Source organism: Dermatophagoides pteronyssinus, unplaced genomic scaffold (genome assembly GCF_027571235.1).
Source record: "Dermatophagoides pteronyssinus isolate colony J.1.1.1.1 unplaced genomic scaffold, Derpt_VIB-CSIC_2022.12 sq0028, whole genome shotgun sequence".
Taxonomy (NCBI): domain Eukaryota; kingdom Metazoa; phylum Arthropoda; class Arachnida; order Sarcoptiformes; family Pyroglyphidae; genus Dermatophagoides; species Dermatophagoides pteronyssinus.
This window is the reverse complement of record NW_027461552.1, coordinates 6,187-294,544: the sequence shown is the minus strand read 5'-3', so window position 1 is coordinate 294,544 and position 288,358 is coordinate 6,187. Positions and strand designations below refer to the sequence as shown.

The following is a 288,358-nucleotide window of genomic DNA, read 5'->3' as shown; positions in this document are numbered from 1 at the left end:
TGTGCCACTCGACACACAACATGATAATGAATCAGAAAAATTATGGCATAAAGTAACATTGGCCATACAGAAACAAGATCAAAATATGGCGACTGTTGAAAAAACGAATCTAGAAGAAGCGCAACGTGACGCAGCACGGCAACGAAGCTCTCGATTAGAATTATGGCAACCAAAATATTTTATTTTGGACAGCAAATTTAATGATTGGCTTTATCGCATGGCCGAACTACGCCCTTGGGATAATAGGTAAGTCATGTCAAGTTTGTTCATTTTGAGTTTTCTCATTTATTTTTCTTATTTAGAACTGATGTTAAACAATATGAATATGATTATGTGATACGTACACTAACCAGGCATTTGAATCCGAATTTCATTGCCAGATCATCGAACAAAACAAATGAACAATCGACCGATATGTCTATTAATACTAATGTCCATAAACATAGACGTTTTCGTCGTCAGCATACTTGTGCCGATCCAACAGCCATTGATATAAATGCCGCAAACAAAATGGCCGGAATTCAATCCGCATTGGATTCTCCACAGATACTTGGTTCATCATCTAGCAACAGAATTTTAATACGTAACTTTGATACAATAATGCAAAGATTGTCCACACTTCAAGAATCGATTGAACGTGTTAAAGAAGAACAATCTGTTCTCAGAACACAGTTTCATGATCTTCATTCGGCAGTCTCCATCGCCAATCAATTATCACGATCAAGAGATAAAAAAACATTACACAGTGATGGTTCAAGTGATGGACCATTTGCCATTACAAAAATGCAAATTAGTCTGCTATTCCAATCTATACCATCAGAAATTCGTCTCGTCATCATTGTTCTTATAGTTCATTTCATTGTTAAACATTTATTTCATTGACGCTAACGAGTGTCCAATTTTTTCGCTTTCTAATGTTATTTTAAAAATTATATGTAATAATACAACAAACAAACAAAAGTATATCAAATGAATATTATTTTTTCTGGCCCATACGCAAAAAATGAAAAAAAATTCATACCTGGTCATTACATCCTCAATGTAACTCACTAATCACATTGAGAATTGTATTTTATTGTATGAATCAGCTATGTAGGCTCATTCCTTCATTTTCATGTTTTTAGTTTCTTATTTATATTTATTATTCTCAATGAATACCCTACCATTTATTAATTGATTATTGTTTTTCTACGCTGCTTTTCATAATAACAAAGTTGTTTGTAATTCTTTCAGATTATAAAAACATAATCTGTATAACTTTGAAATTTTTATTGTTTGCTTATATTTATCAGTTCAAAAAATTCCGGTGAATGGACAGTGTTATAATTTATCTATTATTTAGGATTTGTAAATTTCATTCTGAATGAGAGTCAATAAAAACGTGTTTCATTATTATAAGATTGACAGATTCTTTAAATGATCAATGCTTTTCTGCAATTGAATCGCGAATTTGCCACTAAAACTTATAGATTGCGCGAATAGATTAGTTGAAAATGCTGAATTGAATTTAGTTTTGTGATCAAAAGCTCAACGATTACTAGCTTTTATAATGTAAAAACAGCTGGTTTGACTAAGAAAAACTATATCATCATTAGCTTTCAACATGGATGATTGAGAAAATCGACATTTAGAGAAATATTTTAATAAATGCGTTTCTATAGTATTATATTTATATTGAGTAAAAGTAATTGTGGTGCACTACTAACCTTGGCACCGATTTATCAACATTGTTTGACCTAATTCATAATGTTCGATGGCCTTACAATGCTCGATATTGACCTTGCTTGAACATTAATGACACAATTTCATTATTACAGGCAATCATGATTAGCTCACAATGAATCTTTATATTAAATGAAATTCATTTTCTTTTTTTCATAATGTGTAACATTAAACCTAGAACATGATTTACAAAAGGGAATTTTCATAATTTTTTTTTAAATCCTTTAATCTCGAAATAGATATCTGGCCACCATTATTTCAAATGTATAACAGTAATAAATAAATACCATAGTTTTTTTTTGTTTTTTACGAGTTTATTCAATTTATTGATTTAACATTGAAGTTATGTGATAAAATCGAAATGAATTTTGAATAAAGAATGTGTTCGATAAAAAAGGAAAATTAAATCAAAGAGTAATTTCCAAAAATTTGTATTCATCGTCGCTTATCAGCGAGTTGAATAATTTTTGGGCAAGAAACAAATTATCCTCATGATAAGTGTCGACCATTTTTTTGGCAAAAAACAAACGTTGATTGTTCACGTCTTGTTCATCATTTTTTCCATCTTTTTTCAACTCATTGTTTGCTTCTTGTGGTTGTTGTTGTTGTTGTTGTTGCAGATACATTTTTCCAATATCATGATAAAGGTGTCGGTTTTTAAGAGCTTTTATCCAATTGGAATCATTCATGTTTTTATCATTAATAGATATCGAGAAACAATCGTCATCGATTTCGTTCAATTGAAATGCTAAATCACATGCAGTATCAAGTTCGCCACGATTTAAATACAAACGACAGGCAATTCTTAGATTTTTTATTAACATTTGATTTTTTCCATATAGGTAATATTGTTGATCTTTCAAGCATTGTAGCATTTTTTCAAACCACACGTTTTGTCCATCATAAGCTCCACGGCATTCATTTTGAATAAGCATTTGTATGGCAAAAAATTTCCGAAAACTTGCCTCAACATATTCCATTTTTTCAAAAGCATTTTTATAAGATTGCCAACAATTCATGCATTCAGAATTGATTGACGAATCAGGTATGACCAATACAGGACCAGAACATTTTTGGCATTTCAAAACATTCGGATAGTATTCAACTTCAATACGACATATTTCACAACGACAATTAAAATAATAGTTTTGTGATAATATTATTTGACGTTTGATGAATGGGACTTCTGAATGCGGTCCATACGAATTTGTGATTTCTTCACCGGGTTCAATATCTCTGTCACAATGCAAGTAAGAAATTTTAGTGAAAAATAAAATAAAATATCAAATTACCTTGAGGCTGTATACACGATGCAGCCATTTACGAATTCCCAGTCAACATTCGGTTTACAACTATGATTGATCAAAGAACCAACTAAACACTGACAAGTTGCCACATTTTGCGGATCGCCTGATGAGTTCAAACTATTCCAAGAGAACATGTTTGTCGTCAATTTCCTGACATTAAGAAGAAGAATTTCGACTAAACGTGCAAAATCCTCATAAGAATGATTGAAAATGTTCAATTCGTGGATAGATTGTTTATTTTCATTCTTTTTGATTATCTGTTTCAATAAAATCATTGGTAAATGAGCCCAATGAGGTAAAGAAAATTGATGTTTACTTGATTGCTTCCTGATCAGGTAATTATTGATGAGTAGTATCAAAGCTGTATCGATTGCTAATCCAATGTAATTCATATCATAATATGATTCAAATTTTGTCATTATGATCCAACAAGGTAAGCATCATTTGATAAGTTCTATTTTTTTGGCTTGGTTTCATACGAAAATCCGGTGTATTTCGTAATTTTTCATCATTAATATATCGTTCGACAATAAATTCGTTGATTATCTCTTCTATACTTTTGTTCCAGTATTTTTCAACTCTTTTGGACAAGTTTGAATTATTATTTTTCATTTTATCTATATGTCGTTTTGTAATAAGTGCATTTTTTACACCAATTTTTGTTATCATTCGATACAGATGAATGGACAAGTTCAATTTATCGCGATCGAAAACAGAAAGAATTAAACATTCATGACGATGAAACGATGACCAACTTCGATGGAAGCATTCTTCACTACAAAATACGGCCATTCTACAATATCGGCACGGCACAAAATGATCTTCACATTCTTTGCAACAATGAAGACAAAGTCGAAGTTGAAATTGATTATCGAATGAGATACTATAAGTACGTTCGACTAGAACTTGCGTCCCATTTGGAATTGAATTTTGACAAATGAAATGTCTTCCTTTTTTCTTGGTATTGACAATAGCACAACGTGGGTCGATTTTGAAATTGCACTGAAATTTGAATAATTCTTCCAAACCGTTCAACTGTGATTGATCATCTTTGTCTTCAGAAATCAATTTATCGTTAGTGAGATAATCCCATAAACTTTTCCATGGAGATGGGTCATTGTTTTCTATACAAGTTTTGATATCTTTCGAATTCAGTTTGGTGGAACACGAAGGAAAGAAATGTTTTAAATTCCTATAAAAAATAGCTAATGATCGTGTAAAGGAGCGTTCGTCATTTGGACCACCATATTTGATGGCAATGTTGATGTCCAATAAAGCTGCTTCGAAGTTGCCGAGTTCAATATTGCATTTTGATCGCTGACAATATGCATGAACAAATGTTGGCCCACCATATCCACTTTCAAGGATTGCATGGTTCAATTTATCCATCACAATAGCTAAATTATCATCTGAATTATTATTAAGCAAAAGAGCTTTTCTTAAGAAACATCGCGCCTTTTCATCGTTCTTTGGTTCATTTCTTATGTGATCCATTATTCGTTTGTAGGTAACTTTAAGCATTGTATTAATACCCAATTTTCTACAAATTCTTTCGATTCGAGATTGTTTATCATGACTATTGACAATTTTGTCGTCATTTATTATGTCTGGATTTTTATGCAGAAATTTCGTCAAATTCGAAATCATCTTTTTTTTGGCTCTCTAAAAATCGATTTAACTCGATAAAAGAAAAAACTGAATAGCCTCGTTATATTGACCCAAACAAATTGTTTTTATTTGTAAAATTTAATTTGATTAAATTTTTGGCGCCAATTCAATATATTAACAAAGGTGAACAATGAAAGTACGTACACTTTGTATATTTTGTTCAGCTGTTTAATTCATTTGTTTTTCATAATTCGTTTATCAACGAATGCAACAATTTGTTGTTGTTTTTCATTCAATTTTAATAAAAATAAAACTTGAAATATTTATTTATTATCAATTTAAAATAAAATAAATAAATATTAGAAAAAGATTTCGAAATGATCGATTCTTAACAGTGTTTTTTCACCGTAATTGTTCCAATCATCAAATGGAATAATGGGTCAATCTAACAATACAACAGAAATTACTTTAAATTAATCGTTTTTAACCAATCGAAAAGACTGCTTTTTCTCGATTCTTCACCGGAAAAGAATCGAACTCATTTGAATTTTTTCAGTATGATACTCGATACTAATATTGATTCATATGAAATAAAAGAATTGAAACAACAACAACAGTTGGAAACAATTACAACCAAAGATATTTATAGCCCAATTCAAAGTAAAACCAGTAATTTCTCACCGGAGAAAGAAGAAAAGCTTATTCGATCAACCAGTTCGATCATTGACAATGAATTATGTTTAACGGATGAGAAAAAAAATGTCAAAGGTTCAAGATCTCAAGTGTCTCAGCCACAATCAGATCGCATTCAAGCGAATCGTTCAATTGATTTTGTCCTTTCTCATCACCCACCTTTATTTGATTCAAAATTAGATGTTCAGGATAAGGATTATCTCGATTCTATATCAACATACATGTCATTCACTTATCTAGATATGTTAACTTTATCGTTTTCAATTGGTAGTTTTGTTTGTGATTTTATAACTGATATTATCGTCACCACCTGTCACTATTTAAATCATGATTATTGGTATTTTTCCTTGACCCTCTTATTTATTACCGTACCGTCTTTAATCATGACAATAATGTCATTAAGATGGTATATTATTGATTCGAAAAATCCTAATTCTCTGCCCGTATCAACAACTAAATGGGTTTTTCGTGTTATCCTTTTAACTTTGCAACTTGGTCCAGTGCTACGCTATATTGATTCGATTCTTTACGGAATTGAATTCCGTAAGCTCAGTAAAGAAAAAAAGAAAATTGCTAGACGTTATTTTCAATATATGATTTACGAAGATACTGATGCTACAATGCTTCGTCTATTTGAAGGCTTTATGGAAGCTGCTCCACAATTGGTGTTACAATTAACGGTATTGATCATAAAAATGCCGGATAAAAATCGAGATGGGACAGGTATGGCTTATTTTATTGATAAATTCATATGAAAAATTATAATTTTTCTCAGTTTTGGCTCAATCAATTTCCATAATATCTTCATTGGTATCTTTAGCATGGTGTCTTGTGACTTATATTCGCATGCTTCGTATGTCTTTGGCTAATAAAACAGAATATGACATACCCCGTAAGTTCAATTTTTAATTCAATTAATTTGTTAATTGATCATTCGATGAATGGTAGGGAGCGATCGTTCAATTTTTTTGGCGTTTTTTTATGCTTTCATCGCGTGTACTGGCCTTGTCATTGTTTGCATCCGAATTCACTTATTACATAGGCATTGTGTGCGTTGTTCACTGGTTGATAATGTTCATTTGGATTGTCAACATGAAAACAACATTTTGTGATAACCGGATAGAAGAATTATTTTATAATGCTGTTTTGGCCCTTATATTTATTTTCTGTTACTTTAATCCGGTTGAGGGTCCATCACGAAAACGTTATTTATTTTACTATACGGTGATGTTCATCGAAAATCTTATCATTCTATTACTTTGGTACAATGTTTGCGATATATTCAAATGGTATCGACTTCCAGCATTTATATTATTTTTTACAAGCTTTTTCATTGGCTTGATTTTTATGGTAATTATCATTGATTTTACACCGATTTCCCGTCGATTAATTTATTATTTTGTTATTTTTTCATAACAGTCGATGTATTATCTAATATTACATCCATCGCAAAATATTCGAAAATTTCGCCATTCCGCTAAGCCGAAAATTGATCAGAAAATAACTGGTCCTAGCAGCAGTCAATTAAGTGCGGGCTCATCTTTAGAAACGACGATGGCTCAATCTTCGACTTTGACGGATAATAGTAGAACCAATCTATTATCGCCTAAGAAGTCAAAGAAACGAGGCAAGTGAGAACTAAATTCGTGAAAAACTCTTCCAAAAAAAAACTACAAACGACAATTCAGTGGTGGTGGTTCCAAGCCAACATTTTTAAAAATCGACATTTAATTTTAATAAATAATAAACTTATCTAAGAATCTCATTGACAAAAAAAAAAAAAATAAAAATAAAATTTATTTCGTATTTATGATAATAAGATGATAGAATATTCAGCCAATCGATTGATAAGACAATCGAGTGATTCTTTAGGTACTTCTTTCGACCAAAGTTGTTGTAAAATTTCTGTTGATATTTTCTCTAAATCAAGTAGAGACATATCTTTATCTACTTCGATTGATTTCAAAGTAGTGTAATTATGTACCAGAGTTATGATCGTGAATGATTTAGGTATTTTCGATTGATTATTGTCGACGAATTGATGAAAAGTAGTTGTGACTGTAGAAGGCAATGATTCGAGATGTTCCAAAACCATCACCGATCGTTGTTCTTCATTAAAAACTGTTTCAAATTGATGCTCAATCATATCACTTGTATAATGCTGATCCAATTGAATAGTAGGAAAATAATCTTCTTGTTTTAGTTCAACTATAAGATTTGCCAAATTTTGTGAAATATCATGCAATTGAACTTGTTGTTCAGCATTACCGATCAATAATAGGATGATCGAACTTGCACTGGATGAATAAACGTTATAAATTATGGTTTGTAAAATTCCTTGACTTATATCTGGCATGAATGAATTTGTTTCATTTAGAAATTTTTGAATCAGCTCAATTTGATCATGATTTAGGCTATTTGGTTTTCCGAACTCATTGAATAATAACGAAACTTTCCGAAATTCAATGGGAAATGAAAGCACAGCTGAAGCTAATATCACCAAAAATATTGCTGAAATCCAATATTTCAAAGATGATTTGGTGGAATTTTCATTTTTATCACTTGTAAATGAAGCTAATTGATTGCTTGAATTGCTACGGCAAATAGGTGATCGAGAAAATGGGTGTTTTTGTTGTGATAAGTCACGCTTTTTATGACATAGATTATTTTTTATCAAACAAACTTCGATTTTAGGATAAGTTTGTAAATCATCATCATTTTCATCATCTTCACTTGAAGAATTTGTTTTTATTGTTGATTCATCGTCTTGACAGCCATCTAATTCTGATTTTTGTTGTGATTGCTTTTGATGTTGATTTTCATCATTTTGTTCAGCTGCTATAATTTCTTCTTGATTATGATGAATAGCTGTTTCTAATATTTCATCGGTCATTGTTGAACTCAATTTTTAATTTTTCCAGAATGGAATTTATTCCGATGTTGGAATTTAATTTTAATCGAAAAAAAATCATTCGATTATGTGGCATCATATGCGTGTTCATAAAGGGCGTGAATAATGGTTTTAGCTATATCAAAATGGTTGTCAAGTGATTTTATTTTTAGCAATCAAAAAATTATCAATCGTTTCCAATCTAAATAAACAGACAAACATAATGATAATAACTTTGGATAACACACAATTTATCATAAACTACATAGATACAATCATATCTTTGAATTGAATAAAATAAATAAAATCAATATCCATATTGAATTCTTCGGTTTGTCACATATTGATGCATGGAAAACGCCAATGTAGCGATGTAAAGACAGGCGGCAATCCAACAATTATGCGCTGCTGATTCATAACGTTGATACGCTTCCGGATAGAATTCTTTGATATTCGATGTTTCAATTTCATGTAGTTCAAGATCTTCTGCAAATGTTACAGCATGACTATAAAGTAGTATGCCCATCAATGTTAACATAATGATTGCCCAAACAGATAATAATGAACAAAGTATGGCAATTCTTTTACTACAAATAATCATTTTTAAAATATTGATATTTTTTATTTATTTAAATATCTTTAATTTGAGATGAAAAATAATAAAGATAAGATAAAAATGAAATGTTTTCAGTGTTGTTGTGTATGGTATACAGAAAATGACAAACTATCAATAGCTACTCATTATGGTGTGTGTACAGTTCCAATTGGAATCAACTCCGATGGAATATTCTATATAATGTGAATATTCTGCCATTTTTATACGTTCAACATTCTTTTCAGGTTTTTGGGATTTTTGAATCGTATAAATGATGTTTCCATACTTAATGATGTGTTGTACTCTCGGTTTAAACGTCTATAATTTAAAATTTTTGATAAATTAAATTCCATTTAAAAGTATAAATATTTAAAAATCTTACTTTCTCTTCTCATTTCTACTATGAATTCTTCCAACACGATTATTATTTTTACGAAGTCCAAACCATTCTTTCTGAAATATTAAAATTTCAGATGTGAGATCATTTGAACATTTGAAATGACATTAAAGATTTCACTAACCTTTTCTCCAAGATTACATCTATGACCTATGGATTCATAAATTCTTTCCACAACTTGTTCACCGACCTCGTATGGATATCGCAATCCGAAATTTCGATAAATAAATTCATCAGCAACAACAGCGATTACTTTCACAAGTGTGCCTGGCAATCTTTTATCCAGATAATCACCTCGGTCCAATACTTCAAGAAGTATTGCACCCTGATCATCTTGTGCTAATAATGAACGAAAATCTAGATTCTTTGAAACGAAAATAAAAAAATAAAAAATGGTAAAAACTGATTTGACGCTCAATTAGATGGTGTGCAAATATTACTTCTATTAATCGAAATGCTTCACTGTGTCGTTTAGATAGGCTAATAAGCGACAAATTTTGTTGTCGTATTTCATTCGGTACGGGAGAATTATAATCATGTTGATTATGGATTTCAACTTGAACCATTTCACCTTGGGACGAGTGAGCATCAGAGTTAGCGTTCAAATTGACAAGGGCAGTATCAATTTCATTAACATTTCGATCACCTTCAATCATTTGGTGGTTATCAAAATTCGTTGAAGAACATCCCATTGCTGGAATTGTTACGATTGAATAATTTGTCGATGAATTGGTGATAGTGGTAGGTGTAATGATGGTGTCCTGAACAACATCGCTTAATGATTGGGATTGAGGTCGTGAATGATTCGCTTTATTAATTTTGGATTGTGGAGCTGCTGGTGTTGCATATTTAGAACGAATTTCCTCTTGTATCATAAGAATTTTCCGAGTTTTTATAATGGAAAAATTAAGATCAATAAAATCCTCCCGAGTCAATGCAAGAAATGTGGATAAATCGACATTTTCTTCCGCTGTTATTTGAAAAAATGCATTAATTTTTACATGGAATTACCGTTATTCGGTGTATTCACGCCATTATTGATGTGATAATACTTACCAAATACGGATGTATTGATTCCTTCTCTGTTCAAGCGTCTTTTAACTTCTTCCATTTTAATTACGATTTTTTAGAATTTTTTTCGAAATATTTTAAAATATGATTGAAAAATTAATCAAGAATATGGGAATTTAATTAATTGAATACAATTGGCAACTGTTGCCTATGTAGGCTAGAAGGCAAAAAAAAACTAACAAATTAAATTTGAATAATAATAATTTGTTTGAAGGTTTTCAAAATCCTAGCAAATCTTTAATCAGACAATTCTTATATCAATTTAGTTATGAAAATAATGAAGAATTGGTTTCAGAATTTAATCTTTACAAATCGAAAAGTTTGACGAATTTTTCCATTCTGTCTTGAACACTCAATAACGAACAAAATACTGCATTTTAGTGGTGTGTGGCAAACGGGCTCACACGCAGAGCTCACTCGCTTGCAACAATTTTGGAAATTTTATTGTTATCCCCAATAATATTGCTGGGAAATTTCCTATTATATAAATTCGTTCATCATGGATTTATCAGGTTTAACAGGAGATGTTTTTCGATGTAAGTTTTCAATTATGTCAAATATAAAATGGTCATAATTTTTGTTGATTATAGCGACAGACGAAATTGTAAAGCGGATTTTTAATCATCGGCCATTTCTAGAAGCCGAACTACAAACAATGGTTCGAAATTTTGACTTTGATGAGCGTGATGAATTACAGGAGATACATCGCAAAATTGTTCATATCAAAGATCAATCATTCAATGAGATTGAGAATAGATGTCAACCTCTCGAAAAAGCTAATTTACATGTAGATAAACTCGAAAAATTGATAGATCAAATACTTGATTCAGAATCGGCTAATGAATCAGAACGAAAGAACCGTTTATCGCAATATACTGCTCAAAAAAGTGAAGATCTTATTAAATTTATGGAACAAATAAATTCACAGATTGATAATATTGACAATTCATATATGAATGCCAAAAAAGAAATTGATATAAAGTACAAGAATATAAAGAAATGAATTTATAGAATAAAATATTAACGATTATAATCCCTTCGATTGTAATTGTGATTTGGGTTATTTCTGTATCGTTTGATTCGACCAATGTAGTTTATCTCTATTGGCGGAACGGAAATTTGACGATTAACAGCCTCAACGAACAATGGATCATTCATCGTAAAACGAGTAGCATATTTTTCGCCCAAGTATTCGATAGCTTCTTCAGTTGTCATTTTTGACAATGATGATTTTATCGTCGAATCATCCGTGCTATTTTCGCCGGAACTGTTTTGCTTTTAAGAATGATAATTGACTAGGTTAAATTTGGAATATAATAATATGGTGAAAATACCTTGCTTTGACTCATTTTATTACATTCGAAATTTTTCGAACAAGTTTCTCTGTGTTTATGTGTGAGACGATTCGAATGTGTGACGTGAGGATTTTCGTAAAGTTTATCAAAGTTTTTTTCTGGCATAATTTCATGGAAATTTATAAATGGCCCAATGTGTTTTTCTTTCAACACGGCTATTGCATTCAAATAATCACAAATCAATTTATAGATTTGTAATTATTTGAAGTTGTCGTCAGCTATCAGTGAATTTTTCCATATGTTTTATCGAACCGACAATCTGATGATTTGCATTGACATCCCATTTACTTAATGATAAAAAAAGGTTGGATGGCTCAATATCTGATCGATCTTTTGACACTGACCAATAATTGAAATTTGTGATTAATTGTTCAGATTCTAATACGCCAATCGGTAGATATTCGTTTCTTGTTTCAGTTACAAAAGATGCCAAAATTATCGATAGTAAAGTAATACAAGAAATAAATATCAGTTTCGTTTGAACATTGAAGATTATTCGTAGCTATTTATGGAAACAAAACAAAAAAAACAAGCCAGTAATCATCGTCATCAAACAATTTTTGACGTTTGATTATACTTACATTGTAGTTATAGAGCCAATAAATAATGGCTAAAAATGCCGATTGAGAAAATAGATGAACAATACTGACTACAATTATACGATATCTGGTCGACGTCAATTCCAATGTTTGCAATATTGTTATCATTTCGGAACATTCGGCTAACATAATGCCTAGTACGGAAATGCCAACATTTAGCCATATAATTTTTTTCAATAAATATTGACCAAATAGTAGGAACATTAGAATGGCTAAATTTAATGAAAGTATAATACAGTTTGACCAACGACGGCCAAAACATTGATTGACAAGATACCATGTCAATAAAATGATTGGCATCTTTATCAATGATCCAAAAAATCGGTCAACAAGTAAATTGTCATCGAAACGATTTTTACGTTTTGATAAAAAATCAATGATCAATTCATTTGTTATCAACACGATTGCCCATAAAAATATCATCTGAAATAGTGTTGAACGTTTGATGAATAGTTTAATTTTTTTCCAAAATGATGGCTGTGATCCATCTGGTACTGATTCATCGTCGGTTAGAAAACTGTTCATGCTTGGGCGTCGGTAATGATTATTGTAGTTGTTTGATGATATAATTCTTTGCTTATAATTGTTGTTATGATTCGATGTCGATAAATCAAGATTTTGCATGGAAATTGCTAAACTAACTTCTGCACGTCGTTCATGATCATAATAATGAGTAAATTTCTGTATTATACAACAAAATTGAAATTTATTTGAAATATTTAAAGCACATAAAGTCTTACACTTATGATTGAATCGATCGAATCATTGTCCAATTTCGCTCTGTTAATACGATTCATTCGTTCAAAGAGATCTTTTAATTTATCAAAACGTTTGGTAGCTAAAAGCCATTGTGGTGATTCGTCATAGTATTGATAGAATATAAAATATGGAATAACAAATCCTGTGTTGACGATAGCAATCCAAACCCAATGTCTTAGAGCTTGTATGAGAAAATATGTACACCATTCACCAAATTGAAATGCCAGACCGACCAATGCTAAAACATCCGCACGATATTCAGGTGTAACAAATTCAATACCAAATGCTGTGCCGATCAATATTCCGATTGGCCATGTTGATCCTTGTATTGCTTGGCAAGTTAAAAATGCATAATAATTCGTGGTCAACACTGGTGATATTGCTGATAAAATGTATGCAGTTAAAATGAATATTAGGCCAATTTTACGACCATATCTGAAAACAAAAATTGATTATTCATTATAACAGCAAATCAATCTATCAAACAGTCTATTATACCTATCTGAAAGAATGGCATATATCAAGCTAAATAGAGCAGAAGATAATTTTCGTACAAATCCGATCATTTGAATGTGTTGACGGCGATCACAGACAAAATTATACTAGAAAGAAAGAAAAAAAATTGTGTTTTTGTCAAATGTCAATTCTAAAAAATTCATTCATTTATTTCTGGATCAAAGTCTTTGAAACGTCATTATTGATTGACAATCAATGACAAAACTAAAAAATGTTTTTGTCTAACTAATATTCCCAATACAAAAATTATTTAAGTTTTTATCCAAAAAACTTACATGCATGGCAGCATTCTCTCGAAATTGATTTCGATTATAAACCCAGCCACTGATTGGTGAACACTTTTTAATCGGTATGAATACTGATGATGATGATGATGATGATAATGTAGATGATGACGATGAACTATTTTGTTTCGGTATTTCCAAACCGGTCAATACTTGACGATAATTTATATCATACATTTCACAATTGGATATTAGTTTTAGCGTTTCCTGTCCATTATTATCATCGTCATTGTATTTTAATCTTGGTCGAATCAAACGATTTTGTTCTCCATAGGAAAAATTGACCAATAAATCTACACGACACCAATGATCTGGAACAAATTCGTTATATCTGTGTATAAGCGGATGAACAGTTTAAAAAACGAAAATCGGGTCAAATTTTAGTCGATCAAAGAAAAAAATTATTAAATTCAGATACAAACATATAAGACGATTGAAATGCGGCTAGTATAGCCAATGGCATTATGAAACCGAACAATAAAAATTTTTGATATTGTCCAAAATCATTTAACTCTTTCAATACATTTTCACAATGAAATTTTTGTAACATATTGCCGACACATTTGATTTATTGATTGATCGTAGAATCTTCTTACTAGTTACAAATCCATTGAAGATAACGGTAGAGATCTATTCGAGATCGAATTATAAAAAAAATAATAAGATCGACGTGGATGTGTATATGACAATTCACCAATTTAAGTAATAGAAAAGCAGCTGAACTATGGACTATGGTCAAATATGTTTGTTGAAGATATTGTCGAAAATGAAAACGAAGAAGATGCCAATTGTTTCGCTAGTTTTTACTCGTACGCACACAAATGTACAAGTTATCGAACACCTGCGTTTGTTTTTTTTCATCATCGATTCTAATCTAAAGACGACGAAAAGCAAATCAACATTAAACAGTAAGATCATGAATGGAGAGAAAACATAGATAGAAGTAAAGTAATAAGTGAAAGTTTTGAACATTGAATGAAACAATAATTAAGTTCGGATACAGTTTGATACTGTAACCATAACGAAGCTAAACATTTTCTGATCAATGTATCAAATCAATTTTATAAGATCTCAAATTTGCAAACAATTTTTCAACAATGATCTATATTCATTAATCATCACTGTTATCTGAATAATTATTTCATCGATTTAATGATCTCAATTTGTCAATGCAAAACATTTGAACCTGAATTTATTTGCTTTGATAGTATCTTTGAGTGAAAACGAAAAAAAATGAATAAAATACATGTTAGATAATTAGCGAGTAAAGTTGTGCCATGATTTTTTATGAATAGATTTATTTTTAGTTCATAAAACTAATACTTAGTTTGATTGTACATTTTAGTTTCAAACTTGATCGATTATTACCAAGCCAGACCAATATGAATGATCACCGCGTATAGTTGAAAGATACCGTTCGTTCGATTTCGTACATCGTAAAACTTTTCATCATCATTTGGCAGAAAATATAGCTAAAATTACAACTCTATCTGATAATCACCTTGTTTCATCCTGATAAGTTTTCGTTGTTCATGCTAACATGTTCCATCACCATAAAGCTTTTTATGGTTCGAAAAAAGTTATGTTACAAATAAAATAGAAAAAAAAATATTTTTTTATTACACACAAATGATTCGCTCTGAAAAAGAGTTGAAGACCAATTTTTTTTGGTAATAAAACTAAGTCAAATGAGATTGGTACAAAAAAAAGAGAAAGTTTTGGTTCGCTATGAAATAATTGTCTGATTTTTCGTCATGAGACAACGAAATCGAGAGCAAAAAAAAAAGAGTCTAAAATGTTCAGTAAAAGAGAAAAAACAGATCCTTATTAGGATCGGCCAGGAATCATGAAGAAAAGACGAACAAAATTAACAGAGAAAGAAAAAACAATCTTTCAATCAAGTGGCTCCATATTCTAACCGAACATCATCGAGTACATCATACAAGTGTGTATGGTTTTCACATTCGACCAAACAAGAAGGAAATCGAAAGCCAAAAATTTTTTGTAGCAAACACGACCGAATTGTCGACGTTCGATCAAATTTTTCTTCTTTGGCCAGCAGCTGCAAGCTACATATTGTATTATCTTATTTCGATCTGTACTGACCAAAAATTTAACATTTTCTATTGTTATCATTATTATTGGAGCTGTCATATATTTCAACATCCTTAGTAGTGAAGCATTTATTGTTTGATGAACTACGATCGTTTTATTTGCTGTTGGTGGCACAGTAATTGATCGACACGTGACACGTTCGGCATCGATAGTTTGAGACAACAACAACAACAACAACAAAAATGGAAATTTCTTGGTAATAATCTTTTTATTCATAAATTTTAATTATGCCATGACGAATTTCCACTTTCATTTTCTTTATTTTCACGCTTTTTCAGGACACTACGTCTATTGTTATTATGGTCATCCTTACTATGGCCATTAATGTTACATTGTACCGGCAGTTCGATTGATGACATACCTTCGGCAGAAGAGTTGTTCGGTCAAGAGGAATCCTATCATGTTGTCGAATGTGTAATGCCACTATATTTTCTATGTCAGAATAACAATTGTCTGCCTGAAAGTCATCTTTGTGATGGCGAAAATGATTGTGGTGATAATTCAGATGAAGATCCAAATTATTGTGGTAAGATTAATTTATACTATTATTTAAAGATGAAAAAATTTGTCAATTACATCCTCGAATTGAAATAATTACAGCACAAATGCAATGTAATGCAACTACTGAATTCAAATGTAATAGCGGCCGTTGCGTACCAAAAGCAAGTCGTTGTGATCGGCATCCACAATGTCGTGATCGTTCGGATGAATTCAATTGTGTGTATGAACCATGTCCAAAAGGGACATTTTCTTGCGCCAATCATAGCCAATGTTTGGACATGAGTGAAGTTTGTGATGGCAGTATTGATTGTAAAGATGGTCTAGCATCGGATGAACTTCATCCAAATCCATGTCCAGCTAATGTTACTTGTCCATCATCATCATTCAAATGTACTAACACTAATGTCTGTGCTCTACCAAATTGGATGTGTGATGGCGAGAATGATTGTGGTGATAACTCGGATGAAAATGAAGAAAATTGTAAAAATTTCAAATGTCCCGAGGATTGGTTTCGTTGTGCAGATAATCGATGTATATCGATGAACAACGTATGTAACGGGGTAATCGATTGTAAAGATGGTCTTGCTTCGGATGAAAGACATCCAGATCCTTGTCCACGAAACGTTACCTGTCCAAATGATTTTTTTCAGTTGTGAAGAGACGAATATATGTGCCCATCCACATTGGGTAAGACTGTTTTAAAAATCACTATTATTGCCAAATATAAACCAATTCATTGTTTCATTACATTTCAATTTCTACATTTATTTAGCTTTGTGATGGAGCCGATGATTGTGGTGACAAATCCGATGAGGTAAGTTTAAATATAATTGATGGCAAATGATGTAATATTGAATTTTGTCAAACAATAACTATTGTCAAAAAAAACATCATGCAACAGGTATTTATTTCTATATGAATGGATGAAAAAAAATAACTGGAATAGTTAGTTATATTTGCTATTCATTCATCATTTGCAAACTTTTTTTTAAATATAAACACAATTAATGACATTTTTTTTATTTCGACCGAATCGGTTCATATTGTTCAAATCAATTGAATTGCTTATTTGTTTCATAATTGAATAATAATGCAATTTTTATGTGTATGTGTTTGTTTCATAGGATATCGAAAAGTGTGCCAAGACTCCGTGTCCTGAAGATTGGTTTCGTTGTTCACAAACTCAACGATGTATACCACCAAATTGTAATTTTGTGTTTAAAAAATTTATACGACAACACATTTTTTAAACGAAACATTTTTTTCAATTGAAAATTTTTTAGGGCGCTGTGATGGATCCGAAGATTGTCAAAATGGAGAAGATGAAACTGATTGTGAACATGATTATATGCATGATGTTTTCATACCAGAAAATAATACCCTTATATCATATGTTAATCATTCAACCAGCGCTGATTTGGAATCCATATCAAAGAATTTAACAATCAATAGTAAACAAAACAATAGTAATCACGATGGATTAAAACAAGTGGCCGCTGCTGTATCAAATCCGATCTCATCATATCTACTAAGTCAGCAACAGCATATTCGAAAATCATCTCAAACTAATACGGCTTCATCATTAATAGATCAATACAATGTTGATGATCAACAAATAAAATAAATAATTATAATTTATTGTCAAAATTTAGATTTGGGAAATAATAAAATTGATTTTTCCTTTTTCGTTCAATACAACAATTATAAATAATTAAAAAACTTAACATTTGTAATTAATAATGACAATTATCAAACATAACAATCACCATAACATAGGATATTCTGATTCCGGCTCCAGAATAGGGCTAACATTGAAAATGAATAAATTGATCGGCTTTAGAGGGAGTTTGATTATTTTTTTGAATGTTTTTTCATTCAATTTTAAAATGAATGAAATAGATGGACGATTTTTGGCTATTTCATAGCAAACGCTAAGTAACGTTCTAAGATGAATTTCTGTACAATTAGCAACCGATAATGAACGTAATCTGGGCATTGATTTCAATTCAATCAGGCTTTCTTCTTTACAACGACTTCCAGTGATAGCCAATTTTTCCATTAGTGACCAATTATTCATAATTATAGTCATTCGTTTCGTACAATGAATGCAATTGTCAATTTCGAATTCAATGTCATCGTCTGTAATTTTTCTACTCATTCCTTGTTGCTCTTGATGTTCTTCTTCTTGTTGTGGTACAGGGTTTTGATTCTGATTTCTATTATCATCATTAGCCTGAACTGGCTGTTGTGCATTACCTGAATCGATCACAAGATTTCGTTCTGCGATTGGCGGTAAGTTTGGATTTTCAGGTTCGATTGGGCATGTACAACACAACCTGGATGTATTAATGGTTAGAAATTTAACCAAAGGAAAAATCTGAGGTAATAGCGCGAATATTGATGTCTCAAAATCCACATCAAAACATATCGATTCGATTGAATGGAGAGGTCGCAAAATTTCATCCGTATCCTGATATTGTTCATCATTTGAGATGGAATTATTATCATCCGATCGTAAGCGAAATTCTTTCAAAAGTGGCAATTTACTTAGAGACAAATGTAGAAATTTCAATTCTATCTGTAAAGAAACATTCATTTATCATTATTGTTAAAAGCACCAATCTTTAGAGCACTTACACTAAATTTGAGATGAATGTCCAGAAAATTCAACAGGTTAAAGTGATTACATAGTAGTTGGAATTGACTGGGAAATAAACTTTCATCTTCATAATTGACGGTAATCTGTTCAAGTGATGAGGATAATTTTTTGCATACATTTACATTCATAGCTGAAACACTTTTTCCATTGTTAATTGTTAAATTTTTAAGCTGTAGTTGACTATTTTTGCAGCTATCTAATATTTTATCAAAATAATAAAGATTATAATCAATAGTGACATTATGAAGATGTAATTCATAAACACGTAGCATGAAACCAATATTGAATGGATTGGAAATTGTATTATCAGCCAAACTTGATGGCAAAATGTTTTAATTTTGGTAAAACATCTAATGATTTACAAATCTTGATGGTTTTGACTATGGATGTGATGTAATCATCATTTGAAGGAGATCCACAAATAACCAATGCTAAACATTCGAGATGTTTCAATTCTATAAGCAACATGATCAAATCCTTTGGATCCCATTGACAACCAGATATCATCAGCATTCTAAGATTAGGATATTTTGACAGTATTAATTGACAAGAAAGATAATTTAAATGAGTTGTTAGGATGAAATCATTGGTTTGATGAAAATATAAACAGGCTTTTAATTGATAGTAAATATGGCTATTCTGTTCATATTCAGCAATTTCATTTCGACTACGAAACAATTTTAGTGATATTTGTCGTTCATTACGATATTCAATTATACGTTTCCATCTCAGTGAAATCGATTCCAATTCTAAGAGTTTAGATATTGGTAAATAATCGAATATTTTTCGTAAACAATCATCGTTGAGACTATTAATCGTCGTTTTATTCATGATCAAGAAATATCATTTTCGAAATGCGTTTTTATTTTTATTAAATGAATAAAGAAATATGAGCAACACTTTTTCCCCGAACAAAATCAACAAACATAAATTATTTTTAGAATAATGATTATCAAAAAATTATTTCTTCAGAATTCTCCTCATAACGGTCACATTGGAATTTTATCAATCATTCTAATTTTGAAACATAGATGGGGCTGACATAGCAGAATAAATTGTATCCCAATATTGAATTTTGAATTAGTTTCCTAAACGAATATGGGATTAATTATAATGATGATGATGAAAAAACAAACAGATTTAATTTTAATTGAATACATATTACATAAATGATGATCATCAAAAAAAAAACAAATAAACGGATTTCGATTCTGTATTTTCCAAACAATGATTGTCATTTAAAAAAAAAATCAGTTTTATCCATTTTGTTTCTGTTAGATTTGTTTGGAATTTAAAGCAAATGTTATCGATGTTTATTGAACAAAATAAACTGTCAATTTTTTCAATAATTTTTAGTTTGATAATACTTGTCATTTTTTTCCTGTTTATTCATGGATGACAAATTTTTGACAATTTTTTCCCCTTTTAAAATTGCTATATACCGCAATTTTTTTCACAACCATCATCAATAACCGAAGTGAATCATGAAAATTTTAAATTCCATAAAAAAAATTGAGAAATTCCCTGACATTTTTTCTTCATCAAATAAACTAATATTTGTTGGAAAATGAAATCAAATTGCAGAATTCTTCAGTTGAATGGATTTTTTTCTTTTTTAAAAATGAAAAATTCATTGAAATTTAATATTTTCTATCAAAAGAATGAAAAATCATCGGTCATCGTTTATCATCATCATCATTAAATCAAAAGAAAACCCATGATGATCCAAATTGATGGAATTTTTTCTGTATTAAAAAAAATATTGGATATTGAGATTCAGTATGATATTGTGAAATGTTCTGTCCATCATCATAATCATGTTCATTATCAACCGAAAAAAAAGAAATTTAATAATTCAATCAATCTTTTTAAAAAAAAATTTCAATTTTTTGGTTGACTTACTAATTATAACGATCATTATGATTAACAATCTATCTAGTTTGATTGTCATTAACATTTTTGTTTTTGTTTCGGTTCTATTAATACATTGGCATTGTTTTAGTTTTGTTTATTCACTGATAAAAATGATGAAAATTAATCCTCAATTCGTTATCGAATATGTTTTTGTCAATGATTCAAATTGTTTTTTTTTCGCTTGGGTTTCAATTAACAAATACTGCTAATTATCAAAGAATTCCAGAGCTGCCCACTATACATTAAAAAAAACATTTATTTATTGACATTAAGTTATGATCATGAATGGATTTATGAATAATATCAATTTTTTTCTTTATTATTTTTAGTCACTCAATTCAGATTTTGTGATTGAAGATACACATGAATTTTGCATTGGTGTAAAACGATCATTCGCTAGTTTCCAATCAATTGTCGTTTCTATATTATCGACATCAAATTCCAATTTTAATCGTACCATAGGATTTTTGCTACGTAATATTTCAGTTATGTTGCCGAATGAAGGAAATCGTGGCTTTGATCTAAATGCTTTTCGATTAAAGCCATTATAAACATCGTCTTCCGATTGTTTGATAGAAACCCAAATTAAATAACAATTCGAAATAATGCTACCAGGCTAAAATGAGAGTATTTCCCAAAATTAACAGTGTTAAAAACAACAAAGAATTCCTAAATAAAAAATGAAATAAGAAAAAAAAATTGATGATTCAAACATAAAAGTATTTTTTCTTTACTATAAATTCTAATTGAAATGTCATGTTTCATTCGAAATGATTGGATTCTAACTGATGCTTTTATTGTCTGATTCATCGGACAAATTCAGATTTTAATCAAGAAAATTTGGACAAAGCGTTCCTTGTAAACAACTGCTTACTTGTACTGATTCATTAGATTGGACCAGGTACAACAATATTCATGATATATATAAACATCATTCTTTTCATCAGTTAAATCATCTTTACAGCAATAGATTTTCATTAGAGAATCGGTTATTGTTTCATTATGAATGTCTTGAAGACAATCATTATATATCAATTTATATTCGCCTGTGTAGAAAAAATCCGGCTTTTTTTGTATCGATTTACATAATCCCATCGAAACTTTTCCGAAAACTTTTTTTTTCAAATATGAAATGAATAAACGAATTAACTTGATCAAATAATAGATTTATACTTACTTTGTTGCCATTGAAAATTTGACATTCTTTGATAAAACTATTATGGTCAGCTTTTTTTTAAACAAAAGTATTGCAATGAATACTTTTAGCCAATCAACAAATTTATTTTGATTGTTATATTGTAGAAAATAATATAATAAAATTAACGGAGATGAAAATGGTTTTTAATTATATAATGAAGTAAAACTGAATATTATTTGTTTAATTTAATTAAAAAGAAAAAAATTTCAAAACTATTTGGTATCGATATTTAATAAGAATCAGTTTTTTCAATAGTGCAGTGAAAACAAAAACATTTTTTTCTAAAAAAAACATTTCTATGTGTAAAAATTTATTCAATTTCTTCGGTACGACGAGTCAAAAACCATGTTTTCATTGGTTCGGCTCTTCCTTTCATCAATACTGGACCACGATAGGTAAATTTAAAATCCGAATCATGATTTTTATTCTCCATTAGACAATTATAAGCATTTTCTGTAACATTGATCATTCCGGGTGCACCAGTTGTTTCCGTACGACTAGTAAGATTGACCGTATTTCCAAACAGACAATAACGAGGCATTCGTTTACCAATCACTCCGGTGACTACTTCTCCCGAATGAATTCCAATAGTTAATTGCTATATATCAAAGCAAAAAAAATTGAATAAATTAATTGAGTGCATAAACCAAAGGAGAGAAAAAAAAACATCATTAAATTATAGTTTGAAAAAGGGAGAAAAAAATATAAATGCTTGTTATGGAAATGAAAATAATTCAAATGAGCCACAATAGATATAATTACAATTCCATCTAGGTCAGCATTTTTGACTCGTTTAGAAAGATCCATTATATCTAATGCTAATCTTGCTATACATCTAGCATGTGATTCACATGGTTCAGGCAATCCTGAAACGGCCATATATTTGTCGCCCACCGTTTCAACCTAATGTAAAAATCATGGAATAAATTGAATTTTTTCGATTTAGTTAAAATATTTTGAAAGATGATTTTCAAAAAAAATTGAACCTTATAAACATCCAGGATTCTTTTTCGGATCGGTCAACACATCAAAAGTCGTGTAAAGATTATTCAATAATTTTACAATTTTCATTGCTCCTTTTGAATCAGCATTTTTTGCACAATAATCATTGAAGCCTACTATACCGCTAAACAATAAGGTAACGCATTCATATTTTTTAGCTGGTACAGGTCGTTGATGTCGAAGCTCGTTTGCAACCGATGGTGGTAACACCGAATAAAGAAGTCTATTTAAAGTGAAGAAAATATTGTTAAATTATCCACATAAAAAAAGATTTGATAAGAATAAAATTATTTCAGGTGGCAACACAAACCTATCGGTTTTACGTTTTTCATCTTCTAATTCTCGATATGTTTGTTGTAATTTATCTGTTAATATTTCCAGATTTTTAGTCAGCTTATATTCTGCTTCAAATTGTTCAGATAACAATATTAAATCTCTCGTTGCATCATGTAATGGAATATCGCTTAGATACAATCCACGACGATTAAGATCATCCAAATTCAATACGCTTGGTGAACAAAGAAACAGAACAAGATCTGTTTCTGGAACATAAATCATTTGTCCTTTAAGACGCATTCTATAGAAAGAAGAGACAAAATAATCAGATATAAATGATATTATTGTTCGATTAGTATCAAACAACAAAAAAAGCTTAAACAATAATAACAAGCTTATTGTTGAACGAACATGATCGATATCATCATCATTGGTCATTCTATCCAATTCAATAGACTATTGACAATATATATTTACGAACCTTGTAAATTCTTTGCCATTTTCATTATAGTTACCAAATTTTGTACGCAATACAAATACAGTATTAATATGAGCCAATATATTGTTAAATGTAAATTCCATATGAGGTCGAATCATATCCATTACTTGTGTAATGTTACATTCATTTTCAGTGAATGCAGGAAGTACACGAGCCATTGAAATTCCAGCCTAAGTTTATGTGTGTGTTTGTAACAAGAATCGACAATTTAGTGAGAGAGAGAGAAAAAAAAGAGAAATGATAAAGGGAATGATAATCAGAATGGTATATTTTGCATGCATGCATGGTATGGAATAGAAATGCCTAATTTTTCCCAAATTAAAAAAAAAGATATGCTGGTAACTTTTTTTTGGTCAAGGTTTTTCTCTGTCTATCGCTCTTTGTTTATATTTATTATTATTTTAATTTTGGCCCCGGATTTTTCCCCGAAACAATCATAATAAGAAAAAAAACAACAAGCAAAAAACTAGTAATAAAATCATAATCATTAAGGCCAACACCAAAAAAAAACTAAGGATAATGGTCATTTTTTTCACTGTTGGTAGAGGCCGAAATCGATAAAACAAACTAAAACTATTGCTTTTAATATGATCAACAAAAAAAAACATGATGTTATAGCCTTAATGGTGTTTTGTTAAACTAGGTTTCGGAAATTCGTATTCAATTAATTCAAGAATAATTTATTATTATCATTATAAACAAACCTGACGAAGAATCATGTTCTTATCGAATACAAGATGAAAAGGAAATGCTTTACAAAATGTAAGCGGTGAAATTTTGTTCTCAAACGACATAAATTGATTGATATTAATCTGATCCATGTTGCCCATTCCAATTTGATTGGATACGGGTTTTGCTTTAACTTTTTCGATAATCTCAAATTGTACATGATCACAATCATCACCTTTACGTTTGATGATATTTACTTCAACATCTTGTCCATGTAGTTTGTTTGCAACAGCCTATATTTTTTTTGTTGTTAAAAAGAATTGAAAAAAAAAGAAATGAGTAAAACTTGTGACTTTAACAATCATTTGTGTATCACATTACATTATTACATCATAAGCACAATATTTTCTTATTCTTTTTTTTTCCATTTATTCAACAACAATCCATTATTTAAATTGCACCCTGTATGTGGTAGTATATAAGTGAATTTTCAACACAAAACCGATTAGATTATGATGTACAAACAGACATCATATTGTGTATACCGTATTGCAATAAGAATAAAATCACTTTATATTCATCAAAATAATTCGCATTTTTTTTGGCTAATAATGGAAAAAAAGGAAAGAATTTCACATGGAAAAAAATTTATTTACATCATTTCCATGTTGACACTTTTTTTTTGGAGCATCATTCATATAAAATGTAAAATTATAACCATTAATTTTGGACAATATTTTAAAACTTTTTTTATTTGTAGAATATTTTCTGTTCAACTAATGGCAACGATTAAAATTATCATCATCATTATTATCGATCTAATATCTTTCGATTAAAACATGAACCAACCATAAAATAGTTATTATTACATGGAATGTTTTGTTTACATAATGGAAATGAATTCTGAAACGAATTTCAAAGTTTAAATTTTTTTTTTGTCAGAAATTTTATCTATAAACATTGATATTAATACAATGTTGGTATATAGCGTTATGATTATGATTGTATTTTTTGATCATCATTTTTGTCTACGTATATTATTTGTCATATCGATTATTATGATGATGATGATGACCATCATCCTTTTTGAACATGGAATTGTCCAAAATGTAATAATGAAGAAACAAAATCAATTTAATTCGAGATGTGAAAACATGACAACAACAACAACAACAACAACAAAATTTATGTTCATGTTTACTTTTTTCTGAACTAATAAAATAAATCGGTTTCTATATGTTTCGTTATCGTTTTGTTGTTGTTGTTATCACAGATTCTTCCATCAAAATATAAAAAAATCATATTACTGCCTTACTGAATTCATGATGATAAAGTTTATCGAAAACGATGGACAAACATTGTGTGAACATTATTGATTTTGTCATTTTGGTCTTTCAGCAAAAGTAAAGTAAAAAAAATTCTTTCACCGACATTCAAGGCAAAAAAGCCAGGGAAAATTATTATTTTCTACCTTTTCTATTTATTTTTTTCAATTTCAATTTTGTTGTTCAGAATAATGGAACGGGAACAAAAAAAAATATATTTCAGTCTTCAACATGAACAACCAAACACAATCATCAATCTAATATTATATTGATATTAACAAAATAAATCGCTATATTTTTGTTATTTTGCTTGTGTGTATTATGTTTGGCTTCAAAATTGTTTGACCATCATCATCATCATCAATTGATGAAGCAAAAGATAAAAAAAAATCTGCCTGATTGAGCTGCCAATTGCAGGTGATCAAAATGATTGCCCAATGAAATTCTGGCAATGTGTGTGTATACATAACACAAATATAATAAAGTAATCATAATAACAACAATCATCATCATCGTTTGTAGAGAGAGAGAGGGAAAAATCATATCACCATGGTCCCTTCCCCGCCAATCCACCAACTCACCAAACAAACAAAACTTGAAGACAGGAAACCAAATTCATTTTTTGGCAAACAACAACAACAGAATTGTTGAGGAAAATTTCCACGTAAAAAGAACATCTATGTAAAATAAATGTTTCGTAAATTCTATTTCCTATTCGAGTTTCAAATAAGTAAAAAAAAATCGAGTCGAAATGGTGAATTATATTCGAATGAAATTTTTGTTTTTGTTTTGTAAAAAGGATCATCAGAAGCAGCAAAAATGAAGATCTCACAATCATCAAGCAATTTTTCGCTCGAATAATCATTATCATCATCATAATCATCCTGGTTTTAGTATAGATATTATTCTTAATATATTCTCCATCCATTTTTTTGTATTCTTGAACTACAATAGGAAATATAAAAAAACCAGCCACAAACACAATAGAGAGTGAATATATATTTAATAAATGAACTTCATGAAATTGTATCCGATTTCATTAATAGACCATAAATATACAACGAGAAAAAAATGCCAATTTCTCATCTTATTTATTTGTGAAGTAAAATTATCGAAATAATATAATAAGAAAAAATGAATGAATGAATGAATGAATAAATAAATGAATGAATTTATTCAACGAATTCTGATGCTGACAAAATATTGTCAACTATAAATGCATCAAAATGACATTGTCAGATCGCATCATCATCATCATCAAAATGATTATTTTGTTGATAATTCATCAAAACATTAATTTAACAATAAAATTAACAAATAAGATGTTTGTTAATGAAAAAAAAATTATTATTATCATTAATAAATGTGTGTAATTATAATCATAATGAATTTTATTACACAAACAGATGATTCATGATCTCATTAATTGTTTGTCTGTGTGACAGCCTATATTCTTTTTCTTCTATTTTTAATACATAATTATTCTACCATCATCATAACATGGCTTGTTTGTATTCCTCTGTTTTTTTTCAATTTTCTTTTGTGGGGTTATTAATTAATCGATATTATTATTATTAATAAACAAGCAAAGAGAAAAAAAAATTATGTACAAAAACAAAAACGAAACCATGAAAAAATGACGAGAAAAACAAAGAATAAAGTAACATTATAAATAATGATAATGATTGAGACATTGAAGAAAATTGAATCATAATGATGATGATGATGAAAAAAAAAATGTCAAACCAAATCGATCATCTTCATCATCATTCGACCAAACATTTTAATCAATAAGAATAGCTATTAATTTTTTTCTCCTGTGTACATATATCGAGCAACAATTTTTTATTGTTATTATCATCATCATTATTATTTTTCCATGGATGATAACAATGTTTTTGATTGAATTCTTTAGAATTTTTTGTTGTTGCAAAAAAAAATTAATTTTATAAACATTAATAAGAATTCAGGAAAAAAAGAAAGGAATATATTATGAATTGTAAATGTTTGTTTGTATATAACATTTTGATCATCATCATAAACAATATCCATTGACTAATGATTTGGATGATTCATGAAAGTAATTCACAATCCGTATTTGATTTAATTTAAGTTTTTTTTCAAATTTCTAAAAGCAATAAATTCTATTTTTCTTTTGGATGTAAGTTTTCATCTTGATACATACACACACATACACTTTTATCATCATAAAATGTTGGTGACAAAGTTTGAGTTCCGTTTGGTTTTTATCGTATTTTATGACACTTTGATAATGACAATGATAATGATGTTGTGACCATTTTTTCTTCGTTTGTGTTACAATGGAATTGATGATAAAAATTCTGAAATTCTACAGAAACAGAATGAATATCATGAGGTCGTCATTCCAGTTTTGTTATCTTTGTTGTTATTAAGTTGTTTCAACATTATAAAATAAATTACTGTCTACGTAATTTTGTAAATCGTAAAAGATAAACATCTCATAGACGTTTATTAAATTGTTTATCATCAACAACAACAACAACATTATTGTTTCAATCTTTCTATAAATTTTTTATTCGATTTTTTATCAGAATCGAAAAAACTAAGTAAATTTCAAATTTGTTTTTTGCTTTCTATTTTCCCTATCTTTCTCTATCTGTCAGTATTTGTTATCAGATTCTCTATTCGCGGAGAAATTCAATCGGCAACAAACAAATGAAAAAAATAATGAAAATGATTCAAGCAAATGAAATGTAATTTGATGAAAGATGTTTTGACTGTTTAAAAAAAAATGTTAAAGAATCTGATTCAACAAAGATCAAATTGTAGATATTTTTTCTTTTATATCTTTTGTCCGACAAAAAATAAAATAAATAGAAGTTTAAATTTTTTTGTTTGTTCTGTAGAATCCTATGTCATTATCATTGTGTGGGTATGAAACATTTCCTAATCTTTATAATTCACAATATTTTCAATATAATAATCGAATAGAATTGACAATGTTTCATATGCTATAATAATAATAATAATGACCGATAATGGTTCACATCAACTAACCAACATCAAATGCTCGTCAATCATTTTCAGCATCACCATCACGAACGAACGAGAAGGAAAACAATACAAAACAAAACAAAAATTCTCATCGATAATCGCTATCATGATGGATTTGAAATAATTTTTATACACGCAACACCGAATACAATCAACTAAAGAATAATTTTAATCAAAAATATGAATATAATAAACGAATGAAGATCAATTGACCATTTTTTTTTCTTTTTTTGGTCGATCAATCCTCATTTAGTCATATGGCCTGTCTTTTGTTAAATATCGATAAAACATCAAATAAAGAATATATAACTTACTTTTACAATACCGATAACGATATGTTCCAGTCCTTCACGTTCCGAATAATAGTGCAATATTAATGATCCATCAATACGTTCTGAACAACGAAATGATGGTGCTTTCATTCCCGGATATATCGTAGCCAAATGATCATGCAATGCATCCAAATTTTGTAAAAAATCTTTTGTTGTAGCACCTAATACTTGTAATATGGTATCATAGCCAGAGTCTTGACAAAAATCAAAAAATGATCGGCCAAACATTTCAAGAATTTCATTTGCCGGGATTTCTTCATTTTGTTTTAATATTTCATGTTGAACACAAAGCAAAGATGAATGTTTTTTTAACCCCAAATGGATAAACAATTGGTGCAAATTACAATCCAATTGTTTTTGATAATACAAATCAAATGAATAAATGAAAATATTAGAAATAGAAATTTTTAATCATACTTAGGACACGTTCGGCAGCCATCACTATTTGATAGGTCATTTCATCATCATAAACAATACGAACAAGAAATGATCCATCCATTTCAATATCAGCTTCTCTCCTGTTGATGAATTTTAATAATACAACAATAATAAATGAAATAATGAATATTATGAAATTCCGAAATGATCAAAATTAATGTAAAAAATATTTTTGTTTGCTTTCGATTATTAAAATTATTATTAACCAATTTTACTCAGAAAGTTTTATTTTCTTATTACCCTCTCATTTTGCTTGAATGAACTTTCAAAAAAAAAATCAACAATCATCATTTATTGAATGAATTTTAAGTTTTTTAAAGCATTTTTTCTGAATATGTTTTTTACGATAGTATTTTGAGCATAAATTTTTGTTTAAAAATTAAAATTATTCTACCACCCAGAAAAAAATGCTTAAGATTCATGACAGAATTTACGTATACAATCAAAGGTATTAAAATTATAATATAACGATTTCGAAGAAAGAATGGTGGAGAGTCAAATCAAAGAAAAAACAATGGTGGCTGTGTGTAAAGCGGAAAAAAATAAGAGAAAAAAAAAATGAAATTGTAAAATTGGAACCTGCATAAAAAACGCTGTGAAAATAAAATAATGTCTCATAATTGCCTTTAACGGTGTGTGATTTGTGGTTTAAATCATTTCATTTTTTTTTTTGCATTCGTATGGAAAAATATTCCTGAGAAAAAGACATTGAAATCAACTCATTAAAGTGAATTTGTGCGAAAAAAATAAAGCCCAGTGGAAATAAAGAGTGGTTTTGTTCATAAATAAAACCAATTTCTTTTTTTGTTCCATTTTATTTCAAATTATTATCGAATGAAAAACAAAAAATGTAATTATCATTTAGGGAGTGTATACTATACATGATTGATGCAATGATTTAATTTTAAAATTGCAAAATGAACCAAAACAAAAAAAAATGAAAGGCCAAAATCATTATTAAAATCAAAATCATTTACTTGATTTTTTCCCATATTGGTTCGCCAAAATTTTGTATGACCAAAAGTTCCAAAGCATGATTCACGAATCCATACTGGTTATGAATGTTTGTGCAAGAAGAATAAAATAAAACAAAAAAAAACGAAATTCAATTAAATTCAATTTCGTGTCAATTTTGGTAGCAGTCAATTTCGTTTTTTTTTGTATTATATCAAACTTGAAACTATGAAAAATGCTTACCATTTTCTGGTTTTGATTATTACCGTGTTTTTATTGTTGTTGTTGTTGATGATAATGATAGAAACTTTTCCAATATTTCCGTTACAATAACCAATTTGAACAAACGAAGTTCTCCTTTTTTTTGCGGTAAAGAGAAGGGGAATAATGATGAAAAAATAGGAAAAAAAATCTTATTAAGCTTGAAATGTTTGCCTATTTTAGTCGTTCTGCTAAAATTTCAAAATAAATCAATAGACGAAAACAAAAAAAAGAAGGAAATTTTCAATTTGAACAAGAAAATGAAAAAAAAAGAAAATTGAAAAATAAAACACATTGAAAATAATGCCTGTCGGAACAATAATAATGATGATAACCGAAAAAAAACAGAATTCAGGAATGGAAACAATCAAATTGATGAAGTGATCAATGCTTCAAAAGTGATTTTTCTTTCTATTTCTTTTTGACTTTTTCAATGAGAAGGAAGAGAGAAAGCAAAAAAAGCTGAATATCAAACTTATTGATTGACATGTAATAATAAAGTGATTTTTATTCATTCTCCAAGAAATCAAATTCAAATGAAGAAAACAATCGATAAATAGAACAAGAATTACGGTAACTAAAATGTTGTAAATATTTTATTTTTAAACAATTTAATCAACTAGAAAATAAAAGCAACGGGAATTCACTTTATACAAACAAATATTCATTGATTGATTGATTACCTATTGATCCTTTGTCAGTGAATGTGTGTGTGTGTTTGATTGTTTTGAAAAATGTTCGAATTCGTTCATAAGATTCAATTAGCTACTATTTGTATAATGAAATGAAAAAAAAATCCCCAAAGATCGATAATTTTGGGACTAAAATCAAATCAAAAGTTTTTTATGATCAAGAAAAAGAAATTTATTTAATTCATTCCTAATGAATGAAATTGAATTGATAATTGAAACCAATCAATATTGGTGAATGGTACTTAACCAAAGGAGAAATTATTAATTCTCTCAATCAAATATCATCATTTGAAAAGGAAAATCGATCGTTTACGATTAATTTTCAAACCAACCGATCATATAATGTGGCCATTTTTTTTGGATTTCCGATAAAAGATTGTGCACAAAAACAAAAAGTGATCGTTAAACAAAAATTGCTTTTCTCCATATACATATAGTGGCCAGATGGCATTCAAACGATTCAAGATTTTTTCTTCATTTCCAACATAATCATTATTTCAAAATTTCAATAACAAACAATAAGAGAAAAGAATTCTCAAATTAACACTTGACTTGATCAAAGCATTCCAAAATGTAAAATCATATCTGTATCTCAACTTGAAAACTTAACCAACCACAATGTATTGTATGAATGATGTTGTTGATAAAAACAAACAATATTTCGGGCTAAAATAAATGAGAATATTAAAAAAAATAAGAGAATTGTCAACAAAGCACGACAAATAATGACAAAACTTTTACCTGTAAAACAGAAAATTTAATCATCCATTCAATATAGGCCAAATACAAAACTTTTAAACCTTTGATAAAGATATTTGATCTGTAAAGTAACTAGAAAAAAACTTTTTGTTTATCCAACATCAATCATCATTATCAGTAAAGTTTCATTGTTTAATTCATATTTTCGACATTAAAAAAAATTTGGGTATTTTAAAAATGAGAATACAATAATTCGTATAACAATAACAACAACAACAATGGAAAAAAAATTTGGAATTTAGATTAATGTTTGAAACAAATGGAATCATTTGTGCCGAAAAATACATATGTTAATTATAAAACATTATTATTATTATATGTAAGATATTAAAACTTTCACCGCCCACTCTATCATACATCTATGGATGGTTGGATGAATGGATGATTATATTAAAAAGAATTTACTAATTTACATTTAGGTAATTCCATTTGATTATTTTATGATGATGATAATGATAATGATTAGAAAATGGTTCGCTGATTCCGTAGATGGAATTTTTTTTTCTATTTCTATTTTGTTGTAATAACATGTATTGTTTTTTTAAAATTATCTGTTTTTCTTAAGTGAAAGCTTATAAGAATTTGTTCCCGAAAAATTCTGTGATGTACGAAAATGTTTTGAAATCAGTTAACGATTCGTCAACATTGATAATGAATAAAAGCAAATTCTGACATTTTTTAAAAAAATGCTTGTTTGTTGAACAAAATAGTAATAATAAAATTATGTTTACATTGAAACAACTAAACAACATTTGTAAATGATATAAAAAAAAGCTTGATAATAATATAAATCATCTTTTATGGTTCAACTACCAAATTTTCAATAATAATAAAAAAATGGCATTTCAAGAATGATGATTTTGTCTTTGTTTTTTCTTTTCTCTTCCATTGCTAACATGTTATTACATTATTTTTTTTTCAAATTTTATTTGTATTTAAAATTCAATAGGAATAAATGTCAATGTAAATCATTGTCAAACAAATGATGAATTTTGGCAATAGTATTGGCAATTGACATATAAATAATTTTCATGGAAAAAAAATAAAATAAAAATAAAACAAAGAATTGCGAACTATCAAATGAAACAGAATAATGACAAATTTTTATTCCGTATTGGTAAGAATTTCAACTGTACTCAATATCAATGGTCATTAATATGGATGATGATGATTATCATTATCATCATTTTGAAAAAAAAAATAGAGAATGGTTGACTTGTTTTGTTTTTGTTTTTGTTGGTTTTATATTAGATTACCACAGAACGAGAAAACGAATCCTAAACAAAACAGAACAGATAATTTTGAGTGAGATCTGGTCAACAACAACAGCAACAAAAAAAAAATACCAGAAAATTCACTGTTTGATAACAATAATACATGAAATGAGTGAAACGAGATAAAGAGAGATTGAATAATTTATGATGTATAGAATATGATGACAACTTTAATAAAAATGATTATAAATTAATCCAATTTTCTGTTTTATGTTTATGATTATTTATCAATGATGGTTGATCATTTTATTATTCTTGAACTTTTACTAGTTAGATTCATACATAATCAAGGAGAATAATTTAAAAAACAAACTTGAATTCTGATTGTTTTTCATATTGACTTTTTTTTATTTGATAATAGCCAGTCAATAATTTTGGATAGTGTTTTTTCATAAATTCTTCAACCAAAAGAGAGATTTGTCTAACAAAATCATCTATCTAATGTATCATTAGAAAACAAAAAAAATTCACCATTTTTTCTGGCTAGAATCTACAAAAAAATTGGTCAACAACAACAATCATAACCATAAAATGTTAAGATGAATAGCCGAATTGAATAATAAATCACAAATAACAAATCGAATTTGATTTTCCATCCAGAAAAAAAGAAAAAGAAAAATCGACTATAATAATAATAATAATAATAATATTTCTTTATTTGATTTTTGTTTTCTCTACTTTCATTTCTACTATAAGATATTTTTTGGTTATATTTATGAGATAGGTCAGAAGAAATTGAGGATCAGATCTAGTTGGTCACAATCAACAATCCATCTTTAGATAAAGCAATCCATCTTTAGATTTAGATGGAACTTTGTTATTCAACAAAGCAACAAAGTTATATTGAATGCATGTAAAAATTATTATGTATATAGTTTTAATAAAATTTAGAACAAGCAATCAGATAAAAGAATTTTTTTTGGTTTGTTTGGATAAAAATTCAAATATATAATGATGGATAATTAAAAGTCCAAACACGAAATAATAATAATATCATTGAAATAAACTATCTGACAATAATGAACGCCCTTAGTAGTATATTGGCTAAATGAATCGAAAGAAAACGAAATGACCATTTATTTATATGGAAAGAGAGAAACAGAATCTAAAATGATGAACGACAATAATAATAAAAGTAGTATGGAAAAAAAATTAAACAAATGAAAATTTGATAAAATGAAACAATTGGATAATCAGCGAAAAGAAAGGGGTCATTGTTTTATTTTTCATTAATGTATTGGCCATAAATTAAATTAATAATTAAATTTTGTTATTTATTCAGTAAAATTCTTATGGCATTCAAATATTTAGTCTAATAATGGTGATTGTAAAACCAAAATATAATGATTGTATATGTTTCAGAATAATAACACTAAAACAAAAGTGAATGGAAAGAATTTTGAATAGAATTTATAAAATAAAAAATATAGAGGGAGCCAGTTGTTGTTTGTCCAATTTTAATTTCAAATAAAACGCGCGCTTTTAAAGGAAATGTTGACAAAATATTACAACAAAAAAAAACTTTATACAATGAATGAAAAATATAACAATAATAACAACATACCGAAAGAATCTGGTAAACCAGCAATAGGAATAGAATTAAAATTCAACAACAGTATATGCGTATGAGACAAAAAAGAGTGAATAAGCAAAAGAGGAAAAGAGAGAGCTAGAGAGAATGAGAGAATACAATACATTAATATAAAAACAGTGACGATGTCGGCGACAACAACAACAATAATGATGATGATGACGACGAAATGCTTCAGCACCAATACTAGTAAGACTTGATCCAAAATCATTTTGGAACTATGTTTTTTTCCGTATGGCTAACAATATAATCAAAAAAATATAGCGACTGCGACGTCGTTTCAATTTGATCAAAGAATAGTAATAAAGAAAACGGACAGGATTCTATATATACATGAATAAATGAGGCCAGCATGTTAGTAGTGTCTGTGTATTTGCATTTATTCGGGTGCTAAAAAATTTACGATGATCAAAATATAGTTGTTACACATCAAAAACGTTGATGAGATGTAGTCGATAATGTCGAAAATTGTTTAACCAAATTAAACGACAAAAACGAATCAAATGACATGATAGTTTTGATAAAAATCATTCGATTGAATGAAATGAATCCCTTGAAGGAGAATATCGGAGAACAAAAAACACACATAACAAAAAACATGACACCATTGAATCTTCTAAAAAAAGTAGAATGGATCCACATTTTGATTTCCCGAATTCTTTGGTTTTATTGTAATTTTGTTTTAATGATGAAAATCTCATCTTAAAAAATAGAAATAAATTTGTATAAATATTTGAATTCAAAATCGATAATATTCCAATGTTTCCAAAATTACAAAAAAAAATGTATTACTTTTTGAAAATACTAGGTATTTCTTTTGAATAAAATAGAGAAAAAAAAAGACTTGAAGCATAATATCAAAAATTCTTCTATATGTTAATTTTGTAAAAACTTTAGATTTTTAAAAATATTCTTGCATTGCTTTGTCTCTTTTTTTTCAGATAACTTTTGTTGAAAACAACGATAATAATGATAAGTTTTATGTTGTTTAACAATGTGTAATGGATTCTGGTTCAATTGGTTAATTGTTCATTCATCCAATTATTACAAAATAATAGTGAAAATTTTTTTCTACACTTATGAATACTGAAATGATCGGAACTAATAATTTTTTTTCACGGCTTGAGGAGAATGGCTGATTGCTGATTACCTGGATATAATTACAAATTTTCCAGACAATGAGGAAACAATTTCGTTGCAAAAAAAAGGAATAATTTTTTTTCGGGAAAAAGTTTCATTCTTTGTTTTCGGTTTTTCATGAAAGTTTTTAGGTTAGTTTTTGGAATGAATTAACTGAATGAATCACCAACTCATCATATCACCAATGTTATCATTGAAAATGGGAGATTATGAATGATAGTGATAAAAACTTTTGTTTTCATTTCTTTTTGGAATTGATTCTTTTGAAAAATTATAAAAAAGAATAAGAATAAAGTAAAAGAATTTTATTTTAATATTTTTTTTTCTATTCTTTAATTAGATGAATTCTGAGAATAAAGCAAATAATTTCTTCTTATCAAAAAAAAAACATTGTATAGAAACACACGATGGATGGATGTACGATTTTACATAATTATCGATGATCTATTGTAAATAAAGAATGAAAATGAGCAAAAAAAAATCATTACATATATTTGGATAATAATTAAATCCTAAATTTAGTACAAGTTTTGTTGTTGTTGAATAATTATCGTATTATTATAGTAAGTATTATTTTGTACCTTAATGTATTTGTCATTAAGGTAGCGATTGAAATTATATGAAACAAAATCACGTTTCAATTATCGATACATTGGTAATGACTTGTCGACCGGTAAAAAAAAAAAGAATAAAATGAAAACAAATTCAGATCACGTACAAGAAACAAGAGAGGGGGAGATAAAAAAAGAGAATCGAATCATTAAATTCTATTTTTATTTAATTTATTTACGAAAATAAATTTGCAACATTTTAGATAGAATAGAATATTATTCTATTCAAACATTTTAGATACAAAATATTTTGCATAAAAAATTCAAATTTAAAAATTTCACCTGCAAAACAACAAAATTCTAATGTAAATCATTGTCCATATGAGACACAATGTGAATCATATTATCGAGAATTATGGTCAATGCAAAAAATCGATTTTTTGTTATCGATTTTCAGCCAAGCGTTGGAAAAAAAACTCATAAATTTGGCGTTATCTTTTCACAAGAATAAAAAAGAATGTCAAAAATTGTAAACTGGCAAAAAATTTTTTCTTCTTTCTTAACTCGATAACTTCATAAGACTTATTCTTTCTTTCTTTTTACAGATAATGTTTCCGATTTGCATGCATTTATCTACATTAACTATTTGAGAATTTCAAAAATCATACTTGTTTTTCCTGTTTCCGTTATCTCAAAAATAAATGAATTTGTCGAGTATATTTTATAATTTTGTTTGAAATCAAAAGGAATTACAGTCGTTCAAACACAAACATTTGCACAAGCATTAAGGCAATTTATCTTTGTCTTGTAAAAAGGCAATGAAATGACATTCAAAACGACATTTTTTTCCTATGATGTAGGTGGAAATCATTCGATAAAATCTGCTATTGGAATCATTTCTTAGGTTCAAATATTATGTTAAAAGCGATGACAATATCAAATGACCGGATAAACATGAAATTTTAGTAATGTCATATTTTCCACCATATTTTTGGGCCAAATCAAATATATAACATCATCCTCTTTTATTGCGAAAATAATGGCAAGAATATTATCTAAAATGGTAGTGAATAGAACAGGCTGTTGCTATCCATTCAAATTAATCTGATGTAGGACAAAAAATGCACGATATATTCATATGAACACATGAAAAAATTGCAAAGAAAATTTAATCATTATGACTACATAAAGTAAATCGGATTTCTTTCTATCATTCAGACAGGAATTGCGAATGAAATAAATATTTTTCCTTTTTTTCCAATGAATCTCACAAATTTGACAGTTCGAACAAAAAAAAACAAATGATTGATCAAGATAAAGCATAAATCAATCGTTGTTGTTGTTGTTACGATTGCCTGGAATTTATGTTGTTTTTTTTTGTTGGAAACCAATCAATTGTGATTGACATCATCACGATTGAAACATTTTCGATTAATCATTTGATCGTATATTTTTGTAAGAAACTTATTTCAACTAATCATTCGGATACATTCAATATCTATGTAAGAATGTAACAAATAAAGTGAATGAGAAAATTTCTGGGTTTTTTTTCAATCATCGTAATGTTCATTGATTTAGAATATAGCAGAAAGAAAAACAATAAGAAAAAAAACAACAAACATCATCATCATCATAATCATGATCAAGCATTAGAACAAAACAGAATTGAAATGGAAATTTCAATGTTCTTTTACACGACGAATAGCAAGAAAAAAAATCTAATATTATTCCATTATGTTATGTAAATCATGGATGAAGATTTCTTAATCAAACAGTAACACATATATAAATGCAAACAAAATAAACATTGAATTCTATCAGGAGAATAAAAATATTAAGAATTTTGGATATAAAGTTTTTTCAAAAAATGCAAAATTAAATCAAAATATTCGTTGATTTTAAGACAAAAGTCAATTCCATTCCAATAATCATCATAGCTTCATTGATGAGAAAATTTTTTCAAAAATTGGCTGATAATTGGCATCAATATGTAATTATTCGATATATCAGTTGATGAAAATCCAATTTTTTTTTTTTTTTTGAATAAAATCAAATAATACAATCGGATCGTTAGCTATTAATATTGAACAAGACAATCTTACAAGCCACAACAATCAACCTTTGATAATGAACAAGATTCATTATTTTATAAAATGTATAACATGTATTTTCTTCATCATCAAGGGATCATTTTGTAAAAGAACTTTGTCATCAGAAATAAAGATAAAAACAAGACCCAATCGATTTTGTGCAAAAGTAAAGTGAAACATAGAATTCAAACCAATCGAAAATCGGAGTGGGGAGAGTAAAAAATGGAACACGATACAAAATTCACAGACAATATATTCATCCATTCCAAACATAACACATGTTTAGAAACATAAGCATTTAAATGAATGATAATAATAAAAAGAAAAGGGCTCTTTCAACCAAACTCTGAAACTATCTCATTCTCAATCACTCATGTACTTAAGAAAACTTAAAGAATCGGAAATATCAAGAATCATGAAAAAAACCAAAACAAAATAGATCAGGAGAATGAATAATGGAAATTTAATGTAACTGAAAACGTAAAACAACGGAATATACAACAACAACAAAAAATAGACAAAAAATAACCGTCAACCCTCCTACACTCTTAACACCAGATAAAAACCAGTTAACAATTTGATTGTAATAGCCTATCATCAAACTTGAAAAAAACAAGTGTATAAAGTGCACCGAACGAATTGAATTTCAAAAAGTCTCCAATATCAAAATATGAATTCTTTTCTTTGAGATAACCAAGATGAATCTGAAAAAATGGATTTCAAAGAGCCCAAAACAAAATGAAATAATCTTTACATCATTTTAATAGTAATGAATTTTATGTTATATCTAAAATGACAAACAATGTTTAAAGATAAATTATCCGTAAAGAATGAAAATAATGAAGAATGTCCATCGTTTTAAAAATATGAAATGAAATTACTTTTTTTTGGTGAACAAACAAAACATTTTTTTTGTGCTATACAAATGCATAAACATCAGTATGGTCAAGTGATATTTGTCATCATAAATATTGTCAACAACAATGTTTGTTAAAATATTTTCAACAATGTTAAAAAAAATTTAAAGCTTAAAATATAGCTTTTTTCGGCATTATTATTTAGTGATGATTGTGCAATAATTTCAAAACTTTGATTGAAAATTTGATATTACAAAACATTGGATTGTCCTCTTTTGTCGTTGTTTGCCTTTCAATGTAAATTTTAAATATTGGATATCATCTTTCATCGGATTCACGACGACAACAACAACAACGGAAACAATAAAAGATTCAAAAAAAGATTTTGAATTTTTCGTTTTTATGTTTAGTCTTTTGAAAACGTTCCATTAATGAGATTAAAAAAAACAGAAAGATTTTCCGCCAACTATTCTTGGATTCTTGATGGTTGGCGGAAAATTGGTATTTGTTCGTATAATAATTTTGATAATGTTTTTTGTTTTATTCGACCGAACAAGATGATCGTACAAGAAATTTTTTTTTATAATATTCAGGATACAATGATAAGAAACCAATGATGATGATAAAAATTTAAATGACAATTGTATTATTGTACCTTACGGCAATAAAGACAGAATTTTTTTACACTGTAATCAATATTGACAATAAACCGTTTTTTCATCTATCACTGAATGAAAGCAACTTTTGGGAATTCTCAATTGTTTTTTTGTTGTTCATTATTTCGTTTTTTCTTTGACGACCTATCATCTTCGATTGAATATTGCTGATGTTGTTAATAAAGTTCATTTTTTATTCAAGAAAATGTTTTTTTTTTTGTTGGGGGGTCTCTTCGATGACAACAATGACATTATTCCGACAGAATTAAATTAAACAACAAAAACATTGTCGAATTCTTGTGTATTCTTAATCACTTTTCATACAAGATACTAGAAAATAATAATTAATTTATTTGAAAGAAGGTCGTTACCAAAAAAACATTTTCATTCATTCAACGCAATTCATTTGTTGTCTATTTTCTCATCTAATTAAAGCCTAAAGCTATTCAATAGAATACACAATGACAACACACACACACAGATGAAAAACATCAAATAATCTAACGATAGAGGATTCAAGTTATAATAAATGATCGATTAGACTCAAGAAAAAAACAATTATATCATGCGTATGTTTAATTTAAAAAATTTATAATGTTTTTAATCTTTTCAACCAACAAACAAAACATGATATTAAATTTACAAGATAAAGAAATTGTAGATTAAATAGATTGAAACAAAAATTAATTTTTTAATGACAGTGAAAAAAAACGATGCATATTAAAGGAATTAATTCATCAGTCTGTCTCATTATCATTATCATATTTTTCACACATTAATGATGTGCATCGGATACAATGTAAAACAAACAAAAATTCTAGTTATATCTGTTATTGGTTCTTCAGAAAAAAAATTATTAGTTATAAAAAAAATGGTAATAATTTTGGATTATTTCGTAACACACACGATTCGAGAATGCATCAGACAAGCAAAAGGAAAAAAAATGATTACATTCCATTACACTGGAGGGTTGGAAATCATCATCATCATCACTAATATTATTATTATTATTATTATTCAATTGATCACCAACATTTTGCTGACAATGATTTCATCATTGTCATCATTATTTTGAATCATTCAACCAAAAATCGATTTATCGTCAACACACAAAATGTATTATGAATTAATTTTATCATCACAACTAAAACTACTATATAATAATAAAGATGATGATGATAATAATAGCTATGGTTTTTTTCCTTTGTTATAAAAAAAATGGTTATCAACATAGAATTGTATGAGTATTTGCAGCAACAACAACAACAACGATATTTTTATCATTGTAGATTCTCAGCTATAGCTTTTTATTATTATCACTATTATGATTCAATTCGAAAATTATTAAATTTTCATCATCGCACATTAATAATACAATCATGTGAGATCATTGAAATGAGTATTGTGTTTGGGTAATTAATCCAATTATATTCCTGATAAAAATGCTATGCTATCCTATCTGTATTTGTGTTGGATGTATGGAAACAATTTTTTGATTAGTTACTGAAATAAACTATTGTTATAAAACTTGTTTGAGAATTTTTTTTTTTTTGTAATAAAACTTTTAAACACACTATATTCATTTGTATCTATAGAAAAAAGAATTTCTTTTGTAAAAATTTTTCATTTTTATCATAAATAAATATCATCATTTGAAAAATATTATTAAATACACATCATTATTATCCATCAAACATCATATTCGGATTATCAATTTCATAATATCTTTATTATTGTCGTAGTCATCATCATCATCGTTAATATTATTGAAAATAATTGGATTTTATTAGGATTTTTTTCCTTTTTTTGGGAAAAAAATGAACCAATGTCCAAACAAATATAATATTTGAAATTTTTTTCTTCATTTAAGAATTTTTTCTTCCGTTTCAAGGTTTATTTTGATAAAAGCTTTCTATAATGGAAAATTGATTTAACTAGCAATTTTTGTTTTCTGTTGTCAAAATTTTTCCTATTGTTGTTGTTATTATTAATGACCATACCTTAAATAACATAAAAATATTTCCAAGAAAATAGTCCAGAATAAAGTAGAGCAATCCATCTTTTGGAATGAATGAATGGATGATGGACAAGTGTATTGGATTTTTTTTTGTTGTTGTTGTCAATATCAGTTGTCACAAAATTGGTTGTTATTTTTGGAATAAATATAATTTATCTTATGAAATTCTTGTTGAATTTTTTTTCAAAAAATGAAAAAATTTTAACAAGATCAGACAGGTTTTTCAATAGAATTTTGAATCAATGAATCGGCTCATTTAAAAGTTTTCATTTGAACATACATTTTAAACATCAAGAAAACAAAAGAAAGTTCCGATGAATGAAGAAATGAAGAATTTATAATTGATTGCTATTTAGCTGGTAAAAATTATTCAAATTTTTTTCAATCTTTTTATGATGGGCAATTATTTGTTGCTTACTTTTTTTTCCCAAACTTCAACAACAACAACTATTACTATCTTTAAACAAGATTATATTCTAGGCAAATAAAAATGAAAAATTTTAAACTTTTTTTCACTTTTACTAAACAATAAGCTACCAGATGTGAAAGAAAACTCTTATGAAATCTATTTTGGATTTAAGCAGCTTTCAATAGTGGTAAAAAACTTGAAGAATATTATATAGAATTTAAAATTGATAACTTTTGCATAACAAAAAAGAAAATTGCTTCTATTTCAATTTATAATATTAGGTAATTTCATTCATTTTAATAGTGATCAATTAGATTATTACTGGATGATAATCATTTCATAATAAGTTTCGAATGAAACGGAAAATTTCATTTTCATTTTTTTTTCATTGACTTTTCAAAAAAATCATAAACACAACAGTGAAAATATGAAAGAAAATCTAAATCAACAGAATTTTAGAATGTTGATGAAAAAAAAGTTTGCATTGATTGATCGATTGATTGATGATGTGCCAAGATTCTTGAACTAACGATATCGTATCGAGAATAAATACCAGGCATAAACATCGAGCAGGCAACGAGGAAAAAATGGCAATCCATCTATGACTAGGTGAAAACACATATTTTTCACATATGATGATGAAACTTTTTTTGACCAAAATTGTGAGAGTAAACAAAATGAATGAAGAAAAAATCATTTTGATAAAAGAAATGGAATAAAAATGGAAATAAAAATATTCTCGAGCATCATTATCTAAAAAAAAGAAAGAGAAATAAAAGCAAAATATTTCAAATCCACATATAACAGGAGATTTTTTTATCCTAGTTATTCGAATAATTCATCATCATCTAAAATAAATGTATATGAACAACATGCACCATGTTATTATTTGTATTTGTAAATTGAATATGATTTTCATATGTGGGTTTCATCATCAGCCCACATCAACCTTATGGATCAGTAATTTTAATAAAATATTAACATAGACACACACACACACACACACACATTCATAATACATCTTTGTTGGGATGAATTAGAAATTCATTTGTTTTACATCTATCGAACGATAATACTAATAACATAACAATAGAAACGATTAAAATATAGAAATGGAAAATAAGAAAAAAAATAGGAAACCAATCAAACAATCATAATGACAAGTATTCATTTTTATAATCATTTCTACCATTGTTAGATCGTCAATGTTCGATCATTTATTCTGATTTTCTTTGTTAGTACAAAACGGAAAACAAAAAATTAATAGTCATACTCACGAACGAATATATGATCCGAACAACGTAAACATTCGAAATGATTATGACTGAAAAAAAGGTGCAAAGAAGCGATGAAAAAACTTGATTGGAAACGAAAACAAAAAAAGATTGTGTTTCATCTTTATTATCACTAAATATTCTTTTCTTTTTTTTGAAAAAAATTTTCATATAAAATTTTTTTTCTTTTCGTGTGGTTAAATAAATGAATAATAGTTGTTTTTTTTTGAACGAAATAAACTTACCAGAAAAAAAAAGATTAATGAACCATTTCAACATTCAAAAGAATCGATATAAACAACTGCAACAACAAACAAAAAACACCTACGTCCTTTGTGATAAAAAGAGAATGAAAAAATGGATCATTTTTTCATTCAAATAAGATCCAGCCGCAGGATTACAAACAAAAAAACAACTAGATTTTTAAACCAACGTTTCAGAATGAAAATTAATCCAAGAAAAAAAATTTTTTAATAACAACATAAAATTGAAAATGTCTAAATGAAACTTGAAATAACAAAAAAAAATCCAGTTTAAAATTATTACGAGAATCGAAATGAGCAAAGAAAAAAAAACAATTCATTTAGATTGCCTACTGGGGTTATGTTCTTTGCTTACAACCATTGTAATGAATTATGAATTCGGTTGAGGAACAGGCAGAGTAAGAATGAGGAAAAAAAAGAGGAAAAAATCGTTAAAAATGAAACGAAATATAGATCAAGATTTTTTCCTTCGTTCAAATGACGAGCTTAAAGCCAAAAACAAAATAGAAAACAAAATAAAAACAAAAAAATAAATTCCAAATTGATAAAACTCTATGAATTGAATTCACAATGTTTGTGTGTCACATGGATTTTATTACTACAAAGTACTTATATTGTTTGAATGACTATAAAACAAAATCAATGAATTTTTTTTGTTGGTCTGTTTCTTTCATTTCATTTCAATGATTTTGATTCTGGTTTGTAATGATGATGATAGTGATGAACGAAGCTTAAAGCATCATTTTCGAAAATTTTAAAAACTTACCGATAACGATAAACTCTAATCGACGAATAAGTTTTTTATTGTGTGTGTGGGGGGAGAGGATACAAATAAAAAATAAGTATCTTAAAAACTAGATTTGATTCAAGTGGATTCACTATAGAGATCAACATTTCAAATCATCCGAACAAAATGTTTTGTTTTGTTTGTTTGAAAACATTTCACATTTTTACAATCCATTTTGCTGTTGAACCAGAAATTATTGCATCGAATCGATAAAACAAAAAAGAAACAAAATAATCCAAAATTTACAGTTAAACAATCCTTTAGATTCATTTGAAATGAAACTATTAATTTGTAAAAAAGAAACAGAAAAAATATGTTATGATAAAAACAAAAATAGAACAATAAATCGTGTACAAATGTAAGAATGGATAAATATTTATATTGAAAAAAAAGGGTAAGTATAAAGAAGAAGTTGTAAAAAAATAAATATTCAAAACAAACATTCTAATGAATAAGAAAAAAGTCTTTTATGTTTACGTTGACAAACAGGATAAACATAAATGAACAACATTATTATGATGATGATCATCATCATCTTAAAATATGGTACCATTCCCAAAGACCGGAAAGAATGAAGTTCCATTGAGAATCGATATTTATATTTTACTTTCAACATGATTAAGAAAAATAGAAATATAAATAGAAACAACAAGAAAAAAAATAGTGAAAACAAACAGCAAGTATTATTTTCAAAATGGAAAATGTAATGAAGATACTAATTTATTCTTTTTGAAAAAAAAAGACAAACAAAGAATTCTTTTCAACGAATTATTATGGCTTCACCAAAAATTTAATGAAAAACCTGAATGTACATCAGAAAAAAAAGAAGAAAAATTCGAGAAAGATCTATAATATAAAACGCTTGTTCAATAAGAAATTATAAATGAAATCTAATGAAGAAAAAAAAATTAAATTATACAATTTGTGAATGAAACCACCACTTATAATAATAGATTTTTTTTATGATTAAAATTTCAAATATCAAATTATTATTAACAAAAAGTATTCAAGTGAATTCAAATGAATGAATGAATGAATCTTTCCAAAATAACATAATCAATTCATGATGAAAAAAATTCATGATACATGTCGATTAATTTACTTATATTTTTTATAGACATATTTACTATTTAACAGTATTATTCTGTTTTAAAGTGCATTTGCATTTATTATTCTATAAAAATTTTTTTTCCCAATTATTATTGCTACTTTGTTTATTTCAAACATTAATACTAATGGAATCGTAGAATATATTTTTGAAGAATACATGAACATTATTAAAAAATGGAAGTGTTCTCAACTCAATTTCATTTTTTCCATTAATTTTTATTCCAAAATTGTTGTTTGTTATTATTTGAAAGAGAAAAAAAATATCATTTATCGATATCGACAAGATTCAAAATTAGGTACAAAGAAATTTTTTTTTCACAAATTGATGAAATAATGGAGTGTGTGTATTTTTATCACACAAACAAAATCACGTGTTGACAGTGTGTGCGTTATTGATACAGAATACAACAGCAACAAAAAAAAAGACATTAAGTAAACTATCAATGTCTATTAACAAACAAACAAACAAAAAATAAACCACAACAAACAAAGAATAACTTTTTACCAGATATAACCAGTTTGAATATATGAATTCAAAATAAGGAAAAAAAGAATACGAATCAATACAGAATTCATTTCCGTTTCTGATTCATTCATTCATTCTTGATATCAAAGAACATCAGCAAAAAAAAATGAAAAAAAAGAATGTCGGTCCATATTGTTAAAAAAAATTGAAATTCTCTAGAGTGAAAAGAAGAGGAAGAAAAATCTTTGCCATTGGTATAGTGTTGATAAATTTTTGAATGCAAAATTCTTTTTTTTCTATTAAGAAATTTTGCTTTTATTTTTAACTTTTAACTTTCATGCATTTTGTATTCATATAATACAGTGATGATGATGATGATGAAAATGTAGTCCGGATTCTTCAATTTTTTGTTGTTGCTTCCTTTTCTTTGAAAATGACTAACTCTATTTTTCCAAAATAGAATTCAATGTGTGTGTGTGTGATTGCCTTCAACCTAATTTGACAAACAAATTCATTGAAAATATTGACATACATTTTGATTTTGATTTGATTTTGGTGAAATGATCAATGAAAAAAGGAGGATAAAACAAAAAAAATTGAATTATACTAAATTCAACAAAATCTTTCTAAATACTCTAGAATTTAAAGAAAAAAAACTTTATCTAATTAAAAAATTTCAGAAATTCAGGAAATAGGGTTAATGGAATTTAGAATAAACAAACAAAACCGCAAACAAAAACTATTCCAATCTTTTTCCGGTGTGTGTATGTATTCATTTATTCAAAGAATTTAAGTGTGTGAAAAAATTTTCTGAAATAACACTTTCAATACAAAACAAATCGGGAAATTCATCCATCACACAGCAATTCAATTTAATCAAAATCAATTTGATCATCATAAGATAGGAAATAAGAAAAACGAATAACATGCATGGATTATGCACAAATTATGATTAAGGAACAATCAAAATAATAATCACCATCATTGTGTTTACATTCAACAAACAATATGAAAATCCTAATAATATAAAGTAAAATCAAATTAGCAAAATATGATGAAAATTCTCTTTTCTCACTTTATCAAAGTGAAAGTGATCCATCTCAAAATGATGATCATCATCAACGACGGAAAAAAAAGAGATTTGTTTATCTATGAAGAAATCATATCATCGAAAAAAAATCATCAAACAAAAGAAAAATTGTATGATTTAGTTCCATATTTTTATTCTTCTTTTTTTGCTTGCATTGGCTATTTTTACTATTTTATTTTTATTTCTGTTCAGTTCAGTTTGCTGATCGATTCTGTTTTTGTTCGTTTATTTTTTTTTATTCACTTTACTAACTCGTCGAATATCAACTGTCGAATATCAAATGGATCACCACTTTTAAGTGGCTAGTTTTCTTTCATTTGTTTCCCTATATTTTTTACATTTCTACTTTTATCTTTCATCGATTTATGAAGTAGTTTTTTTTCAATATACAACAATAATACTCCGTTTAACGCGAGGGTTATGATCAAATAAATCCTGAACAGTGTAGTATGAATTTGCAAAAATAGGATAAGAGAAACAAACAAACAAAATTCTCATATCCAGATGGTCTGTTTTTTTTCGCTCATTGAAAATTCCTTTATTAATAATAATTTAATATTATAATTAGAATTGATCGTTGATCAGTGCATTTAATTCTGTATTGAAATTATTGATTGTGATCGATTATGTGATGATAATAGAAATCAATCATCCCTAATCAATTGGCTTCGATTAGCATATTTTTTCAACAAAAAAAAAAATAGAATGAAAGATGATATATTTGTAACTAAAAGAATTTTATCTTCATAATCCGCATCATAATAATCACGACCAATGATATGATCCAGATACAGAAAGAAACAAACATATAAAAAGAAAAAAAAACAGAATATTCAATTGTTTTCCAGAAATAAATTCCAAAATTCTTTTTTAACGCACATGACATCCTTCCATAATATTACATCATATTAGTTGTTGTACGACAGAAACATAATCAGACAAAAACGACAATAAACAACATCAATGAAAACAACCAGAAATCATATTTTGAGGAAGAAGCAAGAAAAAACAAGAAACCAGAATAGTATAGTGTTTTAGTAAGAAAAAAAAAGATATATAAAAACAATATGAATTTACACACTACATGGACGATAAGAATATTATTTTTTTCAAAAGAAAAAACTTCATTTTGATATGCGCAGAGCATAAATTTGAATTGGTGTTTGTTACGCGATAGCAAACAAACATAAAATTTTCACGTTTATTATCAAAAGAATCGGTCCGCATGTGTGTGTGTGTGCATGCGAGTGCAGTCGGCAAGCAGGCAGAATTTTTGATTATTTCAATTCTAATTCTGTTACCGTTTTATTCAATTTTATCACTTGTATTTATATGTGTATGTGTTGCGTGCCTGTTTGTTTATGATGTTTAACAAATGAATTTCTGTATAAGTGTGTGTGTGTGTGTGGGCTGGTGTGCAAAATGTCATTCAAAATAAATTTTACAAAATAGTACCAGGCGCGAGATTTTTTTTTCTTATTTATTGAACTTAAAATTCCAATCAATTCATTTCATTCATTTATTGATTTCATTCATTCATTCATCATCATTGTATTCATTGTACTTCTATTCTGTTTCGAACAATCAATCAGCTTGATAATTTATTAAAAGAAAATTTTCACATCAAACAAAATGTTTTGAAGAAAATGAATAAAAATAAAGAGAGGAAAAAGAATAAGAACCAATTCAAAAAAAGTTTTTCATAAAAAATGTTTGTGATGATTTTTGTGCGTGAAAAAACCAATTGACGAAAACAAAAAAAAATAACGACTAAACATTTTTCCTAAACCAAAAGTGTGTGTATGTCGGTGTGTGCTGTGTAAATGTTAGATGATGGTCCATAGGTATATAAGAATATAAGTTTTTTTCCGTTCTTTTTTGTTTGGTCGATTATTTGGTACGTTGGTATGATTCTACAATAACCATCTCAGAATTCATTTTTATTAGAATCTGTTATCATCATCGACAACAATCGATATCGTTAACCATGCAAAAGAGCTGTCATTATCAATTCAATGATTACAGCTGCTGTTGTTACCTGAATTGAAATCAAAAATTTTTTATTCCAACTTAAATACAATATTGATGTGAATTTTTTTCATTTATCAAAATATCGATGATAATGATGATTATGATAATGATCAACATCATTATAAACAATGTAATATTTAGCGTTTTCCCCGATGTGCGTACAGATTTCTTGTCGAAAAAACATTAAACTACACTGCCATTATCATAATAAGAATTTTTAAAAAAATTGGTAAAGAAAAACACACACAACGATTCTATTAACGAATTTACCCCGAAATCAATGAGGTAGAATAACAAAAACGACCACAATAAATTTCGATTAATCCATCATCGTAAATGGTCAAGGCATTCACATTCATGTTTCATTTCGTTGAGATAATAATTAAAAATTCTATAAATGCTTTTTCAATTTCATCAATACTAATTTCCTTTTCAAAATTGATTCCTCGACGATATTTCAGATTTTAATGACTTTTATTTAATAATAATTTCTGGCAAAATCAAACCATCATCAGTCGATTGAACAAACAACATAAAAGAATCCATTTAAATTTATATTAAGCAACAAAAAATAAAAAAAATAAATCAGAAAAATATGGTAAGTATTCATTTTTTTCCATTGTAATGGATATGTAAATTTCAATTTATTTTTTGTTCGGGTGTGGGAATGATGATTACTATAGTTTTAAATGTAAAATCAAAATATTTTCCTTCCCTCTTGATTGAAAGCAGTCAAATTGATTGTATAATTTCATAAATGAAAATTTCGAATAATGTAAATTAATTGAAAATGAGATTTTTTTTTGTAAAAAAACTAATGAAATAGTGGATTCTGTATAAAAATGAAGCCACTCAAGAATTTGTTGTTGCAATATGTGTGCAAAAAATAAGAGATTTTCCACTTAAAGTTAAGCGACAAAACACTCATTTTCAATTTGATTACAATAAAGATGCTAAAAAATCGAATCGATTATTCGAACTGCTTAAAAACTCACATAGTATAAAAATGCATTAAAAAATGAAAGAATAATTCCTCATTTTTATGAATAGATTTTCATCTTTTTTTTCTGTATGATGATTATGATAATTACCATCAATAAAGAAAAATTTACACAATTTTTTGCTTATAAAATCAATAGAATTCTTATTGGTTGTTTTCAACAAATAGTCAATATATTGATTAAAAAAACAGAGAAAAAAAAGTGAAAATCATTGTTCAAACACATAATTGGTTCCGAATAGATATACAAGAAAAATTGATTTTTTCTAGAAAATGATGTCTAAATATACCGAATAAATTGACTGATTTGAATTCACAATGATTCACAAGTTGATACACATGATGAAACAATACTTAGTTTGGTCATTTAAGAATATTAATCAACAGAGACAACTATTGAAAAGACTGTAATTCTTAATTAATTTTAAACAATTCATCGGATTTTTTTTCACTGTATAAAATATAATTTTCCAAAAAAAATCAATTAAATATTCAACAACAAATTGAATTACGTTTTTTCACATTTACCCGCATGATCGGTATATATTCAATATAATGAAAAGAAGGAAAAAAAATTCGAATTGAATTAATTAATTGAACCGAAAAAAAATTGATGATGTAAACAAATTCATGTTTTAAATTAATTAGATAGAAAATAAAACAATTTATTTTTTAAAAGAAATTGATTGTCAATAAAGATATCTTTTTACTTAAGATTGACAAAAAAAAGAACGAAGAAGAAAAAACAATTGATTATTTGTTAGAATAAAACATGACAAAAACAGTAGTCTGTATCAAGAATCAATCGAGCAATTGATATCATCATCATCATCATTTATTCAATGTATATTGTGAAATGTCTCTTATGAAATGATTCATCTAGCGAAAAAAAAGACCCTAAGAAAAAAAGAAAAGATACATCGAATGTTTTTAATCCCTTATTGTCATTTTATTCTATTGTCCGTGTCGAACACATGTAAAAAACAAAAAGACCACAAAATTTACATTGTCAAATGAGCAAATGATGAGGAAAAAAATAAACACAACGATCAATTTTGTGTTCCAATAATTGCATCATCCTTATCATTATTCGCGTTTTCAATAGGCTTGTTATATCGATTACGACAACAACAACAATGTTTGTTATTGTCGTTGTTTATCAGAACCAAAAAGAAAATTGATAATATGAATTAGCCAAATCGAGCGAAAACACACGATAAAGTTAAGTACGAACAACATTAAAAAGTACCTGAAATTTTTTTACTGATTTCTATGAAATTTGTTTGAACAGAATAATGAAATTAGTTATTTTTAAACATTTCATGTTCGCAATTGAAAAGAAAAGAAAAAATATCGTTAACATTAGTTAACAAACAAAACGATAGACAAACAGTCAAACACCAAAAACTAATGAATAAAGTGAACAGATTGTTCGATTATAAAATATATTGAGGATGTTAATAATAATGATAATGATCAGGATATTGGTGCAGGACACGTTACTATGAAATTCTTTTTTTTTTTTTTTGTTGTAATAAAATCTGTGTGTTGGCAACAACAAACAAACAAATAAAAAGAAAAAAATCAAAAATCACTGGACGACAAGAAGAATGAAAAAAAGAACAAAGATAACAAATGATTATAATTTTCTTTTTCATCATCATCTTTGGTTCGACAAACACAAAAAAAATCATTGAAAAGCTAGTAGATCAATGTGGAAAGAATGGCAAATTCCATGGCAAGAAAATAACAACAACATACGTTTATTATTATTATTATTGTCATGTGTGGTTATGTTTGATGTTTGTTTTTATGATTTCGGTTATAAAATTATCATTAATAATAATAATAATAAATGAATAGACACCTTGTTTTAAACATTTATATATAAAAATAACATGCAATAGAATGAAATAAACATTTATCTTGTTGGTTATATACGTTCAGAATATTCTTATATTCCAATAAATTTGATTAGACCTTTAGTTTTTCATTTTATTATTAGCAATTTTAACACTTTATTTTATTCAGTTTATCAATCTAAATTATAAATCAAATGATCAATTTTTTCTTGTGGATAAGAATTCTCCAATGATTATGTTTAATGGCTAGGATTCGTAACATTTTTGTTTTGTTTTGTTTTTGTTTTATTGTCTTTCGGGGATTCATCATTATCATCTCTTCCTCAACAATCATCATCATGGTAGCAAGAAAAAAAAACATGGCTATTAAATTTTATAGAAACAATAGTCATTTGGGATCAATCTAGATTCATCAATTGTATACTGTTTGAATATAATAAAAAAAAACAAGTAACAGCAAAAAACAAAATCAACTGAATGTTTGTTTTAACAATATATTGATGATGTGTTTTTAGCAGCACGGATTCCATCAAATTCTATATGTGAACACATAAAATAAACAGTTAACTTTTAGTTAACAAAAAAAAACAAACAAACAAACAAGTGAAGAATGCCTGCTGGTGCTAAAATTTTTGTTGTCGTTGTTGTTTTCGTTTCAATCAAGTTTCATTTTGATATGACCTAATGACTTAAATGAACAGAAACAAAAAAAAACTTTATTTTATACGTGTTTCAATGACTCAAAAGTTTTTGAGTATTTTATAACGGTGATAAACTAAAAATATTTTTTGAGTCACAAAATGATCCCCATAAATTATCATCTTCAAAATATAGTTTATTAGTTTTGAGTTTTTTTTTATTTTTGGCATTCCCTTCTTGAGTTACAATAAATGGCCATCAATTGCTTCATCTGACAGGGAATGGTAAAAACTTTTATTTCAAAGTGATTGCCTATCGTAACAAACAAACAAGCAGGGATTCGGTGAATAGCCCGTCAATGAAGAACTTTGAAATCAGACCATTTCAAAGAAAAAGAAGAAGAAAAAAAACTTGACATGAGTTTCACAGTTATCAGGGAATTCAGTGAAAAACCAAAACTTAATTTCAGTAGCGAAAAAATAAACGAAAAAAAAAAAAATAAAATAGAAATTCCATCATCGTAGCCGCTGTTGATGGAATGAGAAAATAACCGAATAAAAAGTCGGAAAAATTATTCAATTTTTTTCCATTAATTCATTCATCATCATCCAAGTAAACGATGGAAAATAAATTCCTGGATAAACTATTAACTACTCACTAGTTATTATAATAATCACCTTTTAGTTGTTGAATAGAAAAGATGTCGATGATTCGAGTATCCATGGACTAAGTTTCTCTCTTTCTTCTGAAACAATTATGACTTAGTGATGCTGATAAATATATTTTTTTCCCTGGATAAAAATCTAAATTTTATGTCCCATGTCGTCTCCTCTATTTGGAAAAAAAATCAGTTTGGATTTAATGAATTTTTGATGTAAAGAAACAGAAAACATTAGATTCTCAAAAATCTCTTTCATTGGGTAAAAGACCAAAAAAAAATTGATGATTGAATGAATTTTTAAATGCCCAATGGGCATTATATTCAAAAAAATGAAAAAATGAAAAAATTTGACTAACTTAATGTTTGATGTCAAAATATAATCAACAGTAAAAATACATCATGAATTCTTAAACAAAAGAATTTCATTAAAATTAATCGATTTTTATTTTTACTCATGGAACACACAAGCCATAACCATCAAAATTTATATTCGTGGTGTCATAATTGTCAACAGAATTTGATGATGATGATGATGATGATGATTATAATGATGAAAAATGAAAATTATTTGTCAAAAAAATTATTATTTTTTTTTCTAGGAAATAAAAATGAATTCCATTAAATTAATTTTTGTTTTTTTTTCTTTTTCTCTTCCTTTTTGTTTTCCCTTTATATTTGATGACATACTGACATCAATTATGGTAGAATAGCTGAAAGACATTATTGAACATCATCATGAATGATCTGGATCAAATTCAAATTGAATGAAAGAAAAAAAACAAAAGATTAATGATGATCAAAAACAATAATAATGATGATGATGATATGACATATAATTTAATCAAGAATGAAATAAAAACCTAGAAAACAAACTATCATTTTTTATTATAAATAAAGTTAATGAAAGGAACTGGAAACGAACAATAATGTCGACATCAAACAACAATAATCGAAATAAATTGTTGAATGATAGTTCTATTCATTCGATAATTACATCATCATCATCAACATTACCACAAACATCAACAAATTCGGTAATGTCGACAAGTGTACCGAAAAGTTTTAATGTTCCATCACATTTTTCAATCGAACAGAATAGGAGTTATTCAATTTGTGAAATGTCTTCATTACCCGTATCATCATCGGAATCATTATCATCATCATCATCATCAGTTTTAATTAAAACACCGATATTTCGTCGAGGAACAACAGCCGGTACCGTTGACATTAGTTCATCATTATCATTATCTACATCAACAACATTAACAACAACAACAAAAACAAAATCGGCCAACATAATGTTATGTCCAATGATGTCAAGAAATTATTCATTGATTGAAAATTCACCAACATCATCATCATCATCATCAACTGGATTACAACATCAACAATCGGCAATAATATCAACACATCATGATTCATCGATACGTATTGATAATAATGATGATGAAGATAAAATTGATCTAAAACATATTAGTATGGCATTGATGAAATTACTATATCCAAAAGTATGTAATATATTTCTTTTTTTATATATCATTTTCACTTGAAAACAAAAATCTCTGAAAACAAAAATCAAATTCACACATGCAGAGATAATCAGGAAAAAAATGTAAAATCGAGCTGACTCAGGCAAAAAAAAAAATAGCAAATGAAATTGAAAAAAAACAGTCTACTTCATCATCAAAATGAGATCGGCAAAACCGATAATAGATAACAGTAGTGATCGATTCAATAAAGAAAAAATAATGCTAATAAGAATGAAAAAAGAAGATCGAATTCGGGTCGATGTCAAAGAGCACAATTGCGAATAAAGAATTTCATCTTTATTCTTTCTTTTTCTTTCTTTACTATCGTGTTTTGTTATTGTAGTCGTTCCATAATCTTGTCGTCAATATACAAAATGACATTCATTTGATCGAATTTTTCGATTTATTAGAATATATTCATAACACAAAAAAAAACATGCAATCGCACCAAAACACACATATACACAATGAAAACGGAAATCAAAAGAAAAAAGAACTGATCGGAAATGTTCATTCATTTCCTGTTTCATTTTTTTTCTACATGGAAAATTTCTATGATTAATATATATTGATTATAATGAAAACAAACGAAAAAAAAATGTAAGATAATTACGATTATGATTTCTTTATTTTCCTATTTTGCCTTTATAATTTCAATACAAGCCATTTATTGATTGAAAGGCTGAAAAAGAAATAAATGTTGTTGCTTGGAATAGAATAGTAATGGTAATTATTTCTTTATCATCCGATGTGTGTCATTATTTTTTTTTGTTTGTTTGTTCATAATCATTATTGAAACATAACAGAATTTTCAGTCATTATTTATCATTTATTTGTTACGATTATTTTATGAGAAGAAAAAAAATTTCTATTATTGTGTTAATGAAAATATAATTTCTTAATAATAAAAAAAATTAAAACAACAAAATTATAACAGCAAATATGACAGATATATCTAAGAACAACGAGTAAACAATAGAAAGAATATCGAATATTTTCCTGACAAAATGTTAGCAATATTAATTTTCTATTCTTATTAGTTTTTTTTAACATCACATTATTCTGAAACAATTATTAAGCAACGAAATTCAACATAAAATTCAAACGATAAGAAAATTTTGTCTAGAATGAATAATATAACAGCGAAAAAAAAATACACACAGAGAGATTATGACAAACAACATAAAACAAAAATGACAAAAGAATGTTGCAAAAAAAATATTATTATGACGATTAATGCTTTGCTTATGTGTCATATTCTTATAAATGTTCATTATTAGTTTTTCTTTCATATTTTTGACTATAGGTTTATGCAACAATCATAATTTGTATCGTGTTAACATTTACCAAGCAAAAAAAAAATTAATAATATAAAATTAATGAAAATCATATATGAACAGAAAAAAAATGTTAAATTAAAAAAATTGAATTCATTTTTTTCTTTTCAAAATCGTAAACGATTCTTGTTTTTTTATTATTATTAAGAATTTTTCATTTTTCTGTTTGAAATATTTAATAATGAATATGATATATGTTGTTGTTGTTGTTGAATTTTGATGATAAAAATGCAACAACAACTGAATTTAATAATATTGTCAAGAATAGTGTGTGTGTGTGTGTGTCGACCAAAAATTTTCTAACAGACAAACATTGCCATTGTTATGTTTGATTGAGATGTAAATTATGTTTGAAGAATAAAGTTACTTTCATAATAATATTATATATGCAGAATGAAAACAGCAAAAAAAAAAACATCATAAGATTTCACGCCATTTTAAAATTGTTGGAAAGATGTTTTTTCGAATTTGTTTTTGAATATCTTTGTGTCCAAAAGTGTTAGATAAATGTCGATGTTTATTTATAGAATGAAATAAAATGATGAATTGATTACAAAGAAATGTAAAATAAATCGAATGATTATGATGATGATTATGTCACGCTCAAGAAAGAGAGAATGATATTGTTTTGTCCATCCATAAATAAACAAAATTACCAATATATAAATGGATGACAAAAAAAATAACTAGTCAAACGAGAAATAGCAAAAAAAAACAAAACAAAAATGAATAGGTTGAATTCAACAACAAAAAAAAAAAGATGAAATTTTTTGGGAAAATTTTTCCCATGAGATATTAATCGTGTCATTCGAAGTGAATTGAATGAAGATAGATATTCAATTAACTTGTGTATGTGGATAGCTGGAAATTCTGTGTGAATGCGGCTGGGTGGGTGTCCATTTGTTCGTATAGATGTGATACACCTTTTAATATTTTTTTGTTTTGTTTGTTTCTTGGAGGGATACACTTTCACACTAATTAGATCTTTTATTTCAATTTTTTTTGTAGTCCAACAATGAGCTATATGACAAAAATAAAATGAGAAAAAAAACGAGTTTATTATAGACAATATATAAGTGAAAACAAGGTTTATGCGATAAAAAAAAACCAATCATTAATTTTCCGCATACACAACATGTGTGTTTGAAAATCTTGTATTTCGGTATTGAAAACATTAAGTGATGATTATGATGATGATGATGATGATGATAATGACATTATTTCGGGTGTGATCCGTGCATTATTTTCTACCAAAAACATTAAGACAGGCGTTAACATGAAGATTAAAAATAATAATAATAATAAAATAGGAAAAGCGATCCAAAATCAACAAAATAAAACAAACACAGTATATGGAAAACATTCTAAAAAAATTTCAATTGTCAAATGTGCTGATGCTCAACAACAATGGTGATAAAAATGGAAAATGAAATAAAAAATTTAAATGCAGCAAGAAATTCTTATTTAGCTGCCATGAAATTGTATGAATCGTGTCGTACATCAAAATATGAATGAAAATTGAATGAATGAAAATAGCTGGAAAAAAATATTATTACATTCCAGAATATTGATGATGAACAATGATTGTATGAAATGACAAAACTGTTTTAAATTCATGAATCGATTCAATGTAGGATATTCATAGGAAGCATTAATCTATTATGATGACATTGATAAAAGAATTTTTTAGGAAAAAAAATTCAATAATCTCTGTTTGGAATTTTTTTTTCTCCATTTCAGAGTTAAATTTTTGATCAAACAGATTTTCTTTTTGCAAAATATTTAGGAATTGTAAAAAAAGATGTTCATTCCAAAATCGAATGTTGACGAAAAAGAATTTTTTTCCACTAAATATTCTTCGTTTTAGGAGTAAACTAGTGCCATCTATTGTTTGTAAATTTTATCTTTCAAGCGAAAAATATTCATTTCCTTTTCTTTTGTTCTTTTCTTTTTTTTTGTTCAATAAAGGCTTCTGATATTTTTGAAATTATTAGCAAAAATTTTCAGAATCGAAACAAATCTACATGGGATGATGTTTGGTAAGTTTTGCAATAAATCGATATCAATTTTGATGAGAAACAAGAAATCAAATCAATTTATTTTTTGTTGTTTATTTTATTGTTTTAAGTAAAAACTTTGCTGCCAAATGTTCAACTTCGACAAAATCATATGCTTCCAGTAAAGATTCATCAAGTGGATCGATCGATAATATAGAAACAAATAAATGTCTTTACATAAACAACAATACTGTATGTAGTGATGAAAACAAATTTAGTTGTTTTTTGGACGAAAAATCACATACAGTTACATATGATCATTTGGAAAATTTTACAAAATGTTTGGTGAAAAAACTTGGTCTCAATTGGGAGGAGGTAATTGTCGATATGGGTGAAAAATATGCTCGACAATGTTTGGCCATCGATTCCAAGCCATTAAATTTTATCGGTGAAAATTTGATCGAATTTCTAGTGAATATTGAAAATATACAATCGATTGCTTATAAAGAAGTTAGCCAAATGAAAGATTTTTCTAATCGAGCTTGGACACCATCACAACCGGATCTATTGCCAATCACTGTTTTTGTCAATAATTCTGAAACGAAAATTGTTGTCACATACAATATAATGGAACCAATATGTCATTTTGTTGCCTGTTTTCTTTCTGGCCTTTTTCAACGTGTAGCACGATTATTATTTAACATTATTATTCGTGTTAATGTTGAAATTGGATCGGATCAATATAAATTCTTTATAGAAAATCGTCGATCGGATGCCACTTTAGTCAATGATGATTCATTAGTTTCTCGTTATAAATCGTATCTTTTAAATCGACCGGAACAATTGCTCATGTACATACAAACATTTAAACGAGTGTTTCCATTTCATTTTGTCTGCGATCAAAATCTTCGATTTATTCAATATGGAACAGGTAATATTTTTTGTCAAGAATTTCAAATACAAAAAAAATTGAAATAACATCCATTTTATAAAGGTCTTAGCAAAATATTTGGTACACAAAATAAATTGAATGTACATATTTCCAACGTATTCAATATTGTACAGCCTAATGTGGGATTCTTTTTCGAATCAATCAGACATCGAATCAATCTTGCCTTTATCCTACGTATACGTGATAACATTTCAAATGAACATTTTCGTAGTATGGAATTACAAGGACAAATCATTGAATGTGTTGAATCGAAATGTTTATTATTTCTTGGATCACCAATCGTCAAAGGATTACAATCCTTAACTAGTCGTGGCCTTTTTTTATCAGACATTCCTATTCATGATGCGACCAGGCAAGTAATAATTTTTAATGAAAAAACATTGAATGAATGAAAATTTTTCGTACGTGATTCATTTCTTTTTTATCCATTTAGGGATATTATTTTGATTGAAGAACAATCAAGAGCACAAGAGAGTTTAAAACGTCGTATGGATAAACTTAAGGATACGATACAGAAAGCTAATCAAGCGGTCGAAATTGAACGAAGTAAAAATGTCGATCTATTAAATTTAATTTTTCCGGCCCAAGTTGCACGACGATTATGGTTAGGTAAATCGGTTGAAGCACGACAATATGATGATGTCACTATGTTGTTCTCGGATATTGTTGGATTTACGGCCATTTGTTCAACTGCCACTCCTATGGCTATCATCAATATGTTAAATGATCTGTATACACAATTCGATGTATTCTGTGGTGAAATCGATGTCTATAAGGTGAATAATATTCAAACAGATTCAATATTCTGAACGATAACGGAAATTTTTTGTTTTTTACAGACGGAAACTATCGGCGATGCTTATTGTGTTGCATCCGGTTTATATCGACAATCATCATACCATGCCGTACTAGCTGCATTCATGGCCCTGAAAATGATGGCAGCAGTGAAAAGTTTTAAGCCCAAAGATATAAATGTAGAAAAATTTAAGATGCGAATCGGCCTTCATAGTGGTTCCTGTTTGGCTGGAATTGTCGGTGTTCGAATGCCCAGGTATTGTTTATTCGGTGCTCATGTGACATTGGCCAATAAATTCGAATCCCATAGTGAGGCCCAACGAATCAACATTAGTCCAACAACTTATAGGTAAAAAAATCCTGACTACAATATTAAATTCATTCTATCTTATCCATTTTTATAATGTAGGTTGTTGCAAAAATTCCAGAATTTCAAATTCACATTGCGTGATCCAAGTTGCTTGCCAAAAGAATTTCCAGCCAATCTAGAACGAATTTCTGCATTTGTCGATAGTTATCATCATCCTAAATTAGCGACTGAATTATCACAAACTAATCATATAACAAGAGCTTTGGAAGATATTAACTCATTGAACAATGATACCAATAAAAGTTGATTAATTACGAATCTAGAAAATTTGGAAAATATTCCTAACATTTCAATACACATTCAAAAATCTATTCATTTGAATGCAAAAATATTCAATCAAAGAAAACAAAACAAATCGTTTTGAGCTTGTCATGTATAATCATGATCATTTTTGTTCAAAACTTTAAGACAGGGAATTCATTTCATAATTCGAATACACCAATTATGCATCATCATACTTCTATTATATTCGTTTTATTATATTATACAAAAAAAAACATTTTTTTTTCAATAAATAAAATTCGATTTTTAATAGAATCAAAATCCAATCTGCCATCTAGTGTCGACGAACCAAAAAAAAAGAAACTTGAAATAATCAAAGAAAAATATTTATTAATTATTAAATGGGTGATAGGATTCGAAAAGAAAAAGATTCAGAAAGAATAAGAAAAAAAAATTATCAAATTACAAAATTAATCAATAATATCCAATATCGAATAGTAGACAATACAGGTTCATTATTCAAAATTGATTGAATTGTGTTAGAAAGAAATAGAGAAATTGAAAAAAAAATTTAAAAAATTCATCATCATTATGAAAATTTTTGTTATTTTTTGTGATTAAAAATAATTAGTGTATAAAAATGCTAAGAATGATTCAGTTGTGATACAAAACTTTATGTATCTAAAATATAAATTCAATACAAACATTAAATTTTGTTTTTGTTTTTTTTTTTTTAGAAAAAAGGTTTTGTCTAATGAAAAAAATTGATTGATTGATCATTTCTAATGGTAGAAAAAGAATTTGAATCAAGTTTGAAAATAGGATTTTTTCAGTGTTTGTAAATTGTTTGTGTAAATATTACGAAAGTAGTGTATTGGAAGTATTTGAAGAAACATTCTTCTGTTGCGTGGACGAAAAAAATAATAATTTTTCATTTTCAAATCGTGATACTGAAACTCAGAAAAAGAATTGAATGTTGGATTTTTTTTTTGCGTAGTTTTTGTATTAATTAATTTTTTCTGTTCGTTTTTACATTTTTTTTTATTATTATTTTAAATTTCAAATCATATCCAAATACGACGGCAATGATGATGAAATCCGAAGACAAGTGAAGAAGACAAAAAAAAACGTTGTGTATCCATCTATCATATAGTATGGATAATAATATTGTCAGGATTTTTTTTTGTTTTTTTTCAGCCAAAAATGTTGGATGTTTTTCCACCTATAGAAAATAATTATAAAACAAAAAAAATCATTAATATATCAATCATAGAAAATTTAATTATTTAATCAGTATTTATGAAGGAGTTGAACAAGAAAAAATAATGCAAATAAGATTGGTTTTGGTCATGATCAAGGAAGTTGATGATAGAGAAAATAAAATCCTAAATAATCTTTTTTTCATATAGATTATGTATTTTTTGTAAAGCATCTGAGATGATTTTCATTGATTCGATCATTGTTCACATTTTTTTGTGTGTGATGATCAGATCAGATTAGATTAGATCAATGTAAAATAATTCGTTAAATCGTTGATCGATCGTTGTTTATGTGTGGAGAGATTTAATGTTGCTTTTTTTATGCCATTATTCAACAAACAAACAAAATTTACTCACCTGGTGGTTGTCGAACACGGACAGGAGTATTAGGCATTGAAGCTGATCCATTCGATCCTTGATTTCGAAATAAAAGAAAAAAATTCATATAAAATTGATAATGATGATGATGATCAACAATATCATACCATTCATAGATCCATTCATATTTACGGTAGCATTACCATTTCCATTGCTAGTAGGTTGTTGATGTTGAAGTTGTTGTTGTTGTTCTTCCAAAACTTCTCCGGTGATCGGATTACGACGAATCACTGTATGAATGAAATAAAATGAATAAAAATGAGAATATCAACACAGAATGATAAATCTTCGAAATTAGAGAAAGAGAATTATTTTAAATTCAAAATGAAATGAATGTGATTAGTTTTTTTATTCTTGTAAGTATGAATGATTGAATGAAAATGAAAAAAAATATCATTATTTGACCACCAACAACTTGGTCATCAACCTCAAACAACAACAAAAAAAATGAATGAATGAATGAAAACAAACACACATACAAAATCATTGAAGTACAAAATGAAACTTTGGTTTTTGTAACTACATTCAAATAATTACAATGTCAACTTAATCAATCAAACAACCCAAAAAAAATGAAAAGTAGATTTCAACAAAACTCGAGGAAATGAAAGAGATAGAGAGAGGAAAAAACTAGATTGAAAAGTGAACTATAGCTGAACGAATGAATGCTAATTTACTGACAGCTGACACATTGAAACCATTAGACTAATGACGACGGATATAGGCATAAACAAAAACAACAACAATAACAAAATCCCAAAAGAATCCCAAAGAAAAATAAACAAAGTAGAAACAGAATCAAGCCATAGCTAATAAATATAAATCAGTTGTTATGTTGCATTTTCCCTAATGAATCCGGTCAAAAAGAAATTATCATATGTAAAACGAAGACGCCTTGACATTTGGTCAAAGTGAATTGTAGTATCGAGCAAAAAAAAAGAAAATGCGAAATACGAATATAGTCAAGAATCTTCATCATCGTTAGTCGATATTCTTAGGCATTTTTCGTTAAGTTGGTATAGTAGTTATTTCATGTGTATGAATATGTGTGTGTGTATGTGTCAATGACCTCTGAACTACTTGAAAAGCAATGAAGAAAGCATTAAAGTTAAGTTATGGAACTTTTATTTATAAAAAGATCTTGACAGTAGAATAGATACTATTCTTAAAGAATTATATTTTTAAATTCTATTATGCTTATTATTATCATACAATGATTTTTTTCAAAATCGTCAGTGATATATTGTATTATTATAAATTTATTTAATCTAATTGATCGTATCTCGAAGGATTGATGATTAGATATTCTGGTCGACATAAAAATGATCATCATCTTATTTTTGGCTTAAAAACTTATGAATTTTTCATAAATTTTTTCTTTTGTTCTTGTTTATTGATGTGTGTGTGTGTTCAAAACGTGCTAATGACACATATGTAGAAGATTCGAGACAACGATGATGTTCGTGCCGATTCTAGCATTTTATTATCAAAGTTTGTTTATAATAATCATCTATTGCTCTTTCTTTCTATCTATCTCTCTCTCCTGATCTATGATGAACTTTACCAATATAGATGTCTATTCGTATGTTTAGTGATTTTTTTAGCCGCACTTAATTTGTTTGTGGCATATTTCTATCTATAGATAAATTTTTTAGATTTATGTCTGTGCGTGTATAAATGATTGATTGCTGGGGAAAAAACAGATTTTTTCGCTTGATTGTTGCCGGGATCGTTGATTCATTAGATGTTGTAGTGATAATATTTTCCTATAAAAATTGTCATCGTTAACACATATATTGATGACGATGATTTCGAAAATGACAAATTCCAATCAAATGATGATGGTGAAACTTGTATATTATTAGAAAAAAATCAAACAAGTAAAATGTGTAAGGATCATTTTGCTTAAAATGACAGGCTCTACAGAAAATCATTATTATCATTATTGTTATTTCGATTCAGGTTGCAATATTCTGATTATGACAGTGTTTCCTGTTCAATAACATGAAATATACACTTCTCCGAATCGTTATATGTTGATTTTGCCATTAAGTGGAATGGTTATAATGATGAGATAGTATCCATTACCAAATGTCCGTCCATTTAAATGCATCGTTAGATTTCAAGGAATTACATCAATGGTCAAAGCAATAATGTCATGATGAAAAGAAATCAAGAAAGATAGTTGTTGATTGAAAGCAAACGACACAATCATCTTTCATTTTTTTCCAGTGAAATCCATTATTCATTCATTGTGTATTGTTGTATGGTTGCAATTTTCAAGTTTCACAATTGTTCATTATTGCTTACTAAAGCAGAATTTCTTCTTTCACTGTTTTTTTTCAAGTTCACAAAACAATTATGAACATCAACGAAAAAAAAATCTAAGAATAAAATAAAATAAAACAGAATTAGAAAATAGAATCGAAAAATGGAAAATTTACATTTGAAAAGACTTACCGCTTCATTTCGTATGTTTGAGATACTATTTTGATTTGTCAATAATAACATTTTGAAATCCTTGTCAGTTTTTTTTGCTTATTATCTTCCGTAGAGTTTTATTCATGTCATTTTGAACCAGCTGGATCCGATATTTTTTTTATTGAATTTAAAAGGAAACTTTTTTTCTCTAATATGTTTCAAACAAAAATGAAATAGTTTGCGTGTGTGTGTGTGCGTATTTTCAATGTCGATGCCCCAAGTGTACCGTTTTTACTTATATTTCTCCTATCTAAAAAAACATTCAACTCAAAAAAAAATCGAATCTCAAAAATGTAAGGGAAAAATTGAATGGTGAAAAAAAAATTAAAAATTTGTTGTGGCCAGAAAACTAATAAATTATAGCGCAATGTGTCCAATTATAGCATTTGCTTTTTTCTTCTTTTTTTCTGGTTTTATTCTCATCAACACATAAGAAAATGTATGTTTGTAGATAGTAGTAGATATTCGTTGAGCCATTCAAAAGAAAAAAAAAGAAGATTAGATCACACACACACGAAACTAGCTCCGTAATGATGATTAGAATTTTTTGTTTGTTTGTTTGTGTATATGCCAATGGTAAAGATACGGATTTCAAGTTCAATCGACATCATCATCATCATTGACCATAATCAACGGTTCTGTTTCATTGCCAAAGGCTGAATATTTAGATAAATTTAGTCGAAAAAAAGAAAGAAAAATGTTTATGATTGACGCTGTTATTTGCTAATATAGCCGAAACTGGACAGAATGTGTCGATGTTGATGATGATGAAAATCTCATTCGATATTCGTAAGACATCGTCTTATTATGCATCATCATTGATGTACTATTTCGACAATCATCGTTTTTCGATCCCAAAAAAAGAAACAAGAAATTTTCCCTTCATACCGATTGAATAATGTCAATCATAATCAAATCACATCATCGAATTAGATGAACAAATAATAAGGGAAGTAGAGAAAAAATTCAATTATTTCCATATGAATAAATGAAAAAAAAATGATCAAACATTAACATTGTATCCATCTGTGTGTGTGCCAATGTATTTGAATTTGATTTTTTTTTCTGATCTATCGAAACGAAAACGATCCTGACATTTAACGCCGTTATTTGTTTATTCAAATGCAAATATTGACGAAAAAAAAATATATCTTTTATTCGGCCAGTATCAAATTGAAAATTGGAAAAAGACGAAACAGGCTTGATCGAAACAAATTGATTTTTATCCTCTTGAATTTCAAAATTTTCAATTTATCCAATATTCCAATAGTTTTGTTTTTGATTTATAAGATTTGATCATTATCATTATAAAATTTAAAATCCAAAAGTAAACATTGTATCATCACGATTTGTGATTGATGATTTTGTCGAAAGGATGTCAAAAAAAAATTGAATTGATTTTTTTTCTCGCCTAATTTAATGCATTTTCAATGTTTTTCTATGAAAACAAAAATCTTATTTCAATTATTAATACTCAACATTATGGGCGGTGAGAGTAACCAAAAGTTTTATACCATATGCACATTGATACAATTGAAATGATGAGATCAATATCATTCTAGGGATCCCCTACTATGTGATGGACATCACAAAATGATTAATAGATGACTGAATTGATGAATTTGAAATCCGTACATTGAACAACAATCCAACACCAACCACCGATTTTACCATAATACAAACAATAATCATTAGATCAAATATTTGTTAGAATTCTATAGAATGGATAGCCATTTTTTTTATAAAGTCATCATCATGATGAACATTCGAAAAAGTTTTAGTTCTCAAGAAAAATAAATCGATAAATAAAAATGAATTCAGAAACAAAAACAAAACAAAACAAAACAGAACAGAAGAAAAAGTCGTGCGTCGAGTATGTGTTTTTGTGATTAATATTCTATTCAACGAAGAAAAAAAAGAAAAAAAACATTACAACCAAACAGATGATGTCGGTAATGTTAATATCAATCCAATGAGTAAATATTTGTATTATTTGTTCAAAAGATTCGGGAATACAAATGAATGATTTTGAGGTCGAAACTTTTGTGTGTCTATTTTTTCTTTTTCTTTCTCTTGATGACTTACTGGACAAGCGAAACAAATTTCAAAGTTATAAACATTTAAATAGCTGTTTTGTTCATGCTGTTTGAATGAATTCAAGTAATGGAATCCGTGATGGACAGCTTATAGATAGATATATAGATGGATGAATGAATGAATGAATGAATACATAGATTGAGAAGATAGTTAGAAACAATAGTTTTATCGACAATGTAGATGGGAAAATAAAAACATGACAGATAAAAGAGTGCGAGAAAAAAAAATGAAATGAAAAAAACACTAGCCCGCTGGGCGTTGGAACAACAACAAAAAAAAATTCAATCAATTAATTAGGAACCTTTGTGTGGTCAACGCTAATTTAATGCTATGTTTACATAGATATGGTATTGCCCATCATATAATCAAATCAATCTATTTCCATTTGGTTTATGGACTTATCTGTATATTAATAATGGATCAATCCATTCTTTTTTTTGTATATTGATAAGAATCAATTTGATTATTCATTCAGGATTAATTTGTTTCTTTTCGATTGATTTGAAACCTGATTTCAAAAAAAAATTGACCATCATTAAATTTAGATGATGATTTAAATTAGAAAATTATTATTCGTAGGAGTTGAATTGAATTCATTTTTTTCCGTGAAGAATATGTAAAGTAGATTAAATTGATTTCATTATGCAAATGTAACAAATAAAAAAATAAAAAAATGATGAAGATAATCTTCTTTATGATGAGAAAATCAGAAAAAACGGCAACAATGTTTCTTAGAAATTTTGATTACTTTTGGGTAATCAAAGATAGAAAAAAAAATCAATGGATATTTGATGTGTAATGAAATTATTTTGATTTTTTTTTACTTGAGAACATATAAAGGAAACATTTTAATGAAAATTTTTGTTTGAGTTTGAATGCCCAAAGCAAGAGTTTCAAATGAGGAAGAAACATCAATAGTACATGATTCATTATTTGAAAAAATAAATTTCTACCATCGACCACACATTCGTGGAAAGATCTTATTCAATAATAATAAAAAAAATTCGTTGATCTTATGTAGGCTTATGTAGGCTTATCACATACACACAATCCACACGTATTTGACATTAAAAAGTAGACACTTTTGATGATGGCATTTTTTTCAATCATTGATGACACCCGTCGAATGGTTAAATTCACATAAGTGTGTGTGTGTGTGTGTGCGTTCATAGGGCGAGGTTGAAATTATTCTGAAATGATTAGCAGCCCAGGACAAAATGAAAATTTCTGAAGTTTTTTCCTACCATTTTATGACTATGAGATCATAATGAAAATGAATTTTAGGCGAAAAAAAGCAATAAGTCATTTCTTTTGATAGTTGATGAATGAATTTTCCTATGTATATCTATTTTTCATAGGAATCCATCTTTTCATTTCATTAAATGAATTATTATTTATTGTTTTCGTTGGTGATTTCATAATTTATATTGTGGGATAATTTGTAATAATTCAAACATATTTGAATAATAAACTTACCGTGTTCATATTTCTTGACCGATGGTGAACGAACAACAGGAGCTGGTTCCGGTTCAGCAAATATGTTTGATTTCATACGATCAACAACACGTCGTCTTGGCGATTCCAAACCTTCTGGTTGACCAAACAAACGATTTTTAGTATCTTGCAATGATCCACGTCGTGATGAAGTTGTTGATGATATTGTTGAACTTGTATCGGATTCATAGCCAAATTGTGATCCATTACCATTACCATTATGAACTGGTGTTGATGGACAGGATATAACAGAACCATCTACAGATTCGGTTTCACTAATTGAACCATTGCCATTTGCTTTGCCATTACCATTCATTGGTTGATTATCGCCGGATTGGCCAAAAATGTTATTCTCACCACCTCCTGGTGCTTTAATGATTCTATATTTGCAATAAAAAACAAATAAACAAACAATAAATAAATTTAGATTATCACTAAATACAAAATGCGGAAAACATTTCAAAAATCCGAAAAAAAATCGTAGGATGAAATAACAAATTTCCGGTTGTAATCATCAAAACAACAACAACAACAACAACAGTACATAATCATGATGGACACTTTGATGACATTTTCAAGTAAGTGTTAAAATAATTTTCAATTTTCTTTTCTCAATTATTGCACCCGGCAAGTTATTTTCATGAAAAAAAATAACTTGACAAGTTTATAAGAACAAAATTAGAACTAGGCTAACTGTCCAAATGAAGGGGGAAATCCAAAAAACATTTTTGAAGAACATTTTAAACTATTAAATGCTATATAGTTTACGGTACGATAAATTGCAATGATAATATGACATTTTAGACAATAATTACCAGGTCATCACTCTCCATCATCATAATTATCATCATCATTATAATCAAGTATCAACAACAACAACAACAAAAAATTATTATTAGCGATGAAAAACAGGATAGTAGAAAAAAAAACTTTAATGATCATCGTGAAAATAAAGATCCAGATTGGAAAATTTTAGAAAAAAAATGATGATGAAAACATCTGGAATCGATCAACAATTATTATGTTTATACATTGAAAATCAAAGAAAAATAAGTTGATATACAATGATGATGATCTGTATCAAAAAACATATCTCACGAAAACAAAATTAACACAAAAAAAATCAGGTAATCAAAATGTTTATTGTGTCATCATCATTATTATCATATATAGCCAATAAAATGAAAAAATTACATTTCAAAATATGTTTATATCAACAATCTGAAAATTTGAAATTTTTTTTCAAAAAAATATAAAATATAAAGATAATGAAAATAAGAATTAATCAAGATAAGGATTGATACTATTTTGAGTTTTTGTTTTTAAAGTTTATTACTTCTTACACAACTCTTCTGACACATAAATGTTTGTTTAGAAAAAAGCAAAACAAAACAAGAGATTTCAATGAGAAATCACGAATTCAACAAAAAAAAAATTTTTATTCTAAAAGGGATAATAATGATTTGATAAGATCAGAAATGAATTAATAAAAATAAATCGAAAGGTCAGCTTTGATTTGTTTACAATTTTATTAATGATTTTTACCATGAATGTTTGTTTGTTTTTGGATGATGATAATATTTTAAAAATCTTTTTCAACGCGGTTATGATGATGGTTATGGATATTAAAAAAGGAAAAAAATGATGAAATTTAGTGCAGCAGTCGATTCAAATCTGATTATTACCAATTATAGAGAATTCTAATGATGTCAATTCTTTTTGGATAATACAATAGATAATTGGAAATGAATTATTATGGCAAGAATATAATGATGAGAATCAAAAATCGAAAATAATTGGTAATCGTTCCTCATTTCCAGAACAAATAATATGCAGGCCAAAAATCATTACGGGAAAAAATCAAAAAAGAAAATTAATCAAAATATGTATTGAGTTTAGTGGAAGAAAAAAAACAAAAATTTGTGATGACTTTTCAGAATTTCGATGATCTTTTCAAAAAAAAAAAAAATTGTCGATCAATGCTATTTGAAACGATGAGAAACATGAATCAGCAATTGATAGATTGATCGATTGATTTGTTTCATTGAGAAAAAAAAATCCAAACATATGCTATCAAGAAATTTTGATAATCGATTTTTGTTGTTGTTGTTGTTTAAATTTTTTTTTATATTTTTCAATCAATAATGACCCATAACAACCGAAAATCATATCAAGATCAGAACAAACAAATGGAATAATCATAGAAATAAAATTACCGTCATCATTATCATCAACTTGAATGAATGCATAAAAGAAACAATGAGTAAACAAACGAATAGAACAAAAAAAAAATTCAATCAAATGATTCATTCAGGCGCACAGAAATGATCAAAAAAGAATGGGAAAAAATTAATTACTGAATTCGCCATCATTATCATCATCCTCATCATCATCATCATCATCGTGATCATCATTTGAATGTCTATATGAAAATATTTTCATCTTTACTAGCAGTGAATGACAGAATCGATATCCAAATTGAAAAAGAGAGAGAGAAAAATATATTTTCTTTTGATTTAACATTTACAATTGAAAAAAATAATTTATAATCCATTGAATCCGGGCATGTTGAGCATGTACATGTCAGATGTTCTATTTTATTTTTTTTATTTGATGCTCAATTTGAATCAAATTACATTCGGAAACAAAGATAACAAAGAAAAGAAAAATGTAATAGACAAGCAAAGCAAACAGAAGAAGGATAAAATTCTTTCATATACACAAACAAAAAAAATGATTCGCCTATTTCATCTTTGCGGTCGATTGATTTCAACATTAAATTGGTATTTGCTGTAAAGCTTCTTTTCTTTTCATTTTTTCTCTATACACGATGAAAACTGATTTTTATTTTATTCAACAACAATATACATTGAATTTTTTTTTGACGTTATCATTTGATTGTGATCAGTGAAATATGGATAAATTATGTAGGCAAAAGAAAAAAAAATTGGAAAACATAAGAAATCATTTGTATACAAAACTGGTAGTTAGGTATCGAACAAGATACAAACTAAACAAACCAGAAAAACATATATTGACAAAATTTTGTCAATGATATTTGATTGAATGATTATTCCTATTTGTGACATTTGGAGGTAATATAAGATGAAAATTTTTCTTTTGAATCAAATATATTTAGCATTCAATAAATTTTCTTGACATATTGATAACTTGAAATTCAACCGAATGAATGAAAGAGGGAAAAAAGGCGAAACCACTTGTTTTTGTTTTGTTTTTTCCCACCATTACCATTATCATCATCATCAGTACATATTTGAATTTGTACGAATCGAACGAATATATTTGTATGATGGAGGTCATAAAACAATGTTGAAATTTATAGTCGTATACCGACTATGAAAATAGAATGTTCAAATGGATTCACCGATTTTTGAATGTAAGTATGGTTGAACCGTTTTTTTTTCTTTCATCTTTTAATGGATCAATGTTGGAACAGTACAACGTTTACAATGAACGCATTCAAATAACACACACGCACACCACATTCAAGGGTCACAGTCGAAAACGAATAGAAAAAAACGAATGAGTCATCATCAACATAATGATTCGGCATAAAAATTTTAGGGGCTTTATTTGGTTCATTCATGCAATTCGGGTATTCTCAAGGACTTTCGGATTTCTGAACAAAACCAGGAGCCAACGAAGCAACAACAAGCAAAGCGAAGGCGAAAACAGATTATCTAAGCATAATATAATTTTATTAAAAATATATACGGTAAAACAAACAATTTCAAAATGATTTTCGTATTTTTCGCATCTTGCTCAATAAATTAATAATTAGGATTTAATTTTCAATACACCGTTAAGCGTATTTTGTTTGCTTTTTCGGCATAAAACAATTTTCATTTTCCGCATCAAATAGAAAATGACGCCCGCTTGAATGAAAATTGAATTGATAAATCTTGATAAGCTTTGCTTACACAAAACACAAATGGAATGGTCTAATTCCATTTTATTATTATTATTATTATCGTCATGATGTTTATCGTATTTAATATATATTTAATGTTGGACAATAACGTAAACAAAATTATTCAAACAAAAAGTCAAGAATGAATGAATAAATAAATAAAATGGTAACAAAGAATTGCAAAGAGTTGAAAATGACATAAGTACAATCAAATTGGATATCATCACGTCATTGAATGAATGATTGATAAAATTAAAAGAGAATCTATTGTTTGTTTGTTTGTCATTGAAAAGAATTCAAGTTTGAAAGGCAAAAGATGAAGAGAAGGGGAGAAAAAAACGGCATCATTAATTTCAATTTAGATCAACAAGAATATATCGAAGAAAAGAAGCAGATAAAATTTTATAATGAATGAAAAGAAAATGAAAAAAAAATTCTTCCATTATAATCAAGAATAAGAGCCATTATTTAACGAAGAAAACCATTCAAAAAGAGACCATTTATGAAACAACAAAGGTGACACAATAGACACATCTATTCTTTATCGGAAAATTGATCTGACCGTAGATCAATGATTGAAAATCCTGATGACAATGAAAAACACACACACACACTTTAGCTGAATGGTCTGCAAATTCCTTAACGCTATACTCCATCTAAACAATTTTGATTGTATTGAATACAAATGATTCACTGGAAAATTTTTTTCAATGATGGCCAACCAACAAAAAAAAACACATTAACAACCAGAATAATGATGACTTAAATGACTCATATCCAATATAAATTCTATGAGGTCTATGAGTTGAATGGCCTAGCTCATTCAATTTTATGGTATTTATATAACAGACGAAAATGTTTTAAGTCCCCAAGTAACGGTAAAAAAATAGGTATGTCCAAAACCAGAAAAAAAAGAGAGCTTTATCAAAAAAAGAATAAAATAACATACATAGGAATGGAATAAAAAATCAATAAGTCAATGAGTCACACACATCAACCAGATTCTGTGTTTTTTTTGGCTGATAAAAAAGATCTTATTTAACAAGTTATATTCATAATTAAAAGAATTACAACTATGTAAAAAAATGCTTTCAATTTCATTAAAATTGATAAAGATGAAATGAACATAAAAAGTTTTATTCGAATTCAAACAATATAAACAATAGTTTTATAGAATTTGTTAGAAAATTTTCCGGAAAAGAATTTTATGAAATGTTTCCTTCCTGAATACGTTTTTGTTATGGTAACGTAACCACACACATCTTTTGAATTCTTTCAATTAGAAAAGTATGGAAGAATGAAAACGAACAGAAAAAATTTGAAAAACGGAAGCAAAATTGTTGCTGGCATTCGTTAATAGAAGAAAAAAAGAATGAACAAAAGATTCGAAAACAAGAATCATTACTATCATCATCATGTCATTAAATGGACTCAATATGGAAGGGCAAAAATAATTTTTCAAGTTTGATACAATGTGGCCAACTTTTGCAAAGAATTGTGTTGAGATTATTAAATGGGAATGGCTGGTTAGTTGATGATGATGATGATAATGATTGCTGTGATTAAGGTTTGAATTTTTTTTGTTTTTTCTCTCTCATTCTATGCACTTAGGATCTAGTGTTGTTACATATGTATGTATGTTTTCTTCCATGACCACAATCATTATCATCAATTGGAAGTAGCTGAATTTATTTTGATTCACAATGGTGTAAAGAAAAAAAAATATTTTGGACTGCTACAAAAATGAGAACAAAAAACAATAACATTAATGATTGAGAATCTTTAATGATGGTGAGGAAATGAACGTCAGACGTAATTATTACCGGCTAAGTAAGAAGTAGGAACAAAAATTTGAAATTTTTCTTTTTCATGCTTTTAATGAAATGCAAAATGTTTTTTGTTGTGTAATATTATGGTTATTTCACAAGTGTATTTTATGCTAATGGAGAGGTCATTTAAATGTCATCGCATTCATTAATTTTCTGTTTTGTTTTTTGTTTAACCTCTTCTATTTCAAATAATGATGATGGGGAAATTCGGAAAATGAAAAAAAATACCCGAATAGATTTGAATCCGAAATTTGTACATCAAAAAAAAAGTCGATAATATTCTTTGATTATGCAGAAAAAAATGTTGATGAAAACATTTAGCAAAAGAAAAAACTAATTATAAAGATATTAAAAGATTTAAATAACATTTTTTCTTTACAATAATTCTTTTATAATTTGAATCGTTCACAAGTTGTCATTCATAATGATCATCGACAATGAAACAAAAAACAAAACAACAACTCAAAAGTATTCAACCGGCTGAACAATTTAACTGTTAAGCAATTATTAATTCGTCATTATGTCTTGTGTGTTTCGTATGTAAAAAAAAAAATAATATCAATTCCATCTATGTTGTTCATCATTTCAATATTCGTTTCTATAAATGGCTGAATCAACCGACCAATAAGAAAAAAACAAGAAAACAGACAACTTCAATGAAGTTCAAGGACTGTTTTTTTTTCTGGTACAATCATTACCAAATTCGTGTGCGAAAATCATCATAATCATAATCATCTACAAATGAATTATAACCTCAAGAAAATTGTAAACTAAAATTAAATCATCAACAGAAACATGGTTGTGAAAAAAATAGTAACAAAAGTTAAAAAATCATTATCATCCATTTGTATTTCTCTCTTTTTTTTCACTAAAACAAAAATCTCACGTAACTCGATCATCAAGTGACAATAATTAAAAATTGAAAAAAAAAAGAAAATTAAATTGAAAACTTGATTAAAATGCTTTATTTTTGTAAATTATTCTCAAAGAATGTAATAAAATTTCGGAAAAAAAATTGAGAAACTGAAAAAACTAAATGACTTTCAAAGCATCAGAATAGAAGATAAATAAAATTAAAATGCACACAAACCTCTTTCCTCGACCAACTTTATCGAGTTCAACATGTCGGAAATCATAAATGGATGGCATTATGAGTTGTTTTGTTTTGTTTGTTTGTTTGACAACGATATAATAAGTGTGTGTGGATAAATTTTAGTAGAACAAAAAAAAAACAATCGCAATTCGATAAAAAACAAAGATTGATGGTGAGAATGAGAAAGATGAATCGATCGATGCAGTATATATGAGGAATTTATAATAATAATAAAAAATTTAAAGGTAAAGTAATAAAAAAAAACTATGATGAGGAATTTGGCAGTCCGGTTCAAATGATGGTACAAGTGGGCAATTGAAAATATAATAGTCGACAACAAACAAAAATATATTTGAAATATCAAGATAGGAGATGATTTGAATATTGAATAAAACAACACTCGAATCACAAATAATACAGAAACATAAACAAAATTACACGAATAACGGTGCAACAAAAATTGGCCAAAAATACAAATGATGAGAATAAATAATTAATCAATTAATTTTTTTTCGATAAAAAGAACAATAGATCAAAATCTTTGAGAAAAAAACCGATTGAATTATTATTAATGATTGATGATGATCAACACTTTAATTTGATCATTTGATAAAAACCGGCAAAATGAATAGAAAATAAAAACTAGTCGATCCTGAACAATGAATGAAACGAACCGAACCGTATAAGAATCAACAATGAAATGAATCTATTTTGTTAATCATCGTATTCAATTTATATCAGGCGTCTGGTTTTGGCGTTTTTTTTCTGGTGTGGTTGTTGTTGTTGCTGTTCGGTCTCTCTTAACAACATGAATCTTGTTTCTGTTCATTTTACACATTATGAAATGCTTCATATCTTTTTTTCTCTCTTCTTCCTTCTTATTATCGAATATAAACTATTCAAAATAATAGCAGCTAGCGGTACATGAGATCGAATCAAGTACATCACATACAGAAAAAAATTAAATGAAAATCCAACTATTCACATTACGAATAGGGAAATATAAAAAAGCAAAATATCCAACCAAACAAAAAAAGAGAGAATCATTACACAGATACACATGAAACATTGATCGGATACTGAACCATACAAGGATGGTTGAATGAATCAATGAATGAATGAGAGAAATATAGTCTGCATGTATTTTATAGAGATATCCCAAACAAACAAACAAACAACTAGCAGTACGTTGCTCCCAAACACAAATATATATAGCGAATGATCCTTAAATTATCATTATATTAGGCTTTTTTCAAAAATAAGAAAAAAATGAACCATCAAATGGATGTGTGAAGAGTATGAGATACTCTTCAGGAAAAAAAAATCAAAACTAAAAAAAGCTGTTGCATTTTGTTTTTGCTGTCGCCAATAATTATGATCGCAATCGAGAGCAAAAATATGAAAATTACCAAAATTATTGAATTTTATTTGTTAGCAAGAAAAAATAACGATCCAAGTAAATTGATATTGGTATGAAATTCAAAAAACAAAAAATTGTTGTTGGGCGTTACAAAACTCATTAAAGAAAGGATGGATATTTATATTTTTTTTATTAGTTCATTTGAAAAATAACAAGAAATTTGAAACCACAAAAGTTTGTTTTTTTTTCATTGTATTCTTTATTCGATATACACACAATGTTGATGAATATCATCCAAAGAATCGTATTTATCATCATCATCATTTTATAATGATAGGTAATATGAAACTTATAACCATCATTATGGTTAATTTATTAGGAGACAAATTCATTTTATTATTAGTTGTTGTTTTTTTTGATTCATTTGAATATGAATATATAGTATCTATTCTTCAATTGTATAAATAGATAAAGCCATATAAATTTATGATTTGTATCATCTCCAAAAAAAAACAACAGCATTGAACAGAAACATTTAATTCAAGTGAAATTTATACATAACCACAACTAATGGGATTCCAATTAAGTATCCAAAAATAAAAATATAATGTATATTCTACGCCCATTCATGATGATATTTTTACAAATATAATCGGAAACCATATACGAAGACCACACTGAATTTTTTTTTTATTATTAGAGAATGTTTTCGTGCGTGCATTTTTGTTTTTGTTTTGTTTGTTTGATCCCAGGGACATCATGCAACACACACACACCCAACACAAACATTGTAATCATTGAATTAGACAAAAGAATCATCTGTTTGGGTTTATGTTTTTTTGAGTCTGGTTGTTATTGCAATGTTGGTCAAGATATTTACACAAATATAACAACAGGAACCTAATTTTCAGAGGTCAATAATAACAATAGCCTTAACAGTAGGGAAATTATTTGGAAAAAATTGTGTGTGTGTGTGTGTTTGTTTCATTGATTATTGTTTGAAATTTCGGGTCAAAAATTGTTGAGTACGTATGTATACAAAAACCGCATAAAAGGAAAGTTGATATAAACACATACGCACATCATTGAATAAAGCGAGAGAGTGAAAATTCTACAAACACACATTGTATTCAAAACTATAGGATTGTAAGTACTAGAAATGCATACAGAATATAAATATGAGAGAGTAAGAGACAAATAAACAAATCCCTAAACCAGAAAATTCTATACAATGAAAAAAAACCATTCATTTTTGTTTTGTTTTGTTTAAGTCAAAAATTGAACCAAATATTTATCGAGGGGAAAATAAACCATCTGGTTTTCATATTTTTTTTTCTGAAAATTTTTTTTGAAAAAAATGGTTTATTTTTCAATGGAATAAGGGAAAAGAAATTCTAAATAAAATTCGTGTGTATGTTGTGTGTGTTGGTTGGTTGAATGATTCTCAAATTACCAATTAATATATCAAAGTAATGATTCATAGTTAGTTACATATATTAGACTATGGGGAATAATTTTTTTGTTCAGAAAAACCTAGCCGGGATTATTTGATTCAGTTTTTTTTTGTGAAAAAGAACATTATTGAAAAGCAAAACCAATGTCATGATTCGATACTCATGAATAATTCTATATATTTTTCAATAAATTTTTTTCCCCAATAAGTACTATGGAAAAATCTAAATTATTTAATAAATGGAAAACATGATGCAACAAAACAAAACAAAAAATGAATGAATGAAATAGAATGAACAGAAACATAAGAGATTATTTATCTAAAGCACCTATTTTACAAAAAAATGACCAATATCGATACAAGTTTTGTGTGATGAAAATATATAGTTTCCGAATGTTACTGAATAAAATCCTGACTCACGGTTTCTATCAACATGATGTGGGTGTGGGTGAAGAAGATTATTTTTACCCCATTAGTTTTTCTACCAATCACCCAATGTATTCATTAGGTAAATCCTAACAAGTTGTATAACACGATTTTTTTTTGTAACTCTAATAATGAAATAACCGTGATCACTTGGCTAATTTATTAATTCATTTATGAATTAACCGAAATGTATGAAAATCGGTAATGAAAAATAGAATTTAAAATCTTTTTTCTTATTTATTTCATTAATTATGATCGATGAATAATCTTCACGATTGTAATATTACTTGCCAAAAAAAATGTGTTTTATGAATTAAATTTTAAATGTAATTATAATTATAATTTGATCAAATCCATAATTGAACATAATGATCATTATTATTTAGATATTGAATTAAACATTGATAATGTAATGAAATTAGTATCATAAAGGGTGAGAAAATGATTTTTTTTGGAAGCAACATCATATTAGCATCATTATGATCAATAGCTAATAGTGAGCAATCAACTAATGATAAAAAATCCTTTTTCTTTTGATGATTTATCATGATGTGAAGAAAAATATTATTCAATCGTTTTTTTAAGTTTTGTGAACAAGAGTCTTGACTTGAATTTACTAACTAATATACACAATCACACATAAACATTCTAAACACGAATTGTATGGATAAATATTAACAAAGTAATTGAACCATTCAAATATTATGGCCTAAAATATTTTTTCTGATACTTGATATTGTGAATGAAGAACAAATATTACTGTGATCATCATCATCATGTTGTATCATCATCTCCTTGAAATATTTAAACATATTCACAGATATCACAAACAAAGGGTGAGAATTCCGAAAGAAATGGTCAATTGAATATAAACAGAGAACAAACTTATTACGGAAATCAGACAGATCTATCATGGTTTTCCAAAAAAGGAGCATAAGAAGGCCTTTCACACAATATCACATATATTATTATCAATATTAAAAAAGGATTCCTGTTGGTTTCGGACAATTACTGAGCTTAAACGATCAAACAATCATAAGGAAAATAATCCTTGATTGATGGATTTAATTACGAATAAAATATCATCATTATTATTATTACTGTTGGCAAGAACAAAAGATTTTAAATTGTTTATTGAATTTAATCATCTTGAAATTTTTGATCTATTGAAAAAAAATAAATATTCTTTATTTATTTCAACAAATAATCCTTTTTTAATTTGAAAACTGGGCAAAGACCGAAATAAAAATCCATCATTCAAAATTGCCCACACATATAATGATCAAAAAAATTTTATTTATTGTTAAAGTGATTGTTGGTTGACAGATTTATGTTCACCATTTTATTGATGTTGATTGTTGACAAAATAAATTAAAATATGTTCATGATCTTATAATCTTATTGCTATTTGCGAAAAAATAACGGATTTTTTTTGATGATAAAATGAAGAAAAAAAACTTTCCAATAAATTTGTTTTTCGTCTTTTCGTCATCATAACAGTGATAACCTTTGACGATGAACTGTGAACGTTGGACGTTGGAATCCATAAAAGTGACCATACGAATTTTTTCGGAAAATTTTCCGAAAATTGATCATTTCGATTATAATGCAAAAAATATTGATTTGTATGAGATGGATTTTTCAAATAATGATTCCTGTCGGGTCAAATCATTCGAATCAATTATTTTGTATTGTTTCAAATCATTTGATTATTATCATTATAATGGTAAACAGCAGTGGCAGCAGGTCAATAAAATGGACAAGTAAAATATTTTAGCATCCATACACATCATCCAATCAAAAAAGTATATATCTTAAGGGGGTTGTCAATCAAATCATTACATATTTTTTCAAAAGACAGCTATCAAAATTTTCGATTCGTGATTCAACTCAATTCCAATAATAAAAATGATAATGTTCTTTTTTTGTTGTTGCCTTCAAATCATTTCACCCTGTTTGTTTGAATGGTGAATGAACAAACAAACAAATCCGAAAAAACATAGAGATTACTTTTTTCCCTTTTAGTTTGATTTCCTATCAAACTGAAAATATTTTCAATTTCTAAAAACAGTCATAAGATTATGAAATGAAGATAAAATTTTCAGTGAAAAAAAAATCTCCAAAGAAAAATGAAACTTTTTTTCCCGAAAAAAGCATTTTCATTTGTTTGCCATTTTCTAGTAACTACTAGTTTTGGTTGTTGTGTGTGATAGCAAAATTCTGTTGACATGACATGAATACGAATAGTAATACGAATAAAAAAAGGCAATTGTAATTCTGCCAAGAATAATTACGTAATAGTCACATCACACATATACGACAACAACAGTAGTAGTAAAAGTGCGGATTTTTTTTACAAATCAAATCGTTTTCAACATGGAAACAAACGAAAAAATTTCATTCTATTTCCCTGTTAAAATCTGAATCATTTTATTTCTAATTCTTACCAACTATGATGATGATATATTCAAAATATATGCGGAAATAATTATTATCATCATTATTATTTGGTGAAGAAAAAACTTTTGGAAAATAATTCTTTTCCTTATATTTTCAGAAAAAAATGAATATTTTTTTTCCTGTTAATGAATGGCAAAGACTAAACAACATAAAAATATGTTGACAAGGCATCTCCAAAAAAACAAACAAACAAACAAAATGATGATAATAAAACATGTAAGATTTTGAAATGACAAAAATATCATGAATTCGTCAAAAATGAATCTGAAAATGACGAATTTCGAAAATAAAACGAATGATTCAACATTTGAATAGTTTTGTGTTGAGAAATCAAAATGTCATCACCAAAATTTTGATGATTTTATTTTGTTGTTTTGGCATTATTCTTTATCGAAAAAGAAATGAAATTAACCATATATATTTGGAATATCGTTATAATGTAAGAAACGAAAACCAAGATAGACAGCAATATATGCATCGACTGCAAGAATCATAAAAATAAGTTTTTTTGTTTTGCATTGCAAACTTGTAATACCATATTCCAGAAAAAAAAACAAAAATAGAATAAAAACCAATGAATTTTCAGCAATTGCGTCGAATGATCCACACCCGAACAAATTATTTTATTTATTATGGAACAATTTATGTGACAATGGAAAAGGGAAAAAAACTTATTTTGTAACAGACCAAATGGACGTCTGGATTTTTTTTTCACTGTGACGAATGAGTTAGAGACAGAGAGAAAAAAATGATGGAAAATACAGCATTGCAGTTATTGGTGGTAAGAGAATGACAAATGGCATAGCTATTAAATGAGTACATATATGGTTATGGATCATTGATATGGATGTTGATAATAGTAATAATGAACCAGGAAATATCATCAAAGATGATCATAAAAAAACAGAATTGATTTCCATCTAGGATGATCTGAAATTTAAAAAAAGACAATGATATTTAGTGTTCAAAATATTCGATGGAATGGTCAGATTCTATATGACAGAATTTTTCGAACGCCCAAAAAAGACATTATCATTTTTTCTTGGGAGCAATTGCAACAAAAAGTTACAATCTATCTGAAAAAAACTCATTTGGTAAAGAATCAAGTAGTCAAAAAGAAAAAACTAGAAACAATAAAGAAAGGTTCATTCATCCTTTTGCAAAATTTAACATTAAGTACAAAAAGAAACTTAAAAGGGAAAAATAAGAAAAGTGGATAAGAAAAAAAAAATCTCAAAAATGTACAAAAAAAACGATGAATAATCTAATAACATAAAAAAGTAAAACACTGACTGGCTGGCTGGCTGGCTGGCTGGCTGGCTGGCTGAGACGAAACACTTTTTTCTATTTCAATGCGCATGCTCGAAAAATGGATGGCTTGCATTTTTTATTTATAAGGATCTTTTGATTTTTACATAAACAAATGGCTGGCTTGCATTGGACTTGGCCTTATGACTAAGCTAGACTTCGTCTACTTAGTGGACGAAGCCAATGGCCAATGGCTTGCAATGCTAGTGGAAAATAATCAATTAACTGAACCAAGACAAAAAGACAACAACATCAAGATAATTAGAATCATTTCATTGTCATAGATATTAACCAAAATGACAGCAATATCGTGATCAAAGTTTTTTACGCTTATCAAATACTGATGCGGAAATGAATTGATAACAAAATAAAACAAAACAAACAAAAATTATTAAAATTCATCTATCTTCATTTATTTATTTTAAAAATATTGGTCAAAAATCACTTTCTATCTTGCTATATAGCATTAATGAACAATTTGTTCAATTATCATTGGTCATTTATTATTTCAATCTTATTACAAAACAGTTCAATGTCCGTTTGACGTTGGAATCAAAATGTTTCAAGTTATCAAGGCGGTAACACGGTATTTAAATAAGATTTATACAGATATTCTTGTTTGTCATTTAAATTTTTGTTTCCAATAAAAATCTTTTCATCGATAACGATTAATTTATCTACAAAAAAAATAACTAAAACGGATTTTGAATCAAATGACCGTAAATCACACCATATCATCATAAATAATCAATTTGATTCGACTCAGAATCTGTAGTGAATCTTCCGGATTCCGGATCAAAAATCCATTAGTCTGTTTGTATATGTTGAATATTTAATATTAATAAAAGAAAATAGAACAATGTTACATTGACCAAAATTGTTGTATTGTTGTCAATCCAACAAAGATCTACACCAACCCAAATACATTGAAAACAATAATGTCAATTAGAAGATAATTTATTCCAAATGGATTAAATAGGAACAAAACAACAATAACAATAATAACAAAAGAAAAAGAGAAGGTGAAATTACGATTATTTTATGTCTATTGTTTTTTTATATTGATAGATAAATATAAAGAAAAAGATTGAATCAAATAATGTTTTCAATATTATTATTTTTGCTACATGCTGTGAATATTTATATAAATTACGTAAATTGTGAATAGAAAAAAAGATTCAAATATATGTTATGAGAAATACAATCGGATGATGTAAATGAATGTCGGCTAAAAAAAAATTCAATACAAGAAGCAAATGATTGAATTCATTTGGATTGGATTGGTCAAAATTTTTGTTTCGGCCCCTTTTATATACGATTTTTATTAATCAGATTATATTGTCAAAAGAAATATTTATTCAAAATAAAAACAAAACAAAACAAAAAAACGGAAAAAAACTTAACATTATTCACATTATCTATCTAAAGCAGCAGTATAGTGGTGTTAGTGAAACATGAATTATTCCACGGTTCATATGGCCATGATGCTGATGTAGGCGCAAAAAAGCAACAACAACATATTTTTCCATTTTTTTACATGGATAATTTATTCATTTATGTTAAATCTAAACGATGCAAACAAATGAATCTTTTCCACTCGATAGAAGAAAGAAAGAAAAAAAAATGAATAACGATTGCAAAAATTTTTATTAGCGTTATTTGTTTTTACATATTTCGGGCATTGAACAGTGTAGAAAGAATCGTCATTAATAATATTAATAGATAAAAAACAGAATTTATTGAAATCATAACATGTAACTAAGATTCAGACCGCAATAAAAATGAAATTTATTTCTAGCATAAGAAAACTAACCAGATAGAACAGTTGAATGATTGGAAACCACAAAATTAATGAAACGTTTAAAATAATTTGGATCTAAATCAAAATAAATGAAAAACAAAATCATGAATGAAATTGATCGGACATGATTGAATGGAGAAAGAAACAAAAAACAAAATCCAATCCATTTATATCTTTGTATAGATTATTATCCTAAGAACAAACACAGACAACAGAAATCGAAATGTAGTTTATAAAAATAATTCTGGAAACAGATGGGGATAAACTTCTATTAAAGATCACAACATCTTTATGCCGCCATCATTGAATCATATTTCAATTATCCGAAAAGGAAACCAATTTCCGTTAAATAATGATCATCTTGAATGAAGGAACATCCAACATTTTCCACTGAACGTAATTAGTATCATCATCATACATCAACAACAACCATGGTAATATAAGCATTGTTTTATTTTCCTACCGATTTCAGTTATTCAACAAAAAAATATTGTTATGAATGAAACGAATTAAATTCAACATAATTCAGAATCAGATATAAAAATAAAATTCAAAAGAAATAAACCGGCTATGGTTAAATTGGAGTCATCGATAAGTAAATTGAAAACAGAACAACAAAAGAAAAATTATCTTTTCTAGACAAACTAATTGACGCTTTAATCATTGTAATCATCATCAGCATAAAAAGGGGCCATCGACGAAAAAAAATGGATGAAGTCAGTTAAAAGGTATTTTTCTTTGTAAAAAAGGAAAGATTTTCAACAGTATACGCTTTAAAAAGAAAATATTTGAAAAGAATTCATCAGAAAAAATTGGCCATGCTTGTCTTGTCATAACAAGGATGAGAAATTTTCAATTATTGAAAAAAAACAAAGATAATAATGAATTCGAATCAAGGAATCAAAAATGAAATGACAATTTATGTAATGGAATGAAAGTTATAAATGAACATCAATATAGGAGAATAGAAAAAACAGGCATCATTCGTCAGCAATGCTGGTTAAAACTTTTTATTTTTCATTTCGACAGGTCAAATAATAAGTGAATGTATAGCTTTAGAAACGAAACTCACAATCGATTGATTGGTAGATCGATTTGGTCGATAATATCGACATACCGACGTTATGTTGAACACACACATACAGATAGATTTTGATAATCAATCGACATAGCAATTTGTCGAATGAAAATAAAAAATCCATTCAAATGGAGATATTGATGGACGAAATTGGTTGTAATTTTTTCTTATCATTTCGGTATCCATCAAATTCATGTACCTTATATCATAAACCAATGATTGGATTTATACTTTGTAGTGAAAGGATTGTCGAAGACAAATTTAACCATTGAGCTATACAAGTTAATGATAGTAATTTTTCATATTACCCTTTCCTATCCTATTGTATAATGATTGAGATTTGTATTTCTGTGTATGTACTCTAGTTTAAAAAAATTGGTAGATTGATTGATCTCAATCATCATCATCAAATAACAAATCGATCAGTCATTATCAATTGCTTTACCAAATAGAATAATAAAGAAATAAACAACAAAAATTATCTATTTTCCAATTCAAAAAAACAAACTTAACAAGCTATTTCCAATGTATTGGATTTTGCATTGTGTGTGTAAAGAATGAAAATTTTAGTAACTGAAAAAAATAGAATAAATGTATCATCAAAAAAATAGAATGATAAAATATGTGGAAACTAACTGAAACAAATTGAAGGTTAGAATGATCGAAACGTCATAATCATAATTGTAAGTCAAATATCGATTGATTATTTTTTCATCTGTATATGCTGCAAGAAAAGCAAACTTCTAATCCATCAATTCATATGAATCAAATGAGAAAAAAAATGCATTGACATTTTGAGATCAATTCTAAATATAAAACATATATAAACAAACATTAAATAGGCTAACACAAACAAATTATTGATTGTGAATGAATAGACAACTAAATATCCATTGTCAATTTTTGCGATTGTAGGCAAATGGAATAAACTTTTGTTTAGGGAAAGTTCGATAGAGATGACAAATTATTATTTATGAAAACACATAATAATTGAGTGATTGTGAGCTACCATAATCAAGTTTTACAAAACTGAATCTAAATAAAAATACCACATAATAATCAGCAGCCAATAATGAATTCTAATGAATCTCAACACAAAATTGATTTTTTCTATCATTTGAAAAAACCGGATAACTTTCACTGTATACCAGGGACGTTAATTTCTCAACATACACACAGTTTCATTAACGTTATTTTAACAATAACAAAAATTTGTAATGATTTTATTCACTATTATCATCATCATCGACATAAATAATAGAAGAAAAAGAAACATTACTATCATAATCGTTCAGGACAACAACAAGCAACAGGTAGATGATTGAAATCGAAAATCAAAAAAAAAAAAACAACGACGATAAAAGGGACCAAAACAAGGTGTGCAATGAATACTGATAGACGAAAAAAAAATCTACCGATATAAAAATCTATTTTTAAGATCAACGATAAAAACGACAAGCAACGGGCAAAAAAAATTAGCTATTTTTTTTGACAAGAAAAAATTTATGACAATCATTTATTCACAACAATCAAAGATCAATGAATACATATGGAAAAATCTAGGATTTTAATGATATGGCAAAAAAAAATAACATCAGAAAACAACAAATGAATGCATATATTTTGATGATCACATCAACAATGTCATCATTATCATCTCAGGTGAATATTAGAGCAAATTGTAATGATGATGATCACTATCAATTTAGTAAGATGGATTTTTTAAATATATTATACCTGGCTGAAGATTATATTAACACAACACACACACACACACACAAAAACTTGCACAGTAGTTTCAATTCAGGTATCATTATTAATAAATCGACATATCAATGTATTTTTGGACATCATCATTTGATCAAGTATAATTTAGTTATATTAGTAGTAATAGTCATAAAATTCGCCAATAATGATAATAAATATAATGGCTACAACAAAAAAAAATTGAATGTGATGTATATTTGTCCTATATTTAGAATATACATTTGGCATCAGTAAAACCATCATCATCAAGATTCATGATGGCATGCAATAGTGATGTTTTTGGTGAATTTTTTTCCTTTTTTATACCCGAAGGCATCAACACCGATATAAACAACAACAACAACAACAACAGCAACAATAATTTCCTAATTGGATCGCTGCATACAATTGATAGAATCAATTGATTTTTGGTTTTCCATTTTGTTTTCTTTTTGTTTTTTTTTGTTGTAATGGGATGGAAGAAGAAAAAAAGATGATGTGAACCGGATAGCCCACATTAAATTTAATTCAATAATTTCAATTCATCAATTTCGAAAAGTATTAAGGTAAATCAAAATAATCATTCAATGTATATAGGGGAAAACATCGATTGATCGATTGATTGATTGATTGATTCAACAGTATAAATCATAAAACAATATTTTTTTTATATATTGAAAACATCGAAAAAAAAATTCACACAAGTTTGTAAAAAATGATGAAATTGATCCGAAAAAAATGGGAGCCAAAAATATTTTTATTTGCAATTATATTTTTTTTTCTTCTTACTAGTTGTGATCATCATAAAATAATGATAATGATAATAATCCATCTATATTCACAAAACATACACACACAGGTATACCTGACAAGATCAATTTAAAAATTAAAGAAAAAAAAGAGAAAATTATTATTATTATTATTATAAACTACCTAAATTATTAAACAAGTTTATCTTATTTTATTATTATATCACCAACTATGCAAATTTTGTTTTTCATTTTCATTTTTTGTTGTTGTTGTTATTATTATCATTATTATTATATTTTCACTATTTTTAGATATTCGAATATTGAGATCATCATGATTAAATGTTTGAAAAAAAAGAGAGGGTTGCGATCGTGCATTAGTACTAGCATTGTTGTAGAATAAATTGAATTTTAAATTTGTACAATTTTTGAATAATAAATTCTTACAGAATATTAAATTATAATCAATTTTCATTATGGTTTAACAATAAAATTCCTTTTACAATATGTTTGTCTTCAATTCATTGTTTGAATTTCAAAATATTTTATGTTTTTGTTTTCGTAAAGTTGTTAAACTGAACAACAACCAAAATCTGGATAAACTTTTTTTTTGTTGTTGTTGAAGATTTTTAGCCGATAACAAAACAATTTTAAATAATAACAAGTAAGTGACAATCCTGACCTAAATTCTTTTTTTTTTTTTTGAAAGGATGGATCATCTCTTTTCGTCAACCATCATCAACATGTTTTAAACATCTAAACATAACCATTTTTGTTGTTGTTGATTCGATCAAATCAAGTCAGTTATTCAACAAAAAAAAACATTCTATTAGAATGAAAATAAAATGAAGATTAGAAACAATTTTAATGTTGCAGTCGTTTTGGATCGTTATACTTTCATCAACAAGACCAGAAAAAAATAAAAGAAAATCCAAGAACTGTCATCCGAATGAAACAACAAAAAAAAAGGAAAGAAACAAATCAAGACATACATCATCGAATCACGACTATGACCAGAAAAAACGAACATTTCATTTTTTTACATCGTCTTTTCCTTGTTATTCATTTTTTTTGTTGTTGACTAAAATTTGATCTAATGTAATTTATAATATCAAGCCAGCAGGTCATTGACTTTCAAACAAGCCATAATGGTCAATATAACAATCAATCGGAACATTCTTGGCGTCTCTTCTTTTTTTTCTAGTTTTCTACAAATCAGATCACATTGGTATCAAACTATTGGGTGGATTGATAAACATATAACACCAACAACAACAACAAAAAATTTATATATAACAAATTAATCCCTATTGGATCCATGATGATGATATCGGACTTGGTAACAGCAGTCACATTATGTTAGATGATACAATAGATTGAATTATTGAAAGTTTTTTTTTACAATGAATAGAGCCAAGAACACTTTCAAATTAATTGTATTATAAATTTTTTAGCTTCACATACAAACACTTATATATAGTGATATATATGATTATATATGTGATCGATAGAGAAATCAAGATCATCTACCCAACAATCGGATTTGATTTAATACAAACCGAACAACAACAATATTTATATAGAAAGCGACATAAATAAAATAAAAAATCCAATGTAATTGATTTGTTGTACATTCAATGTTTGGTACAATATGAAAGTGATCGAGTGAGTCGGCAAATTCATTAATCATTTATTTCAAGTTTCTTCTTCAAGTAGACTAAACATTGTCATATGATTGTATACCAAAATCAAAATTACAATCTGATGATCGAAATCAATAGAACATATATCAAGGGAAATCATGGTCAATCGACGATGCGTGTCAAACTCATTCAATCCTATGGGTTTGTAAATTATTAATACAAGTTATAATTACATATCAAACAACTAAAATTTTTGGTGATGATTTTGGGTTATTTGTGTTCGAATATTGACCGAAATTCATAACAGACCAAAAACATTGGTCTAATAATGAATCGGTCAATAGTGTTTATATATTTCAACCGTAAGTTGAATATAAATAAAGCTCATATGAATTCAAAAAAAAAGCCATCCGACGTAACTTGATGATTATTATTTGCCTTCAGGGAAAAACACCATATAACACGTGAGCGCTCAAATCATCAATGTGCTTGCACGTGCAGTCTAGCGTTCCTCATTTTTTTCTAACAGATTCACAGATCACATTATTTGATTTCTATACAACGCGGTATATATGGTCGAAACATTTATATTCAATGTACCGCACAGCCATTACATACACACACCGATCGGGTCAATGATTATGAAAAAATGATGGAAAAAAATTCGATTATGTTACATTCGAATATAAAGGTAAAAACTGGTGAGAACAAAAAAAAAAAAAAAAACAAAAAACAAGATCCTATCCCAGAACCCACATAAATAACCGTAGTCAACAAAACAAAAAATAATCAGATCCACGGGTAAGTTGTACAATAATAATCACGCACGTGCTCGTCTGATACAAATACACCCATCCCTCATCATCAGGAGAAAAAACAAGCATAAAGTTTTTGATACAAAACAAGAAACCCATCATTATCATTGACATTCGAATTATAATCATTCATATTCATAAATTATCATGATCATCATTTTCATATGTCAAATGCATGACCAAAAACAGTTAAACAAAACAAAACAAAATTGTGATAACCATCAGAAGAAAAAAACTATTTATTTTATCAGTTACATCATTGATTAGAAACAAACAAACAAAAAATTCATAACAAAAGATCAAGATTATTATCTTTACAACACTGTAACAAAACAGCAGCCATGTAAAAAATAAAAAGATGTAACAACAACAACAACATACAAATCAAGATTAAGATAAACATTCATTTGAATAAATATTCGGATCTGTATAGTAATGCTAATTAATCAAGATAGGTGCTATCAAGGTAGTGCACAGCGAAAAAAAAAGATTATGTTCAAACTATAGCTAAAACAGTTAGAACAGTTAGAAAGAAGTGCAAACAAACAGACAAAAATTTCTAATTGAAACGACCATTTGATGTGTCTATATGATGATGATGATGATGATAATGTGAAGATTTTACAAAAATGACAACTACACATAATTACTTGAATAATTTGTATTCATCGTAATTGTAATTATATTATTATGAGAAGAAATTATCCAAAATAATCAGTAATGTGTCAAGAAGAAAAAAAATTACCGACCAATATAATAAATCTTTCCAATGGTGAAAATAGAATGTGAAAGTGTGTAACAAAATTTTTTGAACCATATCTCTGGATCGATGCCAATCAACAATCCTTTGACAACATCACCTTTTCCTTTCCTTTCCTTTTTTTTGTTTATTTAATTTCTCGATTTCTCAGTTCATCATTGTGATTGATTCATTTATTCATACGAGAAAGTATTTTTCTTTTTTTTTCTCACTTGGTTAGCAATAATAAAAATTGGAACACGAAAAAAATGGAGCACCGAAAACATTGATGGTAAAATTCCAATTTTGGCATTCACATACCAAATCCATTTACAATCCTATGAAATTACTATAATAATCATTACGTTCACAAATCGACAATTTTAGATGAAATGTTTTTTTTTGTTTTTTCTTCAGTTAGTATAGTGTTGGCAATAATTTTCTACTTTCCATCGCTAAGAAACCGCAAATTAAATGTTGGAAATATATTTTTTTTGAAAAAAGTCAGAACAATGATGATATCATTGAATTCATCTAAAACTTCGACGACAAATCAAAATTTTTTAAATTATATCTTTGCATATAAAAATCATCTGCCTACGACATTAAGCAAAATCCTGGGACTTCCGTTGAATTGAAATTGAAACACATCTTCAAAGATATTTATGTTCCATAATCTAAAAACAGTTAAAATTTCGAAAAAAATAAGAATGAATGTGAAAAAAAGATCCCATTCCAGTAAACGTTAAGGTGTCAATCAAATTTAAACCAACGTGAAGAATAACACAAAAACAAAATCAACCAAATTGTAGGTGAGAGTAGGTGTGATGATATCATCATAGCATGAAAGAAAAAACAATTTCGTTTCACTCGATTACCGAAGGAAAGATAATGTGTGTGTATGTGTATAAACAATGATTGATTTGCGATGGAAAAAAACCTTAAAATAGTGTCACTAACAAAATAATATTGATTGGCCACCGTTAAAAAAAACTTGATGATCTGGTTATTGATAAAATTGGTTTGAACAATTACAATAACATTGTTTGATACAATCAAAGAATATCTTACAAAATGACAATGTGTCATTCAACAGGTGACACATTGAACAATTTTACACTGTAATATGAATGAATGAAAAAAAGATTTCTTCAATATATGTGTACCAGTCACAGTATTGATTGTAAGACAGCAAGAAAAAAAAGACTTTCATAACTTTGCTGTCAATCCATGAAAAAAAAGGTGTAATCATCATCATCTTATCATCCGATTCAGGTTTTTCAATTCTGTCGTGTTATTTTTTTTTGTTTCTGTTTCATGATTGTCATCATTATGTATCATCATCGTGATGATTAGAAAATGAAAAGCATTTAAATAAAGATTGTTACAAGCAATGCAGAAGAAAAAAAAACAATTCAAAAATTTGCAATCAAGTGATTGACATTAAATTTGATGATGATAATGAAGATAAGCTCATTAAATTGAGATTTATTCAATTATTTTTTTTGTCTGAAAAAAACATTTCATTCACAAAAAAGAAATTAAAATCTTCATTTTCTAGAGAAAAAAAACTGTTGTCATGCCGTAATCATCAAATTTTTAACAATTTAGAATTGAAAAAAATATGAAATTAAAGCGAAAAAACTATGTTATCATAATGATGATGATAATAATGATGATGATGATGACATAGACATTGAAATTAATTTTATGCATTGTTCAAGAAATGTTCGTTACAAATCATACGGAAATAAGTCTGAACAACAAAAATTCTGGATGACTTTTTTTTGTTCACTAACCGAACACGAATGGTTAAACTATTACGTATATGCTCGTGATTGGATACTTTAAAGGAAACAATTGTCTTGATATAATGATAAGTTAATATGATTAAAATGACTTTAATGAACAGAACAACCAGATCGAGAACTTTTTCACTTTTTTCGCTTCATCAGAATAATGATAATGTAAAATCATCGAATATTATGACAATAATAATGATAATGACAACCAACCACCAGATGGTTAAAAGACGAAAAATGAGATTAATAATAATAATAATAGTAAATCTAACGATCATCATTCAAATATAATGAAGATGATAAGAATGAATTCAATCCTCTGACCAACAAAAAAACGTGGATAAAATGTTAAGAATTAAACAAGCCTGTTGAATGATGATGATGATTATGAAGATCCGTTCGAGAATAGAAAAAGAAATCAACTTGTTTTCTCTATTTTTCTCAGCTATTTTTTTTATTATATGATGATGATGATCATCATCACAATCATCATCCTAACGATTTAAAACCATGTTGAAGAAGAGCGAGAAAAAAAATGAAATAAAATAATCGGTCATTCAGGTACATGAAAATGGGCTTCACTGTTCTTATTGTGTTCTGGTTGTTTGTTGCTCTTTAGATGAAGATCGTCATCAATCCTCGTCCTACTAAAACTATATATTTGAAAAGATCGACAAGTGAGCCATAGACGGATCAACAACCGAATCAAACGGTATGTGGATCGGGCAAACTGTCAGCCAAGTTTTTTTGCTTCGAAATGATTGACAGGAATGTGTAGATCTCAAAATCCACGCATATAAACATAAGTCAACATAGACATTAGGGAAAAAAATTACAAATCAATTGTCTGATCAGGTGTATGAAATGGTCAATGTTTATTTATTTATTTCATGTATGTGTATCATAATAATAATAATGAATAACAATGAGAAACAAGAAAAAGAAATTCATAAAAATCGAGATCATTGATTTAAAACAACGGATACATTAAATGTGAGAATGGATTTTTTAGCCAAGAAAAAAATGCCATACGGATGTGTGTGTATGCCAAGAAAGGGTTAATGTACATTTGCAACAACGAAAATAACGACAAAAATGAAAAAGATGCTAAAAGATTATTTTATCGCATTAACGTGAATGAAATTCGTGGAAGTTATTGTATGAACGTTGCTGTCCATCAACATAAAATTAGTGTCAACAAAAGACATCGACAAAATGACATAAATTTAATGAAATGACATGACCACACGATCACTAATAACAAAATGATGTCCGCTCATCCTCATCATGTCAACAATTGAAGAAAGAATTATCCCTACATTATTTTTTTTTAAGACAATGGATTTTCATCTGCTTACAAGTATGAACTACAACAACCAACTGTCCTGATTTAATATAACCGATTGATTTAGTAATAAAAAAAAACAATTACGATTGAAATAATTCGTGATAAACCCAAACCAGAAAAAAAAGGTATAACAAAATTAAAGGAATAAAAATATCTGATGATTGACCGACACATAGACAACAAAATAAAATATAAAAAACAGGTAACACCGTCATAAAAAACACACACAAGAGATAAGCGGAACGAAATTTTATTTCATTTCATGCATTACGAATCAAGAATAGATCGATTGATTTTATAATGAAAACAACAACAGCTACAACCAACCAACCAACCAACATAGACAAGATTGATAAAATGTAGAACAAATGAGAAAGAAAAAAATTCGAACCCATTCGAAATATGATTTCTCATGATCATGACGACAATCAAATATCATCATTAACTCGAACAAGAAGAATGATGATGATGATAATGTCTACTTGATTAGCGAGCATCATTATCATCATCATCATCATGAACTTAATAACTGTTCGCCGGTGAAATGATGTTTTCACGGAATTTTTTTTTGTTTTTCTTTTCAAAAAGTCGATTATCAATGATGTCATGTCTATGCTAGTTAGATTAGTGTGTGTGTGTGTGTGTGATCAAAATCCTAATCCTTGTAAGGGGAAAATATTGTCGATACCATCATTATCAGGTAGTCAAAAATAAAATAAAATTGAACATCAAAAACGGAAAGATTCGGTGGGTATAACCATTTCTGTGGTTTAGAAAATAATCAACTATTATTAACATCTAAATTCATCATTATCATCATCATTTGTAATTTTTTTTTGGCTTCTGGGTATATTTTCCATACATTGGCCTGATTATTTAATCCGATTCGAATGATTTGATCAAATTCGATCAATGATCGGTTGATTGGAATGTCATCAATGTTTGCATAATAAACAACAAAAAAAAACTTATCAAATTCACATAATTAGATTAAATTTTTGAATTTTGCAAATATCATCACCATGGTCTAATAGTATTCAAACAGCGATGATATTATCAAATAATAATGAAAATCATTGGAAAATACAGTGTTTCAATATTAGATAAAATTTGCATTTGATAGAATTTTTTGTTTATCTTCACAAACCAAAACTGAAAATATCAATCATTTATACATCTTTCCTTCTTTATCTTTGCCATTCACAATAAAATGATGAACTTCCACAAAATAGAAAAATGAAAAAAAATGTTCATCAGTAATAAAACAAACGAGCCAAAATTGGATTTTCTTTCATTTTTTTTGCGTAGGTGAAAAAAAATAATAATAATAAAAGAATTTTCATTTGATTCGCAAATAAACAGGGTTAACTACTTCAAAACGATAATGATGATGATGACGGTGGTGGCCCATAAGATTTGATTTGAATTTCTTTCAATAAAAATCATCTCATTTACAAACAGGAATAGCTCAACAAGTTGAACTTTTTTACTAATTGAAAAAAAACAAACGTTACATTTTGATTGTTCAAACACATGATTATTATTATGTTGTGATTTTAGCCAAATGGCCATTGGCACAAATCATCAGCCATCATTATTGTCGTGATGATCAAATAAAAAAATTGCATGACAGACAGCAAACAAAAATAATCAAAGATATTGATCCTTTGCACACACTGAGAAAAAAAAACAGGAACAAAAAAAACAAATCAATCAAATGATTTCGAGATAAATCGATAATAAGGCTACCGAAAAAGTTGTTTATTATCAGCGAAAAAAAAATATTAATCAATCTATGATGAATTTTTTTTGCAATCAACCAAAATCATGCCTATCGGCTATTACCTTGCACATCATCACCACAATAATCAATGCCCAGATCGAGAGAAATTCATTAAAAAAATATGAAATGATATTTTTAGATATATTTTTTTTCAAGAAAAAAAACAAAAATAACCGAAGAAAATTATCTAATTGGCTAACTATTCGGTGTTGATGAAGATTCAAGAAATAGAAAAAATTGATGCCAAGTATATGAAATTTGGTGATAATCATCATTATAATAATAATTTTCTTTTCTTTTTCATAATGAAAACAAAACAATAAAAAAATATCCTTTATAAACTAGCCAGAATTAAGTAGATAATTAAATAAATCATTTTTTAATCTATGGTGACACATCGAACCGGAAATGTTGATTAAAATTTAATTTACAAAAAAAAGGCATAAAGAGTTTCATGGATCATAAGCCAAATAAATCAACAAGTTTTTTATGATAAAATCAATTATAGCTTATGCTCGTGGCTTAATAGTTTTTTATTTACAAATTTGTATCCACAATACAAAACAAATCGGAATCTGATTGGCCACCAAATATTTGACCCAATTTTTTTTCATTTAACGTTTTGAACAATTTATATTGATAATCACCAAGCAAAAAAATTACGATACTTATTCGTTACGTATAACCAAACTAGTAACAATAGTTATGACAATCATCGATAACCACACATCGATCCAAGAAACAAAAAAAAGGAGAAATTTCGACAAGGCAACACAGGAGAAATTCAGGCCGAAAAATAAGCAGCAGACTTACCTAGATTAAGAAACAAAAAGAAAAAAATAGGTAAAAAATCATTAATTATCGAAATGGACAGCGAAAAAAATGATGTTTTTTTACGAAAGGAAAAAAATGATTGAATTATTAAAATTTTTTCCCACTATATTTTAGATTGATGATTAAAAAAATAGAAAATCTGTACAATTCGGACAAAACAAAAAAAAATAACGAGAGAAAAAGAGAGAAAATCAGGTCTTTGACCAAATTTTCGTGAGCATATATTACAATTGACCATCAAAGAACAAACAAGATCATCATCATTATTTTGTTTGTTTATTTTTTTCTACATAGTTAAGTATTGGTGGTGGTGTGATGCTGTACGATTACGATAATTAATTATAAATTTTTTTCTTTGAATTTTTATATTGTGTTTTAACATCTTGTTACCCAGGTTGCAAATGGCCACAAAAATAAATTCATATAAAAAATCATTAATAACTAATTTAATTCAAGTTAAAAACAGAAAAATGGTTGTAAACAAAAACAAAAACAAATTGCAAAACCAAGTGAACACAATTGATTAATAACGAAACAAAGATGAGAGGAGAAAAAATGATATTGGAGTTTGAAACAAATTCTCATTTTATCATTCAAATAAATGGAAAATTGACCTATCCTTTTTTTCAAAAAACAAATTTCGCCTTAAAATCAAAAAGGATAACTTTTAAAAGATTGGCTATTCGATGGCGTGAATGGATGAACGAAATTGTTCAAAATACCGGTGTAAAAAAACAGCAAACAAAACAACTTATCAACATCATCTAAATGGGCCAACCATTGAAATCTGTTAGGAATCCGTGATTGTATATTGAACACCCGGTTTTTTTCTTTGGTATGATACGTTGAACGATCTGTTGGGTGCCATCATTATCATTATCATCATCATCAACATCATCATAATCATTATTCGCGTAAAACAACAGGTAAAACAAAAAAAAACTAGATAATCAGAAAAAAACAAAATCAACAACATTACGTTGATTAAGAGTACATCAACAAAAACTTTCCAAAAGATTTAAACAAAGATTTTTGAAAAAAAAATGAAAAACAAAACATAATCATCTTTGTTTATTCAAAAAAAAATTAATCTTATACAAAAGATATGATGATGATTTGATTGATATGATTTCATTATACATGTATTCCATATTAGTATTATCATGTTTTTGTGGTTTTCCGTTGTTTTTTTTTGTTGTTGCTCAATTCATTTTTGATGATAACCAAAATAATTTTTCGACAAGTATTGTTTTTATATTTCTATAAATTATTCCTTCATTTCGATGGGTTAATTGCGTGTATTTGTTTGTGTGTGTGGCTTGATTTCATATTTAGGTATTTTGTACATAATTTATTAATAATGAAAGATTGCTGTCATCACCCTTTTTTTAAAAAAAATAGATGAAAAAAGAAATATTTTGTACATATAATTATCATCATCATAATTATAATTATTGTTTTTTTTAAATAAATTAGAATGATGATTAATTATGAAACAAACAAAGTGCGGAATGAATAAATGACAAATAGTGAGACAAGACAGGTTTTTTTCATCCATCTTTTTCAGACAAAGTGATTAGAATCAAACCGGAAAAGAAGATTTTTCTTTGGAAAGAAAAAAAATGTTCACAACATAATCATTTCAATAATTATTTATGCGAGAATTTAGTGAAAAAAAAGTTATTGTAAATGTTTTTTTTGTTCATTTTGGAAACAAACTTAAATTATTATGACCATAAGATTTGTTTATTGTTAATTTTGTTTCAACAACAACAACGAAATGAAAAATAAATTACATCATTTTCATTTTTTTTATAATGAAAAAAATAATTAATTTAGAAAGTGTTGATGATGAAAACAGAAAAACCATATCATTTTTATGGTGAAAATAATAATGAACCAAGAATGCAATGTGATTAAATTTTTCTTACTTTTACTTGACCATCCATCAATCTAAATAATAATCTAAAAATGATAAGAATGAATGAATGAATGACTTGTTAAAACTACTGGACGTCTGAATTAAAATGAATGATAAATTTTTATTTTATATGCAAATAAATCAAAATGTAAATTTAAAGTTTTGAATTTTTTTTTCTCAATGTGAAAATTTATAGAATGAAAAGAAAATCCCGATCATTTTTCTTTTGTTGTTGTTTAAAATTATTCATCTCTCGTTTTTCAAGCATTCAAATCTCTATAAGGTTCTTCAAAATAGTACCCTCACTCTCATCTACATTTAAACGAATTTCTATGTATACTATTCATTTCCAATAAGAATTTTTGGATATATTTTTAGATTTGATTTTTTTTGTGTGTGTGTGTGTGTGTGTGTGTGTTCATTGAACAATGATGATAATGATACAGTTGAAATGAAAATGAAGTGATTTGTGCAAAACAATCATAAGTCAAATGTCATGATACAAACAAACACACACACACACACACATATCAACATTGACATCATTTAGAATAAAATTGAAGTGTTGTTGTATAACTAAATTAAGGAAAATTAATGTTGAAACGTTTTTTGTTCTTTCAACAAAACATATATTCTGGTAATAGCAAATTTTAATTCTTGGACGACATGAAATATTTATGATGTTGAAGTTTAAAAAGAGAGTGAGAGTGAGACGTCCCGTCATTTATAATGAATTTTTTATATTTATAAATAAAAATTTGTATTCAACTAACTAAGCAACCAATGTGTGTAACCATGAGAGAGAATCTCAACAGAAGAAAAACAAAACAAAAACATCTTCACGCCAGCTTGACAAAAAGTCCATCTAAACAATCAACGATTGAACACATGTGTCAGAAAGATTTAAAGCTAAGGGAAATTAAATGTTTCAATCATCCAAACGAACAAACATTCGATAATAATTTGGTTTTCATCATCATTACGACCTATATTACTAAACAAAATAATTTCTCTAGATAGTTGAAAAAAAACTAAACAAAACAAACAAACACAATCCCAAAATAATCGACTCGTTGCGTGAATAATTATTTATTGTAACCAGAATAGAATTTACAGAAAAAAAAGATCCATAAAACTTTATGGTTTAAGTTATCAAACACCATAAAATTTGTAATATATGACAACAATCATATTGAAACAAATATGTTTTGTTTGTTAAAGCTTATTACCTAATCTTTGTTTTTCATCACTCATCATTGATGGTATTTTGTGTGATGATTTGATTCCATGAATATGAATCGCTGAAAATAGAATCATGCAAACTTGAATTTATGATCAAATATCAACAAGCAATAAAGATAATCTATTTTTTTAGCTTTCAAAGCAATGATTATCATGACACGCGATTGAAATTCGTATTATAAACTGATTCTCAATTATATTCATGAATCTAATTGATGACAAATAATTTTTGAAGTTGTTGAATCGTTGATGATTTATTTGTATTTCGAAAAATTATAATATAATCACTATTGAGTAATAATGATGATGAAAAACATTAAAAGAAATAACATTTATCACGAATTCGGGTAAACAAAAATATTGCACAAATAAGAATCGTGAAAAAGGTTAACCAATTTAGTTTTGTTTTTCGTATCAAAATTAGCCTCATATTGGAAACAACAACAACAAAAAAGGATAATAAATAATCAGAAACTTTAAGAAAAAAAAGAATAAGAAAAGAAAATCAGCCGCGAGATATTAAAATTACAATTTGGTAGTGTTTGTTGAATTATTATCATCATCATCATCATCATAAAGATTGGAGACGAATAGAATCGAATTTTACATCTATATATAAATGATAGTGATGATGCACGAATTTTGACATAGCTTCAAGCGAATGGAATTTTCTTTCTTATCATACCCGATAATATAATTGGATTTATGAACCAAGAAAAAAACGTTTTTATTATTTGATGATGACGATGATGAGCTACAACAAATTATCGTTATCATTATTTTGAAATGAAAAAAATAATAATTCCAACCACATATAAATTGGCAACTAGAATTCATACAAATTGACAATGTGTGTGAATGATGATGCCTTTTGGGCATGTTAACATTATTCAATTGAAATGTAATAAATTTGAATGGTGCAATGTTAGAAATGAATTTTTTTGATATATATCATCTTATGTAATTATTTTATCGAACGGTTACAAATCATATATTAGCCAATCAAAATCAATGGATTTATAATCTATTATGATTATAATTTCGAATAGATTTGAATTAAAAAAAGTATGATTATCCAAAATAACTAGCCTTCATTGTAAATACTTGTTAATTTTTGATTCAATAATCACAAAAGTAAGCTAATAACTCATCAATTTTTGATGATTATCCTCGGGCAACAATTCCTGCAGATTCATCCCAAAAAAATCTATTGATTTTAATTTTTTTTTTCGTAATTTTAGAATCGGAGCAAATTATAATGGATTTTAAAATGACTTTTCATGTTTGTTTTGTTTATCCAATTTTCTTTTACTACATCCTATCTTATTTCATTAAAAATAATACTTTTTTTTCATAGTTTGTTGCATAACTAAATAGACTATGCAGATGTTTACTTTTCTCATCATCTTCCTCGTAAGTTCATAGCAGAAAAAAAAGCAGCACCAGTAAATCTATGTGTTGATGTCCATATAACGATTGATACGAACAAAAATATCTTAACGATAATCAACTTTTATTATTAACGAAATTGAAAACATTATAGACGAAAATAGCGCAAAAATAGATTTTCTATTTTGTTTTTTTTTATTTTCTTCAATTTTTTTCAAGCTTTCGCTTCGTTTATTTTGATTAATAAAAATAAAATGAAAAACCAAGAAAAAAAGATTTGGATTCAGATTTGAAATGAACGAATCGATGATTACAACCCCAAACTAACAATGATGAAATGTTTACCAAAAAAAAAAAAAAAAAAAAAAAATGAATGTTGTTGTTTAGTAAACCAGATTTTGAACTGAATTAAGTGGAAGAAGAAAAAAATTTCAATATATACTAAAGTCCTTCATCAACTAACTATTTTTCGATATATATATGAATTCCTAATGATGAACAAATGAAGATGAGTGTAGCATTAAAATGAAACCAGAAAATTTTTCAGTTTCGGTTATTCAATATGATTTCAAGAATTATATAACCATCGAAGAAAAAAGAAAGAAAAAAAAACATATAAAATATCGACAAAGAAATATTTTTTTTGAAGCCGCCGCCGACGCAAATAAATTTAATGTTGGAAAAAAAAGAAGAAGAAGACATATATAACAAGTATAAAATAATGATGATCATGTCGGCACGAAGTCCATAGCAATTTGTTACAAATCGACATGAACTAATATGATCAAAAAACGACAACAACAATAACAATAACATCATCGAAAATTTTCTGTTTTTCTTTAAAATTTGACCTGAAAATAAGAGTTTCAAAAATAAATGCACTTAATAATAATGATGGGTAAATTGGTCATTAGATATAATGATAATAATAATTTGGAGCAACAATCTACAACAATAAAAGTGGTAAAACTGGATAAAAATAAAGATTTATTACAAAAAAAAACAACGATAATTTTAACCATTTTTGATCGAAAAAGATGACCAAATAAAATTAAGAAAATCAACGATCAATACCCTCAATATTAAACAATTTGATCATCAAATGATTTAAGCATTTTTTAAAAAACCGGATAAAGATTGGAAAAAAGTTTAAAAACTAGCAAATTTATTCATGTTTTATTCATGCTATCAATCATCATCATCATATTTTAAACCAAACATTTAGTTGTAAATAATTTACAACTTATAAATTCAAAGAACATTGAAAATGTTCGACCATTTTTGGAAGTTCAGTATTCTTTTTTTGCATGACATTTTTTTGGCCAATTTTAAACAAATCTTTAATGATGATAAATTTGTTTGAAAATTTAAAATTCATTGCGAAAAGAAACATTTACATGTAACAACTAATTTGTTAGATTTGATGAAAATTTTCCATCATACGGGATAAAATATTCGGATCATAAACAGTGTGAATTTTTTTTTCATTTCAAATTAATATCAACGACATTTGCTTGTCAAGATTTTTTTTCACATATCATATATTACCTGGTTGGTGTAGTTCTCATTTACTTATCAAAGATTGTGAACAAATAATCAATGATGATTCAGAAATATAATCAGAAAGAAATTTCAAAGAAAAGTATTGTAAATTCAATCAAAGAACAAATTTTTTCAAACATTCTAATACAATATCATTGAGTGAAAAAAAAGATCAATAAGCTTTCGCTTTCACACAAGGTGTCAATCTGATTAATCATGAATGAATGAATGATTTGGAAAAAAATATCAACCACAAAGACAATCAACCAATCACCAAATTTTCAAACAAACGACAAATAAAACAAAATCGAAATAGATAAAAAAAACCAAATTACAATCAAAATTACTAAAGAATAGAATACAATAGAATAATTTGATAGAAATTTTTGTTGTTTTTCATTTCATGAAATCAAAAACAAAACAATTGAATGAAATAGTAACGAAAACAAAGCCAAATTTCTGTTGTCAGCCAGAAAAACGGACCATAACCACCAATTCAATTATTTGTATTTCGTATTTTGTTTGTAAATAACAAAAGTGTTCAAATAAATTAAGTATGTGTGTGTGTGTGCCTGAACTATGTCAGAATCAAAAGTGTTACACGAAACTAATTTGAATATGAATCCAAAAAACAAATAATAATAATCTGCTATTGATTATTCTTAAGAGAAATAAGTTGTTGTGTTGTTTTTTTTCAGGTATATCCAGGTCGAAATGTTTTTGTTTTGTAGTTTAAAAATACATTCGACGATAGTTGATGCCGAATAACAAGATTATTTGAACGCAAATTTGCAATTACCATTCATCACTATGAAATTTTTGTTTTCAAATTGACGATTCAATCAAAATTTTCTAAATATTCAATGATCGATTGATAAAACAATAAATACAAAAATATTAATGGCAATCATGAGACAAAAAATGAAAATTTGAATTTGATTGTAGCAATACAGATACACACACTATTTATCCATTAAAAAAATACAATGGTCAATCAGATGAGAGGAAAACCAAGTTTATGTAAATGAAGAATAATAAGAAGAAATACATGAACATGCAGGAAAAAAACAAACAAAAATCAATTCTCATACAATAGATTCATGAAATTATTTATATTAAAAACAAAAAACAATTTGGAATCACAATCAGATCGATGATTCAATGATAGTAATCAGCATTATTATTATTGAAAGAAAAGAAAATAATGACTTATGTTATCAATTTCACCCTTTTTTTCTCCTTGTTGATGTAAGTAAAACAACAACAACAACAGGCAAATAATAACAATAATGGTCCCAGGTTAAAAGCGGAACATTGATAACATTTTTTTTTGTTTTGTTTTTGTTTGTTGCCGGGATCAAACAAGAAAGAAAAAATAGACAAATCAATCGATCAATCAATCAAGAAATTCATTTCAAAATTTTCTCCAAAATGTAATATCAAAACAAAAACAATGAACACTTAGTAATAATGATAATGATGATGATGATGATGGGCCCGAAGTAATAATAACAACAAGATAATGTAGTATTTTATTTTACTTTCTGGTCAGATAAAGTTGAAATGAACACCAAGGCTAATTTAAATTTAAAATTTTTCATCATCATCATCATCATCAAATAAAATGAACAATAAAAATAATAAATTTTTTCATTCTTCTCAGTTAAAAAAAGTGGATACTTATTTTGTTCATTTTATAACATTGATTTGTTATTAATGTAATTCTCATCAAAGTGCAAAAAGGGGTGGCTATTTTTATTTAAAAAAAGGCATCATCTTCATAATGATTATCAAAGTGGAATGATTTTTTGACAGATGATATATGGTTTTATAAACTACATTATTTGTGTTTTTTGTTGTTTTGTTTTGTTCTGTATTTGGTTGAATAATAAGACCAATCTATAGATTAACTAATTTAATCAAATCTCATTATCAATCTCATTATCACTATGATCATATCAATGGATTCATTATTATGATGTGAACAAATGTTGCTGATGTACCAAACAACATAAACATCATACTACAATGATATAATGAATAGGAAAGCCTTTCGTTGAGAAATAGGGGGTTGGAACAAAACAAAAAATGAAATTTTTTTTTTTTTTTAAAAAGCGGAATAACAATTAGGTTCAAATTTCATTTCGAATCTGACCGAATGTCTATGTATAGAATATTTTCCTATATGTGTTTAAAACATCAATTAGATTAGTTAGTAAACAGAAAAAAGGTAATGAAATGAAATAAAAATCTTTATAATCACATAGCCTGAAAATATAATAAACCATCATCATAGCCATTTTTCAATCGACATGAAAAAAAAGAGGAAGAGAAAATCATCTAAAACAATGTTGATGATATCGGAAAATATATTCACAAAAAAATGAACATCAATGGCCATGGTCATCATGATAATAATGATTCAATGATGATGATGATGATAAAAAATAATGATAATAATAAAAATGGCCAAAAAAAAATTGACATTACTCAAGCAGGTTTTTATTATTGTTTTTTTTTCAAAGGTTAAGGTACAAGTTCATTTTAGCTCCCAATAAAAATTTTGTTTTTTTTTGTACAATAAAGATACTAATCACAGGGTATCCAGTTATTATATTCGAATAATGATGATGATGATGATGACTATAGCTTGATTCAACAGGACGAGGACCTAGATTAGTGAAAATATTTAGCATATGGTAATGGGTGTTGTTTGTTTCATCTAAAATGTTGATGATGATGATGATGATTATAATAACAAATAATAAAGAACAAAATTATATGTTTCAATTCATTCAATTTAAATATAAGATGTTCCTTTTTTTTGTCAGCGTTTCTTTAATTGTTGATATTGAATTATTAATTTATTGTATTCAGATTTTTTTCTTCATTGAAAAAATTTGTAGAGAAAATGTCCACCCTTATAACCAATTAGTCGTTAGATTTCAAAGCAGCCAAAAAACACAAATCAAAAACAGAAGCCAAAACATCCATCGTAAGACATAAAATATTGCATTTGTTGTTGTTATTATTATCTAACAATAACCAGAGAAAAATAAAATAAAATCTTTAACTTTTAAATGATATTGTCAGAAATAAAGAAAATTTAAATATAAATAATCATAAAAAAATAGATGCGAAAGTAGAAATTATTATTGTTTTCTATCTATCAACAATATGTTATGATTCTCGATATTCATTCATATGTTCAGTAGACAGGTAATTGAATAAAATTAGAAAATAATCTCATCAGTCTTGTGAAAACAATGATTGTAAAAAAAATCATGTAAAAATTAAATTATTCAAATTATAATAGATGTTGTTGCTTTGAAAATAAAAACGATAAACCAGATTTACTTGATCATTATTATTGCCCATTGTTATTGTTATTAGAAAAAATAGAATTGATATATGATAAAAGGAGAAAAAAATGAAATAAAAAAGAAAACGATAACTACTTTCCAATCCTACCTGTCTACTATCAATTCTTTTGTTGATCATTGTTAACAATCCTTTCATTTCCGATTCGGGTCAATTAATCAGATGATGAATAACAATTTTCTTTTGATTATTTAACTAGACAGAAGAACATCAACGCGTTGGATGAATGAATAGGGAAATTATATTAGAATTTTTTTTTCTTATTACATCTTTTTTTTCATTCATCCAATAAAAATGATGATTAATCATGAACTTTCATGAAGGTTGTTTCTATCATCATTCTCATTCAAAAATAAATTGGGAAAATATAAAATGAGATGAATTATTGAATAAATATATAAAAAAATTAATCGCCGAAAAAAAGACATTCATTCGTATTTGATATACGCCCTGAATTTGTTTTTATTTTCCCAAAATTTTTCAGAATAGTGAATAATGATAACCAGTGAATAGAAAAAAATTCTTCATTTTAAAATGTTTCGAATAAGATAAATCGTGAAATTTTTCGTTTCCAGTATTTGTATGTTTGTGTAGGTGGCTAGGTAGTTTCCAATAATATGTTCTGTTGTTGCTTTATTTAGTTTTCCATGAATTTGTATAAAAATTAGTTAGATTTGTGGTAATCAACATCATTATTATTATTATTATTATTATTTGCATGTTTAATTATCATTATCATGAACAAAAAAAAATTGAGAATTTTAATGTCAGACTACAAAGAAAAAAAGACATTAAAAAAGTTGAATATTCAGATTTGGGTATTTGTTAACACCCTCCTCTTCTTCTTTTAAAACTCCAATGATGACCATTTTTTTCTAGTGGGTAAATCATCATCATCATCATATAAACAAGAAAGAAAACAATTCAAATAACAGGTATAAATTATGATCCGTTGGAATTTAATTCAAAATTCTGAGTATTTTAAGAAGAAAAAAAAATTCACTTGATTACTACCTGTTTTCCTGTCAAATGAGTGATGACAAGACAAGCATATTATTTTTTTTAAAGAATAGATTGATGACATCCATATCTATACAATTTACAATTGTTGTCTAATACAATCAAAAAAAAAAAAACAACAACAACAACAACGAAAAAGACAAGATGATCATGATGAACATCCATATGAATGATGGAAACATGACAGGTATATATAACATAATCTTAATAAACTTTTGTTTGTGGTGTATAGATGATGGAATATCAAAATCCGACATCAACAACAACAAAGTGATGAGTTTTAAACCAAAACGGGCAGGAGAAAAAAAAATCTAATTTTCCATCATCACACACAACGTAAAAGAAAACGGGACAGCAGGAGAACACACAGACTTCTTCTGAATGAATCCGGCAAAAAAAAAAAGTTTGTGGATTTCTTTTCTCAAACTGAATATTAATCGAAATCTTTTATTCTAAATGCATATTCTAACTTGAACAAAAAAAAATATAATTAACAAACCACCTTTATCGTTATATAACGGGAAAAGAAATAAAACAAACATACGATTAAGGGTAAACCGAATGAAAAGATAGACACAATCTTTTTCATTTTGTTTTGTAAGTAGTTGTTGTTGGGTATTCAAAGCCAAAGAAAAAAAATTGACAATTTGACCTACAAATTGATGTTGGCGTACAAACAATCCTAGACAAACAACATCGACAACAAACTCCCTTTGATCATCATCATAATCATCAACATTACCGGCGGATGATGATTATGATAATGATGACCTTCACATAAAAGAAAGAAGAAATGATTGAAGATCTTGAAATCCAGAATATGATGATGACCACTAGCAAATATGAATGTGTTTAGTATAAATGGACAGTCACCATAAAAACAACATATATTAACGATGGAACAAACAAAAAAAAATTATTTTCAAAACTACTCAATTGATGTCGATGATAATTTGAAAAGAAAAAACTTTATTTATTTATGGATAAATAAAAAAATGGATAAATGATGGCGATTCGTATGTCGTTCGGTCGGTCTGGTTGTAACTGATCAATTTGAATTCTAACAACAACAACAACAATAATAATCATCAGCATCATCATTGACATAATCATTATCATTCACGGTGGTCGTTGTATTCATATTGATGAATCAAATCAAAAAATGAAAAATATAGTCAATTTTATCAGGATGATGACAATGTAATTCGAAACACGTAAAAAAAACTCTCTCTTCTTTTAAGTAATGTGTGATCTTCTTCAGTGTAAGATTGATAGAAAAAAATCCAATTATAATAAAACATGTAAATATATTCATTTTAAATAAATGATTTTCAATATGATGATTTTTTTACCTATTGGCAAATGGAAATGAATGTTTTTCGGTCTGTCTGTGAATACTTTATGCTCATCATGATGATTATAATGATGATGATGATGAAAACCGAAAAGGGGCAAGCAAATTATTATTATGTATATAAATTTAGTTGAGAAAATATTTGTTCGGGTATTCAATAATTAAATCACAACTATGATCGTATACCAACCATTCTGATGTGATATTTATTAAACATCGGTAACAAAAAAAAAAATGATAACGGTGATGATTGGATCAGTATAAAGTGTAGAGAAAAGTAAGTATAAAAAAAAATCTAGGCCATATCATCATGAACACACGATTTTTTCTTAGTGATGATCGAATCAATGATGATGAATGGAATCGAAAAAGCAAAAAGAAAAAAAATTATAAATGTCAGTCAAAATGAGGGTCATCATCATCATCATCATCTTTATCCAATATCCATTATACATTGAATTTCATGATTATATTTTATATATCTCCCAAATATACTTTCAGATTTCATCATGGTCATCATCACATTAACATCGAAACAAAAAAAGAAAAAAGGAAAAAAAGATTGCCAATCTCTTAAATACGATGGAATATTAAAGGGGAAAAAAGGAGAAGCGGCAAATATTAATACCAGCCAATAACCAGACATCAAGTTAAGAAAAAAAAATTATACATAACATCACCATAACCATTGATTAAAGATAGATCATCATAATTATTGGCATCATCATGATGATCAAAGTGAAAAAAATATCCTAGAAATACCGACATTGCAGACACATCAACTATTTAGATACATGAATATAGAAATATAGATTTTTGTTTAACCTTATATGATTCGATTAGGTAGTGAGAAAAAAAAAGTAAATCGAATCTCATACAAATATTATCATCAAATTCCGAAAATACATTCCAATTCAAATCGAACTATAAAAAGATGATGGTTTATTATTATTATTATTCAAAAAGCTTTCCATTAAGGTGTGATTCGATTGACATTAAAAGTGATAACAAGATCAAGATTTTTATATAAAAAAAACCATCTCATTTTTTTCATGAGAAGAAAATGATGGATTATGTATTGGAAAGCCAAATATAACCATAATCGATAATCTGAAAATCGATTTGAATGATGTCATATACCAATTTTTTGAGTAATGAATCTTTTTCTTTTTCTTTTTTTTTCAAATCTCGACCAATTTTTGATGGCCAAACACAAAAAATATCACAATAATAAAAATGATGTTATCAAATTGGACATTTTGTTCTGGTGAAAACACCGTCTCCATCTATTGACGAATAGCGAAAGAAAAAAATTCAAAAAAAAAACTTAAAAAATTCACCTTGATGATGGTCGATTGCCAAAAATGCCAACGTGAAATTCGGTTGAAGTCATTGTTGTTTTCTCGTTTAAAACCTTGAATTGAAAAAATTGAATACTCTGGATGTCCTAAATTCAATGAAATAAATAAACAAATAAATACAAAAAAATGCATAACAAAATTAATCAAAAATTTACCTTTTTGTGGTTGAAACCAAAAAACTTTGTTAAATCAAAAACGAACACAGTCAAAACAAATAACAAAACAAATAAATACACATGGACACACAGGTGAACACACACAAACACGAAAAAAAAACAAAAACGAATATAATGTTCACAGGAAATTAAAATCTAATTTCGAAACAAACAAATAGAAAACATTAATATAAAATTGTTGATACAAAATAAAATCAATGACATTACCTTTATTATTGATGATGATGATTATAGACAAAATTCAATAATCAATGATTCTGCAATTTGAAAAGAGAAAAAGAGAAAGTAATTAACAAAATAATTCGAGGTTTCAATTACAAAACAAAAAGGTAAAAGAAAAATGAAGAAAATCGAGAATCGAAATGAATTGTTGAGACGTGTAAAGGTAAATAAATACGTGCACAATTATAACATTATATATATCGGATGACTAAACAATAATTCAACGAAACGAACCACAGAAAAATATTGATTGAAAAAAAAACGAAAATAAATGGATTCAATATTTTCTTTTCCTTGGTATTTAATAACTATGTCAGTCAGTCAGTCAGCATTTTTATTTTATTTTCCAAAATACATACATTAATGACATTTACATCGATAAGAGAGAAACAAATCCATTCTATAAACTGTTCAAAGACCGAAAAATTTATTGAAAAATTTCAGAAAAAAAAACAATTTTAAAGATTTTGATCAAAATGAAATAAATGAAAATCCATGGAAAAAAAATCTATTGTCCCAATCACATTCAACCATTTTTCTTTTCTTTTTCATTGAATTTTCTTTTCATTTTTTTCTGTTCTCTTCCTGGAACGGCATGGACACTCCAAACACACATTCAGACACAAAAACATATTTTATTTTCATAATACAATGAAATCCTTTATATATTTTTTTGGTGGCAATAAACTATGACGATTCAATCCTGAAATGATTGCATTTCTCTGTGTTCTTTGATGTTGTTGTTGTTGTTGTTGTCAACGTTTCGATGACAACATTCCTAATATTTATTTATTTTTGTTCAACAATCCACCAATCGAAAAAAAACGAGCAATCAAATGTCTATTGCAATCAAAATAGAATAATATTCCCAAAATGATAATAATTACACGTCAGTTGTCTGTATGGATTGCAATAACGAAGAAGAAAAACGCTGATTCGTACATGAATCGAAATGGAATTGAAATTAAAAAAGAAAAAAAAATATATTGTAACCATGTCTACGGTAAAAAGAAACAAAATTCTAAAACCACAAACATCATTAACATCATTATTATTGCTATCATCATTCACCGGACTGAATCATTCTATTTATCAAAAATTATTGTTAGCAATCATGAAAAAATAAATGTGCCAATATGTTGAATAGCAGACAGTTGTTGTAGACAATGAATTTATTCTCTAAAAAAGAAATGCATTAACAACAACAACAACAACAGTAAAAAAGAAAGATTCGTCATAGAAAATAGCATCCTTTTGAAGCATAAACTGTTTTGTCATACTGTGTAATTACATTATCACAAACACCGACACAAATCAACATGAAGATTGATCAATGAAAACAATATAATGATGATAATGATGAATTGAATATAATAAATTGAAACAGTGAAAGTTATTTTTTTCTATCGAAAAAAAATTATAACTAGCCAACCAATTTAATTCAAATGACAACTAAATGAATAAAAATCGTGATTGACCAATTTCAATTATTATGTTGCAGAACTTTATAAAACGGTAGAAGCTGCTGGCGCTCCTTTTTTTGAAATTTTCTTTTCTTTTCTTTACAAATAAAATAATACCTCTTCATAACAACAACAACAAAGGATTGATTGTTTTATATGTTAGAATTATTTATAATGACTTTTTTTCCACTACAGATGACAATTATAATTAAAAAGGAGACACAAAAGGTAAAAAAGATAATTTTTTTTTCTCTTAAAATAAAAAAAAGAAAGAAAAGAAATGGATGCACCAATCAACAAGTTATATCGGGTTATCATCATTATCATTATTATTACTAATACATTATTCGTAAGAACAGAAAAAAAAGGTTAAATCTAATTATAGATTTGTGTTTGTATTCGATTAGCAATCATTCAATTATAATTATCATCCGTTCATCATCATAAACAGAACAACAACAATAAAAAAACATTGTTAAATAAATCCATGGAAATCTGATCTATAATAATGAATTTACTTAAGAAAATAATAATGATAAACAAAAAAGAAAAAAAAAATAGCATTATGGTTTCGTTGAACAAAAAAAAAAACAGAAAAATTTCATCATCATTATAATCATAGGTACATGTAATAGTAATGATCAATGACAACAAAATAAGTGGAAAAAAACTGTGACAATAATATGAAAAATATAAATATATCCTATGTGAATCTTGGAAAATGAGGATAGAAAGAATATAACATATTCTCTAACGACAAATTGTGTGAAATTTATTTTCGAATTTCATTCAATGGATTACCCCAAAGCGAAAAAAATAGGAAACAACTGAAGCCAATAATTTTGGGGTTACAAAAAAAAAAACAATTTGATAGCAATGAAAAAAGTTTAGAAATTGATCTCATCATCATCATCCTCATCAAAAAAAATTGTGGGAGGATTCGAATAGTTGAAATGTCAAAATGTTGATGTTTCATTTTCTGACTATTATTATCATTTTATCATCATCATCATTCGGATAATGTACCGTTTTTTTTCGTGGCAAAGAAAAATCCGAAAACAATTGTCAATTGTAAAATGTACATTACATGAGTGCGTTTAATGTCCTTTGTATACAGGAAAAAAACGAACATTATCATCATCCACAAAATATTATCTGACAAACATTCTGTATTGAAGTTTTAAAGGCTTTTTTTCATGTTCAATGCATTCATGTGAATCAAAACACACACATACACACAGAGATAGATTTATATACCAAAGAAATGATGGTTAATCAAAAAAAGATTCATTATTGAGTGAGAATTTTTATCCACATTTGGTTGTAAATATCAAAATTTCATTCCATTCATGTCATAACGATCAAAATTTAGAGTTTTGTTGTTGTTGTTTTTTTCTTGAAAATGACCAGAAAATTTTTAGCAGACATTTATTGTATGAATGCTAATCGTGATGAATGTATATGGATCATCATTATCATAAAAAATGATATCGAAAATCATCAACTATAATATCACGAAAATGAAATTAGATTTAAATGAATGAATATGATAACAAGAATGAAAAAAAAGTTAACTTATTCAGACAGTGTAAAAGTTATGAAGCGATTTAATTTATAACATTTTATTTATTTGACAAATGTCATCAACTTTTTTTCAATGATGGAATTTCACCAACAAAATTAATAGGATAGCCGATGACCGATGATAAGATCAAGTTCAAGAGATGTGAATGAAGATTTTTTTTTTCATTGAAGTAAAATAGAAAGAAAATTCAAGTAGATGAATAAAACTATTATATAACTAACTAATATATAATCACTTGAAGCTTAAATTGATTGATAAAAAGTTTAATGAGATTTATTTGCTTCACTAATAAATCATTAATCGAAAATAATTTTGGATCATTTTCGTGAAACAATCATTAATTGAAATATTAAGCTAAAAGGCAGATGGATTGAATTAATCATTATCCATTCAATTATATAATTTGAAATATTTTGTTGTGATGGAAAAAAATCACAGAATTACCATAATCATTTTCGAAAACGAAATTAAACATTAAATGACCTTTAAATTATCTTGATGATATAAAAGATTTCAAAATTTTGAGCAGAAACATGAAAAATTGAAGAATGAATTTCGATTTTCATTTCGATCTCAAATCGATTATTGTGTGAAACTAAAGTGCGTTTGTCATTCATAATTATATATTTTTGTCATTTCACCAATGGGAACATCATCAAATCAATAAATCATCAATGATCGATTAATTCGAAATCTGAAATTTATAATTATAATGATAATAATCAGTTGTTCAAATCAAATTTGATTTAAATTGTCAATCTATTTTGGATTTATATCGATTAGATTAGTGCAAACAAACAAAAAATCGTTGAATAAACAATGTTTTTTTTGTTGTTGATGATATTATGAGAGAACAATTTATGGCTAAAAATATGCAATAAATTTGTCGATTATATAATGAAAAAAAATCAAACAAAGATAGAAAGGGAGTAATTACAACAATCATAATGATTTATTATATGATTGCCGTGGTTTGGAACAATAATTGTTTGAAATCTAATTATATTTAGATTAGTTAACAATGATAATAATGATGATGAAAATATCTTGAATGTAGATCAACAACATTTTCTATTCAACAACAAAGATGATGTTGAATTCATTGGAATTGTGTTGATGCTAAACAAACACAAGATGTGTATGTTTTTTTTGTGTTGGAAACAAAATGACAGCTAAAAAAAAGATTTACGTGTGAGAACATGGTCCTTTTTTTACACAACCAAACAAAATCATCATTGTGACCACACTGATATTAATGATAATAATTATCATGAATGAACAAAAAAAATTAGATTAAAAACAATTGAATCATATTTTGTTGTTATCAACGTAATCATCGCAATATAATTTGAAATAGGAAAACAAATTACGTTGATTTTTCTTCATTTGACAGATATGAACTGAATAGAACAATGAAAAAAACATCGTTTGATGGTGGTCTAAACAATTCTTTCATTCATCCATTCACTCATATTTGCTTGATCAAAATTCTAATGGCTTTTTTGTATCCAAGCTAATTTAATTGTCACAAACACACACACACATATAAACATCAAGTCATAAAGTTTAAATGCATCTTGGAACATTAACGATGACAAACATATACGATGATAATTGACAATGATAATGATAATGTTGTTGTTGATGATGATGATGATTATCAAGAAACGACAAAAAGGTTAGTCTTTTTTTCATTACTAAAATTTAAAGATTTGTTGATTATACACAAAATCAAAATGACCATTCAACATCAACAGAAACCGGAATGGAAAGTTGACTATCATCATCATACAGCGATTATAATGTTGTTGTCGTTGATTAAATAATTAGTCAATCATTAAACGTATAGTATTTCATGTTATTTTGTCATTAATTGGTTTTAAGAAAAACAAAAACAAAACAAAAAAAATTTCAATGAAACAACAAAATTGACCTATTCAATTAATTAGTTTTTTTGTTGTTGTTTTTTTTACGAGAAATTTAAAAGGATGTCCATTACAAACACATATCATAGCCTCCAGACAGATTTCATTGACCAGACAATTGACAACGAAAATTGAAAGTTAATTTTACCTCATTCATATCATCAATCAGTTCATTTTTTATGATTAATTACAAAAAAATTATTATTGCCATTCCAGAGAAAAACCTTGAATGAAAAACTTCATAAAAATCTGGTTAGAATGTATATTTAATGAAAAAAAATTCATTAATTAAAAATTCGGCTCACAGGCCGAATAGATAGTGCTCAATATTTTACACGTTTATATCAAAGCAAAAAATTTTCTTGTCTCGTGTTTCGAATTGAATAATTTGAACATCTTAGCAATAATTATTAAGTATTTATTGGGCGTCTTTTTTTTGAGGGCACATTAAAAATTTCCTAACATCCAAAAAACCATTTCGAATCAAATGAAATTTCATTCAAAATTTTATCGAACGAACAATCAACGAAAAGAAAAAAAACGTGTCAAAATTATGATTAGAAATAATAATAATAAAACAATTACGGGCGGCAAATGTGATCCAAATTCATTTGTAATTGGAACAAAATGATAAATGATAACAATGAAATGTATTTATTCACAGCAACAGCAACAACAACAATCTTAATTTGATTTGAAACAAATCAAAACAGAAAAATTGTACACGTTGCATGACATACCTTTTTGGATTGTTGTTTTGAATTTTTTAATATTAGATTAGATGAAAAAAAAATTGTAAATTTTCTTTATCAACAAACAAACAAACAAATAAAAAATCTGAAATATTAAACAAAATGGACGATTTAAAAAAAATCGGTAAAATAATTATCGTGATATAACACTGAAAGAATGAATGAAACAATAAAATCAATATTCATGGAATTATATGAAAAAAAATGAAACAATGAACAACAACAGCAACCATACACGCACAAAGAAATTAAATTATGAGAAAATAATAATAATAATGATCGTAAAGAAAGAGAAAAAAAAAGAGTAAAAAAGAAGAGGAAAATGGAAAGAGAAAAAAAACAAAAGAGAATCAATGAAGTTTTGGACAAACCGAAATGATGAATCTTTTTAAAAATTTTTGATATTGTTGTTGAAATCAGTAACAAATATGATGGAATATCAACAAATGTCAAGTCAAACTAACGATGGATGTTTGTTGAATAATCAAGATTTTTTCTTTTATCTTTTTTTGACCGGCTTTACTGAAATTTTGAACACCACAAAAACAACAAATAACAAACACACTATTAGCAATCAATGAATGTTGATCAAAAACAATATTTTTGATAAAACGGATGTTGAAATTCGAAATTTAAAAAAATGTGATTGTTATCATTTAACATTGAAGAATTTGATTCATGAATGAAAAAGGAAATATATCCAAATAGGATTTGATTTTTATTTTAATAGTCGTGAATGTGCGCCTAGATATAAATGAAATAAATGATTCGCCTGTATGTTTTTTTTTCGATTTAGATCTGCATGTTTCCATTCAGATACACACAGACACAGGAATGGATCGTCTGTTTCTTGTTATTTTTTTTCTCTTTTTTTCCATTTCTTTCATTTCATTTCATATGTCACCCTTTTGTGGTTCTATAGAGATTCACTATATGGCGATCCCTTCAAAATTGTATGCGTGGCGGATGCAAAGAAAAAGCATTACATTACGCGCGCATGCTATTACTTTTTATTTTAAAACATTATTCTTTGTCGAAATATAATCACAAAGTGGAAACGCCAGTTTTTTTTCATCATCGTTATTCGCATCGCTTTCCATTTGGTTAGCCATACTTTTAATTCAACGATGATAAAGATGATTCAAATTTTTTGGCCATCATCATCATACAGGTAGTGGTGTGTTTTTGTTGATTTGTTTTTTTTGTTTTGTTTATTTCGTAACATTTTATCTTGCATACGCGCTGAACTAAACACATGGTTTTTTACCTGGCTGAAATGTGTGTGCATGTATTATTGAGAACATTACCACTACCGATTGAAATTTTGAAAAAAACGAAAATTCAATTCGAAAGTGGCAGGCGTGTCAACATGACGACAATTCGTTACGTAATTATGCTTTCGCTTACTATTTGAAAGGCACATCAACATCATCATCATCAAAGGCTAGTTTTCTGTAAATGAACGAGTTTCTATTCGAAAACCTGAATTTTAAAACTTCAAAATATATCGACCCTCTCTTTTTTATATCTCTCACTCTCATTTAAAAATCCTCTACCAACAACAATTTGGCCATTTGCTTGTTGTATTAACTAGCTTCAAAGCAACAATCATCATTATTATCATTATAAATTGGTATGGAACCTAAAACCTGGCTTCAAGTTCAAGCTCGAAGATAAACCATCATTTATTTGTATAGAATCAAATCAACCAACCAGACACAAACACGCAAATGCCGACAGCCAATGATCGTTGTCATTGTTACCTGTTGTTATTAAAATTTTTGTTGTTGTATATTGTTTGAATAGTTGATTTTGGCTAGTTTTTTAGTTCGATTTTTTTATTATTATTTGTTTCGGTTTGATTGTTACCTTTTATTTTATTTATTTATTCTTTTTTTTTGATGGTTGAAATCATCAAAATTGTTATCATCATTATCAACAACTATGACGACATATCAAAACGACCATTGTTGATTTTATTATGGTCGATCATTGGTCTTGTCTGGTTTTAGATCTGGTAATTGATATCCGGTTTTTTTCTTTTTAGTTCAAATCATAAACAATAGTTCATTGATCGATCATTATCATTCTCTGATCATTATCGTTTAATTTTAATTTATAATCAAAAAAATATCCAATGATAGAGATGGATTAATGATGATCATATATGGATAAAATAATAATAATTATGATTATCCTATATTAGGAATTTTTTTGTTTTGTTTCGGGGTTAGTCTAGTGACCTTTGGCACACACACATACACACACGACCTCAGAAAATCATCATCATCATTATTACCTTTAAACTATACAAACAATGGATAAATGTCACCCTATAGATTGCAAAAATATAATGTTGAAAAAAGAAAATATTTTTTTTTAATAGTTGAGTTTCTATATACAATACAACAATGTAACAAAAGGCTAAAATCATAATCATTATCATCGTCATCATTATCATTATTGAAATGATCATTATATTCAGAATGGATATATTTTTTCATTTATAACGAAATCATAATGATGTGGTTGGGTTTGTTTTTTGTTTTGTTTTATTTTATTTTTTCTTTCCTGATTAATTTGGTTCAATGATGATGGTCGACCAGGTTACGGCTAGCCTGAGCGCCCATCATTTTATCCAGTTGTTTTTTTTGTTGTTGTTTTGTTTTTGTTTTTTTTAAAAAAAAGACAATTAAGGCCTCATCATTATCATTGTATGTGAAGATTAATTTTTCAATCGAATGTAGCTTTATTCTGATGTAATTAGCAATGAAAATCAACAAACACAAACAATTTTTCATTGCTCATTCATTTATGAAATAGAATTCAATGAACTTTTTTCCAAAAAATTTATTGAACATTTTTTGATTATCAAATTTATTTTGCTCATAAATATCCAGAAAAAAAGCATGAATTTTTTTTTGTTTACACAATAAACCATTGATAAAAACGATGTTGATATCATTTTTATTGAACCAAAATGAAAAAAAATTTGTTATCGGTAAATGTTATGGGGTTTTTTTTTGGTGAAAACATAGGCTGAATTTTTTTTCATTCATTTCAGAAGGTCAGAATTAATTTGAATTTAAAAAAGGTGACGAAATTCTTTTTTTTTGTTTCGAAGAAAAAAAAATCAAAATAAATTTCATTTCCAGCCAATAACCTATTATTAGTTATCGTCATTATCATTTGAACATAGCCAAAATGAATAATTTCTTCATACAAACTGAATGAATGATTTTTAGAATGAAATCATGAACTGAAACAACAATTACTATTAATTATTATCACAATGATTACCATAAATTTGCCAAAAGATGATCAATAATTCGTCTATATTGTACATTTTCAATTATTCATCAACATGGTTAATTCAATCTATAATTTTTCATCATGATTGTTTTGATGTTACTTGATCTTGATTGAAATAACATTATTATGATGATCATCTTAATTTTCATAATGATTTGCAATTTTTTTTTCAAACATTTACTTTCTTCAGAATTCATAGTTGTCCAATCCCATGATGAAATAAAGTTGAGAACATCTGATTATTCAATTGTTTCAAATTTTTGAAGTAACATATTGCAAATATTAAAAATGAATCATTTCTGGACATCAAAATTTCATTTCGTTCATCAACAGTGACATTAAAATTAGAAAGAAACAATGAACCAATGATAATAATAATTTTTTGTGAAAGAAGAAAGAAAAACAAAGTCCAGGAAGCTTTCAGCAGAGAGAAACAAGGATTTATATAATTATGGTTTATGATGTTTATTACATTCACATGAAAGACAAGTTTTTATTCAGATTCCTTACGTTACGACTACAATCATATAGCCAAAATGTTATATAACGATACATCTTTTTTTTCAAAATTTTCCAGAAAATTATGGCGAATAATTTGAGATTTTGAATGCAGTTACAGATTTTCATTTCCATTCAATGACAAGTTTATGTGAATCTTTGAAATTGAAATTCATTTCATTTTCAGACGAAAAAAAAATTCAAAATAAGATCATTCATCATGATGTCAATGATGGAAAAAAAGATTCATTTATTTTGAACTTTTTTTTTCTCGTGAGGTGTGTGTATGTGTGTATACAAGAAGATCCCTGCTATGATTTTTCTTTGAACGAAAACGAAAATGATTGAAATCATATTATTCAAATAACAGAGTGTAAAATAAAATAAAAATTTGAATAAAATTTTGGTCATCAAGAAAACAAAAAACAAAAACTTTGTTGATTCATTTGAATCAGGACAGCAACAACACAAAAAAAAATAGGAAGTGTATGCTATTGCCTGCAAAAAAAAAGATAAGTAATTTGACCAATATGAATTCATATTAAGATTATGTTTGTCGATTATATACAAAAGTTCCGCATTTTGATTTATACCATTGAACAAATATGGATGTACAATGTACAAATAAACAAAAACAAAAACAAAAATAAAGTGATGATTTATCTGTTGATGGCATTTTAAATGTTTCAAATACTTGGAAACAGTGGTACTTTATTCATTTTTTTTGTTGAAAGTTTTACAATCATTACAATCGGGTTAATGATTTTATTTTTATCTAGAATTATGATTCCAAAAATAGTGTGTTTTATTTCACATTATTTATCGATATGAAATGAAAAAAAATTGTTCTAACTCAGAGAAAAGTTATAATTCTTGGAAGGCTATCATCATCTTGGACAGGTATGAATTGTCTTTGTTTCTTTTTTTTTGTCTTTGTATTTGTGCGTTCCAATGAAATACCAGAATTAACGAAATAAATATTTAAAAAAATTTAAACAATTGAAAACAAATTCAAAATAATGATCTTTTGTTTTGAAATAATAAAATATCCTTGCAATCTGAAATTCATTCACTTCATTCATTAACAGTCATTGGTATTCACAACCTTTATATTGATTAATCAATTAATTAATTAATCAATCAATCAGCTTCAAGCTTCATTGTTTTGTCAATTTCAATTCTATTAATGAATTTTTTTTTAAAATACAATTACAAAATCCTTTTTCCAAATTAATTATGTCTTTTTCTTTGAATTATTTCAGCTTTCGTCTTCTTCTATGAAAACAATAAAATAGTTTCCGCTTAAGACGCCGAATTATAATAATAATAATATTTAGAAAAAAAAACATTTCATACACATTGAATTCGATGATGATGATGATGATGATTAATCATTATTTACCAAATAACTCAAGTGTAACATGACATCCAAATTTGATACACACACATACACACGTTTAGATTACATTTCTTTAAATTTATTCGTCTTTTTACCTATCTAAATCTGAACATATACTGTTTGTCGTTGTTTTTTCTCGTTTATTAATACTAAATTTAGATTTAGTGTAAATTTTAATCACATTTCTGTGATTTTTATTTTTATTTTTGTAGGTAAATGATTTATTATCATTCGATGATATCCGGTTCAAATTTGAATTCATTTATAACTCTAAAAACATTGAGCTAATAATCATCGATTATCAATGATTGATTGAGCATATGGTAAAATTTAAACATTAAAAAATATTTTTTAAAAAATCACTTGTTTTTATTGATAATTTGATAACCATGATACAAAGAATATTTAAAAAAATTTTATCCATAACCAATTGACAATAACAATGGTTATATACAAATTTACAAACAAAAAAAAAAATCTACAAAATATTCATCCATCATTCTTATTCTCACCACTAATTCAATATCTTCATCATTATCATTTTTTTTCTATTCAATTGTTATAAAAAACGCGTGAAAAACCATAAACGGTTGTTGGTTTATTGAAAAAAATTCTTCACAAACTACAAATATTTTGTGTGAGTGTGTGAAGAAAATCGATTTTCATTATTCAAACAATCAATATATTTGTGTTAGTAAAGGATTTATCCTTGATTAGCAGTTTTGATGATGGTGATAAATAAGGACACGTCTTGGTAGGAGGCTGATTTCAAATTTGGAAGGCATTTCATAGCATTCATTATCAATAGATATCCATCCAATATTATCATCAACATTGTCATCATCTTTAATGTCAGACTTTTGAATGTTTTGTTCCGTTTGGTCAAGACCATCGTCACGGTTGTCACTCTCATCAATTTCTTTTATTGCATTTGGTCTGTTTTGTTCGATTTGATCAACTAAATTAAAATGCGAAATTACAGGTTTCTCAACATCGTCGCCAAACATTGTGTGAATTCGACAGTCTTTAGTTTGGATCACTGTACCTGTTTCGGGTGATTCTTTTCGAAACATTCGAGCGCTGTTTTTTCAATTCGATAAAATGTTTTATTTAATTGAATCATTAATCCAAAAAAAACTTACCCATCTTTGATGAAGGAAACTCTGTCCATATCGGCAGGATGGATTGTCAATTCAATTGAATTGTTCAATGTATCTTGCACTAGAATGTTTTTGCATCCAAGTTTAATAGTATCCCATTTATCACAATCATCATTTACAGTTTTTTTCATCGTTTCGATCAATTGTTTTTTAGCTTCAGCAACTGGATCAATTACTGGTGGTGTATGTTTAGGTAATGGCATGAATGAATGCCACCAACGTTTATTGCTGGTTTTCAACGTTGATTCAACTGATGGTTCTGTTGAATCCATTTCATATCTTTGAAAACATTTGGAACAACCTGTGCATGGTTTCGTATATTCTATCGATATTTCTTGGCTTTCGTCCCATTGTGCGGATAAATTTTTAAATGATTGAAAAAACAATGCTAGATATGGTTTCATTCGTTGTCCTAGATACCAATATTGATCAACTTTACGAAATACATCTTGTAATTGACCAATATTCATAAATCCAATTGAATAAACAGGTCGACCACGTTCACCTTCTATTTTCATGACATCGACATTGTTTAATGTCTGTCTAATGACAGCCATCGAACTTTCGGCCAAAATTTTAGCCTTTTCATCTGTTTTGGGATCAAAAATTTGGGAATTCAGTTTATACGATATAGAATTATTTTTTCCAATAGGTAGAATCCCAATAGGAAATCTTCGTAATGCATCGGATGAATCTTTTCGGCGTAATAAACCGGTGATTGCTTCATGAACGGTACCATCACCACCGGCCACCACAACACAATCAGTATTATCCATAATTTCCATCAGATCTTTAACTTGACCTTCAGCCTCGGTTATTACCAATGAAACTTTTATGCCGGCCAAATGAAATAATGGAGCACAATATTTTTCATAATCTGCTTTTCCTTTTCGTTTATTAGCGACTGGATTTAATAATACAGTTACATGTCGTGCTTTTTCCATTGGACCAATTCTTACCTCACCATATTTCTGTGAATTATTTTATGACATTAAATTTAATTCAAATTTTAATTTTATTATCATACCAAAGCCTCTTGACAATAGGCTTTCATCAAATTGAATTCCAAATATTTTCCATGACCATAATGGGCTCCCCAAACCGTCAAACCAGTGAAAAATATACTTTTTTTCCAATGATTTCTAACAGTCTGAAATACTTTAACTATTTTAGACATTTTGAGTCGAAAATTTAGATTCAATTAAAGCATTTTATTATTATTTTTTTGTTTATTTTCAAAAAGATTTTATATTCATCACACATGTGATTTGGTCATGTTGCAAAACAAGGCGCTATTCAAAGAATAGGTTCGGGATCCCAACAGAATTTTCGATTCTCGTTGAGGCCATCAATTTTTGCCATATCTTCGAGAGATATTTTGAAATCAAAAATTTGAAAATTAGATTTTAATCTTTCAACATTCGACGTTTTTGGAATGATACCTAATTCAAAAAGAAAAACAAAGAATAACAAAAAATTGGATTTTAAAATTAAACTCACATAAATCATGTTGTAAAGACCATTTGAGCAGAATTTGTGCAACAGTTTTCTCATATTTTTTAGCAATTTCTTTTAATGTAGAATTTGTCGACAAAATTGGCCAACCATCACGTGCTCCAAGAGATGAATAAGCTTGCACTATGATTGAATGATTTTTACAAAAATTGATCAATTCCTTTGGATAATACAATGGATGTACTTCGATCTATCCGATAAAGATGTTTAATATATTGATTTTTATTACCGAAATTTCCTACCTGATTAACAACAGGTTTGATTTTGGCATAACCAAAAAGTTCTTGCAAATGTCTTATTGTATAATTGGAAACGCCAATATTTTTTACAATACCTGAATTCTGTAATTCTTCCAGATCTTCCCAACTTCCACGGCGATTTTCAGGATTTTTTGGACTATTAGGAGTTGATCGACTACTACCCGGAAAATGTATCAACACAAGATCAATGTAGGATAATTTCAAACGTTCAAGAGAATCCAAAATAGCTTGTTTACATTTACCACGGCCTTGATCAGCTGGGCTTAATTTTGTCGTAATAAAAATATCACTTCTATTAAGATTGTACGATGAAACGTCGGAAATAATTTTTCCAATTATCGCTTCATTGCGATAAACAGCGGCAGTATCTTTGAATAACAAAAAGATAAAAGACCGGCTTAAATTGCATTACTACCGATATCTAGATGTACTAACCGATTAACCTGTACCCAATCCGCAATGATTCGCCAATTATTTTTGACAGTTCATTCTCATCTTTCATTAGATAAGTACCAACTATTTTTTTAAGGAAAAATTTAAAGAAAATTTTGATTTGTATTTGATGACGTTTTTTTTATCCTACCTCCAATGATGGGAATTTTATTGCCATTGTACATTTGAACTTCCATTTTGTTAACAATTTTCCGAAAATTATTCATTCAGAATTGAAAATTTGATCACGTGGATTATCAACAAAAAAAAATCTACTCGCAAAATTCATAAACAATGTGTGTCCAAAGATAGTTTCTTTTACGAACTTCCGTTTTTTTTTGTATTTCATTCTAAAAATTATCTTTTAAATTTCAATGTAAAGGTAGTTTAATGGGTTTTTTTCGAACCACCGGAGGGATTTCTTTGTTATAAGGATCGAAAACAAAAAAATCTGATTCGGATCTCAAGTGTATGTATAATGTTTGTATAATATCTAGCATCGCACATTTATATTGATATTGATAAAGTTTTACAAATATTGGAAAAAAAATTCTCGATAAAAAAAAATTAAATCTTATGTTTGCATTACATCTACATACTACGATCAAAAAAAAATAAATAAATGTCACACATGTATGTTTTTGAAATTCTCAATGGATTTTTATTTTAATTTTAAAAAAACAATAATCAATCTGTCTTAATCACATGGAAAGATTAGATAGATATATCAACATTGACACCATATTATGTTAGCGATTCATGGAAAACTATGATTTATTTGTCCAAAAAATAAAGGATTTTTGATCTTTTTAAGACAAAAAAAAAGATAAGATAGGTGTGAAGGAATTCTATGATAATGATGCACTATAATCAAATAGCAATAGATTACAATCAAACCGATATTGATTTCTAACCTGTCGAATCAATCAATAATTGAAAACTGTTATGGGTTTGTTTTTTTTTGTTGTGGAAATTTTCCTCTCATGGATAGATATCAATGTTATTTTTGTTTGCAAAAATTTTGACAATGTCAAGTGTCTTAAATGAAAATATTAAGGTCAATATTTGATTCCTATATTGATTAATATTTCCAATGAAAAAATTATGACCTCGTGGCAAGCACGATCAAGGAAAAGGAACAAAAGGTTTTTAATTTGATTTTAATTACGCAACATCCATACGTCTACTCTACAAACATACTTGAAATAATTTGGTCGGCAAATTAGAAAGAATTCCTTGATTGATAATAATCCAATATGAATGCTAAAATCTATTTGATTTGATCAAATCATTGTTCTTATTGAAAAAAATGTTATATAATGAAATAACAAAAAAAAAGGTAAATAAGATGTGCCGATTTTGAATATTATTTGTTTGTTTATTTGATAAATAAATAATTAAATTTTTCCACAAATTCGAAACATTTGGGTCGTTGATACTGTCGTCAACCGGAATTGCAATCTCGAAATCAAATTATGTTCTGATGTGTTGTTGTGTGGATTGAAAGATGATTAAGATTAATCAATGTGCACGTATCAATACTCTATCATTTATAAACATACTAATAAGAAAATTAATTGAAAAAAATAATATATCCATGTCTACGACAAGAAAAAAATTTTCTGGTTTCCAACATATAAAATAGCCAACTATCAAATCGACTAATGTCATTTTATGATTTTTGATAATTTTGTTGCATCGATATATTTCATTTCTTTGTTTGTTTTTTAATTCTATGTGATTTATCTGCATTAAACGTTTTGCTTTGAATGATTTCTCCAAATAAACAAAAATGTCTATCCAATTGATTTTGGTCACATTTACTTTTGCAACATTGATCATCATTCCCGATTCAATAGCTGCACCACAATTCGCTATTCGAAAAACTGATGATAATGATCAATCCGAAAGGTTAATATTAAAATCTTGTTCTTATTTCGAATTATGACTAACTTTTTTTTGCCATAAATTATAGTAATAATTATCGTTTGATTCATTATATGACATTGCGCCGTAAGATTCAATGCTCATTGAATAAAGAACTTTGTTCACCTAAAAATAAAAAAACCAACAAGAATACTTTGTCATCTGCTAAACCGAATGTTAATCTGATGCAATCTGTCGTATTGCTTGATATTCCGGTCATGATGCGTTATCCACCATGCTGTATTACTGGTTTAGAAATTGGTAATTGTATCAATTGTAATAATAATCGTGAAGATTTAAACCACCGTAACGACAATGATCAATTCCATAATCCGGGCAGATAGGAAATTAGCATTCACATGTAATTTTTGTATTCCGTAATTACAAAGTATTAATAAACTGTATTTCGATTTTTTTTGGATTAATTTTCAATGAATAAAATATAAATGATTGTTAAATTTTTTCCATTTTTATTAAGCAAATTTTCATCAAACACCTGATAATTACCACGATCAAAATTTAATCCACTGGGAAGAAAACGGTGATGAATGAAATTGCAAATAGGGAATAAATTGATGTGTGGAAAAAAATTTTGATTTTTAAAAAGTATATGTAATATCTAGTTTTATAAATGTGTGAATTATTTTGTTTTTGTTTTCAAGTGAAAATAAAAAGAATGACAGAATTCGCAAATGAATATAAAAACATTGACTTTGTTTATGTGTTTGTCCATATCGGTATTACAGAAAAAAAGGAATAAGACAATATAAGTGTAAGTGAAAAGGAAATGTATGCGACAGCAAAAACATGGACAAAATATCCATTTTCTATTCTTTTTCTTTTTTATCATTCTTTTGGGCGTCCTTATCATCACCACCCTCTAGATCGGGAATATTTTCATCGTCGCTATCTTTTTCATACTGTAAGATTTTTAAACGATAAAAAAATGAGAATTTACTTTCAAAAATAGAAAAAAATCAACATACATCTTCCATATCGTCGAAATTTCCCATTCCACCCATGTCTGGCATACCCATACCTGGCATGCCACCCATGCCTGGCATACCACCCATACCAGGCATACCGCCCATACCAGGCATACCACCCATTCCCGGCATACCACCCATTCCACCCATTTGTCTCATCATCTAATAAATATAAAAAAATGATATTCCAATAACATTAATAATTGCATTACAATACCTCTTCGAAATTGGTACCACCACCACCAGCTTCATCATCGCTTTCATCTTCATCTTTCCATCGATTAAAATCCACTTTGAGCCAATGATATTTAGTATCTTCTTTCAATAAACGTTTCCAAAATGAACCAGAATCCTTTTTAATCAAGACGAATTCAGCACCACGATCCCGGTTGATCCATTTGGAATCTTCTGGTTTGATTTCGCCAAACAAATTCAATATGGTCTCATATTTTTGTTTATCTTTGGTTTCAGCTCTACAATCAATAATGGTCATTAATATTTTTGAACATCAATATTTGAAAATACAAATACCTATAGATGACTTTATCCTTTTCAACCACCACCTCAGGATTGGTTGCATCTTGAACTTCGAAATTAAGATAAACTAAATCTTTACGTTGAGCCCACTTTAATGGTGCTGGTCTGTGTTTAATATGTAAAAATTTTTTGAATAAATAAATATATGGTAAGCATAAAATTTTTGACAGATAAACTTACTTTGTCATGATGAATATAAATGGTTTTTATATTTACTATACTAATGAATTAGCAAGGCAGAATTTTGTGTTTTAGAAAACAAATGTCAAGAGATTCGAAATTTTACAAAGAAATTGTTGAAAATAACTTTGATAATGATCGCTGATCGTATACAGGGGAGTAATTTTATGAAAAGAATTCACCAAACTTACGTGCAGCCGAAAGATGAAAAATAAAAATAAAAAACTAATGCACACAATCCTCGTGGTTTTGTGTTATAATTGTCCGGCGAAAATCGAAAGCCAAAAATGTAACAAAAAAAAAATCATGAACATGAATTGAAAATGTGCTTCATCAAGCTGCCAATACACAATGTATTTTATTGTGACCAGCACATCAGATTCAATATTGACATTCATAATGTACGTTATAAAAAAATGACGCATCATTTTTTTAGATATAATTTTTAGGATATGAATTTTTCATGTGTGAATCAACCTTTTATTTAAAATTCAATTAATAAAGATAAGAATTTTTTGGCTAAAACAATAAAATTGAATGAAATAGAATAAAATTATAATGAAAATAGATTTATGACAATTGTCATGTCATTTATGTGTGGTCAAAAGGTGCACGATGAAATTTTTTTTCGTTTAAAGATTTTCTTTTAAATTATCCGTTATTGGATTGTTGTTTTGATTGCATCATTCTCATTTTACGATGATCGATTTTTCACAAGTGCTCATTTCAAAAGGAATTGCTTCGATATTCACCGGTTTTGGTATCGGCTTTACACTCGGTGTATTTGTTCGTAATTTATTTGTTCGAACATCAGCGATTTCTATTGTAGATACAATGGATTCATGTTCATCTCATGCTCTCGGTGGTGATGAAGAATATAAAATGGTTCTTGTAATACGAAATGATCTCAAGATGGGAAAAGGAAAGGCCTGTGCTCAATGTTCTCATGCTGCTGTTCGTAATTCTTATTTTTCAGTCTATTTTCCTATTGAAATTAATTCCAATTTTTTTTAAAATTCAGGTTCTTGCATATAAACAAGCACGTAAATCAATAAATTTATTGAAAAAATGGTCTGATTGTGGTCAACGTAAAGTTGTAGTTAAAGTCGACAGTGAACAAGAATTGTTAAATATTATGCAAAATGCAAGAAAAAATGGCCTAATTAGTGTTCTAATACAGGATGCTGGACGAACACAAGTAGAAAGTGGAACAAAAACAGCAATTGCAATTGGACCAGCTAAAGGTTCACTAATCGATAAAGTGACTGGACATTTAAAACTTTATTAACTTTTAATTAAATTATTTATATTTTTTGTAAAATTTCTTTTTCTAAATAAAAAAAAATTAACTAATTCCCATGACAAAAGGTGTCGCCATATTTTTTGGATAAAAAAAAATTTAAAATATTGGTTTTATTGTAAAATATTTTTGACTAATAATTGTTTAATTAACAAATTTGATAATGAAAGAATTGTTTCACAATTGTTTTTTTTCAAAATTTATTCCATTATTATCATCAATGTTTGCATGTTTTCTTTGACTATAAAACAAAAAAAATATCGATGATTGAAAAAAGTCAACGCTCGATTTGATGGCCAAGAACGGTGAATGACAACAAATTTAATGAATGGTGAAGAAAAAAAAATAAATAACAAATTCGATGATTACAATCGACAAAAAGACTCTCTTTCACGGTAAAATTCGAACTGTTTGTTTGTTTACCATTGGCATGTATGTGTGTGTATTATTCGCGAACTCTTGCGAGAAGAAAAAAAATAATTTCATAATTGAGGACAAGGATTTTTGGCCGAAAAAAATAATAAATATAAAACTTCAAGAAATAACAAAACAAAAACAAAATTAACGGACAAACTTTCTTGTTTTTTTAGAAATATTCTTCCTTCTTTTTCAATATTACATATCACCTTCCTATTTTTTTTTGCAATGATGATGATCATCATCATAAATGTCAATGGCTTTGGCAAATTTTTTTATTCGATTCATTTCATTTTGATTTGTTACGAATTTATTTATTTTGTTTGCATTTGTATTTGCCTGATAAAGTTATGATGTAGTTATAACATCGATTCATTATTATTATTGTTTATTGTCCAGTCAGTTTAATAAACATGATGGCAATGGGGAACGCACTGGAATCATTCGATACACAGAAGTTTCAAATTGGTCTCTGGCGATCCATTTGATGACAATAATAGTTCTTTCTTTTTCTTTCATTGATTATAATAATAATAATCTCATCGATCACAATGAATGATTATTATTATTATTTTTTAATGAAATGATTCCCCTATTTATTCATGATGGACAACCGACTACGTGTTTTTTCCTATTAGTATACAATGCCGATATAACAACAACAACAACTACAGAAATCATTGGGTTTGTATTGAAGGAGAAAAAAAACAATTTCGATGATGATAATAATATCGATGATGGCCGATGTTGTAACATCACTATAGTCATTCTGTTTCCAAATCTGTTGTGTTTGTTGTCCAATTTTTGTTCAATTTTTAATCAAAATTAAAATAATAAGTTTCTGTAAAAAGATTGCTGTTTATTTTCATTGAAAAAAATAAAATCAATTTTTTGATTGCTGAAACAATGAAATTATTTATTTTTACAAAATTTTAGATGAAATATAACCCCGCTTTCTTCAATTTTGATAATTGTGTTTTGTATTCCAAGGAAATTCATGTCAATACAAGTAAATTTTTATATCGATAAATAATCCATTGAAAAGATTTTGAAATTTCCCATCAAAAAACGATTTACAAGCGGAACGAATACGAATTGAAAACATTTTCGAATTGCCTAGTATGATGACAATGATTAGTGGTAACTAAGCAATTGAAATCTTGAATTGATTTCGAGGTTGAAAATCTATTTAATTAGCTAATCATATTGATCAATTTTCCACCCATCAAGGTTCTGCCACATCGAATCAGAATAATCATATGAAGTACTGAAATCAATTTATTCAATTTTTTTGCCCAAAATCATCTAACCCAATTCATATAATGACATCGTTATATTATTCATTTAAAATATCGGTCAAAATAAACAATTGTCATTCATTTTCATAATCATTATGTGATGACAATTCATCAAATTATTATCGTACACGCCCACACACACAATTCATACTACAATCGATCAATGTATCATGATATAATCTTGTATTCCAAGAAAATTTCATTCATATTTAGTGTTGGTCTTTCTCTTTCATTCCTTCTCTTTTCTTCTTGTTTTTTCCTTTTCATTATTATCCATTATCATCAGCATCATTTTCGAGATTGTTCCGTGTGTGTGTATGTATGATTGTTGTACTCACCACCAACCATCACCACCGCCAACAAAACTATCGACTCGTGCAACCTCGTCCTACTTAACGGACATTAAACCTTTTTTTCCATTTTTTTCCTTCATCATCATCAACAACAACAACATCATCAATGATTCAAAATGGTGTGCGAGAGATGGGGGAGTGAAAATCATCTGTCGTGACCGGGCAAATGCATTTGTTCTGTATAGGCACGTGCAACCATTCAATCTATTGAAAGAAAGATAAAGCATAGCGCAACAACCGCTGTCACATCAATCCAAAATCCTATCAATAGGCGTTTCCTTGTTGCCATTCCACCTCCGACTGACATTTTCCTTGAAACACACACACAAATATCCAAAGTCTCTTTTTTTTGTTGTTACCTTAATTGAATACTCATCCTTTTTTCTTTCATCCACGCTATTGTCGATGAATCAAAGATATCTTTTCAAGATTTTCATTTTCAACTTTTTTTTCAACGATTGTTGTTAACCATTCACCTGAAAAGATTTCATCATCATCATCATCATAATGATTATTATGATGGTGAGCCGACGTCAATAGCTGTTACATACATTATTTTGGACCACCTCCCAACACAATCGCAATCATCATCATCATCATCATTAACCTTATGGAAATGAATTACAATTATTATTATTATTATCATAACGAAATACATGATAATACTATCGATTTTTATTCGAATGTGTTTTTTTTATTCTCTGCTTTTGTGGTCAATTTGGTTCATATTTTTCCATTACATTTACATAATTTATATTTTTAATTAAATATTATAATTATTGAAATTCATATTGTGGTTGCTTTGTCATCATCATCATTCAAGTGGGAAAAAGGCACCAAAAATCATCAATGATTAGATATAAAAAAAATTGATGTGGCCTCTTTTAATTGATAAATATACAGAATTGTCGAATACAAAATAAAAATTTGCATAATTAAAATGGAATAAACCGCACGCGCACACACACAAACACACTGGAAAACATTGAAGAATTTAATTGAAATGGTCCAAATCTATTCCCGGAATCATTTTGTTTCCCATTGAAATTTGAAAATCTGATAACAGAAAACTCAAAAAAGGATTCAAGTACCGGTTTTTTAAATTTTTTTTTGTCTTTTCAACGCATAGGGAATTTTATCAAAACAAAAAAGGTAAAAAAAATTCAATGTGATTGGCCAAAATCATTAATATTGCATAATAATTGTACATTTATAGTTCCAAAATAGTAATTGTTTATAAAATTAATACGCTCGACAATATCGTAAAAGGCGGCCTGAAGGTATTTTTGCTACTTGTCTGACGTTATTTTAATTTTATTGCAAACTTGATCATGATGATGGTTGATGATCAAATCCTGTCATCATTGAACTCTTCTTGGAATCCTTTAAATTTTTCTCTTTCTCTCTTTATATTTTTGAATTGATTTCATCACCATCATCGGTTCTTTCTGACAAAATAAAAATGGCAAAAAATGAAAAATAAATGAAATTTTATTTTTTTTAGTAATGAAAAAAGCCAATGAATTGAGCGAGGTTATTTCATTCACACTCTCACGAAAACATGCGGTTCAATGTTCATGCATCGAATGCATCGAAATTGTAATATTTTGTTTGTGTGTGTTATGTGAAGAGTCCATCGCCGCCAACAATCAACCACTTTGCGATGGCGGTTGTATTTATGCTGATATTATTGCGTAAATGAAAAAAACGGGCAGCAGCCTATATATTGATAGATAGCGGTGTATTTTGGATATTGAATTAGCAAACAAATAACTTAAATCAAAAGAACAATAATCGATTATCTTTCACCTTCGATGATGGCAATTACCTTCTTTTCATTCAGTTTTTTTGCGTTGAATATAATTTGGTCATATATCAACATAATTGTCTTTTAATTTTAAACACAATAAGATTGAATCAATAATCATATCCAATGGGTAAAATGATGATCAATTATGGTATCAATTTTTTTTCAATTTTCCATTGTTTTATCTATTTTGAGATTATTGCTGTAGATGAATGCAGATTAGTTTTTGAATTTTTTAAAAAAAGAATTGTTCAGATTCGTATAAATTATGGCAGTCATTGGATGTAATGTGATTATTGATTGTGTAATTGATTGATTGATTGACGAATTAAATTATCAAACTTCAATGATTTATTATTGGAGTCAATCTGTGTACATGAACATCTGTCCATGAATGAAAATGAATTTTTATTTTATTAACAATTTTTGGTTCACTAAACTTGAAAATAAGTGACGGTAATAATGGTGACATTTTGTATCAAGATTTTTTTTTTGTTGTTGTTCAGATGTCGTAGTTATAAAATTTTATGCCAAGGATTCCTTAACCATTTTGTAATTTCGGTTTTACTCATTTCTCATATAATTCAACAAGTGGTTGAAAAAAACTATTATTTTAATAAAACAAGACAAAATTAGTTAATCAAGTCAATCAAAGAATAAGTTAATTGAATTGATTTGAAAAATTCCAAATATTTTCATTTCATTTTAATCTACGATTCACATTCTCTCATTTAAGTTTCAGCTGTATACACAACTCTTTTTTTTACTTTTTTATCTTTATATATTCGATTATCACTATAGGATAGTGTTGGACAAACATAATTTTTTCTTACTCATTTAATTAGAAGCTAATAATTTACCATAACCAATAATGATAAGGATAAGGATTACAACATACAGAATGAATGTAGAATTTTTGATAAATCGATTTCCAGAAATTTGAATATTAAAACATGTTATAGAAAAGTACACCATCAACAAATTAAATATATGCATCAAAATTGATCTTGTGGTTTTTTCTTGTTGTTGAAAACATTCATTTAAAACTTGAAAAAATTCATTATCAACCATTACATTCATTAAGATAAGAATCTATAATAACCTGTTTTGTTTTGTTTATATTATTAATTGAAAAATTAAATAAATAAATAAAAGCTTGTACTCTCCGAAAAAAAAGAGTTTGTTTGAATCAGGAATCGTTTTAACCTTTTCACAGGAAACAACAAAAAATTCAATTGAAATCATCACTTGAATTTTTCATTAAAATTTTATTGAATAATTTTTTTATCTATAAAGAATTTGATTTTGCAATATCCTGCACATTAGGTACAGTATAGTATATGCGATATTTTATATAGTTTTGCACTCTATTTTCTTTCTACTTAATAACAACGACATTTTTTCCTCATTTTTATTTTTTCATGGATAATAGGGTAGGATTGTCGATGGCAAAAACAACAGCAGCAGGAAAAAGCAGGCATTGATTACTGTTTAATGAATTTTTGAAAGAGAAAAATAAATGCATTGTTTACTTAAATTCTATCAATTTCCGATAAAATAAAAACCGGTAGTGAAATATCGATTCTTTTCGATTAAAGTATCAATGAAGTGAAAAAAAACAACAAAATATTATCGAATTAAAATCCAGGAAATGTTTTCTCTATGTAAATTTAATGTAAAAAAAACATTTAGGCATAATATCTGGTGTGTACATTTAATGGGTAATGATGTATGGATACTATGGTGATGCCAAGATGATGTTAATGAGTGTGTGTTTGTGTTTTATTTTCATGCTGTTCAATTTTTTTTTGCTTCTTCGGGATACGATGACGCCCATGATTTTGTTCGAAAGAATTGAATTTGTAAACTCGAATTCTATTCGATCAATGTTCATCATGTCGTTCGGATGTTTTCATACACACACGCATTCATGCACACGAATTATTCGAAACAGAAACGAAAAAAAAATCATAAACCATATTTGGATACAATACATTGACATATAGAAAAAGATGGAAAGAAAAAAAAAGAGAGAATAGTTTGCATGTCAATTTCAATCAGGAATACAAAATTCTGAAGACCATATGGTTGCTGATAGACGAAAAAGAAAAAGAAAAAAATTCTGTTATTTTATTCAATAATCTCGCAGGGTTCAGGATTTATGCAAACAAAATTTCCATTTAATTTTCATCAAACATATCCATATCATATTCAATCGTACAGTAAAATCGTGTTTGTAATCATTATGTTTGTTTTGTTTTATTTTTTTCACAAACCGATTTATTTATACTGGGCGTCATGCACTGTGTTATCACAGAAAATATCATCATATGCATCTGGATGCACTGAATTTTCCTTTCAATATTACTATACGATAAGCTATATTATTTATTGAATTATTTGAAAATTCATTATGAAAAAAATACATGCGCAAAAATATTAGAATTAACCAACAAATATAAATTTAGGCAACATTGATATAATCTTCATTCCATTGCCATGATGATCATCATCATGGCAAAGGGTGACGCCTATACATAACTTAGTTTTGTGATTCTCTATGTTTTTCTATTAGACAAATTATTGACTTTTGAATGCAACAGGCAAACAAATGAATGAATAGAAAAATTCCATATAAGTAACCTAAAAGAAAAACAATGACTAAAGGATTATATAATTAGTTCAAAGTGAAAAGGGTGTTTTACGATTTTTTATCTTTAACATTGCACCTGCTTCATTATTACATCTAGCAATGATTTTTATTTGAAGAAAAAGAGATTTTTTTCCCAATTATCGGCAATCATTCACAAACCGGAAAACTCTTCATTTTTTTTGATTGCACTGAACATTGTCTTGTTTGTCGTTATATTTCCGCTGTTCTCGTACTTATCTACATCGAACAGATCAATTCATTCAACAATTATGGAAGCAAGAGAGAGATGCAGGCAATTTTTTTCTTCTTCTGTTTTAGTTATTGTTGCTCTTCCAAAACTTTTTTCTGTGTTATGTGACCTCATTTTATCTCGTTGTTATCGTTGTTGTTTCCTTGTATTACGACAGAAACAACATCCATAGCACTATAACCACCACGAACCAGCATGCAACAGGGGATCTAAGAGGCATTACTTTATCACAATTATTATGGTCAGTAATGTTTTTATCCAATCGGATAGCCTGGAACCTGGATTCAATCATGTGAATGCCATTAACTGCTGTTAATGGGGGCATTCATGCGTTTTGCCATGTTTTGGAAGCCATCGATTCCACAATAAAGAGTAACTATATTTTATGGAAAAAAAGAGAAGGAAAAACGGGTTAGATTGATTGCATCGTCAATGTCTGATGCAACCTGATTGCATTCATATGGTCGTTTTCCGCGCCATTTTCATTGGAACAATTTTCCATTCAAAACCAACCCAAACATGGGACCTACATTGCACGGGAAAGAGAAAAATAATTGCATCCATGGCGCCAAACAATATAACATACCACCACCACCGATGAAATGTGGATTTTGAGAGTGACACAGTTCTCTCTCATCAGAAATTCGGTCTAGTCTAACTTTCGCTGTACATTTCTCACCATCAAATGAGGGTGCTATTTTTTTCATTGTAGGCAAGAATGAGCGAGAGTGTAACGGTAGCATTGCATATACCGCTTTTCTCTTTCTTTTTTCTCTCTCCCCATCTATCTACCACAGTTATATGTACTTTGGAGCCAATATTTATCATATTAGACTTTTTGCTGCTTGGACCTCATCTTGAATACGGCATTTATGCTGATGACGAAAGAGATTTTTTTTCTTTTTTTCCTTTCTATGTTAAAATAGATAAGCCAATATTTGGAAGCCATGTCAGTAGTGATATTGTATTGTGCCATTTATTCGTTTCCGTAACGTTACCCTGTGAGGTTGTTTGTCGGTGTGTCCGTAATTTTCAATTTTTTTCTTTTTTGCCGTGTGCGTGCTGCAACATGTCGAAACTTTTTTTTAGGGTGCGCGTGAAAAATGTTTGTATATTTGTGTGTGTGTATGATCTGTTACCAATAATATTTGAATGAAATGTGAATACCGCTAGGAGGAAATATTTTTCTGTAAGAAGAGAACTGACTAACTGATGACTGATACACACACAAGACGACGTTTGTTGAATGCACGCCATTTACAGAACGAGAGAGAGACGCCGTTGATATTTTTTTTAATGACGATATTCTTGTTGGTTATATGTTATGTGTTATGTTGTTTTGTTATATACAGCAAAAAACCATTCATTTGTCAGTGTGTGTGTGGATGCCGTTCGATTGTGGTGTATGTGTTGTGTTTTTTTTTGAAATAAAATTTTGTTATTGTTTTTGTTGTTAAGAATTTATTGTTCCACATTGAATTTGTTTCAATTTTTTTATTCGTTTAAAAATTTTTTCATTTAATTCGTCAATCAAAGGAAAAAATTCGTGCGCATTCATCATATACTATTTATTCGCGCCCATTTTTATTCATATACACATCACACACGTGTTGCATATTTCATCATTGAAGAATTCCAGAATAAGTGTAAACAAACACAAAAAGGACGGACATTCACATGAACATTCAAAAAAAAATTGAATGTAACATCAATGATAATTTTCTTTGTTTGTTTTTGAATTAATTTTCGTTAACCCAATATTTTTACTTGTGACAAGAACTTTATTCCACAAACGGATAAATTAATTGAATTATTACGATTTTTGTTTGTTTTTGGCTATCGTTGTTATATGTTTTGTTTTGTTTATTCTGATTGTGATAAATTTTTTTTTCGTTAAAAAGTGAAATTTTAATTCATCAGTGGAAAGAATTGGATCATCATTATCATCATCATCATCAACTCTTCTGATTCAAATATTTATAATGTTGTTGATATAGAAATATATGACAACCGGAAGTATCGTTATGATGACCCTTCAACAACAACCGGCTACAAATGCATCCGCATTAGCCATATCTTCAGCTACAATTTCAGCCCATAATATAAATAATAATAATAATAATAGTAATAATAATAATTCAATGATTAATGGTAATCAATCAAATAATAATAATAATAATAATAATAATGGTATTATTGGACATCGTTTTGAAGAAACACGATTAGAATTAATACGGCTACGACGTACAAATGATTATTTCCGTGAAACATTAGCCACACATGAACATTTGATTCGATTATTGGAAGGTATACGAGAATGTCTTGAACGTCGTAATGATGATTTAATGGAAATTTGTACATGCAAAAATTTCTTACGTCCAGAATTTGCTCAAGAATTGGATAGTAAAGATTTATTAAAAGATTTATATACACAATATTATCAGGCAAAACATGGATTGCCTGTAAATCTATCATTAACTTCTGGATCATCCGATCTTTCATCATCATCATCGTCGTCGTCATCATCATCACCTACAAGTAAAATATCAAATGGTCATTATCATGGAAGAAAATCGCCATTTTTATCAAAATCATATCTTGATAATAAACGTACAACACCACCAAGAGTGGATACAACACAATCATTATCCACATCGCCAAGTTCAACATCGAAATCATCACCAACGACAACGACTACGAATAATTCCCATCATGCACATAAGATCATACCGACATCACCATGCGGTTCATCATCATCATCATCATTATCGTTATCGCCATCAACAACAACCACCTTCTCTTCCTGTTCAACGACAACGAAACCACCCGCACAACAATCACATCATTATCAACGAGATATTGAATCTATAGATGTATCATCCTTATCATCATCAGCAGCCGCTATTTTAACGATCTCGGCTGCATTAGCCGAAATGGCAAATAATGGTCAGAAAAATGGTCAGAAAAATCGAACATCATCAACATCATTCTATGAACAAGCTAAAAAAGCAACAGCAGTTTTACAAGCCGCAGCTACCTCATCATCATCTACAACAACAACTGCAACAAATATCTTTAAACATGATTCGACATCAAATTCCATTCAAAATGATGATTCAAATTCTTCACATTCAATACAAGATAATTTTGTCATGACTACTGATAGTAATGGTTGTCGTGGCTCAAATCCTCAAAATGTTATCGATGATGAATGTTCGCAAGATAATGTTGATAATGAAAATAATGATGACGAAGATCAAAAATATTCGATAAACGGTAAATCGTTGGTTATTGATGATAATTCATCATCAATAGATAATGAAAAAATTAATCATAGTCACCGTAATAATAATCCTAATGATTATGATGAAGATGATGAAAATGTTGAAATTGAAATTGATGATGATGATGATGATGATAGAAAATTTAATGGGACTATCCAATCATCAACAACAACATTACCAATATCAATGATTGTAAAGAATGAAGATGAAAGTAATGATGCAATAACAACAAAATCAATGAATACCGATGTGGATACAGATACCGATATTGGCAATCAAACAATTGCACGTCCATCAAGACTACCGATACTTAAATCGATGCTATCACCTGGTGATGATGATACAATAATGACCGAAGAAAAAATTGGTATGTTATTCTGATTTTTCCGTTTTATTTTTCCTTGTAGAAAAGCCTTTTTTATGCTCTTATAGAAATGATTACAGGTTTTATTTGAAAAAAAAATATTTCTGATTTTTTTAAATTGGAAAATCACTAATCATCAATTTGAATTTTATTGAAATTCATTAACAAAACCAAATAACTAGAGTTACCTTCGATTTTTTCTTAGGAAACAAAATCAAGGTAAACCTAGTTTGGATAAACATTATAACAACAACAACAAAATATGACAATTTTTCAGACACGCAAATTATTATTGAAATCACAAAGAGGAAATATTTTTCATATGTTTCATCCATCCATTCAATTTATGTTATCAATGTATTAGACGCGTTGTCCAGGTTTTTTTCCTTGATTTTTTCTGTTTATCATCATCTTTATCATCACTATTTTTCACTTCACTTTAGATGTTTTGCATTGAAATTCTATCCGATTTTTTTCTGGTTCGATTGTTTTTTATACCTGATTTATTTTTGTATCAGTTTTGTATTTGTTTATATGTGCAACATGTGCTAATGTAGATTTCCTTTGAAACGATTTATCGAATTTCTGTTATATCATATAAGTAGGAAAAGAAAAACTTAACCATCACATAATTATCATATATGGTAAATGATGGCAATTTCTTTTCTTTTTTTTTAATTGTGCAAGTAATAATGATGATGATAAGAAACGTTACTATGTTGTTGGGTACTCTACTCTACTAACCCGATGCTCTTTCAACTAGATTCTTTATTTCAGGTCAACTGACGGGTATCATAACTCGAATTGAGGTCAACCGTAAAAAGAAAAATAAAACAACGACAAAAAAAAAAAATCTTGTTGTTACTGGTTATCGACGGTTAAGGTGGTCATGGATGGTGGCCATTCTCATTCGATCGACCTTTTTTTTCATTTCGATCATATCTTTTACGTTGATTGTTGATCATTCAATCATCGTCTGCATATGATATATCGATGTTGATTATGTAGCCGGTTTTTTTCTGGTTACCCAACTACCTAAATTCATTATATAAGGAAAAATTCATTTTTTAAATCAAAAAAAAACTTCAAATATTTTATATTGTAGGCTAATAAAATTTATTATGAAAATAATAATGAAAAATAGGTGAGAAATATTGTCGAGAGAAGAAAGCGGATATATATCAAGAAAAAAATTCCTTTCAATTTTGATCGAATAGCTGACGATTTTTAGGCATTATTAATCTTTAGTTCTAAAATTATACCAACCACCTACCTTATCAATTCTTCCTACACTTTTTTCATAATAATAATTTTTTTTTCGGTGCATTTTCATCATCATTTTCGTTTATCTAAACTATATTCAATAATATTGACCAATAATCCAATAAATGAGCTTTTTTTTGTTTTCTTTTAATAATATGTTCATTTACTTAAAACAAAATGATAGTAATTAAAAATAAAGTACAAACTTAAATGTATCAGTGTAAATAGGCGTCAAATATTCCATTCAAATATTGTTTTTTTTTCAATTCTTACACCCCCATCTTCAAAAGTCAATCTCCAAATGTTGTTTAATCTGTTTTACTAAGGTTAAACAAAAATGAAGATAAGCAAAAGAATTTTTCTCCATTTTAACATTTTATTCAATTTGAATAATATCTCCATGACATATCTTCTTTGAGATTATAAATGAAAAGAAATGCAAAAAAGTTACGCGTTTATTTATTTTTAAAATTCAATATCTAAAGTATACACAACAAATACGCCTAATATGCAATGATCATACAGACAAATAGCATAAAGTATGTATGATCACGATCCTCAACCATATTGATTTGGTGTTTATTTCTTTAATATATGTCACACAATTACCTTGACACATGGACTAATTTTTGGACACCATCATTACATTACCATCGATGATGATGATGATGATGATCATCGTCATAATTATCAAAAAATGACGGTCATAATATATACGATACATACAATCATAGATTGTATAGGATCTAAATAAAATACTATGCCAGTATATTTTACAGTGGGAAGAGTTTTGTGTCGATCATGATGATTATGATAGTGGTGGTGGTGGTGGTGGTTGTGTCCTCAATCACACAGGGTACAAAAACCGGTGTGTTTGTAATAGAAAGAGTGTTGTTGGTCATTCATGGCGTCATGATTATTGTACATTCTCATGTGATGCAGCTTCTATATCTATGTGTGCGTTTGAAATGTGTCTGCTGTTGAAATTTCGGTTTTTAGGGTATGAAATGCTATGAATGAAAGAAAAATAAAATTGAGGTCAACCATTTTTTTTTCTTGGAAGCAAACCAAACGAACCGAATTGAAACAAACCGAAGCCAAGCCAAGTTGGCTCCCTAAATATCTTCAAATAGAGTTGGAATGTAGAATATATGTGTATTCGTGCTTTGTTGCATAGTGTTGTATGTGCATATTTAAGCGGTACTTTAATTTCGTAACTTGTTTTTTGCTACCCTGATTATTCATTTTGTATTTGAATAAGTATGAAAATATAAATTTCTAAATAAAAGAGAGGGTTTTAAGTTATTTTTGATTACTCGATCGATTTTATCGATTTATATAAACAAACCAATGAAATCAGGTTAAATTGTTATCTATGTGGGGGTTGATTTTGTTTATCAACGATGCCTTTTTCTCTCTTTTGTGATCGGATTTGATAACTTTATATGGGCATGCAATTCGTATGATTTATTATTGGGTTAACTCTCTCTCCCTCTTTCTCTCTTACCCTTATGTGTTTTCTTTGCCTTTTTATTAGTTACGAATCAAGAAAATTTTATTTAGAATAGATGATCTTTCTGTGAAATACTTATAATTATCAATAGGGTGTTTTGATTTGGATGATTGTCAATGTTGATTTTGTATGTCTACTTGTTGATCCACATTTACAATGTAACAAAAAGATTAACATTTATTACATTGTGAAAGTGATTTCAACTTCCTTGATGATGATTTACAATAGGATCTGTTATTCAATCATTATTATCATAATCATCAGTCATTGTTATATCATTCAATCAATGATATATTTTTATTGATTGATCGATTAGTAATAGATTAAGATCCAGATTCAAATCATGAAGACGTCAAGTGATGATGATCAATGAAATAATGTATGACTAATAAACTAAATGTGTGAATCAATTAATAATTTTTCTTCCTAATTCTTAATTTGTTTGAGATCAAATTGAAAGAAAATAATATTGTTTGGGTATTTCACAATGGAAATATCTTGTTTTTTCGGATTTTATTATTTCAACATAAATGATTAAACTCAAGAGATTATTATGATGTTTAGATCAATTGTTAGAATATAAGTAAAGGTAGATGGGCTGAAAACTGGTTGATTAAAGGGTACTGAGATGTTGACAAAATGATTACATCATGAACGTAATAATCATTATTTAATCATTGAAGATTATAATAATAATCTTGTTGGTTTCGCTCGATGATGATTTTGTTAATTTGGAAAATTTTATTTCTATTCTTTTTTTTGCCGTCGTCGTTGTAGATTTTTCTGTTTGTATAAGCCAAAAGAAGGGTTCCCATTGTCTTTATAATGTGATTGATTGTTGTTGATTTATTGCTTAAACAACATCTGGAAAAATCCCAGAAATCATTGTTGCTTGCTGATAATGATGCCGTTGGTGATGTAGGAAAAAACAAGGGTATACATCGATCTTATGATGATTACCAACCACACAACTACTTTGAATGAAGAAGAAAATTATTTGTGAATCCTTGCATAGATTGACATAAATTTGTCATCAATAATTTTTTTTATGATATTCATCGTTTTCATAACTTCCTTGTTTCGCTTATGTTAAATAATAATAATAATAAAAAGATTCATTTGACGATTATTATTGTTTTTTCCCATGATAGATCAATAATGATTTATTATTGTTTCAAATAACTAACATACCTAACCCGAAAAAAATATCTAAGGTGTATAATTATTGCATCTATGAATTGAAAGGGGTTAGGATGAGAGTAGGTGAAAAAAAATGCAACTACACAATCAAGATTATTAACTTAAAGAAAACAAAATGGAAAAAAAATTTGATCGCGCCCAGCCATTCAAGATTTTGCAAAAAAAAAGTTACGTTTTTCCACCCTTCATTGATAACACAAACACACACACCCATTCTTCTCAATTGGTAAAAACATAGAAGATTTGATATCCATCAATTTACTTTGTACGTTTTATATAAAGCTAATAAATGTTTCTGTTGTGGTTGCTTGACCTAAATTCTATATTTTTCTTTATTTTTCTTCTTTTAAAATGTAATCGACATAAAAAAGAAGAAGAAAAATTTCTAGTTTTTTTTATATTGCTGCTGAATCGTATGGTTTATTATAATTTTCATGTGAATGAATGTATAACAGGCAAACATTCCAAAAATGCTATATACATTTCATTTTAATAAAAAGTGAATCCTTTCGATCATTTGCATTATTGCAAAGGTCAACGATACAACAAAATTTTTTTCAAAAAACATTAATTTTGATGAATGATATTAATCTAATCAATCAATTCTAATGATGATGATATTTTATACAAAATCGAATCATGTTTTATTGTATTGATCAAAAAAAATGTAAATGCCAATGTATTTTGTACATATAGAACAACATAAAGTTTATCATATTATGTATTATATAGTGGAGAGGGTTATTTCAGATAGTCGAGTATAATGAGAACGAATAAAAAAGAAGCAAACAAGCAAGATAGCCACCGTTCTCACCTTGATCTAATTTTCTTTATTCCCAATCTGTTTTTTTGCATTATTTTGTTTTACCAAAGTATTCATACAGTTCATTTCTCTACCTCCTTCGTTATTTACAATGGATATGGCTTCCAATATCAGCCAAAAATATCTTTTGTTCATGTTATTAATGATAATAATATCATTTCAATTCCATAGTGACCGAATATTTTATAGAGAAAATAAAATATATAACGTGTGAATGAATAACAATATATAATATAAAAAATATTAGATTATCTTGAAAGATCACGTTAAAAACAAATCATATAGATAATTATAATGAGAATCTGAGGTGGACCTTGATTCACTATTCCCATTTTTTTTCTATTCAAAAATTGTTCTTATCATTCTATGCTTTTACTTTAATTTTTGTTGTTGTTGTTGTTGTTTGATTTCATTTCATTTTGTCTGATCATTTCTATGTTTATAATCTCAATAAATATTGGACTCAATCTTTTGGTTTGATTCTTTCGAATTATCATTTTTTTTTTGTTCATTGTGTCTATATCAACTTTTTTTTCTCGATCATTTAATGGGCTAGATTTGAATCAGTTTTATTTTGTTATTGTTGATGTAAAAAATCATAGATTTTATTCCGGATCCTCATTTCTTATACATTTATCTGATAATGAACCTGAAATTTTTTGTTTACTCTTATTCGTAGTCTTAAGATAAGATAACTTTTTTTTCTCTTTTTCTTTGCACTCATTTAATTTTGTATCCGTTGGATCAGTAATTGCAATAAAGCTAAATCAACCGGAAAAGATATAAATTTTTTGGGAAAAAGAAAATATTGAATTATTTACATTCAATTATAATTACATTCATAATATCAATCCAAAATTTTGAATCAAATTGAATAAAAAACAAATCTTATCAATTGTTTCAATTGTTGCCAAACATGTAAGCAAAATAAACATTGATATTTTATAATCAACTAAATAAAATTAATGATTTTTCATCATTTTATAAACTTTTTTAAAACAATCTTATCATCAACCATTGCGTAACTTTGCTAAAATGCTAAAATATTTGCTTTTTATACATAGTGTATCAATCATCGTTATAATCCTGTTTAATGATGAGTATAATACAACAACACGGATATATCAATACCTGTTGTCCATGGAATGATAATATAAAGCCATTTTTTTCATTACATTTATTTGTTTTGGTTGTATTTTTGAACTTTTTTTTTCTATAATCTGTTGATGCAGAAAAATGAAAATGATTAGAATTTTTTTTTAATTAACAAAAAGGTATTTATACACGAAAAATTTCGTAAAACATTCATTTATTATACAAACATAATGATCATATCAATGTTTTGTTGTTGCTGTTGTTGAATGATTCTATTTTAAAATTTATTTGTTTTCCTTTTCCCTTGTTTTTATAGTCGCTATTATGAACATGATCACATAGCTAACATTATTTTCGATTTAATATTTTGGGAAAAAAATTAATATTTTCTTCACTGGGATAGTTTCACAAAAAAAATTCCTTATTACAAACAATTTACCTAACGATCTATTGAAACATTGATAATGTTATTTTCAAAATCATGTAGGTGTTTGTTTTAAAGTTCATATTTTAATAATTAATATTTATTGCCATTTATTTTCCAATACTATTTAGATACTATAGTTGTTTTAAGGTTATATTCATTGTATTTTCATTTTGTTTTCGTATTGATAAAATTATTACATAACTTATAATCATTTCATATTTTTTGTTGTTGTTGTTGCTCGTTTCGTTTTTTTTCAAACAAAAATTGTTCCAATCAATGAACCAATCGAAATTTTTTACCAATTTTGTTGTTTATAAACATAAACAAACACACACACACTTTCCATTATCATCTAATAATTTTGTTTTTCACTTTTACGTTCCATATGATTTCATTCTGTTTTTTTCTGGTTACCGATTTTTGGCCATTATCATTTTTTTTTCGTTACCCGCTTATTTTGGGGTGTGCCGGTGTATTAGTGTGTGTGTTCGAATGTTTTTTTTCTCACTCAAATCCTTTTTGTGAATGAATGATTGAAATAATGATTATGGAATTATATATTGACAAATTTCTTTCAAACCACTTTGATAATTGTCAATCGACAACAACCAAAGTTACTTGTTACCAATCACACTTGGTTTGATTGATTGATAATGTCGTGTGTGTCGGTTGGTTGGTTGTTTGGTTATTTTATTTTTTTTCCATTCGTTCTGTGTCACTATTGCTAGAAAAAATTCACCCGTTCATTGATTGTTGTTCGTCATTTGTTTCCTGATTTCATTGTTTTCTCTCATTGTATTTTAACCTATATATTCAGGTCACATCGGTATATAAAAAAAACAACGACAATTCTATTGCTTTAACGAATGGAATTGTTTTGATTTGTGTTTATCATGGAATTCATTGTTTTAGTAAACCAAATTGAAAAAACAATGTTTGAGTTTAAGACATCTTTAGCTATGTCGTCAGTTAATTTAAAATAAAAAAAATTCATTTTATTCGACAAAGTAAAAGAATTTGTGTACTTAGTACCGAAAGAGTTAATAACGGTGAGAAAGTTGTGCCAAAAAGCACGCGTTTTCAATGGCCTTAATATTTGTCAATTTAAGTTTTTTTTCCATTCACTGTTCTATCATAATTTGATTTTTCAGTCACCCAATTTTTTTGGCACCTCTTTTCTTGGCATATAAACATCCCCAATTTATCGTTACTGTAAAAAAAGTAAATGTATTTGTTTGTGAAGAACCCTGATGAAATCTATCTCATTATCAAATGATGGTTGAACGTTTCATTGATCTCATTCCGTTGTTGTCGGTTTGATGCCATCATAATCATCATTATGATGAAGTGATAATGTCCGGGTTTCTCCTTCAAGATTGATATAGCATATAGATGATGATTATTTTTTGTTTCTTTTTTGTTGTAGAAGATGATAACAGTTATATTCATAAAAAGTTAGCTATGTGAACATTTGAATGTAGTAGATTGGTCGATCCCTTTTTTTTCTTGATCTTTGGTCTTTTTATCGTTGAAAAAATCCATATTCACTGATTAGGCAATGAATCGTCACGATTAAACTCGTGGGTTTATGCTTAAAAGTGTTTTCTATCTCTTCTTAAAGTTTTATTTCGATGTAAGAGTGATGGTTGCTAAAGTGATGCTATAGTTTTCTGTCCTAATTTTCAAATACTATACACCATTTCATCAACAAAAAAAATGATGATTATGATGGCGACATACCAAATAGACATTTTGTTTGTTTGTAAACAAAGAAAAATATTATAGAGGAAACTAGCGTAACTTGGCATAGCTCTATTTCTATCTATCTATTCGCTATACATCGACCATCTTGTTGCTCATGCTGTTAAATAAAATTGAAAATCGTAATACATTTATACAATCAACAATGATATAAAGTCAGAGTAGTGTGATGAAATTAAATGAAAAGAAAAAGGTAATATGACAAAAAAAAAGCTCAAACACACGCAATAATGTGTCACGTTCTTTTTGGTAGATTTTCTTTTCTGCTTTATCCTCTTTTTCTTTTTCAAAAGATCTTTTTTATCGGTTAATATACTATTGGATATTCTCTTAACATAAATAAATGAATCTGAACAACAAAATGTCTTTAGTAAGAAAAAAACAGTTGAAACTGTCACAAACATTCTTCGGGTGTAAAAAACAAGACTTCATCATCCATCCCAGAAGAAAAACCCTCATGAACAACGACGACGACGATGATGATGATGATGATGACGAAAATCTAAAAACATAACAAACAAACGAATGAAAATTCGGGCGAATAAAAACCATGGCAAATGACAGCAACGCGTTATTGCCATAATGTTTGTATGGTTTAACCTAGATTTTATTCTTCATCTATCAACAGTATGTGTTTGATTTTATATTTTCGGTTCGCCATTTCAAATTTCAATCATTTCCATTTCGATTTTGTTGATTTTTTTTCTGTTTTGAGATGATTAAAACAAAAAAAAATAGTGAATTTCTTGATCATTCATTAAACGAACCAAAATGTGAAAATGTATTTGTAATCGTGATCGAAAATCTAAAACGCTCCCAACTGAGTTGCTTAACAGCTTAGCCAGACTCAAAATAAGGGTTTTAACAGTTTTTTTCTTGATTCGTTTATATTTAGTTGTTTGTTGTTATTCTGTAATGTCTATTTTATGATTCAAAGAAATTATTAAAGTGAAAATACAAACAAACAACATGGCATTCATACAAATTTACTGATTCTATGTTGGGTTCTTTGTTGTTTATTTATACATTGATCAAGCAAGGATGATGACTTACTATATTTGGCCCATAATTGAATTATTATGGCCATTATTATTTTCTATAAATGAGTTTGGATAATCAAAAAAATTGAATAAAAAAAAGATTCCTAATCTGTTTTTTTCTTCTTTAATAATTTATATCATCATATAATATATCACCACAATCAAAAAAAAAAAAAATATGTATTAATTATCAATTACAATTAAAAGCAATCAATCTCAATACTATACCTATAGCTTAATACAATCATATAGATAAAACTGAAATGAAAAAAAATTAGGTCATCATTCATTTGGCAACGAGAAAATGCCATCAAATAATAATAATAATGGTGTGAATACGCCGCTATGATGATGATGATGATGATGAACAAAAAATGAGTCCGTATTTTGGTTTTGTTTTTTTTTTGATCATAATAGGGCTGATAGCATAGCAATCCATAGCTGAAAAAACACGTGAAATAATAATAAAAATTGATGATAAAAAAAAGAGACAAAAATTATAATGTTTTATCGAAAAAAAATTTCTCTGAAACATCTACTAATGATGATGAACCAGAAATCTGAATGCTAACAACAGCGAGACACAAATAACAAATTATTATTTTGGTATTGATGAACAAAAAAAGGCAGGAAAAAAAATGATGGAATGCATGACTTGTGATTATCAACATCTATCATATATATTTAAAATATTTATGTATGTGACTTGACATGATGCAAATGATGTATATGGGTCGATAGGTCGATTTGATTAACATGTTTATCATGGATACTGATGATGATGGTATTACGTGTGTAAATTATATTATATTTTTTTGCATTTGTTTTGTCTTGCTTGATTTTATCATTTTTTTTCGTATGATTATTTTGCAACAAAGAATTTAATGAAACGGATATGAAAATGCTCTTGTTGATTAAATATTTAAATGATAATTTATAATTCTAACTATAAATCAGCAGGTTTTATGAGATCTTTTAAGAAATACCATATAAATTCATTTGTAACGGCATGTCAATTTATGAATGATAGATTTTTATTTTAACATTTCTTGTTGTTCTAATTGAAATACAACAGGTCAATTCTTCCTTTTTGTCTGTTGAAAAATTTAAAAATGAAAATTTTTTTCTCCCCCTTTTCTGTCTGATGTAACCGTTATTAACTCGTTCGCTACCAGCGCTTGAGAAACAAATCTTTAACCACAGCCCATTGAATTTTTTATAATAGAACTTTGAATGGCAATGATTTTAAAACCAACGCATATTTGTAAAAATAATTATATAAGAAATTTGAAAAATCTAATCGATAAATAAATGTAAAATCTTAAACGACGAGTATTTGCATTTATGTAAAAACAAAAACGACGCATTTTTGATCAAATGTGAATACAAAAACCAAGCATATTCGATCTAATGTAAAAACAAAAACGACGCATTTTTGATCAAATGTGAATACAAAAACCAAGCATATTCGATCTAATGTAAAAACAAAAACGACGCAAATTCGATCAAATGTGAATACTAAAACCAAGCATATTTGCTTAAATGTAAATACAAAAACGACGCATATTTGCGTCGTCGGGCTCAAAATAAAGAACTAAAACGACGCACATATGCGTCGCTGGTAGCGAACCTGTTAATATTACATAGACATTTACATGCATAGGTATCAACATCAATGTCCATCATTGTGTATCCTTTCCCGCCCGTTGTAATATCATCATCATCATCATGCGATCCTATTATCTAGTCGTTTTTTTCGGTGTCTTCTTCCTTTTGTTACTATGTGTTATGCTTTTTCTTCATTCGTTTGTTCTATAAAATTGAATTTATTTTCCACTTGGTTTATTTTGTTTAAAAAATGAACTCGCTTCCTATATTCTCGTTTGTCTTTCGTTTTTTTTCTCTTACTTTTTTTTCCCAGTTCCCATTGTTGAACAAACATCCAACTGGATTGGTTTAGCTGAAACATTTGTTTTGTTGTTGCTTTTGTTTGTGGTTACCATACCATATGACAAATGTAAATTTTTAAATACAATACATATTATTTGAGTTGAATTTTGTTTTCAAATGAGAATTGACCCAGAATCCGTATTCAAAGTGAAATGTAAAGCCAAATTTCTTGTTTCATTTGATCATATAATAAAATAACGGTAACAATGATAGCGGTTATGTGGTGAATTTTTATTATTTTCTAATCTGATTATTCTATTTAATGTAATGAGATAATAGCAAAAATAACAAAATAAGATGAGTAGTTGAAACTTTTCTTCATTTTTTCTTTTAGTTTTTCGAAATAGAAGTTCCTTTTTATCAAAAACCATTTGAACTATGTATGATGTGTGTGTGCAACTTTTTTGCCTGTTTTTCCCGATCTCGAATAAAGGTGTAAGATGATGATGATAGTTGTGTAGACAACAAACAATTGAATTGGACCAACAGAAAGTTGTTCGGATTGTTGTAAAAAAAAGGGAAGTTAGCATACTTAGCTGGCCATCATCATCATCATCTTCAGGTCAAGCTTTTGCAGGCGTTTTCTTTATTCCGTATTGATGATGATGATGATGATGACCCGTACTCCGGACAATAAAAAAAAGAAAAATGAAAAAATCAGCCCGAAAAAAAAGAGACAATAGAAATGCGAAGGAAGATGATAATGATGATGGCCATCTTATTATGACAATCGATGGTGTTCTTGTGTATTGAAGTTGAAACTTATAAATTTTACTCTTTTTTTTCAATTTCGTCTTTAGGCTGTTATTCAAATGAAAGTGAAGGTGATTCGGTGATTTTAGTTGAATATTTTATGTATTTTTTACTGTTAACCAGATTGAATGAAAGACAACTTTTTTTTATCCATTAAGAACATGCTGATGATGATGATGATCATTATTATTATGGTTGTTACTAGATCGGTTTGTGTATCTATGTGTTTTATGTGCGTGCATGAACTCCAACGTAATTGATGTTTGTCTTCTTTTCTGTTATATTTCATATGTAACGCGTAGTAACAATAATAACAGGTGAACCTCGAAAGAGGTCGACAACAACATATCTTGTTGTCCTGGATGGATGGTTGCACCGAGGTATAGGATAGCTTAACGTGCGATCCATGAACAACGAATTCAAAAAAAGTCTATACACTTGTTGCTCGAATTGGTCAAGTCAAGCCAAAAAAGCCACATACACGCACACACATGAATGTGAATATACATCGATTTGGATCGATGTACATTTTCACATTCATTCGATCAGGTCATTTCTCTCCTGTTTTATTGTGAAATTCACTTGGCTCCCACACATGTACACATTGAATGAGAGACATTGTGTTTGTTTGGTACAATACATACATCGGAGAGTTGATCACCTGTTCGTTCTCAATTTCCCTTTTAGTTTGTTATAGTCGTTAATTTCAAAGTCCTTCCGCAATGGCCTGAATGATGATTATTATTATGACTTCAACTATACCACGATTATTGTGGTCTTGTTGTTGATGATGATAATGATGATGATGATGGTTGTTGTGGTTAATCTGTCACCGTTATATCGTCTTTTTTATTATATAATAATTCTTTTTTTTTGAATCTACATCGCCCATCAACGAGAATTTACACTTGTTATCAAATTTTCTTTTCAAATCAAATTTATGTACATGTAATTCAATTGTGCAACAGGTCGTCAACGACCTGAACATATAACTTCGGTGAATATAAATATACAAAAACAAACGAGCTTACAGACAACCATTATCATCATCATCATAATATAATAATAATAATGACTACATACCATGGCACCGATCTAGCAATTGTACACACACACACACAAGCCCATAAAGTAATGAATGATTGAATGAATGCTTATTCGTTCCATTTGGATTGTGTGTACACATTGAAGGATTGATTGAGGATGGGATGAAACATGAATGTTCCATTCAAGGATCTATTCATTACGTAATATAACAAATGCTTTGTCCTGATGATAATCATTCATGTATTTATGTATTTATGTAATGCTTGTGTTTCGAACAGTGTTGATGTTCAGATAGGCTGCCATGACTATAGAATATGATGCATGGTTTGGTGAACTCACTTTTACTATCGGTTGATGGTTGCAAAGTTGCAGCTGAATAGTTGTTCCATTTTTTTCTAATCGTCAAAGTCGTTGTTTCAAATCCTTGCCCAATTTTTCGATTAATTCAAGTATTATTTATGCTAAGGAATTTAATTTTTTTTTTTGTTATTTGATTGTAAAAACAACTCACATTAATGTGTAAATTTTACATAATAAATACGATTGCATAAGCGATTTCATTCCAAAATTACGAATTATCCATATATCTCATTCTTTTTATGTGAATAAAGTATCAAGAATCTGAATTTTCAAACACTTAAATTGTCGTTTATTATGATATATCTTGAGCTTGATAAAACCAAGGGATTTATGTCTTTCCTGACTCCATCATAAATCTAAAAATAAAACATCGTTTTTGTTGATTGAATATGAATAGACATTCAATGATTCGAATGATTTTTTATAGACAAATAAAGTTTTACGTCAACAATTTAGCGTATTCGCGAATTTGTTTCATAATGCGGAAGTCTATATTCGATACGATTTTTAAAAAAATATTAAGGATGGATTCATAGTTGAATGAATGAAAATGTTTTATTTGTCTATTCAGAGTTGTTTTTCTTGATAGACTAAATAACTGTTATTGAAGTCAGAATCATTCTGTTGTTCATAGTTTGCACAACTCTCATGCAACTTGTACATTTCTTTTTCTTTTCTTTCGTTTATAAATAGTAAAATTCTATTACTGAACATGGTAGGGTTTCCTATAGAATATATGCATCTAGTAATGATAATGATAAAAATAATGAAAAGATTTGTTGAATGAAATATGATCACAAAACCTTGAAATTTGTTGTTGTTTTGAATTTTTGTTTTTCATTTTGCATTCCTTCGAATTCATTTCATTTCCATAATTGCCTACTTGTTTTCAGAATTTGAATATCATATTTACTTTGATTTAAATTTTGCTTCCGATAATTTATTAATGATTTTGTTGTTGTTGTTGTATTTTTTCATACAGAAATAAATCTAAATCCGAATGAATTATTTTTCACCGGAAATGGTAATGATTGCCAGAATGGTAATTTAACCGATTTATCAAACAAATCAAATGGCGAACATTGTCTTAAGAATCGACCAACATCATCAGTATCAAACAATGATACGATAACTACATCATCAACGACAAATAATTTCAATGTTTCATCATCATCTAATGATAAATCCAATCATCATGAGATCGCATCATCATCGACAAACAATAATAATTCATTGGCAATGTCCAATGCTGCTGCTGCTGCAGCCGCATTAATAGCCGCAAATTTCCAACAAATTCATCCTCAAAGTATTGCTGCTTCTGCATCACCACCATCAGTGGTGGCATCCGTTTCTTCGAATCAAATACCCGGTGTAATTCCCGGCGGTCCTATCAGTAATCTTCGCATTGCATTATCGGCTACTGGATCATCTAATCGAAAATCACCAAATGTATCACCCAGTATGTTGGCCACGATTGCAGCAGCTAATGGTCTCAACATAAATATGGACGCTATTCGACCGCACAAATGTCATTGGCCTGAATGTAAATTTGCAACCAAAGATCGAAAAACATTACGCACACATATGAGAATACATACGAAAGAAAAACCATTCAAATGTTCATTTCCAAATTGTAGTTATGAAACAGGAGATCCTTCCAATTATAGAAAACACAAACGTCGACATATTGCTCATACAATATTTGCTTGCGATTATGAGGGCTGTAATTTTACTACGAACAAACCTGATTTTATGCAAAGTCACATAGCCATACATAAAGGGTAAGAACTGTTTCAAAATTTTGCTATATAATTAATTCTATTTTTTCTTAATTATTATTTATTGGCTCTAATAGATTAAAACCATTCTTATGTGATTTTGAAAATTGTTCCTCATCGTTTTATACACGATCAAAATTGGAAGCACATCGACGTAAACATCTTGCATCAGGAGAATTTCCAATGTCATTAACACATGTTGAAGATAAGGATAAACCGATTGTTTGTACCTATCCAAATTGTGGTAAACGTTTCATCAATGCTGCAGGTTTGGCTGGCCATGAAGTAACTCATTTGGCAACTCATAACAAATATGGCGCTTTCCTTGCGGAACATGAACGAGAAAAACCAGTTGTTTGTAATTTTCCTAATTGCGGTAAACGATTCCTAAATACTGCTGGCTTGGCTGGTCACGAAGTAACACATCGAAATTTTATTAGCCAGAATATGGGAGCCATATTTAAGAATTTAAGCTTTAATCAACTAAAATCATTAGGAATATTTTCAGTTGCCAATATGAAACAACAACAACAACAGCAGCAGCAGCAGCAAAACCAACAGAATGGATCAAATTCGCAACAACAACAATTACAACAACTTCAAGCACAATTATTAATGTCTGCAGTGCAGAAAGGAAATCAATCAATTCAATCGGAATCTCAACAAAAGAAATCGCTTTCAGGTAAACCTGGAGAAGTTATTGTTCTAGATATTTGATCAACTTGAATATACATTGTCACATCAAATGCTAACAGAACAAATACACATTGGTCTCATCATTTTATGGCTTAAAAAATGTGTCGATGTTAATAACATAATCATAATTCATTCATTAAATAAATCGAATTGTGTGTTTTTTTTCAACATTCAATTTATTTATACATATAAAAGAACTTGAGAAAAAATTGACAAACGAGGTGATAAATCAAGTGCAATTGTCCTAAATCATCATAGCACAATTCTTGAATTGTATAAATTTCTAGTTCAAACAATCGCACAAACTAAGTGCAATATATAGAATATAAGCGTGTGTTCCTTAAACGAATTTGATTCAATCATTGTTTCATAATCATCATTAACTGATCCGAATTGTTCATCATTTTCATTACAATAATGATTCAGTAGACAAATATTGAATTATATTTATTTTTTAATTCTTCTATATATAAACTAATGCTAAACTAATATAGTCACTCATAATGAATCAACTTATGTTTTTTTTGTTGTAAATATTTTCGAATTATTATCATCATTATTCTTATATAATTCCAAATTATCTTGTATATTATCTCATAAAAACATTATCAACAAACATCTTATCACATTCGATAAAATACAAAAAAAAGATTTATATATTTAAAGAAAAAGAGCTATCTTGTTTTGTTATTGTTTTGTGTGTGTGTTTGGTTTTTTTCTAACGCCTGCATACATTATCACAATATTTACCGTTGTTATATTTTTGTTTCCTTTTAAATTTTTCCTCCCATTTCTTTCTTTTTTTTTGGGGGGGTCTTTACATTACACTTTCTAATTGTTGTTGATTTTAATCAATTAATTAAATATATACCTGAATCTGTCCACATTTAAGACACACAAAAACACACAGATTTAATTTTAAGTTTGCTATGTTTTTTGCTTTTTATGCCTTATACACAGACATTAACACATTTACAACATAAACGCCTCTTAAATTGCTGTTTCGAAAAAAGGATTTTATTCTTTTTAAATGATTCTTTCGATCAATTTTTGTTTTCACAGACGTTTCTTTATTTATAACATTATCCGATGATCGAATCAGATAAATAGAGTAAATATCTATCATCTTGTACTTATTTCATAGGATTAATCTACAAAGCAAAAAACAAAAAACCAAATCAAACCAGCATCTGCCTGATTGTAAACGTTTTTCTACCATTCGAATAACAAAACACCCTTTTTCTGGTTGCCTTAATTTTGTTGTTGTTGTTGTTGTTTCAAATTTGATTCATTTTTTCTATTGATTCTATTGATCATGTTTTTCTTTTATATATTCACATTTTATTACTAATAACTGGCATTATTATCATTATTATCCATAACACACACACATACACATTTGCATATTTGTTTGTTATTGTTGTTGGAAATGACAGAAAATTTATTATGTATAATCATTTTTTTTGTCCGAAAACTTTCACACCAAATTAATAACTTAATAATATACACAAATCAATTGATATTTGTTATTATGAATGAAGAAATTAAAAAAAACTTGTTATTATTTGAAATATTATTATTTGCATTCTCTAAGATTGAAAAAAATACAATTTACAGTTTGAAATATTTGGAAAATATTCTGTCCTATCAATGCCATCTGATGTTGCAATCTATTACTTTGACCGATTTTTTTTGTTGAATCATTAGAATATAAAAATTAAAAGGATATTATTATCATTACAATCTATCGTTTAACATCACCCAGATCTTCAATAAAATCATCTTCGATTTGTGGCCATTTTTCTGGTAATACATCGAATAAATCATCTTTGACATCACCTTGAATGATTATCTCATCGGCAGCGCTAATCGATGAACCACAAGCAAAACGTGAAGAGAAAAATTTTGTTGCATCCTTTAGATCGATTTCGAAATTTCCCAATCCATGTACAACTAATTAATGAACATGAAAAAATTTCAATGTAAGAATAAACTATGATATGCAGAATAAAATATTTATCAAATCATACAAGTCACATATTTCTTTTTGCCACGATTTGATCGAGAGATTTTGACAATTTGTTCCCCGGTTTCCTTTTTTTTCGGTTTGAGCAATGCTTTACCGCCACGTTTCTGTCGAGTCTTTTTGGCTGGATCTTTATCATCATTTGCTAGAGGATGAGACAATTTTATTTATGAATAAAAATTCATTAGCAGAGTAATACCATTTGTATCTAATTTGGCAAACATTTCGGGCATATTTTTCAGAAGCCATTCTTTGCATTTATCATAACCGCTATTATATTCACAATATTCAAGGGGTAATGTACATACTACAATATTGAAAAGAATTGAAAAAATTATAGTTCTTTCGAAATAAATAAATGATCAAACCTCCACAATAATTAACTTTGATAGGGTATTGTACACCTTCTTGTGGCCCATTCTTTAATGTTCTTGGTAATGAATCACCCGTCGATGATGCGGTTGGTAAAACCTGGGTATTTTCTGATATGGTCGACATATTTTCGTATTATTTTTTTCTTGTCAAAAAATTTTTCTTTCTTTTTTTCGATCATTCGGCAATGGAAATTGTCGAATGAAATGCAAAATAAACACATGACTAGTAGTGTTAATAGATAACGTTACAGGAAAAATTTCAAATTTTTACTAAAATTCTGACTTTATCCATACTGTTATAATCAATGTGTGATAATCAATGCTTGATTAAATGATAAGATTCATTTATGCAAAACATATTAGTTGGCGATTTGCTTGCGCATCTTCTTCACATGATGATAGAACCAAGTGATTTATTTTTTTTCAATGCTACAGAATGGCAAAGTTCGTTTCATCACATTTCCTATTTGTATTGGCAATCATATCGACTGTTAATGGATTTGAACCAAAAGCTAACATCGAAGATCAAACAACATTACGTCTTGTGCAATTAATTCATTCACATGGTGATCGAACACCAGGACAATTTGTACATAATGATCCTTATAGTTTAGTGAGACATTTTTGGCCAGAAGGTATCGGTCAACTTACTCGATTAGGTCGGAACCGAATGTACAAAGTCGGAAGATTTTTTCATGGAGTTTACGCAAATTTTCTTAATACTTATCGCTATCAGACAAATGTTGAAAATTTTATTCAGGTTCGAAGTTCGAGTTATCGACGATGTTTGGAAAGTGCATCGGCTCTCTCTGCTGGTTTGATTGGAGGATTATCAAATTTTGAGAGAGAAAATGATAATTTTACTGCAGAAGAATTTATTTATGAAAATTTGGAACGTTTTTGGATACCAATACCGATCAAATCATTCTCACCAAAAGGTACTGATCCGTTACTAGATGTTGATTTTCCATGTCCGAATTTAGACAAAATATTTCATGAAATAAAGCATCAAGATCATCGCATCAAACAAGTCGAACAAGAAAATCGTCAATTTCTCAAAGAAATTTCATTTTATGCCGGTGAAAAAATTGACTCGTTAAAATCGATTAATTTTTTGTACCAAGAATTATACATTGAAACACAGGCAAATTATCATTGGTATAAATTTCCTTATCAAATTTGGACGCAAAACTATGAATCGTATGCTATTCAACGATTACGGGAATTATCGCAAATTTATTGGACATTATTCTATGATAATTTTTCCATTCAACGATTGATTGGTGGTGAATTGATTCGAGAAATTAATAATAATTTTCGGAATTTCGTGAACGGATCAAATCGAGAAACGAAATTCTATCTGTATTCCACACACGATGGTAAAATTGTTTCCATTTTACAAGCATTCGGCATCTACAATACATTTCTTATTTCACCCGGTGCAACATTAGTTTTTGAGCTTCATGAAAATCAATCAACTGAAAATACCAATTCCAATGATCTTTATGGAAATTATTTTTTAAAATTTTATTATTTTAATGAAACCTTCTCTGATAATGGTGCTTGTGAAGTTTTTCCTGAAAAATTTTGCCACAATCATCGACAAATTTGTCCATTGAATCATTATATGGAAAAAGTTTTCGAATATGAACCGGCCGATATTCGTTATGAATGTGGTGTGGATATACATCATCTTGGAACAAAAGTTAATCTCAGCCTAATGATTACCAATGGTATTCTATTGGTGATATTTATACTTTTATTGAATATTTTTGCATGCATCAACTATACGATCAAATGAAGATGAAGCGAAAAATGTTTTATTTCAACAAGAACAAAATTACATCGAGAAAGGAATTACATGTGTGTGAAATTAAATTCATTTGTTTGTTAGCGTTTGTTGATGAAAATGTTTTTTACGTTTTTCTAAAAATTCACCAAAATTATAAAATTGCTGCATTGGAATTTTCAATGATCTCCAATGAATGAACGAAACAAACATCTGAAGTTTTTTTTGTAGGTAGAAAATATTATTCCTAAAGTAGGATTTTCTATGTTAATGCTGATCGATACAAGATTCGAATGTTGATTTGATCAAGATGATGATCTATTGATCTAATAAAGAAAAATGTTCATAGGAATTTTATTTAAAATTTGCATCATTGATTGATTGATAAAACTTTATTTCAATTAATCTTTACATGATTCTCTTCAATCATTTCGTCCAATTCGGTCCGTAAAGCTTCCGGAAGAAATTGTCGTGCACGTTCATAATCACAACGTTTCATCGTTTGTCCATATTCCAATTTTTCCAGATGATAAGCAAGACCCATTCGTTTTAATACTTCAAAGTCATCGTGAATCTCAAATGTGCTACCAAAATTGAATAGATATTCTGACTTATCACGTGATATTGAACAATCGATTAAGGTATTTTTATCCGTATTAACAATGATGAAAGGAAGTTTTATTATAGAATTTGGATCAGGATTCTCATCCATTTGATTACGATCAGCCAGATTTTTGAGTGCAATCTGCTGGATCAATAATTCACGTAATTGATCCTTTTTCTCTTTGATTCGCTGTTGACGTTGAGCACGTTCCTTTTCCAATTCTGAGCATTCCTGAACGGCGTTAGTTGGCAAGCCAATCCATTTGATTTCTTTCTTCTCTTTCGATATGATATTAATGGCCATCAATACGTTAAGGGCATCGTAAACACGACGGCGTATATTCTTCTGATCGAATGGTTCCTGATCATTGCCCGTTTGAAATGATGCACGACTAGCGATTGGATCATCACTGAATTCGGCTACCAATTCATCAGCAACTTCATTATAAGTGGTCGTTCCTTTATTGCGAACTTTTTCGCAGACCTTTTTTTATAGAATAGAAAAAAATTTCAATATAAAAAACATTTTCATCTCTGGAAATTACCTTCATAGAGAAATGACGAAGACCTTTACCCGTTTTTGAATCTTGTTTTTTTCGTTTCATTTGTGATGATGGTGATTTAGGATATTTGATACCGTTCGTTTTATTGGAAAGAATCTGTGTTTTCTTCCCGTTTGGATTGGTAAGCAATGCTGTTGTTGATGGTGATAATGGAGATGATTGACTATTATCGAGACAGACAAAACAAACCGAATTACATTTACAGAAATTTTACATAACTCAATATACAAACCTATTGTTGCTTAGGATGAAAAATTTCTTTTCGTTGTTACTATTATTAGTGTTACTGAGACCATTGATTGATTGGGATGGATACATTTTGTCAGAATTGTTGGACTGTTTCTATTGGATAAATTTTTGGTTTATGATCGTCAGTATTATGTTAAATAACCGTTGGTCAGCCAAGGTTTTTGTCGATAATAGTATGTGTCAATATATACGATAAGGTAAAATATGGAAAAGGGTAAACTGGTTTTAAAATAAACAAAACACCGTTTTCAATTTGGAACTTTAACAACGAGAACACATTTGACGTTCGATAGTATTCAGTAAAAGTTAAACGTTAAAGAGAAATTCGTATCTGTTTTCGGTTCAATGAAAATTTTTCCTCCCCAAGAATGAATTTAAATAATAGAGCCCTTATTAAGGCACCAAGAAAAACCACCTTGTCAGTTTTTTTTTCGGAAGTTGTGCGCCTTCAACCATTAACCATCAATTCAATCAACCAACATACATTTCATATACACACAGCTGCTGCTGTTTCCAAAAGCAGTTTGGAGGGAGAGTTTTTTTTACAAACACAAAATCTTTGGCAATACACAAACAGACATGCAGAAAACAAGTCATTGAAAAATTTGACTGTCGTAATACCAGCACACAAGGCCAGCCTTGCACTTTTTGTTAACATGTATGTATGTTTCAATATGAGGAGGATGGAAATGGCAATGAGGAGGATGTAAAGGAGGTAACAAAAAATAAATTTCTTTTCATAAACATTGTTATCAACGTTGATAACATTTTAAATGTTTCACGTGTTGGATAAAATATTTTTCCAATTTAGATCCTAATCAATGAATTTTAGCAAATATTTTTTCTACAAAAAAATGAATGAATTTTTTAAAATCAAAAAAAGTATACCTATGGAATAAACGGATAAAAAATTCAGGGTTTGGTTGGTCATACACATGATGACGATGATCACCATCATGAGGATCAAGATGATTGGCATACATTATACAAGCAGATATGTATGGCCTAATAATTTGAACGCAAAGAGATGTGCATGCAGAAATTGTTAAAATAAAATTTGAACGCATGCGTTCAATATACATTTTAGAACAACGGTGTGTGTGTATCTCTCGGATCACTATTTCTCCTCAAATAATTAGGCACATCATTATCATGAAACCTCCTCTTTTATCCTCTCCCTCCTCATCCACATTTTTTTTGCATTCGCGCTCATTTAACCGGGTCTATTTGGCGCGAAATGATGTTTATGGTGTCAACCACCAGTGGTCGACACTTATCAAGTTTTTTTGTGGTGATTCTATCGATAGATAAATGAAAATGACGCAATAAAGCTACATTAATGATGAAATCTGGTATTACTTAATGGTTATATTTATAATTTTATTTAGAAAAAAAACTAAGTTTTTCAAATTTAATTTGCGATAATTGAAAAAACTCAATCTAATCAATTTGAATTATCGGGAGCAAAATAAGCTCCAGTTTCGAATTCACTGAACAATAATTGATTACATATTTCACATTCCCATTGTCCGATAATTAAATGAGTGCCGGTTGAAAAATATTTTGGTACTTTTTCGGTTGCACGTTCCAAACGACTTTCACTGGAATTGAATAATGGATTCAAGTAAAATAATTGAGAAAAAAATGCTCAGTATAAGAATTATACTTACACAGCTCCTGAACATTTATAAAGAGTAATTCCTTCTGGTTTGATAGCCAAAAAGCCATCATATGTCCACTCTTTATTCTTTTTGTATGGCTTGTATCGACCATAGATGACTTGAAAAGCCAAACGGGAATCTTGAGCTGCTTTAGAATAACAAGCAGGAGGTGGTTCAATTAGAAAACTAGAAATTTCTTTGAATTGTGTTACTGGTTTAGCAAATTTATCACTAGCTTTAGGTTCCGATTTGGATGGTAACATTCGATTCACTGGAGCACATCCGATTTGATCCTTTTCCTGTTTGTTCTGATCAAGACGTGGTTTTTTCAAAGGTTGTGTCACATGGTTAGATTCATTGTTTTGCTGTTTAAATTGCGAATGCTTCGGATTGGAACCAATTTTATTTTCAGTGACTTTATTACGATTAATTGAACTTGAAACATCGTTTTGTTTCAATGAATCAAGAACTCGTCGACAATCAGCATCGGTCATTCGATTGATTTTTATGATATCCAAGTGTTCATAGTCTTTGATTAAAAAAACAATACAAATTGAAAATAATAGTAGTAAAAAAATGATATTACCTGGATCGGGATAAACCTGCTCACGAATTCGTATGGCATTAAGTCGGACCATTTTTTCAATTCTAAAATAATTATTTAAAATTTGTATTAATTTAAATCGACAACAAATCGAACAATATCACTATTCACACACTATCGCGATATAGTGAACGAATAAAAAATTGACATCACGATAGTTTATTCATTGCACATGTGCATATGTCATCAGGTGGCTTGAAGTATTTTTTTAATTCAATTTGATTATCATCGATTAATATTGAATAACTATTGTACTCAAACATAATATGGCCAATCATAATTTGAAAAACATTTTGAATCCAATAAAAATCAAAGAATTAGTTCGATTTTGGATTAATGAAGATGTACCAAGGTATTTATGATATTAAATGATGAAATTTTCTCATTGAATCATATAGTTTTGATATGCAGGGATTGGTGGTTGGTGATACACCAGTTACAGCGATAATCTATTGTAAACAAACAGGAATATTAGCTGGATTTCCATTTGTTCAAGCAGTTTTCGAAGAACTAGGTGTTGATCCACCAAAGTTCTTATATGAAGAAGGAACTTTTATCAATGAAGCTTCACAGCATAATAAAATTAAGATAGCCTCGGTACATGGACCTGCTCGATTGATTCTTCTTGCCGAACGAACTATATTGAATGTTTTATCTAGATGTTCAGGAATAGCAACCAAATGCTATAACATTGGAGTAAAATTGAGAGAAATGTCCTGGAATGGTCGACTAGCTGCAACACGTAAAACGACGCCCGGTTTTCGGATGGTAGAAAAATATGGAGTATTAGTTGGACAAGCTGATACTCATCGTTATGATCTCAGCACAATGATCATGTTGAAAGATAACCATGTGAAGATATCAGGCCATGCAAATATAGCAACTATTGTATCAGAAGTGAAGAAATGTGCTGGATTTAGTTGTCGCATCGAAGTAGAATGTTCATCATATGACGATGCTCATCAGGCTGCTGAAGCCGGTGCCGACATAATCATGTTAGACCATGTGTCAGCGAATCAAGGAGCCGAAATCAGCCGTAAGTTACGCTCGGAGCATCCATCGATATTGATCGAAGCAAGTGGTAATATTACCGAAACGAATATTCTTGAATATGCAAGACCAGAATATGATATTATATCAATGAGTAGTATAATTCAAGGCTGTCCTCCTGTGGATTTTTCCATGAAAATTATCGAGAGTAATTGATTTTTTATATTACATAATTTTTTATTCAATTTTTTTCTTAAATCGTTTATAGTTACAAAAAATCATTCACAAAAAGAAAGTTCACTGTATAGAATCTCTGTTCAACAACTTCGGAAATTGAATGTATATGTGAGTGTAAATGTACAGATCTTATCTAGAAATGCATAACATTTGAACAGGACAAAAAATTTCCAATGAATTTATTATATTAGTATTCGGTTTTGAAATTGATCTTATTCAATCACCCATATGTAGGTTGTTGTTGTGATTGTTGAGAAGTTGGAACGGAACCTTGTGGCACAGATGATTGCGTTGACGTTGCTGCCGCTCCTGTTGGTGCAGGCATAGTTCCACCGGTAGTTGGAACAATAGTTTGTGGAATATTATTGGGAGGTGGAACCATTGCATTAGGTGGGGGTGCCATAGATTGAGCAGTAACAATCTGATGCGGCATTTCAGTTTGCATATAGACAGTAGGCATATGTGAATCCGGTGGTGCATATAGACCAGGTTGAATAGTCATGCCTAATGCATTTGGATGATGATGATGTGATTGATGAGTTGCTAATAACGGCCGTGGCGGAAATCCCGCAGGATACATGAAATGTGTTAATGCTTGATTATGATGACCGGGTTGAGCCGATGCAGCAAGCTGAGCAGCCATGGCTGCGTTTTGTCCAGCTTGTTGGCTGTGATGAATTTGATTTGGTGCATGGTGATGATGATGCACCTGACCTGGAAATACAACAGGTAAATGCTGTGGTTGAGTGGCACCGGTCATAATTGGCTGTCCGGTTACATTGGCCACCTGTGCCTGTTGCTGTGAAACAAATGCTTCATGATGTTGATGTCGTATAAGTTGCTGCTGTTGGGGTTGCTGATTAGAATTCATATTGCCACCTGGACCATTTTTACCACCACCACGATAATGTCCGCGCGGCTGCGTTTGATTGACATTTTGCGATTGTTGTTGAGGTCCTTGTTGTTGTTGAGGACCGTGTCCATTATTTTGAACTAAAGAATTAGCACCAGCTTGAGTTGCCATCGATTGAGCGGCATTCGCCGAAATCATATGATGAGAAGAACCGGGAGGTGGTTGCTGATTCGATGGCCCACCTGAAGACTGTTGAGAAGCTACTGTGGGAGGAGCCGTTGCCGTCACAGCACCTGCGGGCATGGAAGTTGCGAAATGCTGTATGGCTATATATTGTGGAACCATCTGATGCGGCATCATAGGGTTATACTGAAATTGTATTGGATAACGAATGGATTGTTGTTGATGATGAGCAGCATGACCAGTTAGATGTTGACCAGGTGGACCACCACCGCCAGGATGAGGATGAGTATAAGGGATGAATTGACCTGTACCGGCTGGTCCAGCTAATGAAGGTGTCGATGGAATCGATGGTGGTGTGGTTGCTGGCATATGTCCGGCAACGACAGATTGATAAGGAGCATGAGGTGATGGATAGTTGTGTGGTGGTATAGGTGCCACAACCTGCTGGGGATTTTGTTGCTGTGGTGGAGTTGCCGTAGGCATTTGAACAGCACGAGGAGTAAATATTTTGGCATTGGGATTCAATTTTGATGTAACCACTATTTCATGGGCATCAACTGATGATGGTGTCGATGATGCTGTTGTTGATTGTTGCGGTTGCTGTTGTTGTTGTTGCACGGTAATCGTTGAGGAAGATGATGTTGTGACAGTAGTAGTAGCTGTATTTCCTGTTGACGTGAAACTGACCGAAGCTGTAGTAATAGAATTACTGGTGGTCGCCGGATTATTAAGGATAGTTGATGATAAAGGAGATGTCTGCGTAACTGTCAAATCCGATGGCAACTTTTTTGATTCATTAGAATCTACGCTATCTTTCGAACTGATTATCAAAGATTTTGATGGTTGTTGCGGTTGCTGTTGTTGATTCATGTTAGCACCTTTTTTAACAGCATCGACCATAGTAGGTCGACCATTTTCTCCTGCAGGTAATGAATCAGGCAATTTCCTATTATTGTTATTATTTACAATATCCAGTCCTTGTTTTGGACTCGTAATACGAGCTTGTGACTGATAATTTTGATCATTGGATTTTGATTGATGTATTTCTGCTGCTTTTGAAGCAAAATTGGTAGCTACTGATTGCGATTTCATCAATGATGATTCAGCAGTAGGAGTCGAAATATTTGATGATGGACCGGATGATGGTGATGTAGGAAGCGACGATTTTGCAGATGACATATCCGATGATTCTAATGATTTATTATTCGAAGGCATTTTTGATTCCGAATGTGATTGTTGGGATGAATGATGCTGGTGCGATTGATGATGATGCGGTTGGGGTTGTTGCTGCTCTACAACCCGATTATAAGGCGTACGTTGTTGTTTAAATGATTCACGTTGTGGCAAACTATTCGAGTTATTTCCAGATGATGTTTTACGTTGATATCCAACATTATCCGGATCGTTTGATGATGGTGGTTGACCAGAGCTTCTTGCAAATGTTTTAATAGTTTCCATTTCATTGGTCGTGGCCATTATATCATTAGATATGTTTCGTGCAGAAACTGATGAATAACTAGATTTAATATTATTATTGGCTTGACTAGCCGCACTTGATTGGTACGTTTGCTGTGGCTGCTGCTGTTGGCTGGATGATTGCTGCTGGGAATTTATAGCATTATATTTACGATCTACATATCCAGAATTTGGTTTATTTGGATTCTGTGCTGAACGGTATGGTTGCTGTGATTGCTGCTGATGATAGCGATGATCAGCGCTTACTCGACTATTAGCATCACGCCAATTTGCTTCATTTGGACCGATTGATTGACCACCACCAGAACGATCAACACCACCGCTGCCACCACTACTATTACGATTAGTATTCATGCGATTACGACTTTGTCGAGAAGTTTGTGTTCGAAATCCGCCAAGATTATCTCCAGAATTACTATTGCGAAGATTATTATCACGATTTCTATCAGGCTGATCTCGAGATGGATGATGATTCATATCATTCCTATAATGATGATGATGATTATTATTATTATAATTATTCGATGGAGATGCCATATTGCTTCCCGATTCAGTTATATCGGGATCGCTACGAATCACAGCCGAGTAACGAGATTCTTCATCAAGTTCATCTTCTTTAGAATAACGTGCCACACGTGTAGAATCTTGTTCAATTTCTCGGGCGATCTTTGCAGCTTGTGCTTCTCGTTGTCGATATTCTTCATCATTACGATGTTCTAGTTTAATAGTATATTCTGACATATCATCCTGATATGTCGTTTCTATATTATATTTACTTTCATTCAATTTGAACATATCTTCAGTTTTCCAACCATTTGATACGCCTCCTCCACCTAGTGATAATCCACTGTGATCATCCAATGAAGAATCTAGACCTAATGAATCATGACCATCAATACTGTCATCACCGCCATCCCATGGAACTAATTCCCGGTGTTGTTTAGTACTGCCATCATGTTTTGCAATCTCACTGTCAGTCATTACAGCTTCTGTAAATTATTATATCCGATTTAAAACACATGTTCAACAAATAGTTTTGATATACGTACTTTTAGTCGCAAAATCCAGATCAACATTCAATGCCTTGAATGTGACCAAATTTTTAGGACTGATAACCAATGTTTCGACAACACTTTCTTCGCATTCTAACGCTGCCAAAAGATTACCGATATTGTTGTTGTTATTTGCGGTAGGTTGGCAACGTTTTTCCTCCTCAATATTATCAATCAGAGCAGCTGAACACAATGCCAACTGAAACTAAAATTTTCAGAAAAATTCAAATGAGTAAAATTTTTAAAAGCAATTTAAAATGAAACTTACATCGGGAGAGAATGTTTTAAGAATGCCTTCATAACGTTTACCGCTATTCAATTTAACTTCAATCAAACAACCGATCAACGATGTCATTGAATGAACAAATCGTTTATTCTTGTAAACACCGCTGTTACATGGTACTTCGGTGGATACTGGAGCTGTATTTGCCATATTATTATGAGAATGATTATTACTGCCACCTGCTTGTGATACCATCATCGATTGTGATGATTTTGATGGATGAATGTTTCGATGTAATGATGATGATGATGATGATGATAATGACATATCACTACCGCGCATATTTGGGTAATTGGTTCGCATCGAGCGATTCATTGTTCTATATAAAATTTCGAAAACGAATTAAAACTCAATAAATCAAATAATGATAATCTTACCTTTGAACATTGGATGACATTGAAGATGGATTATTTGATGAAATACCAGAAGAACGATTCTTATTACGTTTAGCTGTTGTTTGACCGTTTTGATTCATCTTTATTTCAGTTAAGATTTTTTTAAATATTTAATTAATTGACAAATCAAATAATATGATGAGTGCAATTTAAGAATTTTTCAATAAAATGCTTTTAAAGTTTGGGAAAAGGGTTTTTCCGTTGTTGCTGTGAATAATGATAAAAGAATGAACCAGATTACAAGATGACCAATTATGATTTTTTTTCTTTGCTATTGAAGAAAAAAGATGAAAAAATGTTTCAAGAGGAAAAAAAAGAGATTAGCAAAAATTAGAAAAAAAATTGAAACAATGTTTAAGCAAGCGTCTGTAATCAAGAAAAAATGTTTGAGCACATGTATGATTTTTGTTTGCTTGCTCATTCATTCATTGATGATGACGAATTATCGTCAACGACATTCACACACACATTTCATTATTCGTGTAAATTGACTATATATGATGGTGATGATGATATAGATTTAATCTCTCTCAAATGCCATGTGTATATTATGAGGTTGAAATGAAATTTATTATTTTATTTAATCACAATGATGATGACTTACCGCAAACATTAACACACATACACATTAAACAATGAAACGATTTTTGGCGATATGGATGATGATAATTAGATGGATAACGGATGAAATGATTTTGGATTTTTTTTTGTTTTGTTTTTTTTTTTAATTTTTTTTGATGAGAATTTGAATGTTTGATGATTTATGAGTTTTTTGATTAATTATTTTTCTGAATAAAATTGTTTCTGTGTATGCAAAGTATTAATGTATATAAAATAGTTTTCTGAATAAATGATGATGGTTTAATGAGGATAAGCAATTGATGATGATGATTATTTAGAGAAAAAAAAACGATGAAAAGTGGTCAAGAATTTTGTTTTATTCAAAACAGCTGTAAACAAAGCAGAATAAATCAGAAAAAAAAATTCTTGGATAATAATGGTTTCCAAAAAGAAACACACACACACATAAAGACACATGCACAAGCCAAAAAATGAAAAATATATATCAGAATTTTGGATGAACAAAAAAAAATTCAATTTTTTTTGTTCATAAATTCGAAATGAAAAAGTGGATTGTTTTTTGGAAAAAAAATTAATTTTTTCTATTCAATCAAAATATTGAAAACAGTGTCCACTTTTCTTTAAAAAAAAATTTTATTGTGTGGTTTTCATCGTAATCAAAACATAAACCACACACACATAAAAAAAGAAGTTCAGATGAATTCGTACATTATGTGAATGTGTGATCGTTTTTGTTTTGTTTTTTTGCCACTTTTTTCACAATTGTTCAGTTCATTTTTACCCTTTCGCTCTCCTATTTCGATTTACAATTTATTTTCAACAACGACGACGACGACAAAGACGATGATGATGATGATGATGTCGATGTTGATCAAAGCCGACACACAAGTAAGCCAAAAAAAAACATTAAAAATGAGCAGAATTTTGAGAATGCGCATTGAAGTTTGTTGTTCAAAAATTGACAACGATTGAAAATAAAGGGGCTATTTTTTTTAATAACGCCCATTTTTGTTTCTCAATTTTGGTCAAAAGATGTCGTTAATAATGATGATAATGAGCTCTTCATAAAGGACATTTCGTGATTCAGATTCGAAATCGAACGCAAAAAAATTTTAATTTTAATGAAAAATTGTCTTTTTTTTTAATTAATGGGGCCATTCACACAAATATGGTGATGATTTGGGTACGGGAAGACACATTTTTATTTGTTCACATCCGGGTGGACTCCAACTCATAACAGCATGATCGCAATAATTTAGTTCAGGTTTACCCGGTACGAGATGCTGTTGATGTTCATCACGAATTTTATTTAAGATTTCCATGGTTTCTTTATATTCAGAATTCTTTGGATTGATATGAAAATGTTCGCCAGGATCTCGATACAAGTGAAATAATAATGGCGATTCGGTATGATTGGTCAATCGTGGAGTAGTCAAATTGAAAACATTTTGTCCGGGGCAAAAATCGATACCAACATCAAGTTCTTCTTGTGGTGTTGAAAATGTCCAATAATGTGCTTTATATGAACCATGTCGAATGGCCATCAAAGTATCACCACGATAAAAAAATATGGTCGCATTAGGAATTTCATAACTATTGTTGAACATAATTTTAGTCAAATCATTCGAATCATAATGACGATCATCCGGAATGGATATGTTAGCTATTGTAGCGATCGTACGAAATAGATCCATATGGGTCGATATTTGTCGAGTAATTGTACCGGATGGAATTTTTGAGGGCCACCATGCTATAGCCGGTTCGCGAAATCCACCTTCAAATGTTGTTTGTTTGCCACATAAAAATGGACCACTTCTACCGGCATCAGCTTTAGAAGTTAAAGCTGGTCCATTATCGCTTGTGAAAAATACAAATGTATTATTCTGTAAACATGGCTCATTACGAATAGTTTCCATTATAGCCTGAATTGAATGATCCATTTGAATCAAAGCATCGCCATAAGAGGAATTTTTTATTGATCGACCAACAAATTCAGCTGAACGATAAGTAGGCGCATGTAATGTATCCGGTGTCCAATAAAGAAAAAATGGATTTCCTTTTTTCGATTCACGTTGCATGAATTCAATTGCTTCTTGTGTGAAATTTTTCAATAGATCTGATTCCTGTTTTTTTCGATCGATCACTACATTTTCATAATAACGGCCAATCATTTTATCATTTCGAAATAATGGTACATTCGGAACTTTTACGTTATCATAAGGACCAAAATGAACGCCAAATGTACCGAAAAATTCATGAAAACCTCGATTCCATGGATAATAATCGGATTTACTATGTCCAAGATGCCATTTACCGATGATTTTATTTTGATAGTTTTTTTTGGCAAGTAGTTCCGAAATTAAAATTTCTGATCGAGAAATTCCACCAATCATTTCTTGAGGAATATAAGAATTTCTTGCATGAATATTTGTAGTATAGAATCCGTTTCGTATTGGCAATCTACCGGTAAGTAATGCTGCTCGCGAAGGAGAACATAATGGGCTTCCGGCATAAAAATCTGTAAACTGCATTCCTTCGGAAGCAAGACGATCTAAATAAGGTGTTTCTCGTGAAGGTTCTCCATTCACACCAAGATCACCCCAACCCATATCATCCATCAACATTAACACTATATTCGGTTTGGAATAATTACATTTTTCACCATTTGTTTGGGAAAGAATAATTGAAATTAAAATCGAAAAGAATATTGATTTTTGATCCATTTTGATTATCAATAACAAACCCATCACTCATCAATAGAAAATGAGTATAAATGTTTTGCTCGCAATTGCGCAGTTTGTTTTGAATGATAATCAATTAACTAATTTAAAAAACTTTTGACTATCGAAGATATTTCCTGTCTTAAAAGAAATTAATGGAAAAATTTAAAAAACATTGTCACTATGTTTATGAACAATACATAAAACGTGACCACTTCAAACCATGTGTTTGTGTTGATGAATCCTGAAATTAAATTCCGAATTCTAAACAATAAAAATCGTAATCATGCCTCGACCCGAGCATCAGGCTCCACCGGAAATTGTAATTATTATCATTTGAATCTGCTTGCTGATTATCCATTAATCTTTATTTTTTCCATCGAACAGTTTTATAATGAATCTGAGGCCAAAAAATATACACGAAAGTATGTCAATTAATGAAAAATTCAATATTTTTTTAATTATTTCCTTTCTTTAATTAAGTACTCGAATTATCGAGATTCAAACATCGATGAGTGAAAGAGCAATTGAATTGCTTGCGTTGCCAGATGATGGACAACCCAAATATTTGCTTGATCTTGGTTGTGGATCTGGATTGAGTGGTGAAGTTTTGGAAGAAAACGGTCATTATTGGATTGGTGTAGATATTAGTTCGGCAATGTTGGACGTATGTCGTGAACGTGAATGCGAAACTGGTGATACTATTCAAATGGATCTTGGTCAAGGTGTTCCATTTCGTGCAGGAACTTTTGATGGTGCCATATCAATTTCGGCACTACAATGGCTATGCAATGTCGATAAACGTGGCCAAAAGCCAGGAAAACGTCTTTCAAAATTATTCTCATCGTTATATGCATGTTTATCACGTGGCGCTAAAGCAGTATTTCAATTTTATCCAGAAAATAGTGATCAAGTTGAATTGATAACCAAAACAGCGATGAAGGCCGGTTTTTATGGCGGTTTGGTCATCGATTTTCCAAACAGCAGCAAAGCAAAAAAAGTCTTTCTCGTATTATTTACTGGTGGTGCTCCGCAAACCATGCCAAAAGCATTGGGCACTGGTGATGATGAAGATGTGGATCGTCATGTCCCAAGTACAATCGATTATGATTCTAAACGAGAAAGAATTCGTAATGCAAGGAATGCTAAAGTACCCATCAAATCACGACAATGGATTATGGATAAAAAAGAACGATATCGAAGACAAGGAAAAGATGTTCGCGATAATAGTAAATATACAGGTCGAAGGAGATCTGGCCGTTTTTGATTTATTCATAATAATAATAAAAAAATTTATTTACAAAAATCAATTTTCGAGAAATGATACTAATTCTGTTAGTTTGATCATTAATTCATCTAATGTTGCATTAGATGAATCGTCCATAGTGTTTGGCATCTTTTTCGGTGTAACAAATCTGGTCTCACAATCATATTGCCAACCAAGTGTATGAATTTTTTCGATTGTTTGCGTTTCATCATATCCAAGAAACGATGAAACATCATCAAGGCGAATATAACTATAGGCTTTACCAATTAGATTCAACATACGATTACGAGTTGCTTCTGTTGGGGTTAAATTTTAATTCAGATATGTAGTTAATACATTAAATTAGATAAAAACCTTTGATGCAATTCATAATGTTTTTCAAATGCAGTGGCCATTCAACTGAGTCAACTAAAGAATAAATATCGGATAATTCACGTTTAAATAATTTAACACCAACATTCCAAACGGCCTGTATCTCAGGATTACTTTGTTTGATTTCATTTGGTATACGCTTCCATAAAAGTTTAGCATTAGGTCTGAAATTAAAAATATCAATAGATTATTTGATTATTAATAAAAAAAAGGTTCAGCTTACAAATCATTGATGAGCAAATAGATGGCCAATAATTGTCCATAGATCTGTGGAGAAGCAGGACCATTCATGGCTGCATTTAGTTCTTGACGTTCAAGATTAGAAACCAAACTTTTATAATTGGAAATCATGTCCATTGCATTGATTTTGTTTGAATTTATCAAAATTCTTTTGAATTGTTTTTCGATCAAATGAAACAATGAACGTGCTGATGAAAATGATGATTTTGTCAACAAACACCTTAACGAGCTACTGCATGTTGATATAGTCGTTTTGAATTTTTTTTCTCTCATTCGCATTCCTCGCAAAAAAATTCTCTATTCCATCTGCATTTGAAATATGATACTTATCACAGATTGTCATCCTCATGTTTAGTATTCGTCAAATAATTGGATCTAATTATATCTTTGTTATTATTCCGGCAACAGCAACAGAAAAAAATTAGTAATTTCATTTTCATATTCAACAAAAGTCCATATTTCCGAAATGTCATTTGTATCTCGAGAAAAAATATGGAATATAAAATCGTAAGCATAAATTATAATGGATGACAATGATGATGATGATGATCAATAACTGGTATGCATAGCTTGTAGGCATAGATTTCCGTTTGTAAAAAAATGTTTTCAACGTCGACATTTTCTATCTTCTCCATTCATCAATTTGATTTGGATATGAACAAAAAAAAAATTATTGTATAGAATTGCTTATATTTAAAGATATATTGCAGAGAGGCCAGCTACGAATCCAAACCGAAAAAATTGATTATTTCATGCAGACAGATGGCGGATATTAGCTTATTGAATCTAATTATCATTTTGAATTATTTACTGAATTCATCATCGTATGGATAATCTCCCTCTTTCGGTTCACAATGTATTTCATTTGCATTCATTTACTAACTCTCTATGTAGCCGAATTTGTAAAAGAAAGAGAACATCCAAATAAATACTGACAGACAAAGAAACAACAACAACAATAAAAATTTCCAATGACTTAATTGAATTCAATAGATTTTGATTAAATCTAAATGAATGTCCAAATTGTTATAAATTGTTATTTCCACAATTAATGTTTTTGTGCGTGTGTGTTCTATTTTGGAAATTATTTCGAACAAAGGGAAACAAATTCAAAATGGAATTGGTAACGAGCAAAAGAAAAAGGATGTTCTTGTCAATGTCTATTGTCGGAGGTCAATCATTTGGATCCATCCAATACATTCTCATTCAAAAATGATCATTACTCTTGTTATAACCAAATTACAATTGTCATTTTAAAATGAAAAGAGAAAAAAAAGAAAAAGTGAAAAAAATGAACTTTGAACGTATTTGAATTGGGAAAAACATGGGACATTTATTTAAAAATTATTCATTTTTCCTTTTTTTCTTTTTTGAAGATTTGAAAATAATTAATGAATTTTAAATTGATTGTCAAAATTGATCAACCAAAATACCATATGTATGTATCGGATATTGTATGACATGAAATGTGGTCGAAAATCGTTTGATATTTGAGCCGAAAGTCCTAAAAATAAATTACAAAAGAGCTACAGCGCATTTATTTAGTGAGATTTTCTTTTCATCAAAAAAAATAAAAACAAATAGCAATAATAATAATCTGATCATTAACACAAAGGTATCAACAATTTAAAAGAGATGCCAATGAGTTAACAATTTTTATTTTTCTAAAGTTAACAACAGCAAAAAAAACGACAATCAAATGTGTGTATTCGTGCGTGAGTGTAATAAGTATTATTGAGTAGTATCGAATATCTTTTATCTCATTTAAATATATTTCTTCAATATATCCATTCTTCGTTGGTCATGGGTATCAATCGAATCGAAATTGAAGAGGAATTTTTATTTTTCTGCTGATTGAAAATCGTGAACAACCAATAAGTGTTATAATGATTTTATCGATCAATCAGAACCGAAGGAACGAAAATGAAGAGTTCATCACAATTCGTTATTTGATTGTTTGTCGAGGGTAACCGAAGAAAATCACTATATGATAACAAAAAAAAAAAGAAACGAATTGAAAATGAAATCAAACGTAACGAAAAACATTCATTATCATGATCATAATGAAAGGAAAAAAAATAATGAAACAAGGAAGAGAAATTGTTGCCAAATCATAAACTATGGTTCAACGAAAAGAATGAAAAAAAAAATCGTTGAAATAATTTTTTTGAATTTTGCACGCACACCCATCCACCCATACATGCAATCTGAAGGTTTGGTTATGCAAATCATGATATCAAACAACAACAACAATAACGACATTAATAATTACGATATTGGGATTTTAGTTTTGTCATTGTCTATTTAGCTACAATGAATATTGAGAAATTCTGTTGTAGGTGGAAGAAAAAAAAAGTTTTATTTTTGCCAAATGTAAATGTAATTTTTTCGTGAAACTCTCAACGATTATCATATCGATTCTAAAAAATGAAAACTACGGATAATTTACAATCAAAACTTGAAAAAGAAAAAGATTTATTCAAATTGATGATGAGAAACTGACCTGGTCATTGATTGATAAATAGGAAAACAAAAAGTTTTCCATTCTCATTTGACTTGTGTAGCGTAGAATGAAAAATTAGTTATCAAAAAAAAAAAAATTAAATTTGCGTGCCATTATAACATTATCTTCAATCGAAATTCTTTGTTTGTGAGTAATGTGTGTGTGTATTTTTTTACGTGCCACACCGAACATTTATAATTTGTATAAATGTTGCCTTAATTGGCCTCACTGATGATGATGATGATGGTGGTGGCAATGATGATTATTTTATTTCATTTTATTTTTTTCAATGGCCAAATCGAAATATTTCGTTTTTTTGGCTTATTCTTCATCCTTTTTGGATACAAATATAATATTCGAAATTGACATTCGAAATAAGAAAGATGGAGAAAATAAAGAAAAACCGAGAATGGAAAATAATCATCACGCACTAAATTGAACCATATATACCCAATACCGAATGTTGATGATGGTGATCATAAAATTATCATCCACGGGGAATATATTATTATTATTATTATGGGAATGATTTTCTTTCTCATCATCCGAATATAGAGAGTTATAGAATGAGAATGTGGTATGAGTTGATGATTGGATGATTCTCTTATTATTTGATCACACACAAACACAAGCTTACATTACGGAATAAAACAATGAAAATCCTCATTGATGTATGGATCGTTATAACTATGATGATGATGATGATGATGATATGACAAACAAATGAAAACAAACAATAAGGGTGTTTTTTTCCTTCTGAATCATTAAAAATATAAAAGACTAAAACAGACACACCAATGACCAATCGAATTTTGATAAATTTCAATTCTTTCCTTATTATTATTATGGAGTGTGAGAGAAAGAGAGAAAAAAACGTATTTTTTGACATTATCCAATTATAATGACACCACCACCCTTATGATGATAATAAAACTGAATCCATACTCGAAATGGATTCAGATTTTGGTTGCTGTTGTCGTTGTTTCGGTTGAATAAATCTTGTACACTCACATAGAAACAGAATATACTACTTAAATTAGATGCAAATTAGTGTTGTGGCCATCATTAATATTAGTCAATGGTCAATGAAAAGATTTTGATCATTCGATGTAAGACACTCACAAAATATGATAATTGTTAATTATTACTTCGTTAAAATGTATCTTGTGCTAATAATGATGATCATTAGCTTTTAAAGACCCTTTCACATCAAAGTCTTTTCTTTTTATTTCATTATCATTTTGGTTTTATTGACAATCCGTTTATAAATAGAGTTGTTTTGGATTTTTTTTTTGTTGTTTAAAAGGAAAAATTAATGTTGGACGAAAAGGTAAGCAACCAGCAAGCCAACTAGATTAACATTTTGTAGTAATCTATAAAGATAAAAACAAAGAAGATTAAACAATATCAAAGATGATCAATATATAGAGTGTGAAAAAAAAACCAAAGATTATGGATAAGAATAGAAATTCTTAATGCTGTGATCACGATCGATTTATTCCCAGTTGATATCAGGATGGTGAATTTTTTTAAAAATCGAATGTAATTTTATCTTCAAAGCGGAAAAATTAAACTTTTTTTTGATAAATATTCGAATGAAAATGTTTGTAATTCATAAATAATGAACGTAAACATTAAAAAATCAACGACAAAATGAATGATCGATTCTCATCGATTCAGGTTTTTTTTGTTTTATTCTCAAGAAAACAAATCAAAAGAAAACATATAAAATGTTTCAAAATCATTCACACACACACAAACTTTCCAAAGTCAAAGTTCAAATTGAAGAATATAGATAGTATACGAAGAGAAACAAAAAATTGGTAGCAAGATCAATCAAAATTTTTTTAAAAGAAAATCATTCCAGTTTGTTTCCAGTCGATTTAAACATTTACGCTTTACTTTTTTTTCATTTGTCTTTCCTCTTTTTTCCTGGTTTCCTTACCATACCGACAAAATTCTCATAGGAATATTTTTGCTATAGAACCAAAAAAAAAATTCACATGAATTAAATTTATTTATGAATGAAATGAATTTAGTTTTTTAGTTATAAAGAATTTTTATAGAAAAAACAAATGATTTTTATTATTTATTTTATCATCATTAATTTTTCATCATCATCATCATATGTTATACAATAATTATCAATTAAAAATCGATCAGATACAAAAAAAAATGTAATTAAATTCGTGTGTATGTGGGTGGGTGGTTGGATGTGAATGATTAGCAAAAAAGAAATAACTGATGTTGATGATAATGATGAGCTTGAGTTTAATATTTATAAAACAAACAATTTTTTTAGTTATTTTTTTCCAACAGAAAAAAAAGAAGTAATTAATATGAAAAATGTTGATGATGATGATGATGACAAGTATAAATTTTCACAGAATCAAAATGTAAATGGATCATTCATATGTGTGTTAGCGGATGTTTGTCTGTGTGTGTGTGTGTGTGTTTCGAATGCAAATATACCGGCCAAAGAATATAAAGTTAATATTTGAGTTTTTTATTTAGAAAAAAAAGTTTCATTGATTTTTGTCTGTTTTTTCCAGCAATAACATTGAAACATTTTTGGTTACTTTTTCAAAAAATTTCCATATTGTGTGGTAATGTTTTATTGTTAAATTTTTTTGAAATTTATTCATGAATAATCAAAGAAAAAATAAAATAAAAATTGGGCAACAAACAACAATTTTTTTGCAATTCAGAATAAACAAAAATGAAAATATATGCGAGAAAAAAAAAGAAAACATAAAAAACAGAATCATTATATTTATAATATCTACCCGAAAATAGGAACAACAACAAAAAGAAAAGACTTTCAACAAAAATTTTCGTTTTTTTCATTCAGGAAAACAAAAAAAAAATAAACAATTTTCATTATTTTTTTGTCGTTTCTCTTTTTCTTTTTATACATCTCATTGATTTCATAAAATGAAAACAATTTCCCTGTTTATTTTTTTGGTTTTCATTTGAATTCAAAGAATTTTCTCAAACAAAAACTAAAAACAAGCAAGCTAAAGAAAATGAGAGAAACAAACAAAAAAAACAGAAAAAATATAAATTCAAAACCAAGGAAAACTCAAAAATTCATTCAATATTCAATCAGAAAAATTTTCTACCCAAAAATTACCGTGATGGAAGCCAATAAATTGATGTTTTGAAGTTTGGTTCTGTGTGTTCAACAATTGTTACATAATATTTAAAAATAATGAAAAAAAACTGAATAACTAGCAAACAGGATAATTTATGTTACAAATTATTATGTGTTAATGTTTTTTGTTTCGCTTTTCGATTGATTCACGATATCTGATAAAATGATTCAATTCGATGGCTAACTTTGTGTGTGCCTGTGCATGTTTGTGTATTTAATTCAAATGCAAAAAAAAACTTGTCGGTCATTAATATATTTGGCATCAATATTTTTCTGCGAAATTTATAATGATGAAAGCTAAATGAATATAAATGAAGATTAATGAATGAATGAAATTGAATTTTGGTTAGCCATTCCATGGATATTTGCTGATGATGTTAATGTTGATGATGATGAAAAAATTTTCAAATTTAAGTATCATATCGTGTGTGTGTGTGTGTGTGTTATAGAAGAAATATTTTGTGAAGGTTGAAATGAATCAAATTACAATGTATCCACAATCAAGTAAATGTATAGAATTAGAAAAAAACCATGTCCAATATAATGATAATGTAATAATAATATAAAATATATAAGCAAACAAATATTCGAAGAGATCGATTCTTTCTTGTTTTTTCTCTTTTCATTCTTGTATTACAACCAATCAAATGTGTAAAAATTGATCGAAAAGAAAAACGAATTATGTTTAATATACAAATATAATTTTTCAAAGGCGCCAATTGTTTTGTTTTGTTTTTGGTATGATGATAATTGTACAAAAAAATGAAAAACAAAAGAAAAGATGATAATGATAATTTGAATTTGGTCGGCAGCGGGAAAAAAGATGAAATTGTTGTTCATTTATAATCAATACAGATGAACATTAATATGATAAGGTGGGTATTATAATATTTGATTTTATTACAAATTAATTTGAAACAATTGTGGCTCTTGATTGAATGCCATTATTGGAGTTGGATAAAATTGCATTTGTTGTTGTTGCAGCATTATTATTAGAATTTATTGTTGTTGTTTGATGTCGTTTCATATGCAAGGCTAGATGATCGGAACGAGAAAAACATCGTTCACAATGTTTACATTTAAATGGTTTACTTCCGGTATGTTTACGAAAATGTCTGGTCAATTCATCTGAACGAGCAAATCGCCATTCACAACCTTGCCATGTACATTGATATGGCTTTTCACCTGGTTTTTTTACAAAGAAAAAAATTCGAAAAAAATTAATAATCATAATAGCGAAACGATGAATAAATAAACAAAAAAATCAATCAATCAATCAATCGATGATCAAAATGTATTCATCATCATCATCATACCTGTATGTGTTCGTTGATGTGCTTTCAGATGTGATGATTTTGTGTAGACTTTTTTACAGCCATTAAATAGGCACTTATGAATACGACGTTTACCATCGGCTGAAATTATCGTACTCGATATTGTATTCGCACCTGTCACCGTTGTTGTCGTTGATGATGATGATGATGATGCTGATGTTGCTGTTGTTATTGTATTTGATAACGAATCCGTGACATTATTCAATGTTACCGGACATGAATTGGTCGTTGTTTGTGGACCTATAATAGCGACATCACCATTGATCACAATACGATTCGGTGATGATGATAATGATGAAGGTGGTGATGGTGACGAAGACAATGATGATGAACATGAAAATGATGAAGATGATGAGGATGATGAAGATGAGGAAACCGAATTTGATTTATTACGAGAACGATTCGCCGCTGTTTGACTATTCGCTGATCGTGTTGGTGATGTTGATTTTTTAGTTGGTTTCGATATTTGCATAGATGATGATAATGTTGAATTGGGCTGCTGGTGCTGTTGTTGTTGTTGTTGCTGAAGTGGATGATGATTGATCAACATCGTTGTAGGGGCAGTATCAATAATGGAAGAATTTAATTGTATTGCAATCGTAGCCGATTGTGGCATCAATGCATTATTATTCATAGCTATTGTATTGATAGCATTTCCGCTATTATTCGGTAAAATATTGACCGAAGTGGTCGATATAGGTACTAATACGGGATTCGATATCGAATTCGAGTGCGTAAGGAAGCCATTCATATTGGATGACATACTATTCGGTATCGTCGTAGTTGCCGTTGTGTTGGCCAATAGTTTTTGTTGTTGATGTTGACGATTAATGAGATCAGATGAAAGTGTCCGTTTTCTTTGTTGATATTGACGTTCAGGTGATGTTGGTGGCGTCAATGAACTAAATAAAGCGGAACCATTTGGTATTATCGTGGGTGTTACACCACATTTTTGTTGATGAACATTTGTCAACATTGTCGATTGTCCATTACGAATCGGTGAAGACATGGACAGTAATTCATCGAGACTAGGTGAACGTAATTTTGTTTGATGACCGAGGGTAATATTGTTTGCGGGTGATTGTTGTGGCTGTGTATTTAAACCAACCAAACGAACAGCTGTAGTTGTTGCTGTGGCATCATTCATCATAATCGATGAAGTAGTTGCTATCGTTGTTCCATTAGGGGTAACTTTTGCAATAATATTCGTTTGATGGCAGCCATCCGATTTTATTTCATTATTTCCATTATTATAAATGACCGGATGAATATTCGTCAAATGTTGTCCTAAAACATTCAATGATGGCTGCATATCCGAAGATTTTGTTGACGTTTGACTACATTTGATTGCAAACATTTCTGTATGATGACCAGATAAAGATTGCGAAGGTTTAGAACACATATTATTATTATTAATATCATCATCATTCGAAGTGGTTTGTTGTTTGACTGTTTGTTTAATAAATTGATTATCATAAATGATTCCACCGGATTGTTCATTGGTCGTTTCATCCATTGGCCAATCACCATTCGATGATGATGATGACGATAATGATGATGATGATGAAGGCGTCATATAGGAAGCCGAAGACGATGAAGATGAATGATGATTTAAATGATACGGAACAACATTTCCGTTATTGGCCGGTATTATTGAAAATAGCTCTTTCACCTTTGATTCAATGACATTGAAATGTATTGATTGTTGTTGTTGTTGTTGGTTTGTATTGATCATTGCAGGCGGTGTTGGTGAGGATGATAATGATGATGATGAACAACCAAATGAACCAGATGAATTGGATGATTTTTCATCATCAATATCTAAAGATTTATTGCTTTCAGCATCGGATGTAACTAATGTAGATGAACTAATCATCATTGTTGGTTTTACATGAAAATTCTGATTCTGTTTTTTATTATCATTGGCAATAATTAAAGGTGATTGAGCCATAATAGAATCTAGATTTGAAATGGCAATCATTGTATCACTATTTATCATCGATGGTGATGGTGATGATGATGTTGATGATGTATTACTTAGGACATTATCCCAAAGTGATGTTGGCACAATAACATTGCCATAATCATTCAATGATGATGATGATGATGAATGATAATTTGATGATAATGATCCATTTTTAACATTTCTTATGCTGGTACCATTGATTGTTTTTTGTTGTTGTCATTGTTATTGTTATTAGTGGTTGTTACCGTCGTCGTCGTCTGTGATAACAATGATTTTGGTTCATCCTTTAGATATCGTTCCAACTCAAGCATAGTCTATTATATAAATGATAAAAATAAAAAAAAGTTCATTAGTTTTGTTTTGTTTTTTGGTTATATTTTTTTCATCATATCAGTAATTATAATCATTTGGCATTGTCATTATCATCGTTAACAACAAAAAAACATCAACACCAAAGTGATTATCTTCAATTTCATCGTATTTAGGTGAAGTTAGCTAAAACTTTTTACTACTATTTTTACAATGGTCATTGAATTTGTTTCAGTGTCTATATCAACCCCAATTGGTTGCTGATTCTATTCTCATTTAATTCTATTGTTGTTGTTATTATTATGATGAAGATTATTATCATGAATGAATAATATGTTTAACATTTAGCCAAAACGTTAATTCATTTTGATCATCATCATCATTATTATCGTTGACAAGAATGACGATTATAAACATAATCATCATTATCATTATGTAAAATTATTATCATCATGGACACGTAATAATATAGAGAAAAAGAATGTGAAGTCATTCAGAATAAAGTCAATGACAACAACAACAACAACAAAACAAAGACAAAAAATTCAAGAATGACATGAACAATAACAAAATATCCAAAAAAAAGGGGCAGTGTAGATATTGTGGAATAAAAAACTTTTTTTCGGATTTTATTTTTTTCAATCTTATACGATTTGGTCCATATGTATGTGTAACTACATTTCTTCTGACTGGTCTTGCCTCGTCACACCATTGCAATTCACAAAACAAAACAAAACAAAAAAAACGCTGAACGAAGTCAACGAACCGAAAAAATAACAATCAACATTTGTTTGATTGATATTATATAATAAATATGTACACGGATATGTTAAAATAGTGATGATGATTAGATAGGAATGTTTTGATTTCTTTTTTGCTTGCTTTTTATCCATATGAATTATATTAAGAATTGCGAACAGAATCAATATTTTTTCTAAATTTTAAAATTAATTCTAGTGAACAATATGTGATTTTTTTCGCTGTGCTTTGTCAATCTTGATTGAAATTGATCATGTTTTAAAAGACATTGAAAAAAAACGAAAGAAAAATATCCTGCTATCAACATGTGGCCATCATCATTATAGCGAAAGATCGATAAATCTTGAATGTCAACAATGTTCATATCGCGATTGATTGATTTTATCATTATCATTATTGAGACATTCACATTTTGTCATTATCTTCATCATCATCATCGGGCCATATCCTTTCTCATCAACGATTGAATCGATCTATCGATCGATCGACAATAAAAAATTTTCGACAATAATTTTAACGATTGTCATCAATAATTTTAGTTATTTCCGTTTTTTCATTTTTTCCTTCCATTTCATCCTTGCTATATATTCAAAAAAATGAAATTTACAAAGTTTATCTGAACAAATATCCGATTAGAAAATATAATAAAAAACTAGTGGAAACGGAACCAAATACAATTGACAATCCATTCGGATGGAATCTCAATAGAATCAATCTATCGATCGATTTATATCCTTTTCGATTAGCCGATTCAATATACAGATGATTTGTAATGAAAGTGATAAAAAAAGTGAAATTATATAAGTGTAAAGAATTTTCATAGGAAAAAAATGACAAGAAAAAAAGTTGCATCAAAATTTTTCAGCAATTTTTTTCCCTTGTCACGAAAGATAGAGAATCATTGAGACTGCGGCGAATTGAATTTCAATTCGAATTATTATGGAAACGCTTCTTTTTCATCGTCTTCTCGTGTTCTGGCTTCTAGCTTTTCATTTCATTTAAGTTATGGCCATGAACCCTAACTTGGCAGGTCATTTCATGGCTTTCTATGTTTTTTCTTCACATCTCTATCATTTGGCTGTTCATTCTTTGTGTATGCACTATTTCGTTTATTTTTTTGATGATATGGCTGGATATTGACGGAAAAAAATTTCTCGTTGTTCGCTTGCCTAGTGCGTTGCAAGCAGCCGAAAAACAACAAAGAATTAAATGAAGTAGAGAGAGAAAAAAAATCGAAAATTCAGAAAATAAAACAGACTATAGTTAGTTATTGTGTGTGTGTGGCTGCTGATGAAAATGACTGCCCGCCTGACTGACTGAATGATGATGTCGATGATCGAGTGAGAATAAAAATATAAAATATATTCTCGGTGTTTTTGATGAGGAAAAGAGAAATGATTGTTTCGGAATCAAGAACCCGAAAAGAAATAAAGAAAACAACAAAAAAGAAAAAGAAAAGAATACCAAGAAATGATAACATTGAATGAAATCATCGGCCAACCGAATACAGAAGAAGAAAAAAAATGATCAAATTCAGAATGTCTAAAGATTCAGATTCAATGATGATCAAATATCGTTTTTTTTACTTTCTTTCATTCATTCAATGAACCAAAACAATCAGCAGAAAACAAAAATTGGAACGAAACGGAACCGATCGAATGAATGAATGAATGAAAGCAACAGAAAACAACAACAACAAAATGATTCGAAAGTTTATTTATATATTTCTATATATTTCATATATGGTAATGAAATAAACAATCCGAGAAAGAGAATCCGATTCGAATAAATAAAAAAGAAGAAAAAAGAATCGAATGTTTTATAACAGAATCATCAGAAGGAAAAACTGTGAAATCCTAAATCACAAAAACTGAATGAATGAAAAAAATAAACATACACACATCAACTAAAAAAAGAAAAAGAAAAATCTCTGGAGAACCAGTTTTTTTTTCATTTATAAATTTTATTCTTATATAAAAAAAAGAAAGAAATTGCCTAACATAAAAAACAACAACAACAACGAAGAAACATGGACATAAACATATTTTAACATCACTCGAGCGAGAGAGAGAAAAAAAAATTCGTTGAACTTTGCCAGTTTAATTCGTATAAAGAAAAAAAATTTATAACCTTTAACCTTTGCATGAAAAAATGATGATGATTATTATTATAAAATTCAACCAGCATTATGATGATGATGATGAAAAATGTATTTATATCAATGTGTGGGCAACATAGCCTAACCAAGGAATTCATTTAATTCACAAATACATCCTCATTGACCTGAACTGAACTCATAAGAATAAGAAAATCCGAGCATCGTTTTCAAGTAAAGATAATCCGTAGTAAGATAATATTGTATTTATTAATTCATTCATTGGATTCATTATGATCAAATTGTTGAATTAACATCGAAAAAAGGCAAAAGGCATCTTCGATTCTTTGTCCAATTTGTAGAATCAAATTCAAACAATGACTTTTGAATGATAAACAACAACAACAACAGAAAATATTTACCCTATACTTTCCCCAATCTTATTGTGGTGGAAAAAATTTCAATAAAGATGAAATGAAAATTTTTCTAACCTTCAAATTGATGTGTTTGTATGTAAATGGTAATCAACATCTAACAATGAAGAAAGAATAAAGATGAATAGTAAAAAAATGTTCAATTGACGTTTTGCATCATTTTTCAAATCATTTGTATATTTCTCTGTGTGTGTGAGCTATGTGCTATACCGGAGCTAGAAAGATGTATCTCCTCACGATATATATGTACAAAAGTTGTTCTAAATAACAATCGGGTCAGCATTATATAATAATAGGATGATGATGATAATCAAGAGAAGAAAAAAAACATGATAAATGAATAATGTAGGGTCTATGTATTTTGTTCATGTATTTTCAACATCAGCTTAATCATCAAGGTCCAGTCGTAGTCTATCAAATACTATGTATTATCACGATAGAAAAACATGCGAAAAACATTGTTTGTATAGATTTTTGTATTAAATGAATGTGAATTGAATAAAAAAAACAGGGTGAGCCAAGAAAAAGAAATATGAATGTTTGGAATCAAAACAAAAATTTAATGATAAATTGTTGTAACATTTGAAAAAACCTAAAATCATTATCATTGGAAATGATAATGTTGGGTAAATGTTTGCTTCATCATATGAATGGATCAATCTAGAATAAATTAAATATTTTTTTTCAAATGAATAAAAGAAATGGAAAGGATTTTTTTTCAATTTGATCAAACCATCATCCATAGCCGTTCATATCAAATGATGCTGAATCAAGAATTTGGGAAAATTGTTTCGTCGTTTGAATTTTTTTTTCTGTCCTGGTTATTAAGACAACTTGAGGGGGATGAAATATGTAAATTTTTTTAGCATTCATTTATTCCCTAAATATCACTGAACTCATTGAAATTTCTTGTTTTTTGAGTTGTTGTTGTTGTTGTTGTAGTCGTTATGAATATAGAAAAAAAGCAAAGTTTTAATAAAAAAAACTCAATACCGGATAATAAAAAGAATAATGATGATGATGGTGGCAAATAAAGAGTGAGAGAGAGAAAGTTCCATAAAGTTTCCCAAAGAATAATGAAAAAAAACGATAGACCATAGAGTTTGTTGAACTTTTTTTCACCCCATCTTTCTCACAGTCTGCCATTGAATAAAATTCTGAATAATGTATTTTGGGGCCTTGCGCCGAATCATTCTACAATACCAATTTTGTTGTGTTCAAATAAAATCACATGCTTCAAACAAACAAATGATTATGTTAAGCATAAGGAATTATTTTTAAATGGAATGAAAAAAAAGCAAGCAGTGGTGATGAAGATGATGGACAACATTCTAAATTTATTTTGGATTAACGCTTTTGAATTTCGTTACTGTTGGAACTTTTTTTTCAAATTTTTATTTTGACAAACCATTTTTTTTCTCTGTGATATTTTTTGAATCGGTATTCACGATTTTTTATTATTCCAACAATGATGATAATCATCATCATTGTTGTTGTTGTTGTTGTTGTTATCATCATCGTCATTATCGCAAAAATGACAAGCAAGAAAGGAATTTTACGTAGGTAGATTTATTTTTTTTTTATTTATTTGAAAATAAAACGATTTAGACATAAAATCATCATCATCACCATAATCGTACAGGTAAAGAAAATTTTTCTTAATTTTCAATGTAAAAATGAAATAGAAAAAAAAACATTCATTCATGAATTGTGTGATCGATGATTTCATGATTTTTTTTCATTCTCTTAAAAATAAAATAAATCCTTAATATGAAACCTGAAATTATTCAATCCGATATACAAGAAGAATCCTTATTTGGATGTATTATGTATGGCACACATATAAATAGAGATATAGACAAATAGACAAAACATCACTGACATTTTTGTTTCATATAAAATTTTCGTTTTTAATGTTATATTCATCATTTTAAACAATTTTTTTCGACAAAAAAAAGATTATTCTGTCAATCAGATCAATGGGATATAAACATTGAAATGATTTCCGATTTTTGCTGGCTAAGTTTTCATAATCGACTACAGGATTCGGTTGTCATTGTTTGCATCATTCCGGATTTAACATCGTAAATTTTTTTCTGATTTTTCCTTTGATATTTGTTCTTTGTAATAATAATTTACTGTTTAGTTTACCGTATGCACACATATAAAGAATTCTTGCTGACTAGATAGATTTTTTTCTGTCTCTTTCACTATATAAATTGCATACAAACAATTTTTAAATTGTTTACTTTGGGAATTTTTGTTTTCGTTTTGTTTTAGTTGAGAGGGGGTGGAGAAATATTGAAGATAATGGTGATCATCATTGAATTAGATTCATCGTTGTCATGTTGTTTGGATTTTTTGTTTTTCTACAAACAAACACAGAAACACACACATGTTTTTCATGATGTTAATTTCTATCGATAGATTTTGTTTGCTAGTAAATTAAAAAAATACCGGTATTGATTAAACGACAATTATAAAGTGAACAACAACAAAAGCAACAACCAGGAGAAGAAGAAAATAAACAAATAGAAAAAAAGTTTTACCAAAAATCCTAGGAGACTAACTATTTTTCATCTTTTTTTTCACTATACATTCTTCTATTATTTTACATTTACCACATGTACACAAAACTAATTGAAAACAAACTTTTTTTCAAACAATTTCATCTCTGGTTTTGTTTTGGTTAGTGGACAATGACATTAATTCCCATTTTAGGGAACAAATAATAATAATATAAATAAATGAATGTGGATATAGAGAGTAGACGAAAAAAACTGTATAGTCAGCGAAATAATTTTTTTTTTTTTTTTGCCCATTGAAAACTGAAAAAAACTTTTAGAAAAATTCCTTTCTGATATTGAATTGCAGAATTTTTGGAGAATTTAAAATTTAGCATTAAATTTTTTTTCAATAGTATCGATAATCGAAAACAATCGATTCTTATCGTTTAGAAATACAAAAAAAAGACATTTGAAATTAAATGCATTGTTTTTCTTAGCGAAAAAAACAATATTATTATTACAATTAGAAGTGTTAATTTCATACAAATAATGATATATTATCAATCTGTTTTAACCCAATCGAACATTGATCATTTGATCAAATGGGTGTCTATTATCGTGAGATTTGAACAAAATGAACAAAAAGAGAACATCTAGAGTTGAAAATAGAGAAAGAATACTAACGGAGATAAATTGAGTGGACATTTTTCTTCATTTAAAAAATCAAAAAAAAAAACTAAAACATAGCCTACTGTTCTGTTATTTTTTTTGTTGTCAGTTTCACACTGTCATAGGATCCCCGATGATGGATATCATTTGATTTAAATGGAAATGGTTTCTGTTTTTTTTATGTTTAAATTTTTCAAAATTTTTTTTTCTTTTAAAATAGCATCACTGATCACACATTGACAAATAAATATACCAGACTAAGTGGCCAAATGTGATTTTTTCCATTTCACTCCTGGTGTGTTTGGTGAATGGTGGTACACTGTTGAATCAAATGAATGTCCAGAATGAATGATGATGACGTTTCAAGAGCAAAAAAAACAATCAAAACAAAATCTTTGATGACATATAACAAGGCGTTTTGAAATTAGAAAAACAGATTCGAGAAAGGAAAAGATAGAGGAAAAAAAGAATGATCCACTTGAACCATTAATGGAACCATTGATGATAATGATGATGGGACCACTGTATGAAATTGATAAGTTAACGAGGGGTCACGCGAATATAATTCTAGATGATTCCATTTAGTTGTACTTAAATATATTTCTTCAAAAAGAATAATTTACAGATTGAACAAGCATCTTTTTTATTGCAATGATTTTTTTTCTGTGTTGAAAAAAAACCAATTAAATTCAAATGTATAAAGGTAGATTTGTGGTCAAGTTCTTTTGTTTTTTTTTATTTCTCATACCATCAAACAACATCAATTTGGGAAATGTTGAGCATTTAAAAATATTACCTTCTTATTTCTCATCATCATCATCATCACCACTTAAGACATTGACCATAATTCGTTTTACCACAAATATAAAAATGGTCATTTTTTTAATAAACAAAAAAAAACCCAGAAACAGGTTCATTGCCCTTGATTCTTAACTCTTTTTATTTATTTGTTTGTTTGTTCAATGAATTGTTTGAATTATTATCATATATCTTGTTTATGGTGACAATTTGATTATCAAAAAAAAAATTTATTTAGATATAAATTATATATTAAAATTCATTACTAAATAATAGATAAATGTCGATCAATGTTAAAAACTCAAAACAGAAATTATTATTTATTCAATAGTATTATTATTCATTTTGAATGGAATAAATTATTGTAATTAAAAATAGAATACAATCAAATATAGATATGATAAGTCTATATGGAGAGTGATAGAGAGATGACGTGAATTCACAACATACACACAAATTCTGTTGTTATTATTGACCATGACAATCTTCTATAGTAATTATTTAGTTAAATAATATGAATATAGATTATGATCTGGTCGAATGAACTGGTTCGGATGCAATGGATCACGTGCTTTGCATTTTTGTTGTTGTTGTTGTTGTCATTAGTTGGAATTCTCATTCAATATAACAGCTTCAAGGCATAATATATACATTTTTTTTTGCTGATAAAAACAGAAACTATTAATGAATTGAATGTTTATAAGTATAGCGAACATGGTTATTATTGACAGCGGTAAATAAATTAAACAGCTGCGTATGACCATCATCAATGTTTGACAGTGTTTGCGTATGTGTTTCACACACACACACACACATAAATACACAATAATGATTAGATCTCATCCCTAGAAAAATTTATCCAATTGCCCCGGTCTAGAAAACAGAATTAGTAATATTATGGTTAGCATGGGAGAAAAAGAACTGATCTATTCTGAATCATAATATGGATCGATGAATCCCAAAAAAATGAACAATGTTGAAACGAGCGCAGCTGTGCAGCACAAGTTTGGGCTAGTCCAAATTTTTTTTTATAATAACGCTCGCAGAGACTTGGTATTAGTGTGTGAGTGCAAAGAATCCATACACAATAAACTATGTCTGAAATCCTAGATTATATTTTTGGGCTGACTCATCATCATCATCATCAACAAACCAACCAATAACTTATGATTCGACCAATACGGAAATGACTGTTGTTGAAATTATTATTTTCTAAGGGAACGGAAATTCATTGAAAATCATGATCATGATTCTGATGATGAAGACTAGTTTTGGTCGAAATAAAAACTTTGAGAATTGACCTTTTTTTTCGCTACAAACTCATAGTGTTTTTGGTAATCAATCAAAAAGTAAACAAACATAAACGACCAACGTCATCGTATTGGAAACATATCGTAAGATATTTTTAAGAATTTTTTTGTTGAAAATCAAACGACAGGAGGTGAAACAAACATTTCATGACATTGATGCACACATGTACAACACAGAGAGGATAAAATAATGAATAAAAATTTTCATCAAAGAATCATTTCAGATACGATTTTAGGTTTTTTTTGAAAAAAAATGTCTCTCTAGAGATGAAATAATGAGAAAGATATTGATTGCTGAGAGTTATATGGGATGTTTGGTAAGCGAAAAATAAAAGACATGGACGAAGAATGGAGGGAACGAGAGAAAAAAAAATCGATAAAGTCAATGTGAAAAACATTTGTACAACCCGAAACATACGGAAAACATCAACCGATAAAAAAAATAACGTTTGTAATATACTTTTTTCAATAAAAGAAACACTAGAAGTATTATGATAAACATAAATAATAATGGGAGAATCATATCGAGAAAGAGAGAAAAAATGGCAAATTAACAGCTATGAATGAAAAAATTCTTGTTCCATATGTCCATTTGTGTGTTTTGGTTTTATTAAACATTTTGGAATATTGGAAATTCAAGAATCTCATTGAAATACTATGTTGCAGAGCAACAGAAAAAAAACAACCAACCAACCAATGAATGGTGGCCATGTTCAACAAAAAAAAACTATTAAAAAACAGATAGTCATTTCAATTGATAAGAACATTCTTATGTTCGAATTATACAAAAATAGAGAAGAATACGAATTCAATATTGCAATGGTCAAACATTCCAACAACACAACAGAAGAAGAAACCAGGCGAAACTAAATTACAAACAAACTAAAGCATCATCGAAGAAATAAAAAAAAATTGGAAAGGAAAAAAATTATGAAATTGATTCAATCAACCGTAGCGAACAGTGAAAAAAAACCAAACAAAAACAGAATCTAAGAAAGTGATCGTGAACAGAACACAGATGATGATAATGATGAAGAATTCGAATGAATATATGTCTGACGTGTAGAAGAGAAGTAAAAAATTAAAACCAGAACTGACAGAACCAGAATTCGTAATCGAAATAAGAGAAAAAAAAATCCAATGAGAATTCTTTCTTTTTTTTCCTAAACTTAAACTCTACGATTTGATTTCTTCAACTTAATGGCAATTATATATTTTAATTGCTAAAATGAAAAAAAATTCAGAAGATAGCGGAGAAATCAGAGATGTAAAATGTTAGAAGGAAAATAAACCAGATTCATATATGGTTGTAAAAGATCAACAGTAATGATTAACAATCAAACAATTCTTGTAAATTTATTATTTTATTAGTCAAAAATGAACATCGACATTGAGTTGAATAATTGAGAAACCAATTATTTGATCCAAAGTGAATAAAAGAAAAAAAATCCAATTACAATCTTTCGCTTTTAACAGATCACATTATTATCATACATGTTATTTCACTATGTTTATTTTTTTCACTACCCGAATATTCAATTTTACCCGGCTTTTGACTTTTGTGCATGTATGTGTGATGAGGAAAGACTGGACTGGAAAATTATAGAAATATCAATCAAATTCAAACAACAAAAATAAAAAAATGGCGGAATAAGAAGTATAGAGAATCATCGATTTGGATTTTTTTTTCTACCATCCGTGATTCAATTTGATTTTAGTTCGCTTTCTTTTTTTCGATTTCGTTGTTATTGTTGCTCTCATCTTTGTTCAATGAACAAAAAAGAAAAAAAATTCCATAAAGACACAATTACACACATATATTCGAATGGGCAAATGATGCCTATTAATTCAATCTGGAATAAAGAAAAAAATTTTTGTTCCAATGTTGTTTGGTGGGTGCCAAATAAAATGGAAAGCGTAGTAAGAAAAAGATTTTAAAAACGAACGAATAGAAGAAAAAAAAATGCAAACAACATCATGAAGAATAAGTTGCCGATTTTTTGTCAACCATCTCCTCATTTCTTTTTCGTTTTTTCGCTGATTTGATGATGGTGATTGTGGTGGTGGTGGTGGTGGTGGGAAAAAAGAATCATAAATTATATCGAATCGAAAATTCTCTCTCTCGAATGATCTGATCCAATAAACTGGTTGGCGAAAGAAAAAAAATCGTACCAGAGTTTTTTTTCTTTCTCTCTTTTATTGGATCTGGATAATGTATCGAGTATCTATGTTCAGTATATTCTCTAGTGGTAAAGAAAAAACACTCGAATTTTTCTTTTCACTTTTTCCCTTCTTTTTTCTTCTTCACTTTCAATTGTTAAATGGAATCGAACCAGGATACTAGGGTTCGAGAAACTCTTAACTCAAGAAAAAAAAACTTTATATAATGATGGCATTAACCTCTTCATTCTTTCTTTTTCCAAATTCATTCAGTGAAAAACAGCCATTAGTGGAAAAAAGAGAAAAGAATCTGGACAAATAATAAAAATTGAATAACTGTGGAATCCACATGAAAACAAGATACAAAAGAAGAAAACAAAAACCTGAAAAAAGATGATTCACAAAAAAATACAAATAAACAAACACAAATGATTTACGCTACATTACCATAAATTCGTTCTATGTTTAACGATCAATAATATGATATTTCAATCTAATTTATATCAAATCAATGATTCATATAGATACATTCATAATACACATACACAAACACACATTTATTATCTTTGGAATAATGATAATTTTCCATAGTTCATTGTCCAGTAATGGATATATATGTGTGTGATGATCATGTGTTTTCATCGTATATTGTGGTCATAAAAACAAAACAAAAAATTCACTATGATGATAATGTGTCTGTGTTGAGTGTGTGATAAATTTTTTGATGACAATAATAATAGGAAAAAAACCTAATTAACTTTACTCTTCCACTTCTTCTTTTTTTTTGTTGTTGTTTAAAAGCAAGCCAGAATAGATAGACAATAGATAGAGTCTAGCAAATGATTCATTTCAAGTATTCACTATATATGCATTCATTCTAGTGTAAATGAAATAAATGTTAATGTTAATGCTAATGCTAATGTAAATGAAATCCAATAACTGTCAATATATATTAATCGTATCATAGTGACCAAATGATGACCATATAAAATATACTCAACACAGTCATAACACGCAAACATTGTACAGGAAATATAGATAGTTAAAACAGCTAAAATATAACAATAAACAACAAAACTTATTCCTGAATTAAAGAATGTGTGAAGAGAAAAAAAAAGAAACGAAACAAACAACTAAAACAACAAAATGTTCATTTTATATCAACGATATATATCCATCCAGTGGTATGGAATTATTATTATGGAATGGCGGATCTTAATGGTATTTGGGTAATTTTATGTATTCGATACGATGAATTTGCTTCCATTTTGTTGTTGTTGTTGTTCACTGGTAAACAATCTAATTAAGGCCAAAATAATACACATTAAACACGCAAACAGACACAAACAACATATTTGGTATTAATCAAATCATTTATTCATTCATTCATGAACAATGAACCACAACCACTACCACCACGAATGTGTGTGATACACATTTATTTTTGTTCATCATCCAAAGAATAAAGAAAAATTATGAAAAAAACAATGCTAAGAGACCGGAAATCAAAAAAAGAAAAAACATCATAGTCATTGATGAAAACGACAAATCCCGGATATTACAAAACGTTACAAAACATATATGTGTTCAATGAATATTCATTAAATAATTGAAATATTTTTTTTCCTAAAGAAAATTCAAAGAATTTTTGCCTTTTTATATCATTGAGAATCAAATACTATCATTTCTATTTAAAAATCCCTGATGATATTCTTCTGGAATTGAGATTGATCAAAAGAAATAATGACACAGACAATGAGTAATAGTAATGAGAAAAAAAGTGATCCATCGTTCTTTTCGAACAGCATTATCTTTACATGAATGTGTATAGAACAAATATAATAAATTAAGTGTCAGTGAAGAAAAAAAAACATCGGCCGATGAGCTTTTTTTGTGGCTGGCTGGTTGGACCAAATAATAACAATGACGACAATATCAAAAACAAAATGATGAAACGTGCCTAATGGTAAAACAAACGGGAAAAAGATATCTTTTTTTTAATACACAGAAATTGTTGTTGTCGTCGAAGGCACGAATAAGAAACACTTTTTTCTTGTTTTGTTTTGTTTTGGACAAAACAAATTGCCACCAATGGAGCCATTATTGAATGTATAATAACAACAAAAAACAATGAATATATATTCTCCATAGGTTTAGTGTTGATGATTTCTGGAACTGGAACCTGTCACCATCATCATTTGGCGGGGCTAATTCTAATGAAACGATTAATACAACATGAACAACGAACCTGATGTTAAGCAATAAAAAAAAGAAATAGTTCAGTGACCGAAATAAGCAAAATTTGCAAATAAATAATGGGTGTGATAAATTTTTCTTCAACAACAGCAAAAAAAAACCAAATTCCGTAATCATTCGACATTTTTTCAACAAGAACAAAAATGATGATGAATTTCATCATCACCATCCTCCTACAAAACTAACCTCATTTCAGTATTAGTTATCAGATGTCCAAAAATGAATGAGAAAATTTTTATGAAAATAATTTCATTATTTTCATTTTATTATTCATTTATATCATCACCAAATTTGGATAAAATTGAAGTTTTTTTCTTGCTTTAAAAAAATAAACAACAAAAATATCCAAGCTCAAATCAACATGTCAGGATAAAGACTTTATAAAGTAATATGCATGAATTATATGGACCGATAACATCAATTGGCAATCAAGATGATGATTGAAAATAACGAACCTTTTTTAAATAATTTTTCTCACATATGACCCGATATAATGATTCAAATATGTGTTGGGTGCGTGGGAGTTAAATCATTTCATTTGATTTCATTCATGTTTCTTATCTTGCAAATGATTAAGCTAGTGGAAAAGAAACAGAAAAAAAATACCGAAGTTTTTTTTTGTGAAAACGAAACGAAAAGTTTTTTTTTCAGTTTAGTCGCATCATTATCATTATATTGGTAATCCAAAGAAATAGGATTTTGGAAAATTTTTTTCAAAAATTCTAAATTCATACCGGTTTTGTGGAAAATTTCTCTGATTGATTGATTGATTACTTGTGTAATTTAATTAAAAATCATTGACCAATTCTTTTTCACTAATGAATTCCGGAAACATTTTTTTTTCTATGCCTTTGTATTTTTGAATGTCAATAGGGAATTTATCAAACAACAAAAAACGACAACAACAACTTATCGTTTGTCAATGAAAAGTTTTTTCTTTCTTTTGCCATTCTTTGTTTTCTATTGATAATATTATCGACAGTTTTTTGTTCAATCACTGAAAAACATTGAAATCCATATAGACAAAATGGATTTATCTCATGATGATGATGATGATGATGATGGTCAGTAAAGGAAAGTGAAACAAAAATATCTTCTTTTTTTTGGGTGCCACCAATATATCAGCACAATATGAGTGTTTTAGTTCTGTGTGTCGTGTGTATAGTGATGATGATGATGATTATGATCCCCAAATGAATTTGGCCAATAATAATAATAATAACGTAGTAAATCAGCCAACCAAAACGTGAATGAACAAATGAGAATGATCAAATTCAATAGCAACAAGAAGAACAAAAATCCAATGGATTCTATTCATTTCAAAAAAATGGACATTTGCACGCCACAAACATACATTGTGAAAAAAAAAGATAGAAACAGGCAAACAAACACACACACAGACACCAAATGAATCAATAAATAATCCTATAGATAAATAATGATAATTTAAAAAGGCAGAAAAATACAATTCTTGTATTATAAAGTGAAATATATTCCATTTTCAACATCAAGAATACAATATGGTATGTTTGAAAACTACAAATAATCAAGTGGGTTGGTTTACAGAAAAAAAATAAAGAGAATGAATTTCCGTTTCCGTTGTATAACATGTCATATTTTGAATGAAACTATCAGACAAATACAAATAATATATGCAACCAACGAATAAATATTTTCTAATGACTAAAAACGTTTCTAACGACAACAACATTTCAAACATAACCACAACAGCCAAAATACATGATCGTTAAACACAATCCAAGAGGCGTTTACCTGAATCTATTCGGATAGAAAAAATAATAATAATGATCATCACCAATTGATGATGATCATTATGATGATGGCCAATGACATCAACAATAACAAAAATATTGAATGAAAAAATTGGAACAAATGACCATCTCCACCTACTAATAAATGAAATAAATTCTTTTTAAGAAGGTTAAATCAGTTATTTGGTCTATGTTTTATATTCGAGCAAGTGATTGAGAAAATTGGTCATGATGTTTCATTCATTCATCCATCCAAACCATAGGTTTAATATTCCAATCTCATTCATATTTTATTTTTATTTTTTTATATTTCATATTAAAACACCATAACACACCGTAACACTCACAAAATGATGAATGTTCAGTTAAGCGAAACCAGTGAGAAGAAAATTATCCAGATGTGGTAGTAGTACGCCATTACATTCTTTTATCAAAGAATTTCAACAAGGCAAAAAAAAATTATCATTTCGGTGAACAACAACACCAAAGAATAATAATCATTATCAATTGATAATGATGATGATGATGATGATTTTGGTAAACATTGTACGTGACAGGTGCAAGCAAAGAAACAAAAACAAAAAATATTGCCATGATGATGCTTTTTGATCATCATTATCATGCAAGCAAGTTCCGTGTTCAATATCCATATATTGACATTGGCCATTATTATTATTATTATTATTATTATTTCTTTCTGTCTTTCTGCCAGGTGTGAAGGATGAAGTTATAATTTGCACTACATTTATAAATGCACGTGTATGTGTTGCGTAGATTCAATGATGGCTAATGATCATTATCATCATCATCATCATTATCATTATAAATTAAATTTCATCATTATCCAAAAAATTCAATTAATTCGTCGAATGAATGAGAAGAAAAAAAGATTATCACACTTAACTATAATCAAAACAGCAGCAGCAAACTGAAAAAAAATCCGAATAATCATATTGACCGCATCAAATATAAAATGTTTCTTTAAAAATTTCTGAGTGTTAATTAACCCCTTTTCATTGTCTTCGGTTCATCTTTTTTCATCAAAAAAAAAGAGACGATGGCAAATAATTTTCACTTTAGATTAGTCTCACGAATTATTTTCGTTTATCAAGTAAGAAAAGAAGTAACAACAAAAAATGAACCATTTTATTTTATACACGTTCGGAAGCGAGAGAAAAGATTTTCGTTTTGCTTCTTATTTTTGGACACTTATGTTGGACAGATGTTGATACGTTCCAGGCATACACAAAAAGAATAGAATCAATTCAAAAAAAAACATTTGAACCTTATAAAATAAAATTAATGACTCGTTGTTGAAAATTATTTTCTTAGTCCACCTTGCGTTTTTGCTTGTAAAAAAAATTCAATGTCTTCAGATAATTTACATTGATTTTTGTTGTTTGTATAATAATTAAATTAAAAATGTGAAAAAAAAGGATTCGGAAATAAGTTCGGTAAACTTATTCCAGACAATTTGATCATCATAATCGATGGAAAGAAAATAAAATGTATTCGAAAAACGAGAATTCATAAGAAAAAAGAAATTGAAAATTTTTGTCATGTTTTTGATGTCTGTGCAAAGGATCGGGACCACAAAAAAAAAGATCGGAAAAAAATTTTCCATCAATTTTCAATTATCCATTGATCGAAATGAGAGAGAGAGACAGAAAAAAAGCATGAAAAGAAATGTTTAGCTAACCGAAAACAGACAATCATATTTACCAAAACCATCATCAGCAGCATTCTTTTCAAATAAAAGAATCATTTATTGAATAGGATGTGTATTTTTCAATAAATAAATGGTGAACAAGAACAACGAAGGCCGAATCGATTTGAAAACAAAAAAAAAGGTAAGACAACAACAAAATTACCACAACGATCATACCATTAACAATTACATGGTTTTTTTAATTTTCGTCTCAATGTTCTTTTTTTGTTTTGTTTGTTTGTTGTCTAAATGATGTGTGGTCTACAAATAGCAAAAACATCATCATCATCATCAACAACATCAATGTCGAATGATTGAAAACATTTCAAAAAATGATAACAACAATAACGAAAAACAATAGAAGAATTTACGAGAAAAAAAACCGGTAGGTTTTCCATGAAAAAAAATTGAGACACGAGAATAAAAGCGTGAATTTTTTTTTCTTTTAAACAAAACAAAAAAAACAATTATATTTTGAATGGCGCCCGTTTTTTGCAGATAATTTCTATTGTTTGTCTGTTTGTTTGTACCCACGTATATCTGACAAACAAACTGACATGGATAAAAACAAAACAACAACATGGGTATTACAAATTCCGAATTTCATTAAAAAATTTGAATGGCATGGCCAAAGGTTATGACATAGAAGAAGCAAGCCGGTTTTTTTTTGTGAACAAAAAACAACAACAACATTGCTTAACTTGACCGATCAAAACCACGTCATGTTTTGGACAAAGAAAAGAGAAAAACATTCTACAATTATAATGAGGAGTAGCAGGTGAAAGGTCGTTAGAGGTCATTATCATTGGTCCTGTTGTTTATTATCAACTGATTGTTCTTGTTCAATGACTAGATAGAGAATGGAATGATGAAGGTATGGTATTCCATATCAAAAAAAAAGAAAAAGAAATTTTTCATTCATTTTTTTATTTTCATTTTTATAATTGCGATTGACGCCCATTACCCATCAGTCATTCAATCAATCATTTGATCAGAATAAAGAATAAAGTTCAGTTTATTATGAATATTGGGTAAAAGGTAGAAATTTTTTTTAATGAAAAGTTTATTTTTGGAAATCAAATGTCAAGTGAACATATGCTGCTGTTGTTACTATCGCTAAAACTGTAGGCGAAAATAAAATTCTAAAAAAATAAATTGTCAGATGCTAATCATCAGCACTATCAATAAATTTTTTAGTTATCACTACATTCCTATCAACCAAAAAAAAGGTAAAAGTGATCAGCACGACATGTCAAATCGATAAAATTTGTGTGAATGAAAGAATTTCCGGCTATATTGTGTCATATCTGACATTCTCATTTTTTTTCTGATTTTTTTTCTTTACTGGGCAAACCTACAATCAAAATCACAATTCACACAGCAACATATTTATAATCTATGTCGATCATCATTATATTATTTCTGTGTGTGTGTGATTTTGTACTGCGATTAATTATCATTTTGAATGACAAATATCAGACGACTAGAATCTTCTTCTTTTTTTTTGGAAAATATCTATTTTAACAATAATGAGATCATTATTATCATTATCATCATCATCAATTTGTCCATCATTTGATGTTTGAATCAGAAAACAAAAATTTTCATCTAATTTTTCATTCTATCAGCTTAGCATTCGCGCACACACACATGACACACGACAAACATCATTTTGATGAAGATTTTTGTCCGGAAAAAAATTCCTTCATTCTTAGGCTTGGTTTTTTGTTTGTTTGAAATTTTTTCTTTTAAATTTTTTTCAAAGAGAAACATAAAATTAATTTGTATGATGATTAGTCAAACAATCTAAAGAAGAAGAAAAAAACATCATGGTTGTGATAGAATCATTGAGTAGTATATATTCATTATTAAAAAACGACGACGACGACGACCATGATGAATGAATGTAAAATGTGTGTGTGTGTCCGTCAGACATCATTGAATGCGATGATTAAATATTAAGAAAAAAAAAGACAAAATGAAATGAATCAAGTATATAATATATTAGAATATCATCACTATTCTAAGTCAGTAAGTCAATTTGGCGGCCAATATTATACCAACAACAACAGCAAAAAAAAACATCAACCAACCAACCAATCGATCGACCAAACCAGCCGCCAAACATTTCAAATGTCTACGGATAAAATAATGTTGAGTAAATTATAATTATATATCAAACTAATGAAAGTATAAAGAAAAAAAAATTGTGAAAATAGAAATTTTATTCTGAACAAAGCATCAGGTAGTTAGTCAGCCAGATTGATTGTTTGAAACAATCGCAAAGCAAAAACAAAAACAACGATGATGATGATGACGACATTAACAACAACAAAAGCATCAGGGTAAAGAATGAGAATCAAAATTGTAAGCAAATGATGATGATGATGATACACTACCTACTGATTTATATTAAAGTTTGGTTTGTGTGTATCAAAATTCACATACAATGAAATAATTTCAAAGAATGACGCCTTCAGGCGCCAAGTTTTTTGAAAATACCTTTCATATTAGTGAAAAAAAGATAGCCATGATTTAATGGAATGACTTTGTAGACACTGTTGCCTGACACACCATCATCATGATTACTACCTCTTTCCAAACAAACATAATCGATTCTCCCCTTTTGTTTTTTTTCATAAAGAGAAAAAAAAAGTGAAATCAATTGGACAATAGAAATAGATTATCAACAAAATGATGGTTGCCTAAATAATTCTAAAATCAATCTTGTTTCTGTTGTGTTTTTACACTTTTAAAAGTTCCTAAATATTGGATGAAAACGAAACAAAAATCGTCAATAGAGCGATTAATTGAAAGCAAAAAAATTTTCATTTCTGGTTTTTCGTTTGTTTCATTATTTGCATAACAATAGTCATAAAAGGACAACGCAAAAAAAAGAGAAACCAGAAATGAAAGAATATTTTCTGTGTGTGTGTGAATGAAGCATGAAATCAAATTGTAATAAGAAATGAAAATGAAGAGAAAAAAATGAAGAAACTACTTTCATTTTGAAGGGCAACCGACCGCATCCTTCACCATCGACATCATCATCATCATTATCGTCATCATCATCGTCGTGAAAAGTTTTTCATTCAGGATTCATTGCATGATGATGATTACGTGAATGGTGCCAACAACAACAACAAAACAAAACAAACCAAATCAACCAGTGTTTTTTTTTTTTGTTTAGTATGGTTCCATCATCCACATCATCATGAAGCATCCATTATAACAAAAAAAAAAATTCTATCAAAACAATAATGATTCACGATGTGCATGAATTCATCATCATCATCATCATGGCCATTCATGGATATATATGTACATTAGGCGCATATATAAATGAATCAAACAATAGACATTAGTTCTTTTAGTTCTTCCATAGCAAAAGAAAGAAAAAAGAGAAAAAGAAACATGAATATCTTTTCGGTCAATTCATTGATGATGACAGTAACTATTATATTCGGAATGGTTTGTCGAAATTAGAAATGAAAGAAAAAAAAACAACGAAAACGAAATAACAAATTAAATTCTTTCGATGCGAGAGAAAAAAAAACATGATATGTTTTTACTGATAAACATACAGAGAGAAAGAAAATAAAATATCTGAAAAAAAACAACAACAACAAACATTAAAAAGCTAATTATATGCCCTTATTGTCATCATCATCATTATTAATAATGATGATAATAAGAGGTTCGTGAAACAAGGGTTGTAGGTGGTAGTCATGATGATGATAATGATGATGATGATGGTAGTATTGGTGGTTTTGATGGTCATCACACATCATTATAATGATGTTTATAATAAGCAGTAACAAAGAATTAATGAAATCCAAAAATGAATCATTGATTTCTATGAATCGTAATTTTTTTTTGCCAACTTGAATAATAATAATAATAATAATTTTACATATTTAGCAAACATGTTGCAATCAAATATTTCTTTTTTTTTCTTATTGTTTGGAAATGGAAATTTTTTCACTCCCCTAAAAAACAACAACATCTGTGCTGACACTGTCGTTTTTATTCTGGAAAAATTTGTAACAAACAATGTTATAATGATGATGACCGAAACATTGGCGATCAAAAGAAAGGAGAAAACCATATGAACCATATGGATTTGATGGCTAACTTATTACCCGGGTTTTTTTACATGTTCTCTTCACTCAAAACACGTGTCACATGCACACGATGCACTCACACACACACATTAACACAACAAAAAAAAATTATTAATTTCATGTCGGAAATTCAATTGAATTCAAGTTTAATCAAATTTTTTTCTTTTCGTTTATGAAAATTGAAATTGAATAAATTTTCCAAAGAAAAAGCCTGCAGATAAATTTTGGATTCTCGATATTTTCGATTCAGTGAAAATGATTATTAGAAAGGGATGAATTGGATCAATCATTTTTTTCGTTTAGACCAATCCAATTCCCAATTTTTTAACTCTCAATTTATAAGCAATTGATCGGAGAAAAGAAGAGCAAAACTGTTCGAATATTTACCAGGAACATAAAATCGGATCAGATCTTAATAATGAAAAAAATGCCGCGTGCAACATACATTCACTATGGAGTGGATGTCAAATAACTATTTACTTATATGGAAGAAAAAAAAACTAAAATGTCAATATCATCATCACTATTTTTATCAGAGATCCTAAATAATAATAATAATAATGTCAACAAACAAAACAAAGCAGAAAAATACATTTCAAGAAATTGCATTGAACAACCAATTTTTTTACAATAACAACGATGATGACGACGACAAAAATACGACAAAAACGAAACTCAAACGTATAAACAATGTGCTGCCTTTAGGCACAGTTCTTTTTTTGAAGAACTTTGCAATTTTGAAAAATGAATTCTGAATTTTGATCAACAAAGAATGTTGAAAAAAATATTGAAAATTTTCTGTGTATTTTCCATGCCATCATCATAATATCCAAACACGAACAGGATTAGAAAAAAAACGACAAATTACAAAAGCTGAGAAAAAGTGAGAAATTATCTTAATATATTTTATCATCAACAACTTTTCCATTGCTTTTCATATGTTTGGGTGACATGGACAAACAACATAATAATTTACAATAGAAAAAAACAAAACAAAACAAAAAAAAATTTATGATCCATTTTTATATCAAGGATTTATCAATATAAAAAAAATGAAATATTTGTTTGATTTAAATTTGTCTCATAATATATTGACTAATAGATTTACAGAAAATTTTCTTCTTTTCAAGTCAAAAGAAAAAAAAATACGTTTACATTCATTTGATAATGATCAACATATAAGTAAGACAAATAAAAATAGAGAAATCATTCCAAACAACTGCATCAACCATATCACAAATTAATATAATACGATAATATATGGCCCAAAATAATCTTATTATTCAATTGCAATAAAGCATATTATTCGATATCAAATCAACCAAAAAAAGAAGAGAGAAATATCTTGACAACATTAAGTATTATATTTTTTTTTCTTAATAAAATAAGATATTGACAATGACAACAACAAAAAATATAGTCCCCAAATACACACATATATCCAACATAACATACATATGGATGATGATGATGATGAATCATTAGCATCATTACATCAATCAATAAACTAAACTGAATTTTGTTGTTGTTTTCAGTTAATTAGGTCCTATTGATGTTCGAAATCAGATGATTTGTTTTATTCAAAGCCAAGACAGGATCGGAAATTGCCTGATAAAAAGGAGAATTTCCAAAAGGCAATTTTTTTTTGCTGTTGGCTCTGCATAATGTCAAGTATTTATATCATATCACTTGACATTTCGTTTTATTTTGGAACTTGATCAACAAATGCTGTTTTTATTTTTTTTTGGTGAATTATGTGATGTGATATCATTTGTTTAAACAACAACAACAAACAAACAAACAATCAACAAATCCTAGAGAGAGAGGGCGATAACATTCTCTCAATAAATGATAATGGAACTCAAAGAAAAAAAAATAGAATGATCAAGAGGATTATTTCGATTGAAACGATCAATCAATCAATCAAAGTAAAGGATTAGGAATCAGACGAGTGTTTTTGATGATGAATGTTGATAGAAAAAAAATTAGCCAGAATAATGAAAAGTGAATAATTTTTAACTTTCTTCATGTATAACACTATAGTGACCAAAATCAATCAATCAATCATGAATTACAAAGACAGGAAAAGCGAAGCAAGGCAAAGCAAAGCAAATCAGACAAGATTCAATCAAAAATTAATTTTTCAATGTTTTTTTTAAGAAAATTTCATTTTTATTTTTCTTAAATGTAAGATTATTGTAAGTTGATAACAACAAATAATAAACATTGCATCAACCAAAAACTAACCTGTTCCCATTTATCTTCCAATGATAAATGTGCCGGTAGATAGCCAGTATCATGTATGGCTTGTAATTCTTTAAAGAAATGACCACTTGGTAATATATCCATTTTGTTTGTATGCGATATTTTAGTTTCGGATTGATGATGTTGATGATGATGATGATGATAATGATAATGATGATGATTTTGATGATAGTGATGAGCTATGTATAAATGATCATAATAAAATATTTTTATCTTGAAAAATTTTGCAAAAGTTCATTGTTGATCAATAATAATAATAATAATAACTGATGAATTTTAAAATTTTGATGCCAAAAACAAAAAACAGAATAAGATGATAAAAAGCATGAAAAATTTTATAACAGGCCTCGAGAAAACATTTGAAGAATTTTTTTTCACTTAAAAAAAAATAAAATAAATGCACAAAAACACTGGATGTGAAGAAAAAAAATCGAAGATAAACACACAAGCGTCGATGTTAATCCTGTAAAGAATAAAAGAAAAAAGAATTTTTTGTTTAAAATTTTTCAAGATCAAAATTGGATTTTTATTTTATTTTTGAAAAAATTGAAAATAAATTTTCTCTTCCCCTTTTTCCCAAAACAAATAATTGCAAGATCTAATACCGTAAGAGTGTGACTTTATTTTGTTGTTTCTATTTACTATGTCTTTGTCTTGTTTCAATTTTTTTCTTCACCATCATCATCATCATCATCGTCAATCTAACACTACAACCAGAACAACAACGACAAATGCAATTCAATGTTTCTCTTACACTGTGTTTATCTATACAAATCTAAACTATTTCATTTAATAGCTACATACATTTGTGGTTTGTGATTTTTTTTTGATATTTTGGTTGTTGTTGTTGTTGTTTCTATTGGGTTTCTTGTCTTTGGGATATATTTGATATGCGATACCGATTACGATAATTTTTTTCTTTCTCGGTTACCATTTAAATGATATATCACATTGGTATTTGGTATAGATCGTTGAGTATGTAACAAAACAAATGAAACACACAGAGAGAGAGAAATATAATTTCATCGGAAAAAAGAAAGAAACAACATAAAGATATAGACATATATACTAAAAACATCCTGAATGATTAAGTATAGTTTCCGAAAAAAAATTTTATCACTAATCTCGCTTATGTGTATGCATGTATGCATGTTTGTCTATTTGATGATGATAATAATAGTGGTATTAAAATCATTCCAAAAAAAAAGATATTGATATTTTTAAATTATTATTCATATTATTTGTCATTAAACTTAGTTGATTCTGATCAGTATAAATTGTCAATCATTACGAGTAATAAATGTTTTGGTTATGAATGAAACTTACCAAAGGAAACATAAAATAAAATAAGTTAAAGTAAAAAATTCAAAAATGAGGTAATCGAGATTTACAAAATAGCACAATTTGATATTCAAGTAATAATAATGTTAAGTATGAATAAATCAACGACAAACCCATAGAGTGATAGATATCCGAACATCAAAAAACACTTATATGCCGACTTTTTTCTGGAATGATCATTTCATTTAATCAAAAAAAACTGTATAGAAGTAATGTTTTAATCAATGCTGTTGTTGTTTTTTTTGTTCATCATTGGAAAAAAACAGACAGAAATCGATTAAATCATTTGTGATTATCCATCATGGATGTGAAACAAACGAATGAAAAAAAATCGCAATAATAATTTCAGGAAAAAAAACAACAAAGACTGCGGTGTTTTTATTTCATTCATTCAGAAAACAACAAAGTTGCTGAACGTGCTTAATGGACACTTTCAATGTCGATTTTGATAATGATGATGATGATGATTCATTCAAATGGTGTGTAAGAATGAGTGAGTAAGTGTGCCTGATCGATGAGCCGCATCCAAATATTTACAAACATCCAACAAGTAGTTGTTGGATGTTATTTTTTTCAACAAAATAATGATGATGATGATGTTATTGTCATTTCAATCATTTCTTGATTGATATTATCATTTTTTTTTAGTTTCATACAAAACAATTTAAAAAATAACGATAAATTTCATGGCAACAATTGACAATCATTTAAAAGAAGGTAGCAATCAATAAAATTTTTACAAATAACATATCGAAGAAAAAGAAAAAACAAACGAAGAATAAATTTTCGAAAATCTGATTAATAATTAATATAAATGGGATGATGTTTCCGCCAATAAAAATAAAAAATGATTATAAATCATTTACTTTCATTGTACTTGAATCAAATGAATAAAATAGGAAAAGAATCAGTAAAAAAAATCATCTTTCAAATCATCAAACAAACACTTTCATTGTTTTGTTTTTTGTTCAATTCTCTCAAAACACTTAACACCTAAGGCTATCTAAATGAATAAAGTGATTATAAATCAAATGAATGTTGGCGATGATGATCAAGATGTTTAGATGCTGAATTTTTTCAACAACAAAAACGTGCAGATACCATGGCCATTTATAGGAAGATAATAATTTAATGAAAAAACCCATCAAAAACAAAATTATTCATTAATGGCCGGAAGAATAAGATGTTGGGAGAAAAAAAAATGTTTTTTATTTTTTAACTTTCTAACATTGAAAATAAAATTCCGGTCTTGATTCTTGATAACGATAATTATTCATTCAAACAAAACAAACATTATCGATGATGATGATGAATCTAATTAATTCCATTAACGGTGTATAGCTTATGAAAAAACATCTACACGATCGAGATTGATGGTTACATCTTTATGTGGAAATCTTTTATTTTTTTTGCGTAAAAAAGTTATTTGTTAACCAAAGAGAGAAAAAAAGGCATAACATTTATTCCAATTTAATCTGACTCATCAACAAAACTGTTTAAATGAATGATAGTGGTGATGATATCGATAAAAAAAAATAAAGTAATGATCCGAAATCAATAATCACTAATCTACCTGTAGAAATTAAGTGAAATGATCATCAACAATCTTTAATTAAATAGGTTTTATGGATTCAAACATACAAGACAAACCAAAAAAAAGCTGAAAATTATTATGATAATTGATTGATGTATTGAAAATGTTTGCTAAAACGGAATGATTTCGAAATTTTCGTTTCTATCTGGTTCATTTTTATCGATGTTATGGTAAGAGGGTTGACACACGATAATGACAAAATGTAAATATTTTTTTTTAATACTTTTAATGATAATACACGTTGGCCATTAAAAGAGAAAATGTCATCCATCTATTCAAAATACAAACAAACAATCATTATCATCATCATCATCAACAACAACATGAACAAAGTATATGTATTTTAATTCAGTTTGTTTGGAATGTTGTTGTCATCATCATCGTTGTTGTCGTCGTTAATTTCACTTTCATATTGTCGTTGTTGTTGTATCCTTGATGATGATGTATCAGTTCCGAACGGAACTGATACATCTGTCTTGGTGATTTGTATGGCAAAAAAAAACTAAACAAAATAAAAAATATATGAAAATATGAGACTTTCTCTCAATGTCTGTCATTTCAGATATGAGATATCCTCTACCATAATCATCATACACACACATATATGAAATATAAGCCTTTTGACCGGATTTTTTTTCGAAATGAAATTTCATACATAATGTTTGATAACAGAAATGCATTAATCGAAACCAGAAAAAAAACTAAAATAAAGATTTTGAATTTTAAATATTTTGTTTGACAAACTTATGATAAACACAGTGTTTCCAACATGACGAAAATCGTAAATGAAACAAAAAAAATAATAATTCTAAATTCAATGCTGAAAAACAATAGATTATCTATGGATTAATTAATTACCACAACCAACTACTATCACAGCAATAATCATCATGAAGAGAAGAATTAATGATCAGATAAAACTAATGGAAAAAATTCAGCATGAAATTTTTTGGGAATAGGCTTGAAATTAGAATAGGAAAGAAGACTAGTAGTAGTATATTAAGGTAAATTATATTTACCATTATAATTCATTCAGTTGATTCCAAGTAAATTCACTAATTACACCAGAAAAAAATCATTTATAAATTTGTGTATTTTGTTGACCAAAATAGACAAAAACAAATAAAAAAATAATGACAATCACACTGTCTTCATCCGGATAGACTGTAAACCTGGACAGAAAATAATTACACAATCATCATCATCAACGTATAATGTGGATGATAATATACACTGTCATTGTGAATGAATGTCATGGATCTGTTTTTGTTTTTGTTTTGTTTATTAGTTTAGTTTAACAAAATAACTAGGTAATTCATCAGGTTGATTTCTGGTTTTCAAACAAAAAAAATCACAAAGGAAAACGCAAATTTTCCAATGATAATGATTTAATCGATCGATCATCATTAAGAAATGAAAAAAGGAAATTTCAACAAAAAATCTATTTGATCGATATAAAAAGTGATTGCAACACTTTTTTTCTGCATTTGGTCATCAAACAAAAAAACAAATCAAATGATGAAATTAATAAACATTGAACTTTATCAAGGATGTTATTCTCATTGGAAGAAGAAAAAAAAATGTCATTGTTTTTTTCTTTGAAATTCAATGGAAAAATGAATGTCAAACATTTTTTTTAAAACAAATCGAAAAATAACAACAACAGGATATAATGATATACCAGATTATGATTTGAAAACCATAATTCAACTAATAAATTCAAACTATTTTTATTCAACAACAAAATATATTTGTAATCAAAGAATTGTGAAACTAAAAAAGAAGAAAAAATTTATCATATTTCATTTGGAAATATGCTAGATTTTGGTTGTTTTTCTTTGTATATGTCAAAGTGAAACAAAAATACCATGTACATTTTTGTTCGGTTTATTTTTTGTTTTTCACATCAATATTATTATTATTATTATTTTTGTTTTGAAATGAAGCCTTAGGAAGAATTGAAATGAAAAACAAATGTGAAATTTGTTGTCATTTTCTATATATAAACATGCCATATGTTTTTTTTCCTCTCTTTTTTCGGGTTATAATTTTGTTTTTCTACATTTACCATTAGACATTGATCATTATGGTTTTTTTCTTTTTGTTTATTGAAAAAAATAGAATTTAAACTTTCGGATTTGTTGTCATAGAAACATGATGATGATGATGCTAATAATCAATGAAATTTTTGGAATTTCTCTGAACAAGAACTGGTGTATGTGATGACAATACACTTACCTTTTTTCAATGATTTTTTTTCTTCTAATTATTTGATGCAAAAAAGGCAAATTTTTTTCCAAGTGGAAGATATACCTGAGCTGAGTTGATTTTTGATGAATTGGCAGTAGGGAAAATGATGAATCATTCAATCAATTTAATTCAATGATTGTCATTTCAAAGGAAAAAAACTTGACGATTTGATTCCAATTTAAACAAGAAAAGAAAATCTTATTGATTATTTCGATCAGAAAATTTTTGGCCATGCAAACAAACAAATGAGAAAAACAACACAATTGATGATAGCAAAATAAGTATTTCGATACCAAATATGATAATGTCAATGTTGCCGTTGTTGATATTGATGGTTTGTTTTTTTCTCTTTTTTTTGTTGTTGGATTGTTTAGGAGAAACGATTCATTAAAATGATCAATGATCGACAACCAATCAGTTGATAAACAAAATTTTTTTAAAAAATAAAAATTCAACAATGACAATGATCGCTTTTTTTCGAGGGAAAAATGTGTGCTTCAAATGTCAAAAAACGTTCATTTTGATTTAATAATAACAACAACAAAAATAATATGCTGATGTTTGATTTTTTTTCAAAAAATTAGTTGAAAATTTTTTCTTGAAAATTGATGCTAAAGAAGAGTGAGACAATTGTTGTTGTTGTTGTTATTTTTGGCGCGCGTTTATATGAATGAATTGGTTCCAGATGATCCGTTATAGCGTACCACAAGAAAATCTTAAGTTTATTTTTTGTTGATGTAGTTTTTATACAATGAAAGTAATATTATAAATTATGGACCCCAAACAAGAAAACAAGTTAGAAGAAATTGGCAGTAATATTTACATTAAGACACATATGGTTTTTTTAAAACTGTCTTTCACTGAACTACCAAAAATCAAATCAAGATCAGCTAGGACCTTGAAGTTTACAATGATGATGATAATGATGACGATAACACAAACACACAAGGTTGCTGCTGGTCACAGAACAGAAAAAAAGTCTAAAGGGCAAATGGTCTATATTGGTGACCAAATGAAATATTTTACTTTATTGGAACAGTCCAAAACAAAAATGAATGAATCTATGGCCCAACAATAAGTTGGGTCCACAAATACAAACACAAACACACACACACAACGATGGGAATAAAACAACGGTCCAATGAACGAAAACAGAACAGTATGAAAAACATTCAAAAAAAAATATCGAATGCACAATTCAAATACTTGCCGCCATAGATTAGGAAAGAAATAGGAGCAAACCAAAGCGCCGACGCAATTTTCAATTCAAAACGTTTTTCAATAATACATGTGCTGCATAACATTCAAATCACAACCGACAACCAGAAAAAAAAATAAGATAGTGTGAGACATGAGACCAGAAAAAAGCGAATCTTTTCTCATAATAAATACAGTGCAGAGTATGGCTATATTTTTTCTGGCTGTTGGTTGGTTGTCTATAGATTGTCATCAATTGTGTAACCATTGGCAGAAAACGAAATACTGACAATCAAATGGCAACGAATCTCACTGTGTGATACCATTTGATGACTGATTCGAATTGAATGTATCATGGAATCAACAAAAAAAAAGAAAGAGAAAGATGCAGAGAGAGAGAGAGAGGTCTACGGATACTACATTCATTCAATAACGTAGTGGTTCATTCAATAATTACATGTGTGTGAATCCTTCATATTTCGTATGGTATAGTCTCAATTGAAGAAAATATACAAGATTTGAACAATTTTTTCCCATCAAAAAGTATCTCGAACCATTGGGACCACTACAAAATTACAAACAAAATTAATGTTATCATATGCGCGCGTTTTATAAAATAATACAAACAAAAATGAATTTCAACAATTGTGATTATTATTATTAGTCATAGAATACGGGTTTTTCCACATCCAAATTCCCAGTCCCGGTCCAAAATCGATCAGAATAAACTAAACTAATGGAAAAAACAATGGGAAAAAACATTCCTATCCGATCAACTGTTTGTTCGGTTTCTTTATCGTTGGTTGAATCGTACATATGAAAAAATTCCAAATTTTAAAAGCAAAAACAAAAAAATGATACTGATAATACCATAAGATTATCATTATTATTAGCTATCTTGGAATTTTGGATTGAACATAAAAAAGAAAAAAAATCAAATCTTTCTTTTTCATTTCGGCATCATATTGTAATTGTGATGATCATGATGTTTTTTATTTTCCTATATTTTCCTGGAGTCACTATACTATTTTCATAAGGTATTTCTGGTTTCTGGTATTTTATTTTCTATTTTTTATTTTTGTTTTGTTTATGTTGTTTAGCCAAGAAGAACGTGTCCATTTAATGAAAACAAATTCAATATTCATTTCCCACTTTTCCTTGATCATTCTCCGAAACATAAACAACAACAACATCAGCAGCAGATCATTTTTTACCCGGGAATCATTTCCGAATGGAATTTTTATTCCAATTATATCGAAAATGTTTATCATAATCATAATAATAACATAATCAATGTGTTTTTTTATTTCATTTCATTTCGTTATCATCATCATCATCGAATAGCATCAAACGAAAAAAAATATCGTTTCCTTCCTGGTTATATGATAATCCCCAACCAACCAAAAGAGTGAAAGTAAAACTAAATTTCTCTTTTCTTGGTAACCGAATTTTTTTTACCCGAAAAATATGTGCTGTTACCATGTTGACTTATGTCTGTCTATGTTTAATTGTAGGCTAAATTGTACATAAAATATCAACATACGAAATGAAACTTGAAAGAAAATTCAACAAAAAACCATATTAACCTGAACAGTTTTCTTTCGTTTTTTTTCTGATATTTAATTAAGAATTAATATTCAAAGTTTTATATGTAATCATGATCAAGATGTTGATGATTATCTCATAATTATTTTCACAATAATAATATTTGTTGTTTATGATTTTTTTTTCGGAGACAAGAATAAATTTCACCAAACTAGTGCAATATTCATTCATTCATTTAATAATTTGTTTTCATTATTTCAAACTAACGGTGCGATATTTTTCCAAATGATAATGTCTCTCTCTCTCTCTCTCTCACTAAATCTGAATTTATTTAAATGTTTTCGTTTTTCTTTATACTAACGATTTTATTTCTATTTCTATTCTCATCTTCTCTATATATTTTCTAAATCAAATCTTGTTTTATTCTTTGCATGTGTATACAGAACACATCTGTGCCATATACATCAGTGATGATAAGATTATCATCCTAATCATCATCATTGATGTGAATGTGCCAGAATTTTCTTCTACTCTTTTTTTGAGTATTTTTTTTGATCGTTAACTTTGTATTCCAACTTTTTTTTCATTTAATTTTCAAATAACATTCTCTAAACTTTTAAAATGAAAAAAAATTAAATGAGCCGTTTAGCTTACGAATTTGTCTGCCTTTTTTTTGCAACATTGTATTCACACCTAATTCGAATTTTTCCCTTGATTTTCATTTCATGGATATCTTTTATTCTGGGATTCTAGCTTAACGATCTATAAATTGATTTTTGAAAAAGTTCCAAAAACTGACCGTGAATAAATTCGTAACTTTTATATTCCGTTGATTCGTTTTGAAGGAAATTTCATTTGTTGATATTATTGTTGGAATATCTTTCTCTGGTAACGACTGTGTTTGTGTGTGTGTATAGTTTATGTAAGCAAAGAAATATTTATTTTTAACCAATTCATATTTGTTTGACTATGATGATGATGGTGTATGTGTGTTAAACCATCACCATCAACATTACAGATTTCTGGTTAATGCCAAACTCTCTTAATTTTTTTGTAACTAACATAAGGAACAAAAAAAAATGCTTTCAATGTTTATATAACGGATGATGCTTTTGTTGTTGTTGCCAATATATTGGCTAATTACATCGTTCAAGTAATCATCACTGTAGCAACTATAACAACCGGAGATATGATAGAGATAGAAAAAAAAATCCGTATTTAGTTACGAGAGAATTTTTTTTCTATCATTACTTTGCCACACTTATTAGTTTGAAAAAAATATTGAAAGTTTCTTATAACCCCACAAAAAAAATTGTTTGTTTTGATGATTGGCTGAAAATCAAATCAACAGAAAAAATGTATGTGTGTGGATAGATATCGCCTAAAGATATATTCTGGTTTTTGAAGAGAAAGAAAAAAATGTGTGAAATTTATAAAAAGTTTGTCCAACAAAAAAGAAGAATTATTTGCGAAAGAAAATGAGCCAAAGCATAAACGAATCTTATCATTAAGCCAATAACGCCATTATAATTAAATTATTTAAATTATTCAAGTTAATTAGAAATAAATACTTAGAATCAATTAATCTAGCTAAGCTATTTTGAAGGCCAACTAATATATCGTCCATTTTAGGATTTATGTAGAAACATAATTTTTATTTTTTGCAGCATTAAACATACTGATTTACTAGCTATTGCCGTCGATTTGTATGCAGATACATTAGCCAAACGACAATTCAGACTTATGGTATATTCCTGTAAATAATGATGGAAAAAAAATTCGGGAAAACCTTACGTTTTAATAAATCATTTTAGATTTACGTTATTTTCCTGGCCAGCAATGTATAATTTCACTGTTTTCATTTGAAATTATTTGGTTACAGCAAAAGTACTGCATTGCGACATTGCAATACGGTATTTCCGTGATATTTATTCGGTGCTTATAACAATAAAATTCTGCATTTGCAACGAAAGCAAAAATGCTTATTCGAGTTATTCTGAACGAGGAAAAAAATATTACTAAAATAGTCTCGAATTTCAATGTCAATTTTGTCCGCCTCCTTCATTCACGACACACACAAGCACACAGAATTCTATTCCATTCCAAATAGATCATATTGTAATGATTGAGTAGGAAAATCCATTCAATATGATTCAAAACATTGAATCATTCTTCAATATTTTGAATTAACAAACAGTAGAAACATATTATAAGCCATTTATAATCAAAGTATGACATGATTTAATATCATAAATATAAATTACATAAATTAAAAATGTTTGTGAAACATTTCAAGGCCAAAAAAAGGATATTCCTATTTTATTTATTTTTGTTGTTTTGCAAAGAATTTACCCACCCATACACATGAATTTTTTCAATCTGAAAAAATTGTTCACAATCATAATCATGCTTTACGGCCGAAAAGCCAATGGTAACGAAATTTTTCATTTCTTCCATTTATTTTGGTTTCATGTTTCATCGAATTCAATAATTCTAAATGAACAAAAAATGAGATGAATTTTTCTTCTTCACTCTGTGTGTGTGTGTGTCACCATTATTCATCATTGTCGTCGTCGTCATGTCGATCATAATGATAATCATAATAAACATTTAGAAAATGAGGCCAATGAATTTGATTGCTTCTTTTTTTCTGGCCATCTATCTTCTTGTTCAGTATGAATGAAAAGTTCGGGTTTATGATTTTTATTGCCAGAAAAAAAGAACAAAATTATTACATTTTTTTTTGCTAAATTCACATTGTAACCAATGGGTTGTCCATTATCATTGAATAATGATAATAATGGACACAATGTCAAATTTCAAGGAAATTGAAATAAAAAAATTATATAATTTTTCTTTCCGATGTGCAACCATTAATGATGTTGATAAATTTATAAGGAAACACGTATAACACGAGAAGGACAGAGAAAAAGAAACAGAAAATATTCATTATATGCAAATGATAAGTGTATCGTGATAGAGAATTTTTCATTTTTCATTTCAATCAGTCTTTTTATACAGAAAAAGAATAGAAAAATTGGAAATTCGATAATAAGAATCGAAAAATGAATGTAAAATTGGGACACACACACAGAGAGAGAGAAAGAGACAAAAACAAACCGATAATCGCATCAACAATCAAGATCGGTACGAAATATGATACTATACAACCAAAACAACAACGATAACGATAAATATTTTTTTTTACTATTTGAATGTATTATGGATGAATGATAATGATAATGGTGATAATATACTGTTATGAATTGGATTAGGTTTAATCCAATTAGTTGATTATAACAACAATCGTTCTTGATTTATTTAAATCAAAAGCTACTTTTATGTATTTCCTTTAACCCAGATTTAGTTTAATATTAAAGTTATTATTTTTATTATTATTGTGTTTAAGTTTTGTTTTTTATATTTTTGACTGCGAATCAGGAGGTTGCAGGTTCGAGTCCTGTCTGGCTCGCCAAAAATATAAAAACAAAACTTAATAATACAAAAATAATAAAAACAATATAACTTTAATAATAAACTAATCTGGGTTAAAGGAAATACATAAAAGTAGCTTTGATTTAAATAAATCAAGAACGATTGTTGTTATAATCAACTAATTGGATTAAACCTAATCCAATTCATAACATATACATTGGAAAAAATTTAAGGCAAAAACAGCAAACGGTTACAGTGAAAAAAATACCGATCCATTGAAGTGAATAGTCATTCATTTTTTTTGTTGAATGTTGTTGTTTTCGTCATGTTAAACACACACACAAGCAACATACATGGACGGATGCACGATATTCATATTGAATATCATCATCATTTTCGGTATGGATAATATGGATTAATGAACACTGTGTATGTCGTTATGTATGTAACATCATCATCATCATCATCATCAATGAGAAATAAACAAAACAATATTTATTTATTTACATTAATAATAATGAAAAAAATTGTCGTATTCTTTCTATAACAGTGAACATTATTATTTCTGTAATCCATGAGCGCAACGTGAATGACATGTAAATCCTCGAATTTTTCAAACAAAAATCTGGATCTTCATAGTTTTGATATATTTTTTTGCATCGTTTGTTTATCAAAATCTATCAAATATATGAATATAGAGTGTTAAATAAAAAAAAATCTTTTGATTAGTGTTTCATAGTAATAGAAAAAGTGATATTATCGGATGCGGATGAAATAAAAACCAAATTTTTTTGTTGTTGCTTTTATTGATAAGAATGAATTAGTCATTCAAATCAGTCGAGTCAGACAGTTTGGTCGATTCGATTCGATTCAAATGTTAATATTGAAAAAATGCATTAATTCAAACAACAACAACAACATTAAAACGGTCGGTATATTTTATTCACATAACCATCAAGATTTACATCCTATGATAGTAAAAATAAATATATAATACATTAGGTTATTGGGACATAACAAACACACATGACAAACAACATTTGCACATGTTTCCATAGAAAATCTAATTATCTAAATTAGAATCTCTGTACAAAAACACCACTAAGGGATGAGTCAGTCAATTTCATATATTGGCGATTCGGATTTTTTTTTGTGTTGATGAAATTCATTATAATCATCAAAATAAACATACAGATATCCTATCATATACCGATGAAACAATAGCAAAATTGATGAAAATGATATTTATTCAATGGGTGATCATTTCAATAACATTTTGCAATGAAAAAAATACTCATTGATTCAAATACAAATCATTTTTGTCAACATTTTGGATTGATTTATTTGAAAAAAATTTCAAATTTCAAATTTTAATTTGAAAAAAATTTTGGTTTCACTAATCAGATTGAAATCCCATATAATCCTTCTATAAAAAGTAAATGATGTCAGTAAATTACAGTAGGTGTTATGTGCGTATGTGTATTTCCAAGAAAAAATCGTTCAACATAAGTTTTTCAATCATTCGTAAATGAAATCTAAAATTGATTTCCATCCATTTATTCATTCGATTCATTTAAAATGAATGAATCTTATTCATTTAGTTTTTTTTCTAGATTGCAAAATTGCAAACGAAAAAAAATTATTTATTATTTTTCCGTTTCCACTTGATCCAACCGAAAAAAAAACCAATTTATGGCAAAAGCAAAATGAAATGAAATACGAATCTCAACTTCTTTCCGATGTTTTCTCTCTAATGAGATTAACATTTCATTTCAATTTCAATTTTACATTTAACGCAATAATACTGATGATGATGATGATGCAGTTTATTTTGTTTTTGTTTGGAAAAAAAATTATTTTTTGATTCTTTATTCTTGAAGAAATCAACTTGTTTGATATGGTAAAAATTCGTGTTTTATTGAAAAAAAGGAAATCCGATTTGCATTTTTTTTAGTAACCTTTTTTTCAAATGAAAAAATGATCTAAAATAAAAATGTTCAAATCATCATGAAAATCAACCGAAAATTCGTTATCACAAAAGACATTGCCAATATAAAATGAAGCTGTCACATTTGATGTAATTTTTTTTCTTTGTAATTTTTAAATTCATTTCATGTGAATTTATCTCTCTTTGCGTAGGTGTAATAAATCATTTTACCTTTTTTGTTTCCAAAGAAATATCGATCGTTTTCTCAATATGAAACATTATTTGTCATTACAATTTGGCTATTATCGTCATCATTATTTCAAAATGAAAAAGCAATGAATGAATGAATCATCAATTGAAAATGTATCACTAGATCGATCAGCTAACCAAAACTAAATAAATAGGTTGTTGTTGTTGTTCAGTTTTTGTTTGACATTTTTTTTTGTTATCAACTTTTTTGATCATTTATTTATGCAATGAATCAGTCGATCCATCAGATTCAAGTTGTTGTTTTATCAATTTTCAACTAACTTTATTTTCCATAGAATAAAAAAAACACACTATTTTCAATTCAATTCCATTGAGATATTCGTTATATTTTTAGATCATGAAAATGATGATGACAACATTGTCATCATGATGTCGCTAATATGAATGGATCTATTTATAACAATGAAAAACAATCATTGTACATTTTTAGAGTTCAAAAGCAGAATATATAAAAAAAATTGAATTAAATTGGAATTGTTGTTCCGACGGCAACAACAACAACAGCAAGAGGAATGCATAATTATTTCAAAAAAAAAAAGAAAAAAAATTATTGTCTTGTTTGCATATCTTCATATCATTATTAAATTGAATAAGAATTCATTTCATCAGAATCCCAAAAAACAAAACAAAATTCTGTCATTTTCGCTTTCCAACATCCTTTTTTTCTTTTATTCTCGTTCAATGTTCTGTTATTAACGGTCCTTTTAATTTTCATTCATTTCTATTTTCATCATCATCATCATCATCATTATTTAATTGTGTTAGATTTTTTTTTACCAAGTTTATTATTTGATGATGATAATAATTTTTAATGTAAATTATTCTTATGAATCTTTGTTCCATACTTGTAGCAGCAATTATATTTTCATTTCTAATCTTCATTTATGAAAACCTTTCATATCACACACACACACACATTTAGGTTCAATTCTTTTGTTTTTTCCCAACTTTCCATTCAATTGAATATAACAAACAAGTGAAAGAAATAATCAAGTAAAAATGTTGTTTGAAAATCTCATTGAATTGGTTGATAATGATTGACAAGCAAAAAAAAAAATCTTCACTCTTTTTACTCTTCCTACACTTTTTTTCACTGTCATTTTTTTTTATTATACGATTCAAGAAGATGCAAATTACAAGATTACAAATATGTGTTATGTGTTTGTTTGTAATGCGATTTAATATGCAATTATAAAAAACAACAAAACTTGAAGAAGAATAGGAAAGAAAATCAACTTTATTTTTCATTGCAATACACACATACGAACACGTACATAAACATCTTCCATATAAGCCATTTTATTTGGATTCCAGGTTTTTTCTTTTTGTTGTTGTTGTTTATATGTGAAATGCCAAGAATTTTCAACAAACATATAATCATAATGTTTAATATATCAAGAAAAATACAAAAGTCAAACCATTTTTTTAACTGTCCATTATTATTATCTTGAATGATGATTGGAATGTGTGCGTTTATTTTTTCGCTAGAAATACTTCTCACTTTCTATTTTTTTATTTTTCCCGATTCTCTATTCGCTCGAAAATGATTTGGAATGAACAACAACAACAAAAAATTTGAAAATAATCAAGATTGGTATATCAACATCATTTTTTTTCTTCTTTTTTATTCAACATTATTCAATGGCACGAATTTGGTATTTAGAATTCAACTGAAATAAAATGGAAAAAAATTTGTCTATTAATTTCAAGTGTGTATCTTCGAATGAATAGTGTATTCATGTATGTATGAAATTCCGGAATCATTTCCAAACTACCATACAATTTGTTTGTAAAAAAAAGAAAGACGAAATAAATGAAGAATTTTTATCTTTAAATTCTGAAAAAATACGAAAATAACGGACAACAATTTAAACATTAAAAAAAATAAATTGAAATTAAATTCATTTTAATTGGCATGTTTTCGTTATTAATGGAAAAACGGAAAAACAATTTGCTTATTGTTGAACAATTTTCCCTTTTCTTTCGATTGTTTGTTTGTAAATCTCGAAAGAGTTTGAAATTGAAGCAAAGTGAAAAAAAGTTTCATTTTTTTCAAAAAATAATTCTTCATGTTACTGTTGTTGTTTTCTGTATTTCATATATGTTGTTGTCATCGTCAAGAATGTTTGTATAGTTACGTGACTTGGCGTCATTACATAATCATTTTTTATTTTTGGCTTGATTTTCTTATTTTTTGTTCAAATAGTTTTGATTCTTAAGTCTTGTTTGCGAATCATTTCAACAATGTTCCTAGCAAAGAATAAAACAGAAGAGAAGAGAAGAGATGAGAATAAAATTATTAAAAGAGAAAAAATATAAACCAGTAGCATTAAGTGGCCATTGTCTTGACAAACAACCACCGAAAGACAATAACAGCAAAATAACTCCATTTTTTCAATCAAACTTTTTTCTGCTGGAAAAAATGGATTTTTCTCTATTCCTTTAGCTGCTATATGAATTATCTGATTTCCTGATGATGATAATGATGTATGTATGCAAACCATTTATGATTCTGTATACAGATTCAAAAAATGTTCTGTGGATTGTGTGTTTGCACGCACACAGTACATGCTCGCATGCACACGTAATTCAAAGTTCAGAATATTTTGAATGAATGTTTTTTTTTCGGAGAGAGGGGGAGTATAGAAAAAGTTGACTGAGGACAATGACTTATTACATCATCATCAATAACAACAACGGCAACAACATCTGAGAATTACAAATATAGGCTGCTATCGACTAACTATAGAATGTAAAACCGAAGAATCATGTTGTTCTCAATGTGTCTTTGTATTTTGTCAAGATGGATGTATGCATGCACGAATGGATCATCATCATCATCATCATTATTATCCATTAATAAGCTTACAAAATAGAATATATACGTTTGACAATTTCTCAATATAGAAACATGATAGATAGATAGATAGAGTGAGAGTATGAGAGAAAAAGCGCGGAAGAAAATCAAATAAAATATTGCCGGCAATCACGATTAATGAAAATGATATTCACAAAAAACAACACATGGAAAAACGGTTTTCCGATTCTCTCTTTCTCTTTATCGTGTGTGTGTGTGTGTCAGGGGGTCAAAAATCCGTCACATACAAAAACAAAAATGAAGACAAATCTCGATTTTATTGAAATCAATTCTTTTTGCTACAATTGAAAAAATGAGAAAAAAAAGTTTCATAATAAACAGATAATATCTTAGAAATATTTTTCCTGCTGCTGTTTACTATCAATACAAATATTGAAATATTCTGTGTTTGTCGCTAGAAACATGGTTTCTTTTCGTTTAGAACTTAATCGAAAAAAACTTTATGATCTGCATCAAATCATCAAAGAAAGATGCAAGAAATTTTTGTCAACATCGTTGTTATTCAGGAAAAAACGAAAATCATATGAAAATCAAAAATTCTGATTCAGAATCGACCATCTGACACCGTTTTTCTGACAATTTTCTCTTGAAATGCGAATCGGAATCCATAAATAAATGGAAAAAATCAAATTGAAATGGTTCTAGTTTTTTTTGCATATAACGATATAAATGAAAATAAAAAATCAAATTTAAATTTTTCTTTTTTGATGAAATTGTCAAATCGACTAACACAACAGGGTAACACAAACAGACAAATTCATATTTATTCCAAAATTTGATGATCAATTTAATTCTAGGAAAAAAAATTAATGGATAAACTTTCAATGATGATGATTTTCTTTTCAAAGTTTTTTTATCCGGTTACTACAACTTTATGGATTCATACTTAATTGTTCAACATTTTTCTTTTCGTTATTACGGTAAACGGTAAAATGTGTTCGTAGCAGGGGTGTAAATATAATCGAATTCAATATAAATGAAAATTTTCAAGTTTTATTATATCATGAACAACAACGATAACAATAATATGAATAGCTCGAGGTCTTTTGGAAATATATTGGAATTTACTTTTTATTTTCTCTTACCAGAATCGAAATCGAAAAATTGGGAACCAAAACTTATGGCCATTCAATTATATTGGTTTATTGATCGAAGATCAATAATAATTTTCGATTCATTCAATCTATTATTATCATCTTTTTATATAATGGTCATCATCATCATCACTAATGGCATATTGAACAAAGAATGAACAAAAAAAAACAGTATTGACAACTTTTCTTTTCACTTTTTTTTCTTCTAGTTGTTTGATATTTTTATTTTTTGATGGGTTTTTTTTGTTGGTTTCTTCAATGAATCGAAAATGATATTTAGAAAAATGAAATGATACGAATACTGAACAGTATCGTTATCAGTTCAATGGATGTCAATCTATAGATTTATTTTTATTGGCTTATCATTATCATCATCATTATAATAACTTGGAACTATGAACTGAAAAAAGTGAATGTCAATGAGAAATAATAATGATAATAATGTCATTTACACTCGAAATATGGAATATGATGATTTTGTGTTTAGATGGAAATGTGATTTGGTGTAAAAAAAGGTCAATTTTTTCCATTATTTTTCTCCATTGATGGTTATAATTATGAATAACAATTGGGAAAAAAAGAGAAATAAAGGAATCGATTTTGTTGATCGAGAAATAAAAAAAAATCAATATGATAATCAGATAGATGGATCGGTTATTGATGTTTATTTTGAAAAATTCATTTTTAAAAACGAATTTATCCTTCACATGTCATCTCATTCGAGACATTAACATCATCTTTTTTTATGTTTGATGGTTATTTTTATTTTTATTTTCACCAACTTGACTTGAAGTTATCTTGTTCATTTTTCATTTTTGGTCAATGATAATCTCAAAAACAAATTGATTGGATCTAATTTATCATTATGATTTTTTGTTGTTGTTGTTTTGTTTGAATTTCAACTTTTATTTAGATTGTATTCGTGTGTGAATTTCCTTATTATCTTCCCTCTATACAGTTTGTTTCATTTTCAATCAAGACCTACATTTGATCAATAACCGTCGAAAAAACATGAAAATAAAAATAAATGACCAAGACAAAGATAACGAATGTTTGAAACGTGCCACACACACACATAAATACATTTCCGAAAAAAATGATCCGAAGGATATTTTTATTGTTTGGCCAAGAAAAATAATCATCCTATATGTGTATGAGAGAGTAGTTCACTGATTAATGATTTCGGATATCATAAAATTTTATAAAACAAACTTTACTATACATCCATGAAATAGAATCATATTCGGATTCAATATTGAAACTAAAATGTCAGAAAACAAAATCTTCACTTATTTAGACTCATCAAACACAAACACATCAAGTATTCCATAATAATTCAATTGGTGGATTCTGGATTTCAAATTATCAAAGACAAAGTTGAATTTTGATATTTAAAAGTTAAAAGAAAAATCCTGAATCAAAAATAAATCCAGATTCACATAAAATATGATCAATTATCATTCATGATTATTGTAGAATTTAATCATTTTTCTCATTTACTCATTTTATTACTTTTTCATTACAGAATTTAATGTGGACTGTTCCACAATTATTGATTAGTTTATTATTTGCTTTTGGCTATTTTTCTGTCATCACCATCTATTGAAGTTTATCAATTTTTCAATTGACTAACATGAATTCACACATAAAAGCAAACATTTTTTTTCGGTTAAATTGACCAGAATTACTTCAGAATTGGAAAATGAAATGAAAAAAAAACATTGTTAATGTTACTCACGTATCAATCAAATTGATAAATCATTTTTGGTTCTCGACAGTTTTTTGTTTTTGGTGAAGTTTAGGAAAAAAACATTCATTAATTTAGTTTTCAAAAATTGAATTCAGAATAGTGATGGAATAATTGAGAAAAAAAAACAATTTTTTGTTTTCATTTGAAATTTTTTTCCATTAAATCCTAAAAGATTTGAAAACCAGATAGAAAAAAACTGGTAGCCATATTTAAGAGGTCAGAAGGTCTTTTTGTTTGTTTGTTTCAATTTCGTTTTTCTTGGTATCGTCCAATAACCAAGGACATTACAAAGTTTATAACAAAAATAAATTTGAGAATTTACAGTTAACTTTTTTTTGTGTTTTCACATACATACACACACACACACAATTTATTCATTCAATCCAACAGTTATTTATAGTTAGTCTTCAACATCATGACAATTCCATTTTTTTCCTCTATAAACACATGAAATCACATTTTGGAAAAAAAATGTTTATGTGAAATCGATATGTGCTTTTCTCTTTCTCTCTGTTTATTCAAATCAACAATTCATTTAAATTCTTTTTCTGTTTTGTCTGACATCATGCTGCTGCTGATACTAGTGATGCGATGATGATAGATACCAGTAGCCAGACGAAATGAAGAAAAACGGTAGACGAACATTGAAATATTCCTTGCGTTCAACCATCAACATCCAACCATTTGCATATGTCAGAAGATTCAGAAGATTCATTTGTCGAGTAAATTTTCCTTTTTGTCGGTCGGAATTGAACAAAACAAAAGATGAACAAGTGAAAAAAAATCTACCCACATTTTTAAATAGAAAGAAATTATTTTCAATGAAACACTAATTTTTTCCTATTCACTTGAGTTTCATTTGTTCTTTTAATTTTTTTCCCTTCTACATTTTACTGAAAAGAAAATGACAAATAAGAATAAAAAGCTAAAAGAATAATCGAATGAACGCACATATTTAATGAATGAATGAATGAAATCAGTGAAAAAAAACAGCCAATTATTTTATCATCATATTTAGATCAGAATTGTTTTGCTGTCATTATTTTTTATATATAAACTATAGCTAAATAATATTAGAAAAATTACTGGAAAAAAATCACTGAAAAGAACTATAGAATAGAAAAAATGAATTGAATTAAAAATTAGAAGGAAAAGAAAAGACTCGATTCTATACAATCAAGTCATTGTCAAATCATCAAACCATATCATCATCAAGCATCCATAATTTTGTGTGTTATCAGAAACCACTTATTCACCATTTCTCTTCATGTCATAATCGTCATACACAGACACACTAACTATATGAGAATAAATATTTTCGAATATGCCGGAATCATATCAAACATTATTTTTCATAGATTTCGGAATTTTAATTCTATTTTTCTATTTTTCTTATGTTCATTTGAAAAGAATTATTCTTTCACTTTATCGTTCTTTGTTGAATTTCCTAGTTCCGCAATATGAACAAGAATTGATTCTCTATAAATAAACATCCATACACACACAAACAGACAAACAAACACCCACTCATTCATTGATTGTGTCAACATTACACTTTATTATTCGTCATTGAATTTTCTCTATTTTTTTCTGTTGTTGCTCCAACTAATATGATCATCACTTGAAACAATACTGATGATGATGCAATGGATTTTTTATTCGTTTATTATTTGTCTATGACGTTACAAATGTGCTAATTTTGATTTTCTTCCTTTTCATACATATGTAAAAACACACATATCAATAACCATAGCCATTTTGTGAATTTAGATTTTGGAAAAAAGAAAATCCGTTTTAAAATGTTGTTTATGTCTGCGTGCCAATCGGCTGGAATTCAACAACAACAAACTCCCACTCATTTTTCATGGCATGTGTGGGGTTATATGCCCTGTCTGTGTAACTATTTATGTCTGCAGGCCCTGGATCATCCGTGATATCATTCAGTATAATATGGTAAGAGAGAGAGAATGGATATTGTGTTCGTGTGTTTGGATTTAGGTTTGCCATTTTGCTTATTTTAAAAAATTTTGAAAATCCAGAATCATTTTTCTTCTCTTGTTGTTATTGTTGAATAAATAAAACATTTTTACTTTGGTAACAAATCTGCAAAAGAAAATATAAAAACAACGATAACAATTTTCATTTCATATAAATATTCATCGAATGCTTTGAATTTTGTTTTTGCACACATACGAAAATAATAATAATAATAATCGATACAATGTGTTTCTATATTTGTTGTTGTTGTTATATATTTTTTCTCATGGAACAAAGATGTTTACCCAATCAGTTGATTTGAATATTTTCCTTGTCAACAACAGAAAAAATTAAACTGTCCATCGTTTGTATTTTGTTTTTTTTTTTTGGGGTAGTACATTTTGTAATTTTATTTTTTATTCAAATTCTAATCATTATAATCTCTGTTTTTCTTGAGATATTTTTTTTCTATCTGGAAAAAAAAACAAAACAATGATCAAGTATTGTTATTGCAAATCTGAATGTTCATATATTTATTCAATCTACCAAAATATATTCAGCGTGTAGGTGAATAAATTTTTCTCCAATTTTGATTGTATAAGAATAAATGAATGAATGAATATTCATTGTTCATATTTGTTCAGTGAACTATATGAATTAATGAATGAATGAATGGAAAGAATAATGATGATGACAGTAACGAATAATAATAGACAATTGTTTACAATTTATATCACCCATCAATCAGTATGATAATTTGATTGTATATATTCATCATCATCATCATCATTTTGTTCATACAACAAAAATGACAGGCATGAATTCATGTATTGAATTTATATTTTTCTTTTTCATTTCTGAAAATTTTTGACAATAGAATTCATCATCAAGTTTTTTTTCAAGCAAATAAAAAAAATCGCGGGTAAAATTTAAAATTTTTATCATCCATTCATTAGTTGCCATCTAGTGTTCAGGTTTTCAAATCAACCCGATGTGTGTTACATTATGTATGAATGAAGTGTTAAAATGCACATTTCATTTGATGATCCAATGCCAAACTCGGCTCGAAAATTATTTAAGAATTTGGATTCTTGTTTTGATTCATTTCGATTTTTTCTTCTCACGTACAGATAAATGGCTAAACATCATCCGGATCTAATTTTTTGCCGTAAACAACCGGGAGTAGCTATCGGTCGTCTTTGTGAAAAATGTGATGGTAAATGTGTCATCTGTGATTCATATGTTCGACCATCAACATTGGTTAGAGTTTGTGATGAATGTAATTATGGATCATATCAAGGCCGATGTGTTATTTGTGGTGGACCTGGTGTAAGCGATGCTTATTATTGTAAAGAATGTACCATATTGGAAAAAGATCGTGATGGTTGTCCGAAAATTGTCAATCTAGGATCATCGAAAACGGATCTTTTCTATGAACGTAAAAAATATGGTTTCAAGAAAAGATAGCGAAGAAATATACCTAAAAAATCACATAATTTTCCTGGAAAAAAACATCACGACATTAACCATTGTTGTTTTATATCTCAATCGATCTCGATTTTAATTAAATATCTTGAATATCACGTACAAATTTTTTTATTATTTTTTTTTGCCATTTAAGTAAAATTGATATTTTGAAAATTGACTTTTTCATTGTAATTTCAACAAAGACAACAACAAAAACAAGATTAAAATCATGATAACAGTTTTTTAAAACGATGAAACTATATCATGAAATAAATTAATTTTAATTTTTTTTCAATGGATTGGATTGTGTGCAAATATATTGGAATCGAATAAGTGGACAACAACAACAACAAAATAAAAATGAAAAAAAGGTGATTGTAAATAATTGAACAATCAAGAATTGGAGAATGTACGTTTCACTGCATCCGAACGATTACGATTGGTCACTTCAGCTGTACGTAATGTAATGCCAAAAATATCCTCATGATAGCGCATCGTTTCCTTGTTAATTCAAGTCAATTAAAAAATGTTATTAATGATAAATGAATATTTAACTAATAAAAAAATACATACTTTAAGTGATAAAAGTGTCATATCAGCATCATGTATACCATTTTCATGTAATATAAATTGTAATGTTTTATTCACATCTTGTGCCATTGAAACATCACCACAAACATAAATATGGCCTTTTCGTTCGATTAGATCACAATAGATTTGTTTAGATAATAATCGCATTATATCTTGGACATATTTCTTAACAATCGGAAAAAAAATCAGAACAACAGATAATTGTTGAAAACATGATTGATTTTTTGTTATATTATATCAAATTACCTTTGGCTGATTAGGCTGACGTGAATATGCAACATGATAGTCATTAATTACATTGTTAAACATTGCTTTTTCAATTTCTTCACGATAAAGTTGCATGGATGGATATCGGCAGCCAAAAAACAGTGTCATTTTACCATAATCGGCTGATGAATTTAATTCTTTCAGTTTGATTCGATGTTCCCAAAATGAACGAAATGGTGCTATACCGGTACCCGGTCCGACCATTATAATGGGAACTTTTCGTTCTTTAGGTAGACGAAAATTCGGTGCACTTCTAATGAATGCAAACACATCACCGCCTACCGGTTTATCGTTAAGAAAATTTGAACAAACACCAAAATGTCGATTACCACTTTCCGTATAATATTGTATGACAGCAACAGTAAGATCAATTTGAAATGCAGATTGTGTAAGCGGCGAACTTGATATCGAATAGTGTCGTGGTTTCAATACTGGCAACTGTGTAAAAATAAATTCTAAAGGAGGATTGATGGAACTAAATTCAGTCAATATCTGGAAAATAATTATAAAAAATGATAAATTTAAATTTGAATAACAATGAAATTTAAGTATGTTATCTTTTAAATACCTCTAAAAAATTAGGAAAATATTTTGCTTTCCAAGTTTCATAAGCGGCCGAATCTTTTGAAAGATTTTTCAACAATTCCGATTCATATGAATCGGATGCATGTTCAGACAATATGGACAGAATTCTTTGTGTTGGCGGATTGGTTATATCCAGATAACGTGTTAATGCTTCTTTTAATGTTACTGGCGAAGGTAAACGATCATGTAATATCCATTTAAGTTGTTGTTCATGATCATTTGATGTTGATTTATTTTCCCCACAATTTGAATTATTGTTACCTAAACCACCAAAAAAACTATTACCGCTATTTATTGATTCACTCAATTGATTTTCCATCGATGAATGTTGTGATCGAATTTTAATCACATATGGCTTTGTTGGTTGTAATGATGGATTCAAAATACATAAACGATCAATTATACCCTGAACTAATTGTGATGAATTTTCCGGATATACTGCCAAATGATCACCCGGATAATAATGAACATTTGGTTTGATTTCATCAATTGTTTGTTGTTCATCATTTTCATCATGATCAATTTTTAAAGTAATTCGAATGGTTGGCCGATTTGCTTCTTCTAAACATCCTTTCGCATCCATCGGATCATGTAAGTTTTTTCGTTCAATCAATTTATAATGATTGACTTTTTTATTGTTACTTAGTTTTGATAATGCTAAAACAAAAAGAAAAAATGATGTACATAGATATTTTAATATAAATGGGATACGAAATAAAAAAAACTTATTACCTTGTTGTATACGTTTTGATTCTTTTGTTACATCATCGTCGAATTCATTATCAATTTCATCATCATTACTATTTATATTTTCATCATCAAGTCGAACATTTTCTTTACACCATTGTAATGGTTTTTGTGCGGCTAAACGTGTGACAACATTCATATCCAATTCATCAGTCAAACAGAATACTTCACATGCTTGTTCAAAAACTTCAGCTGACCATTCATAAAATGATTGTTCTTGACCACAAAGTTCATCACCAATACCTAAACGTGTTATACGTTCACCACCTAATTCGGCTAACATTCTATCCAGATAATGTCCAAATGCACAAAAATTTGGATATGCACTGGAACCAAGTGCAAACACAGCAAATCTATTTGAATTTAATGATAATGAATTTCATTTTACAATTAATTTTGATATTATCAATTTTAATAATGTTTTTTTTTACAAATAATAATATTCAATAACGATTAAATATTGATTATTTTAAAATTTTAAATCTTTCTGTTTGTATTTTGGCCAGTTATATGGAAAAAGAAAAGAAAAAACATGAAACGATTAAGAAACTTCTTTTTTTTTTTTGCTTTTTCAATTCTTGTCAATGTCTTTGTCATTACAATAATTGAATCGAATTGTTGACATTGCTGCTTTTTTTATCTCTTCTCTATTCGATTGATGCTATTTATAACAAAAAAAGTTTTTTTCGTTTTTTACCACTAACAAAAAAACCTTAATACAACGATTCAAAAATTCTGCCAACTAATCAAATTATCCTGAAATGAAGAAACGATCGATTGATAGTCAAACAAAAACCAAAAAAAAGTTAAATCATGGTGTGCGAGTGTGTGCATACAAATCAATTTTTTAACACACACAGAATTCGATAAGTTTTTTCCTGATAATAGATTGAATTCGGCAAAAAAAACTTACCTAACATTACTAAGAGGACCAACATGATCGGCAAATGTAAAATAATCATCACCAGCTGTATTGTTTGAAATTATTGGTGAAGATTGATTGAATGAATCGAATGTACCACTGGTGATAGTACGTTGTTTATCATCCACATTCAAATTAACACTACTACCTTGTTCTGAAGTATCCAATGATGAATAGCGTAGATAAGTAACTGGCAATGAAATTGATTCACGATCTAAATCCGGTGCCGTATCACCGGTCATTTTAATTGCTTGTAATTGTTTAGCAAATGATTCACCATTTTCCGGTGGATCACCATTTCCAAATGTACTTGTAACACATAATAATAATGTTTCATGTTCCAAATGTAGCATATCATATGAATCCATACAATATACTGAAACATTGAATACATGGGAAAATATTTGTCCAAGTCTTTTGGCAAATTGTTCAGATCGACCTGTTTCCGTTCCATATAAAATCGTTGCTTTAATACGTTTACTCAAAGCTTTGCCTGCAGGATATCATTCAAAAGAGAGAAAGAGAGTGGAGAAGAGAAAAAAAATCCATTTAAGAAAATGGAAGAATATAAAAAAAGAAGAATTATAGATCGATACAATCAAACATATTAAGATTTCAATGAGTCATTCTTTCTTTTATCATTTTGTTTTTCACATTTTGCTCACAACACTTACCGAAAAGATTCGATGTGAATTTCACTGCTTTAGCAATCTCTTTGAAACGTAATTTTCTTGGAGTCGATGTTATTGAATTATGTTCATCAAGATTACCATTACGCCAGATGTGTGTTTTCCATGCCGGTTCCTGATATTTGTAAGCCGGTTTTAATTCATAATTAAGCATTTCTTGATGAAAAACAGGTGTCAAAGATCCTGAAATGGGTGGAACAATCCAAACCCAATCGCCAGGACAACCACCGCGTAATCGATTTTCATTTTCTAAATGTTTCATAAATGATTCAGCTGCTGTATAATGATCAACAATGGTGACATTAGCTTTTTGAAAACTATACAATACGGCAGTATTGACTTCAATAACAGCACGATCTTTCCAAAGACTTGCATTAGAATTCATATCTAAGCTCATGTATTTGGCAACCTCGGGTAATATATTATATCGATGTATGTCACAAAGATCACGAACAGCAATCTCAGTATCCATATACCAACCGGAAAATGGACATGCAGGAAATTCAATTCCACCAACATCAAATTTCATTGATGATACGGCGGGTAATGCATACCATTGAATATCCAATTCTTCAAACCATTTATATCTTATGAATAAAGGGGATAGAAGTGGTGAAACAAAATAATTACAAATTTATTCAAATTAAATTAATTTTTTTTCTCTCTCTTATCATCATTCTGTATTTAAAATACTAACTTGGGATGTCTAATTGGAACACGAAGAACTAAATCTTCACTCAATGGAAATAGTTGTGGATCTTCTCCGGGCACTGAGATTACAATTGGTAATATATCCCATTTGGTTTCTGGTGCTTTCCAACCAAGTTTCGTGCAAATCTTTCGTGATTATAGTAAAAAAATGAAAGAAAAAAAACGAATGTTTTAAATGACAATCAAGCAGAATTCTAATCAAAACAAAAAAAATTCTCATGGGAAATGATTTAATCAAATCCATCTATTTGTTGAAAATTTCAATTTTTCAATAAAAATGAAATTGAATTTCACTTTTTGATAATTTTTTTTTGTTTTATAATAATTATTCAAAACAAAATAAAATGTTAGATATGACAAACCTGTGTAAATTCGACATTAATCGGATCACCAATGATTGTTTTTGTCGTTTGTTGATCATGATGGCTACCATTTTCAATCGATATTTCTTTGCTTTCATTCGAATTTATAACATAACCAGCATATGAAATTAATTGCTGATTCCATATACGATAATCTTCACGACCATTGATTCGTTGTGGAAATATTGTTATAGCCGAACTATAAACAAAACGATTGACATTAATTAATAATCATAGAAATCGATGCATAGAAATACTAAACCGTAAATTTCCTCGATTTGTTGCATATTTGATTTGATTACAAATTGCTTCAAAAATTTCATGTGCTGTTTTACAGCTTCGTGCATCGAAAACCTGTAATAAAAACAATAAACAGAAAGCGAAAGAATAGAAAAAAATTATTTCATTTATAAAATCCTGATGGTGATGATGATGATAATAGCTTAATATAATACAATCAAATTATCGAAACGATGTTTTTTCTTAATTTCAAACAATAGAATCAATTCAAAATCAACAACAACGAACAAACGGAATTGTTTTGTTTTTCACTTAAATTCTTTATTTTCTTTGAAATAATCATACAATAATAATAAATCAGATTGGATCGATTAAAATCCATATCGATTTAATCAAGTTCAATTTTCTCAATTCATGACCATTCTTGGAAAAAACGAAAAGACAAGAATTGAACGAAAACATTTTTTTTGTATTAGCCTGATTGGCTGAAATTTACAATGGTTATTACAGTATGTCATGACAGAAAGAATCGATAGTGTTGTATTTTTTTTCGCTTTCTTGTTCGGGTTATGTTTATTTTCTTCAAACAATAAGCAAGTCTAGAAAATTATTAATTGCAAATGTGTTTCAGAATTATTTCGGTTCATCAATTCATTTGATTACGCATGACATCATTTTTCTTTTTCTTTTCTTTTTTTTCTGTGTTGTTGGTGGCTTCAACTTTTAAAAAGTTAATGTTATCCCGCCCCCAAATATTTGATTACAACTTAAATCAAAATTGATCAGGAATGAAATTAATGAAAATTGGCACACATTGGTGGGCCTCAGTTATTTCTTAGTTTTAAGGCAACTAACTAATGTCAATCAGATTGTATCATCATCATCATTGTCAATCCGGGCGACTACCAAAAAAAAAGAAAAAGAAAATATCATATAGAATGAGAATCGAGTAGGAAAAAACTAAATCTTACAAATTCAGAGTGATTTTTCCGAGTAAAATCATTTATGATATAAGAAGTGGACAAATTTTTTTTCATCTTTTCTTTTTTTTTGGTTTCCGCATTCATTTTGTTTTTTCTCAAAATCACTCGATGATGAAAAAAACTAAACGTGCTTAGAATGTTCCCGGAAAATTTTTTTTCTTGTTTGCGAGAGGAAAAAAAAGTTCCCACCGGAAATCGGCTAAATAAAAGAGGGTGAGAGTTCATCGAGTTAGTACTAAAATAGTGAATGGTTATTAAAGAATTTCTTTCAAACTAAAAAAAAATAAAAAATTGTGTTTGCCAAATCATTTTGGTAAATATAGTATTTGATCAAATATTGTTTCTATTCGGTTTGTTTCTCTCTATTTCGGATGCATGTCTTTAAAGACATTTATTGTTTGAGGCTATTTGGACAATTGAAAATGGCTAAAATAATCAAGTGGGATTTTGTTTTTGACCAACATTTTGTTTAAATGATTTTCGTAAATGATTTGAAAAAAAAGAATAACATACCTGAAGTTTTGACCATTGAATACGACCAATACATCTTGGTGCATTACGCCAGCCTAATTTGGCACCAAAAATCAATTCAGTTTGTTTCAATTGATAGGTACCGGTTGATCGTATTTCAGCTTCAATTTCACGTAATCGATTACGATGTGCAGGTGTATGTAAACGTTTGATCGATGTATAATATTGTTCCATAAATTGATAGGCATCATTTAACACCTGTTCTTTACTACGTTGTTGACCTATACCATCACCGGATTGTTGTTGTTGATTGTTAGTGGATGGGTCCAAATTCGACACTTGTTGTAATGGACATATTCCAAGATGTTCTTTTGTTTGTTTCATCAATGAACCAAGACAAACCGATTCCGTACATGATAATGGCTAACATTTCAAATTTATATCAAAAATTCAAAAAATAAAAAATTTACATTTAAATTAAAGAATAACTTTTTACCTGTCGAGCTGATTGATGTAAAGTATCCACAGTAACATTTGATGTGGCTACATTTCGTATTCGTATTGGTCTTTGACCGATGCAAATCGACCTATCAAATAAATGAATGAAGCAAAAAAAAACGAAAATAGATGAAAAAAAAATCAATTCAAAATTAAATTGAATCAAAACCTAGAATTGTAAAGATTCATCACGAATCAACAATGGATTATTTACGCTCTAGTTGATTGATTTGGAAAATAAAAACCAAACTAAACTAAGTGAAAGAGATAATCAACGAATTTACAATTCCAACAAAATGAGAAAATAAAAATTCAAAATAAAATCATTGTAAACGAATGAATGAAGAATGAATTCCAGAAGAAAAAAAAGAATGGGAAGAAATATATTTAAATATTATGAATGAGAAGAAAAAAAATCATTGATAGAAGAAATAAAAGTTTGAACTTGGACAGAAGTTATATTGTATGCAAAAATATAAAAAATAAATTCGATGATGAATAAATGTCACTGGCAATACTGTCGGTCGGTGTATGTGTGTGTTAGTTGATGGAAAAATTGAATAGAATTTCAATTAAAAAAGTAGAAATATAAATTCATTCATTCTATAGTCTTTTATACTATTTTTTCTGTTAAACTTTACAGATTTTATTCAAATGATGATGAAAATCATCAAATCCAATCTAAAAAAAATCCAAGGATACCAGCCAATACTATATGTATTTATGTTAATTTTCCTTTAAAATTATCGGGGAAAAATGTTTGATTTATTATCAGCATTATGATGATGATCACAATGATAAACAGAAAACATTGTATCGAAAAAAATGACAACGAATCGACCAACAAAGTTTAGCGCAAACAAAATATTCCTTTAAACATATCCTTTTTTTCACTCTCTCTGAAATACTTGTGATACTTTGCACTCTATCAATGATGATTGTAATGGTAAATGATGATGATCATCACTTTTTTTGTGAATGTAAAATATATAAACAACAACAATAAAAATGACTTTAAATGTAAAACAAAACAAAACTTTTGTTTCACTCCAAAACAAACAAAAATTGAAAAACAAAAACAACAGAATATTCTATTTTATTTTTTACAAACATTCTTTTTGTGTTTGTTTATGTTTTTTTTCTCTCTCTCTCTCTTTCTCGATTCTGTCAATGTTTTAAGATCAGGGAAAAAAATTTAGCAAATAAAAATGGACAATATGGCTGATTTGATGATGTACAGGAAATAAATGAACAAAGTTTTTTTTGCTCTTCCCCTATCAACATTGATGAAGAAGAAGAAAATGTTGATGAAAAACAGAATAAGTAGCTTAAAAGTTAGTTAAATTTATTCCAAACCTCAGTAATCAACGACAGCGGTGAATGGAACAAAAAAAACAACAAAATCGTAGGAAAAAATGTAGTTAAATTGTCGCAACCGATGAATATAGATTAGAAGTGAAAAAAAACAAATAAAAATAAATAATGATAATGATAACAAGCCAAACAATAAAACAAAAACAAAATTGAATGCGGAAAACAAAATAACAACAACAATGATGACAACCGAAAAAATTCAGCTATAGTAAACGCACGTATATTTTGAAACATTCATTAGAATGAAATTTATTGTTCAAAGTTACGTTCCCGTTGAAGTGTCCTTTTTATCAATGTTTTTTTCTTTCTTGTTTTTTTTAGGAAATAACGATAATTTTCCATTGGACAACAACAAGAACAACAGCAAAGACAAAAAAAAATGAAGCCATCAACCAAAAAAAAAAAGAAAGAAATAAAAATGAAAATTCGAATCCAAAGAATGATTCAAGACGACGATTCTGATTGATGATTAATCTTTTATGATTTCGTATTTTTGTTGAAACAAAGTTATGAATGAATGAACAATATCAGAATGATCTGAATTGTATGATTTAAAGAAATAAAAATTTCTATTTTTTTTAAAGAATTACAATTCGTAACCGGAAGCAATTCAGTTACGTGATTTATGTACGAACATCATCAACATGATCATTATGTTAGAATGTATTTGTAGGAAAAAAAATTCCCATGATTGATGATTATTTCTAATGATGAAATTTTCATGAAAAATTTTATAATTGAGATTTGATTCAAAAAAAAATCTAATCATTTTTTCTATCGCAAAACAATGTAACAAAAAAACTTTTGATTAAGAAATTTTGTTGGGATATTTTTTCAGAATTTAAACGAATGATAAATAAAAAAAGCTCTGAAATTCAAAATAAAAAACAAAACAAAAAATATTCATTGTCCTTGTCATTATTATTTTGATAAATTTCCCATTTGTGCTACTGTATTTTTTGTTTTGTTTCAAATTGAAAAAAAACCAAACAAACAAACAAACAACAACTAATATCCATGAATTTGAATAAAAGATATATTTGTTGCATGCATGAAACGTAAGTTTTTTTTGCTATTTGTTTTCAATCTTGCATAAATCATTTTGGGAAGAAAATAAAATTCCCAAAATTATTACCATTATACCTGTGTTTTTTATTTATTTATTTACCAAATTCGTCACATACATACTGTGTTTTCTGTTCATTTATTTTATTCTATTTTATTCATTAAATTATATTATATTTTTTTCTTTCTATTTACTGATAAATTTGAAATGATAAATTATCATTTCATTACAGCAATCATGATAAATGAATGAATGAACTTTCTCATGTTGTTATTACTGTTGCAGTTGTTTGATGATGTTTTCTCGCTATTAATGGCCATGTTATTGATTGATAAATCATTTTGAATGAATGAATGATTGAATGAATCAGGTAAATAAAACAAAAAAAAAGACCAAACAAGAAAATTCCAATATTTACTTTTTTTTATTGGATGTATTTCGGTGTTCATTTTTCAATTTACATTTTATTAAATATATATTGTATCCTTGTTGTTGTTGTCATCAAAGAAAGTGAATGAGGGGAAAAAAGAAAGAAAAAATTCTTATTGCTACCAATCGTTGAAACAATTTTTTTTGATTGATACTTTTTTCTAATATTAAATATTCCATTGTTTTATGTTTATCCATATGAAATTGTTTGTAAAAAAAACTTGTCAAGGGTTATCACACACAAATTTCTTGTGACATTTTTATCAAATATGAATGAACATAAACACAATTGATTGATTGTTTCAAGATTTGATGATTGCGAAAGTAGGAGAAAAAAATCTCATAAATACAATTCTCCACTGTAATATCAGATTTTTTTTTGTTTTGTTTATTTATTTACTTGATTAACGCAAAACAAAACCAGAAAAAATGTCAGCAACTAGAAGAAAGAAAAAAACGTTATCGAGTTAATCCATCTGTTTGGATTCACTAAAATTTTCTCCATATCACGAGTAATGAAAAACATGTTTATTCAAGCTAAAAGCGGCATACCTTTTTTCTTGGTCTATTCAATATCATCCATTTAAAATGGCAAAAAAACGGATTTGATTCAATCAATCAGTTTTTTTTTGATTATTGATGATGATTGGCGGCAAATCTATTATATTAGTACTACAAATAAATAATTGTCTGATTGATTATTATTGAGTGATTACTATCCTGCTTCTCTTTCTCTTATCGATGTACACATAAAAAAACACTATGTTTAATAATGATAATCACTTAGGAATTTTGGTAATTTCATTTTATAAACACAATCTTTTCAACAACAACAACAAAAAATCAAACAGATATTTGTTTTGTTTTTCATTTTTGATACACCTTTTTTTCATGAATTCACCAAAGAGATTTGAATGTGAGAAAAAAAAACATGCACAAAAATAAAATAATGGATCATTTGACTAATGATAATTGTGTCACAAAATGAACAAGCAATCCATATTGATTTAGTCGTATTATTCAATTTGATGATTATAGAACAAATAGACAGGAAAAAACGTTATTCCAGGAATTGGTACTTTTTTTATTGAATTGAATTTTCATTGAATTATTCGAATGAATGAATAATAGTGGATGTTTAGATCGGTGAATCCAATGAAAATAAGTGGGTAGTATTTTTATTCTTTCTTTTTTTGGATTGATTCCTATGGATCAGAATTGAAAATCCTAGAATCGATAATGGTCATTCAATTCATTTCATTTCATTTCATTTTTATTTATTTATTTATCTAGATTTAAAGGATTTCTCATTTCCAGATCTTGAATTTAGTCGGTAGCCTATTATATGAGATTCGTTTTTTTTCATCTTTCTTTCAAACTGGTTCTTGAATCCAATAACATTATATGATGGTTAATAATAATAATAATAATAATAGGGCTATTGAAAATGTCTCTTTAATTTATATATTGTCGTTGTTTGTAGATATTGAGATATCCTAATTCATTTGTTTTGTTTTCTTCTTTTTTGTTGTTGATCATGTTAGTTCAATTTGAAAATTTCAAATTATAGCCTTATACTAATAACAAAATCATTTTGATGTCTTACAAATTCTATTATTGTATGATGTTGATGATGATGATGATAATAAAGTTGTTGATCGTTTCGCATAAATCTGGCCTAGTGAAAAAAAATAGAATTGAATCTGAACATTTTTCGATCAATAATAAACCCCAAAAACACATATAATGATTTATAGATTGATTTGAACTATTTATTGACTCGTGAAAATGTTTCTAACGAGTTCGATGAATGAATGCGTCACCTTGCGTTGAATGGCCTAGTACCCTTTTTTTTGAAAAATTGATTTCGATTTTTCAATATGAAACACATGAATGATGTCATTTTGCCCATAGTTAAGTAAGCGTAAAAATCGATTAACATATGGCTCCGATTCTTTTTCCAATTTCATTTTTATAAATTTTTTTTCTTACAAAAAGTTCAATTGACTTACCCTTTCCGTGTACGTGATTGATTTGTTGTTGATTCTTCGGTTATAGTTGTTGTAGATTGTGGTAACAAATGATGATGATTATCGATATGATTTTGATGTTGATGATGAGAATGGTCATCATCATCATCATCGACAACATCATCCTTATTATGTGATTGTTGATGATGATTACATTGATCATTAATGTTAACAACATAATTATTTGAAATTTCATTTGATTGTTGTTGACAATTAGTAGTAGCTCTTTCAGTAATTCGAATTGTTTTCGATGTACCATCTTCTTCAAACGTAGTGACCAAACGTGTTACATAACCGTATGGTGCACGTACCATAAATGATGCATATGTATTCATTGGTGTTGATGCTAATGTTTGTATTGCTTCATCATATGTACATTTTGATACATCCAAATTATTAATACGTAAAATAATATCACCATCACGTATTAGACCGGATTTTTTTGCTTCACAATCATTTTCAATTGATGATATTTGTAATACGGGTGGTGCACCACGATCCTGAATATTCAGACCAAAACCAAAACCTTTAGCAGAATATGGTGAACGCTTGAGACGAAGTCTCATTACACTTGAATCCTGATCGAACGATGACATTTTTTGTTTCAAAAAAAATTGTTGATTTGACAAAATAAAAATTTAAAAAGAAAATCAATCCAAAAGTTTGAATTTTAATTGGAAAAAAATTTGAAATCAATTAATTTTAGTTTTTCGATTATTACACACATAAGAAAACAACAAATTATTAACACAAACAAAGAATGCAACAAATTATTATTTTCAAACAAAACAAAACCAAAAGTTTGGATTCAATTCTTTTTCTTTCACTGACTGACAAACACAGAATGAATCAAAAACCAATGGACAACTAAAAGAACTATCAGATTTGAATCAAGTTTAAATACTTTTTTTCACTACAATTTATATAGATATTATTTAGACTTGAAATTTTGTAAGAGTGCGTGTCTTATATCAATACAAATAAGCAATATGACAACAATATATATGGGTTTGTAAAGCCCAAGGCGCCAAATTATTATATTGTAAAAAAAATTGTTTCTGCGCATTATCGAAAAGGTGAAAAAAATATAATTTTTATCAAACACCCAAGTATATAAGTTGATAGGAAAAAACAAAATGTGTTTGGCGCCCTTTATTTATAACAAAACCCGATAGTGTTATTATTATCATCGAAATAAAAATTGGATAGTATCGAATTGCCGAACACACATCTTTTATCATCATCATTTTCATCTTTTTTTTCAATGCTATTTTTAATGTGAAGCCAGAAAAAAATGATTGTACAACTTGTCAAATTGTCGATTTTTTTGCCGATTGAACAACAACAACAACAATAAATTTGATTTGATAGAAAAAAGATTCATTCAACTTGAACTTTCTTTTTTTTCAAATTATTGTTGATAACAATGATTATTCAATCCTTTTTGATTGTTATCACTTTTTTTTTGATTCTATGGATTTTTACCAGATACATATTTTTTTGCAATTGTTATTCAATCTTTGTCCCATATTTGATGCCGATTTTAGTCACAAACAAAAAAAAATGAAAAAAATGAAATTCAAAACGATCAAAGATCGAGATGAAATAATAACCGTTTTGTTTTTTTCAATGAAATTCATACTTATTCGTTTATAAGATGTCATTAGATTGTCATCATTATGATCATCATAAACCAAGCCAACAACTCCGATTTTTTTTTCTGGTTGTTGTTTTCAGTAGTGGCTAATTAATTTCAGATATAATTGTATTAACACTTATATCTGTAGGTCATGATTTTCATGGTACTGCTTCGTTATTTTAGGGTATCCATGGCTTTTTTTTGAAATTTATATCTCCATATCCTACCACTATAGTTATTTAATATATTAACTTATTATCCATGATAATAATTCTAATGCTTATTGTGAAACAAATAACCAAATCTTAAACTCAACTGAAATGAAACGAACATCATTCAATAGACTTATGTAGACAAAAAAAAACAACAACATTAAAACACAGGCACAAATGAATGATGATATAATAATAATGACAAACACCAATAGTATACGCCGATAGATCAAACGATAAGCCACCACTATCATTGGATTCATGATAGAACATAATTTTTCTCATCTTATTTTCTTAAATAAAATCTACGCAACAAAGAAGCAAAACAAAAAATTTCCCTTTCACACATTGTTTTTCAATGCAAAATAAAGAAAAGAAAAAAACAATGAGAACAAGATGATGGTGATCATCATCAACATCATAAGAACTTTGGAGAGAGAACAAATTAATGATACTTATTACGTATTATTATCATTACGCATACTATACAAACAACATGTATATAAGAATTCAAAGTTTCCTTTCTTCATCATCGTTGTCTTATTATTATTTTGTTTTTGTTTTTTTCTTGTTCTTTTCAATCCAACTTCCATACGATTCATTAAATTTATTATAGCCGAATACAAATACAAAAAGGGAAAAAACAAGACAGCAACAACAAAATATTGTTGTATCTCTAAATAATTTTTATCAAAAAAAAACAAAATCCATTGAATTTGTATAATATGACCGCCCACAAAAAAAATTTGACAAATCAATCTGACAATCATTCGTTTTGGAGTGTATTTTCTTTGTTATCAACAAAAATACAATAGATTTTCATTCTTCTTTTTTTTAAACAAAACAAAAAAAATGTACAATATACAAGTGATTGAGCCAAAATGCCGTGGTCCAGTTTCGAGAGAATGGTCGATTCTATAGTTTTTAGATATGATCTGAAATGTTTGGTACATTTTTCAGTTTATTCAAAATGAAAATGAATTTTAATTAAATAGGACAAAAAAAAATGTTAATGATTATTTTGAATTTTTTTTTCGTTTTGCAATTTAAATAATTGCAAAAATGAAAAAATTATTTTGTTTTCTCAATAATTTATTTTTTGAAATGAAAATTCCGTTGCTTTTACTTAGCTAGATTTTTATTTGTTTTTTTGTTGTTGTTGTTGAAAAATTTTAAATCCCGTCATGCCGGATAATGATTGTTTGGAAAAAATATGGATAAACTTGTCATTTGTTCAATTAGTTTACATAAATAGAATAATACTTCCTCAAAAAAAATATAAAACAAAATAAAATTCAAATCTTTCTACATTGGATCAATGATGATTTTTTTTACCGCCTAAAAATTCTTGTTCAATAATTTTGACACACAAATCACAAAGCAAACAAAAATAGAAAATGAACCGAAATCCATTTCTATGATAAATCTCTGCAAAAAAAAACGACAAAAATAAATAACAGGAGGCTTACCGTTCATATCCCTAGCATTCAATTTCACAAGTTAATTATTAGAATGTCAAATAGAATTCTATGATTCACTCGTATACTGTCATTATGTTTTAATTCATTATGGTTTTTTTTCATGATTATCATTATATTTTTTTTCTTGGATTAATGATGATAACATCGTATATATATGATCTTATCGATCGGATAGTAATATTTTTATGTGGTTATACACTATGAGAAAATGATAAATCAATTTTTCTCCGAGAAAAAAAACTACAGAGACAAAAATAAAAGAGATACAAAAAAACCAAGTGGTTCAAGTCAATAAGGAACAATAAGAAACATTTTTTTCTTTTTGGATCGTTGTTGAATCAACAAAACCATTATAAAAAGCTTTGAATGACAAGTAAAAAACAGTGAAATGAAAATTTATTTTCATTTTTTTTTGTTTAATTTTATTGTATAAATTTGACGTGTTTTTTCGTAAAAAAACAATGATGATGATGATGATTATATTGCGTTCATTGAGAAATAAAGTAAAATGGGATGAAAATCTCGTCCGTTTTAAATTGTTTTTTTCTTCGTTGTCTTTTATTCCAATTATCATCAACGAAGAATGAGCAAAGAATTTTTTTTCTTTTTCCTGGTTAACATCATATTATTTTATTCTTTTTTTCCGACAAACAACACTCATCACATTAATTGTAGATTGCAATTCATGCCGACAAAGACATTTTAGGGAAAAAAATTTGAATTCTTCGTTTTTTATCCATTGGTTGAAGTGACAAAAACAAATACACACTGACAATGGTTTTTTCGAACAAATATTTTTGCTGATTCAAATTCCGTTTTCGTTTTTCTTTTCTTTGAATGAAAAAACTTCCAAATGACACAAAAAAATTTCAAGAAAACTAAATTTAATCGAGAAAAAATCTGGATTCTTTCATCTTTCATTCTCTCAATTTCTTTTGAAAAGTTTTAAATTTGATGAAAATCAATAGACGTTTATAGTTTAATTATTGAAATTTAAATTATCTAATTCGTTTAGAAATTTCAACGAAATTTTGCAATTCAATAAAAAGAAAGTGAAAAAAAATTATTTCATTTTAAAGTTTAAACAAAAGACATTGAAAATTTTTATTGAAAAATTATTGCTCGAACCAAATAAAAAGAAACAATAAAAGTTTCGATCAATTCATGCTATATCGATATGTGATCGATAATTATTTTTTCAAAAATATTGGAACAAAACAATAATTCATTGATCGTTTGATCATCATAATCATTATAAAATGAAAAATTGTTCTTGTTGTTATTTTATTGATTGAAGTTACAAAGGCAGAAATGAAAAGAAAAATGGCTAATCAATGGTTCCCAAATGATATCCAGTGAACTAAGATAACAAACGAAGAAAAAAAGTGAAGAAAAACTTTGATTTTTCATGATTAATAATATTTTTTTTGGTGCACTTTTCATGTCCAGAATTTTTGTTTCTCACATTTGTTTTCATTGTCTGTATATAAAACAGTTTGACGTTTGTTTTTCTTTCTTTCTTAAATTTTATTACAACCAAAAAAATCCGTTATTTATCTGTCATTTCTCTTTTGTAGTTTTTTTTTGGAAACGTTAATCGTCAGAAAAAAAACGTAATTCTATAGTTATAATCTAATTATAGACTTCCTTTATATATGGATGTTAACAGAATTTGAAACTCGAATGAAAAAAAAGAGCTAAATGATTAAATCAACAGTGATGCTGATTTTATTTCAAACAACAAAATCATGGTGATAAAAAGATCTTAATCATAGCCAAACAAAAAAATCTTTTTTAATCTCAACAAGAAAAACAATGTTAATCATAAAGATTCTACTTGAATTGAAATTAATTACTCAATGTCTTTGTCCAGTTACTTATCAGATTTATGTAGATATTCAAATCTTGATGGATTCCAAATCATTTAATTGGATAATGTTATTGAATCCTTTTCAAGTCAACTGAAAAAAAGTATGAAACATCCATGGTTTGAAAAAATGGCCAATTTTATATCATTGTTCACCAAATATATTACAGGTAAATAATGATGATATTTATCATTCGAACAACAATATGATTATATGAACAAATTGGCTACAAAAATTTCATAATTTTTTTACGATCAACAAACAAACAAATTTGTTTTTGTCAATGTTATCGATGATGATAATGATAATAAAGATAATAAACCATTAAATGGATGGATTAACGTTTTTTTTTGCCAATAAAAAATATTTATTTCGATCATAACCTTAATTTTCAATATTGAAAAATACATTTCATTTCATGATTTGTCAGCAATTTTTTTCCATTATTATTATTATTATTATCATCATCATTATTATATTGATTTGTGGTCGACCATTCATGAAAAAATTAGAAAAAAAACGGAAAGAAAATGGCCTTCATTTTTCATTGTCTTCTTTTTAATATCATAAATAGGAAAAAACATTTTTTGCCGGTTTTTGTCTTTTATTCTGTCGTCTTAATGATAAACCGTTTATCAGTTAAGTTACAGATGGTATTTGGATGGAAATTTGCTGATCACATCAATTGTGTGTGTGTATGAAGAATCCAATATGATGCTAATTTTTTTTCTCTTTCAGTGAAACCCGATTAAAGACTGAATTTTTTTTGCTTCAGATTTGAAAATAATTCATAAATGAATATAATTCCAAGATAAAAGATGGCGCTAATGTTTTTCTCGGACCGCCAATTTTATAAAAATAATGTCTATCACAGAATATGGAATAAGAATTTTTTTTTGCTATATATTCGTGTCGATGAGTCAATTGTTTTATTTTGTTTTGATCTTCATCAAATGAAATTTGTAGTATGATTTTTTTTGAAATTTTTAGAAAATAAGGTGCAAAACAAAAATAATCCATCATGTCACGTATTATGAAAACATTAGTTTATATTCGTGATCGTATAACATTTTGGGCAATCAAAACAACAAATGAAAAATATGATGATGATGAAGATAATAATAATAATGAAGATGATGATGAAGCAATCGATCTGGATGAAATAGAATTTGATGGTCGTGGTATGCGTACCGAACGAATTCTTCGGGCAATCATTCGTGTACCGATACGATGGTTTCATTTAACCTATCATGCAAGAAAATTAGAACGTACAATGAATAAAGAACATCCTGAATGTCCTGTACGTGTACGTGTTGTTGATAGATTGGTTGGCAATAATTTCATTGAGAATATCTTCGATACTGGTTTGATGGTCATTCCTTGTTTATTTATATTCAGTTTTTTTCTTTGGGCATTGTCACAATTTGTTGCCCGATCATTTTTAGAACCAGCTTCTTATGCTATCGCAATTATTTCAGTATTCATATTTTTTGCATTCGGCATTGTATTTGTATTTGCTGCATTTTTTGGATATGAATTTGAATATGTTGATGGTAAAAAACATCCAAGACGTAAACGTAATCCACCAGAATCCTATCAGAAAATGGCATAAAATTTAAATTCGATTAATCATTAGTTGCCATACTATTATTATTCGTCTGTCAATCGAAACAAATCAAACACTTTTTTTTATATAGAAATTGGTATAATTCGATCAATTATTGTCATTTGTAAAAACAAAAATTTCAACAATATGACTTCCTAATGATTGATAATCTATAATTGCATACAAATTCACATTTCATTTAGAATGGTCTTTTATCTTCTATACTTTAACTGGTAGGAGTTTGTCAACGACGAATGACGATGACAATTTTGTTTCGCTTCTCTTCGATACACATACTTGTTTTTTATTGATATATTTAAGCTTTTTTCTTTATATCTATAATGTAATGAAAATAAAATCAATTTATTATGAGAAACCTGTTTTGTATTTTTTTCTATTTTTCTATTCGAGGAGTGCGATATTTGATTGAAACAAACTATTCAAAATAATCATTTAATGATTGAAAATGACAACAAATTCGTAACAATTTCATCACTGAACTAAATATTTTCATAATTATCCTGGATACATACTATTCGATAATCGATTGTAGTCGATTCGATAGTCAATGTTTTTGTTTGATATTGCGATCAAAATTTTATCAATTATTATTTATTTTGAAATATTTTACCATTTATACCAAATTTAACATTGTGATATCGTTATGGTGATATATTAGGTATTAATCTTACTTTTATTTCTTCGGTCATTATCAACAAATTTTCGATGTTATACTTCTATTGTTATAATCACTCGAGTATGTAACAAATGTGTAAGTTTATAAAAGATTGTAAAAAATCATCATATTATTTATGATATTTGTCTTTGTCTAATTGTCAATTGATCCTATGGACATTTTCATCATTGAACAGATACTGTTAAGTACTTTGAAATGTAAGCCACAATCAATAAGGAATCAACTCTTGCATAGACGGCCATTATGGCATTAACTATTCCATTTAATAATCTAATGCCGAGAATTCGTCTAATCATCTTTGTTTGTCTTGGTTTGTGGGTGATATTATTCCTGTTAAATAGTTTTTCACTAGTCAATCGGAATCTGATCAATTATTATTCCAATCAATACATACCATTTATTAATGAAACTACAATTGTTGTCGATAAAAATGGAACCATCACCACCGATATTACATATCATCAACTTGCCCAATATGTTCAGCTATCACCAGACAAAGTTCAAAAGTAAAATATTTATAAATATTATTATGATGAATGATAATCGTCAATTTTCTATTTGAATTCATTAGTTTTCAAATTATTCTTTTTTGGACCAAGTACTTTGGCGAAGACATAATGTATCAAATGAAAAAATCATTAAATGGCGATACAGAAAACATATTGTTTCGACCAAAACTATGTTATTATCGATATCCTAATTGTTTAGTCACAAGTAATCGTGCTTTCATTTCGTCAGCCAAAGTAATCATCTTTCATTGGAGAGATTTTTATTACGGTGATTTACCTAAACGGCATAATAGCAATCAATTATGGACTATTTATAATTTAGAAGCTCCACCTAATACGGCATTGTTGCCAGATAAAAATGATTTATATTTCAATCTGACCGCTTCTTATCGACATGATTCAGACATTTTTTTACCATATGGACAACTAATTGCTCGTAATCATAATTCTGATTTCGAATCTAACATTGATATTCGATATAAAATCAAACCAGTCGTTTGGTTTGTAAGCAATTGTCATACACAAAGCCATCGAGAAAATTATGTTAAAAAATTATCACAAATGGTACAGGTAGATATTTATGGTAAATGTGGTAAATTAAATTGCCCACATTCACAGCAATATGAATGCTATAAAAAAGTATCTCGTGAATATTTATTCTATTTATCATTCGAAAATTCACTTTGCAAGTAAGTTCTAAATATAGAATAATTTGAATTAATTTTCATACGATTTTTTCCAGAGATTATGTAACTGAAAAACTCTTCAACGTATTAAATTATGATATTGTTCCTATTGTGTTCGGTGGAGCCAATTATTCTTCTATATTGCCGGCCGGTTCTTATATTGATGCCACTCGAATGAAACCTAAAAGATTGGCCAATTTGATCATGCGAATAGCCAGTAATCGAAAACTTTATTTATCCTATTTCGAATGGAGGAAAAAATATCAACTGGATATTGAAGCAAGTTCTAATTTGGATTCAAATTTATATTGCCAACTTTGTAAACGATTGGAAGAGAATTCAATCAACAATCAAAATACATTCAAATCTAGTAAGGAAATTAATCATTGGTATTTCCACAATACTTGTCAAAACCCGAATATTTAATCATAGTTCATACTTTCATCATTGTGAATATATTCAAAAAATATTTTTAATTTTTTATAACATTAGTTAAAACGATTCTAGTCTTTGTTGATGTTTATAATCAAGATAATCACAGAAATTCATTTAAAAATTTGAATTTATTTAATAAAAACAGCATTATTTATCACAGTTACTTGTGACTAGTCACTTTGACAAGTCATCAACCAAGTTCAAATCGTAAATTCGACCAACGTCATTAACTTATATCAAAAGCAGCAATTATCTGGTGTTTTGGATCGAAATTCCGAAATGATTATATACTAATTTTGGATTTGGATTAATTTTTTAAATTGAATAAATAATTTTGGCAAACAAAATATTCAGATGTCATTTGAGGCATAAGTTTCGCATCATTTGTTCATATACAGTCCAAGCCATTGAAGCCATCAATGTTCGACGCATCATTCGTGGAACAAGACCAGCAAAAAGACCGCGCATCTTTTCTTCTTTCACAATGGATAGAGTTGTTTTCAGAAACGATGGATATTGTTTCGTATTAACTTGCATTCGAGTTTTGACCTGTTTTGATTAAAAAAAATACGTTAGTCATATTATGGAATGCAAATATACAAATAGAATACTAACCACGTCCATCGGTTGCGTTACAGCAGATGCAAAAAGCCCAGCCGTAACACCACATGCGAATGTAATGGATGATGATGAAATGATCTTCGAATACTGTTGTGAATTGCGCTGAATTTCTTCGGCGTTTTTGGTTATCATGAAATTTTTTAATTGTGAATAGAACATATAGTATAAGCCTGAGTATGGAACATCTCGCATTAAGGTTGGCAATAGGCCGGATTTTAATCCACGAAGACCTTCATTACGATATGTATGTCTTAATGCATCAATGATACTTTGATAGGCGTACACACCACTTTCATAGCGTGCTTTGACTACCGTAACCGGTATGAGTAATACAGCTGCAATACTACGGGACATCATGCCAAATGTCATTGCCTCAATGGCAGATGGTCGATGATTTGGACAAAAATGACTTTGTAAAGTGTCCAAACAACAGAAATGAATACCAATACCAGGAACACAACGAAGAAGTGACTAAATTTTTAAAAAACGTAATAAGAATTTATCATTCAAAAAAACAATCTATTTGAAAATACATACCGGTGCTGTACCTCGCCACAAACCAATAAACTGTTCATTTTTGATCGTTTCGAACGTGACCGTAACTAATCGAGTTGATGGCATCGCGGATGAAGAAACACTTTGGTTGCGACTAATTGCCAATGATGATAAGTGAGCATTTTGAACTCTGGTTTTAAGCAAATCGAATGGTTGAAACAAAAGTGTTGAACATGTCCCACTTAATGAACCGACCAAAAAGGATTTGAGCATCGGATGTTCGCTGAGGTATTGGACAAGAAATTTTTCTGTTTCATTTGAACCAAGTGATGTCTGAAAATTGGCCATCATTAGTCAAATATAAATTATTATTTGATAATAATGAAACGTGTTCAAAGGCTCAATAAGACTTAATGCAGCTCGACAACATTTTTACCGCTAATCTTATACTGGGAAAATTTTTCAAATTTTCTTATCAACTCTATTCATGATGGTCATTGAATGAATCTAATCGCTAAAATAATATAATCATAATATAACAATCGATACTGTTTTCAATGCCGCACAAACTTAGCATGACGCTGCATGTGATGTTTATCGTCCTGAACTCTATCATCAATAATCATATCATGATAAACAAATATCTATCGCAACATTTTTTTGTACATTTTCTTCACATGCGGCAAGGATATCCCATATTAGGAAGAATGTTATTATAATGATAAAAAAACCAGAAAAAAATGATGATACCCAAATATGGTTGATACTGAAAAAATGATGATAAAACCTCTGAAGCCTTAATGAACCGTCTCAAAACAGATGATGAAAGTTTACTTGAACTCACTATCGATGATATATCACCATTTTCATTAAGAATAGACTGCTCAGACGGCAACATGAGTAAATATTCAATTTCATGGCCATTATTTTTATCACAATGAACCATCGGTTTCATTTTTTGTTCTGATCGGAATGGGAATTTAACAGAAAAACGTGGAATCACGATCGAATGAATTGATATCAATGGAATTTGTGTGTTCAGATTGTTCAGCCGAAAAGTGAATGATCGAAAAGATGGTGGCGTTTGATGATGAGTATTTGTTGTGAATTTTTGGTGGCTTTCGTCATCTTTCCTATGCATAACCGGATTAATGTTCTAATTTTAAAAGTACAAGTTTTTCAAGATAATTCCAATGTTGTTTTTAATCTAAAAAAGAAAAAGAAAAATGTAAAATTATTCTTAATTCATCTGATTCCAATATGATTATTCATCGAATAGTTTCTATTTTGCATTACGTAATTGAACTAAAAAAATGTGACAAAACCTTATTAGGTTTATCAGCATACATAAAAATTATTGTTAGTTTCATATCATCGTATCATATCATCATATGGGTTTTTGCCACTGTTGTTGCCAGTTTTTTACCACGATTTCATCTCGTGAAAAAATATCACCAATCAGCTTTTCTTTCGAACAACCTTCTGGATAAATATTGTAACAAAATCTTCTTCGTCGGAACCGGTTTAATTTAGGTGGCCAAAACAAACTTTTGATTTCGGATAAGATCGATATCAATATTTTTTGTGTACCAAAGAAATAAGTAATGAATGTAATATGTTAGAAATGATCAACACAACAAATTATTCTTTCGTAAGCGATAAACACCCAGTAGCCTTAATAATATATCACATGTGATACATTGACATCCGTTTAGTTTAGATTTCAAATTTTTTTCCATTCATTAGCTTGATTAAATGGTGTCATAAGCTTTGAACAAACAAATCAAATTCGAAAACAGGCGCGATTTCATCAACAAACCAAATATTGATTTGAACATATGTCTAGCATGAATGTCAACAATCATATTATCACTTACCACACGATCAAATTGAAGAGACAAATTTGAAATTCAAAACAAACAAAAAAAACTTTCATGTTTTTTTTCGAAAGCATTAACAAAACAAGATCAAAACATCTGGATTAATAAAAGAAAAAAAGAGCCATTTTCAAAATTAAAATTCAAAATTATGATCCCGTGACAACTTACGAAAAAATTAAAAAATTAAGCTTTAGATATGTATCAATTAAATTACATTTAATTAGTAAAAAAATAACTATATGAATCAAAACAAAACAGAAACAGGTTGGATTGCACTAAATTTTGCATTATCAAAAAAAAAATCCGATAATTAAAAGTCACCTTCCAACACACGAGTTATCCTAAAATATTTATCCTGTAATCAAATATCAGATGGCAGCACGCGAATGTATCACAAAAAAAGAATTCGAATCTATTTCCATTCGATAAAAAAAAATTGTTAAAAAAAAATTTTAATTCAAATTCTTTTAATCATTTCATTTTATTTACAAAAATAAATTTATAAATTTATTGTTTTTATATGTAAAATGTTTGTGTAGATGTGTGTCATTGTGAATGGCCAACGCAACCAGCCAGCAGTTGCTATTATAAATAACAATAATCAAAAGAAATATGGAATTTTAAAAAAATCAAAATTCATGAAAACAACTAAAAAAAAAAAAAGAATTTAAAAAAACAACGATAACAATATCATCATCAATAACAAAACAAAAAGAAAAAACAACAAAAACAAATTGCTCAACTATAAACAATGGTAAAGATTGATAAAAAAATGGACTAACAATAACAGAAAAAAAAGAAAAAATTCTTGAAATTAGAATTTTAATAAAAAAAACTAGAAATATTCTGGAGGCTGGATTCGCTGTTTATGTGTGTGTGTGTGTGTGTGTGCTGGTTTGTGATGTGGTTAAGATGAAAGAAAAATGCAATGAGAATAATTACAAACAACATAACAAATCATCATCCAACAAAATGATTATAAATGGATTCCATTTTTTTTCTCCTTCATAAACACTATCCATAAATATGATCATTAAATTTTTTTTATATAATGAGGATAGAGATGTGAACACACACATAAAAATGACCGAAAAAAAAAGATTTTACAGAAATTTTTTTTTTGTTGTTGGTTAAATTTGCTCATCATTTTTCGGTACTTAGAAGAAAAAAATGACAACAGTGCATAACCAGAAAAAAACGAAAAAAGAAAGGACAACCGTAATGATGACATTAATAATTATATAATGATTCCTTTCTTTTTGATGTCTCTCTCCTCCTGTCATTATCATTTCGTTGTCCATTCAATTTTCTTCATTATTCATTTTGTTTTTTTTTGAAATATCAAGCTTTTGCTGTTGATGGCGTTGTTGTTGATGATGATGATGATAATGATTATGATGATGCAAAAAAGAATATAAAGATCAAAAACGTTTTAACTTGATAATAATGCAAAACAAAATAAAAGGAAATGATGAATCTGAATTATGTTGACGAGTGTTTGTGTGTGTATGTGATTGAAAATGATGATAACCAACGAAATTATATAATTGAAAGCTGCATCCACCACATATCTATATCACAGCACAAATTGGATTGTTAGGTTTTTTTTCGTTCAAAAAAATACAAAGTTAGCCGAAACAATAAAAAAATGATGCTAATTTCACCAAATGTCCAACAACATTCGCTTAGGAATGATTTTCCTTCATTTCATAGCTTTTTTCCTTTTTTTTATCATTCGAATCGAATCATTTAGCAACAATCCAGCGAAAAAAGAATCGAATTGAATTCATTCATTTTTTCCAACTATTTTTTTTCTTCTTCAATTCCCATTTTTGATGAATGGTGATTGACAAATGACCAGAAAATATAGACGAAAAATAAAAATAGAGAATAGGAGGGTCGAATCGGTCGATTCTTTAGGATTTTTTTTCAACTTTGACAAGAAAAATAGTCGTTAAATTGTCGTCATCATCATCGTCATTATTATTTGGTTTAGAGAGAGTGAGGAAGATAGAAAAAGCAGAATTTAATGGCTTTTTGCTCCAAAAATTTCTGTTTCAAAAACAATTTTCCTTCACTCTCCTCATCTCTTTCTCAACAAAAAAGACGAATCATATGATTCGGAAAAAGCAATATTATGGATGAAAATCATGATTTATATTTGAATGAATCTTCATTTTATCCTTTTTTTCTCCTCACAAAATTAAATAAATAAATAATAGCATCAATAGCCATCCGTAACGATTACATCTTGAAACGGACGTTTACGTGTACATTCACGTACAACATTTAATATAATTGGTAATCGACGATCCAATGCCAACAAGTGATCATTAGTTAATATTGGTGATACGGGATCGACATTCATTGATTTATTCATTAGCTCTATTTATATTATAGATAGTGGCCAGATTGAAAAGAAAGAGAAAAAGAAATAAAAATAATAAAATTAAATCAATATTGGTTCTACAAATAGATATATATGTGATCATCGACAAAAATAAAATGTCTACTAACCACTTAATGGTATTTGGCCATTGTGTAAATCGATCAATCGTTGTAATGTGCTATTACGTATCATACAACATTGTATAATGGGCGCCAATATTGATATTTCATCATGATGTGCTTTACCAAATCTAATCAATTTATATAATAGAAAATATGATATGTGAATTGATGTGATTAGTTAAAATGTATAACAATAGCAATAATAATAATAATAATAATAACGGAAAAGTCAACAACAACGACAAAATCAGTGATTGGGTTTTGTTATTATTATTAACAACAATAATTATAAAAGACAGTCTTACCCTCTACCATGATCTAGATGAATTATGAATGAATGATTGCCCAATGACTTGAATGTTTCATAATGATGTCTATCCATATTACCAATTAGAAAATCTAAAACAGCCATATCCATTAGATCGGCAAGACGACGACCATGATTATATGGTGGCGCGTGTCGTACATATTTATCACAGTAATCGGGATCATTTTCCCATGTTGCTCTACGACGTTTATGATATGAACGTCTATATGGATGTCTATAAACCTTTATATATTAAAAGAATATGAGAATAATTATTGATTATAAGAAAAACAATGAACAAACCTTTCTTGGAGCAATACTTTTGGATGGTAAAAATGCAGCAAAACTTCCTTCAACAGTATCAGGATTGCCACAGATTGCATGTGCAGTATCACAGTAATAGCCACATTTGCCATGAAAACACAAATTATTGGCTATCAAAAAAAAAGAATAGAATTTTAACATTAACAAAATAATGACCATTAAGTTATTGATTAAGAATCAGGGAAAGACAATTGTAATTAATTAATCAGATGAAATAACTTTTCTGTTGTTGCTGCTATTGTTTTTAGTTCTTTTCCTCCATTTTTTGAATAAATAATACTAATGAATCTAATTGACATGGTAACAGCGGTATTTGGCATCAAAAAAACAAACAAGGAGTAGGTATTCATATGCATAATTTTGTCTGAATAACGTATTGAAGAATTGTATTAGACTGATCATCATTCATTAGAATGGTCAGTATTAAAAAAGCATTTTTGTTTCGTTTTCATCCATTACAGTGTTTTAATAATAAATCGAAATGAATTTGTGTTTCAAACAAAAAAAACGAATAAGTTTTGTATATTGATCATGTCATTGTACGTGTGTGAGTGTGTCTGATTTCGTTGAAATAAAATAGGAAACAAAATTAATTAAACAAAAGGAAATTATCAATGCTAAATGTAACTGGAGAATATTATTCTTTATGTACACAGACATGAAACAACATGTATACACAGAATAACCAACAATAGAAAAAACACTGGACATGGCAAACATTATTATGAATGCGAGAAAAAAACATCAAATTTCATTTTTATTCAATCAAACAAATTCTACCATCGATTCTCTTGAGATTGAATTGTTTTTTTTCTGCTTCGTTATTATCAAACACAATGTGTTTGTATTATTTCATGTTGTAATGATGATGTTGATGATTGTAAATTGGAATGGACAGACGGAAAATATTCGTGCATGTTTAAAATGTAATGAATGAACAAAACATGTCGCCGTTCATGTTGTAATTTTTTTGTTGTTGTTGGGTGCCAATTTTCATTCTCTCAATTGCAGTCATATATTTCGCTTTTTCATTGATTTTCATTGATTCCATACCAAACATGATTCAAACTTTTTTCTATTTGTTTCATTAACGCTAGTTTAGTGTACGAATATTTGACAAGGTAATTTTTTTCACACTATGACTTTGTCCTTAGGAATGTGTGGTTACAATATAAGCTATAATTGATTAACGAACATATATATAGAATATATGTGATAAATAAAGTTTTCCTGTTTTTAATCAAATACCAATGGAAAAAAATCAAGCATAGTTCACCACCCACACCGAAGCACACAATGAAAAAGTGAATGAAACTGCTGTTTTCCATTCATCAGATTAGTTTAGGTTAGCGGGGATCGAGAGCAACCAACGAGAAATGGGAAATGAAAAAAAAAAAAAAAATTTAATTAACTTACCTGGTGAAATGAAAAATGTTTTGATGAGATCATCATCAGCGATTGCATATATTTCCGATGTTATATTCAATACACGACCAATAACCGGTGGTGTACGACGAAATCCTAATATCCTAAATATATTCAATAAAAACAACAATTGTTCAATTTTTTTAAAAAAATTTATTTCCGATAAATGTACCTATCCAGATGATATGCTGCAATCTCGGCATTATGTCGTTCATAATCGGTAAAATAAAAATGATTTGGATCAGTTTCTTTATCACGTGAAAATCTTTGAGAAAAAAAAACGAAAAATTGAATTTTCATTAAAAAAACAACAATATCATACGTACCTCATTGGTTTAAACAAAGCTTTTCCTCCATTGTCATAGTTGATGATTAATTTCAATTGTGTACCACCTTCTTTTTGTGCTATTTAAAAAAAAAGAAAAAAACAAAAGTTATAAGTTTCATGATTCTGATTGAAAAACAAATCTGTGATTATTTAATCATTCAATTCTTTTTTGTTGTTTTTGATCAAATTAATGGATGATTGTTTCCAAGGAAAAAAAGAAGCAAAAAAACCTCAGAACTGACACATGCAATTACATAATGATATCGAAGTTAAAATACAGAAACACATGTCAAAAATGCATTACTTTTTTAAGTCAAGAAAGATTAAAGTTTTCCAACAAATTGAATCGAATAAATAAAGAAAAAGAATGATTTCTCAAAAAAAAACATTACTTGATATCCAAATAAAAGTATTCATAGCTTTCATCATCAGTATTATTATTAATAAGCCATCATTATCTCGTATATATGACAGGCAATGTTTTTTTTTGTATTTCCTCTGTTTATTGTCTTGTTCAACCAATGATCATAATGGATTGATAATAGAGAGAAATGTATACGATTCTTAAAAAAATTCATCATTTTTTTAATGATAAATCACAGAGAACAACAAAAAAACATATAAATCTGATAACATCTTTTGGTTGAACAAGATGTTATCATTGTTTTGAAGATGATTTTCAGTCAACGAACAAAAAAAACAAAAAACATAAAACAAAACAAAAATACTATTTCCACAAAATGTGTTATCATTATACATGATAGATAAAATTGGTCGGAACATTATCATCATCATCATCAACAACAACAACAAATAAATGAACATCGACTATTTTAACAAATAATAATGATAATAATAATAATTATGATTGAAAAACAGTAAGTAAAAAAAAAGTTTTTCATTTTCAAGAAAATCCTGAATATTATTATGAATTCAAGAATCAATGGGGAGTCGTCGAGTTTATCATCTACTCTTTTTTCCTATTATCATCAACATTATCATTTATAAACATGTGAAAATCTGTTCTCTATATGCAAAGAAAGTTAAAGGAAAAAATTCTGCATTTTGTCTGCGGGGGTAGACAATGGGATGGTTATGGTATCTCTAATTGAGTTTTTGCACATCATAATAATGAACATTAAAAAGAAAATCGAATGAGAGAATGGAGAAAAAATGATTGAATGAATGAATTTAAAGAATTTACAAATGTGAAAAGGGTAATGAAGAAAACATCATCATCTCGAAGAAAAATAGATCGGATTTTTTCATTCGTTTGTTTTTTTCTCAAATCAAGTAGTATGTTTGTGAAGATGTTGTTTTCAACATTCATTTTATCCCCGTTCATTAAGAAAGTTGTTCAAAAAACCATTATTTTTTTTGGCTCTTTTAAAAAAAGTCCATTTTTTAACGTTACTTTTGATTATTGGTGTTATTCTTGATGGTTGATGATGTGTGTGTGTGTGTGTGGTTCTTTTTTTATCAAGGAAAAAAATACTAAAAACTTTTTAAACAAAAAAAAATTAATTTTAAAAACTTTTTTGGGAAAAAATTTGCTATCGTCATCATTCAACTAGCCATTTTTTGTTGCTAAAAAAATAAAACAACAGAATCCATTTATGGGACAAGAGTGGGGTGAAATTAGTCCAATCAAGCGTATGTTCAATAATATATGGATAGTGTGATCATCAAACAACCATTAGAATCGGTATTTTTGAAAAAAATAAATAATAATTCAAACTTACCAACATGAACAATGTCCAATGTTTCCATATCGTGTAATAATCGTTGTAATGGTTGACTATCAATTGGATATAATTCACGTTCAGTAATATCCATATAAAATTCTTCCCAAGATGTATGATTCGATGATGATGATGATCTGTGTACAAACATATACATTTTGTATTTTGTTGAACCCATAATAAAATGAGAAAAATAGAGAAAAAAAACATGGATATAATTAGCAAATTGCCATTATACATTGTATCTAATTATAATGATTGTATGTTTGGTTGTGTTTTTCTAGTTTTCTTATCTAATTTTGTTGTCACATTATTAGAATTTGAAATCCAAGTATAACATATTACAGACACAAAGATGGTACCCCAAACAAAGTTTTCGGTACTTACGTATTAGACTCAAGGCGAGATCAAGTTTGCACGCAAATTTGAGAGTGTTGTTTAAACGCTTGCATAACACTTCATTTTAGCTCTAAAAGAACTTTTTGTGTTTAATAAATATGAATAACACTTCAGTTTAGTTCTAAAAGAAAAGTTCTACTGTGTCAATTGTTTCATTTTAAACATTGTATTTTATACTCCTAGGCTATCTGCATAATATTTGTAATCTATATTTTATTTTGAATTTCTTATTTTAGCGTAAATATCCATCGGATAAACTTTTTAATAAAATTATTATTATTATTACTGTGTCAATTGTTTCTACTGTTTCTATTATTTCTTAAGTGCAAAATCAAATATGCTTATATGGGATCTTCCCAAAACAGAAGAAGAAGCAATTCTTTTTCTACAAGACAAAAATGTTTTGCCGAAATCCAAAATTTGTTCGAAAGGTCACGAAATGAAATTAAATATAAAGAATAGATTTTTTAAAATCAAATGTTTTTATCAGCAGTTAGGTTTTCCTACCCGGAAAACCTAACTGCCCTAACCTAACCTAACCTAACCTGCCTAGATTAAGTTTGATTAATTGAAAACCAAAGAATGTTCATTTGCTCTTTTCTCTGTTTATGCAAGTTAGCATTGAGTTTTTGGTTCCTAATCTACAAGAGCCAAAAACTCAATGCTATGAGTATGCTACTCAATGCTCGCACAACACTTCTATGTTAACTTGCTACTTATATAAAGAAAGAAAAAAGCAGATGAATATTCTTTGGTTTGTAATTAATCAAAATTAATCTAGGCAGGTTAGTTTGTTAGACAGTTAGGTTTTCCGGGTAGGAAAACCTAACTGCTGATAAAAACATTTGATTTTAAAAATCTATAATGTATTTAAGTTCTTTTAGAACTTTGCCTTTTAAGTTTTAACTAAAAGTCAATGATGTCCCCTTTGTTTGTTTTATTCTTTCTTTATATATAAGTAGCAAGTTAGCATAGAAGTGTTGTGCGAGCACCGTGTTCTATTGTGTGCAAATTTTGGGTGTACACTTTTAATTTTTTAACTTGATCTCGCCTTGAGGCTAATACGTAAGTACCAAGTTTTCTTTTATTAAATAGAATAACACACAGACACACACAGTGAATTCTTACTATTCATTTATTTATATTAGAAAAAAATGCATTGGTTAGTGGTCAAGATTCTTTTATTTATTTATTTTTCTCTGAACTAAAAGAAAACCCATAATGATAATAATAAAAAAATTCAATTAGTAACCGAATAGACCATACTGTGCTGTTTGATTGAAATCTATATGAATGTATACATCTTTTGTGCATATAGAATAAATTCTATGATCACGATGATATAATGATAATAATCATTTTGTTGATCAGTGAAGAAACAACAAAAACAACAACAAATGAAAATAGTGACATTCTTCGAACAGCAACAAGATGATGATTTATTAAATTAAATGGTCACAAAATAACAACAACAGTAAAAAACTATCATCATCATCATCATTGTTTCCGTGGTTGTCCGGGATGTCGTCGTTTTCATTTTGGTATGTGTAATATTTAGAAAGAAAGCACAGCAGTAACTTTTTTCACAATTTGATGTTGTTGTTGTTGTCGTTTTTTTTCTTGATCTAGAAATTCCAACACAGAAAAATAAAGAATCCAAATATTTTGAAGATGATTCTTTGAAAAAAAACCAACACAAATTGATTTGTTGTTGAAATCCAAGCAAAAAAAATAAACAAACAACTGGATTATTATTATAAATGATTATTATTCAACCAATGTTTTGAGTTGAAAAAAAGTTCACCATCTTTTTTAGGGTAAGGGATTGCATTATTTTCCGCTGGTAACTGTTTGAAATCAGAATAACTGCCATCAATGAAAAAGAAAAAAACCCAAAATTTTTGCTCTCTTTTTTCAGTTTCATTTGATTACTATCTTTTTATTCAATGTCCAACGATGTGGATAGGAAAAAAATTGTTTTTTTTCAACATTTAGAAAGTAAAAAATATGAATTTTGTATATAAAATATAAATTTAGCATAATATTTTCCTCAATTTTTTTTAACTAGAATCATTTATTATCATAAATGATCAACCCAGATACAGCAACAACCATAAAATGAAGATGAATCAAATCGAATGACCGGATGATAGAAAATGAAATGTTTCTGGTTGTATCAACTAATAGGAGAAAAAAAATGATGAACCAGAAAGAATCATAATTCAAAATATTGAAAAATATTAACCAGATTTTTCAATATTTATTCCTCCATATCACACACACACACAAACAAGCAGGAAAAAAACAGCACAAAAGTCCATTGGCTAGAACTTTGGTTGGTTGGTCACACAATTCTCCGATTCTCTTGGTCTCGTCGAATCAAATTATCTTGTATGATGTGTATGTGTGTGTGCTTACTGTTCAATTTTTTTTTGCCGAAGCTTGATTATACATTCATTTATTCAAACTTTTTTGGTGTTTTTTCTTTTTTTTTGTCAAACTATCCAACAGAAAATGAATGAATGAATGAATGAATTTCAACCACTAATAGATCTACACACACATACTAAGTTACATGACATAATCTATCATCATTAGTGAAAAATATTGAGAAAAAAAAAGTTTCCGAAATTCAGTGGATTGGTGTAATTTGGTTTTTTTTCAAATTTGTTTATTTTTTATTCATTCATTCATTTCTTTAGTTTGTCGCACGCAATTGCCTATTGGGCAATTGTTTGTTTTTTCACTTCTATAACGCACGTCGTTTTATGTATAGAAATTTTTTTTCTTGTTTTAAAATCGTTCATTTGGATTATTATTGATGTATGTGTGTGCGAGGGTGATGGAGAGAAGAGTGTGATTTTGTTTGTTTAGTTGGTATTATTATTATTATTATTAATAGAATTGTATTGAAATGACAACGAAGAGAAATAGACAGAAGAACGATATATAAATGATAATGATGATCGAAACAGATGTTACTCCAAATCGATCATTTTATAATATTAAAAAAAGCAAAGATGGAATGCAGAAGAAAAAATATTCAAAGTTTACTATACCCATTCCATGATCGAAATATATTGAATAACATCAAAAAAAAACAGGCACGCAAAAATCCCTATCAAGGTATACACACAATCATGTTCAATGATATACTTTTTTTGTTTGTTACACAATGATGATGATAAATATAGGATTATTAGATATATGGTCATTTTGTATTTCTACATTCATGCAAAAAAAACAATGTATACACCCTCATTGATATTGATTCTCATATTTATTGTGTGAATAATATAACCTTTATTATTATTATCATCATCGTTTGATTGAAATGTCTTTGAGAATTTGTTTCTCTTTCACTATTTTTTAAATAGTTTCTGGTTTTGACATTTACATATTTTGTTTTTTGTCCCTTTATTCATATGAATAAAAATAATCGTTTTAACAATATTCATTATCATTATTGTTGTTATTATTATTATAAACAACGAATAAAAATTCTTTCTTTCTGTTTTTGTTCACGAATATGATTCCAGTAATGACATCATCATCATCAATGAAAATATAGAAAAGAAAAAACATTTTTTTTTATAGAATACAAACAAAAAATAACGATGTTTATCGCGGCAATATGAATAACAATAATGAATTTTATTATTCAACCAAGTTTTCATTTCATTTTATGATTTTTTTTCTCTATTCATATCTATTAAAGAATCTAGATATATTATAAATTTTAAAAAGTAACACAACAATAATAAAATAATACAAATGATGCGTAACATGACCACATATATATGAAAACAAATTTTTTGTTCAAAATACAAACACTGATTTTTCATTCATCACACAAATACATATAAATTTTCGAAGAAATGTGGAAGGAGAAACAAACGAAGCGACAAACAATAAAATAGGAAAAAAAGAAAATTGCAAAAAGAAATTCTTTCTTTTTTAAAGAAAAATTTGTATAAAATTTTTCTTATTCTCAATTTGAATGTGTTTTGTGAATATTTTGTTTGTTTGTGTTGTTGATGATGTTTTTTATTCTTTGTTGAAATGAAGGAAAAAAAAGAATCTCAAATAGCCATTGCCAATAATATAAATATCGTAGATGATGATAGACATCATCACACACCATACATACACAACACGATGAAAAACACATTTCAATTCATTTTAAATTTTCCCTATCTTTGTATATAGTGAATCGAATACGATTGTTAAAGCGAATGATGAAACAATTTAACGAAGAAAAAATTCTCATTTAAAATGATTCTTTGTACGTGTGTGTGCTATAAAATTTTAAATTCAGAAAAATTTAGCATCAAAAAAACTAAAAAAAGAACCGACCATAATCCAGAGAGCAGGAAAAAAATCACATTTTACAAAAAATGTTGCACACACCAAAGAGAAACAAATATACGAAACATAAATTATGTGCGGTACGGAATGAATTTTGTACATAGAGAAATTTGTTGTATTCAAAAATCGAAAGAAAACAACAAAAACAACGTCTGTTTGAAAATTTCAATCACATCTTTTGTGTTGACGACAGCTTTCTGATATTTTGGAATATTTTCTTTGAAATTTTTTTTTCATCAAAGTTTTTTCATGCTATTTACCGGTGACCGAATCTGAATTCATTGACGAAAACGAAAATTGTTGTTTGTAGGCAATGCTTTAGGCACAATCAAAACTGTAAACCAAGAATTTTCAAAAAAAAACCAAATTACACTATGCAGCAAATTCTGTAAAAAAAAACAAAAAACAAAAAATTGATCCAACTTGGCCTGGACCAGTCAGAAAACTTGTTTTCCATTTTAGTTGACCGATTTTTCTCGCTTATTTTTTTCCAAGAAAAATGTAATGTGTTTTCTTCTTCTTTCCATCATTCACACCAAATGTGACGGACCAATTGATATTGGAGAGAGGCAAAAGAAAATTGTTGAAAACATTTTTTTTCTCACTCTAATCTTCTTCTTTTTTTTCATTACACAATTATCATCATCATTGCAGCAATCACATACACTCTCTTATACATACAAAAATAGATGATAAAAATCTGTGACCAATTTTCATCTTTTAATATTTTTTTTTGGGTGCAAAAAAATATAAGATGAAAATTAGATTAGTATCAAACGGATGAAAAAAAGAAACAAAAATTTCTACAATTCTAAAATTGTACATCTAACAACCAAAACTTGATTTTCGTTATGTCCATTGAGAAAATTATCATTGACATTTTTTTAAGCAGAAAGTTTTCGAAAAATTGCAAGCTTTTTTTTCTGCCGAATCAGAATTCTTTTCAAGTTAAGAATCGCATATATTTTTTTTCCCCAAAAAAATGACAAAGATTCTCATGAGATTTTTCATTCATTCATGTCATTTTTTGTTTGTTTGCTTCACTTTTGTTTTTCATTCATTCATTCACCACTTTAATACAAGAAAACAAAAAACAATTTTCTGTTGTTGATTATATATGTCAGTCTTTTATTTTTATCAACAAGAATTTCATCATCAGATCAGATCATTCAAGCTTATATATTTTTAACCACTCAATCTACTTGTTTTTGTTTTGTCCTTAATAATAATAATAATAATCTATTTGACTTTCCACACTTTTCTCTGCATGGAAAATATATCAGCACCGATTATGGATTTTCATTCAAAACACATACATTTTACACTGGATCAACCAAAATAATATTTTGACATTTTTCTGTGGAATCGATCCAAAACAAAAACAAAAAATATGAAACAAAAAAAAACATTGTCAACTTTTCGTGAATGTGAAAAAAATGATAAAATCATTACTAGGAAAAAAACAGCAACGACTAAAGTTGAGCCGAATGAAACAAAAAAAAAAATTTGGATGATAAAAGCCAAGGGTTGATTTTGTTATGTAATGCGCCCTTAGATGATGATGGATGTCGTGTTGTGTTCATTATTATTATCATCATTATTATTAAAATATAAACCCGAAAACATTGAAAGAATTGAAAAAAAAATGAAAAGATGATGAAGAAAAATTACAACAACAAAAAGAAAGACACAAATCAATTTAAACATTGTTTAGATTCCAATGTTTAGCTCGAAGTAGCGAATGAATGAATGATATGAAAAAAATACAGAATTTGGCTTTTTTCATTTGGTGATAAGCGATGAACAAAATAAAAGATTCGCATTTCTATTTCCATTCTGAACATGTAACACACACTGCGATAGTAGTTAAAAATTTGATTAAAGATCGAATGTCGCAATGTGAATACTAATCACAAATTGTTTATTTGTTTCAAAGATTTGAAATTTGAAAGAATTGAAACAAAACAACAGGAAACGGACAAGCGAAAACGTTTCGGAAGTTTCAAATTGATTTTTTTTTGTTTCTCTCACTCATTCACTAACTAATTCTCAATGTATATTTCATTATTGAATAAGATAAGCAGATGTGAAATGAATGATTAGACACAATGACATACACACAGCATAGATTATATGATAATGATAATAATGAAATAGAAATAGATTTTTGTTTTCAAATGATAAATGATTTGATCATTGTGTGTTTGTGTAAGTAACATTTTCAATTTGGTTATTCGTGTTAAAAATATATTTTGTTCGAGATATATTAAGTTTACATTATCCAAAAAAAACGAAATATATTTATAAATAATATTTGGCTGAATCATCGTTGTGATTAGGCTAACGAAAAAAGAAAAAAAGAAACAAAACAAAAAACAAACATCGATAAACAGGCCAAATAGCTTGATCATATCGATGATACAAAAAAAAATCGATTCTTCTGTGTATAGAATCGAGTATGTATTTGTGTGTGTCTGTGGATGCAAGGGGAAAAAAGATCAATTGAATATACATCAACCAGAAAGAAGGACCAACTAAACATTTTTGGACATATTTTTTCTCATTCGAAAACAACCCGAAAACCAAAAACACAGTTAACACGGACCTGAATCAGAAAGAAAATCTGGGACAAAAAACAAAACAAAACAGAAAAAAAACAGTGCAAGATGGAATTTGCTGTAACAATATTTTTTCATTTTTTCTTCTTCCTACAGATGTTAGTCAGATTTTTTTTCTGGATCTCTCATTTTTCTGCTTATTTTATTATTTCTGGATAAAATTATTGTCGATTAATCGATCGAAGATTTTCAAAGCTGCAATAAAAAAACATTAGCACAGCGCACCAAACACAAACATTGACATCAACAAACCAATCTAATGATTCAAAATTGGATAATTTATTTTTTCGACTACTGTTTTCTTTGTTCTTTTTTTTCTCATTCATTCTAGAATTGAATTTTAATTTGATTATTATTTTTCATCATCATCATCATCATATATGAAACACGAGTACCACCGTTTTATGATACTACTATTTTATCATCATCACATTAATATAAACATTTTTGAAACTACAATAGTATACTAGTTTAGTGATAAAAATAAGGATAAATGTTTCCAAAAACTTAACATTAATATTCACTTCTTTCAAAGAAAATAATGATGATGATAATGATAATTTTCAATGCAAGTTTTTTTTGTTGGATTTTTACCCATAACAATTTCCCTGCGATATATTGTCAACGTTTTTTATTTGTAAAGTTGATAATGATGAGTAGAATCAAATGTGGCGCGAACACACAAAAAAAACAGGGATAATTTATTTTAATGAATTTTCATTTCTTCTTTTTTTTCTTTAAAAAAAGAAAATAAATTGATGAAAACATTTTCCATTCATCTAATAGTTGTCTCCTTTAGATTAGACTTTTTATATTCATTTCATTTATTTTTCCATTTTCTCAATCATCACTTCAATTCAATTATTACATCATAGACACATTTTCTTACAATTGTCATTGTCTTCTTATGTATTTATATGTGTTTCACTATAATTCATTCGATGATTCATTTAATTGAAAAACTATACAATCACCCTTTTCTTTTTTGAAGAACAAATGGAAAAAAAAGACAAAATGAGCTAGAACAAGAAAAAAATTAAACTTTTTTTCAACAAAATCCTTTGGAATGACAATTTTTTTTCATCACCGAACTGAACAAAAAGAAAAAGAAAAATCTAGTTCGAAAATAGTTACAACATTTTTTTTTCTTTTCATTTCGGGTAGCCGGAACCCGAAAATAAAACAAACAAAATAATGGCAGTAGAATTTTTTCTCTCTAAATTGTAAATTGAAAGGATCTTCTTTTTTTTAAATAATTTTTTTTTGAATAAAAAAAATTCAATACCAGAACATCCAAAGGGGAAATATTATATTTGAACGAATCGATACTATCGATTTTTGTCATTCACATTCAAGCAAAAATAAAGAATGCAACTATATCTCTTTGGGTGCCGGAGGATTCGAGAAGAAAAAAAAACTTTTCTTGTGGAAATTTGAACTTTTTTTCAAAAAAAATTACCGCTTTTTTCTTTAAAAAGCTTCTTTTTTTTAGCTGTCTTCTTAAGCAATGATGATGATGATGATCTTGATCATTAATCTTTATTATAAAGACAATACACATACACACAAAGCGAAAAAACTATTTCATCGTCGTCAACATCATCATCGTATAATTCTTATTCAAAGAATGGATATAACAAGCAAAAAAAAAAAAAACAATTGATTGGTTGATTTACCCACAGCAAGAACAAAACGATACAGACTTAAGTTTGTACTGCAAATAGTGGTGGTGGTGACCATCATCATCACCGCCACCCACTTTTTCTGGATCATCAAAACCAAAAAAAAAACGAATAAAGATTATTTTATTCAAAACGAAACAAGAAAAAAAAATCCAAACCAAGACATTTATCTAGATGGATCTAGATAAATTTTATCCCAAAAGAATCAACATGAATAATAATGCTGTAAATGTTAGGCCAACCAACCAACCAACCAACCAATGTGTCCAACCAAGAAAAAACCACCAAAACTTGATCATGTGAATAAAGTGGTGTGTATGTTTGATTTGAATCAATCGAAATGATCATAAGATAAAAAGTATTGATTTTATTTTGTTTTTTCTGTAGACCCATTTTACTACTAAAACATAAGCACCCACGATTATTTCTATTCTCCGGAAAATCATTACAATCAGCATCTTTTTTGGCAATACATTGAATCAATGTATGTAATACAAATATATAATATATAGGATTTTCTTGTTATTATTATTATTATTATAGATAAGATTTGATGATCCGGAATAATTGATTTAATTGATATAATCGATTATTTCCCAAATACCGAATAGACAATATGCTATTTGAATTTGTTTGTTTGTTTTTTAGTTTCTTATTTTGATCATTTCTTCTTTCGTTTTGTTTTGTCATTTTTTACAAATTAAAATAGAAAAATATAAATAGATAAAAACGAGAATACAATATATTAATTTGATTGATTGATACGTGTGAAAACTATAGTAACAAACAAAAATAAAAAATCAATTTGACAACAATAAAAATGTATGACAAACAATTAATCCTTTATGAATGAGAGAGAATATTAACAGAAATGACAATAGATTGATTAATATTTCTTCTTCTTTTTTTGTATTACCAAAGTGAATGAAAATTTATTATAATTCTCTTATGGGTCAATCATCAATAATTTTTGTTTTCCTATCCTAACTCTCTTGTGAAATATGAAAATGTTTATTTGGTATTTTTAGTGGTAATCATAACTCAGTCTTGTTTCTAAAATATATGGGATTTTGTTATTGTTTTTGTTGTTGTTGTTGTTGTTGTCAGATTCGTGGTAAATATAACAAAGAATCGAAACATCTGAAATGAATGAAAGAAAAAAAAATATGATATATGTGTGAGAAAAAGCAACAACAACCAATTTGTCATCGAAAGTAGTGCACAGGGAACAACATTTGAAAAAAATATACATATTTATTTGACGGAAACATGGATAAACAGGCAGAAGAAATGGATATTCAAAATATTTGTTTGGGAGAAACGAATGAGAAAAAATTGAATTTTTCTTTTTGAATAAAATGGAATTATTATTATTCTTTGTTTATCTAATTTATCAATGTCATAATAATAATCATCTTCAATGTAGCAAGTAAGAAATAATGTTTCAACATTTTCAAGGTATTTTAAAACATAATTCAAAACAACAACAGCAACATGAGAGAAATTTTGTTAGATTCAAATAGCACTTTTGCTGAAAATTGTAGTGACCTTTTTTTTTGTTGAACAAATTTTATTCAATAAAATTATTGTCATTCATCAGTGTAAACGATAAAGAATTTTTATCCTGTATGAAAGACATGAAAAAAGCTTGAAAACTTGAAAAAATGAATTTAAATATTGAAATTCAAATTTTTTTCGTTTTGAAAAATCTTTATAAGATTATTAAATAATTTTTTAAATTTGATCGATCGATCAGGTTGATTGATTGATGGATCGTATAAATCCTCTTTTCTCCATTTCATAATAAGAAATGTTACACATTTCATGTTAATTTACAATTCAGAATTATTCATCCAAAAGAAAAAGGTATTTTTTTATCCAAAAGAGTTTTGTTCAACATCGATTCTTTCATTTGGTTGTTGTTGCTAGAGTGTGAAAAGTGTCAACATTGAAACAAACGACAAATTTTTTCCTGGTTATATATGTTTTTGGATGAAATCTGTCAAATTATCAAATGAGAAACTTTCAAACATAATAGTGAACACAATGTAAACATCTCGACAACAACATTACCCCATTCATTTTTTTTTCATTTTTCATTCAAGGTATACCGGCTGTATGAAAAACTGAATTTCAACTTTTTGTTTGTTTTGATTCATGTTAATAACAATAAATATTTATGAAGAACAAAAAATGATAGATATCACCATCGTCATTCACTCAAAGAAAAATAGTGAAAATATTTTCGTAAGAAAAAAAAACGAAATGAATGAAAAGAAATTTTCCTCCAAAAAATGTCTGTTCCAAACAAACTTTTCTATCAACATTCTTCAAAAAAATCACTGAAAAAAAGGATAGAAATAGAAATAGAAATAAAACCTTGGAAATTTACAATAACCAACGAGAATAACAACAATTTTATTAAAAACCACAGAAATTGTTAAAAAGTTTTTTTTTGTAAAAATAAACCAAAAACAAAACGAAACGATTATGGATGTAAAACCCATAAATATTCTGTAAATTCAACTGTTTCCTGTGTGATATGTGTGTGTGGTATTTTTTAAGTCAACTTTGCCCCCATCATTTAAACAACCAACCAAACCACCCACACATAAACAAAACAAGAATTTTCATTATAATTTTTTACTACTACTACCTATTTCTGTATACAGAAGATAGACAGATTCATTAATCCATTGGGCTTATATACTGTGTATCCCTTTTTCTTTCTTTTTTTTTCTCTCTCTCTTTCCCAATCACAGCCAAAAAGAATGTATTTTCCCTCCATTTTCTTTCTAGGTTCAATTTTTCATTGTTTCCATACAGATTCCCTCTTATCATATATTATATAGTGTTCTCTTCATCAAACAGCAGCAAAAAAAACATCATTAAATATATTTTGTGATTCTTGATTTACGAACGGGAAAAAATAAATTTTGGAATACGAATGACAACAATCGGGTCAACATTTTCAAAAAAAAACTAAGCAATAGAATTTTTGAAAGAGAGAGAGAGAGAGAGAGAGAGAGAGAGAGAGAGAGAGAGAGAGAGAGAGAGAGAGAGAGAGAGAGAGAGAGAGAGAGAGAGAAAGTAACGAGGACACAGGAAGTACTAAACAACAACAAAATAATGATTGAAAAGAATAAAAATTTTTGATGATGATGATTGGGAACAAGAAAAAAATTCTTTTGTATAAAGTTTGTATAAGCCTAAATTACTACAGATTTTTTTCCTGTGTGCTGCGCTAACAACGGAACCTTTGAAATCAAAATGTAAAAAAGCCAATTTTTTTCTCATTATGACCGACTCTAATTCTTTTATAATCTATAATAATAAAAAGTTTTATTAAGGATTCAGGTATGAAAAATGAAATAAAAATCCAATAATCGATTTTTTGTTGTTGTTTAGGTAGTACTATTTATATCTGTCGAAGCACACTAATAAATTCCTCATTCTTTAACGAAATTATTCTCAATGTATGTGTGTGAGTTTGTGCATATTTGGTTATTGGAATTGAAAAGAAAAGTTTGAACGAAACAATCATTTTCATATATATAACATATGTAAAACACAACAATGATAATGATTGACAATTATGTTAAAACAAATGAATAATAATTTGCCAGCTCAGAAAAGTAAGAGAGGAAAGAGAGATTCACTATTTTTATTGATTCTTTTATTCATTGATTACGTTTGTCAAATGAATGATTCTGGATTTTCATTTTCATCTCTATTGATGGTTGTTAATGTTATTTCAGCACATAAATTCTCTTTTTGGATACATTTGGTCGTTTAAATCCATAACAACAACAACGACAATACAAAAAACCGATACAAAACATAATTAAATGGCCAGATTGATTAGTTTTATGTTTGTTAACGTCCGGATATTTTCAATAATTAGTTATATAACCTTCAAACACACACATAGACATACAAAACAACTAAATATAAATTTTCATTCATTTTGGAATCAAACATTACACACACACACACAATATCAAATGTTAAAATTGTTCCATTATTTATTCTAACTATTTACTTTCACAAGTTTTTAATAAATAAAACCTCATAATAATAAACAAATGAAAATAAATTACTAGAATTTCTAGTTTTGATTTTCGTATATTATAGAGAATATTATATTGTGAGAATTATATATTATTTTTCTGGCAAATTATATTGTTTAGTTTATTTATTCATTTTGTTTGTCTTATTAAAGAGAATCATTTCATTTCATTTGTGTTTCGCATTTCGGAACAAATCAACAGCAAATGTAATGAAAAATAAACAACAACAAAAAAAAAGATAAAAAACCAAACTTATCATTATTTATATCATGACCGGAAAAAAATTGAAAAAGTAAACCAAAACACAAATTTCACAATCAAAAGTCATCAATGGTGATGATGATGATTTTATTAATTCAATGTTTGCAATAATAATAGAAAAAAATTAACTTTTTTTTTAATTAACCGAAAATTTTCACTTTAGTTTTCGCATAACACCAAAACGAAACAAAGAACTCAATTCAATTGAGAATTCAGTGAAAAAAAACAAAAACATTCGAGTTTAGGGAAATAACATACAAAGAGATATCCCAAATAAAAATTGAAATATGGTCGTATATAGAGATAATAAATCGATACATTTGTTGTCGATATTTGATATTCATCTATGTTCTCCAAACAATCATAATAGAAAATGAAAAATCAAAATCAATCGTCAAATGAATTTGTTCATTATTCATATGGAATTGTTTTTTTTTTGCAAACACAATCTTTTATAATTTGAAATTCTATGATATATGGCTTGTTTTTGTTGTTGTTGTTTTTCAAATTGTCATTTTGGATCAATGTTCAATGTTTCAAATGAATATTTGAAAAATTTGATTGATTTGCATCCAACAGCCGATAGGGAAAAGACCGATCTCATCAACAACAAAACAATAAACTAATGGAAATTATCATATACAAAATGTTGAAAATAAATCATGTACCATTTGGAAATTTCCATTTTTTATTTTTTATTTTGATTGGAAATTTGATGAAGAAATATTTTATCGCTCCAGTACTCCAACTCTCAATCACAAAAAAAAACATCGCAAGTAAACAATCAACAAGAATTTGAAAATGGATGAATGCATCCATAATAAATTCATAGAACTCACTCACACACAAGAGAGTTGAAAAATTAGGTTAGTTAGGTTTTGAATCTTATAATCCACTCATCTTTTCTTACCCCAGCATCATCAACAACAATTTGTTGGTCATTCTATGCTACAATAACAAGAAAAATTTATTTAAAGATAAAATATTTTCTTTTTTTGCCATTTTGATTATGATGCTAATTTGAATAAATGAGGTTAAATTGATATGATATGAATCAATATTATTATTCAATCATCATTGATTATTAATTACAACAATTGACAGTTACATAATCATTACATTCATCACAATATCATTAGCCAAAGAAAAAAAAAAACAAAAGGGCGTTTTTCTAAAAAAATGGACCTGGGAATGATGATGATAATATAATTATGATGTAATGTTCAAGGGATTCGATGACTAAATATTGACATTTTTTCCCTGTGAAACATAATACAAAAACACATTTTTCATCAGATTCATCATTCGGGAAAATATTCTGGTCATGTTGTAGTAGTGGCAGCAGCTGAATATTCTCCATACATTTATTTTGATTTGAAATACAATGAATATTGGAGAATAATTCAAACATGATCCATAGGAGAAAGAAAAAAAATCATCTAATGTGACACATACACACAAAAGTATTCAGAAAGTATAGTTTTGGAAGAAAAAGATCCATTAGTGAGAAGCAATCGAGACAAACAAACAAACAACAATACACACACACATCATACAATCAGTGAAAAAGACCACTGACATTTAGAACATCCATTCAATATACCATATGGTGTATGGGTAAACAAGTGAATAAATGACCATTGAATCCAGATTGTATGAGAAAAATTCATTTCAAAATAACGGATTTTTGTTTGTAAAAGTTTTTTTTTGAAACAGGAGAAAAAACAGTCCATAGAATTTCATTTGCTGCAGAGTTTTTTTCCTGGAAAACAGCAACAAAACAGCCATTTGAAGACCAATTTTTGATTGGGTTAAATATATACGAGAATTTGAAATTGTGAATTGATTTGATATTTTTTCGAAAGTGTCACCAAATCTAGAAAAGTGTGACCGATGAATAGTTTAATCGTTGTTGAATAATTTTTCTTTTTCTTTCACTTCAAATCAATTGAGTTTTCTTTTCACTCACTCACTCAATCTCTCACAATCACTTTTCAAAAGGAAATCAAAACTTTTTCTTCTGGATTTCCATTGAATGGATTTCAATTAAACAAACAGCGTGAAAGATTGAAAGAATTTTTTTTTCTTTTGCTTTTTTCTTTAAATCAAGAATATAAGTACATTTACATATGAATTGAATATTGCGAGTACTGTACATACTCTCACAAACATACAGAAAGAATTGAATACAGAACGAAAATGGTCAACAAAATCAAATCAAATTGTCATCAAATTATACATCATATTGTTGGAGATTGCCATTTCTTGGCATTCGAAGAGAAAGAAAACACTATTCATTTTTCACAAGAATCCGAAATTCAACAAATCCAAATAGTGTAAATATTGCCAGTATTGTTTTCCATCATCATCATCATCATCGATTTCAAATTATCGTTTACCGAATTTCTGATTATTTTGAATTTTATTATTGTAATCAATTTCCATTTTTTTAAACCTAGAATATATAGGGAAAAAATGATTCCGTTTTCGGGATAAAATATCCGGGAATCGGAATTGTTTCATCATCATACAAAAAAAAGTTTGCAATGAATAATGAATGTATTTTGCAAATGTAAAAACAATTTGGAAAAAAAGAAGAAAAAAATACAACCCATATTTAAAGCTTTTTTTCACCTCTCACACACTTTTTATCGATTGAAAAATTGAAATGTTCGTTCACACACAAAATGGAAATTCAAATTGTTTGCAAAGAAGAATAGAAGAAAAATGATTACGTCTTTTTTTTCTCTTGACAAAACAAAAATGACAAAAAAACACAGAATTCAATTTCAATTTCTAGAATCCTCTGATTTCTATTATTTTTTTCAAACTAATCCTATCATCAATTTTAAGGGAAAAATGATGTACCATATTTTTTTCCAAAGAAAATAAAAATAAAATTTCAACTCAATTAGTGAATCAAATCAATGACAAAAATTGGAAAAAAAATCATTTCAATTTAACTATATATGTCTTTTTGCATTAGAATCAATCAAATAGATTTCTGACTCACAATATACACCATAACCATTCAATCAATCAATCAATCAACCCGAACAAACAAACATCATACTTAACGAAAGAAAGAGAATATTCTTATGTTAATGTTTCCGATTTTAGTTTTTTTTTCTAGCCACACACTACACACCACCACCACTATGGGTTCATCTTTCGTCATCATCACACCAGAACAAGAATGTATCCAGGCAACAGAACAAGAATAAATAAATTTTCTTGATCGTTTTTTTGGATGGAAAATATATGTGAATGATGACCGGAAATGCCTATAGTAAATAAATAAATTGAAAGCTACAACAACAACAAAAAAATCGGTCATTCATCCAATTCCATATAATAAAATGGCTCGATTAATAGAAAATCTATCCGGTGAATTTGATGTATAAATCGGAGGGAAATTGATGGAACAAAATAAAAAGAATAAACATATATTACCCCCATTTACATCGAAGCTGGTAAATTATTATTATTGTTATTTTATTAAACAAACATTAAAGTCTTTTTTCTTTTCTTTTTTGATGTTATAAATGTCACAATATGTGTATATATTAACATAATAATCATCAGTTTTTTTTCATCTATAGATCGGTCAAAATAGACAACAAGGATCCAGGACAACAAAATGAACATCAAGATTGATTTCGGTTGGTGAAAAGTAAAATTGTTGAAAGACCAAAAATATCAAAATGAATATTTACATAGAATAATTATTTTAAAAACGAATTTTTGGGCGTAATATTTTGTTTTTTAGAAAATTCTTTCGACATTTTGTTTGTTTGATCGATATCGTGTATAAAGCAAACATAGACATTCAATACACCAACGCAGTTAGATGATTCAAATGATTTTATGAACAACAGATACCGGTTATTACCGGTATTGGCACTATGGATTTTGATTGTTTAATGAAATGAATGAAAAAACCCGTTAGCAACTTCATTTTGGTCAAGGATTCAAAAGGATGACCAAGAATAAATGATAGAATAGAAATTTCTGGAAATTATTAAAAAAATATTTTTCTTTTCACTTGTTCGAAAAAGTTTTTGTTGATTATATTTTCACAAACAACTATTAATTGGATTAGCAAGAAAATGTTTGTCATTTTATTTTGTATGAAAAACATTGAATTAATTTGAAATTAGAGAAAAAAACATAATGGCTAAATGAATGGGTTTGGCAATGACCCTTGGGCATATTAAATATATTTTCTGAAAGGATGGTAACAACAACAACAGAAGAATAATGTTATCATTGAAATAAAACCATAGAAAGGATTTACTCAATGAGATTCAACAGATTTATAACTGTTTCTGTTATTGTTGTTATACACAGATGAACGTGACTTAAATTTTCAACAACAAAAAAAAATTTCAAATTAAAACAAAATTGACCTATTTTTCTCTGGTTTCTTGAAAACACTAACACACCAAGGGTATTAATTATCAATTAATTCACTTATTTTTCAATGTTATAAAAATATAACGAAATGAAAATTATGAAACAATTTTGAAAATCTAAATAAAGATTTAGTTGATTTAATTGTTTTCCAAATTCTATGGATAGAATTCTTTTTTTTCTCTCTCTTCAAATGGAATTCAATTAGGTGATGAAAATAGATAATGATAGTAATCAAAGAGAGAAAAATTATCATTCATCACCTCATATCAATTCATCCATCATCATGACACACACACACACCCAGCATAATGGAATTCTAAAATTGTAATTTTCTGTCTTTTCTCATAAACAACTATGAAATTGTTACTTTGTATTTGTAGTTTTCACAAACAACAAACACATTTATAATTTATGAATAAAATTTGACCAACTCTACCTCTCTCAATACAATCAAGAATAGAATTTGAAAACCTAAAAAAATAACATCATTTTTGGTTCAAAACCTGGTAATAAAAGATTTTCACATTTGAAATTATTATTATTTCATATATACAGGAAAAAACTAATCAAAAACGAAAAATTTTATTGTCAAAAAAAAATGAAATTTTTTCCCCAATTTCGGTAGACAGAGAAAATGCCAAAGAAAAATGAAATGAAAATTTTTTCTAGCCCTATATTTTTTTTGGTTGAAAGTGTGTGTTGGATGAAAAAGAGAATTGCCGGATTTGCCTCAAGAGACAATTTCATATTTTATTTTTCATGGTTTTCAATCATCCGAAATGTGCTACCCGTTTATTATTATTATTATTGATGATGATGTGAATGATAAAAATCGTATTTCCAAAATAGCAAACGTATGGAATTACAAATATAAACCCAAAAGCCATATTTTTCATCTATACCGACCGATCAAAACCGAAATTGAATAAATGCGTGTCATTTGTTCGTTTCAAAAATTTAAAAAATGCACGTGTGTGTGTGCCGAGTACCATCACTGCCATCGTGAAAACATTTGAACAAAAATTGAAATTCAATATCCAGGAAAAACCAGAATAACTTTGGTGGCACCAAAAATAACTGAAAAAATCATGTGAAACAAAGAAAAAAAATAAAGTTTCATTTAACAACCAAAAAAAATCTCCCAGTTTTTGACCTTATGATATTGTTGTTTGTGTAAGGCAGGAAATTTAGAAACAACAACTTCGATCTCCCCTTGGATGATGGATGAAAACAACAACAAAAATGGACGAATTTTAGGATAAAGTTTTTTCCTATTTCACTCTTCTTTCCTCAAACACCATACACCCGCGCATTTGTTCCAAGATTTACACACACCATCAGCACACACACACAGGAACAAATAACAGAAACGGATACTTTAAAAAATTACAAATTTCAATGTTTTCATTTTCACCATTGAAATGTGAAAGACGTGCACAAATATTCTTTTTGTTTTCACAACAAACAAAAAAAATTCCACACATCGCCACTTATGATGATAATGTCAATTTTAAACTTTTATTTTCTCCGTTTGTTCTCTCATCATAATCAACATTTGATTTCTTTTCAAAAAATCTTTTCCCCATTTGAAAATACCGTATATTTTTGTTATTTTTTTCAAATATTTGGCAAAATATAGACAAACAAAAGCCAAAAACTTTTCTCTCTCTCTCTCTCTCTCTCTCTCTCACTATGGCTTTCTCATTCATTGAAATAGTTGATGGATATATCTCTCTATTGGTTCCAAAAAAAACAAGCAAAGAAAATATTTAGAATTTTTTTTGTTTCGTTATCCACCTACACTTAGCCATTGACATTTTCGATTTATAGATTAAAAGTAAGAATAAAATTGAGATTTCAAAAGAATAATATATCAAGATTAATTTTTCTTAGTTATTTTTTTCATAATGAATTTAAATTCAGAATAAATGGCAAATAGAAACAATATAACAAACCCACTAGCAATTATAATAATAATAATAATCAGGAAAAACTAAAAAATAAAATCGGCTTAAGTCAATTGCAGCAAGACAATCACTTTTGAATATATAATTCTTATATTATTTTCTTTAAATTCCTCAAACATCTTACACACACACACACACACAATTAAGATCAATCTTATATAATTAAAATATATCGACAATAGAATGTATCATCTGAAGTGGAGATAGAAATCCACAAAAAAAACCACACACCTATAGAAATGGTGAAATGAACTTGTCATTTAAATCAAAGTAGTAAAGAAACAAAAAAACTTGTGTTTCATAAAATCCTGTGTGTAATGAACACAATATCCACCTCACCACCACAATGAAACACCAGAATATTTTGTTAATAACATCAACGACGATGACAAAAAAAATTAATTGAGAAAACTCTTTTCCAGGGTGAATATGAAAAAAATTCTAATTAATCTCATCATCATCATTATAATTATGAAATTGTGAAAAGATGAATATAATATCCGTTCGAATGGATGGAATATTCATTTTTTCTTTGTTCTTCGTTGATCCAGAAAAAACCCAAACAACTAGGTAAAAATTGAAGTTATTTTTAATGAAACTTTTTTTCAAATTATTGAAATATACGTGGATTTGTGATTATTATCATTGTCGTCAAAAAAAAGAAAATAATAATAATTTCCTGAATTCTTACTTATTATATGAATTTTAAATTCAAAATTTATTAAAAATCTATAAACGAATCTATTATTATTATTATTATCATCATCAATGAAACGGAAATTTTATTTTTCAATAATAAAAAAAATGATAAACTCACATTTATTTCATTTTTTTTGTATATTCAAAAAAAATTTACATTGTATATTTATACAATGTTTATGATGATAATAATGATAATAATAATAACAATAATGATGATGGCTTTTTCATATTCTATTCCAATAAAATTTATACATGTAATGATGGTAATGTTTTTTTTTTTTGGTGGTAGTTGTTGTAAGAAACATGGTCTGGTATTGATGATGATAAAAATCATATCGTCCCGAATAGAATGTATTATATAATAACATGAATAGAAAATCATTTTCGATAAATGAATATTTTACCCACTCTTGTATATTTTATTGTAATCGTTCATTTTTTTTTGTTTTATCATGATGGAAAAATATATAACGAACAAAAAAGTTTTTTTTAGAAGACAGTGAAAAAATCTGAATACTTTTGTCAACAAGAAAATCCATAATTAGGATTCATCATCTTTTTTTTCATAAAAAATGTAATCAATTGATATAAATAATGATTAGATCAAGTCATCATTATAATTTCAATTTCATACTTGCTGATGATAGTAGCGCATCATCAAATCATCAGTTGAAGATGTAAGTTTTGAAATTCAAATAAACTAGAGAATTTCCAATTTGTTTCAGTTAGTGTTTCGCATCTCTCTTTTTTCTTCAATATATTATTATTATAATAACATAATCATCACTTTTTCGACGTGTATCGAATGTTTGAAATGTTGAAAATTCCTTTATTCATTTGTCGATGTTAATGTTGTTAATGATGTTTTTAACACACTATCAAAATTCATTGAAAATTATGAATTAAACAAGATCATTTCTGTTAATTCAAGAATTTCATTCAATTGTGACATAAATAATATATTTCAAACATGATTTTTTTTGAATTTCTTGTGTTGTTTGACAGCATCATGGGGTTGATCATTAATAATAATTATTATTATTATCATCATTGACCGCTTGTTGTTTTGCTTCACACACACATGATGGTTATTTTAGATGATTTGTGTAGGTAGACAAAAAAAAGAATTCTAAACCGGGACAACATTATCATTGCTTATCATCATCAGCTAAAAGATTGACACATTGAACTTGGTCAAATATATGTGAACAAAATGTGGGCAAAAAAATTAATTCATACCGATGTGAAAATGTAAAAAAAGAAACTCAAAAAAATACATCCATCTTTTATTAATTTTATAGTTGGGTTATATACACATAGGGAAAAAATAAGGTCGACCAACTATTTTTGCTTAATTTTCCTGGTAGCTTTTTTTTCACAAGGAGAAAAAAACTGAAATTTGCAACCAGAAAAATCATACAAATTTTTTTGGAGTTACAAGCTACATATTTTTACAACATATCCCCCCCATTCACCACCACACCAGATTTGTTTGATGTGTTTGATCAATGTGAATTGATTGGTGACAGATCAGAATTGTGAATTCTATTTCTTCTTATCCCTGTTTGTTGTTGGTGCTTTCAAATCACACTAAGCAAATAAAAATAAAAATGTAAATTTTTTCACTTCAAAAAATTAAAATAAAATATACAAATACAGAGAGAATGTAAACAAAATTGATTTGTTTTTTCTTTTACTGGTTGCCGTTTTGTGACTTTTGATTGATTTACTGACTATGATTGACTGACTGACTGATTGGAGTGAATTGATTAACTTTGGCAAGAATCGAAGAAAAAAAATTTCTCAATTCAATTCGATTGAACTTATCTCACCTCTCCCCAATCATCTCACACCCTTTTTCGAAAATTAACACTTGGATCTCTCCGAATGAAAACTATACTTTTTTCTTTACATTCTGTCATTTTGTTTTTCAATTTCAACCAAACAGAGAACAAAAAAAAAGGGTCAAACAAAAAACAAACAAAATAAGTTAACTCGATTTATCACTCGAAGTTAAGAGTATAAAGAATTTTAAAGAATTTCCAGATGAAAAAAGAAAAACATTTTCATTTCCATTTCAGCAACAAAAAAAAATTCATTTCAAATCCATAGAGATATATCAATCCAATGAAAGTATATGATGTGTGCAAAGTAATAGCACAGAGAAAATGGAATAAAACTTGAATTTTTGCTCTAAAAAAAACAGAATTTAACGAATAATTTTAAATTCAGATAATGAGATCGAGTGAATGTATGTGTGCGATATAAACATACACAAGAATCATATAAGAATAGAGAAATGAATGGGAGAAAAAGAAAAGACATCAACAATCTTATCAACAAAATCATCATCATCATCATTGAAATTTTATCTTAATCGATTCGACAAACACATATTTCTATAAAAACCGAAGAAAAAGACAGAGAGAACAAAAAATCACAACAAAAAAAAACGTTTTTCGATTTAAATAATAACCGGAGAATAGTAGTGTTTCGAGAATAGAATGAAATAAATTTCAAAGAACGTTACCAGATAAGTTTATTTTATTTTTCTTATCATAGAGATCAATTTGGAAAAAAATGGAACATACTATCATCATCATGGCAATCGCTTTTATTCGAAACAACAACAAGACCAAGCTATTTAATATAACCTTAAACCAAACATGGTTATTAAACCATGTAGGATAGAAATTGATGGAACAACAAACAAACAAAAAACAAAAATTGAAACACAAGAAAATGGGAGGTTTCCGTCATCAACAACAACAACAACAACATAACCATATTACCGATTCTTTCTTTTTTCCTCTCATCAAAAGGTTGTTCTTTTAGAAAATAAATGTGAACAAGGTTCCAGAATATTTATGTTTAAATTGCCTCAATCATCATCAATATTCGACTTATCATTAAGGGAAAAAAAATAAAGAGAATATATGGTTATTTTCATTATTGAAATTCTCATTTTAGTCATTTTACTGCTTACATTGCCAATATAATGAAAAAAAGGAAAAAGTTAAGGATAAAGATTCACTCACTCAAAGAAAGCAATCAATATTTATGAATAAGACTAATGTTATTATACACACACACAAAATAACTAAATGTCGATGGTGTAAATTAATTTTGGATTCATCTATAACTAACTAACTAACTAAACAAAGAATATTTATTCGATGTCATTTTATATATTGGAAATGTAAATAATAATAAAAAACGATGTTAATCACTTACCGTTGTGATGAATCCAAATTGTTCAAGGTAATAGCATTTGTTGTTGTTGTTGGAATCAATCGATTAATTTTTCTATTAACATCATCACGGTCATTGTCATCGTTTGCCATCATATTATAATCATCATTATTATTATTATTGTTGTTGTTGTTGATCATTATATCGGGTAAATTAAATTGTTCATGTCGTCGTTTTTGTTCAGTAAGATTCCATTGTTCTTCCATTACATAACGAAGCATCTGTTGAAGATCAATAAATCTATCTTTTATTTGTGATTGTTGTTGTTGAATTGATGATATTCTATTTTCTAATAAACTATTATTAGATGTTTGTTGTCTATCTTGTTGTTGTTGTTGATGTTTTAAATGGGTAAATTGTTTCACCGATTCAAAAAGCTCATTTTTTTGATGATGATGATCATCAGTTGTTTTTGATATTAATCGATTATCTGATCGATCATTTTGTTGTTGATTATGACTAGCTGTCATATCAACAATTCGTGATTTATTATTACTACTTATCATTGATTTTGTTTGATGTTGTTGTTGTTGTCGATTATCATCATGTTTGATGATAGTTCCTGCTGCTGCTGTTACATCACTTTTACTCAATACATCATGACTTAGATCCCCACCGCCACCAACTCCATCAATATTATTGGGTGAATTATCAACATTATAACGATTGGCTAGATATAATGATAATAACAAAATTATAAACATTAAACATAGAAATAATAATCGTTGTAGTTGTTGTTGTTGTTGTTGAACAAATTTGATATTTTTATCATTCATATCCTTAATAATAGATAATCGTGATCGTCGTACATTATGAATTTGATTAATTTTTTCTAATCTAGAATTTTTCAATATTCGAACATATGGTACCATCATTATCGATCCATTTGATAATGATGACGATGCAAACGTATGAATAATATGAATGTTTTTGTAATTCAAATGAAAAAAATTGACTGAAAAATTCTGCATTGACAAACAAGGTGACAGTATTTTTCTCGAAGTATGTGGGTGTGATATTTTTAGAATTTTGTTTTCCCGTTCATAACCTTCGAATATTATGTGTGACAAGATTTCTACTAACCTTTTGAATTGATTAATTTAGTAACAGTGATACCATCACCAGTGGCAATACCACCACCTCCTGTCATACGATTATTGTCACCATCGATGACATCTTCACCATCATCATAGAATGTATTTGTTGTTGGTTGTATGATAGTACCACCATCATTATTAACAGCGGCTGCAGCTAATTGACTTGTAGTCATGAATTTTCTACTTCCACCATCATTTGAATTTATCGGAACATCTTCACTATCATTTAGATTCTCAATATTCTGTTCGACAACTGCCAATTGTTGTCGCCATTTATTTTTCCAATACTTTTTACTAACAATAATTTTTTCATTAAGCGGATATAAACTATTACTAGACGATTGTTGTTTTTGTGGTGATTCGGTTTTTTGTCGTTGTTGTTTTTGATGAAGAAATCGTTTTCGATTTTTACTTTTTCCTATCGTCATTTTATCATCTGTTTGCAATGATGATGATGATAAATATGGAGATTTTGATGTTGCTGTAATCGTCGTTATTGATGATTTGGCATTGATTAATCTTGCAGACGACGACGATAATGATGATGGACCATTTACAGATGCTATTTCGTTATTATTTACAAAAGCTACATTAAAATTATTATGTCCTAATTGTTGTGATGATCTATGTGTATTGAAAATTAATAATTTCAACAAAAAAATGATAATCATTACATCAATCGATATAGAATTAATTATTTTCAAAAATGATTAATACCTTGATAGATCGGGATCACCACCACCAACATCATAATTCGATACAGCTGCTGCTGGACTAATAAGTTGATCATCATTATTATTGTTGGTCAGATCATTATTGATCTGTGAATTTGTTGTCAATACCAAAAATGTACAAACAAGACAACATGTTACACCGATCAATAATACTAGAATACGTTCTTTCAAACGCATTCGACGTAGAAAACAACAAAAATACATTGGTGCATTTACAATATTGATTGTTTGGGCGTTATTAGCCACCGTCATCAATTGATATTAAACACAGAGATACAAGTAAAGAAAAGAAAAAAACGGAATAAAAATTAACTTTTCTTTGTTTTTTTGTCACAGATGACCACGATGATAATATCTTGAAAGAAATCAATAAAAAAGAATAACGGCTCTGATTTTAGATGATAATTTAATGTATTTTTTATCGAGATATTAATCAATCAATCGATTAAAGCAAAACCTGTAAGAAATTCAAAAGAAAAACAAAAAGAAATAAACAATTAAAATGAAAAATTTCTTTAAATATATTTTAATCTTGGAAAATAATTGAATTAAATTTCATTTCAAAAAAAAAATCAATGACGAACATTATTAACAATTGTGTTAGCCGCAGCAATTTCAACAAAGAAAAAAAACCATAAAATTAATTTAAATATTCGAATTTTTGATGCAAACAAACAATAATCATGGTCATTTTGATTCATTTGAAATTCAATCTAATCGAAGAATGCAAATTGACAAATATAAAGTCACTATTTTGGGATCACATTTTCAGCCATGGCATTCGGGCTACCTGGTTTATTTCTTGTTACTTCAAACAAAACAAAAAAACCTTAAATAAAAACCAAAGTAAAGGAGAAAAAAAATCGACACTTCTATGTAAATACACAATATAAAAAATTTTAGCAAAAATTCGTTAATCAACTGATGAGAAAGATGTGAAAAATTATCTTTACATCTTTAGTATTTTCTCTTTTTTGGAATGCAATCAGACACATTTTCTCCCCCCACTGAAATCCAATGTTAATTTCAATCATTTTTTTATTATTTTTATTTTTGTTTGTTTGAATTAATAAAAAAAACTGTAATATAAGGAACAGGGAAAAAATATTTTGTTGTTGAAAATTTACATTCAACAACATTTGCAAAGGATTTAAAATGAAATGATAATTTTTGAATGTGATTAGCAATGCTCTCGATCATTCATTCACTCACGCACTTACACTACATATATCTATTTCATTCTGAATTCGTGCAATCATCACCTGGCCAAAAATAATGATCAATTGTCATGTATCATCATTCAATCAGAGAACGAAAATTTCTGATTGAATCAATAATTAACACACACACACACATACAGAGATATTGGCTTTTTTTTATCCCATCTAATCAACTAACCAGCCAAACATCATCATCTATCATTCAATTTTATAATTAGAATTTTTGTTTTTCCGAGTAAAGAATCATCATCTTATTGACCGATTTTCGAAAGAAAATCAAAGCTAAAAAAACTGAAAATTCATTTCAATTTCGATGTTTTTTTCAATTATTAATACTTTAATCATGAAGATTGAAATATTGATGAACCACACAAAAAATCTATGATGATTTAATTCCGGTTCGAATCGAATTGGAAATTTCTGTTTCACCATCAAAGAAATGAAATTCTTCATCAATTTAGTTTTTGATAATTTCAAATTTAGTTTTGATGTTGTTGTTTTTTCCTTCTAAACAACTTGATTTTGTTGTTGTTGTTCAACCGTTTTATATATTTTTTTCTCTTTTTTCTTCATTACATTACCCGATTATTTTAGATGGATTTTTTTTCTCCTTTTTCCCATTTTCTTCATCTTTTATTTTTTTTATCTTTTCTTCTCTAAATATAGATAAATCCTAATGGAAACTAATTTTATGTTGGGAAAAAATTAAATATTATTTTTTTATAAAATAAAATTAATTTTTTTGTTGTTAAATTCATTCTATCGTGAATGAACCTTTTTACATCGATGATGTTTTTTGTTCCAGAGAATGTAACCTAGACTATGATGATGATGATGTTTATTTGATCAATAATTAATTAATGTAGATCATTATACATAAAATCATATCATCATCAGCATATTTTATTCGTATTATTCAACCATCTAGGATTAGATATGACGATGATGACAACGATGAAAATTCAAAATAAAATAATATTCAAATGAATAGAAGGAAATCTGCTTATAAATAACAGAAAATTTCCTATTCACAATTAACATGATAAACCGATTTGTATTTATAATATGAAATGAAAAACAAAATAATTAGCAAATGACAAATTCGAGGCAAGCGGATTTTTCTTCTGAGTTTGTTTCATTCAATAAAATAAGATTCAATTGAATTGAATTGAATTTTTTCTCCTATTCATTCTTGATTTCG

The 288,358-nt window shown here is 28.0% G+C and overlaps 38 protein-coding genes and 4 long non-coding RNA genes across 48 annotated transcripts in view; 15 read left to right on the top strand and 27 right to left on the bottom strand.

Annotated features, from left to right (window-relative positions):
* The window catches only part of Orp8 (Oxysterol-binding protein-related protein 8), a 3,806-nt gene extending 2,408 nt beyond the window's left edge, over positions 1 to 1,398 (top strand). Inside the window, exons 5-6 of the mRNA XM_075823414.1 lie at positions 1 to 246; positions 303 to 1,398. The exon at positions 1 to 246 is cut by the window's left edge and continues 666 nt beyond it. Coding sequence (XP_075679529.1) covers positions 1 to 246; positions 303 to 882 — 826 coding nt within the window. The 3' untranslated portion in view covers positions 883 to 1,398. The remainder of the gene's footprint in view (positions 247 to 302) is intronic.
* Positions 1,399 to 2,014: 616 nt separating this feature from the next.
* On the bottom strand, positions 2,015 to 3,448 carry LOC113792023 (uncharacterized). Its single transcript, XM_027341889.2, has 2 exons — positions 3,015 to 3,448; positions 2,015 to 2,958 (listed from the first exon to the last, which is right to left on the bottom strand). Exons 1-2 carry the CDS (start codon positions 3,446 to 3,448, stop codon positions 2,130 to 2,132), a joined length of 1,263 nt encoding a protein of 420 aa, XP_027197690.2. The 3' UTR covers positions 2,015 to 2,129.
* LOC142645897 (uncharacterized) lies at positions 3,435 to 4,753 on the bottom strand. The gene has a single exon (XM_075823418.1). It carries the CDS (start codon positions 4,674 to 4,676, stop codon positions 3,435 to 3,437), a length of 1,242 nt encoding a protein of 413 aa, XP_075679533.1. The 5' UTR covers positions 4,677 to 4,753.
* A 145-nt stretch (positions 4,754 to 4,898) lies between these two features.
* LOC113792026 (XK-related protein 6-like) lies at positions 4,899 to 7,090 on the top strand. Its single transcript, XM_027341892.2, is given in 5 exon segments — positions 4,899 to 6,053; positions 6,106 to 6,197; positions 6,199 to 6,222; positions 6,279 to 6,680; positions 6,750 to 7,090. Coding segments are annotated over 5 exon segments (1,593 nt in total). The 5' UTR covers positions 4,899 to 5,194; the 3' UTR covers positions 6,966 to 7,090.
* Positions 6,749 to 8,376, bottom strand: LOC113792029 (uncharacterized). Its single transcript, XM_027341895.2, has one exon. The coding sequence runs from the start codon at positions 8,221 to 8,223 to the stop codon at positions 7,138 to 7,140; it is 1,086 nt and encodes a 361-aa protein (XP_027197696.2). The 5' UTR covers positions 8,224 to 8,376; the 3' UTR covers positions 6,749 to 7,137.
* Positions 8,377 to 8,394: 18 nt separating this feature from the next.
* LOC113792033 (ribonuclease kappa-B-like) lies at positions 8,395 to 8,821 on the bottom strand. The gene has a single exon (XM_027341900.2). The coding sequence runs from the start codon at positions 8,819 to 8,821 to the stop codon at positions 8,528 to 8,530; it is 294 nt and encodes a 97-aa protein (XP_027197701.1). The 3' UTR covers positions 8,395 to 8,527.
* On the bottom strand, positions 8,818 to 10,466 carry LOC113792030 (uncharacterized). Its single transcript, XM_027341897.2, has 5 exons — positions 10,269 to 10,466; positions 9,653 to 10,182; positions 9,337 to 9,576; positions 9,198 to 9,268; positions 8,818 to 9,133 (listed from the first exon to the last, which is right to left on the bottom strand). Exons 1-5 carry the CDS (start codon positions 10,321 to 10,323, stop codon positions 9,037 to 9,039), a joined length of 993 nt encoding a protein of 330 aa, XP_027197698.1. The 5' UTR covers positions 10,324 to 10,466; the 3' UTR covers positions 8,818 to 9,036.
* Positions 10,467 to 10,649: 183 nt separating this feature from the next.
* Positions 10,650 to 11,346, top strand: LOC113792031 (uncharacterized). The gene is made up of 2 exons (XM_027341898.2): positions 10,650 to 10,819; positions 10,874 to 11,346. Exons 1-2 carry the CDS (start codon positions 10,783 to 10,785, stop codon positions 11,284 to 11,286), a joined length of 450 nt encoding a protein of 149 aa, XP_027197699.2. The 5' UTR covers positions 10,650 to 10,782; the 3' UTR covers positions 11,287 to 11,346.
* Positions 11,347 to 11,410: 64 nt separating this feature from the next.
* LOC113792024 (solute carrier family 22 member 2-like) lies at positions 11,411 to 15,375 on the bottom strand. Of its 3 annotated transcripts, none has more exons than XM_075823416.1 (7): positions 14,219 to 15,375; positions 13,788 to 14,127; positions 13,495 to 13,598; positions 12,978 to 13,431; positions 12,220 to 12,918; positions 11,618 to 12,140; positions 11,411 to 11,550 (listed from the first exon to the last, which is right to left on the bottom strand). In XM_075823416.1, the coding sequence occupies exons 1-6, from the start codon at positions 14,344 to 14,346 to the stop codon at positions 11,853 to 11,855; spliced, it is 2,013 nt and encodes a 670-aa protein (XP_075679531.1). In that variant the 5' UTR covers positions 14,347 to 15,375; the 3' UTR covers positions 11,411 to 11,550; positions 11,618 to 11,852. The 3 variants fall into 3 exon arrangements, with proteins under 3 accessions (XP_075679531.1, XP_027197691.2, XP_075679532.1); XM_027341890.2 differs by having other exon boundaries at positions 11,419 to 11,558; XM_075823417.1 differs by having other exon boundaries at positions 11,419 to 11,558; positions 15,298 to 15,352.
* A 47-nt stretch (positions 15,376 to 15,422) lies between these two features.
* Positions 15,423 to 18,193, top strand: LOC113792028 (uncharacterized). Its single transcript, XM_027341894.2, is given in 7 exon segments — positions 15,423 to 16,107; positions 16,190 to 16,437; positions 16,512 to 17,053; positions 17,055 to 17,099; positions 17,185 to 17,226; positions 17,537 to 17,618; positions 17,696 to 18,193. Coding segments are annotated over 7 exon segments (1,314 nt in total). The 5' UTR covers positions 15,423 to 16,093; the 3' UTR covers positions 18,037 to 18,193.
* LOC113792025 (uncharacterized) lies at positions 18,029 to 20,071 on the bottom strand. The gene is given in 3 exon segments (XM_027341891.2): positions 18,029 to 18,990; positions 19,050 to 19,388; positions 19,390 to 20,071. Coding segments are annotated over 3 exon segments (1,668 nt in total). The 5' UTR covers positions 19,903 to 20,071; the 3' UTR covers positions 18,029 to 18,174.
* A 1,280-nt stretch (positions 20,072 to 21,351) lies between these two features.
* Positions 21,352 to 22,290, bottom strand: LOC113791848 (uncharacterized). Its single transcript, XM_027341683.2, has 3 exons — positions 22,163 to 22,290; positions 21,860 to 22,097; positions 21,352 to 21,654 (listed from the first exon to the last, which is right to left on the bottom strand). Exons 1-3 carry the CDS (start codon positions 22,185 to 22,187, stop codon positions 21,594 to 21,596), a joined length of 324 nt encoding a protein of 107 aa, XP_027197484.2. The 5' UTR covers positions 22,188 to 22,290; the 3' UTR covers positions 21,352 to 21,593.
* A 14-nt stretch (positions 22,291 to 22,304) lies between these two features.
* On the bottom strand, positions 22,305 to 31,679 carry LOC113791951 (guanylate cyclase soluble subunit beta-1-like). The gene is given in 12 exon segments (XM_027341803.2): positions 22,305 to 22,781; positions 22,946 to 23,086; positions 23,170 to 23,181; positions 23,183 to 23,408; positions 23,496 to 23,762; positions 23,943 to 24,130; positions 24,665 to 24,922; positions 29,305 to 29,576; positions 29,740 to 29,840; positions 30,738 to 30,811; positions 30,958 to 31,071; positions 31,659 to 31,679. Coding segments are annotated over 11 exon segments (1,830 nt in total). The 5' UTR covers positions 30,961 to 31,071; positions 31,659 to 31,679; the 3' UTR covers positions 22,305 to 22,493.
* A 17,531-nt stretch (positions 31,680 to 49,210) lies between these two features.
* LOC113791936 (head-specific guanylate cyclase-like) lies at positions 49,211 to 61,639 on the top strand. The gene is made up of 8 exons (XM_075823433.1): positions 49,211 to 50,630; positions 54,900 to 55,702; positions 59,029 to 59,099; positions 59,189 to 59,988; positions 60,052 to 60,361; positions 60,443 to 60,785; positions 60,849 to 61,153; positions 61,214 to 61,639. The coding sequence occupies exons 2-8, from the start codon at positions 55,121 to 55,123 to the stop codon at positions 61,419 to 61,421; spliced, it is 2,619 nt and encodes an 872-aa protein (XP_075679548.1). The 5' UTR covers positions 49,211 to 50,630; positions 54,900 to 55,120; the 3' UTR covers positions 61,422 to 61,639.
* On the bottom strand, positions 58,023 to 58,903 carry LOC142645910 (uncharacterized). The gene is made up of 2 exons (XR_012846934.1): positions 58,191 to 58,903; positions 58,023 to 58,080 (listed from the first exon to the last, which is right to left on the bottom strand). It is a non-coding gene; the product is annotated as an uncharacterized LOC142645910 (long non-coding RNA).
* Positions 61,640 to 61,766: 127 nt separating the features above from the next.
* On the bottom strand, positions 61,767 to 110,946 carry LOC113791781 (uncharacterized). Of its 2 annotated transcripts, XM_027341607.2 has the most exons (7): positions 110,897 to 110,946; positions 110,669 to 110,824; positions 110,493 to 110,599; positions 69,088 to 69,485; positions 63,141 to 63,263; positions 63,013 to 63,069; positions 61,767 to 62,618 (listed from the first exon to the last, which is right to left on the bottom strand). In XM_027341607.2, the coding sequence occupies exons 3-7, from the start codon at positions 110,543 to 110,545 to the stop codon at positions 62,590 to 62,592; spliced, it is 660 nt and encodes a 219-aa protein (XP_027197408.1). In that variant the 5' UTR covers positions 110,546 to 110,599; positions 110,669 to 110,824; positions 110,897 to 110,946; the 3' UTR covers positions 61,767 to 62,589. The 2 variants fall into 2 exon arrangements, with proteins under 2 accessions (XP_027197408.1, XP_027197407.1); XM_027341606.2 differs by lacking the exons at positions 110,493 to 110,599; positions 110,669 to 110,824; positions 110,897 to 110,946 and adding an exon at positions 75,956 to 76,662.
* An 11,244-nt stretch (positions 110,947 to 122,190) lies between these two features.
* Positions 122,191 to 124,188, bottom strand: Mulk (acylglycerol kinase-like protein Mulk). Its single transcript, XM_075823431.1, has 3 exons — positions 124,033 to 124,188; positions 122,988 to 123,976; positions 122,191 to 122,925 (listed from the first exon to the last, which is right to left on the bottom strand). The coding sequence occupies exons 1-3, from the start codon at positions 124,180 to 124,182 to the stop codon at positions 122,559 to 122,561; spliced, it is 1,506 nt and encodes a 501-aa protein (XP_075679546.1). The 5' UTR covers positions 124,183 to 124,188; the 3' UTR covers positions 122,191 to 122,558.
* A 7-nt stretch (positions 124,189 to 124,195) lies between these two features.
* Positions 124,196 to 125,641, bottom strand: LOC113792145 (glyoxal reductase-like). Its single transcript, XM_075823432.1, has 5 exons — positions 125,364 to 125,641; positions 125,216 to 125,296; positions 124,763 to 125,148; positions 124,506 to 124,710; positions 124,196 to 124,447 (listed from the first exon to the last, which is right to left on the bottom strand). Exons 1-5 carry the CDS (start codon positions 125,437 to 125,439, stop codon positions 124,302 to 124,304), a joined length of 894 nt encoding a protein of 297 aa, XP_075679547.1. The 5' UTR covers positions 125,440 to 125,641; the 3' UTR covers positions 124,196 to 124,301.
* Positions 125,642 to 126,981: 1,340 nt separating this feature from the next.
* LOC113792149 (uncharacterized) lies at positions 126,982 to 127,596 on the top strand. The gene is made up of 2 exons (XM_027342054.2): positions 126,982 to 127,123; positions 127,188 to 127,596. The coding sequence occupies exons 1-2, from the start codon at positions 127,005 to 127,007 to the stop codon at positions 127,480 to 127,482; spliced, it is 414 nt and encodes a 137-aa protein (XP_027197855.1). The 5' UTR covers positions 126,982 to 127,004; the 3' UTR covers positions 127,483 to 127,596.
* On the bottom strand, positions 127,586 to 128,984 carry p23 (cytosolic prostaglandin E synthase). The gene is made up of 5 exons (XM_027342052.2): positions 128,842 to 128,984; positions 128,656 to 128,766; positions 128,342 to 128,597; positions 128,125 to 128,286; positions 127,586 to 128,058 (listed from the first exon to the last, which is right to left on the bottom strand). The coding sequence occupies exons 1-5, from the start codon at positions 128,847 to 128,849 to the stop codon at positions 127,966 to 127,968; spliced, it is 630 nt and encodes a 209-aa protein (XP_027197853.2). The 5' UTR covers positions 128,850 to 128,984; the 3' UTR covers positions 127,586 to 127,965.
* A 380-nt stretch (positions 128,985 to 129,364) lies between these two features.
* On the top strand, positions 129,365 to 130,208 carry LOC113792148 (peptidyl-tRNA hydrolase 2, mitochondrial-like). The gene is made up of 2 exons (XM_027342053.2): positions 129,365 to 129,795; positions 129,863 to 130,208. The coding sequence occupies exons 1-2, from the start codon at positions 129,541 to 129,543 to the stop codon at positions 130,127 to 130,129; spliced, it is 522 nt and encodes a 173-aa protein (XP_027197854.1). The 5' UTR covers positions 129,365 to 129,540; the 3' UTR covers positions 130,130 to 130,208.
* Positions 130,209 to 133,682: 3,474 nt separating this feature from the next.
* Positions 133,683 to 134,227, bottom strand: LOC142645909 (uncharacterized). The gene is made up of 2 exons (XR_012846933.1): positions 134,038 to 134,227; positions 133,683 to 133,928 (listed from the first exon to the last, which is right to left on the bottom strand). It is a non-coding gene; the product is annotated as an uncharacterized LOC142645909 (long non-coding RNA).
* Positions 134,228 to 136,720: 2,493 nt separating this feature from the next.
* Positions 136,721 to 138,249, bottom strand: LOC142645901 (uncharacterized). Its single transcript, XR_012846928.1, has 3 exons — positions 137,506 to 138,249; positions 137,366 to 137,445; positions 136,721 to 137,295 (listed from the first exon to the last, which is right to left on the bottom strand). It is a non-coding gene; the product is annotated as an uncharacterized LOC142645901 (long non-coding RNA).
* A 6-nt stretch (positions 138,250 to 138,255) lies between these two features.
* LOC113791846 (uncharacterized) lies at positions 138,256 to 157,149 on the top strand. The gene is made up of 3 exons (XM_075823422.1): positions 138,256 to 140,570; positions 154,782 to 155,580; positions 155,655 to 157,149. Exons 1-3 carry the CDS (start codon positions 138,923 to 138,925, stop codon positions 156,292 to 156,294), a joined length of 3,087 nt encoding a protein of 1,028 aa, XP_075679537.1. The 5' UTR covers positions 138,256 to 138,922; the 3' UTR covers positions 156,295 to 157,149.
* A 660-nt stretch (positions 157,150 to 157,809) lies between these two features.
* On the bottom strand, positions 157,810 to 158,893 carry DENR (density-regulated protein). The gene is made up of 4 exons (XM_027341600.2): positions 158,668 to 158,893; positions 158,499 to 158,606; positions 158,304 to 158,444; positions 157,810 to 158,226 (listed from the first exon to the last, which is right to left on the bottom strand). The coding sequence occupies exons 1-4, from the start codon at positions 158,795 to 158,797 to the stop codon at positions 158,018 to 158,020; spliced, it is 588 nt and encodes a 195-aa protein (XP_027197401.1). The 5' UTR covers positions 158,798 to 158,893; the 3' UTR covers positions 157,810 to 158,017.
* Positions 158,894 to 159,012: 119 nt separating this feature from the next.
* On the top strand, positions 159,013 to 160,566 carry LOC113791856 (lysosomal acid phosphatase-like). Its single transcript, XM_027341691.2, has one exon. The coding sequence runs from the start codon at positions 159,110 to 159,112 to the stop codon at positions 160,472 to 160,474; it is 1,365 nt and encodes a 454-aa protein (XP_027197492.2). The 5' UTR covers positions 159,013 to 159,109; the 3' UTR covers positions 160,475 to 160,566.
* A 223-nt stretch (positions 160,567 to 160,789) lies between these two features.
* Positions 160,790 to 162,512, bottom strand: Dp (transcription factor Dp). Its single transcript, XM_027341692.2, has 3 exons — positions 161,861 to 162,512; positions 161,611 to 161,791; positions 160,790 to 161,549 (listed from the first exon to the last, which is right to left on the bottom strand). Exons 1-3 carry the CDS (start codon positions 161,944 to 161,946, stop codon positions 160,860 to 160,862), a joined length of 957 nt encoding a protein of 318 aa, XP_027197493.2. The 5' UTR covers positions 161,947 to 162,512; the 3' UTR covers positions 160,790 to 160,859.
* Positions 162,513 to 163,236: 724 nt separating this feature from the next.
* Positions 163,237 to 164,285, bottom strand: LOC113792051 (uncharacterized). The gene is made up of 3 exons (XM_027341920.2): positions 164,125 to 164,285; positions 163,548 to 164,067; positions 163,237 to 163,478 (listed from the first exon to the last, which is right to left on the bottom strand). Exons 1-3 carry the CDS (start codon positions 164,174 to 164,176, stop codon positions 163,322 to 163,324), a joined length of 729 nt encoding a protein of 242 aa, XP_027197721.2. The 5' UTR covers positions 164,177 to 164,285; the 3' UTR covers positions 163,237 to 163,321.
* A 17-nt stretch (positions 164,286 to 164,302) lies between these two features.
* Positions 164,303 to 165,377, top strand: LOC113792049 (nicotinate-nucleotide pyrophosphorylase [carboxylating]-like). The gene is made up of 2 exons (XM_027341917.2): positions 164,303 to 164,494; positions 164,541 to 165,377. The coding sequence occupies exons 1-2, from the start codon at positions 164,409 to 164,411 to the stop codon at positions 165,346 to 165,348; spliced, it is 894 nt and encodes a 297-aa protein (XP_027197718.1). The 5' UTR covers positions 164,303 to 164,408; the 3' UTR covers positions 165,349 to 165,377.
* A 141-nt stretch (positions 165,378 to 165,518) lies between these two features.
* On the bottom strand, positions 165,519 to 171,074 carry LOC113792047 (uncharacterized). Its single transcript, XM_075823421.1, has 5 exons — positions 170,216 to 171,074; positions 169,594 to 169,882; positions 169,202 to 169,535; positions 168,931 to 169,138; positions 165,519 to 168,870 (listed from the first exon to the last, which is right to left on the bottom strand). The coding sequence occupies exons 2-5, from the start codon at positions 169,689 to 169,691 to the stop codon at positions 165,590 to 165,592; spliced, it is 3,921 nt and encodes a 1,306-aa protein (XP_075679536.1). The 5' UTR covers positions 169,692 to 169,882; positions 170,216 to 171,074; the 3' UTR covers positions 165,519 to 165,589.
* A 214-nt stretch (positions 171,075 to 171,288) lies between these two features.
* LOC113792048 (N-acetylgalactosamine-6-sulfatase-like) lies at positions 171,289 to 172,974 on the bottom strand. The gene has a single exon (XM_027341916.2). It carries the CDS (start codon positions 172,938 to 172,940, stop codon positions 171,339 to 171,341), a length of 1,602 nt encoding a protein of 533 aa, XP_027197717.2. The 5' UTR covers positions 172,941 to 172,974; the 3' UTR covers positions 171,289 to 171,338.
* A 109-nt stretch (positions 172,975 to 173,083) lies between these two features.
* LOC113792050 (18S rRNA (guanine-N(7))-methyltransferase) lies at positions 173,084 to 174,223 on the top strand. Its single transcript, XM_027341919.2, has 3 exons — positions 173,084 to 173,235; positions 173,301 to 173,338; positions 173,397 to 174,223. The coding sequence occupies exons 1-3, from the start codon at positions 173,200 to 173,202 to the stop codon at positions 174,178 to 174,180; spliced, it is 858 nt and encodes a 285-aa protein (XP_027197720.1). The 5' UTR covers positions 173,084 to 173,199; the 3' UTR covers positions 174,181 to 174,223.
* On the bottom strand, positions 174,166 to 175,000 carry CSN8 (COP9 signalosome subunit 8). Its single transcript, XM_027341921.2, has 3 exons — positions 174,776 to 175,000; positions 174,535 to 174,716; positions 174,166 to 174,476 (listed from the first exon to the last, which is right to left on the bottom strand). The coding sequence occupies exons 1-3, from the start codon at positions 174,907 to 174,909 to the stop codon at positions 174,220 to 174,222; spliced, it is 573 nt and encodes a 190-aa protein (XP_027197722.2). The 5' UTR covers positions 174,910 to 175,000; the 3' UTR covers positions 174,166 to 174,219.
* Positions 175,001 to 175,063: 63 nt separating this feature from the next.
* On the top strand, positions 175,064 to 175,815 carry LOC142645902 (uncharacterized). Its single transcript, XR_012846929.1, has 2 exons — positions 175,064 to 175,299; positions 175,362 to 175,815. It is a non-coding gene; the product is annotated as an uncharacterized LOC142645902 (long non-coding RNA).
* Positions 175,816 to 181,316: 5,501 nt separating this feature from the next.
* Positions 181,317 to 183,782, bottom strand: LOC113792108 (uncharacterized). Its single transcript, XM_027342000.2, has 2 exons — positions 181,766 to 183,782; positions 181,317 to 181,634 (listed from the first exon to the last, which is right to left on the bottom strand). Exons 1-2 carry the CDS (start codon positions 183,780 to 183,782, stop codon positions 181,357 to 181,359), a joined length of 2,295 nt encoding a protein of 764 aa, XP_027197801.2. The 3' UTR covers positions 181,317 to 181,356.
* A 135-nt stretch (positions 183,783 to 183,917) lies between these two features.
* LOC142645906 (Krueppel-like factor 7) lies at positions 183,918 to 213,645 on the bottom strand. 2 transcript variants are annotated; one of them, XM_075823430.1, is made up of 3 exons: positions 212,089 to 213,645; positions 206,898 to 207,378; positions 183,918 to 184,063 (listed from the first exon to the last, which is right to left on the bottom strand). In XM_075823430.1, exons 2-3 carry the CDS (start codon positions 206,997 to 206,999, stop codon positions 183,932 to 183,934), a joined length of 234 nt encoding a protein of 77 aa, XP_075679545.1. In that variant the 5' UTR covers positions 207,000 to 207,378; positions 212,089 to 213,645; the 3' UTR covers positions 183,918 to 183,931. The 2 variants fall into 2 exon arrangements, with proteins under 2 accessions (XP_075679545.1, XP_075679544.1); XM_075823429.1 differs by lacking the exon at positions 212,089 to 213,645 and adding an exon at positions 207,521 to 207,651.
* Positions 213,646 to 229,188: 15,543 nt separating this feature from the next.
* Phf5a (PHD finger protein 5a) lies at positions 229,189 to 229,818 on the top strand. Its single transcript, XM_027341881.2, has one exon. It carries the CDS (start codon positions 229,308 to 229,310, stop codon positions 229,638 to 229,640), a length of 333 nt encoding a protein of 110 aa, XP_027197682.1. The 5' UTR covers positions 229,189 to 229,307; the 3' UTR covers positions 229,641 to 229,818.
* An 80-nt stretch (positions 229,819 to 229,898) lies between these two features.
* Nos (Nitric oxide synthase) lies at positions 229,899 to 242,469 on the bottom strand. 3 transcript variants are annotated; one of them, XM_027341875.2, is made up of 13 exons: positions 241,588 to 242,469; positions 236,705 to 236,795; positions 236,251 to 236,631; positions 234,777 to 234,868; positions 234,515 to 234,713; positions 234,139 to 234,278; positions 233,427 to 234,028; positions 232,744 to 233,245; positions 231,816 to 232,183; positions 231,067 to 231,740; positions 230,478 to 230,990; positions 230,214 to 230,396; positions 229,899 to 230,141 (listed from the first exon to the last, which is right to left on the bottom strand). In XM_027341875.2, exons 1-13 carry the CDS (start codon positions 242,199 to 242,201, stop codon positions 230,034 to 230,036), a joined length of 4,467 nt encoding a protein of 1,488 aa, XP_027197676.2. In that variant the 5' UTR covers positions 242,202 to 242,469; the 3' UTR covers positions 229,899 to 230,033. The 3 variants fall into 3 exon arrangements, with proteins under 3 accessions (XP_027197676.2, XP_075679541.1, XP_075679540.1); XM_075823426.1 differs by lacking the exon at positions 241,588 to 242,469 and adding an exon at positions 236,921 to 237,031; XM_075823425.1 differs by lacking the exon at positions 241,588 to 242,469 and adding an exon at positions 236,876 to 236,910.
* Positions 242,470 to 247,717: 5,248 nt separating this feature from the next.
* On the top strand, positions 247,718 to 248,787 carry LOC113792015 (uncharacterized). Its single transcript, XM_027341879.2, has one exon. The coding sequence runs from the start codon at positions 247,827 to 247,829 to the stop codon at positions 248,415 to 248,417; it is 591 nt and encodes a 196-aa protein (XP_027197680.1). The 5' UTR covers positions 247,718 to 247,826; the 3' UTR covers positions 248,418 to 248,787.
* A 176-nt stretch (positions 248,788 to 248,963) lies between these two features.
* Positions 248,964 to 253,830, top strand: LOC113792014 (alpha-(1,3)-fucosyltransferase C-like). The gene is made up of 4 exons (XM_027341878.2): positions 248,964 to 249,183; positions 249,284 to 249,614; positions 249,680 to 250,306; positions 250,360 to 253,830. Exons 2-4 carry the CDS (start codon positions 249,352 to 249,354, stop codon positions 250,727 to 250,729), a joined length of 1,260 nt encoding a protein of 419 aa, XP_027197679.2. The 5' UTR covers positions 248,964 to 249,183; positions 249,284 to 249,351; the 3' UTR covers positions 250,730 to 253,830.
* LOC113792013 (mitochondrial glycine transporter B-like) lies at positions 250,848 to 252,995 on the bottom strand. Its single transcript, XM_075823427.1, has 4 exons — positions 252,699 to 252,995; positions 251,897 to 252,187; positions 251,354 to 251,830; positions 250,848 to 251,287 (listed from the first exon to the last, which is right to left on the bottom strand). Exons 1-4 carry the CDS (start codon positions 252,993 to 252,995, stop codon positions 251,096 to 251,098), a joined length of 1,257 nt encoding a protein of 418 aa, XP_075679542.1. The 3' UTR covers positions 250,848 to 251,095.
* Positions 253,831 to 254,184: 354 nt separating the features above from the next.
* LOC113792011 (uncharacterized) lies at positions 254,185 to 286,416 on the bottom strand. Its single transcript, XM_027341876.2, has 11 exons — positions 285,921 to 286,416; positions 285,190 to 285,827; positions 284,089 to 284,776; positions 260,372 to 260,508; positions 258,628 to 258,706; positions 258,474 to 258,566; positions 258,293 to 258,405; positions 256,856 to 256,986; positions 256,551 to 256,795; positions 256,252 to 256,373; positions 254,185 to 256,119 (listed from the first exon to the last, which is right to left on the bottom strand). The coding sequence occupies exons 1-11, from the start codon at positions 286,187 to 286,189 to the stop codon at positions 255,959 to 255,961; spliced, it is 2,676 nt and encodes an 891-aa protein (XP_027197677.2). The 5' UTR covers positions 286,190 to 286,416; the 3' UTR covers positions 254,185 to 255,958.
* Between the last annotated feature and the right edge of the window lie 1,942 nt (positions 286,417 to 288,358).

What these genes read in the sequence shown, in the direction of transcription:
- LOC113792108 (XM_027342000.2), bottom strand. Translation starts at nt 183,782, where the DNA reads ATGATAAATAGTGATACAATGATTGCCATTTCAAATCTAGATTCTATT. An exon ending in ACATCAACGAACACATACAG is followed by an intron (nt 181,635 to 181,765) that starts GTATGATGATGA and finishes TAAAAAAACCAG; the next exon opens with GTGAAAAGCCATATCAATGT.
- LOC113792014 (XM_027341878.2), top strand. Translation starts at nt 249,352, where the DNA reads ATGGCATTAACTATTCCATTTAATAATCTAATGCCGAGAATTCGTCTA. An exon ending in TCACCAGACAAAGTTCAAAA is followed by an intron (nt 249,615 to 249,679) that starts GTAAAATATTTA and finishes TGAATTCATTAG; the next exon opens with TTTTCAAATTATTCTTTTTT. An exon ending in TTCGAAAATTCACTTTGCAA is followed by an intron (nt 250,307 to 250,359) that starts GTAAGTTCTAAA and finishes GATTTTTTCCAG; the next exon opens with AGATTATGTAACTGAAAAAC.
- LOC113791848 (XM_027341683.2), bottom strand. Translation starts at nt 22,187, where the DNA reads ATGTCAAATTTTCAATGGCAACAAA. An exon ending in AAATTTTCAATGGCAACAAA is followed by an intron (nt 22,098 to 22,162) that starts GTAAGTATAAAT and finishes TGAAAAAAAAAG; the next exon opens with TTTTCGGAAAAGTTTCGATG. An exon ending in AATCTAATGAATCAGTACAA is followed by an intron (nt 21,655 to 21,859) that starts GTAAGCAGTTGT and finishes TTTTTTATTTAG; the next exon opens with GAATTCTTTGTTGTTTTTAA.
- LOC113792049 (XM_027341917.2), top strand. Translation starts at nt 164,409, where the DNA reads ATGGCCAATCATAATTTGAAAAACATTTTGAATCCAATAAAAATCAAA. An exon ending in ATTAATGAAGATGTACCAAG is followed by an intron (nt 164,495 to 164,540) that starts GTATTTATGATA and finishes TGAATCATATAG; the next exon opens with TTTTGATATGCAGGGATTGG.
- DENR (XM_027341600.2), bottom strand. Translation starts at nt 158,797, where the DNA reads ATGTCGACCATATCAGAAAATACCCAGGTTTTACCAACCGCATCATCG. An exon ending in TGCCAAATTAGATACAAATG is followed by an intron (nt 158,445 to 158,498) that starts GTATTACTCTGC and finishes CTCATCCTCTAG; the next exon opens with CAAATGATGATAAAGATCCA. An exon ending in CAAAAAGAAATATGTGACTT is followed by an intron (nt 158,227 to 158,303) that starts GTATGATTTGAT and finishes TTCATTAATTAG; the next exon opens with TTGTACATGGATTGGGAAAT.
- LOC113792023 (XM_027341889.2), bottom strand. Translation starts at nt 3,448, where the DNA reads ATGACAAAATTTGAATCATATTATGATATGAATTACATTGGATTAGCA. An exon ending in ATCGTGTATACAGCCTCAAG is followed by an intron (nt 2,959 to 3,014) that starts GTAATTTGATAT and finishes GCATTGTGACAG; the next exon opens with AGATATTGAACCCGGTGAAG.
- LOC113792033 (XM_027341900.2), bottom strand. Translation starts at nt 8,821, where the DNA reads ATGATTATTTGTAGTAAAAGAATTGCCATACTTTGTTCATTATTATCT.
- Mulk (XM_075823431.1), bottom strand. Translation starts at nt 124,182, where the DNA reads ATGTCTAAAATAGTTAAAGTATTTCAGACTGTTAGAAATCATTGGAAA. An exon ending in CCTATTGTCAAGAGGCTTTG is followed by an intron (nt 123,977 to 124,032) that starts GTATGATAATAA and finishes AATAATTCACAG; the next exon opens with AAATATGGTGAGGTAAGAAT. An exon ending in GTTTCCTTCATCAAAGATGG is followed by an intron (nt 122,926 to 122,987) that starts GTAAGTTTTTTT and finishes TTGAAAAAACAG; the next exon opens with CGCTCGAATGTTTCGAAAAG.
- LOC113792030 (XM_027341897.2), bottom strand. Translation starts at nt 10,323, where the DNA reads ATGGAAGAAGTTAAAAGACGCTTGAACAGAGAAGGAATCAATACATCC. An exon ending in AAGCATTTCGATTAATAGAA is followed by an intron (nt 9,577 to 9,652) that starts GTAATATTTGCA and finishes TTCGTTTCAAAG; the next exon opens with AATCTAGATTTTCGTTCATT. An exon ending in AGTAGAAATGAGAAGAGAAA is followed by an intron (nt 9,134 to 9,197) that starts GTAAGATTTTTA and finishes TTTAAATTATAG; the next exon opens with ACGTTTAAACCGAGAGTACA.
- LOC113792015 (XM_027341879.2), top strand. Translation starts at nt 247,827, where the DNA reads ATGTCACGTATTATGAAAACATTAGTTTATATTCGTGATCGTATAACA.
- LOC113792148 (XM_027342053.2), top strand. Translation starts at nt 129,541, where the DNA reads ATGATCGATTTTTCACAAGTGCTCATTTCAAAAGGAATTGCTTCGATA. An exon ending in CTCAATGTTCTCATGCTGCT is followed by an intron (nt 129,796 to 129,862) that starts GTTCGTAATTCT and finishes TTTAAAATTCAG; the next exon opens with GTTCTTGCATATAAACAAGC.
- LOC113792050 (XM_027341919.2), top strand. Translation starts at nt 173,200, where the DNA reads ATGCCTCGACCCGAGCATCAGGCTCCACCGGAAATT. An exon ending in ATCAGGCTCCACCGGAAATT is followed by an intron (nt 173,236 to 173,300) that starts GTAATTATTATC and finishes TCCATCGAACAG; the next exon opens with TTTTATAATGAATCTGAGGC. An exon ending in GCCAAAAAATATACACGAAA is followed by an intron (nt 173,339 to 173,396) that starts GTATGTCAATTA and finishes TCTTTAATTAAG; the next exon opens with TACTCGAATTATCGAGATTC.
- LOC113791856 (XM_027341691.2), top strand. Translation starts at nt 159,110, where the DNA reads ATGGCAAAGTTCGTTTCATCACATTTCCTATTTGTATTGGCAATCATA.
- LOC113791781 (XM_027341606.2), bottom strand. Translation starts at nt 76,014, where the DNA reads ATGCCATCCATTTATGATTTCCGACATGTTGAACTCGATAAAGTTGGT. An exon ending in GGTCAAGAAATATGAACACG is followed by an intron (nt 63,264 to 69,087) that starts GTAAGTTTATTA and finishes TCATTCATACAG; the next exon opens with TGATTCGTCGTAATCCGATC. An exon ending in CCGTGTTCGACAACCACCAG is followed by an intron (nt 62,619 to 63,012) that starts GTGAGTAAATTT and finishes TATTTTCTATAG; the next exon opens with GTGGAAAAACATCCAACATT.
- Nos (XM_027341875.2), bottom strand. Translation starts at nt 242,201, where the DNA reads ATGTCATCGTTCGATCAGGATTCAAGTGTAATGAGACTTCGTCTCAAG. An exon ending in TACATCAATCAGCTCGACAG is followed by an intron (nt 236,632 to 236,704) that starts GTAAAAAGTTAT and finishes TTGAAATGTTAG; the next exon opens with CCATTATCATGTACGGAATC. An exon ending in GGTCCTCTTAGTAATGTTAG is followed by an intron (nt 232,184 to 232,743) that starts GTAAGTTTTTTT and finishes AAATTCAAATAG; the next exon opens with ATTTGCTGTGTTTGCACTTG.
- LOC113792011 (XM_027341876.2), bottom strand. Translation starts at nt 286,189, where the DNA reads ATGACGGTGGCTAATAACGCCCAAACAATCAATATTGTAAATGCACCA. An exon ending in GCTTTGTTTAAACCAATGAG is followed by an intron (nt 258,567 to 258,627) that starts GTACGTATGATA and finishes TTTTTCTCAAAG; the next exon opens with ATTTTCACGTGATAAAGAAA. An exon ending in AAAGTATTGCTCCAAGAAAG is followed by an intron (nt 256,796 to 256,855) that starts GTTTGTTCATTG and finishes TAATATATAAAG; the next exon opens with GTTTATAGACATCCATATAG.
- p23 (XM_027342052.2), bottom strand. An exon ending in AAGGATAAAGTCATCTATAG is followed by an intron (nt 128,598 to 128,655) that starts GTATTTGTATTT and finishes TATTGATTGTAG; the next exon opens with AGCTGAAACCAAAGATAAAC. An exon ending in ATTTCGACGATATGGAAGAT is followed by an intron (nt 128,059 to 128,124) that starts GTATGTTGATTT and finishes AAAATCTTACAG; the next exon opens with TATGAAAAAGATAGCGACGA.
- Phf5a (XM_027341881.2), top strand. Translation starts at nt 229,308, where the DNA reads ATGGCTAAACATCATCCGGATCTAATTTTTTGCCGTAAACAACCGGGA.
- LOC113792145 (XM_075823432.1), bottom strand. Translation starts at nt 125,439, where the DNA reads ATGAATAATTTTCGGAAAATTGTTAACAAAATGGAAGTTCAAATGTAC. An exon ending in TCAAACCTGTTGTTAATCAG is followed by an intron (nt 124,711 to 124,762) that starts GTAGGAAATTTC and finishes TTTATCGGATAG; the next exon opens with ATCGAAGTACATCCATTGTA. An exon ending in GTCTTTACAACATGATTTAT is followed by an intron (nt 124,448 to 124,505) that starts GTGAGTTTAATT and finishes TTTTTGAATTAG; the next exon opens with GTATCATTCCAAAAACGTCG.
- LOC142645906 (XM_075823430.1), bottom strand. Translation starts at nt 206,999, where the DNA reads ATGGATATATTACCAAGTGGTCATTTCTTTAAAGAATTACAAGCCATA. An exon ending in TGGAAGATAAATGGGAACAG is followed by an intron (nt 184,064 to 206,897) that starts GTTAGTTTTTGG and finishes TTTATATAATAG; the next exon opens with ACTATGCTTGAGTTGGAACG.
- LOC113792048 (XM_027341916.2), bottom strand. Translation starts at nt 172,940, where the DNA reads ATGGGTTTGTTATTGATAATCAAAATGGATCAAAAATCAATATTCTTT.
- LOC113792149 (XM_027342054.2), top strand. Translation starts at nt 127,005, where the DNA reads ATGTCTATCCAATTGATTTTGGTCACATTTACTTTTGCAACATTGATC. An exon ending in GATAATGATCAATCCGAAAG is followed by an intron (nt 127,124 to 127,187) that starts GTTAATATTAAA and finishes CATAAATTATAG; the next exon opens with TAATAATTATCGTTTGATTC.
- CSN8 (XM_027341921.2), bottom strand. Translation starts at nt 174,909, where the DNA reads ATGGACATGATTTCCAATTATAAAAGTTTGGTTTCTAATCTTGAACGT. An exon ending in TATTTGCTCATCAATGATTT is followed by an intron (nt 174,717 to 174,775) that starts GTAAGCTGAACC and finishes TTTTAATTTCAG; the next exon opens with ACCTAATGCTAAACTTTTAT. An exon ending in CATTATGAATTGCATCAAAG is followed by an intron (nt 174,477 to 174,534) that starts GTTTTTATCTAA and finishes TAACCCCAACAG; the next exon opens with AAGCAACTCGTAATCGTATG.
- LOC113792024 (XM_075823416.1), bottom strand. Translation starts at nt 14,346, where the DNA reads ATGTTACAAAAATTTCATTGTGAAAATGTATTGAAAGAGTTAAATGAT. An exon ending in TATGCCATTCTTTCAGATAG is followed by an intron (nt 13,432 to 13,494) that starts GTATAATAGACT and finishes TTTTGTTTTCAG; the next exon opens with ATATGGTCGTAAAATTGGCC. An exon ending in CGATCGATTCAATCATAAGT is followed by an intron (nt 12,919 to 12,977) that starts GTAAGACTTTAT and finishes TGTATAATACAG; the next exon opens with AAATTTACTCATTATTATGA.
- LOC142645897 (XM_075823418.1), bottom strand. Translation starts at nt 4,676, where the DNA reads ATGATTTCGAATTTGACGAAATTTCTGCATAAAAATCCAGACATAATA.
- Dp (XM_027341692.2), bottom strand. Translation starts at nt 161,946, where the DNA reads ATGTATCCATCCCAATCAATCAATGGTCTCAGTAACACTAATAATAGT. An exon ending in TTCATCCTAAGCAACAATAG is followed by an intron (nt 161,792 to 161,860) that starts GTTTGTATATTG and finishes TCTCGATAATAG; the next exon opens with TCAATCATCTCCATTATCAC. An exon ending in TTCGTCATTTCTCTATGAAG is followed by an intron (nt 161,550 to 161,610) that starts GTAATTTCCAGA and finishes CTATAAAAAAAG; the next exon opens with GTCTGCGAAAAAGTTCGCAA.
- LOC113792047 (XM_075823421.1), bottom strand. Translation starts at nt 169,691, where the DNA reads ATGAATCAAAACGGTCAAACAACAGCTAAACGTAATAAGAATCGTTCT. An exon ending in ATGTCATCCAATGTTCAAAG is followed by an intron (nt 169,536 to 169,593) that starts GTAAGATTATCA and finishes AATTTTATATAG; the next exon opens with AACAATGAATCGCTCGATGC. An exon ending in TCTGGATTTTGCGACTAAAA is followed by an intron (nt 168,871 to 168,930) that starts GTACGTATATCA and finishes AATAATTTACAG; the next exon opens with AAGCTGTAATGACTGACAGT.
- LOC113791936 (XM_075823433.1), top strand. Translation starts at nt 55,121, where the DNA reads ATGTCGACATCAAACAACAATAATCGAAATAAATTGTTGAATGATAGT. An exon ending in TGAAATTACTATATCCAAAA is followed by an intron (nt 55,703 to 59,028) that starts GTATGTAATATA and finishes TGTTCAATAAAG; the next exon opens with GCTTCTGATATTTTTGAAAT. An exon ending in CCTATTCATGATGCGACCAG is followed by an intron (nt 60,362 to 60,442) that starts GCAAGTAATAAT and finishes TTATCCATTTAG; the next exon opens with GGATATTATTTTGATTGAAG.
- LOC113792051 (XM_027341920.2), bottom strand. Translation starts at nt 164,176, where the DNA reads ATGGTCCGACTTAATGCCATACGAATTCGTGAGCAGGTTTATCCCGAT. An exon ending in GCAGGTTTATCCCGATCCAG is followed by an intron (nt 164,068 to 164,124) that starts GTAATATCATTT and finishes TTTTAATCAAAG; the next exon opens with ACTATGAACACTTGGATATC. An exon ending in TATAAATGTTCAGGAGCTGT is followed by an intron (nt 163,479 to 163,547) that starts GTAAGTATAATT and finishes ATTCAATTCCAG; the next exon opens with TGAAAGTCGTTTGGAACGTG.
- LOC113792031 (XM_027341898.2), top strand. Translation starts at nt 10,783, where the DNA reads ATGGATTTATCAGGTTTAACAGGAGATGTTTTTCGAT. An exon ending in AACAGGAGATGTTTTTCGAT is followed by an intron (nt 10,820 to 10,873) that starts GTAAGTTTTCAA and finishes TGTTGATTATAG; the next exon opens with CGACAGACGAAATTGTAAAG.
- LOC113792029 (XM_027341895.2), bottom strand. Translation starts at nt 8,223, where the DNA reads ATGACCGATGAAATATTAGAAACAGCTATTCATCATAATCAAGAAGAA.
- LOC113792013 (XM_075823427.1), bottom strand. Translation starts at nt 252,995, where the DNA reads ATGCATAGGAAAGATGACGAAAGCCACCAAAAATTCACAACAAATACT. An exon ending in ATGGTGATATATCATCGATA is followed by an intron (nt 252,188 to 252,698) that starts GTGAGTTCAAGT and finishes GCCAATTTTCAG; the next exon opens with ACATCACTTGGTTCAAATGA. An exon ending in TAACGCAACCGATGGACGTG is followed by an intron (nt 251,288 to 251,353) that starts GTTAGTATTCTA and finishes TAATCAAAACAG; the next exon opens with GTCAAAACTCGAATGCAAGT.
- LOC113791846 (XM_075823422.1), top strand. Translation starts at nt 138,923, where the DNA reads ATGACAACCGGAAGTATCGTTATGATGACCCTTCAACAACAACCGGCT. An exon ending in AATGACCGAAGAAAAAATTG is followed by an intron (nt 140,571 to 154,781) that starts GTATGTTATTCT and finishes TTTTTCATACAG; the next exon opens with AAATAAATCTAAATCCGAAT. An exon ending in CACATAGCCATACATAAAGG is followed by an intron (nt 155,581 to 155,654) that starts GTAAGAACTGTT and finishes TGGCTCTAATAG; the next exon opens with ATTAAAACCATTCTTATGTG.